Source organism: Pteronotus mesoamericanus, unplaced genomic scaffold, assembly GCF_021234165.1.
Source record: "Pteronotus mesoamericanus isolate MK-2021 breed Mesoamerican mustached bat unplaced genomic scaffold, CSHL_Meso_final contig_22, whole genome shotgun sequence".
Classification (NCBI taxonomy): Eukaryota; Metazoa; Chordata; class Mammalia; order Chiroptera; family Mormoopidae; genus Pteronotus; species Pteronotus mesoamericanus.
Window position 1 is genome coordinate 8,575,795 of NW_026555090.1, and position 222,499 is coordinate 8,798,293.

Genomic DNA, 222,499 nt, shown 5'->3' on the forward strand with positions numbered 1-222,499 from the left:
CCCGTGCAAATGCAAACTTGCACAACCACCCCGGGCAATCCTGTGACTCAGAAAGGAAGTTCTCCTTGTTGTAGCCAGCCTCCAAGGTGGCCTCCAATGACCTTGAACTCACACGCTTTTATAGTCCCCTTCAGCCCCGCTGAGTAGGGATGACTGTGTAACCAGTGAGATCTAGAAATAAGATGAGTAAGCTCTGAAGCTATGTCATAGAAGATACTGCAGCTCGGTCGTACCGGCTCTTGGATCACTCACTCAGGGGGAAGCCAGCTGCCACGTCATGAGGACACTCCACACGTGGAGGAGCTGGGGCCTCCTGCCAACAGCCACCACTAGCTCACCAGCCACGTGAGCACAGCATCTTGGAAGCGTTTCCCCAGCCCCAGCCCCATCCCCATCCCCAGCCTTCAGACAATGAGATGTGGTCCCCGCCGACACCTTGACTGCACCTCATGAGAGACTTGAAGCCAGAAGCCCCCAGCTCAGCAGCTCGAATGCCTGACTCACAGAAACAGCATAGATAAGTATGGTTTTAAGCCACTACATTTTTGCAGTAATTTGTTCCACAGCAATAGGTAACTAGCCCACTCTTCATCAGTTTCCCCTTCGCCATCCCTCTCTTCCTCCTGGCTAAGTTCCCTGTTTCCTGAACAGGCTCCCCGCCCCCTGCTCCAGGCAGCCCTTCAACCTCATCCTCTTTTCCCAGTTGCAATTTTCTCTCTAAGAATCGCTCTTCGGTGCTGCCCCCACACTTCCTCTGCGTCCTCTCTATTCCTGACTTCCTCCTCCACCTGAAGCAATAGTTCTTTCTTCTTCCTAAGTCCCCAGTCAGTTTCCTCTCAACAAACCTCATAACAACAATTATGGTTGATAATCCTTGCTCTAAGAACGTAGATTTATTTATGTATTCCAACAGACTGGGAAGTTTTGGGGTTTTGTTAGAGGCTGCTGTTCTCTCCTTTGCTCTGTCTTCCCCAAGCACAGAGGCAAAAAACACCTCCCACCTCCCCTTCCTGTGGAGAGGTCCAGGCAGTTGGAAAAGCCCTGTGAATTCTGATGTTTCACAGGGCTTTGGCAGTGGCAGAGGGGGCTGGGGCGCAGCATGCCACCATCGTCATGGCAACGCACTCCCTGGTGGGTCCTGGGCTGCACTCCCAGGCAGGGGAAGCTGCTCCCAAGCGTGTGTCCGCCTCGGAGTGGGCATCAGGAGGCAAGGCTGCCCAGGAAACAGAAGAGGCTAAAGCAGTGAGGCCTCGCCGGTGTCCCCTCTTGAGAGGCAGGTGCGCAGAGCCAGCGAGTCCGGCACTGGAGAACAGGTAAGCTTGACCCGGGGCCTGACGAGCGCCGCCCACGTGGGCAGATCTTTACTCGCCCCACACTGTTCTTACCCCCGGCTGACGCGACCGGCTCTGGGCTGCAGGGGACGCCTGCCCCTGGAAACGGAGGTCAGCGACCTCCGTCATCGTTCACTCGGTCAGTGGTTCCTGAACGCGGCTGCACATTGGCACTGCTTGGAAATCTTTAAAAAGCACTGATGCCTGGCCCCCGCTCCCAGACATTCTGACGTAATGCGTCCGGAGTGCATCCTGGCCACCAGTAGTTTTAAATCTCCAGGTGCTTCTCATGTGCAGCAACAGGTGGGAAGCACTGCGCTATGGCAAGGGTCTCAGCCAAGGTTGTACAAGGGAAACCCCTGAGGAACTCAAAACCGTACTCACCCCGACCTCCTCTGCCCAAATCTCCAGAGCTGGCCCCAGGTATCTGAACTTGTCACAGCTCCCAGTGAGTCTGGTGAGCTGCTGGCATTGTGTGTCACGCACCCAGCCTAGCATCAGCGAAGGTTCGTAGGCTGGATGGCCAATAAGAGATGTGGATAGAATGGGGTGGATTGGAGGCTTCCCCGGGCCTCCCCTTACCTCTTCGGAGTAGGTCTGGGTGGGGGATGTTGCATTGAAACTATGAAGTTTCAGTTATTGTATAAATGAAAAATGACCTGGCATTGTTATTGTTGTATGGTTCGGTCTAATACCAACTCATGTGGAGACAACTGCTTCAAGAGACTTCTGTAAGATTGTCACCGAGGTGGAGATTGCAGGGAGGGTCAGGGCTCAAGGTCCTAAGTAGCCCCTCGAGGACACCTGCACGTGACATACGTGCAGTTACAGCACTAGCTGGAGTTACCTTCCTGACGTTAATTCTTGATCTCATCCCATGACCTGCACAGACCCGGATTCCCCATCTAGCAGGCACAGCCTTGTGCTCAGAGCGTCAGCAGCCCCTCCCGGGTGAGGAGGCCAGCGGGTGCAGCCCCTACCAGGGGGGCTGTGGAAAGCACCTCGGTGGAAGGTGGAACTCCCTGTGGCCTCAAGTGTCCAGATCCCCTCCCTAACCTGGTGAAGGGCCACAGGGACAAAATCTACGTTCATCAGTCCCTTGCTTATTATGAGTATCTACTTTTATTCATTAATCTCTTTAAGATTTAAATTACAGAAGTAATACAAACTCATTGTAACTACTGAAACGATGCCGAGATTTATCAAGAAAGGGTGACCTCCTCCTTCCCACCCCCTGCATTCCTGGTACCTTTTCCTCAAGTGACTAAAGTTAACAGCCACCTCATTTAATTTTTGTTAGGAAGTGAGTTGTTCCACACAAGTGAATTTTTTCATTAATCAAAACTGTTCTTTTTACTTGCGAACACTTCAAATGACTCGAAGTAGTTTAACCACCGTGGATGAAGGTCGCCGTAGACTGAACGTGTCCCCCACAATCTGTATGTTGAAACCTAATGTCCTATGTGTTGGTATTAGAAGGGGTGGCCTTTGGGAGGTGATTAGGTCATGAGGATGGAGCCTTCATTTATGGGATTAGTGCCCTTATAAAAGAGACCCCAGAGAGCTCCCTTGTCCCTTCTGACATGTAAAGACAGAGAGAGAAGACAGCCACCTAGAAGAGTGGAAGTGGGTCCTCACGAGACACCAAATCTGCTAACACCTTGATCTTGAAACTAAGCCTCCAGAACTGTGAGAAATAAATTTCTATTTTTAAGCTACCAGCCTATAGTATCCTGTTAAACAGCCAGGATGGACTAAAACAAAGATCATTCTAAAAAGCATTGCATAGTGCCTTGACTTTTAAAATGGAAAGACTCAGGGTTATTGCCATACTGAAAATATTTTACATTTGAGAATGTTTTCAGTTCACAAGCCACCTTTCGATGCATGGCCCACTTTGGCTTTTCCAACAGGCCTTCGGGATGAGTAGAGCAGACAGCTGCGTTCCTGTTGCACAGAGGCGGCCCCGGACACCCTCCCTAGGAAAGGTGGGATCCAAGCGATCTGCCGCGTCTCCCCCGGCCTTTAAGCTTCCTGTAAATCTCCTTACTCAGCTCTGTCTCCGATGCCTATACTGCTGCTCTGTATGTTAGTGAAGGTTCACTACCTATATCTTAGAGGCTCTTGATGCCTGCCAATGACTCTGGTCGAAGATACTTTGTATTTTCTGGAGTCTTTTGTAGTGAATCTCCCTGATCCCTCCCGCCCTCCCCCAAACCCAGGGTCAAACTGTCATCTGGCACTTCCTCCTGCTGTCAAGACCCCTTGTTCTATGAACCATGAACTGAAAAACTTCGTCAGAAAAATTAGTTTTTTAGAATTCTGTGAGTGAATGGGCTCTAACAGATTCTGAAGGACTTTCATAAGACTTAGGCCTACAGAGTAGGCTCAGGTGCATATACTTCCTCTTTTATTATGGGGAATTTCAAACTGTTAAGAATGAAAGGCCTTTCAAAGTGAGAGGCAACAATTATTTGAGATCAAAGAACAGCTATTCATGCAGAAATCCAAATAACGTTCTGATTAGGAGAAAAAGGGAATGGGTATTTATGAGAAAGGAAAGAGGAACAAATACATCAATAGAAAGAAGGCATTTCTATAGGTACATTTGACATAGTGATGCTAATTCTAAGGAATGTTTTTAATTTTCAGTCCAGTGGGCATAGGATCTGATTTCTTGCTATGGTCACAAACTGTTCTTTGGGGCACAATATTGCTTTAGGTCCAGTCCAAAGGTTATTTTACCCTGTTTTAACATTCCAAAGGTTTAAGGCATAAGACATGCAAGGCAGCTTCTCTGAGATCACAGCTAGGGCCTCATTTAGCCCAGGCTGTGTGTCTCAGTGGGTTGGAGTGTTGTCCCATGCACCAAAAGTTCATGGATTCAATATCCCGTCAGGGCACATACCTAAGCTGTGGGATCGATCCCCAGTCAGGGCATGTGTGAGAGGGAACCGTTCAATGTTTCTCTCTCTCTCTCTCTCTCAAATTGTCACTGGACAGGGGCCTGGCCCTGGGCAGGTCTGCCCAAGGCCAGCTGTAGCGTGTGAGTTCTTGACTTCGTGTAGAAATGATTTACAACACCAGTCCAGGTGACTATGGGGATACCTTTATTAAAGCTGCGGACAGTAAAACAAGAAAGGACTTAGCATAAAAGAAGCAACAGGAGAGCCTAGGCTGGGCTGCCTTAGATTACTGGGAAATCAGAGAAGAGGGGTCTTTGGCGGCAGGGTCAGGGGGTCAGCCTAGGACAAGCTGCTGGCCCCTGCCTGAGAGTTTAGGAGACACTTGCCTCTGAGGGAAGAAGGCAGGGGGAAGGGGAGAGAAGCAAACGGTGTGGGCTGCTCCCCAGAGGGAGAGCTCACTCTGGGTTCTTTGCCTTGGGGGTTTTCTCTCTCTTGCAGGCAGGAATCTTAGGGGAGGTCTCAGGGGAAGGTTTCCGCAGAACATGCATCAGTTGTCCAGGGGGCCCTTCCTCGCGCCCTGGTCTCCCCTGATGGGTCAGGGGCAGGGCAGGGGGTCTTTAGTCATTGCAGGGAGTCCTGGCATCAGCCACCTGGTTTGCTGCTTTTCTGGGCCTGGAGCTGACACACCACTGAGCAATAGATGTTATATGCGGGAGGTTATCTGCAGGGAGAAAGGCCAGTGGAGCAGAGTTCACCCTGGGCACCGCCAGGCACTGGGGACTTCCTGCCCTGGTGACAGTCTGTAAACTGCTCGGCTATTGTGTTCAGCGCTCTCTCTCTCAGTTTCCCTATTCTGCTTGCCAAGGAATTTTCCTAGCTTCTTAGTACCCTTATCAAAATCAACAAAAACATATCCTCAGGTGGGGCTTCAAATAAATATATAAATAAAGTGGCTTTGTTTATTTCTTTATTTATTTTGACAAAATCTATTTAAAAAGTAGGCATAATGAGTCTTCATGGTAAGTTGGGCAATTTCAACAATTACCAGCATGGCACGCAGGTCTTGCTTTGCTTGTTCAAACTGTCTTTTCCTGCGTTCCAGACCCCTGCAGTGTCGGCAGCCCCCGTGCCGTTAGCGCCAGCCTGGACCCCTGTCGTGAGAGGCGTGCCAAGGCCCCATCCCCAGGCTGCCCCGCGGGGCCACGCAGGGTCCTTGCTGCTTCTGGGGCTCTGACCTCCGGCTGACGACAGGAAGGGAAGCCTCCTTTGTCCCGTTTGTCCCACAGGCCAATCCTGCTGGGCAGGTCAAGAGGAATGTAAACTGCGTACACTCAGCTTCCTCCCGTGGGTTCTGTTTCCTCACCGAAGTTGTTATGGGAGGCTCTGGAAGGAATTTTTATTAGTCTGGAGAGTAAATAATCATTACTGCCACCTCCTTGTGATAGATACCAGGCCTGGAAATTTCCACGGTCCGCTGTCTGGCTTCTCAAATAGCCAGAGTGAATTCCCTTCTGACCTGAGCCCAGCCCAGCACGCATTGGGCAGAGCTGGGCCTTTGACCAAGAAGGCCCCCCAGACAGGCCCCTGTGACCCTCTCCATGGCCTGTGGGAAGGGTGTCGCAGACCCTATTCTGCTGATGAGGAGGTGGAGGTATAGAGAGGCGAAGCCACTTGTCCTAGGCATGTAATTAGTAAGCAAAAAAGTTGGGAGTGGAATGAGCCCAATAATTTGAGTCTTCATTAATAAACGGAGAGCTAATTATGAACATTGAAGAGACTGTTCCTTTTCTGTTGTGATTAATTCTGAATTTATTTTTAGTCTTTAAAAGAATGGAGACTTGTGGTGAGGTTTTGTTCTGAGCAAGAAACCTGCCATCCTGGCCGTTTCCCTTGGCCTGCCCCCGGTCCTGGAGAAATCCAGCAACTGGCCGCCAGCTCCTCCCTGTGCATTTCCCCAAAGCCCAGGAGTCCCCAGGGATTCGTGTCAACCTCAGCTACTTCGAATGAGCCCTGGAGAACTATTTTCTTACCTCGATAACAGGACCCCTACCGACAAATTCAAAACCCCAGCTTCAGCCACAATGTTGGGGAAACAAATTAGGGCCTGGCTTGTCTTCGGGGCAAGAGAAACAGGCTACTAATCAAAAGGCGGTCCTAGGAGCGCATGTGAGAGTGAGTGCGTGTGAATGTGTATGAGTGTGAGCGTGTGTGAGCGTGGGCGAACCTTAATGCTGGCAGAGCCCAAGAGGGGCAGCAGTTCTCATGGACCCCTTAAACTTACTTTCTAAGCTTCCAGAGAGCCCAGCCCACTGTGGGCGGATTTTTCCGAGCTTTAGATGTGTTAATGTGGCCCTCCGCTTGGAGGTGGGTCCTGGCCCAGAGACTTTGTCTTTAACGTGACCGCATATTTCTGCTGGGCTCCGAGGTAGCTGTGTTGTTGTTGACTCCCCAAGGGTAATCTCATTTCCTTGCTTCTCTGTGGCAGCTCGGGACTCATGGGAAAGGGGCAAACCTCCTTTGCCATCCACCCAGCAAGACCAGTGCAAGGATGGAATTTGGTTTCTAAATGCTATTTTTGGTCCCACAACGCATTTCATTTCTCTGAGGCCCTCCTTTTCTTCTCTCCTCCCCTTTCCTTTTTTCCCCCTCCACGTTCCTTTTGCAAATGAAACCTCGCGTTTTCCCCAGGGAGCTGGGGCTGGGCTCGGTGTCCTCAGCCTGGGCAGCGTGTGTGAGGGGGTGTGTGAGGGGGTATATGAGGGGGACGGAATCTGCTGGGAGAAAGATGGGCTTGCCTTTCTCTCCCCTCCTCCCTCCCTGCTCTCTCACCCCAGCACCGCTCTCTTCTGTCCCATCCCCTTTCTCTCCTGTATTCTGGCTGTCCCATCCACACAGCTGTTTTCTCTCCTCATTTATCTCTTGGGGCTGGGCTCTGCCTCCCACTGTCTGCATGCCCTCTTGTTAAATGGCCGTGTACCTGGCCAAATAGGATGCAAATGCAAACTCTGCTTACTTATAAAATACAATGTCCTCTGATGGTACAATGAATTTCTGAAAACAGAGGACAGCCTCGGTGTTTGGGCATGATCTGCTCGGTGTTTGTGTTTCTCAAAGTGTGGTCTGAGGACTCCAGCAGAAGAACCTAAGGGTTTTGTTAAAAACACAGATTCCTGGGTCCCATCCCAGACCCCCTAAATCAGAGCCTCTGGAGGGGAGGCCCAGGAATAGGTGTCATTTGCCACATGTTCCTCGGGCGATTCTCACACACGCTTCCATTTCAGGACACTTGTTCCACTGGGCCTCGGGCTCGGACTGCGGAGAGAATTGGGGAGGGGAAGGATGGAGGGCCCGTCACACCTCCTCCTCCTGGGGAGCCCAGGTTTCTCCCAGACGGCAAGGGGAGATCTGGATCCATTTATCCTCTCCAAACTCATGATTCCAAAATGCTTCTTTTCAGTACAATAACTTTCTTTTCCTTCTCACTCTCTTCTTGAAGCTGACTCTCAGTGTCACAAGGAGGGCACAAAACACCCACTATGGCGAGGGAAGAAATCTTCAAATTTCTATTTGTATATATGTTTTAATATAATCTCTTTAAAATTCAAATTTTGCATATTATAAGATGCTAGTTAATGGTCCATGTCTTTAAGTGATAAACAATAGAAATACCTATATTTGGGGATTTTACTGATAGAGGTGTGCCGTCAAAAAAGCTTGCAGAGCATCTCTAGAATCTAAAGTATATGTTCTTTGAGGTCAGGGACTATATCATTTTGTGTAAAAAACTATTAAAATTAGTATCCATACAAAAGAGTGTACAAATAAGTCTGCAGCCTGGAATACAGTCCCATGTAACCAGCACCAAGATGAAGACTATTACCAGCATCCCAGAAACCCCGCTACGCCCTCACTACCCTTTTCCCAAATCACCTCTCTCCTGACGTCAAGGAATTTCGTGGAAATGGAACTGTGCTGTATGTGCCTTTTGCTCAACATTACAAATGTGGGACTCACTTATGTGTAGCAATAGTTCGTTCATTCTCGAAGTGCAGCGTTTTGCACTGTGTAAATGTCATCCCTTATCCACTCTCCCATCGATAGACCTTGGGCTGTTTTCAGTTTTGGGGTGTTACGAATAGTGCTGCTGGGAACATGGCGTACGCGTTTCGGTGAACATGTGAACGCGCTGCAGGTGGGCTACCGCTGGGAGGGGAGCTGGTGAGTCACTCAGATGCACGTTTCCCAGCGGGCTCCCAGCGCTTCGCATCTTCACCAACATGTGGAGCTTCCCGTTTCGTTGTTATACCTACCACCTGGTGAGTGTATATGGTTACTTCCTTATGATTTTGATTGCTTTTCTTGATGATCAATGAAGCCAGTCTTTTAATTTATTGGCCATTTGGATATCTTCTTTCGCGAAATGCCTGTTCAAGTCTTTTGCCCGTTTTCTGTTGTGCTATCCATCTTTTTCTTATGAACCTACAAAAATTCTTTATATCCGCTGCCATTTTCATCTCTTTCTCTCCAGGCCCTGCACATTGTCCATTTTATAGCATGTGCCTAATAACTCTCCAGGTTGTTATAGAATGAATTAGCACACATGGTAGGGAAAAATCCCCTTGTTGAATGAATGAGCCTTTATGTACTTCTGTTTATTTTTTGGTTTATGGTAACAGCTTAATTGAAGTATAATTTACATACCAAAATTGTACTTGTTTTAAGTGCACAATTTAATGATTTCCTGAGTTATGCAGCCATTACCACAATCCAATTTTAGAACATTGTCATCACCCCAAAAAGAAAGCTTATGCCAGTTTATGTACTAGCCCCAGGCAATCGCTAATTTATTTACTGTCTCTTATAGATTTGCCTTCTCTGGCTGTTTCATATAAATGCAATCATACAATACGTAGGCTTTCGTGTCTGGCTTGTTTCACTTAGTATAATGTCTTTGAAGTTCATCCGTGTTGTAGCATGCATGTGTGAGTACTCTGTTCCTATTCATGGCTGAGTGAATATTCCATTGCACTGGGTGTACAACATCTTGTCTACGTACTCATCAACTGATGGACATTTGGATTATTTCCACTTTTTGGCTATTATAAATAGTGCTGCTATGAACATTCACTACCAGTTTTTGTGTAGCCATTTGTTTTCATTTCCCCTTAGGTAGATACCTGGGAGGGAATTGCTGGGTCCCATAGCAAATTTATGGGCAACTTTTTAAGAAACTGAAACCTTCATATTTCTCTGCCATCCAGAGGCTGATGATGGAAAGGCATATAAGGCTGTATTGGGTAAAAAAGAAACATCTGCCGGCACATAGTTATTACTAGTTATTACATAGTTATTACAGAGTGTCCAGAGAGAGACTAAAGGCTGCTCTTAGGAGCTTAGTCTGGTCTGGACACTCTGACACGCGTGTTTATAGAGTGAGCTGGCAATATGGAAAGCTGGGGTACGAGCAGGGGTCCAGACAATCTACGCAACAGGAATTCAGGAAGCACTGAATGCCTCCTTTTTACAAGCCTCAATGTTAAGCTTTAAGAAGGATAGATGGAAGTTTAACAAATGCTATTCCTCCCCTGAGTTATGAGGAGTCGAATCAGTAAAATAAAACTTAGTTATCAAAGAAGTTAATTTTTTTAATCCTCACCTGAGGATATGTTTACTGATTTTAGAGGGAGAGAAAGGGAGAGAGACAGAGAAACATCGGTGTGAGAGGGAATCATCAGTTGGTTGCCTCCCCTACGCACCCTGACGCGGGACCAAACGTGCAACTGTTCGGAGTACAGGATGACGCTCCAGCCAACTGAGCAACCTGGCCAGGGGTCAAAGAAGTTAAAAACAGAATAAACGATAGCTTTTTATTTTCACTTACATCTTTTAAACATCCCAGAAATTTTCAACGGTACGTGCAAGGCTCACAAGGATGCCTTGGGAGACATCAACAGAGGGCAGGTAAGAACAGAGCAGACCAACAGCAGGAATAGCAGTGGGACACGGCATGAGGCCCGAAGAACATCCCTCCAACACAGTTGGTGTGAGCGGCCTCCTACACCAAGTCAGTGCCTTATGAAAAAGGCTACAAGAATTCCTGAGAGAGAAGAGTCTGAATAGCAAGATGAACAAGACCTTTTTAAACAAGACAAGCATTCCCACCGGCACCGTACTTGCTGTCTCAAGAGCAGAGGCTCCGTAGGAGTGTAAGATAACAAAAAGTACGTTTGTTTCACACATCTGAGTAGTGCTGGATAAACTTTCCAGGTGCTCAAAATCTTGGTGATATCTTACCAAATTATGCATGCATACATGCCTAAATTAAAGAATACCAAAATATTGAAATACTCTGAATGGCACACTTATTGGTTACTTTTATTTTCCTCATTTCTCGTCACGTTCTCTGATTTTCTAAAACGAACATAAATTATCTTAACATTTCTTAATAAATCACAACAGTCAGGCCTTACATAATATTGCGGTAATAGAAGGCCAGGGAGGAGGACGGCAAAGGGGAAAGTAGATAAGGGAGAAACTCATCTTTCCTTCAAGGTCTTAGAAGAAAACAGAAACCCAGAGTGTGTTCCTTGAGCATTTTTGGCATTCCGAAGATGTAAGAGTTTCCACTTCTATTGTTGCACTGGAAATCGTAGTTCAAAGAGAAGTGTTAGATAGTAAATAACCAGGACCATTAGACTAGACAGATAATAATAATTGCTAATACTTGAGTACTTAATGTGCCTGACATTGCTCTAAATAGTTTACATTTTTACTCATTTAATCCTCTTAAGAACTTTATGATATAAACATTACTATTATTTTCTTCTAATCATGAAGAACATGAGGCTCAGACAGGTTACGTAACTTGCCCAAGGGCACAGAGCTAGAAAGTGGCAGGACTGAGGTTTGGAACAGGGAATGCAGAAACTAAATATTTTACCATCTCAAGTCATATTCCAGCTATTGGATTCAGTCTCCAATCACAGATGGGGAAGGAGACCCAAAGGCGTTAGAGGATTTGTCTGAGGTTACTTCGTGGATGAGATCAGGCACAGCAGTTCCACTGGCTGCTGGTCCAGTTTTGCTTCTACCAGGATTGAACTGGGGATCACCAGAGAGCACTTTCTTAAGATACCATTTGTGGATGAGCTACAAGGATACAGTTTCCTGATGCTGGCAAGATGGACTAGAGGGAGCAGCACTCGCTATGTTGCACAGTAAGCTAGGTCGGAGTTCAAAGCCTGGTCCTACTGCCGACGGGTCGTTCGACAGAGGGCAAATCATACCCTCAGAGCCCGGTTTCTCTCCTGGTAAACTGCGAGCAACAACCGCACCGGCTCTTATGATTATAGGAACGAAGTGAAAGAATTGGAAAACAGAGAAAGGACTCAGGGACACAGTTAACTGGGCGGTGATTGCGAGGGTGGGGGTGGGTGAAAGTGGGACAGGGCATAAAGGGGACAAATGGTAATGAGAAACGATACAATGAAAGAAAGAATGGGAAGAAATTGACAGCCATGATCAGCCTTGTTGCTGCAGAAGTTATGAGGTGCTGTGCAGGCTGAGACTTTTCAAGTCCAGACTGGACCGCAGGTTCCTCAAGGGTACCAGGGAGGAATCTGGGTGGAAGGAAGGCCCTGGACCAACTCTCCTTACTTGAGCTGGGCCCTATTGGCAAATATGAAACCTGGGGTCAGCCTGTTAACAGTCACATATTCCCCAATACGGGAAATTTTAGTTCTTTTTAACATTTGATTAGGTCAGTTACTTTTAGTGACTGTTTTCTATAACAAATTTTGCAGGTCTTAATGGTGGAACTCTTAATGGTGGCCGTGGTCAAAAGTTTGTTCCTCATATTTCTAGCCGAGCAAGGGTCTGTCAGTGTGCAATCGATGGCATATTATAAACAGTCAGCATTTGTCAACTTGCCTGTGGCCAGAGGCCAGACTGAGGCTGCTCAGATGAGATGGTTTAAATGCAGAATATGGCGCCACAGTGATTCTCAAAGCTAGGCTGGGCCTGGGCATAAGCATATTTTAAAGTTACTCAGGTAATGTATAGCCAGTATTGAGAACCACTGATTCAAAGCATAGAAACATGTACAAGATCTTATGGCTCTTATAGCCCAGCATGACTGATTTTATAAAGGACATGTAGGCAAACATAGTGAGAGATAAGACCCGGAGAGGTTTTGTGGAGGGCCTGCAACGTACAGCCTGAGAAGTCTCTATTTAAATTAATAGGCAATACAGAGCCATGGAAGGTTATTGAGCAGGATGTGAGGGTAGACAGTTAGAAGTAGACAGAGAAGATCCAGCTATTTATAGTTTCGAAAATGGACTCTTTTCTATGAAGTGGGCTATGAAGCTTTCTTTTACTTCTATACCCTCAGTTTAAGGTCAGCTTCCTTCAGTACCATGGTCTACCAGTCCCTGGAGAGCTGGGACTTCTTCACAGGATCTTTGTAGGTATCTGGAACATTGCATAAAAGGTGGGAGCCTTCCATGAATGTTTGTTGACTGAGTAAATGAGTGTGGCCCACCTGGGTACCAGGAAAATTGGTACCCTCCGGTAGCCTCTTTGCATGCAAAACGGTGGGGGCTGGTTCTCTCACCTGTCCCCTTTCCTTCATGTAACCTCATGGGGCTGCTTCTAATTCTACCAACTCTAATTCCGTCGCCTCCCCGGTGGGTGGTGCCTCCTTGCAACTCTGCCACCCGGCTTCCCGGCTTCAGGCGCCAGGCTTCAAACCTGTCTTTCACCCATTGTTCAGTTTCCGGCGAGTCAAGTTCATCGCCAGGTTCAGCCACAACAGCGCCGGTCACAAACACATTCCCCTTGGATACCTTGGTACCTTGGAGGGTGCGCCCACCGCCACCAGCCACCACACCTACCAAACAGGCACACAGGGGCGTTTCTATTCCAGCGGCCCCTGGTGTTGGGGGTGTGAATGGGGAGACACCTCCCCAGTGACCTGCCCCCAAGGCAGTCGAGCGCCCAGCCCTCAGCGGGCGTGGCCGCACTGGTCCAGCCCCTGCCCCGCCCCCCTCGCCGTGGAGAGAGCCTCGGCTCGGCCACCCAGCCGCCACCCCCCTCTCCACGTACGCCGGGCCACTCCCTTGCCGCGGAGCCCCGCAGAGGGTGATGCTTAGGATCCCACCTCTCCCCGGAGCTGCGCATTTCCGCGTGCCAACGCGGCCCCGGATCCGGCCGGCCCTCGCGGCGGCAGCCCGCGTTCCGCGTCCCCGGGAAGTTGTCTCCGGAGCCCGCTGAGCCTCGGTCTCCTCCCCCTGAGCCCCGCCCCCCCCGCCCAGAGCTGGGATCTGCGAGCCCGGCCCGGGGGCGTCGCCGCTTGCTCTCCGAAACCAGCGAGTCTCTGCTTCCCTGCGCGGAGCGCGCGTTCCCCGCCTGGCTGGGGACCCCCGCGCACCCACGAGACGGCGCGCGCCCAGAGCGCGGGAGCCCGGAGCGCCGGGCGCCTGGGACCCCGCGGAGCCACTGCCCAGCCCGCAGGGCTCGGCAGGGATGCAGGCTGCTCTGTGAGCCCGGGCGCCAAGGCCATGTCCGGGTCCCGCTGCCGGACCCTGTACCCCTTCTCTGGGGAGCGGCACAGCCAGGGGCTGCGCTTTGCTGCGGGCGAGCTGATCACGCTGCTGCAGGTCCCGGACGGCGGCTGGTGGGAAGGCGAGAAGGAGGACGGGCTCCGCGGCTGGTTCCCAGCGAGCTACGTGCAGTTGCTGGAGGTAAGGGGCGATGGCCGGGAGGTCCCGGGCGCCGGTCCTCGGCGCGCTCTCAGACCTGTTGCCCGCACGGGGGATGCCAAAGCCGCCCCTGTCGGACCTGCTACCCCGGGGCAGCCGCTGCTCCCCAGACCCGTAGTTCCGCGCTCCTGGGGGCGGCGAAGGCGCGGGCGTCCCTTGGGGAGTGTGCAGCGCAGGGATCGCCCTCTGAGCGCCCCCCGTGCCGGGCCTCCAGGCACATCGTGGCGCCCCGAGGAAGCGAGAACTTGTTCCCTGTGTGAATTCTGGAGCGGGCGGGCGCGTTCCCGGCAGCGGCAGGGGCGGGAGCAGGGCTGCGGAGTCCGGCGGTCTACGCGAGACGCACCGAGGATCGGGGTCGGAAAAGTGGCACCGATGCAGCCCCGCGACCCGGTGTCTCCACCCCGGAGCCCGGAGCCCGGAGCCCGCCGACCCGTGGACGGTCTTGCTGTCCCGGGTCAGTCTGCCCGGCCGTGTCGGGGCCGCCCACTTGCTGGTCAGCTGAGCCTGGCTGGCTACCAGCCCGAGCCCCGTCAGCAGGCTTGACTCAGGGGTGCCGCAGCGCCCAGCCAGCGCCCCCTCCTCGTCAGAACCTGAAAGTGGCTTGTTGCTGGGGTTCTGGCCCGGCCCCAGGACTTCAGGGGACCTGTTGAGCCAAGTCCCCTGGCTGTTTATTGTCTGGGTGACAGTGGGGACGCTTCTCGTCCTCTAAGCGCTGAACTCATGGCCATAGCCTGAGTGGGACCGAAGTTTCTAAAGCCCCGGAGGCGGGGGCGAGGGGGGGGGGCACAGGTGACCTTACAGGACACCTCCTTCAGTAAGAGGCCGCCTGACCCTAGGAGTGGTGTAAAGAATAAATGAGCGGTTAATGCAGTTGATTCGCAGACAGAACCCTTCTGGTAAAACACTGCCCAAATCATGAAAACTGAACTTATTTATAATTTAAACCCTGACCTACTTCACAAAAAAACAGAGTAGCAAATTTTGACTGAAAATGCTTCATGCAACTCAAGAAGAGAAAGGAGCGAAGGAAAGGAAAGAAAAGAAAAGAAAAAAAAAAAAAGGAGGCGAAATGGTTAGAGGGTGAGTTTGCCTGAGAAGTATCCTGTGGAAACATTATCAGAGACAGAAGCAGGTACAGTATGTTTCTTTCAGGTCCAGAGGAAAATAACAAAATCCCTCCTAAATGAATTCCATACTAGTATTTGAGCAAAGTAGAGGCTGGAAGGAGCCTTCATGGAGCCAGCAGAATGTTCCCCAACCCTCTTGGTTCCGTATTTTGAGGACCTGTGGATGTGGGAGAGGCTCAGGTGTGATCCCGGCTTCCCCAGTTCCTTTTCGGAGATTCATGTGTGAAAGCAAGCAAGTGCGTTGCTTCCGACAAAGACCTGGAGCCTCCTTTTTTCTCGCTCAGAAGCCATGAGGGAGGCTCCTATGTCAGAGTTCCTCTGGTGGCCGCACTATTCAGGGAAGTACCTGCGGAAATTAGGCTGTCGGGTGCCTGTCTGGTGAGGAGGGCCCTGGCCACGTGCAGCCAGCTCTGTTTTGGGCCGGGGTGAGGCTGGTGGGTTTGTAGACTTGTAAGAGTGGAGTGTCTCTGCATTTCTTAGTAGGGGAAAGGGCAGGTGGACAAGACCCAGGGGACCAGCTGAATGATCAGCGGGGACCGTCTTGGGTGTGTCATGGCTTACACATACTTAGGGAATCTCTGGTGCCTGAGGGCCTTTCTCAGACAACTCCCACCTGGTCACTTGTGACAGAAGTACCGTCTGTGTGAGCAGCACTGATGGGAAGACTTTCATTTGTTGAGTACCTACTGGGTGCTAGGCATGGTACATACATTGTCACCAATCCCCCTGACAGCTCTGTGGCGGGGTAAGCACCATGCCCATTTTACAGGCAAGCACACTGCATAGGAGAGAGGTGAGGAAATTGCCTGAGGAGCACTGCTTGCATATTTGCCCACCAGCTCAGATGGCTCGGTGTTATGCGTGTGCCTGCGTCTCTTTCAAACATCATAGCCTGGGCTCAGTTGTGCTGAAAGGCCATGGCGTGTATCCACGTGGGAAAGGGCAAGTGCAGCCCTTGGAGATCAGCACAGGGCGGGGGCGGGGGCGGTGGGGGGGGGCTGGCGGCGCTGAAATACTGGGGCTAACATGAGGGCAGCTGCTCCTTCCCCCCCGCCCCCCGGACCATCTCTCTTGCTAATCCTGAAGTTTGACTTCACTTAGAGCCAGCTGATTTTCCCACAGGTGTGGGGCAGGCTGCTCTCTGAGCCCTGGCACTTTTCAGGGAAAAAGCAGTTGCCGTTTTGACAGAGAGGATTGTAGATCAGGCCCCGTGTCTGTGAACCTCTTCCTTGAGCAGGCTAGGCTTCCGGGCTGAGGCCTGGGCAGGGGTGGGTGAATGCTCCAAGACAGACTCACACAGTGGGGAATGCAGAGCTCTCGGAGGGGGCAGTGGCGGTGGACTGGCTGCCATGCCCGAACGGGAGTCTGGAGGAACGCTAGCCAGGTGTTTGTCGAGGCTGAGAGTTAGTGCAGAGACCAGGGAACCAGAAAAGGAGCTCATTGATCCCAAAAGTGGTAAATCTCTTGGGATGTTTGCCAAAGGGGTGGCTGGCACGGAGCTTGCTGGGGACATGGAGTTCAGAAGGCCAGGGGAGCTGTTTGGGACAGCGGAGCAGAGAGAATGGACACCACCAGCCTCCTGGGGGAGGAGGGGATGGTGGATGCACGGCTGAGAAGGGTGCCCCCGCCGCCCCCGCCGCCCCGGCGTACCTTTTGCTTTCTGGTGGGAGAGTGGTAGCGGGAAACCCCGTTCCCGTTGGATGGAAGGTGGTGCTAGGGCTCGAGAGCAGCATGTGCAAGACGGACACTCTGCAAGGATTCCTTCCTTGTTCATATGAGAAAAAAGGAGAACCGAGAACCCCAGCTGTGCAGGAAGCACAGCCCATGAATGGGAGTTGGGAGGTAACTCTGAGGGGGCGGACAGATCTGCCCTGGCAGCCAGGCCCTGGGGAGAGGCCAGCATGGATTCCGATCCTGGTTACTGGAGAACTCTCTTTGGTCAAGGCTCCAAGGAAATGGGGCAGCCTCCAGGGAAACGTCAGCTCGAGCAGAGCAGTGTGGACGGCCCTGGTGGGACTGAGGACAGGCCCCCAGGATCCTGGCTCTTCAAAGGATCTGCGGCCTTCCAGGGGCTGCCAGGGGGAAGGAATCAGCTCCTCCCAGGAAAGGAAGGCCCATAGATAAGGCTCACAGCTGCTGCCCAGGACGAAGAATGGCCCTTAGATAAAAGCAGCCAGAAAAATCTTTCCTGAGGGTCTCCTCAGCCACGAAGAAGGAGCAGAGCAGAGAACCCTCCTGGCATTGGAGAGCCGTGGTTGAGGAGGAGCTGGGCTGAAGGGGACCTGGGCTGAAGGGGACCTGAGATGGGGCTGGAGCCTGCGGCAGCACATTCCAGCAGACTCCGAGCCCGCTGCTCACCTGGAGGCCCTGCAGGGCAAGAGACTTCTGGGGCACACGGAGGCTGGACGCAGCACAGGTACATGGAGGATGGAGCCCAGATCCCCATCCCCTGGGAAGAGCTGGAGAGTCAGACCTGGTCCAACCGCTAGACAGGTTCAGTAGCCAGAGGGTCTTGCCCTGGCCCAGGGACTCCTTGTGGCCTGCTCTTCCCTCAAATGGAGAGAAGAAACCAGGGACCTGCAATGTACTGTAAGACATCTGGAAAAACTCCCAGAGCTTTGGGAAAGAATTCTGGGGGTTAATAAGATTGGAATGCAAATACAACAGACCTTTCCTTGACCTACGGACTGTTCTTAGAATCCACGATCTGGCTGGGAGGTCGGGACCTCAGAGGTACTGACAGAATATGGTGCTGTTTGCCGCTGGAACTAGGTGGTTGAGAGAGTCACCCTTGAACTTGGTCTCCTTCTCTCCACCTTCTCTTCTCCCATTTTGGGTTCATGTGGTTGTGCTGTCGGAGTTTTCAAGGTGTGGCTGTGGGGATAGAGCTGGGGAGCTGGGGGAGGGGCTGTGTTATACATAGATAATTAAGGGATGATGTTTTATCTATTGCTTTGTAACAAGCCACCCCAAAACTCAGTGTCTCAAAATGACCGTTTGTTATTACCTCACATTTCTGTGGGCTGACAGGACTCAGTTGGCCAGTTCTTCTGCTGGCCTCTCTGGGAGGCGCCCATGCATTTGTCGGCCGGCGGCTCCTGGAGCTGGAGTTCTGGAGGCTCACGGGGCTGGACCCTGCCGAGCCGTGCCTGGGTGTCGTTACCCTTCACGGGGCCTTTCCCCTCCACATGGCGTCTCACCCTCCCGGGCCTTTGCATGTGGCCTCCTCTTCAGCAGGGCACTTGAAGTTTTTCCATGGTGGTTGGCTCCCAAGAACACAAGAGTCCAACTAGTCTGGCCTTTTTTTTTTTTTTCTTTAAATATGTTTATTGATTTTAGAGAGAGAAACATTGAGGTGAAAGAGAAACTTTGGTTATCTCCCATATATGCCCCAACAGGGAATCGAACCCAAAACCCAGGTATGTGCCTGGACCAGGAATTGAACCCCCAGCCTTTTGATTTACGAGACGATGCTCCAACCAATGGAGCCACACTGGCCAGGGCTGTCAGGCCTTCTTAAGGCTTAGGCTCCAACCTGGCACGTCACTTCTGGCATATTCTGTTGGTAAAGAGAGGCACAGGACCCATCCAGGTTCAGCGTGGGGGAGAGGTGCATACAGATATGGATACAGGGAGACCAGTGAGGGACATTTTGTAGACTAGCTCCCTCAGAATTGTCGGAGGACACGCCTGGGACAGATGATCTTACGGGGAAGCAGTGCCAGGCCCGTCCGAAGGGAGAGCCTCCAGAGGGGGGTAAACTGCAGGAGACTTGGCAGCTGTCTGCTAGGAAATTCTCATTGCCAGCCTTGGAGGATTTTTTTTTTTTTTAATTTTCAAGATGCCAGGGTATTCTTTATAAAGGCCACCCAATAAATGGTGCAGCTGAATTTGCAACTAGATTTTTCTGTCCCAAAAGTCTGGCCTGTCCACTGGCCCATTGCATACCAGTCCTGCATTTTCAGGTCGGAGCTATTTGGTCCTGGTTATTAATAGACACAGAGTATCTGAGCTGCCTGGCATCTGGGAGATGCTTGCTATGTTGCACAAATTGATTTTAATACAGGGCCCTTCTTTCTGTACTGTGCAAATTTCCTCAAATAGGCGTGGCTTGGTCCGTCACGCCCATCATTTTTAAGGCGATCATCAGCTCGCTTCACAGAAGGTGTAATTAGGGCAGGTGGCTCCTGGAGTGTGTAATTGTGACCTAAAAGACCAAGGTGCTGCTTTCAGCAACTTCACTAAGTCATCCTGCCCTTTGATTTGGCGGGCTGTGCCCCTCATTTGTAGCTCCTGCTGTTGGCAGATCTCCTTTTGGCCCACCCCCCAGCCCAGCTCTGTTCAGGGGAGCCTCCTCCTCTTCACTGCCCTGCGCTGGCCTGGTCAGGTGGCCTCGCTCCTGGACTTCAAAGCAATGGGCAGGGCTTACAGATTCTATGGGCTGGGGCATCTCCACAAAAGTTCCCTTAGCAACAAGTCAGCAGGAATCCGCGACATCTGTTCCCCGCCACGTGAATCCCTGCCATCCGTGACTCCCTAGAAACATGAATGAGACGCTCACCCTCTTGTACTCTGCTTAGCCTGAAAACGCCCAGCTTTTATCTGATGGCCTGGTCGGCTTTGAGAGCGCAGCTGCTGGGGAGCGAGAATGTTTGGTAAACCTTGGTAAACCAGGAAGCCCTGTCCTCGGTACGCGGGAGCTGGTAGGGTCCTTATCAGGCCACTCCAGGGGACATTGTCCTCCCAGTTGTTCTCTTATTACTCGCAACAACAAGGTGGCACGTGACAAGCTTTCTAATAAAATGTATTTGTATCTGCCTCTCTGCCTGCGATGGCAAGGCTTCCGGGGCCGTGTGTGTCCCTGTGGAGAGAGGTAGTAATGGTGGCCAGCAGGCGGGCCTCGCCTGTCCTTTGGTGGAGCAGAGCATGGGGTGACACTGTGGAGGTTTGTTGGGACAGGTGTATGAACTGTGTGAGGTTTCTATGGACACATAAGAGGACTCACCCACCTCCTCCTTTCACTCTTAGTGTTTGTCCTGCCTACCATCTGATAAAGGGGGGTTTTTTAGGTGAACTTTCTGGTTCAGTATTTGCCTCACTTCTTGAGCTGCTGTCCAGATTTGGTCCCCGGGCACTCAAATTTCACCTGTTGGATCTGAACTCCGTCCCTCTCCTGTCTTCATTGCCTTCTACCCGCCCCCCCGCCCCCCGCAATACTGGAGTGGATGCCTGTCAGCCACGTCACTGGACACTGCCCCCTCCCCTCTTCCTTCTCTCACCTGTTCATTAGGTTAGCCAGCCTCATCTGTCCTTCCTCAGAAACATTTCTCAGAGCCTTCTCCTTTTTAAATATTTTATTACTTATTTTTAGAAAGAGGGAAAAGGAGGGAGGAAAAGGGAGAGAAACATTGATCGGTTGACTCTCATATGTTCCCCAACCAGGAACTGAACCAGCGACCTTTTGCTTTGAGGGATGATGCCCAACCCACTGAACCATGTGGGTCAAGGCAAAGCCTTCTCCTTCTTAACTTGTGCTGGCAAACTTTTTCTTTGAAGGGCCAGGAAACATTTCAGGCTTTGCGAGCCAAGAGGCAAGATTGAGGTATTGCCACGTCACTGTGACTTGGAGTGTGCCAGAGGCAGTGAGAAGCTGAGAGAGCGCACATATGGTCCCTGTCACAGCTCCTCAGCTCTGCCCTTGGAGTGCGAAAGCAGCCACAGAGGAGCCCCAAATTAACGGGAGTGGCTGTGTTCCGATAAAACTTTATTTATAGACACAAATTTGTATTAATTTTCACGTGCCATGAACAACTATTCTTTTGTTTGCTTTCAACCGTTTAAAGATGTCAAAGCCATTCTTAGCTTACAGGCTGTATGCAGTTTGCCATTCCTTGTTCAAAAGTTGATTATTCATTATCCAACAGTCCCTCGTTGAGTGGCTGTGACAGGCTGGAGGTGAAGTCATGAAAGATGCAGAAAAGAAGCTTACCTTTTCATTGGGGAGATGTTAAACCAGCAAGAAAAAAATAAGATAATTTCCAAGTAGTATGCTGCCGATAAAACAGGGCGCTGTGACGGAGTGGGAGGAGCGGGGCGAGCACAGAGGAGGCGTCTCTGAGGCGGCGGGTGGTGTCCAGGTAGAGGCCTGAGTGGGGCACAGGAGCCAGCCGTGCACCTGGGGAGGAGTGATTTGAGGCAGAAGGCACCACAAATGCAAATAACCCAGGAGAGGGGAGCATATTTGATATACTTGAGAGAACCAGAATATTCCAGAATGGTTAGAGAGGGAACAAGGGCAACAGGGGTTGGGAGGAGACAGACAGGGAGGAAGGTAAGTTGGATAGTCTCCCCCACACTCCAATAAATATAACTTTTTCTATAAAGTTAATTTATATTTTGAGTCCTTACCCTGCACGCTGGAAGAAATATCCTGTCAAATTGGTATTTTTTTGCCCTTTCCCCAGGTTTGCATTTATGTTCCAGGGGGCTTCACTAAAAACATCATTCCAAGGGTCCAGATGCTCCACGATGTCACGGGGGCACCTGCTGAGCTGTCCTCCCCGCCGTGTGGGCTTCTCTTGTCTGTCCGTGCAACTGCCAGAGACAGTCTTCTGTCGGAAGGGCCCCTCTATCTGGAGCTCTCCCCTCTCCTCTGAGCCATTTTTGGGAGGGCAGTATTCTCTGACACTAGGCTTCTCCGCCTCCACTGGAGAGCTGGTGAGTGTTGAACAACCAGCTCTGGTGGTGGAGGGTTGAAGGTGGAGAGAGGGAAATCCCAATTTGTAGCTTCTGCCAATTTCAGGGGTATAAATACTCCCAACATGGCTGTACGATCCAAGCTACTAATGATTCTTTTCATTGACTATATTTGTCATATACCATTGGGTAAAGTTAGGGTGTTAATCTGATGCATTTACACATTGTAAATGATTGCCACTGTAGCACCTCTATTATGTTACTTAATGACCCTTTTTTTTTTAGTGGTTTGTAAATAGTTTCCTAAGTGCAGCAAATGCCTTTGGTTTGATGGAAGTGTGGAGAACGGATTTCACATGGGCTGGAAGGGAAGCCAAGAGACCAGTCAGGAAGCCTGGAGCACGTTGGTGGGTGTCAGATGGTGAGAAGAGGATGAATTTGAAATGTATTAGCGGGTCCAGTCAAAAGACGTGCTGGTGGGTGGACTGGGGATGGGCAGCAAGAGGCCTCACCTCTTGCAGATCAGCTGTGATACACATTTTCCTACTGGGTTTTCCTTATTTGTGAATCATCCATTCTGCCACTAGAGATCTCTTCCTTGAAAAATGATGTAAAAAGCAAATAAAAACTGGGGAGAAAGCCATTATCTTTAATGCAGAAAGTGCTTTTGTAAATTATTTTAAAAACAAAAACAAAGGACCGCATCGGTATAAGAATGGGCAAAGAACTTGAATAGATACTTTATAATAAAAGACATACAGAGCCATGAGCGAATTCAGTTTCACTAGTAATCAGAGAATTGCAAATATTTTTCAAAGACAGTTTTCGTGAAACCTGTCCAAAAAAAAGGAATGAGTATTGGCAAGGATATAGGAAAATTGTCATATGCTCCCTCAAGGGTGATTTGGAAGTATACCTTAAAAGCCTCAACAACATACATTCCACTTCTGGAAGTCTGGGCGCGGGAAGCGTCGGGCTGGCTGTGAATGCCCACTGCAGCGCTCTCCTGGAACGCGAACTGGTTAGAGTAAGGTTCCCTGTGCTCAGCTCATAGCCAGACGTGCAGACGGGGCTCAGAAACTATAAAGAAGCTGAACTGAAAAAAACAAAAACTTTTGGTTAATGATGCTAAGGGTTTTTATGGAGTTAGCATAGTTTAGACTTTGCCCATGATGAGGCAAAAAGAGATGGTGTGTCCAGGAATGAATTGCTTTTTAAAAGCAGGGACTGTGTGTACCATGCATTCTGTAAGTATCCTTTTGCGGAAAGAACAGGTTGAAGAAATTCTTGCTGGCCCGGGGCCACATTCTTTTAAATATCTCCAGTAACAGCAAATCTTTGTCTTTCGAAGGGTGGATTTGATTTTTTTGGAAACAGCCACAATTCATTTGGAGCCAAGTCTGGTGTATCTGTAATGTGACTGTCACCGTGTCTATCACTGTGTTGCAAAAAGAATTTAAAGCAGCTTACCAAAAAGCATACGGTATAATAAGATAAAAGCAAATATGTGAGGAAATCTGGGGAAAAGAGAAAATAAGATGACTGTTGGAATGAAGTTTGAAGAGTGAAGAGACTAGTTAAGCAACGCTGTTTAGGGTTTAAAAGGTCCTGCCCTCAAATAATGATACGTTTGAGTAGTTCTCAATGGGAAGTAACAGATATGTTCTGAAAATGGCAGCATTGTGCACTTACGCTCTGTATCAGTCAGGGTAGGTTACTATTTGCTGCCATAACAAACCCCTAATCTCAGCGGTTAAAACACCATAGCTTTGCTTCTTCCTCTTGCTGCAAGTCTGCAGCTAAAAGTTTGCTTCTTCCTATTGCTGCAAGTCTGCTGCAAGTCGGTTTAGGGTTCTAAGACCTTCTGGGTCCCAGGATGATGAAGCAACCACCATCTGGGATCTTGCTGGTTATTGTATTAAAACAGCACGTGGTTCTTAAAGCTTTTTCCTGGAAGTGACACATGATGTTTGTGCTCATATTTCTTTGGCTGAAGCGCAGCCACACCTAACTTTAAATGGGTGGGGAAATGCAATCCTAGCATGCCCAGCAGGAGAAAAGCAGCAAGCTGAATCGCTGTGGACAGAGCTCTGTTGACCACGACGCGTGCACTTGCCCCATTTCTGCTCTCTCAGTCTCAGCGGTCTTCCAGAAGTGTTCTGTGCCCAGTTGCAGTAACTGCTCAGTGCTTCTCCTACTGACTTCAGTGCTTCTAGGGCAAGGCTTCTCAAAATTAATGTGATGGATCTTCTTGGTTGCAGATTCTGACTCAGTAGGTCTAAGATGAGGCCCGAGATCCCACATGTTTGACAACTTCCACTGCTACAAGAACTTAAAGCCAGAGTGCAAGCCTCAGCAGGTGCTCCCAGCTCCTGAGAGCCAGGATGAACTCTTAAGTGTTCTCTCAGATCAACTGTCTCCTTCCCAAGTCATCCTGGCACCTACCTTCTGCTGGGCACACTGGTAGGTAGTTGGCCTATACTTGGCCTGATCCCAGACTCTGGAGGATTTTTTCTTTGTGGTAAATACATCTGTCACAACCTTTGGTTCAACAAAAACAAATATTTATATTTGAGCACCGATTGTGTGCCCTGCTCCCTCCAAGGCTCAATGGATACAGCCAAGACATGGAGCTTGGGGGAGCCCTTGGGGATGGCTGTCCCCTCCAGGGTGACTCTGGCAGGTGGCCTCTCTAAAAGACTTAAGTTTCATGCTTGTTTTGTTGGAATGAAAGCCCTTCCAGACACTTAGCGTTCATTGTTTTTCTCAGATGCCTTAATTCCTCTTCCCTCCTAGTTTGCTTGTCAGATGCTCAGACAACTCCAGGATTAGTCAACAAAAAACTAATTAAGTTCTAAAAACTCTGTAGAGATGGTACTTTAAAAATTCTTCACAAATGAGCCCTTGTCCTAATTTAACCGTGACAAAGGATCCTTATTTTAGCAGTGGCTCATGGAAGAGTATCATTGAGGCATTTGTCTTTGATTCGTAAAATAATTTAGAAACAGAAATTGGAACTTTGAGTCTTCTGTTCTCACTGAGCAAGTGTTTTATTGATAAATAGCTACAAGCCTTTGTTGTGCGTCAGTGAAAAATGAAATGATGTTGCATTTTTGTTAACCAAAGACACACTCAACACAAAATCTAATCTGGTACTCAGTCCATTACTAAAGAAGGTTTCGAATACACGGGGCCTGTCTTTGGGCGCGGGCACATAGAACCTACCTGAACAACATTAGTGCAGGGCAGTGCCCCGGCGCTTCTCAGGCATTAATGTGCATGCAAATCACAGGGGCTCTCGTTAAAATGCAGATTCTGACCCAGGAGGTCTGGGGTGAGGCCCGAGACTCTGCATTGCCTGACCGACTCCCCTGTGATACTGATGCTGTTGGTCTGGAGGCACAATTTGAATAGCAAAGCACTTAAGTACCCGAAGGAGTTTTTAAGTTTGCAGTCCTGGAATTAGATTGGATTTAGTTTATTTTGTCTTTTCTTTTTTTAAGCAGGTTATATGAGGCTGTGCAGGGTCATGGAAAGAGCACAGGCTTTGGAATTAGACTCCTCTTTGAGTCTGTGTAATGTGAGGACAGAGAGATGGAGGTGGTAAAAGGGCAGGTCTGGGAGAGCGGCATCCGGTGTTCCCATTTGTCCAGAGGGGTCCCTTGACCCAGGGTGGAGGAGGGGCTCAGGAACGCTTTCCTGGGACCGGGACCAGGCCTGGGAGGAAGAAAGGCCAGGGGCAGAGCGGTGAGTGGCACGAGCGTGGCAGGCCCAGGGCCTAGACTGCATGATGGCAGAGAGCGCCCGGGATGGACTTGCTAGATACCAGCGGGGTTAGGGAACACGCAGTGGGAACCTGGCCTCCACATCGGTTCCAAGGGGGTGCCGGATGCCTTGGGTCACGTGGCTGGGGGGCTAGTACACGAGCCCTGCAGCTAACCCCAGTGCGGACTGATCAGACCACACTCAAGGGCAGGGCAGAGCCTCTCCCCACGGGGGCTGTAGAGTGCAGGGCACGAGTGGCAGCTCTGGGTTCAAATCCTGCCTCAGGCCCTGCAGCCTGTGAGGCCCTGGGCAAGTTGCAGAACCTTTGCGAGTTTCACAGGGCCCTGGTGAGGGTATCTGGTGCCTTGTGTACACTGTTAATGAAGTGTACATCCCCGTGCCCTGGGGATCATGCCACGCTGAGTGCCCAGAGCTGCCAGGTAACGGGGCCTCTCCTGTGGGGCTGCTGGGGTGGGAGAGACCTTTTTCCGTGGGCCCCTCTGAGGTCACGGTGCGAGACTGCCTCCTGATCCCGGAGACATGTGACCTGAGCATCTTGTTAAGTGCAGATGCAGATTCAGGTTCAGGAGGTCTGAGGTGGGCCGGAGAGTCTGCATTTCTAACAAGCTCCCAGGAGCTGCTGCGGGTGTTGGGCCCACACCTTGAGTAGGAAGACTGTAGAGCACTTTTGGGGGGTTTTCAGGACACAGATTCTACTAGTTAAAGCAGGTAAAGTGGGCCGGTTCGGAACTGCTGCCCAGGCAGGGCTAATTAGTCTTAATTGCTTCTTACCTGGGTCTGATGGTCCTCTGGCTGCCTGGATGTTCCCAGAAGAGGCTGTTGTAATGAGGAAAGAAGGCTGTTTGTTGGAAGAGGAGAAATGCAAGAGGCTGCTAAAGGGCTTAAGCATTTCTTTTCATCTTTGCCTGGTCCTAGAGAAAAGGAAAGGTTTCTTTCATAGAGTTGGGTGGAAAATCTCTTTTGATTTATTTTGTTTATTTATTTACTTTTATTAAAGTATAGTTGACATACAATATTATATTATTTTCAGGTACACAACGTAGTGATCCGACATTTATATTTCTTACGATGTGATTACCCCAGTAAGTCTAGTAGCCATCTGTCACCGTACAAAGTTATTACAATAATGTTGACTTTTTCCCCACGCTGTACATTATACCCATGACTTGTTTTCACTTACATGTGGAATCTAAAACAAAAAACAAACAAACAAAAAACCCCCAAAAACAAAAGCCCAAAAGAGCAAGTGAAACAAAACAGAAACAGACTCCTAGAGAACAAGCTGATGGTTGCGAGGGGAGGGGGTGAGCGGTGGGTGGAAAGGTGAAGGGGAGGAGGCGGTACACACCTCCAGGTATATGGAAATTCTCTTTTTAAAGGGTTGCCCAGGAGCTAAGCTGTTAGGGCTGGAAGCTGGAGATGCTGTTAGTCCCCAAAGCAGGCCCCACCCGCAGCCCCTAGGGAGCCCTCGGACCTGCCCTGCTCTGGAGCTGACCTTTCTTCTCGTGCCTGGATGACCGCGGCTGCCTCCACCACCGGGGCTGCCCCCTTTTGTCTCTCAGTGATGCCCATCCTCCCCAGGGACACTGCCGCAGTTTTCCTGGCCAGCTGGATCTCAAAACGCTCCTGCTGAAGACCTTTCAGGGGCTTTCGTCACCTTATCGTGTATCTCCCCTTAGCTTTGCTAGAGAGGCCCCTGACAACCAGGCCTCCGCCTACGTCCCCAGTGCGTTTTTAGCCATTTCTTCACGTGCACGTGCGGCTTCTTTTGCCAGAAGTACCTTCTTCCCCCACCCGCTCTTTTACTCTCCCTCCCTTTTCTTTTTATTTAACAGCTCTATTGAGATATAATGCATATACCGCCGAGAGTGTGCAAATCAATGATTTTTATCATGTTCATAAAGTTGTGCAACCAAGACCATGATCATTTTTAGAACATTTTGATGCTCCTCACTCCATTTGCCCCCAACCCTAGGCAACCACTGATTTACAGTCTGTCTCTACAGATCGCCTAGGCTGGACATTTCCTGTGAATGGACTCAGACACATCTACAGCCTTGTGTCTCTGGCTTCCTTCCGTTAGCATAAGATATTCAGGGTTCCTCCATGTGGTGGCATGTGCCAGTATTTATCCCTTTTTATGGCTGAATAATATTGCATCATATGGATGTACCACATTTTATTTATCCATTTATCATTGGTGGACATTTGGTTGTTTCTCATTTTGGGCTACTATGAGTCTTGCTCCTACAAATATTTGTGCACAAGTGTTGGTGTTGATCTATATTTTCGTTTCATTTAGGTATATACTTAGGAACGGAATTGCTAAGTCATATGGCAACTCTATGTTTAACAATTTGAGAAACTACTAGACTGTTTTCCAAAGTGGCTGCATCATTTTACAGTCCTCCCTGCACTGTGTGAGGGTTCCAATTTCTCTGTTTCCTTACCAACACTTGTTATGATCTGTCATTTTAATTATAGCCATGCTCGTGGATATGAAGGGCTATCTTGCTGTGGTTTGGGTACATGCTTTCAGATGACCTGTCGTATTGAGCCTCTTTCACGTCCCTCTCATGGGTTGCATACCTTCCTTAGAGAATTGTCTCTTTGGATCCTTTGCTCATTTTTAACTGGGTTACTGGTCATTTCATGCTCCTGTTGTGGCCTTGCTGTCAGTCTCCTGGGAAAACCGCTGACACAGCTACCTGCAGCTTTCTGGACCCTTGAGCACTCACCCCACTGTGTTGCCATTGTCTGTTGCCCTCACTACACTGTCGATTTTTCAGGATCAAGGACTGGGTCTCTCATCTTTATAGACTCAGCCTTAGTGCACAAGCAGGTGTAGGCACTCAGTTAAAAAAAAATAAATAAAGGGCCCTAGTTCAGTCATTTCAACTCTGGTGCTCGTGGATACAATATTCTGGTTTGCTACCCATGATAGTTATTTGGCTTTACAAGGGGAAAAAAAATAACAATAAAGAGTTGGCAGAGTGACGTTCTTACAGAATCCCCGTTCCCCACCCAGGCATCTTACACATACAACTTATGGGTAACAAGACAGCCGGGGGGAGGGAGCATGCAGGGCTCAGAGCACAGCGTCCTCGCTGTGGGCGCCGGTCACTTGCATTACATGGAGTAGGGTTGTCACTGGATGTACACCGGGCAGGAGGCCATTATTATTTTCTGCTGGAGGGCAAAACAGGCACTGAGGAAACAGACCTGCCTTGGGACTGTGTGACTACTGGGTCACAGCTGCAACCCTGGAGTGGGAGTGTTCTCAGTTGGCAGGTCAGTTCCGTGTGATGGTGCTCAGAGCTGGTCACACCTGGGCTTGGGTGCTGCTGTAGGAGGCATCGAGCACATTGCTTACCTGATCTTGGATCTCAGCTTCCGTATCTTTAAATTGGGGATAATAAGGCCCACTTCAGAGGGTCACTGTGAACGTTGGAATCGCCCCCTTTAAGTAAAGGCGAGCCCAGGGGCAGTGCCCAGCGTGGGCCGGCAGCTCTGCAGTTATGGATCCTTCTGCTTCCCTGAGAGACTCCAAACCTCTTGGTCTCCATTTCTGGCGGTGACCTTGTCTTTCTGGCTCTTGTCACCCCAACTAATTTTCCCATCTTGGCTCTTCCAAGTCCATTTCTATCAAGTTGAGCGTCATCCCTGAAGACATGCGTGCCCAAGGAAGTCACGGCCCTCCTGCGGGTGGGTCTTCAGCTGTCACAGTGATTTTAGACTAGAAACTTAAAGCAGAAATTCTTTTGTTGAACCATCAGAAACTCCTCCCATCCAGGGCCCTCCCTGGGTGTGACCAAGTTGAGTATCTTACCTGTAGTTACTAATTAAGGGGAAGCTTATCTCAGAGCACGTGGCAGATAAGCACAGATTTTTGTGCAGTTGGTTTCATCCGGAGAGACCTCCCAGCCTGCGGGCAGGTTGCTGCTCAGAGGGCTGTCCAGGGCCCATCTCCCATTTGGGATCACGGGACCTGTGGCTGTCTTCTAGTTGACGTGTTTTGTGACACAGGAAAGGGGGCGTTGATTCCTTCTCCCAGCCGGCCAGCTGCTGAGTTTCGGAGCACCATCGTAGTTTCTCTGGGGGCAGGAGGAACCAAAGCCCAGCAGTGGGCAACTCCACTGTGCCCTCGCTCCCATCTGCCCTGGCCCTCTAATCTGACCTACTGTGGTGTGAATCTTCCAAAGGGGTCTGCTGGCTGCTCTGGCCAGATGACTAAGGCAGGCTGGTTAGGAATTTGGGATCTGTGAGATAGTGCGCGGGGCATTGTGGGTATTCACAGGGAGAGGAAGCTCACGAGGCCTGATCTCTGTGCAGGAGGAGCCCCGTGGTGGGTGTGGCCACAGAGATCCTGATCAGCTTCAGGGTTTCAGATGGCTTCCTCTGGGTCACCCAGGAGAAAACAGCCAGAATGAAAGTGTAGCCAGGCTTCTTCCTCCTCTGTGCAGTCCTCAGCATATTTGGCAGGTGGGGAGCCCTGCCCCTGAGAGGGAAGTTCGAAGGGGCGTTGGCGAAGGCATTGCCAGGTACACCACGGGGACAGCAGAGCCAGCCCTGGCCTGAGCCCTCTGCACCTGGCTAGGCCCCCGGCTCAAGAAGCCAGCTATGCTGGAGCGGGAGCAGGAGGCCAGAGAGACTGAGCCCGCTCCCTGGCCCGCTGGTCACCTGTGCTGCTCTCGGTCTGTCTGGACACAAGAGCATCTCTCAGGCTGCACAGACCTCCTGTGGACGGTGGCCTGGGCCCTTGATCACACCCGGTTGCCCAGTTGTTTTCAGAGTGGCTCCAGGGATTTTCCCTGGAAGCCCTAGGGCTCCATGGGACAGAGTTTGAAAGCTGGTATCATGTGACTCTAGAAGCTCACTGTCATCTCTGCCCATTGCATTGCTTCAGGATGTGCCCAATGTGAGTGTCATTTTGGTGCACCTGGTAGTCACCTGCCAGGCAGCGGTTGGAGTGCTTTGTTCCTCTGGGTGGCTGGTCTGCTTTATTATTCATCTTGGGGAAATGATTTCTCCAATAAGCAGTGGAAGGTGTAAATTATGCTTCACTGCAAATCAGCAAGACTGTATATATTCTGTCGGAGCTGCAAATCTCTTGCAAATGAGGACCGATGTGAGATGCAGGCAAGTTGGAAAGAGGTACAATGCAGACATGCAGTTGGCATGATCGATACTCACAGTCCCCTGTACTTGATTTTCTCTTGCTTTATGGGGGAAAGAAGGGCAGCAGTTGTTCTGGTGGGGCTGTACTGCTAGTGAGAGGGCCGGAGGGGAGCATTTGAAAGTGCCAGACACGACCCTGGGAACGGACAAGTGTTCCATTAACCCAATCGTTATGGATGTTTCTTGTATTTCCACTGAGCAGGAACCCCAGGCTTAGGGCCAGTGTCCCCACTCTCATCCTAAGGTCTCATGGCCATCCGCAGTGGCCTCCTAAAACCTGGGTCCCGTGGAGTCATCCTTCCTGGCTCCCCATTGCCCTGAGCGCCAAGGCGCTCCTCACTGGGGCCCGCAGGCAGCTGCACAAACTGCGGCTGGCCTGCGCAGCCTCCTCACGGGGCCTCTCCTGGCACAAACTCTTACGCCCTTGTGCCTTTGCACAGCCTACCGCTCTGGAATCCCTTCCTCCTCATGCCTGTCTAGGGAATGATAACCCTCATCCAGACCCAGGCCAGGCGTGGCCTTTGATCTCTCCCTAGACTGCCGTGGGCTTCCATAGGGCCCCACACTGAGATGGCACAGGCCACACTGGACCACAATGACCGGTTTATATGACAGCGCTCTGAGCTCCTCCAGGGCAGGAAACCTGCTTCATAAATCTCTGTAACTGCCCCAGCTGGCATCTCTGAGGCGTGGCTCGATACGGATTTGATAGCTGGCTGGATGAAAGGTTGAATTAAAGAGGATAAAGAGAGAGTTTGCCTTAAGAGAATTAGGCACATCGTGCTCTAACTTTCACTCATGGCTTAACCAGCCCTTCTCCGAAGAGCGTGAAAGGCCTTGTCAGGAGGTGAAGCTTGGGGTCATGGGATTCGAAGAGGTGTCGCCAGGTCAGCTCAGAGAGCCGACCGTCAAGTCAGGCCACCGGGTCCTGGGGGACAAGGCCCTTTGGGCCACAGGACAGGACGCTCAAGGTCAAAGGTGAGGCAAAGGTTCTCACCCCATCCTGCTTCTCAGCGGGGCTGCTGCAGGGACCGTGGGGCGCAGCTGGAGGCTCCGTGGACAGCTCTCAGGAGCCCCGGGGTGGAGTTGTAGGACCTCCTGCCCGACCCTCCTCTTGGTTCTTTGACCTTGTTAAAATCCATTTTAAATCTTTAACCTTCGGTTTCTCCATCTGTCCGAAAGGAGCGCGATAATCATTCTTTTGCCTCTTAGGGTGACGGGATTTTCGAGGTGACAGGGCATGTGGTCATGCTTTAGAATTCAGGGACAAGCTGATGACAAGTGCAAGGCCTGTGTGAGAGGCTGTGCAAAAAGTGGGGGGAAGGCTGGTGCCTGTGGCCTAGCTGCCCCACTCTCCCTGTGCCCCCTTGTCCCAGCCACTCAGTCCTATGCTGGCGTGGTCCTGTCCGCACTGGACTCTTTGAACTTGCTCCTCAGGCCACCCCCTCCTCCCCTGCTTGGATAATTAAAGAAGCCGTTGAAGTTCTTGGCCCAGACAAGCTTCAGCCATTTGTAGAAACAGCTCGGTAGCATCCTCACCTCCTTGCCCTTCCCTGGGGCTGAGGTACCAGGTGCGTCTAGGCCCTGGGGATGCAGGTGAGAGCGAGTCTGACTGGATGGGACTCCCAAGTCCCCGTGGTCTGCAGTCCACGGGGAGCCGGCGCGGAGCGGCCCGGGGGATGTGCCCTGTGCTCACTGAGGGGCCTTCAAGGCGGGCGGGCGATGGGCGCGCTGAGGCCCTGTGGGAACCGTGGGAGGCCCTGACCCTCAGTACCTCAGAATGTGACTGTATTTGGAGGGATGGCCCTTGAAAAGGTAATTCAGTTAAAATGAGGTTATAGTGTTGCCCTCAGAGGAAGAGATTCGGACATACGCAGAGAGGAAGCCACATAAAAAGGGGGAGGCAGCTGTCCACAGCCCAGGGAGAGGCCTCAGAAGAAACCATCCCCGCCGACACCTTGATCTCGGACTTTGGCCTCCAGGACTGTGAGAAGAAAGACTTCTTTCATAGAAGGCCACCCCCACCCCTCCCGACCACCTCCTCTGCCACGATACTTCATTCTGTGCCGACTCATCCTGGGCCCCTAACCGGGATTTGGGCAGCAGACTTCATTACATCGTTCTGTGTGCAACTGAAACCTCGAAAAAAACAGGGACACTGTGCTTGTCTCTTTTTTCCTTCTTAACTGTGTCCCCAAGAAGCATGCAGCTTGCTCCACATCGTGTGTCTCCTGCATTAGAAGGTGAGCCCCATGAGGGCAGAGCCATGTGTCAGGCACGTCCCCTGCAGGGTCCCCAGGACTGAGTGCAGGTGAAGGCCCCTATAAGCATCACACATGTCTTTTGGACAAATTCCATCTGAAACAATGGCCGGAAGTGACATTCCTTACTCCGGGTTGAAATCCAGAATTTCTAATTAAAATGGCTGGTTTTCTGCATTCAGGTCTCTGCTTGGAGCCCACCCTGTGGGGTGACTTACTATGGCTTCTACAGTCTCTGTCCCATATAGTTCTCTAATCTCTGCCCAGCCACCAAATGTGATTAAAATCTGCTAAACATCAGAGGAGAAAGGTTCATTTATTAGTTTTTGTTTACACTTGGTGGATTGAGCCCCAGGTTATATTAAAGTGGGTCATACCAGCCAGTGAGTATGAACACTGTTACCCTCCCGGGGGTTAGATTAACTCAGTGAGGCCAGGGATTTGATCACTGCAGTGTCCCTCATACCAAGGACAGTGGCTGGCCCAGAGCTGGGTTCATATTTGGTGAATGAGTGATTCCGTCAGTGCACAGGACAGATGAGTAACTGCTGAGCATTTCCCAGCAGGACCGGCTGTTCTGTCCGTAGGGATGGCGGCCCCACCCCGGTGAGGCTCTTCCCCTCTGCCCTCTTTTCCTTTCCAGGCTGCTGGTGGTCTTTCCTTGCTGCAGCCCCACCAGGAAGGCCTCTTACTACCTCTTCCACAGGAGAGGGGCTGCAGAGCACCCTGGTCTGAATCTGGGGAAATATGACCAGCCTAAGGATCTCTGGCTGATTCCCATTCCTCCTCCTCTGCATCCAATTTTCTCCTCATTTTTCTCTCCATCTCTTCCACCCCCACTTTAAAAAAATTTGTGGTAAAACTCACATACCATAAAACTCACAATTTTAACCATTTTAAAACTGTAGAATTCAGGGACATTTAGTGCATTCGCAGTGTTGTACAACCCTTACCGCTCTCCAGTTTCAGAACTTTTCATCACCCCAAAGAGAAACCCCATATCCCTCAGGCAGTCACTCCCCATTCCCCTCTCTCCCACTAGCCCTTGCCAACCACTAGTCTGTTTTCTGTTTCTACGGATTTGCCTATTCTAAGCGTGTCATACTAATGGAGTCAAACAACATGCGGCCTTTCGAGCCTGGTTTCTCTCCCTTAGCATGATGTCTTCACGGTGCGTCCGTGCTGTGGCGTGTGTCAGAGCCTTGTTCCTTGTTCCGGTGGAATACTTTTCATTGTTTGGACACATCCATTGTGTGGATACTCCACGATTGCCATCTGTTCGTCACAAGCGAGCGGTTTCCTCACTTCGGCTCTCGGGAATAGCGCCTTCCGCTTCTGTAGGTGTCTTCTCGTTCTGCCTCCCAATACTCTTTAGTCTTAGTCGAGGTCTCATGGTTACTGGCCCCGGAAGAGGCCCCTGCTGTGAAATCAGGAGACACGTTCACAGTCCTAGCTCCTGCTCCACCTGTGAGATTGTGTCAAGCCTCAGTTTACTCATGTCTGAAATGGGCATAGAATTCTCTGCCTTCCTTAGCCCGGCAGAATGTTGGCACAGACCATAGAATAATGTGAGTTTAAGCCCTTTATAAGCTGGAAGTTGGATGTCAAGTGGTAGTTATTTCTGTTTCTCATTTCTCTTCGATTTTCTTGCTTTCTGGTTTCCCCACTGCTTCCTCTTTTCTCCTTTTGCTAATGGCTGCGTCTGAATTCTCTTTTCCTGTCTTCTCCTTTTCTCTTTCTTCTTCTGCTGGCCTGGGGACACCGTAGTTAGTGTTCTGTACAACGCCTTCCTGGGGGTAAACAAGGTAATGGGATGTTGCATGGGGCATCCTTGGGAAGGGTGGGGCGAGCTGATGAGGAAGGCCGTTGGCGGCCTTGGCTCAGTGATGGGGTGAAGTCAGCCACGGCTGGACCAGAGTGTGGAGAACGTGGACTGCGGTGGCCCTGCCATTCCATCCGGCTTGGCCTTGAAGACCTAGCTTACTGACAGCTTTGAGTCTCTTGAAGTCCAGGAAGTAGTGAGACCGATGGATACTTAAGCAGATACGAGAATCCAAATAAGCAGACCCTAGGGACACTGGGAGAAGGTGGAGGTGGAAAAGCAGCAGGTGGAGGTTGTGCTTTTCTTGGGTTGCTGCTCTGTAAATATGAAATCTTCTGCAGTGCTGTGCACATTTTCCCAGTGGAGGTTCAAGCTTCTTCTTTAAAAAAGAAAAAAACTTTATTTATTTATAAGAGAGGGGAAGGGAGGGAGAAAGTGAGGGAGAGAAAAACATCAATCAGTTGCCTCTGGTACGCGCCCTGAATGAGCAACCCAGCCATGTGCCCTGATTGGGACTCGAACCCACGACCCTTTGGTTTGTGGGATGACACCCAACCCAGTGAGCCACACTGTCACGGCTGAAGTGTAAGCTTCTTGAAGGCAAGGGAGATAGCTCTCTTTTATTTCTCTCCATTGTGCTTGCTCCTGGTGTCCCTCAGAGAGTTCTGAACATAAATGGTATTGAATATACATGATAACTTTGTTTGTTTAGCCTGTAATGATTATAGAGGGCTTTCACACAGGATTTCTCACTTATCTTCTCAACAACCTGGCAAGGTAGATTTCATTTCTCAAAGAAACTTAAGGCTCAGAGAGGTTAAGAAACTTGCTCAGGACACACAGCCAGCCAGAGGTGCATCTGCGTTCCCTGCTTGGAACCAGCGCTCTCTCCTGCTGCAAGAGTGTGAAGGGGTCCTTTACAGGGACTTTGCAGCAGAAAAGAACCATGTGGCAGCACTGATTTAGGCAGATGGGAAATGACTCCTTATGCAGTTGGACCTCGTTCATTTTGGACTTATATTTTCTTAACATCTTATAATTTTCGAGTCCCAGTGAAATTGCAGGTGGTCTTTCCTGTTACTTAATCACACTAGATTCCTCTTTCCTCAAGAAACTTCAGAGAAGCTTCAAGGAAGGCCGATTTCCTGCTAAATTGGTATGGTACTCATTTGCTACCAGAGGGTCTGATTTAAGGAGCTGTGGTCGTTGTCGGCGACAGGCGTGGAGCCAGCTCCGAACAACAGCGCAGCTTGGAATCAGGTCCAGGGTCACTGCCGGGGCTCTGCGCTGGCCCACGCCACTGAGAAGCCTGGCTCCGGCCGGGTCTGGCGGGACGGACGGGTGTGTCGGAGTGAGTAAGCCCAAGGGAAGCTCGCCCGGAGGAAATTCGGTCAAGATGTTCCGTTTTTACATCCCTGGGTCTCTTCCAAATCAGAAGAGGAAAAGATTCTGATTAAGGGATGAAGGAAGTTTTAGAGTTTTTCATGAATGGAACTCAGAGATTGATGGATCCTAGGTTCTTCAAGGCCCTGGTGAAGCTGTGGGGAGAAAAATGGGTACCTGGCAGTTAGGAGGGGCTCTTGCCCTTGGCTGGCCCTGTGACAAATTGCTGAGCTTAGAAAGCATCTGATACCAGTGGTGTTTGCTAACTCAGCCACAGAAAGTGCCCACTAGCCTTGGAGTCGCTCAGGGACCTGTGGCATCATTGTGTGTATGTGATGGGGCGGTGGGGGTGGGGGTGGGGAGGGTGTGCTGTGTGGTATTTAAAGCTTAGTGACCTTCTCTGAGGTGACAGAATGGCTGGGTACAGGATCTGAGGTTAAAGGGCACTTCCTTCACATTGGAAACTTTTGGCACATTATAAGGTAAGAGTTCATTCATTGAGCGAATGCCCTACAGTGTGCAAGCTACCACGCTCAGAGCTGGAGGTATAGTAGTAAACAAAGTAAACAGATATCCCTGCCCTCAAAGAGTTTAAATTCTAGTTGCGGGGACAGACAGTAAAAAGAACTAAGTAAACTGTGCAGTGGTTTGGAAGATTTGTAATATTAAATGGGATGGGCAGGGGATGTCTTATCAGGAGAGGGCACGGGAGCAAAGCCTCGGGAAATATGACAGAGCAAGAGTGTGGATTACTGCCAGAAGGCAGGGAGGAGAGCACGTGCACAGGCCCTGGGGCTTGAGCATACCTGGAGTTTAGGAGGAGCACAAAGGTCAGTGTGGCAGGAGCAGAGTGTGTGTGAGGTGGGGGTATTGGAGGTGGGGCAGAAAGATGACTGGAGTGAGGGGCGGGAGGAGCCCAGGGCAAAAGGACCTGATGCCGAGTGCCAGGCAGAGCCAGTGGAGGACCATTGAACAGATGATTGATGTGACCTGGCTTAACGTTGACGAGGATCCCTGTGTTACTCTGTTAAGAGTGGATGTGAGGAATGCAGGTGGGGCAGGGAGCAAGGATGGAAGGAGGGAGATGAGTAGAAAGACTATTGCAACAATATGAGTGAGAGGTGATGGCAGCTTTGTCCAAGGTAATAGATGTTGACATGGTTGAAACCGTTGAATTTTGGTTGTTTTTTGAAGGTAAAATCAATGGTACTTCGTGATGGATTAGATGTGTAAGGCTTGAGAGGGCACTTGAAGATGGTTCCAATGTTCTTGGCTTAAGCAACTAGACAGGAGGGTGGTATTCAGTGAGAAAGTGAGGATGAGAAGACGTGGGTTTGGGGAAAGTATGAAGAGTTTGTTTTGGACATGTTACCTTTGAGATTCTTGTGTGTGTTCAAGTGATGATATTGAGTAGGCGTGTAGAGAGATGATTCCTGAGTTCAGGGGAGAGGTCTGGGCTGCAGTTATAGTTTTGAAGCCTTTCTGGTGTAGATGGTCTTCAAACTGCCATATTGGATGAGACCACCTAGAAAATGGAGGGGAGGGAGTAGAGAAGAGAAGAGGTCCAGGGATGAGGTCTGCAGATATCCCATAGGGGATGAGGGGAAACCAACTGCAAAGGAGAAGGTTTGGCCAGGGGGTGGGAAGAACACCCTCTATTCAGGAGACCAGAACAGTCTTGCACTGGGCTCTGAGAAGGTATCCAGGGTCACTGGGTCATTGACCCTATTGGGAGTCTCAAGGATTAGACAACACCAAGGCACACGAGGCACACCCCGAACAGTGTGAGATAAGGCTTACGCGTACAGCTGTGATGCGCATTGTCTAGTCTTGTCAATATCCATCTAGTACAAACATGAACATGTTAGCGTGGCTAAAGTCTGTTTGCCCTTAATACCACCAGACCTCACTGGCAGTCCCATTTACAAATAGTCTGGGCAAGAAGATTGAGGAAATAATTGTTAAAATGATTAATTTTGTAAAAACATTTCATTTATTTTTAGAGAGAGGGGAAGGGTGGAGGAAAGAGGAGGAGAGAAGCATTGATCAGCTGCCTCTTGCACGTGCCCTGACCAGGGACCAAACCTGCAATCTACACATGTGCCCTGACCAGGAATCCAACCAGTGACCATTTGGTTTGCAGGACGATGCCCAACCTAATGAGCCACACTGGTCAGGGCTAAAATTATTAATTTTTAACCCCATAAATAACACATGAATTAGACTATATATGCATCTGCAGAGGGGAGGAGGAATTTGTTCTGGGATGGAAAAAACATCCTAAGTCTTTCAGTGGTTTGTGGCCCTCCAAAGGGCACAGTAGATCTGTGGTTTTAAAATTTCACAGTGGTGAGAGGTGATTAGGAAACACATGACTTCAGAGGCTCCTTAGAGTGGGTGATCATGAAAAAAAGGTGAGAAACCGGAATTAGATTAAAACCTCCTTTGACATCCTTTCTAGCACCCCATGGAAACATACCCTGATTCGTGGGTTGAGTTATTTTATTTATTTAAAAGATTTTATTTATTTATTGCTTAGACAGAGGGGAAGAGAGGGAGAAAGACAGGGAGAGAAACATCAATGTGTGGTTACCTCTCACGTGTCCCCTACTGGGGACCTGGCCTGCAACCTAGGCATGTGCCCTGACAGGGAATCGAACCTGCGACCCTTGGATTTGTAGGCCGGCACTCAATCCACTGAGCCACACTAGCCAGGGCTTAGTTCTCATTTTAAATATATAAACACAATGCATTATTTACTTGTTTCTTTTTTCAATCAATAATATATCTTGAAAATATTTTCTTGTTAGCACATATACATCATGGTTATTTGTAAAAGCTGTATGGTATTCTATAGTATGGACGTAGCATAGCTTATTTTGTATTGATGGATATTTGGAGCATTTAGGTTTTTCTTTGCTTTAGAGTTTTCCAAGGCTTTTTGCTTGCTTTTCCTATTAAAAATATTGTTGCAGTGTTTACTTTTACCTACATGCTCACATTGGATGACTCTTTCCTGAGGGTGGCGGAAGCAGAGCCAACTGTCCCTTAAACTAGCTGAAATCTCAGGAATGGGAGATTGAGAAGGGGAAGCAGCTGATGTTTGCTGAACACCCTCTCAACTCACTTCAGGCCCTGAGGGGCACATTGTCTTCTCAGGCTTCAGGACCTGCCCCAAAGACAGGTCTTTTTTCGTGCCCTCCTCTAGCTATGAGAACACTGAAGTTGGAGAGGGAGAGTAACTTGTGTAAGGTCGCATGGCAGGTCGTGGAGGAATGAACACCTGCAGCCCGGTCTCTGTCCATGGCAGGTGAGAGTGACTCTGGGGGTCCTTTGGGTCCTTGATCCGCTGTGCTCTGGGATGCTGCCCGCGACAGAGTTCATGGGAGACTGCGTCCTGGCTTGATCAATATGCTCGTCTTTTTAATTTTTTTAAAATTCAGTTAAGGATTCCTTATTTTTCAAATACTAGAATGCTTAAAGTTGTTTTTTTTTTTTTCTTATCCTGTCTTCACTGACTAAGCAGAATAGGCAAAACATCTTCTTTAAAATTAGTTTACCATTAGTTCACTAAAATGTGTTAGAAAGATCTTTTCATTTCTTTTAACTTAAGTTCTAATCTGTGTTTTCCTCTTAAAGCATGTTTATACTTAGATATTTTTGTTTCTTTAAACCTTGTTCTTGTATGTTTTCCTATCTAATTTTTCCTTGTCCATTATTTATTATTTATTTTTTTAAATTTAGGTAAAATAAACATAACATAAAAATGACCATTTTCATCTTTTTAAAATTAAATTTTTTTTTTAATCCTCCCCTGAGGACATTTTTTTATCATTGCTTTTCATAGAGAGGGAAACATTAAAGTGAGAGGGAAGCATCAATTGGTTGCCGACCATATACATCCAGACGGGGAATCAAACCCGCCACTGAGACATGTGTGGGGAATGGGAATCGAACCTATGACCTTTTGGTCACAGGACAAGGCTCCAACCAACAGAGCCCCACTGGCCAGGGCAACGTTTTCATCTTTTTTAAGCGTATCGTTCAGTGGCATTACGTACATTCACATTGCTGTGCAACCACCACCACCATCCATCTCCAGAATGTTTCCATTTTGCAGAGCTGAGATTTGGTGCCCATTAAACAATAGCTGCCGTCCCCCGGCCCCCGGCCCCTGGCGACCACCATGCTACTCCTGCCACTAGGAATTTGACCGCTCCAGGAACCGCATACAAGTGTGATTATACAGTGTTTGTCCTTTTGTGATGGCTTATCTCGCTTTATACCTATCTAGAAAAGCCATGTGACAAATGGTCAGTGACATGAAAAGATTAAACTTTTAAAAAAGCAACCCACAGAGCAAACTGGGGCCTTAGCAATTCTTTGAGTGTTTTTTCCCCCTTTTCTTTTTTAATAATCAGAAGATACGAGCTTCCCTAGAGTGCTTGTGGAGAGTGAGTGGTAGGGAGGCCTGGGAGAGTTGAAGGATAAATTCAGTTCTTCAAATACATTTAGGAAATGACAGCCAGGAGTAATTCACACTACCCGTAAAATATGTATCTCCCGCCTGGAGAGGATGTGATTTTTTTCCCTCCTGCAACAAGTCCGCCGAGCCCTCTGAACACAGCCTGTGTGTCTCTAACACTGGGCAGCTTCTGCTTCCTCAGGCCCAGCTGCCAGGGCAGGGATGGTTGTGAGCCAAGTCACTACTCTTGGGGGCACCTCCAGATGGGCCCAGCATGTGCCTGGGGATGTCCGCACCGCAGGGAGGACCCCTGGAAGGATTCTGCGGGCATGCCGGTAAGGTGCGTTATGAGACCAATCTGCAAACGGACATTTTGTCTTTGACTCCCTCATCTGTCATCAGATGTTTTTGGCTAGGACCAGACGGCATATTTCATGTACAAGCAATACTTAGTCACCAAGTGGAACGGCTGAGATCTGTTGAGATTAACTGCCGAGTGGTTAGCTGACATGTGTGGGAATGTGAGCCTGCAGGAAGCTCAGGTTCAAAGTCTGTGACCTTCCTTCCCAGTGACATGATGGCATTCTGTTGTAATGCTTGAGTTAAGGGACCAGGATGCTACTTACTGGGGTAGCCAGCTATTGTTTGTTGTCTCTAGTTCTTCTCATTCTGGTAGTAGCACCTTAATTTTTCTTTGGGGAACCAAAAGTGCAGTGGATTCATAGAAAATGAATGGTTTGGCTACCCTTGAACTCTAAGGGTAGATGCATGACTCAGGCTTGATCTGACTCTTTCTGGGTAGCCGTTCAGGAATGGGCACGTGACCAAAGCTGGTCCTGTGACATTCCTCCTCCCCCCTCCCCCCCAGGACAATTTGTTGTATAGTTTGGAAAGAAGAGGCTCTTTTCCCCCTTGGAGTTGTCAGGCTAGTAGAATTATAAACTTGGGCCTGCCATGACTGTCTGTCAATACTTGGGGCACGTCTGAGAATGAGACTGAAAGAAAACAGCTGATACAACATTGTACGATCACCTGGATCCATTGTTACCTGAAGGCAGTACATTTTTGACCTTTCAAATTATATAAGCGGATAAACACTGTTACCCCTCAATTGTGTGTGTGTGTGTGTGTGTGTGTGTGTGCACGCGCGCACGCGCATAGCTATGTGAGTATCTACAACAACGTTTTGATTCTGTGGCTGGCAACCAATTGGGTCCTGTCTAAAACAACTAACTATGTCATGAACTTTCCATGTCATAAGGGGAAGAACCATACTGTGAGCACTGGTAAGTTTTACCTGGTGGCAAGGATGGACCCATGAAGTCCTAGAGAAATTGCTGAGGCTTGGTATGCTGTGGATATGATATGAGGAGGAGCTGGGCAGGGTTCACAGGTTCTAGGGTGCCTTGCCCCTCACTGGCTGGGTAACTTGGACAAAGTCTCTTAACCTTTCTGAGCTCAAGCTTCCAATACCTGAAAAATGGGGCATTAAACTAGTTCTCTGAAGTCTCTTTCAGCTCTATATGATCCTGCAAGAGTTTTATACTTAATGTCTGTGGTTTAAGTGGACAGTTGGGATACGTATAAAACCCCAAAGCAAACAAATAAAAATACCCCCAAATTCTGGATTGCTATAAATTGCTTAAGGATCCATCTTTTTTTTTTTTTAACATGAACTTCTAAATTGAAGTACATATAGAAAATTGTTTAAATTATTAAAAGTATGACTCCATTAATTTTCACAACCTGAGAACACTCATGTAATGACCACCAGACCGGGACATGAAACCTTACCCCAGAAATCTTCTTTTCTCCAAGTGAGTACCCTCTGTCAAAGGTGATCACGATCTTGGCTTGATACCATGTATTAGTTTTGCCCATTTTTGACTTTTACTTAAATGGAAGCATAGAGGAAATATTCTTTATTGGGAGGAGGGTGTCTAGCTTCTTACACTCACCATCATCATGTTTGTGAGATTCACCCACATTTTGGGGAATAGAAATTCATTCTCACTGCTAGGTAACATGTCATTATGGATGTACCAACAATTATTTATCCTGCCCTTGGGTTGTTTTACACTATTGTGAATAGTGCTACCACGAATATTCTTGTACATGTTTTAGTGGACAAAGCCCTCTTTGGTGCTGGGTATCCACGTAGCAACCGGATTCTGAGCCATAGGGTATGCATACGGTCAGCGTTGGTATGTACTTGCATCCCCACCAGCAGCGTCTGCGTTTCCATAGTTCTGCATTTTTGTCTGTGCCTGCCGTGGTTGATCTTGTTAATTTTGAGTCACTTGGGTGAGTGTGTATCGGTCTCACGCTGAGTGGGTATTTTAGCTTTACCTTTTGAAATAAAATTTTTCAACATTTTATGTGTAATTGTGAACCTGCAAAACAGTCGCAAGGGTTTTACAGGGCACAGCCCTGTGCCGTCCGCTGGATCCTGCCTAGCGTTTTATCACGCTGGCCATGTCACATGTCTGTCCTTCTCTCCATCTGCCTGTCTCATTATTTCTTTTTCTTTTTGAGAAGTGGTTGCTACTTTTTAAAATGTTGCCTGGGAGGGCCTGACTTGGTAAAAAGACGCCAGAATGTGAGGAGGTGCAACAGGCACAAGCTCTTCAGTCTTGTAACTTGAGGATGTCAGTACGCTTCACCTTAAACACTTTGCCATGCCTGACGGCCCAGTGTTTACAGTTATTTTATTCTTTTGAGGCTTAATTTGCAGTCAAGGGCATATATATCTTGTGTCATTTGTTGAGTTTTGACAAATGCCTGCACTTGTGCAGCCCAAACCCCTATCAAGTTATAAAACATGACCGTCCCCCACAAGCCACTTCCCTTTAATCACCGCCCTCACCTCCCCAGGAAGCTGCCGTCATTGATTTTTTTTCACTCTGGAATCACCCTGTGGTTTTAATTTGCATTTTCGTGATGACTAATAATGCTGAGCACCTTTTAATATGCTTATTGGCCACTTGGGTTTCCTCTCTTGTAACACGTCTAAGGATGATTTAAAAAAATTTTTAGGGGGGGTGGAGGTGAGGATGAGGGAAAGAGTCCAATTGGTTGGTGGTTTGGGGGGACCAACGGTCTATTCCTGGGACAGTGTTCTTCAAAGGTGTCTGTCATGAATTGAAGGCTAATTCTCACACCCTCCAAGACTTCCGAGCAAGGAAATGCTGACTTGTTAAAAACTCATCTGAAAATTGGGCAAAGCAGTGAGTGTTTAAGCATGTCTCTTGAAGCCTTATCTCCTAATCATTTCCATTATAGAGCTTTCCTTCCAGTAAGTGTCCACCTCGCAAGAGAACTCAGAGTCATTAGCAGGTTGCCCGAGACTTAACCAGCGGCTGTCAGGGCAGGTGTGGCTGCGAGTGCCCCCGTTCGAGCCGCGTGGGTCCTCCTGTTGAGAGGCGAGGTGCTGGTCTAGGGCCGACGTCCTCAGCGTGGCTCACAGAAATGGATCTTTTCAAAAATTATTTCCCTGGTTGGCTACAAGGTTGGCAAATTTTGCACTGTGTGGCTTCAGGCCCTGTCCCCATCCCTGTCCCCTGTCCCCACCATAGGTCGAAGCCTGTGGGTTTGCCACGGGTTTGTAAGCAACGGCTGTTGAGTTCTTCTTTGCGGGGTCCTGTCTGCCTAATCCGGTGACTGGGCACGTGCGGCCTTGCCATGAAGAGCGCTTGGGAAGCAGCAGAAGAGAGGTCTCTCGTGGCCTCATTCAGCTCTCTGATTCTTCTTTGAAAAACCTTTTTATTTAATTGATTTGAGAGAGAGGGAACCATTGATTTATTGTTTCACTTATTTATGCATTCACTGGCTGATTGGTTGCAGGTGCCCTGACTGGGGATCGGAACTGCAGCCTTGGTGCGTGGGGACGATGCTCTCACCGGCCGAGCTACCCAGCCCGGGCCACTTTCTGATTCTTATCAGATGTGATTTGGTAAAGGAGCTGCGGGTGAGTGGAGGTGGTCACCAAAATGTCACGATGGCTAGGCCTCCCCAAGAGCCTGTCCTCCATGGCAGTGGTGTCTAAATTCCACCATGACTGTGGTGAAGCAAACATAATTGTGGAGACAGAGGGAAGTTTAAGAAGGGACTGTTTACGGAAGTGTGTGTCGGGGGGGGCGGAGGGGTGCGGGCAGGGAGATGGTGCGCAGGCCTGGGGGGCCGGCGGGGGAGAAGCAGGGAGGGAAGAGTGACTGGAAACTGCGGAGAGACCTGGAGCTGGAGGGGCAGACCGGTGGAAAGAAGTCTCAGCCAGCCCGCCGTGTGCAGGAGGGGCTCGGGGAAATCCACCACCTCACTCCTCCTGAGCTTTCGTCTCCTCCCTGTCTCTCCCATTGGCGGCACCCACCAGGAAGCCAGTGGACAAGGCAGCCTTTAGCGGCAGGCCATCCAGGTGAGCCTCTTGGTGCACAGAGCAGGACCCAGCATCCATCCAGATGGGCAAGCACAGAGCAACCAGGCTGGCGGTGTTTCCAGATCTTTGTGCCATGCTTAGTGCAAAAATACTTGCTCTGGAGGAGTGTATTAAGGACTGTCCTGGTGAATTTGGAAGGGAGCTTTGGCCTAGGAACTGATATGAAAGCGATGCAGAGATGCGGAATGTGGACCTTGAATATGGAGACCCTTCCTCTGCTTGGCTTTGGGTCAGGAAACAGCAGGAGAGGGTCCCCCATAGGCTGCGGCACTGAGGGGCACCTGAGAGGAAATGTGGGTCGAGCCAGAATGAGCCCCCCAAGGGGAAGGTGGTATGATTAAGGAAATATTACCAAGTACCAAAAAGAGATTGAAAGAGGGGGGAATTGTGGCAGAGCCAAGGATGTGCCAAGCAGGAAGGAACGGTCGCCTCGGAGTCGGAGAAGAAGCAGGTGATGGTCAGGGCACCCTGTCCCTAGACTGGTTGTGGGCATAAGAAAGGAAAAACAGTGAGCACAAGCGGGGGCTGTGGAACGGGGTGAGCTCAAGCCCGTTGCTGGTGGGAGGAGAGGTTCGTCCCTCGGAACTTGACTCCCAGTGACACGGGGCTCTCTTGTGGCTGGAGAGGACACTGGCTCAGGGAGTCCACTTTGGAGCTAGGGGGCTGCGTTCTTCTGCCGCTTATTATAGCTGCGAGGCTGTGGGCAGGTTAGTTAATTTCTCTGTGTTCTTAGATTTCCCATCTGGAAATGGGAGCTTTATACAATATCTATCTCACTGGGTTGTATTGAGGGTCAAGTGAGTAAACAGATATAAAATTTAAAATAATGCCCAGCACAGAGTAACCACGTAACCAGTGTTACCTACTCATATGATGGTCATTTTAAAAATACTTAGCTCTTCTCAAAAGCAGCCTGAGGTGACCTCTGAAAATAGTTTACTATTCCTTTGACCCAGAAAACCCCACACAAAATCAGGTAAACCAAGAAGTTCAGATCTTCGTGTTCACTTTAAGGACACGCGTGAAACTGCCCAAGCCATCAGTGGTACGTGTATCTGAAAAGCCATCAAGCCTCTGGAGGATGTCACTTCACAGAGACAATGTGTGCCATTCCATGGATACAATGGTGGAGTTGGTAGGTGCGCCCGGGCCAAACAGTGGGGCTGGACACAGGGTCGGTGGCCCCAAATGAGTGCTGAGTTTTTGCTGCATACGCTTAAAAATGCAGAGAGCAATGCCGAACTGCAGGGGTGAGATGTGGCCTCCCTGGTCATGGAGCACATCCAGGTGAACGAAGCTCCCCAGATGCGGCGCAGAACTTACAGAGCTCGTGGGTGGGTCAGCACGTCCAAGCGCTCTCCCTGCCTTCTGGGATGATCCTACCGGAAAAGAGCAGGTTGTCCTAAACCAGGGGAGGAGGCTGCGCAGAAGAAAAAGAGACCCCAGAAGAAACCAAGAAACAAACGCTTATGGCCTGGGAATAAATTCATCATACAATAAATGCTAATAAAAGTAAAAACAAAATAAAAAACAACTATTGCTCAGGCCACATGAATTAAACCAGCATCCATCCCTGGATGTTGGACTTAGACAGTGGCAGATTTTTAAAGCTCCTTGGGTGTCCTTGTGCATACTTGGGAACCACTGCTTTATGGTTTCATCGTAGGTTCTGGCATTGGAGAGGGCTAAGTAGAGCAGTTTTAGGGGGTGGGGGTGGGAGGAAGAGAAGAGCGGTACCGCCAGGGAGGAGAAAACAGGAGGGTAGAAGCCATGATTCAAATTGATGGTTGAGTTAGCAGTGGGAAACAAGCCAAGGAAGTTGGCTTGAGTTCGCTGCTATTTGGAGGCTGGCCACTTGTCACACAGGCAGCTATTTGAAGCTCACCAGTCATTTACACATTAGTGTGAATAAGTACTAGGGCCTTTATGTTCTGAATAGGGCAAAGCTGGGGGTGAATATGAGGACTTGGGTATCTGGCGGAAGAGTGTTGGAGGAAGGGAGGTGGAGGGAGAAGAAAACTTTTCTTAAGTGTTTTGCCTCTCATCTTGAAGAGCTCCTGGCCTGAAGGATTTAGGGGTGGAGGTTCCCGTGAAGCACTGTGGAGATGGTTTCTGGGTGGGGGTGTGTGTGTGTGTGTGTGTGTGGCCTGGGTTGGGGTTGATGGCGGCTTGACTTTTATGAAACATTTCCCCAGGGTAGGTCTCCCTAGAACACAGTTCAGTGAACATCTCTTTTCAGCTGGAATGGATGGAATTGGCTTGGGGCAGCACTGGTAGGCAGTGTAATACAGTCATCTGGGCACAGAGAGCCGGCAGGGCTGCAACAGGGTTTGAATCCCTGCTTGGTCCTGCTGGCCTGTGGCGAGCTACTCACACCTCTCAGCGCATCAATTTCCTCCGCTGTGAAATGGGCACCGTAAGGGGATTCATTTCCTAGACCTGTTGGGAGAATTAAATAAAGGCGTTAATGTATGTAAATGATTTAGAACAGTGGTTTAGAGACTTTCTTTTTTTTCCCTACTGACTTCTTTTGGGAGCCTCTGAAGAAGTCTAACCCATGACGGCTGTACACCCTGGCTGGGCTGCCTGGCCCTTCTGCCATATCCGTGCATCCGGCAGGGCCCTCCTGGAGGAAACCTAGTGATCAGCCGGCCTGCAGAGCCTCTCCTTCCTTCGCAGGTAGCACCTACGAGGCACCTGTCTTATACCGCCCCAGACTGGCAGTTTTAAAGCATATATGTTGAGATAGAGAGGTCCTTGAAGGCAGGGGCTGTATCTGTTTCTTTTACGCTTTTTAACATGATCTCTTGTCCCCTGTGCAGTGATGTGTGAAGCACCAAGATTTGAGGACTGTATACTTGGGTTCGCGTCTTGGCTCTGTGACCTTGAATGAGGCACTCAGCCTACATGGGCCTTATCTTGATATGTGTTCAAACAAGCTAATAATGCTGGGAGCTGAAGGGTTAAGAGAGAGATGTCTGTGAAATCAGCCCCTCACTGGAGCTGCTTTTATAGAATTGCGGGCACTATTACTAATCCCCCTGTGTTCCACTAGAAAGCCTTAGCCGGTGCTGAGCACACAATAGTTTCCCAATAAAATCCCCTTGGGGAGTTGATGGCTTTCCAGAGTGAACTGCTGTAGCTTTTATTTTGATCTGCCTGTCATGATGTCCCATTTCTCGTCCTTTAGGGGAACTTCCCTTATCCCCACCTCGCCATGTGGTCCTGGTGGGGCTTTGTAAACCAAAGTGGGTTGCTAAGCTGGGAGGAAGTTACGAATTGTCCCTAACCGGGGAGAGTCCGCCTGCGGAGGATGGCCGATCAGAGGCAGACATGGTACCCCTTCGACATAAATAAGCCTCTGGGATCAGTCACCCCCAAACTCCACCCAGTAATCGGAACTCATAAATTCTCCTCCCCACCTCTCTTGGCTTAAACTTGCGGGCTGGATCTCTGCTGCCTGCAGCTGAATGTCCTGACTCTCTTTTCCTTCCCTCCTGGAAGTTAGCGATGGTCTCTTTTGTCCCATTAACAAAGGGGGAGAGAAAGAGTGTTGTAAATAAAAAGACAAAACTGGAAGACTTTATTTAAAATGTATTTACAGTGTTATCCTATAATCAAGGGCGATGCTACCATTAAATGATGTAGAAGAACACATGATAAGACAAAATGTCACCAATGGACATGTGTTAGTTTTGCAAGTAGAAAACAATGTTTGAAATAAATTTTACATCTGGAGGAGTGCTTATAAGTCAGATGTGGGGAGCCTCAGAGCTGGCCCGGGGCCATGGGTCTCTTTCCTTTTCTTGTTTACCAAGCACTTGCAGCCTGCTTGCTGGGTGCCAGACCTGTGCCTTTCCACCCTAACTGTGACTTCATGAGGCAGGCTCTGCCGTTATCTGCATTTTGCAAATGCGGAAACTGAGGCCCACAGTCTCAGAGTGGTGGTCCCTGGATTTAAACCCAGCAGCCGCTCCTCCAGCTCGGAGCAACTCCCATGTGCTGCCTCTCAGGGGCATTTACTGAACAACGGTTATCTGAAAGAGAGAAGCTATTTTGTTTTAGTTTTAGTATTAGTTTTTAATCCTTACCTGAGGATATGTTTTTATTGATTTGAGAGAGAGACAGAGAGAGAGAGAGGGAGAGAGAGGGAAATCGGTTGCCTCCCGTGTCCGCCCTGACTGGGGTGGAGCCCGCAACCTTTTGCAGCCTTTGGTGTGTGGGACGATGCTCCAACCAACTGGGCCACCTGGCCAGGGTGATTATTTTATTTTTAAAGGGTCCACTACTTAAACTGCATTTAGCTACTGATTTTTTTTTTTTTTTTTTTTGAGGACATAAACCAGTTCAGGAGAGAAAGAAATTAAAGAGAAGAAAAAAACAGAGAAAGGAAAGAGAGGGAGTAGGAGAGGGAAGGAGAGAAAAGGAAAGGAAAAGTTGACAGGCAAAAGAGTCCGTGGGCTCTGAGGCCGAGGAGCAGGTAGAATCAACCGCGTGCGTCATGTCGGCTCCCTCGTGGGAGTTAGTGAGTCACCCGTGTGAGGGCTGCCCTCTCGGTCTGAGTTGCTTAACCACTATTCATAGTTCTTTGTTTTTATAATGTTTTCTAAAATTGAGGTATAATTTACATAACATAGAATTCATCCTTTTAAATTGTACAATTCACTGTATACTCACTGTTTAATTCTAGAACATTTCTATCACCCCAAAAGAACCCCGGTACCTGTTAATAGTCACTCCCCTCTCCCCTGCCTCACCCACGGCAACCATTAATCTACTGTCTGCCTCTGTGGATGTACTTGTTTAAGCATTTTGTGTAAATGGAATCATATACTAGTGGCCTTTTGTATTTGGCTTCTTTCACTTAGCATAATGTTTTCAGAGTTTATCCATGTTCCAGCATGTATCAGTACCCATTCCCTTTTATGGCTGAGTAATATTCCATTGTATGGACAGAACATATTTTACTTATCCATTCATCAGTTGCTGACCGTTTGGGCTGTTTTCACTTTTTGGCTGTCAGAAATAATGGTGCTATTTTTGTGTACAAGTTTGTGTGTGGACATAATTTCTTTTTTCTTAGGTTTATTCCTAAGAGTGGAATTGCTGAGTCACGTGGTGACTCTATATTGAACTTTTTGAGGGGTTGCCAAATTGTTCTTAGCTCTTAGCATCTAATACTTAAATGTTCTTTTTTTAAAAAAAACTTTTTTAATGTTCACCTGAGAATGTATTTATTGAATCTAGAGATAGAGGAAAGGGAGGGGAGAGAGAGAGAGAGAGGGAGGGGATGCGTGTGAGAGATAAACGTCGATCAGTTGCCTCCCATATATGCCCCAACTAGGGGGTTGAACCCCCAACCTAGGTACATGCCCTGACTAGGAATTGAACCTGTGAACTTTTGGTGTACAAGATGACACTCCAACCAGTTGTGCCACCCAGCCATGGCCTTAAATGTTCTTTACGGAAGGTTGCATAAATATAACTTGGTGTCCATGTTACTAGGCTGCCGTATCCTAAAATTCTGTGAGATGGGATATGGTGTGCTCTTAAAAAAAATGGACCCTTTTCTGTTGAAGCTGACATGCCATGCAGGAGGCTTTTGGAGCAGGAAGTTGGCTTGTGGGTTCATATAGGCCAGGCTTCCGTTCAGTCCACCTGGGGATGCAGCCTCGGGAGAGAGGACCGCCACCACTGCCGCCCCATGGTGAGTCTTGACCAGCAAAAAACGGGTCATCTGTGGGATGCGGTAGAGACTGGTCCGGGTCAACCCAAACCAACAGAGAAACTCCTTACCCCACAAAAGGGACCCCAACGCCAAAATGCCACCAAGGAATTAAAAAATACTGCTCCTTTTCCCAAGCTCCTCAGCCAGAAATTCCTGTGCTGAGCAATAATTAAGATACACGTGTACTTTATGGTTTATCAGATGTTCTCACGTGTCATGTATGCTGGGTTCTCAGAGCAGCCCCGTGAGCTCGGGGGACCAGTGACTCCTCCAAAGATCCCGATTTTACAGCCCAGAACACGAGATCCTCAGAATTTGTGATTGGCTCCAGGTCAGGAAGGGTCGTTAGTAAGGGACTGGTGTGGCCTTCCGCCCTTTGCACCTGGAGGCCTGGACTCTTCTGCTATGAGCTCTCGGCAGCCTTCACACTTATTCAAAAATCTGGACAAAAGCTCATGGGGGTTGGTGCAGGGCAGAGGAGGATAAAGGGGAGGAAAAATGGGATAACTGTAATAGCATAATCAATAAAATATACTTAAAAATAGATAAAGGTACTTTGATTTTTTTATTTGTTAAGGAATCATGCTAGTACGATTTTTGGGGAAGCTTTGATAAGATCGTGGTCGGCTCGCTGGCCAACCCCATGGCTCTCCCGTGGGAGAGCGGAAGGGCCGCGTGCGCCCCTGAGCCAATCCCATGGGCACAAACGCAGTCACCCAGTATCTTTTGACAAGTTTATTTTCTGTTTCTGCGCGTGAGGTTTCTTGCCCTGCTTGGCTGGTCTCAGAGTCTCACTTTGAGCTAAAAGAGGAAATAGAAGGATGTTCCTGTTGCTTTAAATAGCTACTAAATTCCAAACTGGTAGATAGGCTCAGCGGTAGGATCAAAAACCGTTTATAGAAATCTTTGGGATGTTTCCTTTTGTCTGAGTGTTATAAAAATCTGCTTAACTGAGGTTGTCTGAGGGTGCTTGCAAGTTTCAGAGAAGCCATTGTGTATTTGTATTGTACTTCAATGTGGTTCAACAGATGGACACATACATCCCCTCCTCACCACCAAAACCCCAAACCCCACTGCCATGGCTTTGCCTGGAAGTGTGATAACATGTATTTATTCATAAGCCCCCAACCAGGCACATAGCAGATCTTGTGCAAGTATGATAACAAAATACTTTAAAATGTTTTAAAGCTAACTGGGTAGGTACAGGTAAGTGTTTTGCTATTAACACACACACACACACACACACACACACACACATACGTGAAAGTAAAGCAGGTGATTAAGCATTAAGAGCACTTTTTTTTGGCTTCTTTCTGGCTGATCAGTATTTTTGATGTAGTAGGTAGGTTTCAATTTAGCACGCCCAAAGGAGCACAAGTTCTAAAAGAGTGGGTCCTCGGATAAGGCACTTTTGTTGCCTAACTGCAGGAAAACATGTGCTCTTGTAGCCATTACCCCTCAAATGTAGTGTAGCCTGTTCACACACCGAGTTCCCAGCTGTGGTGCAGCCCCGCTGAGCGGGCCTCAGAGTGACCTGCAGGTCCTGGGCACCGGGCCACAGATAGGGCTGCTGCGCCAGCAGGAACCTGCAATCTGCTCCCGGGAGCTATGGGTGCTACTTAACCGCAGTGCTGTATCGACAGACCACAGGGGGCTGGGCAGGGCTTCCCTGTCTGGTCCTATGGCCTCGAAGCCTTCTTCCAAGTCTCTGCTGCATCCTTTTTCTAATACTGAGACTGGGGAGCCCTTCTGGTCTGACACGCTGCCTGAGCTTCCCCGGGCACCATTCACTTAACCTGGGCATGATTTGTTCCAGAGCACCCTGAGAGTTCTGTTCTCCCTTCCGCCTGCCCTTTCCAGTGCTTCTCTGGTACATAGAGATCGCTTCCTTCCCTTTGGCTTTGCATTTCAGCGTTCCTCACCAGTACTGTCGCCATGCCCCAGGCAGACAGCCCCAGACACCAGGGCGTTGGCAGCCTTGAGCTGAGTGAGGCACTCAAGGGGCTGGAGGTTTTATGTTGGTCTTCCACCCTCTGCCCGGGGAACCAGCCTTTCTTGCACCATCTCGGTGGAGCGGCCCAGCCATTGTTTAGAATTACTTTATAGGAACCGGCTCTAGAAAACAATCATGAGCTTTGGTACCAAGTGGCTTCTGCCATGTGCTTTCCCGCTTTCCTTACTCAACTTCCGGCCTCTGATAAGGGGCTTGGTGCCCAGAGGACTCCGGTCAGAGGGCAGGGAGGAGCTGTTGCCTTGGCAGTGTGTCTGCCATGTAATTCTCTTCTGGCTGAAAGAAAGACAGCACTTTTTCTTAGACTCCAGTGTCTGTCGATATGATTTATATAGTCACTTCTCAGACCCTTTCTTGTCAGGTATTAGCAGTTCTGCAGAGATTGACTGCTTTGGGCTGGTCTCACAACTTTGCATGGCATTCACTCTGGTCTGAGAGACCCAGGCCCCAAAAGTGCATCTTGAGGCTTCATGCTCTGATCTGAGTCATTCTCTTTCACAATTGTAGCAGCTGTGGACAGGACACACTCCTGGCTCTGTTTTAGGGACAGTGAGGAGTACAGGTGGGCACAGCCACAGATTCCTCAGCTTCCAACAGGACCCCAACATGGAATCAATCATCAGCCTCCCCTGCCCCTCGGAGCCTCTAAAACAACAAGGGTCTCCTGTGATCACTAATGGTCTACCATTGTGAGCGTCCCTTCTACTTCCTGCAAACTGCTGAAGTGTGGAGCCCACCGCCTGGCCAGGGCCCTGTTCTCAGCCCTGGGCCAGGCTGGTGTAGGGATAAGGCTGCGCCTGCCTGAGTCCCCTCCTTGCAGCTTCTTTTTCCTCGATGCTCACCAGCTTGAACTGCAACACCCCCTTTGCCTATAGAATCCAGCCTACTCACTGTGTTAGTGTTGCTAGAACAAGCACCTAAACAAAAGACACTTATTTTCTCCAATTCTGTAGGCTGGAAGTTCAAGATCAAGGTGTCAGCAGGGTTGGTTTCTCCTGAGGCTTCTCTCCCTGGCTAGCAGATGGCACATTCTTGCTGGGTCTTCACGTGGTTCCTCTGAGTGTGTCTGTGTCCTGTCTCCTCATTTATGAGGACAGCAGTCATATTGGATTAGAGCCCACTCTACTATCCTCATTTTAACTTAATCACCTCTTTAAAGACCCTACCTCCAAATACAGTTACATTCTGAGGTATTAAGGGTTAGAATTTCAACATATGGCTTTTGGGGTAACACAGTTCAGCTTGTATCATGCACTCTGTTATTCTTGTCTGAACCCCGTGAATTCAGCCTATGTCTGCATCAAGAGCTGTGTGGTTTGAACAAGGTTGCATGGAATTTGGAAAAAAATAAATAAAATTTACGTAAGATTGGAATATACTGGGGACATCTAAGGATCTTTTTATGTAATATTATGATCGGTTTTAGTGCTCTTATTTTATTTTTAAAAATATGTAGTTATTTTATAGTCTATTTTATTGACTTTATTTTGTGCGTTTCTTAGAAAGGTTTACAATCTGCTTTTAGGTTTAGTAGATATCTTCATAACTACTACACAGTTTTATAATACACTCCATCCCCTGTTTCTTTAAATGTACTCTCTACTCTGGGCTGTGAGAAAACTACTACCAGTGTAACTGAAATGCAGGTCCGGCTGCCTGCCCCCATGAAAGCCAATACTCGAAAGGCGGGTGCTGATGTAAAAGAAAGTGGCCACCTGGAAGACGGGGATTCACGTCTCAAAGCCCATCTCCTGGAAGATGGGGGACTCATGTCTCCAAACCCGTCTCCACCTCTCAGGGGAGGCAGAGGTGTTTACAAGGAGGGAAAGGGGAGCAGAACAAAGAGACCAAGGGAGGGGGTTGAAAAGCTCTCTATGTGCAGAAGAGCACAGTCCGTTCTGATAAGGCCTGATGGTCCTGTGTGTGTCATCCTGGTTTTGTCAGCTTGGATTCACATCACCCCAACTTCACGCCATCCACGGTTGAAGGTCAGCAAATCTCCTGGAGCTGGGGGTGCCTGAAGGTCGGAGTCTGTATCTTTCAGTCAGTTCCTTGGATTCCTATTCAAACATGCTGTTTATCTACAAGCTGCATATTAGTCAGAGTCAGCACTTAAGAAAAATGTCAAAAGAATGGTGGGGTGGGTTAGAATTCCCCACTGTTACAATTGTCCACTGTTACATGAAGAGTGATAATCTTAACAAAAATAGCTAACATTTATTATACCTGATTTAAAAAATAATAAAAATTTAACCCTCTCCACAGCCCTGCATTGTAAGTTCTCTATTACACATACTTTAAAGGCGAGAAATTCAGAGAAAGCTCGTCCAAGGCCACTCGGATCAGTAGCTGGGAGAGCTGGGATTTGACCTGGCGCAGGCCCCCCAGGGGCCAGTTCTGAGGTGGCCTGTCCCATGGGCCTGCGGGCTTGGGGCAACCACCCTGCTCCCTCCCTCTTGTTTCTTTGGAGCTGGTTCTCTGGAGGGGAGAATTCAGAACTGCTCATCATAGATGCTTGGCCCGGTCCCAGGGTATCTGCAGGGTTTGTATCTGCAGCTTTCGTTCAAACAGTGGCTCTGGTGTCCCGCGGTGTAGGGTGAGCAGCCCCCTCAGGCAGGAAATTCCGGAGGTGAGTCAGGGCCAGCGCCCGCGGGGCCCGCTGGGTGCAGGCTGGGGTGGAGTCGGCCGGGCAGCCAGCAGCACGGAGGGGCCCTCTGTGCGAGTCTGCCCTGCCTGGGGCGGTGCCCAGCACCGGCCCTTCTTCTTCACACTGGGTCAGCGGTGCTGGGCACGTGGCAGGGCCTCAGAAACCCTTCTTGCTTCAGCGCGGCTGCAAAGGGGTGGACTCATCTCCACTGCTTTCCACCACCACAGCCTTCCACGTCCCATCTCCAGGTGCTCTGGTGACACCCCCACTGCGCGACCACCTGTCCCCTGGGGGACTTCCGGTGAGGGCCACCTTGGCAGCCATATCAGAAAGGCTTCAACCAGCCCTGGCTGGTGTGGCTCAGTGGATTGAGTGCCAGCCTGTGAACCAAAGGGTCTCTGGTTCGATTCCTGGTCAGGGCACATGCCTGGGTTGCAGGCCAGATCCCCAGTAGGGGGCGTGCAAGAGGCAACCGCACAGTGATGTTTCCCTCGCTCTCTTTTTCCTTCCCTTCCCCTCTCTATCTAAAAACAAACACGTTAAGTCTTAAAAGAGAAAGAAAGAAAGAAAGAAAGGCTTCAACCAGAGAAGCTGATCCAGCAGGAGATATATACATAGATGTAGACGTTTGTGCATACACATTAGCACACACACTCACAGGTGCACATGCAGACATAGGCACATGTGTAGACAGGCACATTCATAGACATGCACAGTGCACAGACACGTAAACAGACACACATGTAGACCTAGCCACATAAACAAGTATATACATTTTTAAGGCATTTTACAGGGAATTGGTCATGTGCCATTGTGGGGCTGGTTAAGGAGTCCCTGTTGGGCGGTCTGCTCCATGTTTGATGCCGGAGCTCAAAGTCCCCAGGGTTGGGGAGGGAAGATCAATCACAAGCTGGAACCCCTTCAGTTGGACTTAAGGTGTTTCTGACCCCTTGGAGGGTCCCGCAGAAGCCGGGCCTTTGGTCACAGAGCGAATCACACACAGCTGGCCTGGGAGTCGGCAAGCAGGCGGAGATCTGGGGCGGAAGGAGCAGCTGTGGCCCGGCCGCCGCTTCACGGGAGGGGTCGGCGCACCTGCAATAACGCGTGCGTGGGGCTGGTGCTTCCCTGCTGCCCTCCGGCCTCCCGAGGACCTTCCTGGGCTCCGCCCTAACCAGGACACACAGGGAAGTGAATTCTGGGAACTGAAGTGCAGCGTCGCCAAGTCGATACCTTAGCAGCCCATCCTACCGCCAGAAGGTTGGGTGAGCTGGTGGGAAGACAGCATGTTTGGGAGTCAGAACGATCTAAATTTAGGGAAATCACCTGATGTTTATAGACAGCAATTAATTGGATGGATTAAGTGGAGTTAATGATGTCAGGTATCTCTCTTTGCTTCTGGACCTAGTGTTAGAAATCTTAGACCTTGCACAGTTTTCAACATTAACCAGGAACATATTATCATATAATTAAGTTTCACTCTGTCCCCTGAATAAATGGCTTCTTCACATAGGGTCTGTGTGTTCACTGCATTAAATTCATTCCTAGGAAGTTGAAATTTCTTCTTGTTATTGTGAGTGAAATTTAATTATGTTTTTAAATTGGTTATTTATGATATATGATTCCAAAAGGAAGTTAATAAATAGTCATGTTCTGTCTTTAATGGGAATTCCTCTGGGCTTTCCTCATAGCTCTGATACTGGCTGTTGGTTTTAGATAGCATATATATTTTCTATTTAGCATTTTAATATCTCTTTTATGTGTGTTTTTCTGTGTCCTCATGGAGTGTATAAGATTAGGCCAGTCCTAATACCAAGAAGAGGCACTTTGGAAGCCACAAATAGATTGGAGTTTTATCAAATGCTGCCTGGTTAGCATCTCTCAAGATAATCATATTTTTTACTTTTGAAATATTAACATGATTAATGATATTAATAGATTTTTTAGGAGGGCAGAATGTTGAAATCAGAGGCAATTCAGTAGAAAGAGTGTAGGACAGAGCATCTGGAAACCTGGATTCCAGCCCTGGTTTGAGTCTTGATTACCAGTGTGACCTCGGACAAGCCAGGACGTTTCATTCTTCCCTTTAACGATATCCCACACCCCCCTTCCTTACTGTGAAATGCGTATAGTTGTCCTTCCCTTCCTTTCTTACAAGTCAGTTGGGATAACGATGAATCAATAGTCCTTTCTTCTACATTTACTGAGGTGTTTCCCCTTCTGTAAAAGGACCATGAAAAAATGTCAAATGATGGGGTGTCATGGTTTTATGTATTGTATCATATCAGCCAAGAATTCCTTTGTTCGTTCACTCATCTATACAACAAATGTTACCTGAGCAGCTGCTTTGTGCTGGGCGTTGTTCCTGGCCCTGGGAATAGAGCAGCAAAGAAGGTGGCCCCGTTCCCTGCAGTGGGGCTTGTGCTCCGGGAAACACACACATGTCTTCACACATAGCCAGCTACGTGACATGCGCTGCGAGGGCAGGTAAAGAAGGGGAGAGGGCGGAGAGCGTGGCAGGTTGGGAGGAGGCATCCTTTAAGTGGAGTGGTCAGAGCAGACTCTCTGAGGTGACATCTGAGCAGAGAACCAGGTGGAGGGAGGGAATGAGCCGTCCTATGGAGACCCGGGGGAAGGACGCTCCAGGGAGAGGGACAGTGAGTGCCAAGTCCCTGGGGAACGGCAGCGACACCACGGAGCTGGAGCTGCGTGGCCAGGCAGGAGGAGAGGGAAAGGATCTGAGGTCTGAGAGGCTGCGGAGGGTCCAATAAGGAAGAGCACTTGGGGCCATCGCAGGGACTCTATTATTATTAAGTGGGAAGGGAACCCGTTGGGCAGGGGGTGAGCTGTGAGTGACAGGATCAGGCTTCCTGTCCTCAATGGATCACTGTTTGCCCGTGGAGAACGGGTGGAAGCAGGCTGCGAGTTGAGGCAGACACACCTGAAGAGACAGTGGCTCAGTCTGGATGCTGGCAGCGGAGACGGTGCGAGGTGTCAGAGTTAGGGTCCAGTTGGCAGGGGGCGCTATCAGGATTTGCTGATGATTGCGAGTCTCATCTTAGAGACAGCTACTTGGCTTTTCCTGTGAGAAGAAAGTGTGTTGGTCCCCCCGCCCCAGCCTGGGGAAATCTGGCCTGCATTTTCCACAGCACCGTTGTGCTGAGTCGGAGAAACGCAGAGGACCCCCAGCGACTCTGCAAACCTCCGGCTGGGCGGAGAGATGAGAGTAACGAAGGGGTTTGGATGTCCTCGGGAGAAATTCCGTTCTGAGGCCAAGCCCAGAAACACACTCGAGGGTTGATCTGATCCTTGGAAGAAGGAGCTGCCCACACACCCCAGCCTCCCCGTGGGTCACTGGCAGTTCGCTCAGAAAGGAAGATGAGCAAGTTGGCCCCGCGCCACCTCGTTACCGTCGGCATGAGTCATGGGACACTTCGCCATGGGTGACATTGTGATTAATTAATAAAACACAGACAACATTTGGGAGGCATTTGCTTGAATTCGGGGTGTCTGGTCCTTAAGACAGCCCTTTGTTCTGTTGCAGCCTAAACCCAGCCTCCTGCTCCAGTGGGGCCAAGTTGCTAATTTATGTCCTTGCTCTTTAAACTCTCCTCCTGACTCTGAACGGGAAAAAGTCTCATCTCTCCCTAAATATTACAGCTTCAAGTCTTCCCCACTGTTTTCTGCACAGTATGCCTGCCTTTGATCTTCTGCTGAAAATTTAATTTCCTCCCCAGAGCTTAGGCATCCAGGTCTGAGCAATGCACGCCCACTCCCACCTTCGGCCAGCAGGCACCCCATCAACACACCCCCCCAATTCTGAGGCCTGGGGATGTCCGCACTACATCTTGTGTGCCCCCTGGGCACGGAGCTCAGGGGGAAGGTACCAGAGCTGTGGGTGGAGAGAAAAGAAAAAGAAGGCGTTATGCCTGCCCTGCCGGCTTATTTCCCGCCACGTGGAGACAGGAAAGCACGTTAAAAATAATATTAAAAGGTGAAATCGGAAACATAAACAAATGTAAACCCACAGAGCATGTTGAGGCATTCATAGCTGTCCCCCACCCTTGTTAGCTTAGGAGAACTCTCTGGCCAGCTGGCTCCCTGGCCTTGGTTGCGGAGACCCGGTCTGGTCCGGAAGGCTATGCGCAGGAGGGAGGGAAAGGGCTGCTCTTGAAGATGTGTGTGTGAGGGTCTGTCTTCTGTCTGTCTTTGGTGGAAGGACGCCTGCAGGGAAGAAATACCCAAGTGGGGCGTGGGAGGAATTTAAAGATCTTTGGAGAAAGGGAGGAAGATTTGGGCAGCGGCTGCTGCCTGGGAGTCAGACTGAAAGGGAGGACAAGAAGATTTTCAGTTCTGCTTTGTGTTATGAATGAAGGCCCCCATCTCCCCCGTTTTTAGAGAGAATTTAGTTAAAAATCAAATTGCTTTTGAAGTAAGTTTTGGTTACCTGAGTGATGTTTCTGTCAGTGAGATACCATACAGACCGAGCCACAGCGGAATAGACAAAGACGCAGATGATGAATGGCCCTCAGCCGTGTGTGTGGACACATGCGGTGTGCACGCGTGCACGTTACACGGGGGGCGGGGGGGCTGGAAGAGCAGGCATTCAGAATCACTGCATTATATGGTAACTCACCTTTTCAGGAACTGCCAGACTAGTTCCCAAAGTTGCTTTGCAGTTTCACGCTTGCACCTGTATGAGGGTCTAATTGCCCACACGTTATTTATTGCCTGTCTCTTCGATTCTAGCCATCCTAGAGGGTGTGAAGTGGTATCTCACTGTAGTTTTCATTTGCATAACCCTGAAGGCTACCGATGTTGAACATCTTTTTCTCTGTTTATTGACCATTCTTATATCTTTGGAGGAAGATCTTTTCAGAGCCTTTGCCCATTTAGAAAAATTGGGTTAAATAATGTGTCCTTTTTAAATCCTCACCTGAGGATATGATTCTTGCTTTTAGGGACAGAGGAAGGGTGGGTAGGGGAGAGAAACACGATATCAGAGAGAAACCGCAATCCGTTGCCTCCCCCGTTGCCAGCAGGATCGAGCCCACGACCTTCTGGTGTGTGGGACGGCACTGCAGCCGCCGGAGCCACTGGCCAGGGCAACAACTGTATTTTCTTTCCTGAGCTGTAAGTGTTCTCTGTATATTTCAGATATAAGTTCTTTATCAGATATGTGATTTGCAAAACTTTCCTTCCATTCTGTGGGTTCTCTTTTTCGCTTTCTTGATGGTGTCTTTTGAAGCACAAATTTGGATGTCTATTTTTTTGTCACTTGGGCTTTTGTTGTCATTCCCTAAGAAACTGTTACCTACCTAACCCATGAAGATTTACACCTCTCTTTCCTTCTAAGAGTTGTACAGCTTTACGCCTTCCATTTAGAACTCTGATCTGTTTTGAGTTAATATGTAAATGGTGTGAGAAAGGGGGCCAGCTTTATGCTTTGCATGTGACCATCTGTGTCCCTGCACCGTTTGTGAGAAAAACTGCTCCTTCCCCGCCCTCTGGCCTTGGCACTTCTGTCCTCAAGGCTCCTTTAACTGCGTTATTTATTTAAGTGAGTGGGTGGGACAATGTCTTCTTCGGTCTACAGACCCACAGGAGACATCGAATCAATAAGAGATCATTTCTGTTAAAAGATGCTTTTGTTTGCAATTTTAAACAAGATTTCAATGAAAACTTTCACTGAAAATGAAAATAGGCAACGAACAATGCTGTTGAATAAAGATAAGGAATGAAACACTGAGCTTTATATGCTGGCCCCGTTAAGGGTGAGAGGGGAGGCACTTGGCCTCAGCTTGCTCTGGAATTCGATGGTCTTGGATTGAAAATGAGAGCTGAGTGCACCAGTGGGGCAGCCTGGACTGTGGGTCTGTGAGCACAGGGTCCCCATGCCCCCTCCACCATCCCCCCAGTGCTTCCTCAGCAGGGGGAGGTCAGCGCAGGGACAGCGGGCAGAAGGAGCCGTCATTTGTGGGACAGACAAGTTGTTTCTTGGCCTTGGTGTAGGAAGGGGATTAGGGAATTGTTTCCTCTAGAAGCCTCCACCGCAGAATGGAATTCTGGAGCACACGTGGGCTGCCTCCCACGCGTGGGCTGGGTGGGGGAGCCGCCCCGGAACCTCGGGTGTGGGCCAGGAGGATGCGTGCTTGGCCTCATGTGCAACTCGGGGCCCCCGTCAGGCAGGGTCATGTGCTGGGCTCCCTGGCCTGGCTCCCTGGAAGCTGCACCCGGAGCCCCCACCAGCCCTGCTGCTCCCGGGAGTCCACCCAAGCCGAATGCCGAGAGCGGGGGATTAGCTAAGCCCCAGCTGTGCAGAACCCTGACTCAGTGTTTGCTGTGCTCTCTCTCGATCTCATGTGGCCCCAGAGGTGGTTCTGGAATTGGCTCAGATCTTTGTGTGGTTCTGGTGTTTGATCAGCATTTCCAGGGAGAGGCTTGGTGTCCCAGGATTTACTCACAGCTTTCTGCCCTGGTCCACTCAGCCTGGTTGTTGGAACTTGCCCAGTCTTAGGGGCTTAGGGCGATGGAGACAGGGGCTCACGCCTTGGAGGGCGATCCGCTCAGAGCTCTGGCTTAAGGGCGCTCTCTGCATAGGTCCAGCATTTCCCTGGTTCATATTAGTGCCTTTAAAATCAAAGTTTTCAAGTAAGGTTGTCCAGTAGTCCTGAGTCTGTCTCTCCAAGAGTGTACCCTTGAAATGCTTTCAGGGAAGCTGGGTGGGGCTGTTGATGCTGAGGACTCCAGAGCAAAGAAAGAGGAACTGTTCCCTGTGGTGCGCCAGGCCCAGGTCTCCTCTCGATCCCAGAGCTGGTTAGCAAAGCCCCAGCTGCTGCCCTGTCAGCCCCCAGCCAGCCCAGCTTTGCAGTGCAGGCTGTGCCGCAATGGAGCTCCTGGAAACCAGGAGTGCCTCTGACTTGAGCTGGAGCTGGGCCCTGCAGGGGCTTACGGAGGCGCTGCTGGCTTCTTCTCGGCCATCCCCGAGTCCCTGCTTATGAATTACCCCGAGCGTTCAGAGCGGAGCCAATACCCACAGGCACAGAATGCTGGATCACTTCGAGTGGGTGGTGACAGGGGCAGATGTCAGGGGCCAGGCAGGCCACTGTGATCGGAGGAATTATGTGCCACAGGAAACAGGCAGCATCAGCCAATCATGGGCATTGTATGCCCAGCTGGAAATATGAAATCTCCCTCTCTTGTAATGTTGGTAATTGATTCAGACTAAAAGCAACAGCAAACGGGGCAGCGTGCTGGCCGAAACCTAGCAGCGGCCTGGATCCAGCCTTCGGGTTGCACCCCTCCACCTGCACGAGTGGCCCATCCCGTTGGCAGCCTGCACTCGCACCGGCTTCCAGATTCCCAGCTCTGGTGCTGCGTCCACGCGACAGTACCAGGACTCTCCAACTGAGGAACGGAGACCCAGCGAGGTTCAGGAAGCTCACCTGGCTTAGCGAGGGGCAGAGCTGGGATTTGAACCAGGAGCCAGCCGGCTCCATCCACTCTGCCATCCCTGGGAAGAGAACTCTGGGCTGCTGGGTCCCGCAGCATATCCCCTCCCTTCAGCTCGGATTGGCTTCTCCCTCTCAAACGAGGGCTGTTGCTGGCCCAGCAAGCAGCTTCCCTGACTTCTGTGCACTTTCCAGGGACAAGAGGGAATTGTGAGGGTGTGTGCACGCGTGTGCACACCTGTCCTTGTGAATTGTCCCTCTTCTCCCTTACACTCATTCATTCTTCATGGTTTTCCTCCCCGACAACTCCAAGGAATTCCCCAGAAGGAAAAGCATTGGAGCAAATACTTTTCTCTGTGCTTCCCCTTTGCAGGAAAGGCCCACTTAACCCTCACCCTCCCTTGAGCTACTGAGTCCATCCCTGCTGGTGCCTTGGTGTCCAGGGAAGTCAAGCGGTGTTGCCAGGGCTCAGCCCCTGGGAGGGGCCCCTGGGGTTAGAGGATGGCTTGACAGGGCGCATCAGGTCACAGACTGGCAGCACCCGCGGGGTCAGGCCCTGGGAACTCAGAGTCCACCTTGTCCAGTTCCCTCCGGCTCTGTGACAGGAATTGGAAATGGGGGTAGAGGGGTGGCCTGTCTGTGAGAGTAGGGGGCAGGGGAGGGAAGTGTTACTACACAAACAGGGTGGAGGGCTTCTAGAAGATTTACTAGCTAAATAGTTTCCTGATGTTTTCATAGTCCTTTAAGCCTGATCCAGAGGAAGGCGAAAGGGACTTCGCTCACTGATCCAGCGGTTCCCACCCTCAGCAGACCCCTCACACCCCAGCCCCAATCCCGGTCCCAGCACCACCTTGGCCCCGCCCACCCCAGTTCACCCTGTCACTATTTACTCTGCTCTTTCATCCTATTGGGAGAGACAATCACCTCGCTTCCCTGTTTTTAATCTTCTTATACATGCAGTTGCGCAATCTGTTTTTTTTTTTTCCCCCAGACTTAATATTTATAGAATTGCTTTCTTCATCAGTAAGTGTATCTAAAGCATTATCTTTAGCGTTTGCTACTCATTCATTGTTTGGATGAGCTATTATTGAAATCCCTCAGTGACAGACTGTGAGGTTGCTTCCTTTTTGTTTTTGTTTTGTTTTGCTATTATTAAAATGGGTGAAGCTGACATCCCTTGTGATGGCATCTTTTTATTTTAAAGATCTTTAATTTTTGGAGAGAGGGGGGATGGTGGGAGAGGGAGAGGGAGAGAAATATCGTGATCGGATGCCTCTCACACTGGGGACCTGGCCAGCAACCCAGGCATGTGCTGTGACTGAGAATCGAACCGGCAACCTTCCAGATTGCAGGATGATTCCCATACCGCTGAGCCACACCAGCCAGGGCCCTGCGATGGCCTCTTTTTGCGCTGAGATTAACCTGGCAAGAAGAGTGATGTACCAATTTTACAGCCCTTGAGAGTTGCACAGCACCTGCTGCCTCATTTGCTGGCCAAGACTGGGACATGCAGGCCTGAAGGGAGTTCTTAATGCGACCTATAGCCCCTGCAAGTGGTGTTGGGCGAGCTAGGTGAGAGGGAGGCCCGTCTCTGCCAGCAGCGGCTCATGCCCCTGTGTGGGGCGCACAGGCTCCCTGGACTTCCCCCTTTGGGGTTTGGTAAGGCACTGGCATGGAGGCCGTGCTTCCTTTACAGCTTTGCTCTGTGGGTCTCATTTAGGACTCGTGTGTGCGCGTGCGCGCACGCCCCCAAATGCTGCAGTGTGAGTGAGGGCCCGTCTGCCCTGGACCATCCACTTCCTTGTCCACCTTTGGACTGGCCTTTCCTTGTCAAAGGCTTGTGCAAGGCCACGCCAGAGGGGCCGGCCAGAGCCGGGAGCCGTGTGCGGAGCCCTCTCGGGCACAGTGAGGGCTCTGTTTCCTCCTCCACCTCCCAGGGGCCTCCATTCACTGCAAGGAGAGTCACGCATTCCCCCTTGAGATAAGAATAGAGCCCGACTGTGCCCCAGGACAGAGTCCAGCTTCTTCAGCTGGCCCTCCGAGACCTGGCAAGGGCCCCCAGATGGTGCTGGCATGAGTGGGCCCTGGCCGCCTGCCCTGCTGGCCCCTTGTGCATTGTGTGACTGGGACACTGGGTACAGTGTGCATGCGTGGAAACTCCCCCACACCCTCGCCCCGCCCCACTGTCTCAGGATGGAGGGGCTTGGCCTGGAATCAGCTGCCTCAGGGCTCTGCTGTGCCTCTTCCCTTCCCTGGGGCCTCGGACCGACCCTCCCAGCCTGGAGAACTCCCATGAGTAGCCAGACCCATCTGTTCCTGGGACGGGGAATGGAGCCCTTGCTTGAAGTGGGGAGCAAGCTCTAGGAGAGGATGAGCGGCTAGGCATTAAAGGCAGCAGTCTGGGGACCCCAGTGGCCTCTTTAGGTGACCCAAAGGGACAGGAAACAGGAACCAGCAGTGGCCACAGATTGTGTGAGTGAAGAACCAGGGCTGGGGCTTCTACCTGTAGCCCCGCCTGTGTCTGAGCATGGAGGTGGAACAGCCCTGTGTGACTTCAGCAGCAGGACTGGACCAGGCGCTATTGACAGGCCAGGGAGTGAAGCGAGGGTGGGTTCTGGACCGGCCACTGGGAAGCTGCTGGAGATGCAGGTTTCAGGCCCCACCTCCAGACCTGCTCAGTCAGAAACCAGGAGTTTCCCCAACCCCCAATCTGCACTTAAGCGTTCCCCCCCCCCCCCCCAAAAGAATCCCGCAGCAGCGTTGCATTCCAAAGCTCCGGGGCTGCCGCCCAAGTAGTATGTCTGAAAAACAGCTCAGCATTTGTTCTGGTCCGACAGGCAACTCAGATGAATGTTGAGGGCCACAGACTACCTGGAGGGCCCATGCCCCATCTAAAGCCACTCAAATAAAAAGAGATAAAAATATTTATTTGTTTGAACATGGAGACACCCATTCAGCCTTAAAAACCAAAGATCTGCTCTGGCCGGGTGGCTCAGTTGGTTGGAGCATCATCCCGTACACCAAAAGGTTGCAGGTTCAGTCCCCTGTTGGGGAGTGAACAGGAGGCAATTGATCCATGTTTCTCTCTCACATCGCTGTTTTTCTCTCTCTCAAATCAAAAACCAAACATTCTGGGGAAAGGATTTAAATGAATGAATTAATTAATTAATTAATAAAAGGTTCAACCTGTACATGTTGACATGTTTCAGTTCACTTTACAACCGTGTAAGGTCATGTTTTGGGTGTATGGGTGGAAAAACACAAGGCTTGTGGTGGTAAATAGCGTGCAAGTACAGCAGAGATGTGACTGGGAGCCCGGGGCTCGCTGCCCTCCCTGCCCTTCCTGCCAGGGCTGTTCACCAAACCCGGAACCACCCGCCGGGAGGGAGGCGGTGAGGCTGCCCCGTCGGGTAGGAGCCCCTGGTGGGCCAGGCCCAGGTGGCTCTCTGCAGGGCCTGAGAAAAGGAGTGTGTTTTTGGAAGAGGGCCACTGAGGTGCTTTGAGCGAAGGATATGGGGGTCCTTGTCTCCACATGCGGGTGCCCGGAGGAAGGCGAAGGCCTAGGTGTCCAAGATGCTGGCCTGGGCCGTGGCCTCTTTCCTGAGGAGAAAGCACTGCCAGCCAGTCGGCGGCAGGCAGGCAGGGCGACTGAGGGCTCAGTGGCTGGCTCCCGGCTGTCCGAAGCACCATCCTGCACAGGGGCTGCGGGGGTAGCACCACCCCTGTAAACGGATGGGTAAGCCTGCTCTCAGAGTTAGGACACGCAGCGGACGAGTCTCCTGACGTCTTCTCTCACCCCCTCCTGGGGGGATGGTGCTGGCAGCGGTGGAGCGCGGGGCTGTGCCTGGTGCTGTCTGAGAGCGAGCCGGCGCTGCCCAGAGCTGAGGCTGTCGCCGCGTGCTTTCGGAGGCTACGTGACAGGGGCCGCAGAGCTCCTGGCGGCGGTGGGCCTGCCACCTCCCAAACTTCCCCAACCTCCCCGTGACGGTTAGGCTTTGTGGTTTCTGAGATGACTGTGCTTGGCGGAGGGTTGCTGAGTTCTTTGCTGGGCTGTCCATGGCACCCAGAAGTCTTCTTAGCTTCTGAGACTTCGTTGGGAGGAACAGGTTGGTGAAGCATATGAGAGAGGTTTACGAGGAACAAGTAACGATCTCAGTGCTGTAAGGTTAGATCTTCAGCACCTCCATACCTGAGCATCTCTGTGAAACTTTTGTGGGGAGCGGGCTCAGAGCAGCTTTGCTGAGAACCATGCTTGTGTCTTGAAGAACAGACCTTCCACCCGTGGTCTGAGGTTGGGTCCTGGACTAGCTGAACCACTGGGGGAGATGCGGTATTGGGAAGGGAAGGACAGCCATAGCGCCTCGTCTTCTCAGGTCCCTACAACTGTGGGAGAGGGGGGCGAGCCTGGAAGAGTTTATGGCAGGGATGAGGGAGGGGGACAGCAGCCGGACCACTTCCTGATGGCTGTTCCTCTTCACTGGTGGCCGTGTCATTCCCAGGGGCGTGGGACCAGCACTGGTCCAGCTGGTTCACAGCTGGACATGGAGTGGGAAGAGACAGAGGGTCCAGAGGCCAAGAGACTCTCAGGGGTGCACAGCAAAGCTCAGCCTTGACTTTCCTCCAGACAGAAAGAGCCTTCCGGGAGTCCCTCGGGGTCAGCACTGACGGAAGCGTTCCAAGTTGTGGCCAGAGGTGTGAGCTGCCACACCAGTTTGGCCTCCTAGGTGCCAAACCAGCTGAAGTGTGACAGACACCCTGCTCTGCTCACCCTCCCCCCAAGGCTGCCGTGGCCCTGGAATGAGCGCCACCAGGCAGGAGGTGCAAACCTGCCCGACAGAAGTGCCCAGTCAGAGGGGATGGCCGCTGCCCGGCCCATGCAGTACTGTGCTTGGCACTTCCCAGGAAGATGCTGGGTCTGCCGCATGGCGCGGGCAAGGTAGCTGAGAAGGCCCTAAAACCAGCAGATGCTTTGGCACAGCGACCATGCAAAGTGTGAGGACATCCTGTGGGCAGCTTCCAGCCAGAAAACACTGAGCTGTGGTTTTTGGTAGCTGAGACCAGAGCAGTGTTACTGACTCAGGATGCAGAGGTGATGGAGGGAGCGGGGAAGACAAACTAGGGGGAAGGAAGTAGGTGGTGTCCTTGACCCAAAATCAGACCCTCCGTGGTGGGGTCGGGTGCACACAGCACTTTGTTCCAGCATGTTTTGTGTTTTCATTTTGATTGACATGCTCTCAGGAATGCTCTAAGATAGTGAACTTCTGCTCGCTCACTGCGCTCCCAGAATTAGCTGTGGTAACTTTCATCTCCCTGAATAAAATGTAAGCTTTATGAAAATAGGGAGCGCCTGTGGTGAACATTCATTCAGTAACTATTTGATGAAGTTAATGAATGAATGAATGACAGAAGAAAGGAAGTGAACAGATGAGCTAGAAAGATCTTCAACTGTGACTTAGAAGCAATTGGAACATCTTGAACTATTTAAAATTGCCACCTTTCTCCTCAAGCTCTCCTGCCCTGCCTCCTGAACTCTGGATTCCCCTAACCTTGCTCTATTTTTTCCTTCCATCACTTTTTAATATTGTCTGTGGTTTACTTATGTATTACTGTTCTTTTCTGCTTCTTCCCCACCCCCATCCCCCACCCCCTGTTCTGGAATGAATGATCAGTGAAAGCAGGGTTTTTCCCCTTTGGTTTCATTTACTAACATGCCCAAATGTCTAGAAGCAGCGTCTGGCACTTGGTAGGTTCTTACTAAATATTTGTCGAATAAATGGATGAAAGTGAGTGCCCAGGAAGCACTCGCCTTATGCCATCTGTCCTGGGAACCTGCTTGAGGTAGACATCGCCATTTGGTCAAGATGCCTGTTGGGGTAGTGCCCCGGGGGTGGGGGAGACCTGCATCCCCTGGGAGGGTCTCACACTGTCTGGCCACCTGCGCTTGGCCCTGCTTTGTCCTCGTGATTTCCTGGGCACCGGCAGTAGGGCCACACCGATGCTGCCCTGAGCTCAGACGTACCAGGGTCTCCAGGCTGTAGCACAGGGCTGCGCGGCCCCCGGGGAGCCAGAGGTCCCACCAGGTAGAAGCAGCAAAGGCTTTTTGGAGCCCCTGGTAGGACTGCGCTCCTGATTGCCTCCCTGCTCCCCTTCCTTCCTCCACAGCTCAGTGATTTCCATCCTGTGGGCTGTGAGGCATGGAAGAATGTTTGGTTGAGCAATTGTGGAGCTAAGACAAAATCCCTGTTTACGCAGCCTCTTTCTCCTTGTCTTGCAACTAGTGCCCGATTCAAGACTTAACCTGGGGTAATCACGGCTGGTTGCACACCCTGGGTACTTCCCATTACTCTTAGGGTAACGTCTGGACCCAAATTCTCAGTCCCATGGTCGGGCCCCAGCCCAGACCTCTGGCCACCTCCCCTGTGAGAGCCTTCAGTGGTGGACAGTGAGTCCATTTCTAATCCTTGCTCACAGTTTTGCTTTTGACCTTCCGACACGTGTATCCAGTTGTTTACTTGATATCTCCATTCAGCCTGTCCCAAACGTCACACCCGGTCTTTCCTCCCAGGTCTGGGCCGCCTGCAGCCTTTCCTACTCAGGAACGGCAAGCCTGTCTTTCCAGCTGCCTGGGTCAAAACCCTTGACTCTCCCTTTCCTCTCCCATCCCGTGTTTGGTTTGTCAGGTAAGCATGTTGACACCTCTTTCCAAACATATTTTTAAAAATCTGTCTTGGCTGGTGTGGCTCAGTGGATTGAGTGCCGGCCTTTGAACCAAAGGGTCGGCGGTTCAGTTCTCTGGCAGGACACATGCCTGTGGGCCCAGAGACAGCTGATGGATGTACTTCTCGCGCACCAGTGTTCATCTCCCTTTCTCCCTCCCTTCCTCTCCTAAATAAATAAATAAATAAATAAAGTCTTCTTTAAAAAATAAAAATCCAACTTCTCACCCCTGATTCCCGCCACGGCTGTCACCTTGGTCTGAGCCACAGGTGCCATCATTGTGCCCTTGGGCTGTTGCAGTCGCCTCCTGACCATTTGGCCAGACTGTGGTCTGTTGGTTTTACACAGAAGTTTGACTATGTCCCACTTCTCCTCAGAACATTCCGATGGGTCCCTGGGATGGCCCGGAAGAAGCCTCACAGCGACAGATGGGGAGATATGTGAGCCGGTCCCATAGTGGCCTTGACCTCAGGGTCGTGCCTCCCACTCACCTTGCTCATGGCTGCCCTGCAGACTGGCCTCTGGGACGTTGCTTCCTCATTAGGGCCTTTAACGCCTCGCATTGGGCTGAGGAATGGTCTCCCGAAGATGTCCATGGCCTTACCCTCAGAGCCTGTGACTATGTTACTTTACAGGGCAAATGGCCTCTGCAGGTGTGGTTAAGTTACAGATCTTGAGATAAGCAGAGGACCCAGGATTATCCAGGTGGGCCCAAAAGAATGACAAGAGTCCTTCTAAAAGGGAGGCAGGAAGGCCAGGGTTGGTAAGAGATTCAACAAGAGAAGCAAGAGTTTGAGTGATGTGAGGAAGGGGCCACGAGCCAAGGAAAGCAGGCAGCCTCTAGAAGCTGAAAGAAGCAAGGAAACTGGTTTTCTCTGAGGGCCTCTAGCAGGAGCCAGCCTTGCCAACACCTCGACGTTAGCCCAGTGAGATCCATTTCAGCCTTCTGCACCCCAGAACTGGAAGAGAATAAATCAGTGTTATAATTTTAAGCCCCTTAGTTTGTGATAATTTGCAACAGCAGCCACTGTAAATTAATTCACTCCTTCATCTCCTTTCGGTTTCCTGCTCACCCTGCCGTGCCCATCTCTTTATCCTGTTCTAGTTTTTCTATTTTATCAGTGCTTATCACCTTCCAACAAAACCGGATCATTGATCTGTCTCTCAGGCATGTGGGCTGTGTGCCTGCCCTCCCAAGAGCGCCAGCTGCAGTCTTCTTGACTGCTGCACCCCGGCACCTGAAACCGTGTCTGGTGTGGGAGGTGCGCAGTCAGTATTTGTTGAACGAATGAGTGAGCAAATGAATGGTTCCTTGCCATGGAATTGCCCTCTCTTCCTACCCTGTCCTCTAAGTTCATTTCAGTCTCACCTTTTCACAAGGTCTCTCCTGGAAGTGGTTTCCCTCTCAGGACACCATGGTACTTCCTGTTGATCACTCTCATCGTGCACCCAGTGATGGCGAGCGAGCTTCACTCTGCCCAGGGCACCCCCACTCTCTGTGTTTTCTGGACTAAGTCCTACAGCAGCTGGGTACTCCAGGGGGATTAGTTCTGTTTCTGACATAGCTTTGGCAGATGCTAAGGGACCCGGTTAATCTGTAAACCCAACCTCTTAATTCATTAGAGCAAGATGATGACCTAGAGAGGGTGTGTCCTGCTTGAAGTTGATATGTTGCCATGGTAATTTCTAGACCCAGCAGGGCTCTGACCTCCTGGTGCTTCCACTCCCAGCTGAATGATCTGTCTGTGGGCTCCATCTCCTTCAGCCACACCCAGGGACAGCAGGACCTCGCTCAGAGCAGGTACAAGAACTGGAAGTTTGGGGGTCAGCTTTGGCAGAGCAGCTGGTGGGTAAGACAAGGTCTTAAAGGAAGGTAGGTGGTTCTCCTCAAAGAAAAGGGGGAGGCTGAGGGTTTCATCTTTTTGTTAACAACAGCTTCTGTGGAGGATGGGGTGTTTGGGAGAAAGAAGGTAAGGACGAAAAGGTAAGAAAGGGTAGTGAGGATGGGTGAGCAGGTGGGACAATAGTTGTGTGCCCACAATGGTCACCTTAGGCTTGGGGATCCCCAAAGGGTGTGGCACACAACCGAGGAGGAGCAAAGAAGGAAGAGGGAGGCCTCCTCCCTGGAGGGCATGAGGTTTGCTTCCCTGAGACCAGCTGCAGGCTCGAAGGGCGGCCAGTGGGCTGTTAGGAAGACTCCTTCCTGCTGTCTCCTCTTGGGGGGACACATTTTCAAACACTTCCTGAGTTGGGGAGGGGAAGTGACATCTTACTGATGAAGTGTGGTTAGTTAGGAGCCTACAGCTGTGTTTTCGCACCACTCCCCCTGCCTGTCCCCCACCCCCAAGTCCTGCTGGGGCCCCGCCCTCCCTGCTGTTCCCTCCCCATCCTCCTGCTGGCTGGTGGCTGGTGACTCACTCGGCTCTTGAGCAACAGCGCAGGCTCTCGTTCTCCGAGGAGAGCTGCTTTCCTCCGTGCCATGAGCTCCCCTCCTGATTTATGTCTTTTCAGTTGGGTTAGTTAATGCTTTCCACATTTAGGTCTGAAGATTTGTGTGTGGCTGGCTCATTGCTGCAACCACCAAAACCCCAGTGCCCAGCCGGGGTCTGGCTTGGCGAAGGCAGCCAGGCAGCCAGACCGGGACTGAGGGAGAGAGGGCAGCTTGGAGCTGCACCTCTGGGGGCTGTCCCACCTCCGGCGGGCCGACCCCGACTCTGGGCTTGCCTGAGACTCCTCTTCATGCCTGTTTCCTGGGAAGGGCACGCATGGTGGAGCGGTAGGGCAAGGCGGGGTGCAAGCCTGCGACTTCCCACAGAAGAAGCCGCAGCGTCTTCGGGAAGTGAGAGGCAAAAGTCGCAGGGTGTGGAAGTACGTTATCTCTGTGGCTAGAAAAGCTGTCCCACAACATGGTGCGCTTGTGGTTTTGGTCTTTTCAGAACAATAATATTACCTTTGTTGCTATGGCGTTGTTGTGGGGATGGCTGATGGGACCCAGACCTGATCCAGGCGGGTATCTGGTGTCCATGGTGATTATCAGGCAGCAGCCAGGGGACCTGCTTTCATTTCTTCCCTGGAGTGAGAAGCTGGCAGGGGATCCTTTGGTGGTGGCGCTGGGCAGCGACTGCGGGACACCCTCCCCAGAAGGGGCCACAGGGATGGGGTGGCACCCTGGTCGGAAATGGGACCCCAAAGCTGGGATTTAGGCAGGGGGAGGACGGCCCCTGGTTAGTTCCAAGGCTGGATGACAGCCCAGATTTGCTGAGGGCTGGGACCTGGGAACGCCTCCACTGAGTCCCCGGACCACAGGGGAAGGGACACCCACGCAGGAACAGAACCCAGAGGCGCCGGTGGCTCCCCCGGGAGCTCACAACCGCTGTGCAGCTGGTCCCCTGGGCCAACCCACCTGGCAGGTGCGGTCTTCCCTTTGAGACGGTAGTGTCAGTACAGAAGGGGGCGAATGGCACGTTTCGGACCTTTTGCTGAATATATGTATCCAGAAGTGTGTCTCTGGTCATTTTACCCTTAATAGATACCTTAATAGGTAAATAGATCAGCTGTGATATTTGAACGGTGCCTAGGAACGTGGAGTGAAAAGTTGACCTCCATTCCCTCCCATCTTCTACCTGTCAGCTCTCTTCCCCAGAGGCAAACACGTGACCCGGTAGCAGTTTCCTGCTGGACAGAAACCAGTGCAGGCGTTTACAAACAGCGCGTGCCTTTATTTTCCTTCACACAGGCAGTAGCTCCCTCTTTCTTCTGTGCCCTGCGGCTGCTACGATTTTTTTAAAATACAACAATATATCTTGGAGTATAGTCAACAGGAAGCATTTCCTTGCTCTTTTTAATCCTTCCCAAACTCATTTCACTGATAGGTGCACAGGTTGCTTCCAATCTCTTCCTTTTGCCTTTACCTGCATATGTCCATCACGCCACACAGGGGTGAGGGTCTTTGAGAGATCAAATCCTGAAGTTGAAAGGCTGGAGCAAAGAGAATAAGTGTTTGTAATTTGATAGAAAGTGCGAGATTGCCCTCGCCTGCCTGTCCACTCCCAGTGCTAGACGTGCCCGTTTCCCCACAGGCTCGCCCATACCTTGTACTTGCAAACTTCTCAATTTCCCGTATGGGAAAGCTTTGGGCCTTTGCTTTCAGTTGGTGTCCTCTCCCCATCTCTCCGCCCTGCCGTCCCTGCCTCCCACTGGGGCAGCGAGTGGGCGGGGGCCCTGCAGGCTCCTGAGGGCCACAGGGAGAGGACCCTCCATCCTCTAGGCCCCTCTCAGAGCATCGAGCGGGCTGGCAGATTGTTTTACCTGTTTTCAGCTCTCAAGGGAGGCCTTCTTTGCGACATTTGAATTTTCTGCTCATGATGACGTCCCTAGAGTCCATTTCTTACATGCCACTCCCTTACCTTTTCCTACTTCTTCCTCGCGCTCCTCTCCATCTTCCCCCACCACTCCCCTGCGTGAGTCCCGTCTCTCGATGGCAGTTTCCTCACCGGCTGCTTCTGCTTCCCTCTTTCCAAGGAGCCACCTTTTCATTGAAAAGCCAGACTTGGGCAGATGCCTCTGGATACCACTCCTGGCTGTGCGTCTTATGATCCCTGACCAAGAAGGAGTTCCGGGGGGGGGGGCGGGGAACGGGTGTGGTGGCTGCGTTTCTCCCCTCTAAGTTCTCTAGTCAGCGGGCTGGCGGTGGAGCTGGAGCCAAGGATGCTTTGGGAGATGCTCTGAGCCAGCACAGTCTAGAACCTTCTACGACGATGGAAATGTTCTATATGTTTGCCACCCAATACAGTAACCACCAACATGAGGCACTTGAGATAGGGCTCGTGGGACTGAGGAATTGGGTCTTCAGTTTTCTTTTAATTAACTTATATTTAAATAGCTATACGTGCTTAGTGGTTAACCATATTGGAAACAGCACACCTCTAAGCTGTGCACTTCTCAGGATGAGAACAAGAGCCTCAGAGGCAGACTATATTTGGTCTATTTTTCCTCAAATCAAAATATAGCAGCCATCTTTCCCCAAGGTGGCCAAGCTTGACGACTTGTCTATTTTGGGACTTTGTGTATCTCCCTATTGGAAACACCTTTGGGGTAGGCTGAGGGCCCATCAGGGAGGGCCCCAAATTCCAACTTGGAATATTGGCGTTCCTTGAGGAATTTCAGCACCCCCAGATGTAATCAGGTCCTGAGCAAGGCATTGTGGGCATGGGAGTGAACGAAGCATGCTTGCCCCAGCCAAGTGGAGTATCTTGTGCTATTTTTCAATACATGAGTTAAATACAGATGCATGAGTTTAGAAAATCTTAATCCTTATACCCTCAGAACTTTACATTGTTGAAAGGGATTCAGGAATACAAATTGCCAGTTATTAAAATGGTCATGGGAATGTAAAGTACAGTCAGTAATATTGTAATAACTATGTATCATATCAGGTGGGTACTAGACTTATTGGGGTGATCACTTCCTAAGTTATGTAGACGTCTCATCACCAAGTTCTACACCTGAAACTAATATAATATACGTCCACGGTAATTGGAAAATAAATTTTGAAAAGAACTTTACCTTGTGTTAAGAAGAGGACGTGTAGTCATTTTTTATTAATGAAATATAATTTAAAAATTACAATAAATTGACACACGCTTTGCGTAAAACTAAATTCTGTAATAAATTGACACAAAGTTTGCTTAAAACCAAACATTTATTCTGTCCTAGTTCGGAAGGTCTGCATTGTGAAATGAGTTTTCTGAGGGTAAAACCAAGGGCTGTCTCCTGCTGGGGACTCTCGGGTGGAGTCTGTGTTTTTCCTCATCCTCGCAGGGTGTCCAGCCTTCTGGTGTCTCTGGGCCCCACTGGACAAAGAAGAGTTGTCTTGGGCCACACATTAAATACATTGCAACACATAATCACAAGAAAATCTCATAATGCTTTAAGTAAGTTTGCGATTTTGTGTGGGGCCACATTCCCAGCCACCCTGGGACACGTGCGACCTGCGGGCCGCAGGTGGGCACCCCTGCTCCGGGGGCCCCGCCCTTGGCCTCGGCTGCACGGTGCGTCGCCTCTTCTCCCCCATGTCTGTTCTCCCATAGGCCCCTGCCCTCTGCGCTCCTCTCCCCGCCATTTATAAGGCCCCACCTGCTATAATCCAGCATAATCTCCGCATCTAAAAAGTCTTAACTTAATCACACCTGAGGAGTCCCTTTTGTCATGTAAGGTAACCTTTGCAGGTTCCAGGATTAGGATGTGGATGGATTTGGGGAGCCGGTCCAGCCTGCCACCGGGGTAACTTCCCGTACTTGGTGAAGAGGAAGTTTGTGTGAGAGGACGTTTTGTTGACCCAGTCACTCACTTCCCAGGCCTTCTGAACGGGTGGTAGCGGCAGGACGTAAGCGACTCCTGGTGCCGGCCTCAGGTCCTTCAGCAGTGGACCTCAGATTTGGGGGTTCTCCAGGTCACCTAGGGAATGTGGACAAAGGACAGAGACCCAGACCGTGGCAGCCTACTTCACTGAGCCTGGACCTGTGTGCTTTTTATTAACTTCCCAGGCGACTCTGATTCTCTGAGAACCACATGCTTTCAGTAATAATCTCAGGGATTATCTGTGTGCGTGCAAGTGGGAGGCGGTGATTATTGTCTCCTGTGAGAAGTGCCAAAGCAGGGCTGCAGACAGGAAGTGCTGGAGAAGACCAGAGGAGGGGCCGGTGTAGTGTCTGCGGAGAAACCGCCACCTGTGCCACACCTGGAAGGCAGGAGAAGGTGCGGCTTCACCGAGAAGCAGACAGAGTGCTAGAAGCAGAGGGGAAGGCCTTACAGCAGCACCGAGGTAGGAACATGCCCGTCACATCTGGGGACATGGAGGCCACTTGGGGACAGAAGGGACAGGGGCAGGGAGCTGATTAGGCAAGAGGAATATTAGCGAGACTAACCTTCTCCTGTTTGCAGGGTTGACGGGAGGGCAGAGGCAGGATCCTGTCTGTAGTACCGTCAGGGTGGAATGGGTTGAAGGCCCGGAGAGGGTGGCGGCAAGGAGAATGGAGAAACAGCGACGGTTGTTGTAAGATGTAAGAGGCAGGACGAACATGACACGGGTCTAACAATCCATGACTAACGATCGAGCAGCGTGTGTCGAGCACTCCACTCCACGAACACTGGGGAGAATGTGGTGGTGAGCAAGACGGACCGGGTCCCCGACCACGCAAGTGTACTTTGGGGTGCAGTGGTGTGCTGGCAGTAGGCAAGAAGCAACACAAATAGACAAGAGACGCATTAGCCAGTGGCGAATGCTGCGGGGGCGCAGGCTGGTCCCTGTGATGGGGAATAACTCCCTGGCAGCTTCTTTAGCCTGGGTGTTCAGGGAAGGCCTTTCCAAGGAGGTGGCATTTAAGCTGATGTCAGATCCAGCCATGGGGAGCGGTGGGTGGAAGGTACTTCAGGCAGAGGGGACAGTGAGTGCAAAAGCCACAAGGAAGGACGCAACTTGCCCCCTCAAAGGAAGAGCTAGAGCAGCCCTGCCCAGGAGAACCCTGTGTGGTGATGGAAACGTTCTGTATCTGCACAAGCCGTGTGGCCACCCGCCACGTGCGACAAGTGAGCACTAGAATTGTGGCTAGGGAGACGTAGGAACTTAATTTTGCATTTTTATTTTCATTTTAGCTAACTTTAATTTTGCTTTAAATAGCCACACACAGCTCGTGTCTGCTGCAGTGAGCAGCACAGAGCTAGCAGGGCAGTGTGGCTGGAGAGAGAGTGGTCTATAAGGATGCAAGATGAGGCGGAGAGAAGACGGCCGACTACAGTGCTTTGTAAGTTAGGCTGACTCTTTTGGACTTCTTTTTTCTAAGAGGAGTGAAAAGTCTTGGGTGACTTTACGTAAGGGTTGACATGATCTGATTAGTGTTTGTAAGTTGTCTCTGGCTGCCATGTTGAGAATGAATTGTAAAGGATAAAGAGTGGAACAAGGTGGCCAGTTAGATCATTGTAATGCCATGGGGAAGTGTGGATGGCACCTTGGGAGCAGGGTGGCAGCAGTGGAACAGGGAAACGTGGGTGGATGCCAGGTGAGTTCTGGTCACAGAACTGAGTGCAGTGGAGACAAATTGAAGGGGAAGGTGGGAGAGCTTGATGGTCCTAGAGCTTGGGCTTAAGCTAGAGGATGGATTGCGGTGCCATTTGCTAAGATGAGGCATGGAGAGCAGGTCTTGTTTGGTTCTGCTCTGTTTTTGGAAGTGCAGAAGATGGGTTCTTTTTTGGACTTGTTAGAGATTCCTACTGAGCATCCATGTAGAGATGGCAAGTAGCCAAGGGGACATGGGAAAGGTCGGGGTAGAGCTATGAATCTAGGGCCATCAGGAAATAGAGGGTGGAAAGCCATGGAACAGGCTCAGGCCACTGAAGTGAATGAGTAGGTCGAAAAAGAAGGGTAGGAGCAAGAGATTGCTGCAACATTTAAGACTGGGCATAGGAGGAAGATCAAGAGAAGTGACTGCGTGAGAAAACACGCGAGACGCCATGGAAGCCAAGAGGAGTCATGGTTCCCAGGAGGAGGGGATGTTGAATGTTGCTGGCTGGCCAAGGCCTCTAGTTCAAGGTGCCCTTGGATTTGGTAACTGCATGGAGGTCGCTGGTGACGTTGGAAGAGCAGACCCAGTGAAGCGGGCAGGAGGACACTAGATGTAAGAAAGCAGAGGTCATGACTCTAAGTAACTGTTGGTGAAAATATTTGCTGTGATGAGAAGTGAAGGAATGGGCAGGGACTGGAGTACTAGCGATTAAAAGGCATTTCTCTATCTCTCTCTCAAAAGTAGGTGTTAACTGCTGATAAGTAGAAGGCAGGTAGGTTGCTTTGCTAGGAGGACAGCCGTTTACTCACTCAGGGGAGGGAAGGCTGAGAATGTGGGCACTGATGTGGGTGGGATGGAATTCAGGCAGTAGGTTGATGAATCGTTACTTTCAGATGGTTTAGGATTAAGTGAGGTGTGAGCAAGTCCATTTTCTGAGAAAGAGTATGAAATCATTGTTTTGAAGACGGAAAACAAATCTGCTGGGTAACTATAGTAGGGTTGCTACATGGCTTAAGCTGTGCTTCTCAAACTTGAATGTGCAAGTGAATCCCCTGGGGATTTGTTAAAATGTAGATTCGGCATTTCTAACAAGCTGCCAGGGGATGTTGCTGCTGTCCTGGGGCCCTCCTTCGAGAAGCAAGACTCCACAACCCTTCTGCAATGGGAAGCAGAGGAGGGCACACCATTTCCTACTGTGTCCAAGAGATGCCCAAATTATTTGCCCATTGCATTTACATTTAGGACACGGCAGCCAGAGTTGAGTACTATTTGCAATTTGTGGCCGTCCATTTAAAGCAAGCTGCCCAATGTTAGGATTATATGAGGAACTTAAAAAAATGGTCTGGCAATTTTGATTTTGAGTGAGATTCGGAATTAATTGGATGGATCCCAGGCACCCCCCTTTATAAAAACTCCCCTGGTGATTCTAATGTTTATCCAGGCTGGGGAAGCACAGGTTTAAAATCCTAGGTCAAGGGGATGATGATGGAGTAGGTGGCCAAGGTGGGGTGGAGGCAGGACTGCCCCCCTAGGGTGTGTGCGCCCGTCTGTGTAAACAAGCTGCGTTCCCCCAAATCAGCCTGCCAAGGCTATTCTAGGGGCTAGTCTTACACGGTCCCAGCAAAGACTGTGTCAGCCAGCAGGAGCAGTCTGCTCGCCAGGCTGCCCTTCTAGAATCTTCCCATTGTCCTGGATGACCCTATTGACACACGGTGCAGAGCTCCTCGGGGCATCTTGTCTACCTTGCATTCGGGGTCGATGGGTGGGAGGACCCACTTGGGCCCAGGGATGGGGGTCACTCGGATGGTTCTGCCAGCCCTTCCTGGCTGGTACCAGGCACCTTAGAAAATGTCAAAGCAGGCACCCAAATGGAAGGACCCCTTGAGCTGTGCAGCGCAGTCATGAACGAGGGTCGAGGAACCAAAAGGTGGAAAGGCTGAGCGCCCAGCTTATGTAAAGATGGGGCTTACCATGCAGTTGTCAAAACTCACAACGGGCATCATGATGAAAGTCAGGGACTAAAACGTGGCACGAAGCCAACCCCAGCTGCGCCCCCTGCCCCGCCAGCAAAGACTTGAGGTCTGTGAACAACCCAGGAAGGCGCTTGGAAGGTGCTTGGAAACTGCAGAGTCCCCTGCAGTTGAGCCTTGAGATGACGGCAGCCCGCTCGGCACCTTGACGGCAGCCTTGTGAGAGACCCCGGGTAAGGCTCAAGGTCCGGGCAAACTGCACCCAGGTCTCTGACCCATAGAACCTGAGAGGATACATACCTGCTGTTTGAAGCCACTAAGCTTTGCGTTAATTTGTTACCCCGCAATAACGTATAAGTAATAGAAAAGGCAAAGGCAGCGTCATCGGAAGTCTCCTTTCCTCTCTGCTGGCTTCATTTTCCACCTTAGCAACATCCTCAGAAAGTTTCTGAAAGCTCTCGGTAATCCCCAAAAGAAAAGAGGAAAAACAGCATGCAGCTTTTAAATGGCACCTGGGGTGATAGGATTGGGTGGTAGGGTCAGCCCTATCCTAAGCACAGGACTAAGAAAAGAACCAGAGTGGTACCCAAAGGCAAATCCAGGCTGGTTGATTCCAGACAGTGGAGAATGGAAATCTACCCACAGTGGTAGCTGATGAGAATAAAAGTGACGGAATCCTGAATGTTAGCCTGGTTGGGATTTGAGAGAACTGGTCCAGCTCTCAGGCAGAGGAGGAAGCCAAGGGGTTGGTGTCGCAGAAGTCAGCGCGAGGTCTCCCGGTGAGGGCGAGGGCTTCAAGGAGACTGGAGGATGAGGGCGGAGGAAGGCCTGTGGGAGCGGAGCTCACTGCTTTGCCTGTGTGAGAGGACATGTGCCCATATCCTGGCTAAGACAGGAAGAGGGGAGCACCGTGGGGCCCAGGCAGGCAGGTGGAGGCCGTTCTTTGGACGGCAAGATTTCCATCCTCTGCGCTGATAGGAGATGAAGTTGCAGGTTGGGCTAGAAACATGATGAAGTTAATCACAAAAAAAGGCAAGGCTGCAAGGAACCCCATAAAGTACCCATTTCAACATCCATTAAACCTGAATCATTCCACCAAGCCTTCCTTTAAACAAAAATTTCTGTTCCCTTCTTCTGAGCCTTTAGAACTAAAAAGGAGGGGAATACACGGACGTCAACCCTCTCTTCTCTGTCTTTCCTTTCCTGGTCTCCCATGTAGGCGCTGAGGAGCTGGACTCACGAGCCCAGAACGTTCCTCAGGCCCAGTGGGAGAGGAAAGTCCTGCTCTTCACTGTCCCCGTCATAGGCCGTACGTCACGAAATGGAGGCTGAGAGTTTCCAGGGAGTCTGGGAGGAAGTCTGCTGGTCATGCTGCGGGTTGGGGTGTGTTAGATGTGGGAGAGCATGGCTCTGGGGAGACAAGCTGGGCCAAGGGCTCCGTGTGGACTGGCGCCTGAGATGGTGACCCAGGTGCTGACCTCGGGGAAAGTCAAAGTCACTGAGAGTCAGTTTTCCTTTCAAAACCGGGCGCTGTGGATGCGGCGTGTTTGCCCTGCGCTCCCTGCCCGGGACGGCCCTCTTTCCCGCAGCCGCACACGTGGGGCGTCCCCACCTCGCTGGGCCTGCAGCCGGTGAGAGGATTCCGCTCTTCCGCTCAGCCTTGACCATCCAGCTCAGCCCCCTACGGCAAGAATGCTGGGGGGAGAACGCTGGAGCAGGAATTCAGAAACACAGTTCTTTCCTCACTTTCAGCCCCTACGTGGGGGGGCTGCCTGGCCGGAAAGGTTTGCAGGGCCCCTGCCTGCTCGGCTTCGGCGTTTATGGTGGAAAGCCAGCAGGGCTCTCCGCGCTGCCGGGGCCTCCTCTGCGCTGCCCGGCCCTGTGGAACCTGTTCCCAGGAGCTCGCAGGAATGCAGCGCGGGCTGGCTGCCCCAGTGCTGTTTGGTAAACAGGGGCGTGGCAGAGGGAGGGTGGGACAGGCGTGTCCCCAACTTCCTCTGCTTTTTCCAATGAGTCACAGACTTCGATGCTGGAAGGGGCCTCAGAGATAGGCTGTCCAACCCAGCAGGCTTATTTTATAAGCACGAGGAAGCAGGGCCTACAGAAGCTCCGGGGAGCAGCTAGTGGGCACAGGATGCCCGTTTCTCGCCTCCATGCCTGTGGCCACAACTCCGCTCCTCAGTTAAGCCTTTCTTGATAATTTATACTCAGGAGGAGGGGAGTGCCTGGTGGTGGCCAGGGGCACGAGTGGCTGCCGCAGCCCTGCGCTGACCTTTTACTCTTCCTTCAGCATCTTCGTCGCTGGGATGAGAAGCCCTGGCCCACCTTCGGCAAATGCAGGCTTCCTTCCTGCCTGCTGCCTGGACCCCCTGACCACCCTGTCCACCCGTTAGGTTCATTCTGTGCAGTGAAGGTGGTGTACATACCAGAGTGAAAAAAGTCACTAAAGGGCGGCATGAAAGAGGGGGAAGGGCAGAGGGCTGGCCCCCCTGTCTGGAGGGAATGGGAGCTGTGATTAGAAGAGTCCTTTGCCCTCAGCAGAGGAAGCCGCCTCCGGTGTCCCTGGTCAGGCTGGCCCTGGGGGACGTCCCCAGGCGTTTCCCACCCCCAGGTTGCTGCTCCTCCAGGTGCTCTGGCTGCCCTGCCACTCAGACAGAAGGGTCCGCGGCGGGGAGGAGGGGGGCAGTGGGAGGTGAATGGGAGCGCTGGGCAAAAGGAAGCGGGACCCTCCTGACCTGCTCTGCCTACCTGCAGCATTGGCCGAAGGCTCCGAGCCCAGGTGAGTTTCTCAGTTCTGAAGTCACAGGTTTGTGAAAACGTGGATAAGCACGTAGCCTGGAAGGGAGCCCCCTCCCGCCCCCCCAAGCTGGCTAAGGCCAGGCCTCCCCACCCTGCACCTGACCTCAACGCCCAGCGGGTCCTGGGTGGTGTCTACGGAGGAGAGACAGGAGAGTCTCACTCCTTCTGGTCCTCTCCCTCCCGGTCCATTGAGACAGTGTTTGCTGAGCACCTCCTGGGGGAGGCGCAGAGATACTGCGGGGGCCCCTGCCGTTTTAGTTTGCAGTCTGGTTGGTGGGAGGGCAGTTGTAAACAGGTCTTTGTAGTAAACCTATGGAACATGTTACAGGGGCTCAGGGGGACTTCACAGAAGACCTCTACTCTAAACGGAGAGCATTCCCAAAGCTCAGAGAGGGAGAGGTCAGGGTTAGGGCCAGCGAGCAGCGCGAGCCGCAGCGCAGAGGCACCAGAGGAGTGCTGGGGCATTACATACGGGAACTGGCTTCAACGTTTGTTTTGGATGGATTTAGGAGGTGCGTGGCTGAAGGATCGGGTGGGGGTGAGATGATGAGGCAAGCTCTTGCCTTGGGGAACACTTTCTGTTCTAGCAAATGCCAGAAACCAGCTCAAAGCTTCTGAGCAGAGAAGGGAACATTTGGACTCCCGAGGACTCTCCTGAGGTCAGGGCAGGTCCCTTCTCTCTTCAGCTGCTTGCCTCCCACGCGTGCGGCCGGCCCGGGGTGCAGCCTCTGGCAGCTTCAGCCAGGCGTCCTCGCGGCTGGGGGCCCTCAGCCAGGGGGCTGTTTTTTCCAAGTCCCACGATGAAGCCCCGTAGAATCAGGTGGCCTTTCAGAACCGGACACTGTGGCCAGGAGGATGGAATGCACCATATGGCTGGAGAGTGGGCCCTGGCCCTGCGTCCAGGAGGTGGGCGGCCTTGCCCACACCTGAGAATGGAGACGTGTGGCTCCCCAAGGAAAAATGGGGTGCTAGTGCTGCGAGAAGGGAATGGGGGACAGGCAGCCGAATCCGCAGGTGGTCACCGCTGGTTGGCCGGAATGCGGAAGGTCCTCGAAGGATTTGCGGATGTTACTTTGCATGCAGTGCAGGGACTGTCAGAGGTCTTTTGGTGTTTTTTTTTTTTTTTTTAATTAATTAAATAACTTTTTAGTGAGTGGACACAGATGTGGCAAACAGAAGAGGGACTGGTGGGGGGTGGGAATTGGGAGAGATTTCGGCGTTTGAATAGATAGGCCTTGGGAGTTGCCCTCCTTCCCTTTCTCCCAAATGTGATCGTTTCCTTCTTATTTTGCCGCTTTTATTAGCGGGGCCTTCACCAACACCTGGGTGGTAGGAACTGCAGCGGGAAACGGGTGCCCAGGGACACCTCTTAAGGACTTCGCTCAGATGGAGGGTTGAAGTAAACAACCCTATGAAACCCCTGGTCTTTAAAGACCATTTTGGAAGGGATTGAGTGGGGGGGATTCGATAAATGGAAAAATGAAAGACGTCAGATTTGGGGTTTGGGCTTCTGGGAGCTAGGAATATAAATATAAACATAAATATAAGTTTATGACAGGGAGTGTTTGGGGAATGGAATTTGGCTTTGCAGGCGTTAGTGGTCTGCAACTCTGTGGGGGAATGTGTTTTATCAACATGAGCTGGGGCCCGAGCGGGGGGTTGGGAGGGATCCACAAGGATGCAGAGGGGGGACTGCGAGAGGCTGATCCTGGCCAGAGCTTAGTGTCAGGAGCCTGTAGCCGGGGGCTGCGGCCACGTTCTTCTTCGTTTCATGGCTGCGGTCTTGGACCGCCTTCTATACCTGAGGGGAGAGAGAGCCAACAAAGAGATGCCTTCACGTTTCCGAGCTGGTCTGATGAACCCACGTGCCCTTCACTTACTCCATGGGTTGAGAATGTGTTCCCACTTCCCTGCAGATCGATCATTGCCGTACTGCTGTTCTTGTATTCAGATAACCCTTATTTTACTTAATTAAAGCCCTGAAGTGCAAGAGTAGCGTAAACATTATCATAGGTATGTATGTATAGGAAAAAACACAGTATATATAGGGTTTGCTACTACCTGTGGTTTCAGGCATTCGCTGGGGGTTTTGGACTGCATCTCCCTTGAATAAGGGAAGCCACTATATTTGTTACAGCAGTGGTAAGAGACTAATACCATGAGGATTTGTCAAAGTCATTCTGTGGAACACTTGCCTGTCAGTTGGCCCCATGGAAAAAAAAGATCCCCAGTCAAATAACTTTGTTCCTTGGACAAATGAGCATTTATTCATTCATTCATTCAACACATTTTCGGTGAGCACCTGTGGCACATTAGTCCCTGTTCTAGGGGCTGGGCATTTATAACAAAGTCCCTGGCCTCACTGCTTAGATTCTAATGGACAGAGCAGACAGTAAAAAAGAACCACGTGACCACATCAGCTCAGGTTAGAGGGATACTGTTTCCCTCTCACAGAGCAGAGGGTAGCAGGTGGTGCTGTTTTGGATGGGATTGACAGGAAGGGTCTTTGGCTGCTAACAGGTGAACAGAGACCCTAATAAAATGAGGGAGGAAGCCTTTGGCTATCTACGGTAAGAGTGGTCTCGAGAGAGGGAAGAGGAAATGCACCTGGGGCCAAGACGTGGACGTGCACTTGGCCTCACCACTGTGTCTGGACTAGAGGAGGGAGGAGGAGAGACAGGGGGCCTTTCACACCACTGTGGACTGGACGTGGGAACTTACGCAAAGGAAGGTGGGGATCCACTGGAGAGACTTGATTTGAAGCATGGTGTGATTTTTTTTTAATTGCGATAAAATTCACCTAACATAAACTTAACCATTTTTTAAAAATTCTATTTATTTCTTTTTAGAGAGAGGGAAAGGGAGGGAGAAAGAGAGGGAGAGATACATCAATGTGTCGTCGCCTGTCGCACGCCCCCTACTGGAGACCGGCCCGCAACCCAGGCATGTGCCCTGACTGGGAATTGAGCCGGCGACCCTTTGGGTCGCAGGCCGGCGCTCAATCCGCTGAGCCTCACCAGCCGGGGCTAAACTTAACCATTTTAAAGTGTACAATTCACTGGCAATTTAGTACATTTGCAATATTATGTGACCGCCACCTTTGTCTAGTTTCAAAACATCTTCATTGCCCCCAAAGGGGACTTTGTACCTGTTCAACAGTCCCTGCCCATCCCCTCCCCTCCCCTCCCCTCCCCTCCTCTCTCCCCCGGCCCAGCCCCTGGCAATCACCAATCTGCGCTTGGTCTCTGTGGATCATCTACTGTGCCATGACTTTAGAAGGTTCACTCTGGCTGCTGGGTGGAGAAGGAATGGGAGGTGGCGTCCTCAGTGAGAAACAGAAGGGCAGTTAGTTTCCTGTGGCCCCAGGGGAGAGAGATGACTGGCCAGTGATGGGGCCAAGGTAGAGGCAGTGGAAGAAGACCGTGAGCAGAGCTTGGGTCCAGGCTGTCTTCCATTCCCTGGAAGACTTGGTTGACTCCGCATTTGACACTGGAGCCCCCTTTTTCAAGTAGCTGCTCAGCGTGCGGAAGTGTTCCAGAAGACACGGCACAGGGCAGGAACACTGGATTGGAACTGCCGAGACCCAGCCCCGAGGTTGCTGCCCCAGAGTTTTAAGATTCGGGCAAATCTCACTCCACACCCGGGCACCTCAGGTCCCCGTGAACCAGCTTTGAGATCCCACAACGCAGTGACTTTGTGCCAGAGGCTCAACCGCTGTCCTTTGTGCAAATGCTCCAGCACCTTTGGGAAACTGGGTGTCCTGGTGTCGCCGACCTGGATTTCTCCACACCCCGACGAGGTTCTGAGAGCCGAGGGCAGGCTGTGACGAGGTCTAGCATGGTTGAGTGGGGAAGTGGATCTAAGTTCCTAGGAAAATTGAATTTCCATGAAAGTTAGTTGACTTGGAAGGGTCAGTGCAGGAAACCTGCCTCACTGGCCTCAGCTGGATGTTAAGGGACCGCTTGGAATAGTGGTTCTCCAGTGTGCGGTGTATGCGCTTGTGTCTCTGTGAGTTGTGAGGGGCGTGGCAGAGACACGTTCTTAATAATTCTGAAGCTTGCGAAAGAGTGTATTTTTCCATCAATCAGAGCAAACTCAAGCTTACCCCTGTAGCAACACACTCGGTCCTCATTTTCCATGCTATAACTTAAAACCCTTTGTTTTTATTTTAAGCAAAAGTAATAACGTGTGTGTGGTTAAAAATAAAATCAAATCACACTGAAGGGCTTAGAATGCAAAGCAGCACTCTCTCTTCTTCCCCCTTGCCGGCCACCTTTTATTTTTCATTTTCCTGGCAGTTACTTCCAAAATATTAAATAAAATGCTAAGACATTTCAACATTTATTAACTTCAACCCTGTCTATTTATTCCCTGTTAGGAAAGTTGAGGAATTATTTACACTATGCCTTGCCCCTCTTCCTTACTTTTCTCCCCACACATGAGAGGTTGCCTCTTATTTGTCCTTCAGTGGACCCGGTCTTCCCTGAACTCTGGGTGGTAGGAACGGCAGCTGGAAACTCGTACCCAACGATTGCTTTTTAAGGGCTTCTCTCAAACAAGGGTTAAAATTAACAGTGTCATGAAACTTGTGGCTTTTAAAGACTTTTTTTTTTTGAACTGTGTGTTCTCTTTCTATGAACCCTCGGGACGAATCTCTCCCAGTGTTAGGGCAGGGATAGCTGTGCTTCTCTGAGCAGGTGGCTTATTTAATCTTCAGGACACTGAGGAGTATTTAGCCAACCATGTCTCCCTCTCTGCACTGCCTGCAAAGCTCTGGGCCAAGCGTGGGGCCCCTTCTTGTGCTGGAAGGTTGGATGGAAGAGGTCCCCGACCTCACCCAGCCCTCATCTTATTTTTCCTGCTTCTATTTCCTGTTCACTTCATGTTGCGCTTTGGGTGTCGGGATCGGGGAAGATGCAGTGCCGCACGGGGACGGGCGCTAATTCTCTTCTCCACTCCGGACTGTCACTGAGATGCTGCACTTCGCTTTGCAGCCTCTCCCTGCTCTGAAATAGGACCTGCTGAACTTGATGTTCCTTCTCTGGGTTTTGTGCCCACACTGCACTTTCCCCTCCGGAGCAGCCACTCCAGAAATAGGACAGCGTGGCAACTTGCCCTGCGTAATTAAGGGTGATTTATTTCTCTGTTAGAGACAGGAGGCCCTGTGAGCGTTTACCTTGAATCCCTTCAGAGCGCTGGGCTGAGCTTGTAAAACGATGTTCGGCAATTAGTGCCGCATGGAGCCACTCTCCAGCCCGGGCGTGCACAGGTTTAATGAGAGTCGGCCAGTAGCCAAGGAACTTGTTGTTGGGACACTTGGGTCCCCTTTATCTGAACGTCTCATCATCTCAGCTTAGGGGCTCAAAAGCATCAGAATGTTGGTACTAAGAAGGATGGTCGCCAGCAGCCACGCTGCCTGGGGCCTTGTACTCACCCCTTCTTCCTTCCTTCCGCACACGGCCCCTCTCCCTGGGACCCCTGACAGAGCCACAGCTTTGCTGGCTCACTAAGTCTTTTTTTTTTAAAGCAGCACAGCCTTCTTCCCTTTTATGAACCGCAATTGTCCCTGTGCAGTTGCACCTCCACAGGTGGGTGAAGCAGGTCTCCTCTGGTTGAAGCCCAGCAGCCCTGCTCCCCAGAGGACCCTCCTGGCCCCAGAGCCTCAGGGCATTCTTCCCTCCCGCCCTCCCTCCTTCAGAATACACCCCCTAGTACGCCAATGCCATTTGTCATTTCCAGTTACTTTATCAAGGATTCCCAGGGACCCCTGGATTTCAGAAGTGAGAAGGGCATCCAATTCACCGTTTCCATTTCTCTGCAACAGAGTCCTGCAGATCGTTTCAGAGCTCAGCGGTGGCCGGCGGGCTGCCTCCTGAGACCTTGAGGCTTGCTGAGTCGGGCCTCTTTATAAGGACGAAAGCCTCCAAACTGTTTGAGAAAATTGTTCAGAAAGCCCTCTTCATTCATGTATTGATTGCACATAATCCAGTGAACGTTTATTGAGGTTCTGGGGTGGGCAGAGCACGTCTGCGGGGCGCTGCGGGCCACGTGGCACCCATGTAGACGCTTGGCCGCCGCATCCCAGGAGCTGGCCTGCTCCTTGCTAAGCTGGGACAAGCACGGGCTGTGCTCCCGTAGACACCTCTGATGACAAGCGCTGTTGAGGTGGTCTTGACTATGAGCACCCCTCAAACGTCGTGGTCCAGCTCTTCTATACCCACATCTCTGGGGAGAGGGCTGCCTGCCTAGTAGACCGGGAGCAGCTGAGCCCAGGGGGTGCTGTGGAGTCTGTGTACGGGCTTCCTGGGAGCCCGGGCCGAGCTCACTCTGAAATCTGGGCAGGTGGGGTGTCTCCTTACTCTTTACCCCTGACTCTCCTTCTCCGGTCGTTCCCCCTTCGGGTTTTCCCTGTGCGCACCGAAACCTCTTGACTGACTCTCAGGAAACTAAGTGGGAACCATGGTCTTTCCTTCGTTTAGCGGGAGGGAAACCCCTCTCATGTAACCTCTGGGATTTAGGGAAGCATAGCAGCACCTGCTGGTGCCCTGTCAAGCTCCTTTGTTAAGCTGGTAAAATCATTTAGTGACTTGGGGAGCCACTCAGGGCTCTCCAGGTTGGTGGGGGTTGGAGGGCCTTGTGGCCCCTTGGCCTCCCCTTCTCTCAGGGGCCACTGACGCTGGGATCCCTAAGGCATCTCTTGACACAGCGCTGCCCCCACGTCTTGTCTGCATGGGTCTTTGAGTAGCTGTGATGCACTCCCATGAGCTGGTGGCAAAGGAGACACGACCCCAGCTCCCAGAGCCGCAGAGGGACACATCGATGCTATTTATCCTCCAAGCGACTGTCGCTGGCAGAGTGCACACATCCTAGGCTGATCAGCTAATGACTTTGGATTGGGCTAGTGCAGTGCCAAAAATGTGAGTCACTCACAGGTATGGACAGCAGTGAGCATGCTCCGTTGCCATGGGAACGGGAACATGTATTCGTCTCAAAGCACAAAAGAATTCACTTCCACTGCTCTGGTATGTGGCCGCTTCACACACAGTTCCCCAGGCACCTCTGTTCTCCCTAAGGCTCCTCATCCCCCTCTGCCCCTCCACCCAGCGTCACCCTCTCCCGGGTGGGCGTCCTGGGCTGGTGTACAGCGTGGAACCCCTCACTACTTGGTCGGTGTAGCCAGAGTCCAGCCATGCCTCAGATGCCTCGTTCGAAGTTTCAGTGACCTAATTCTGAAGCAGGGGAAGCAGAAGACCCACTACGTTCTGGAGATGAGGCAGTATGATAAGTGACAAGAACTAAGCTTTGAAGTGGGACAGTTTTGGCTCAAGCTCCTTTTCTGTCACCTGTGAGCACTGTAACCTTGAAAAAACACTCTTCTTCCTCTTCAGTGTCCTCAAAGATAAACTGGAATAATCCCTCCTTTACTTGACTATGGAAGGACTGAACTAAAGCATGTCCAAGTACTTGGCATATCCCTTAATAAGTGATCCCTCTCTTTCATTCTGTCTCCCCGCAGCCATTGAGGTATTGGCGCTGAGGATCCTGAGCAGTCAGCCAGGTGGCTGATGCGCCCGGGGACAGCTGTCTAGAATTCAGAGCTCTGGGCCGGGGGCCTGGTCTCCCTTACGCCAGTTGGGGGCTGTGTTGCAGAGGGCTCTGTGGTTGCAAAGATCCAAAACTGACTCCAGCTGATGTGAGCAACGGAGAACGTACTGCAAAGAGACTGGAAGGTCACAGCATAGGCAGAAGGCTGGAGAAACCTGAAGACAGATGGAACGGAGGCGCTGAGCTGAGGGAGACCAGGAGGCGGGGATAACGGGCACAGCCTCAGAGCACAAATGGTGTGGCCAGGTTTGCTTGGTTTTGATGGGTCAACTCCCTCCGTCTAAGCACCTGGAGGCAGGCATGGGTCACGCACCTTTGCCCTGTGAGAGACAAAGGCGCGACCTGGCACCCTTTGGGTTTGTAACGGGAGGGCTGGCGCCTAAATTACTAGCCTCATCGAGGGGGAGCCCAGTAGGGGAGAGAGTTCCCTGAAAAGGAAGAGGTGCTGTTGGGGTGGGTCGAGGACCCTGGGCAGCTTAAGCAACAAACGTCTGCCGCGGTGCCCGTGCACAGACCCCACTGTGGGCTTTTCAGAAAATGGGAGACGTGAACCAGGTGTTCTCAAAGAGCCCTTGGTTTCTAATGGGACTACTCGACTAATTAAATAGACAACTCTTCCCTTGGGGAGAAATATGAATTAGCACTATTAGCCTTCTGAGTTTTTCATTTTTTCCCCCTGAAGCCTCCCATTCCCCAACAGACATAATTAATAACCAATATTTTATAAAACCCACTTAATTTTTAATAAAATTTGCTTACAGAAAATTAAAGATTAGAACAAATGTATCTACCAGCCATATTTTTATAATCAATTTTTTGGAGCTATAATTCACCATAAATTAAAATTTGCCCATTTTATGTGTACAGGTCAATGATTTGACAAATGTACACACCCATGTCACTAACACTCTAATCAAAGTATAGGACATCTTTCCGGAAAGTTCTCTCTTGCCCATTAGCATGCAGTCTCTCCTCTTCTCCCACTCACCTCCACAGGTCTCTTCTGATGTCAGTCCTATAGACTAATTTCACCTATTGTGGGATTTCACAGAAATGGACTGTGTAGTTTGTACTCGTGGTTTCTTTTGCACAGGATAATATCTGAGATTTGTTCATATTGTTGTATTAATGGTTCATTCCTTTTTATTGCTAAGTAGAATCCCATTAGTTGAACCTACTGTGATTTGCTTTTCCATTTGTCAGTTGATGGACACTTGGGTTGTTTCCAGTTTTTAGCTATAATGAATGATTTTGCCGAAACATTGGTGTGCAAGTGTTTTAGACATGTTTTCATTTCTGTTGCGTGAATACCTAGGAATGAAATTGCTGGATCATAGGGTAAGTGTATGTTTAACTTTATCAGAAATGGCAAAACTGTTTTCTGCAGTGGCCATTCCACTTTACCCATCACTCACAGCAGCGTATGAGCTGCCAATTATTTACCTTTTAGCCACCGTTTTTTGTAGCCATTCTAGTAAGTGTGAAGTAATTTTTCACTGTGCTTTTAACTTGCATTTTCCTGAGGCTTAATGATGTTGAGCATTTTTCATGTGCTTATCACCATGTCTGGATTTGACACATATCAACACTTGTCAAGTGTCAATCACAAATAACACGTTCCTTGGCATTAAAAATCCTTGTGTGTTCCTTTAATTCTATTCCCTTTCTCCTCTCCCTGGAGGTAACCACTATTTTGTGGTTGGTATGTCATTTCCACAAGCATGTATTAGCATGTATGAATCCAAAATAGTATTCACTAATTTTGTGTGTGTGTTTTTAAACTCACGTGAAACATATACCGTACTTACCTTTTTGCAATTCGCTTTTTTTCATACCTTATGTTTTTGAGGTTTATCTACATTGATGCATACAGAAATGGTTTTACCTGCTGTTTGGTTTTCTAGCATGTGCCTATTTCACAGTTTATCACTATTAGTGGACGTTTTAGGTTATTGTAAGCAATCTACAAGGATTATTAGCCTTGCATGGTGTCTCGTAGTGGATTTGTGCGTGTCCCTCCGGGCTAGACGCCTGGACGGAGGATTTCTCGGTCTGAGTATGTACCTCTGGATTTTGCTAAATAGTGCCACAATGTTTCTCAAAGAGGTTTTGTAAATATATATACACACCGCCACCCACAATGTTGGAATTTCCATTCCCCTTGCCAACGTGTCAGACTTACTTTTGCCATCTGAGGGTGTGAGATATCACACCTTGGATTTAACTCTCTTTGCACTTCCTTCATTGCTAGTTGAGGTTGTGCCCATTTTCTTATGTGTATTTGTGGTTCGGATCTCCTCTCCCCTGTGTTTCCTATTCATATTCTGCTCACTTTTCTATTGGGCTCTGTTTTAATCATTGCTTTATACTCTCTTTCTTTTTGCTGTATATCCAGTCAAATTTATTGATCTATTACTTTATGGATTGTATTTTTTAATGTTTCATTTAAGAAAAGTGCTCTTATACTGAAGTAATAAGATGGTCTAAACTACTTTATAAAAGTTTTAAAGTTTTGTGTTTGACATTCAGTTCTTTGTTCTACCTATATTTTCTATCTATTGTTTGCTATAATTTAGGGACCCAATTCTACTTTTTTCTGAGTTGGCTATTATTCATTACTATTTATTATTTTTAAAAGCTAGCCCCTCTACTGATTTGATGGTCACTTTTGCCACATGTATCATTTTTTTTCTTGTCTCATTGGTCTGTTTATCTCTTCTGCTCACTCTTTCAATTATTTAACTTTGTAAGAAGTCTTATTCTCTAATGAAAACATGTCCACATTCTTCTTCAAACTTTTCTTGGATATTCTCTTTTTAAAAAAATATCTACTTATTTATTTATCTATTTATTATTATTCTCACCCTAGGACTTTTTTTTATTCCTTTTTAGAGAGAAAGGAAAGGAGAGAAAGAAACATCAATGTGAGAGAGAAACATTGATCAGTTGCTTCCCGTACGAGCTCAGACCAGGGACGAAACCTGCAACCTAGGCATGTGCCCTGACTGGGAATCAAACCTGTGCATGCGGGATGACACTCCAACCAAATGAGCCACAGCAGCTAGGGCATGTCTTGGATATTCTTGACTGTTGCGATCTTGTGTGAATTCTAGATTAGCTCTTTGAGGTCTATGCACAGCTCTGGCAGGATGTTGTTGAAATGGCACTGCATTTTGAGATTAGTGTGTAGTAAAAAGTCTACTTAGTGATATCAAGCCTTTCATCTAGAAATGAATTGTATCTGACTTTCTATATAGGTCTGTTAAATGTTTCTCAATACAGTTTCACCCTTTTCTTTATACAAGTCCTGAACTCTTCAGTTACTTTTACCCATAGCTAACTTATAGTTTTGTTGCTCTTGTGAATGACACCTTCAGTTTTTTCTTTTTAAATGTGATGTTTATTTTTATCAAAGCGACAGAATTTTAAAGAGCAGTACACTCCCCTACCCCACTTGACCCCCAAGTCCTTCTTCTCAGAGGCTACCATTTCTAAAAAAAAAATTTTTGATTGATTTGAGAGAAATATTTGTCATTCCACTGATTTATGCATTCACTGGTTGCTTCTTGTATGTGCCTTGACCAGGGATCAAACCTGAAACCTTGGCGGAGCGGGACGATGCTCACATCAACTGGGCTACCCAGCCCGGGCAAGTCACCACTTTTAACTCGAGGGCTTTATCTCTGTTTTTCTAAATAATGTATTTATAGTGTTATTTCTTACCCCACATCCCAGCAGCACACATTGTCTGTTGAACTGCTGATTGTAGAAAATTAGGAAATTAAGCCTGGCTCTCCTACCATCATTCTGTCCCCTCAGCGATGCGCACGCCCCTTTCTTTACGTCCCAAAATAGTGACACCATGAGGTTTGGCCATGTTAGAGTCTGGTGTTTACATTGCATGTCTGTGTAGATTAATTATAGCTGAGCTGTTTATTGGTTTCTGATTCTTTGATGGAACAACTTTTTTTATTTTCTCTAGTTAATTAAAGAAATGGAAGTAATAAAAACAAAAACAGTTATTTGCTGGTGTTCTGTGCCTCTCGCACCAGTTCTTCCGGGCTCTTGAGCAGCCCTGTGAAATTCCCTTGTATGCTGTTGACACGTGAAGCAATCCGTCAGGGCTGTTGGCTTCACTCGCCACAGAAGCGTCTCTTTGCTCAGGTTCCGTCTGTCTCTTTTTAGGTTGATGGGCAGCTGTCATTTTGGAATCTTCCTTTACCATCATCTCATTACATTCCTTTGCTTCTTGTCTGCTTTTGGCCACTTCTTGGATCTCACATTTTTGCTCTTTTTTGGTTTTCTCCCTTGTTTTGGTGGACCACGCATTTCTTTTCTTCATTTTTTTATCCTCACCTAAGGACATTTTTTCATTGCTTCTAGAGATAGAGGAAAGGAGAGAGAGAAACATCCATGTGAGAGAGAAGAGAAGCATTGATTGGTTGCCTCCCATACACGTCTGGACCAGGGATTGAACCTTCAACCTTTCGGTTACAGGACTATGCTCCAACCAACCAAGCCATACTAGCCAGGGCAGGAAATGGGCCTTATCTTAAGCCTATAGAATGTAATCATTTGCCTAATTGCCCTATTTTCATGAAGCCGGCTCACCCTGTCTTCTGGTGTCCGGTCCCCGAGTCCAGGAGCTCTGAACTGGTTTCCCTCTGAGTGTTGCTCTGCCACCTCCTGCCATAGGGGAGTGGGAGTCACTTGGTGGTCAAGGCTAGGGAGTGACCTAACAAGCAGTCACCACCTCCTTCTTAAAATTCCACCTCGTAGATACCTTGTGCCCGCGAGTCTTCCTGGGCATCTCTGAAGTTCTGCATTACGAATTGGCTTGTTTCTTGTTGGTGTGTCCCTCGGAAGTCATAAAGATTTCGGTTTTCTCCTCTATGCTAAGTCATTACCATTATCCATTTGTTTTCAGTTGTCTAAAATTTTGTGGATATGTCTCATTTATTGTCAATTCTTAGTACATTTTTTCCTCGTAGTGGCTCTGTACCTATTTTTTTCTCCAGTTATTTCTAATGGAATTGCAGGAAAGCATGTAGGTAACAACCTATTTTTAGCCACCCATTTTAAACCAAAGTATTATACTTTATGATTGTTGCTTATATTTAGGAACGAATACTGCTTGTTTTTATAAACAGGTCTTGAACTGTCTTACTAGTTCTGAGTGTCTGTGGAATTTCTCGGGTATTTTGGGGAGGCAGTTATACGAAGGTGTCTACAGTGTCTTCCTTTGAAATCCTTATATTTTTCACTTCTTTTTTTGCCTTACTGTGTTGTGGGGTCTTTGGTACAGTGTTGAAAAGCAGCAGCCGTGGTGAACAGACTTGTCTTATTCCTCACTATAAAGGAAAAGTTTCCAGTGTTTTCCACTCAGTATGGTGTTTATTCTGATTTTTGAGAGTTACCATTTACCAGACTAAGAAAATTTTGTTTTGTCCCTAGTTTGCGAATTTTACTCACAAAGGGGTGCTGAGCTTTGTCAGGTTCTTTGTTCTGCATCTAGATTATCCTGTTTGTAAAAAATAATCTTTTGGTGTGGTGAGTTTAACTAATAAGCTTTCAGATGATTCCATGTCTTTCCATTCCAAGGATTTGCTCACATGTATTTAGGATTTTTACACCTATGCCCTGCGAGGTTTGGAGGTAGGCTTTAGGCTTTAAAATTCCCCTTATATTGTTTTAGGTTTTTTTGAAGGCCAAAATCAAGGTATTTTAAAAGGAAATGAGTGTTTTTCTCTCTATTTCTGGGAGAGATTGTGTAAGTGTTGTCCTGTCCTTCAGAGTTTGAAAAAACTTTTCAGTAACACCACATAGACCCATTATAGTTTTTAAGGTAGATTTCAGATTGCTGGGTCAATTCCTTTGAAGGTTACAGATCGATTCAGGTTTTCCTCTCGAGTCAGTTTGGAACTTTTTATTTTTCTGGAAAATGATCAGCGACGGAAGATAGCACATAACCAGGTGGCTCCAAGACTCGTGGGAAGGTATCACCTTCAACTGATTCATGCGACCAACACCTCGAAGGTGGGGGCGGGTGGAAGTTAAGAGCTTTCCAGGGTTTTGTATTATTCAGAAGGCGAAAAGAGCTATTGAGAGACTTTATGCTTGAAGTCAAGGGTACACGTTAAAAATGTCAGTGTGACCACCAAAGTAGTAGAAATAGATCCTCGAAATTCCAAGTTTGGAGGCAGGGTGGGAGGGAGAATAAAGAAAACACAATCAATCCACGAGAAAGCAAGACAGGAGGGAGAGAAAAGCAAAGAGAAAGCATGTCCTAACGATGCCCGTTAGGCAGCCCCTCCTCCCCCGCAGAAGTGTCCCCGGACGTGCCCCCGCCCCGGTCCTCCCCCTGCGCACCCCACACACCGGCCACTCTGCACCGTGACTGCCCATCTGCCGTCTTTCTCTCTTACAGGAGGCAGATGCTTCCTGGGATCGGCCTGGGTCATTTATCTGCTTGTTTTCAGTGCCTGACATATAGTAGTTACTCAAGAAATGTTTCAATTAGCATGGCAAACGTGAACATATTGGCAAATGCTCCTCAGTCAAGTCCAATGGCTTTGGGGAGACATTGTAATCTGATCGCCTAGGTTGACCTGTGAGTGAGGGAACTGAGGAAATACCAGCAGCCTTGGGTCCAACTGGGGAAAAAGCTTTGGGAGCTGCCTAAACCGAAACCGCCTGTAAACTCCTCTGCTGCCGGTGTAGCTGTTGGGAGCTTGATGAGTACACGGTCGTGCCCTGAGACTGACTTTGTACAGGCAAAATAGCCTTGATGCTGCAAGGGAGTGTTTCTGAAACATTAGCACTGCACAGCTCACCTGGGCTGCCTGTTCCCATGGAGGTTCTGATGCAACAGGTCAGGGGAGGGGCCTGAACGCTGCATTCCTAACAAGCCCAGTGCTGCTGGTTCCTGGACCCTGCTCTATGTGGCGAGACTTCAGGCCGTCACCTATACTGAGGCTTTTCCCCGGGTGCTCGGGGACAACAGCAAAGTGGCCCTGTACTTGGAGGATAGGCTCAAATGGGACCTGTTCTAACTTCCAGGATTATTCCCATTGAACTTGAAAGATCCAAGCCCACGCTGGCCGGGGAGGGGTACTGGTTGGCTTCAAGCTGCATAACATGAACAGGCCTGTCCCAGCTTTGCACGGGGCCTCTGGGGTGGGATGAGTTCTCTGAAGTACCAGCGCAGTGATCGCACTCTTCCTCATTTTCCTGTTGCTCAGGCTGAGCCGCACAGCCTGTTTGGACACGTCGCATACTGGAAAACCCTTGTGTTTGTCATGCACATATCACTTGTCACTGTGCTCTGGCCCCACCACACCATCTGTGCAAAATCCCATTTCCTCACCTCATCCCTGCAGGCCTTGGCCCCGAGCTGTGGCTCTGGTCCCCGGCGGGGGGTCGTCTCCCCCCCCTGCGTCCTGCTGCCTGCCCTGGGTGGAGGCGGCAGCGGCGGCCTGCCTCTGCACACTCGGAGTTGTGACACAGGCCCGAGGGCGATGGCATCCGGACACCCATCTGCTTCTTAATATTGGCCCCCCTTCTTAGAGAAGTGGCGCAAATCCAGTGGGCGGGGGCCCAAAGTGCAGGAGAGCCACCAGCACAGGAGGGCTGGAGCGGGCAGCTCTCCCGGCTCTCGGTCCCACCTCAGCAGCGGTGCCTGGCAAGCGGGCCCTTCTGCTCTTGTCCTTACGATCACATCGAGGCCGCGGAGGGGAGCCTTGTGGACAGGAGGGTCATTCTTTCAGTAAGCGATGGAACCTGCTGCTTCTCTGGGTGCGGCCTGGCTCCAGGGTTTTACAGAAAGTGTATTTTAAGCCGGAAGGACCTCTTACACATCATGAAAAGCTGAAACTTCAGTGCCTCTCAGGGCTGTCCCCTGCACGCTCCTGGACCTCAGCAGGCTTTGTCCTTCGCTCTTCCTAGGGTGGGCAGCGATGACGCGGCCCTGCGAGGGGACTGGGAAGCCCCGGGGGGTGATGTGGGGCGTACTCTGCTGGCAGGGGTCTGCGTGCTGGTTGGAGTTCTGTGGCCCCAGCCTTCCCTTATTTCTCAACTTTGGCTGAACAAGCTGTTGGACCAGCTAGTGTACGGGCCCGGCAGGTAACAGCACCTGTGAGGCAGGTGGAGGTGCTGTCGTCAGCGCCCCAGAGACATTGGCGCAGCCCTGTTGGCCACACACTTGAGTCATCCAGCAAGTGTAAGAGGCCCCCAGGCTCCAGGTCCTCCCCAGAGAGCCTGTTGAATGGGTTGGGGGGTTCCTGAGCATTAGGGTGAGTTTCCAGTTCCCATGGGATTCTCACGGGCAGCCAGGGTTGAAAACCACGGCATTGGAGAATGGCGGGGAAGGCGGCAGCATTTCTCCTCATCCCCTCAGAACTTCAGTATGACCTTGATTTTTCAAGAAGCAATTGAGCCCTGGCTGGTGTGGCTCAGTGGATTGGCCTGCAAACCAAAGGATTGCCGGTTTGATTCCCAGTCAGGGCACATGCCTGGGTTGCAGGCGAGGTCGCCAGCTGGGGGCGCATGAAATGCAACCACACATTGATGTTTCTCTCCTTTTCTTTCCCCCTCTCACCCCCTCTCTAAAAATAAATAAATAAAATCTTAAAAAAGAAACAATTGAAATCTTTTCCATGGGAAATTTCCTGGATTTTATATGTTGGCATTTAAATCAAATATTTTTCAAATGTCTGTGGGCCGAGCAACATAACGGGGCTGGATTTGGCCCACAGTGCAGTGTGTCGTCCCTGGTCTACATAATGGGCAAGCCCCTGCCTCGGACGTGAATTCCAGCTGGGCCAGGTTCCACCTGTCTGGCCGTCCTCTGTGATCTCTGGTGCGCAAGTTCAGCTTCACCCACCCTGCCTTCCACCCTTTTTCTCTTCTTGTTTGTGGCCCCAGACTAAGAGCCCACCTCTATAAAAAGATGTTACTGCCCTGGCCTGTGGGGATCAGTCGGGTGGAGCGTCATCCTAATAACCAAAGGGTTTTGGCTTGATTCCCAGTCAGGGCACACACCTAGGTTGTGGGTTCGGTCCCTGCTGGGGGCACTTATGAAAGGCAACCAATCAATGTTTCTCTCACATCGTTGTTTCTAGCCCTCTCTCTCTCCCTCCCTTCCCCCTCTCTGAAATCAATGGGCGTGTCCTCGGGTGAGGATTGAAAAAAAAGAAAAGTTTCTGAGCACAGACCCTGGGTGATTCCTGTTATCCCATAACAACCCTATGGGAAAGGTACTATTTTTGGTCCCATTTCTCCAATTTGAAAAGTCACTTACTTGGCCAAGGGGCTGGTGGAGCCAGGACTTGAACGTGTGTCTCTTTGCCTCATAAACCCAAGCTGCCAGCCACCCCACTGCCTTCCTCTGCCTAGAATTCTTCAGTGCCCCTCTGGCCCGCTGCCCAGGAATACCCCCCTGAATGCCTTTGAGTGGGACCCTCTCCCTCTTGACTGGGTGACTTCTCGGAGCTCAGGTTGGGCTGGACCAGTGTTATGTGGTATGGGGTAGGGATGGGGAAGTGGGGATCCAGAACGTAGTCCCCTGGTTAAGAGAAGTGGCACATTTCTGCCTTCTGTATGATCTCTGCTCCCCATACCAACCCCCGCTTTCTAGACATGACATGCCTAGGAGAGAGCTTCTGCCCCTTTCTCCTAGCTTCCTTTTGATTTGGAAATGGGCTGGAGCTATGGCTTCTTTGCTGCTATTTTCTCTCTGAAGGCCAGGCTAGTCACCTGACCAGCTGAGTAGCGTCTATGGAAGCAGGGACTAGGAATGAAGGGAGAGCAAGGAACCCGGCTGGTGGCCGCAGAAGCTGGTGAACGAGCGGGCGGAGGGAGCCGGAGCACACCTCAGGACGTGGGCTGGGAGTGGGGTGCACAGGAAGCGGGGGCCCCTGCTTCCCTGCTGCCTGGCTAGAGCCAGATGGGGGAGGTTTGTGCAGCATGTCCGCAGCGAATAGGGTAGCGTTTCCCAGGAGACCGCACAAGGATGGGCTCAGGTGGCCTACGGGCAAGGCTTTCGGTGCCGCTGACTCACAGACGGAGAAGGGTTTTCCTCTTGCAAGTCTCTCTCTGTGCCTCGGTCCTACCGAGGAGAAAGTTTCCGGGGTGCTGGGTGAGAACGGGCCTCAGCAGTTTGCAGCATCCAGCTTGGCTTGATGCCGTTGCTTGATTTTCATTGTGTTTATTTTTGTGCTCCCTGTCTATATCTGGCAAATGTTACTAGTTTTCCATTCAGAGAATACGGTAACATTTTCTGAGAAATAAAATTTTTTAAAAAGTAAAAAAAAAGCGAATCAACAAAATGAATTAAGCAAACAAGACAAAAAGTAGTGCGATATGCTAAAAATGATAATGTGGTCAGTGAAAGGCTCCCAGGGGAAGCTGGGTGCAGGGGTTAAAGGTCAAACCTGTTAACAGTGGGATCTCAGGCAAGTCATTTCACGCCTCTCAGCCATAGTTGATGCCACTGTAAACTGTAATAGTAAATGAACATCAATGTTAACATTTATTTAATATTGAAGTAAATGTACATCACGTGCTTGGCCCAATGCCTGACACAGAGTGCTAGTAAGCGGTGGTTGTTATTGTGTGAAGCGTTCATCACCCCGAAATACTGCATCTGGAGGCAGGTATCCCTGGAAGAACGTGCTGATGACGAGCACAGGCCAGCCAGGGACTGGCACGTTTTGTGAGGGCGTGAGCTGTGTCAGCGCAGATGTTCTGGAGGCATGTCCCCTGTGTAGGTTTGATGGCTGGAACCTGCTGCTGAAGGGCCGGCGCGCAGGGGAGGTCCCTTCTGAGGAACGTTCCATAGCCAATGTGCAGAATCTGTGAGCACAGCAGGCCGGACGGGTGCGCCCTCCCGAAGCCTTGTTTGCGGCCTCGGCCTTTGGCTGGCCCCTGGGAACTTGAATTTAGGGAAGGTTCCCATCATTCCCCAAATGACAGGGTTAAACTATCATTATCTGTTATCTACAGATAATTGGGTTTAGAGTGTGCTTTCCTCCTGGGGACACAATAGGTCAAGGCTGCCTCTGGGACGAGCCCCAAAGAAGCTCCTTGGTGCGGCGACCCTGAGCTCCCCTGGCAGGCGCGCTTGCCGCCGCCGCCCCCGCCCCGGCCGCGGCGCGCTGCTGGAGGAGTGAGGAGGCCTGCGGGCAGCTGGCACCCGGTTTCCTCGGGACCTCGCCTGGGTGCCTCTCCCTTTTTTTGATTTTGCTTCCTTTCCTTTTGCCGTAATAAATGATGGCCTTGAGCAGGACTACCTGTTGAGCGGTGAATCATTAAACCCAGGGGTGGTCCTGGGAACCCCGACAAAGCCAGTCTCTGCCTTCAGCTGGGAGGCGACCCAGGGGACCCTGGACCCTTAGGTCAGAAGGTCTCCTGGCAGCAGACTGAGGGATGCGACGGGACCACTGCTGCTTCTGGGAAGAGCTAGCCCCTCAGGAGCAGACGGTGAGCAGCGCCCCCTTGGGGGAGCTGGCGTGATCTCACTGCACTTTCATGAGGCAGCGTGAGAGGCGAGTGGGGCTCAGGTGGGTGTGTTCATGTGCGGCTCCCGGCTCAGCGGTGGCTCCTGCTAAATCTCTGATGGACAGGTTACAGCGCCAGACTGGTTGTCACAGACTTGACCGAGGTGGAGACCGCTGGTTCGGCACCAGCGGTGTCTGAGACACCACCCTCCTGCTCTTTACAAAACGTGATGTGCTCAGGGTCAATGTCAAGGTTTAGGAATGTTGGTATCAACTTCCCTCCCAGGGACCCAATTCAGTTACGGAAGGAATCAGAATCCTGTCTACTAATTTGGTTCTTTTTTCAGACTGCAAGTGATGGTTTCTTAACTCTGACCACAGCCACCCGGAGCCAGGGTTAGGGCAGGGAATGCAGAGTCTGCCTGTGTCTTGAAGAATCGTCAGGGGGCCCCATAGGCAGACATCCCCGGCTTCAGGCTGGCGGGGCAGTGGCCTGGTTTTTCTACCGGGGTTTCCAGGGAGGTGGCCTTGTTTTTCTATCGGGGTTTCAAAGGAGGTATTTGGCCAGTGGTCCTGCTGGCCTTTTTGTCTGATGCCCCAGCCCGTGGAGGTGGCGGCAGGCGGGGCAGAGGGAAGCTCAGAGAGGTGGGGCGCTTACCTGCATGGAGGGCTGAAGGGAGTCAGGATGAAACTGGAGGCTGAGGAGACTTGGGTGATGGCGGCCGGAGGCATGGAAGCACCCAGCCTTCATCACGTTTTATGAAGGAGGCCAAGCTGCGGAGTGGGAGAGTGAGCTGCCCCTCACAGCAGTGTAAGCAAGAGCAGGCCAATGTTATTTTTTATGTTTTACTTTTTTGTGGGGGGGGGCAGACCAATTTAAAATGCTTTCTGTATATTAACTCATTTAACCCTTGCAAGAGGCATTACAATTATTTTCATTTTCATGGGATTCTCTGATGGGTCCAGAGAGTTCACGGGACTTGCCCACGTGAGCTCGATATGAACGCGGTCCCAACCCTTCGCCACTGCACTGTGTGAGGTTTGCTGCCCTAGAAATATGGTCGCTTCGGACTCCAATATTCAGTGACCCCCAAGGAGCCAGTCAAAGCAGATCTTAGCCAACTTCCAGAACGACAGTGACATCACAGGCTTTCTGTCCTAGTTATAGGGTCTTTCCTAAAATGACTGTAACTACTTAAAAGTGAACCTCTTACACCATTTGCGTCATCGTGTGCATTACCGAAGGGGCCCTCTCGGTGCCGCACGTGTTTCGGGAACCTCTGTGCTCTGGGAAACCCCCACGCTCGGCATTGCTCCACGAGCCGCGTCTGCAGACCACAGCGGAAGCTCCATCGTCCGGCTTCGATCACGTTTCCCTAGAGCTGCTTCTGCTCTGCGTTGTGTGCGGGTCCTGACACAGCACTTCCACTTGGCAGACGTGGGCTTGGGGTTGTGGTCAGAGCGGAGGGACTTTCTTCCAGCCGCTCGAGTCCTCCACGGGGGTGGCGGCAGCAGCCACTGGCTTAGACCCAGGTCCGCTCTGATGCCCTGGCAATGTGACCAGCCTCTGCTCTGCCCACAGGGGGGGTGGGCGTGCGGGTGGGGGAAGCCATTCTCTCCAGCTGGTGGCCCTTTCCCTTCCCTCTCTCAGGTGCCTCTGGCATGGACCACCACCCACCCCTGAAAGCCCCCTTTACAACAGCTACAGGTCACACAATCAGTTGAGTTATAAGAAGCGGCCTCAGCTGCACTTGGGATCCTGTCATCCTCTCCTGCTCTCCCACAGTTCCCTGCCCCTCCCCCTCCTCCAAGACGGAAGGCACCTCTCCACCCTACCCTACCCCATCCCACAGATCTCCGGTCACTGGGAAAATTAGGGTACACGTAGGGAGTATTCTAATTATTTTCACCTTAGTCTGAGGTCAGGCTGTGTTTCACACCCAAGTAGCCAGGCCCCGACCCCAGCTCCCCACGTGCCCCTGAACAGCCGTCCTGCCGCGGCTGCCCCACCCTCAGCTGTGCCTGGCACTCTGCTCTCTTGCATATCTTCTGCACCGAGCCCATTTTCCCAACACTCCTTATTTCCTTAGTGCCGCGCAGCCTGCCTAGTTGGTCCCATGATGCTGTGAAGCCCCAGCCAGGGCTTTGCAAGGCATTGGTATTGGGAAAAATTTCCTGAAGTGTACGGGACCTGACCTTCAGAAGAGGTCAGGGCTTAGAGACGGAGGAGAGAGGCTGGACACTCCCACGTTACACAGAGGGGACCTTCCGACACAGGCAGAGTTGTGGGTGGCAGCGAGATGGTGGGTCTTTGTGCAGAAGAGGGATGGGGGCTTGGTATCGACAGCCTGCAGAAACACAGGTGGCTTGTACCAAGCTGTACTTGCTTGTTAAGAGCTATATATTCCACAGCAATCAACAGCTTAATGGGCTCACTTATCTCCGGAAGAACATTCCTTTTGGATGATAAGGGACCGCCCCTCCCTGGGGTGAACAGGCTGCCACTGAGCCACATGCTTCCGAAGGTGGTATAGGTCCCGTGAAGCACCAGAAATTGTTTGCCTAACAATGTGGGCATAAATGGTGACATGTCTCATCCACATTCACATATAGTCTGATTTGGCCAGATCTGGACAGCTGGTAATGTTTCCCAAAGATATGTTCACATCCTAACCCCTGGAAGTTGGTAATGTTATATCTTTGGAAAAAGGGTCTTTGCAGATGTAACTAAATTAAGGATTCTGAGATGATATTTTCCTGGATTATCCATCTAGGTCCTGAATACAATCTCAAGTGCCCTTCTAAAAGGGAGGCAGAAGGAGAATTACTACTACACTCGGAAGAGGAGGAATGTATATGATGAGGGAGGCAGGGACCGGAGTGGTGAGGCCACAAGCTAAGGGAAGGCGGCAGCCACCGGGATCTGGAAGAGGCGAGGACAGGTTTCTCCCCAGAGCCTTCAGGGGCAGAGGGTCCTGCCAACACCTTCATTTCCATTCAGTGACACAGATCATGATTTCTGGCCTCCAGAACGCTGAGAGAAGATATTTCTGTAGTTTTAGACCACCGGGTTTGCAGTAACTTTACAGTGGCCCTAGGATACTAGTATGGTAGGGAGGGGGGCATTTGGAAGTGCAGTTCTCTTTGGGAGAGGAGCTTACCCACCAGTACAGGCTGAAGGGAGGGTCTGGACTTCCAGTCTACTCTATGTCCTTTGGGCTTTTGCCGATGTATTATACCCCGGCCTTTAGGAAGAGAACGTTAGAACTCTTCCTAATGCCTGTTACAGAAACCCCGCTCAGACTGGCTTCAAACAAAAAGGGAATCGATCGGCTGGTGTTACTGAAACACTCCCAGATGTCAGCTTCCAGCATGGCTCGATCAAGGGGCTTCACGGCGCCAGCACAGTGTGATGTCTTTCTCTGCCTTCCACCCTCTCTTCCCCACGAGCCCCCTTTCTTCTGTGTTGGCTCCATTCTCAGGGAGGCTTTTCCTGCAAGGTGTCAGCAGGTTCAGGCTTGCCTCCTATCGTAACACTACTCCCGTTCCCCAATAAGTCCAACCACAGTCCAAGGACTGAGCTTCCGATGACTGATTTGGGTCACCTGCTCATCCCTGGACTAGTCATCATGGCCAAGGGGATGGACTTGCTCATTGGAGAGGTGGGAGGAAAGGTGCTTCCCTGAAGGAAAACCAGGGCACACTCATCAGAAGCAGGGGTGCGCATGGCCATGAGGCGGGCACATACAGCAGAGAGCTGCCACAAGCCTCTTCCAACTTTTGGTGGCTGCCAGCATCCTTTAGCTTGTGGCCAGATCGCTCTGGTCTCTGCCTGCCTGAGCATACTCCTTCTCTTCTGTGTGTCGTAAAATCTCCCTCTGCCTCCGTCTCATCAGGGCACTCGGGACACTGATTAGGGCCCAGCTGGATCGTCCAGGACAGTCTCCTTATCGCAAAGTCCTTAATCTAATAACATTTACAAAGTTAAGATATATTTGCTGCCAGCCTGGTGGTTCCTGAGGCTGGTAAAACACCTTGTAAGCCGCCATATGACCCATCATGTGCTTGGAAATGCCAGTTCCTACCACTGAGGCTTTTGCTCTGCCGCAAGAATCCCAAGTGTGAAAACCAGACCCACAGACCCGCACACAATGGGAGACAAAGAAGCTGATTTGGAAGGTCCCTAAGGAGGGGCTGGGTGAGGGCACTGAGAAGCTGCAGCTGCAGTAGCTGCCGCTGCTGGGCCCTTGTGTTGGAAAATCCCACTGAAGTATCTTTGAACTTCAGCTGGCATATACGTGATTAATGCTGGATCTGGTGAAAGCTGTGTTTGGGAAATGGAAAAGGGAAGTGGGGTGAGCACTCCTGCTACAATGGGGCTCTCTCTGGTAACAGCCTTTGAAGGGCGGTGACTCACTGGGGGCACTGAGCAACAGAGGGACTGCTGTGGCTGGAGCACTTCCTCTGCCCCTTGGAAGCGGGAGCCCCAGGCCTGGGTGCCCTACAGGAGCCCCGGGCCAGGGAGGGCGACCAGGAGTTGAGCTGCGCTAGGTGTTGGTCCGGTAGCTGTGATGGTGAACAGGTTGAAGGAGAGGCCCTGCAGTAGGAGTCCCAGAGCCAGATGTGCAAGCTCTGCTCTCCTTCAGTGTTACTGATAAGAGCGTGACCTTGGGTTGTCCCCCTGACAAAGCCTCAGTTCCACCTGGGGTCCAGTGCCAGGGCTGACGCTTCCTAGCTGTAAATGCACACACACCCCTGGGGCCATCTGCTAACGATTTGAACCTCAGTTTCCTCCTCAGTCATGGGTATAATTAGAGAACCTACCCCACAGAGGGTTGGTGAAGAGCAAATGAATGACCGTCACGTATGCACGTGCTGCCATGGTTGTAATTTTTGGAAAATGGAGACAAATTAAGGTCACCTGCCTCTAACATCGGTGTGAATATTAAATGAGCTAATGCACATACATATCTAGAGCAGGGCCCTACCACTCTCTCCCTGTGGATTTAAGCTCCCTGCAGGCAAGGCTCTCTGTCTAGCAAGGGGTGTCTAGCGCATAAGAGATGCATGGAGAACATTTGTCGGATGGACCAGTGAACAAATGCACTGTGCTCTGCAGATGACACCTTGACACAGGTGGTCCCAAGCCCCAAAGTATCTCAGATGTCATGTCAGGGCTTTGCTAGAGCAATTGCTTCCATGCTTTGGAACAGGGATGTGGCTTTGGAAAAGATGCTGGACAATTGCAACAGAGAAGTTAAACAAGTGCCTCACTGTGCCCGGCAGAGACTGCAGGATAGCAGGGGTTCACCTGGGGCCTTGGGGACACATGGGTGCGTACGTGCACTCACGCCCACCGGATACCACTGTGCCTCTGTGCATCCTTTTGATGGCATTGGGGAGAAGCAGGGACTCCTTTTGTCAGAATGACAAAAAGTGGTGTAAGCAGACTGCCTGCCTGTCCCTGCAGGGGCATCCCCATGAGACCGCAGAGGCACCCTCTGCTGCCCCCTTCATCCACTCAGGGAAACTGTGCCAGCCAGTTGGGACTACAGGGTGGGGCTGGGGGAAGCTTTGCTGGGGGACCATCCTTTGCAGGAGGCCCTTGTTTAGGGACTCCTGGGTAGCTGTCCCCTCGCCCAGGCAGCCCCAGCTGCTGCAGACCTCACTCACAGAATGCGGCACTCCCCCGGGTGCCCGCGGGAGCTCTGGGGCCAGAGGGCATTTGGTGTGGGGACTGAGCTCTGCAGGGCCATTGGGAACATTCCTCTGCCAGCGGTGGCTCAGCAGCCCAGGGCGAGGGAACAGGGACTGGGGATGTGAGCAGCTCTGCTGGCTAATTCAGGGATTTCTGAGACCAAAAGCAACCCAACGGCCAAGCCGGATTAGCCTGTTATTTGAAATTATTCCCATAAAGAGAGTTATGTGTTCATGTGCCTTCTCTAACCAAGGTGCATTTTATATGTTTTTAATGTCTATGTATATTTCCTGTGTCAAAGAAGAGTCATTTGAGGATGGTTCCAGAACACTTATAGAATCTACTTTAAAATATTTACCAAAATAATAAAAATTTCTCCTTAATTGTGAGTCAGAGTTTCTCTGTGATCTCCAACAGTCCTACGGTTGACCTCTCTGTGGCAATGGACTGGAGTCATGCTCACTGGGAACCAGCTAAGACAGGGTCCACACCAGGGTCTCTTAGCTTTGGCACTATTGACATTTGGGGATGGATAATACTTTTTTATGGGCGCAATCCTGTGCACTGTAGGATGTTTAGCAGCATCCCTAGACCCTAATTACTGAATGCCAGTGGCCACCTATGGTAGGCATGGTAATGACCCTCTCTCCCCGCAAAAGATGTTCATCATGGCCTGCAACCCGTGAGTGTTAGGTTAACAACAAGAGGGAACTGAGCTTATGGATGGAATTAAGGTTGCAAATCAGCTGACTACGAGATGGGGATATTATCCTGGATTATCCACCAGGCCCAATAAAATCACAGGAGCCTCATAAGTGGAAGAAGACAGAAAAGAGTAAACCAGAGTGTTGGCAATGTGAAAAGGACTTGACCCACCATTGCAGGTTTTGGGGATGGAAGAGGGGGCCACAAGCCAGGGAATGCACGTGGCATCTAGAAGCTGAAAAAGACCAGGAGGTAGATCCCTCCCAAGAGCCTCCACAGGGAACGCAGCCCTGCCAGCACCTTGATTTTAGCCCAGTGAGACGCACTTCTGAACTACAGACCTCTCAGATACTAAATTCGTGGTGTTGTCCTAAGCCACCAAGTCTGGTAATTTGGTGCAGCAGCAATTGGAAACTGATTTACCTGCCCACATCTTCAGTCCCCATTGTGACAACCAGGACATGTCTCCAGACGTTGCTGTCACCTGTGGGTCAACACCGGCCCTGGGTCTGAAGCGCTGGCCATGTGCCATGCCGTGCTGTTTGCCTAGAAACCGGCAGGGGAAAGGGTTTCCCTGGTTTATGATGACAGTGAGGTTGGGAGTGCGCACACCCCATGTGGCTGGCTCCGCGAGGAAGGGCCCGATGGTGTAAGGGGGGGCACAGCTGCCCCCCCACACCCTCCCGGAGCCTCCTGGGCCTGTCGCACTGTCATTAGTGGCACAGTCTTCCTGTCGGTGCTTGTGCGTATTTGAATGAAACTAGAAAAAGAAGCTGAGCTATCTTCAACTGCACCATAAAAGAGAATATAAAAACTCAATAAAACTCTGAAATGTCAGCTGAAACAGCAGTGCAGGCAGAGACCTCGCAGGCACTGGCTGTGGGCGTGGCGTGGGGAGGCGAGGCCCGGAGCCCAGCCTGCGCTGAGGGCCACGGGCCTGGGCTCTGGGCCAAGCACACAGCCCCCTGGTTTCTGGACCCAACCCCGATGCTGTAATTCTGTTTATTTTGCTGAAGATGAAATCCATATGGTTCTGATTTCTGCTTTGTGATCCATCATCTCTGTGTGGCTTCGGAGCCAGAAACCATGTGAAGCAGCTTTGAAGTTGTTGTTCTGGGGCAAGTAGGAAGTTGGGGTTTACTGGGGCAACCACCAGGCTCCCGTTGGATTTAGGGGAAGTGGGCTGGCACAGTCAGTTCCGGTCCTGACCCAGGAGCTGGTCCGGGTCAGAAGCTCCGAGTGGACTTGCACAGCCAGGTGTCCTTGCTGGTCCTCAGCTTCAGTCACAGAGACGCTTTGGTCACAGAGACTCTTCATTCCAGGAGTTGTGGCTGCAAAAACAGGTGGTTCCGTGTTACCTGCTGCCACTGTGTGGTCAGATGGAGCCGTGGCCTTTGGCTCCTCCCTGCAGGGCAACAGCTGGGCTATGCCTGGGAGCAGACAAAGGGCAGATGTGGGAGAGAAGAAAAAGGAAGTCAGTGAACAACTAGGATATGGAGGAAGACGTCATGTGTATCCATGGGTTTATATTGAAGGGCCAGCCAGACCTTTCCATGAAGGGCTGACCTAACTGGATAACTGGTACATGGAGGCCAGTGGCCCCCAGATTTCAGCGTGTATTGGAATCGCTTACCTGAAGGGCTTGTTCAAACGGATGACAGAGTTTCTGTTTCAGGAGGGCTGGGGTGAGGCTCATGCTTCGGAACAAACTCAGGTGATGCTGATGAGGCTGGTCCACAGCTGAGAACCATTGCTCTTGAACAAGAAGAGCATCTTTGTAATTAGAAGCGGGATGAATAACGAATAGTTCTCAGGACTTTACAGTTTCTCTCTAAGGACCCCACTTTTGATTTGAATAATCCTGTGGGAAAGTAGTATCATCATCTGTGATTTTTTTTTTCTTTTTCAAGGCGAAAGTAGCATTTGCTTTATTTTTTATATCACCATATAGTAAAGTTGGCTTTCGGGAGGGTATACATTACTGTGAACTTCAATACATATTATAGATTTATGCAACCCCCTCCCCAAACATGATGTAGGACTGTTGCCTCACCCCAAGATCCTGTCTCATGCTCTCCCTCTGCACTCACACCCTCCCTGCCCAACTCCTCATGTAACATCCATCCCTACGGTTTGGTATTTTTGAGAAGGTTCTATAAATGGAATTGTACAGTACAACCTTTTGAGACTGGCTTCTCAACATATCTGTGAGGTGGTTGGAGGTTGTTGCATGTATCAATTTGGAGGTTGTTCCTTTGTACTGGTAAGTAGTATTCCATTGTATGGTGGTACCACCATTTTTTCATCAATTCCTATTGATGATCTTTTGAGTTGTTTCCAGCTTGTGATTATATTTTTAAATAGCTGTTCTGAACATTCATGTATAAGATTTCGTGTGGACACGTGTTTTCCTTTGCCTTGTGTCGATACCGAGGAGAGGGCTTACGGGGCCATATGTTAAGTGTACATGTGACTCGATAGGAAACTGCAAGCTGCTCTCCAGAGTGGCCACACCACTTTGCATCCACCAGCCGTAGGGGAGCGTTCCAGTCGCTCTGCAGGTCATGTCTGAGCCTAACTGTGTAAATGAGTCTCAGAAAGGCTCAGAGAGTTGCCCAAGGCCCCAGCCTCTTGGCTGGTCCCTGGATGCTGGAACCCACGCCTTTGACCTGACAGTGGCGAACATCCTGGGTGGAGGCTCTGCTGAGCAAGAGCTACGGCGCCGTGGCTGCTGTGCGGGCTTGAGGCCTCCAGCAACATCCAAGCGTGTGTGGCAGGGCTAAGTAAGGCGCACACCCAGGGCTTAGGGAAACAAGAGGAAAGTGGAAAAAGGAGGTGACCAAGGAGAAAAGATGCACATGCCAGAACCACAGAGGTGGAAGGCATTAGGTTACTTTTCCATCCCCCGGCCACCCATTCCCTCTTACTTTTAGGTTGAGGCTCAGAGAGATGAAGCAGCCTGCGCTCGCTGGTGCCTCTTGGCTCCTTGCCTGTCGAGGGCAGTGGCAGGAGCCACCTTCGTTCCCAGCGGCATCCTTAACGGCAGCAGGGCCGCCGGCTGCTTCCCCTGGGACTGGAAGAGTATCGCTTTTCCACACTGATGTACCTGGTCGAGCTCATCATGCTCCTCAGAGCCTTGGCCTCAGGTCCGCTGCAGGCCGGAGTTGGCTTTGGGGAGGAATTGTGCAGGGGGCCGCGGCCAGAGCTGAAACCAGAGCGGTGACTTCATGGGGCGGAGGAGGTTCATGGAAGGGAAGGTCCCTCCTCTGGAGGCCATCCCACCCGCCCTAGGGGGACCGGGCGCAGCTGCTCTGGAAGGCTTGGACATGCTTTCCCCATTGCAGCATACTTCTCTTTCATTTTGAATATCATTTGTTTGGTTGCCACAGCAACGTCGTCTCTATTTTAATGCTAACCTGCGTGGCTGCAACTTTCTATATATAAATGCTGCTTTGCACAGTGAATTAGCTGACGCCACGGGGAAGCAGCGGATGTGGAACTGGTGACAGAAAATGACCAGCGTGTCAGATTTGCAAGAGGAGGGACTGCGGGGCTGAGGTGAGTTGGAACACGCAGTGTGCAGTGATCCTCAGGGCAGGTGCTCGAAGCTCATTGGAGCAGGTGAGCGGGAGGCCGGCCACTCCTGTGGAAGGGAGGCCTTCGTTGGACAGCCTCCTGCTGGGCAGGGTCTTGGCTCTGCTTTGGGGGGGACTTCTCTTTCCCCCACATACCCCCTCCTTATTCCCTCAGTGAGCCTGGGCCACACGGGGACCGGGGCACCCAAGGCTCTGCAAAGAAGAGCAAGCCACATGGGCGGGGGATGGGGATGCGGGGTGGGGGGCGGGTGGTGACATCTTAGGTGAGCTCAGTGCAAAGTGAAGTTTTCTTGCTTCCTTCGACTTATTTCGGTTCCCTGTTCTGGATCTTCACCTCCTCCTCTTGCTTGCGTTTCCTTAGTTCCTGAGTGTGGTCAGTTCCTGCCAGGGCCAAATGGCCCCAAATGCTGTGGGTAGAGTTCTCAGGGGACACCTGGAAGGGGCCCCGGGAGTCGGCAGGCTCGGCTCCTTTGGGCTGTAGATGAGGGGGGGAGCAGAGAGGGGCCGTGCTCTACGAGACATCACCCAGCCAGTCAGAGAGAGAGAGGGTCAGGGCCAGGTCCCGAGGGACCGTCGGGGTCCCTCACGTGTGCACCTTCCGGTGGGAGTCAGGGCAGCTCATGGGTGCGCACAGCTGGGCGGCAGGGTGGCAGAGAGGGCCGCATGCTCAGGGTGTTCCTTTCTTGTGTCACAAGTTGGCATGTAGTGAACACAGGATTATATAACAGGATTAGAAGCCATTAGGTTTCTGGAAAGAGCATGGACGTTACAGTCTAGAAAACAGGGATTTGTGTGGATTCAGCCACTGCCTGGGTGACAAATTGTGTCAACGTTTCTGAGGCTCTATTTCCGCACCGAAGCGCCGGGTGTGAGATCTGCCCCCGGTGTGCTGGGGTGGGGTGGGGCGGGGGTCATGTCACGCCCAGGTAGACCCGCCGGGGACATCGTTCAGGTCCTGATGGGGGTGATGCGTGTGCGGGCAAGGCCATTTGGAAACCATCAGGCGCCCTCACGTGTGTCCCCGTGACAGGGAGAGGGTGCCACCAGCAGCAGAGGAGCTCTCTGAAGACTGGCTTCCGTGTCCTGTTGCCAGACACTGTGCAGTTTTGTCGTCGTTGGAAGTCTCATTCTGGCTTTCTCTGCTATAACATCACTCCACAAATACTTGAGGTGCCAAAGACCTCAAAGACCTGGACGCTGTTCTTGAAAAGAAAAAATGTGTATGATTATAGTCGAAGTGTCTGGGTGGTACGCAGGCTGCAGGGGCTGGGCAGTCAGGAAGAGGGGAGTGAAGGGTTTCGTTGGAGGAATTTCTGATTCCTGTAAAAGGAGGTGAAGGAAGGGATTCTAAAAACATAGCCCGGGACCAGGTAAAGCAGTGTGTTTTGAGCCTTGAGTCACAAACCACATCATGGGTGCAATCTGTATTAACCAGCGTAAAAATGAGAATGGGAAGGTATCGGAGTGCGTCGCATGTGGTAAGGGGAGTATTGTGGCATGAAAATGTTGCTTTGTGTGTGATTTGGGCTGTGAAGTAAAATGTGCTTTTTACTGTGGGTCAGACTTTCAGAACAAATGTATGGCAACTGCGGGCCTTGAGTGGTGGCGACCCGACGAACCCGAACCCTCTCCTGCAGGGGCCGGGGGCTTCCTTTCCAAAGAAGCCCGGGAGAAGGCAGGGGCTCAGCGGGGAGAGCCTCTTGCAAGCCTCCGTCTGAGGAGCGGACGTGGTGCAGCGGGCAGCGCAGAGGGGGACCAGCCAGCCAGCTGGGCCCAAGGTGGCAGCCCCTTCTCCCAGGGCCGGGGGCCACAGGGAGAGCTCCCCAGGGGAGGATTGAGGGGGATGCCTGGGATTCTTGCAGCGACTGCCCTGCTCCCCGCCCTCCTCCCGGTAGCCCCAGAACACCGGTCCGCTTGCCCCAGAGCCCTGCACGTTTGGATTCCGCACTCTCCCAGGAGAGGCGACCCAGCCTTCCTCCCCAATGGGCATGCTCCAAGGGGCTGGCTTCCAGCTGTTGAGTCTTGCTCCCGCATGGGAGTCTGCCCATTGTGGCAACTGTGTCATTTCACCTGTAGGCCCCAGGGATGTGCATGTGTCCTCCCCAAGGCTGCTGTGCCCCCTTTCGCCTTGGCCCCCGAATCCCTGCTCAGAGCACAGCTTTGCCGCTGACCGCCTTCCCTGCCTGTGTCCCCAGCTGGTGCAGCATGCCTCACCCCTTCAGCTGTTTTATTCCGCTTCCTCCCACACCTCCCCCACTTCTGACCCCTCTCATCAGCTGATGGGGGACCACTTTTCCATGGACAGGGTAGGACAAACTTTTCAGGGTCCCTTCTGCCCCAGAAACCTTGTCCTGTGCTTTCATGGCAAGGAAGGCTAGACCTAGGCAGGGGTGCCCAGCTCTGGGGCGAGAGGGGCTGGCCAGGCATTCGCAGCACGTGGGAGGCGTGTGCCGACTCCCAGGAGCGGGCATCCAGCGACACCCCCAGGAGGGGCTGGAAGTGAGAGGTCTCAGCACAAGGGCAGAGGTGCTCGTTCACACTCTCAGTCCAGGATGCTGGTATTCATGTCTTTAAAACCAGGGAGCTCTCTCTGCAAATGGCTGGTTAGGCAAGTACCCAACAATTAAAACCAGGAGTGCCACACCGGTGGCCAGTGGGCAAAATCAAGAGCAGAACTGCGGGGTTTTTTGGTTGGATGTTTTGTTTTTGCTTTTGCCCCTGGTTTCATGTAGAAATTTTGGAGTTGGCTGCCAACACTGAAAAATCAGCCGATTTCACATTACAGATTCAGATTATCAGCTTTTCTTGCAAAAAAGGGGTAGCTTTGGCAACACTGAGCCACCAGTAGTCCTCATGGCAACAATATGCTGAGGATGAGTGGCAGGTTTGCCAGTTTGCCACAGTTCCTACCCATCTCTGCTCTATCGAGTTCTGAGCCTGTAATGGGACAGTTGCTATTATTTGTTTGACTGATGTTTTTCTTATGTTTCGGGAAATGTGAAATATATCCTGTGCCCATGTCTATGAAAAGAGGGAAGATAAAAGGGCTGTGTTTCGCAAGATGTTTAAGAGCCTATTTCTTTCTGAACATGAATTTATTTATTGGTCTCCTAAAGACCAGTTTTCTAGAGATAAAGGCAGAACAGACTCATTTTCCCCCTCGTGGAGAAATCCGCGGTTCTCGAAGTGTGGTTCGTGAACCAGTAGCAGCATCATTTGGGAACTTGTTAGAAGGGCAGGTTGTTGGTGCCACGCAAGCCTACTGACTCGGAAGCGAAGAGGGTAGGGCCGGGCACTCTGTGCTGTAGCGGCCCTCCTGGTACGGTGCAAGGAGCAGGAGGTGAGAACCGCCGATCCGCAGCTTGGTGGGGTGCCTGCGCCTGCTGTGGCCGCCCCCCACCCCTGACGATCCAGAGCGGAGGAAAGGCGGGGACCCCTAGCCTGAGAGAAGGCGTTAAGGGCTACACCGCATACGCCGCAGGCAGAGTTCCGAGTGTGCTTGGAGGGCGGGAGGGGTCCTGCCAGCTACGGGACCTCAGCAAGTCCCAGCCCTTTGTGTCCAGCTCCCGCCTAGTCGGCGCTTGCATCTCTGGGTGCCTTCAGCTGTCCTGAGAGATAGATGGTCACCAGGCCTGCTTCCCAGGGGAGTTGTAGTATATGACTGTAGCAAAGAAGGCCAGGGAATTGGATTATGTCGGGAGAGATCCAGCTGGTGGCTCAAGCTTATCAAAGATGGGCAGGCATTCGTAGGCTGCTTGTCCTCAGGTGGAAATAGCATGCCATCTCTTTAAAGCCGTGTGGGTAAAAGCCAAGCTCACACGTGCACATTTCAAGTCGAGCACTGATAACTCAGACAGCTGTTGTCGTAGATGATCACTTGGCTTCTGTCCGCTGCTTCTCTGGCAAATGGCTTAATTATTTTAGTGGCTAGTCCAAGCCGGCCAAGACAGTCAAGATTTTCCAAATGTATTTACCATATTTTGCCATGTATACGGCACTCCCGTGTATAAAGCGCACCCACATTTTTGGCCCAAACTTTCAGAAAAACGTCTTTCATTTTAATTTTTTAATTCAATTTTTTACTTATATATAAAACCAATTATCACATTCCAGGTACTGTTTTGGAACAGATATTGTTGTTGCTTTTTAGAGTTACACTTTTAACACATAAGCATAAATAAAAATTAAAAACATTCATATAGTTAGGGAATTATTTCTACTTGTGTATAATGTGCATCCTTATTTTCCCCTCAAAAATTTGGGCAAAAAAGTGGGCATTATACACAGCAAAATATGGTACTTGGAGGACTCTCGGCCCCTGAGAGGCTTGTTTCAGAGACCCCAGCCAAGCCACTGATGACCCCCCACTGTGTTCATTTGTGGTTTGAGGACCTTTGGAGGCATTTCAGGATGTTAGACCCCCTCCTGCCTAAAACTGATATAGGCGTGGGCAGCGCTTCTCCCTCCACCTTCCGGTCCCCCTGCTTCCTCTGCCCTCACCTCGGCACCCAGGCGACCCCAGGAAAGTAAGAGACCCTCTTTCTCAGAGGGCTGACAAAGCCTACTCAGAGGCTAGGTGGGCTCCATCTATTCAACATGTCCTTGTTGGGTACGTTCTCTGTGTCTAGAAACTTGGGGAGCTCAGGCAACAGGGGTGATGACAGCTCCCCCCGGGGCCACCCCAACACGCGTAGGCGTGGAGGTGGGGCGTGGACCGGCCTGCGTGGGAGGGCGGCCGGCTGGGGCGGGGCCGCATCTCCCAGGAGACAGCCAGGAGGGAGGAGCCTGGCCCCTGAGCAGAGCAAGGAGGGCTCCCGTCCGGGCTGGAGCGTTGAACCCCAGCTCCCAGATTGCAGCCCAGCCGGGAGCTGAGCCTGATGCCACCTTGACTTCTTGCTTCATGTGGATGGGCGGGGGCTGCCTGCCGAGCTCCACACTCTGCCCCCTCAAACTGACATTCTTCTCGGGTATCGTTTCGCCACGGGTGCTGGCCAGGGCTCTTTGCTCGGCAGTGCTGACCTTGGCGCGTTCCTGCTCCCCCCTCACACCTCTGCCTGCAGTTAATGAGGCGCCTGCTGACAGTCGGCCATTACCTTCTCCTCTGTGAAATTGATAATTAGGGGCTTGGCTGACCATGGCTTCAGCTGGAACGTCTACCTGGAGCATTTGCCTTTGGGCAGAGGCTCCAGGACACGCTGCAGAGGAGCCTCAGGGCCAGTGGGAGAAGTTGGTGAGGAGGAATTTCTCCAGTTCGACATAGGACGCGAGATTCAAACGGTTCTGTGTGTGTTAGTTCTAAGACCTCAGGCAAGACCTGGGTTTAGTCAGTTATAAAACGAAAATAAGAACACGTCTCTCCTGATGATCTCATAAAGATCAGGTAAGCTACGGTATGTACAAGGTACCAGCCCGCAGTAGGTAGTGCTTCAGGAACGAAGGACAACTGAAAGTGTCCAGTGTGAAGTACAGGCTGCGGAGTCGGCTTTGCAGATGTGCAGTGGAGGGAAAAAGAAACCTAACCCTCTGTCCTTCCTATTATCCAACCAGGATCATTTTTAGGAGCTTGAAGTGTAAGACGTGCTCTCTGGGGTACCCTTGGGGAAAGCAGCAGAGTTCAAACGAGGGTGTTGGCAGGCAGCCCAGGAAGGTGGCCGGGGCCTTGTTTTGGTTGGTTTGCTGCTATCGTCCAGGGCGTGTTGGTCTTGGTGTGGTTTGTGCGGGCGGGGGGGAGGTTGCCCACTTCCCAGTGGCCCCTGTGGCCGTGGGTGTTCTCGGCTCCACGGTCTCATAAACTCTAGTCTTGTCCACTGAGTGTTGTAATTCTGCATCGTATGCCCTGTCTCCTGCCCCCATGATGAGCTCCGTCTGTGCCAGAAGAGTTAGAGTGTGTCGTTCTGGGGAGGGTAGCCTGGGCAGTTGGGAAAATCCAGGCCGTGCAACGTGAACGACTCAGTGTTGGTGACATCAGCTGATGCGGCCCTTCCTCAAAGGTTGCTGAGTGATTGAATAGGAACAGGAAGTATGGGGCAAGGCTGATATTACAGGGTACCTACCATGGTGTTAGCCCTCAACTCTTTACAAGAACTCAGTGAAGTAGGTGGTGGCATTTCCATTTTTACATGTGCACAAGGAAAAAATATGAAGTTCCAAGAGGGGACGTGACTTCTGAGGTTTTATGGATGGTCACCCGTAGCACCTGTACTGAACTTCCTCTTTGCCAGGCTCAAGACTGGAAGCTGGGTTTGGGGACAAGCAAATGGATGTCTGTGGGCAACTGAGTGATTTGTGGGGGTTGTAGCTTCTGTTTCTTATGCACACCCGCATCCCAATGCACCCATACACCCCTTGTTTTAGAATCCCTGTCACTGGGTGGAGGTTGTATTTGCTAGAAGTTTCTGGAATCTTCCAGGCTCCCTTGTTGGAATGGAGTTTCAATGAGTGGGGGGAAAATAGGCAGAAGAGGATTTGCCAAAGGGAAAATCAAGTGCGTTTATGACCTCACTCCTCTTGTGTGCACAGGTGTTTCCTCTCTGCTCCCCCTCCCTTCAGGGGCTCACTGGCCACAAACACGGGACTGGCTTGGGGTGAGTGGAGAGCCATACTTGATGGATGGGGTCACTCTGCACAGAACAGTGTTGGGGTCAGCCCAGGAGCCATCCTAGCTGGGGCTCTGGCTTCGGCCATGCCACCTGACCAGAACTAGCCATTTAGTCACGATGGCAACATCAACACCAGGGTTTAGGGTTGCCAAGGAGTCAGAAGGAGGGGCCTCTGCTTCGGGACAGGGGAGCCATGGTATCCAGTCCCCATCTGTCTCTGGGCCTCGGGTTCCCCATCTGTTAAATGGCAACATGGGGCCAAATGGTCTCTAAGCTCCTTTTCATCTCTGATTTTGAGAATATTCTTGACTTTTGCTCATGTTATCTTAATTAAGTTCATTTTCTTAAAAATGTCCCCTCAGGTCTTCCTGCCATTTGAAACACAGTATAATAAATCCTAATCTGATAAACAGTGTTCATTTTAGGAGATGGCAAGTGAGATATGAGGGGGATTTTGCCAAGGGGGATTTTGTTAGCAAATATTGTCTAAGTATTTTAAATAACACTATGCTTATGGGGGAATAAATTTTTTTTTTACTGTTGTTTAATTACAGTTGTCCCCATTTAATATGCTCATCAAAGAAAACTCAGAAAATACAGAAAAGCAGAAGTAATAAAAAATATTTAGCATTCTTTCCCCTTTTTTTACTGTATATGTTTGTCTACATGATTGGGATCATATGGTATATTTGGAATTGTATATGTTGATTTGGGGGGAGGGTGGCAGTTTTCTAATTATAAAAGTAATAAAGACATTTTAAAAATTAAATTTTTATTTTTAAAGGAAAAAATAAATAAAAATTTTAAATGTAATACAATTAATAGTACAATGGAAACAGCCAGAAGAATCCCACAATACAAAGATAGCCCTTGTTAACATTTCTGTGCGTTGCCTTAGTTCTTCATTTGGGGTGGGGAGAGCATTATTTTCCATAGTTGAGATCACACTGCGGACTCTGATTTCTAAAGCACGAACAGCTCTTAGAAGAGGGTATAAAAGAGGATTTTGATGACAGAAAACATCGGTCACTGGGTGGTTTATTAGTCTTTACTGATTTAAGGGAGGGAAGAAAGACTTGGTTCATTTAAAATGAGTTTTAAATATGCAGAAAATCATTACTCATGTTCCCAGGCAACCAAGTGGCCACTCTGGGGTTTTACACAGCGCAGCATGGCTTGGGTGGAAGGAGGACACAAAGACTTCTTGTTTGGTGCTCCTCCTAGCACAGTGTCCCAAAGCCACCACAGTCCCGCACTCTCGGCATGTGCTCAGAGGAAAAGGCAGCATCAGCTCGGAGAGCTTCTCCCCCGTGGCCTGAGGCTTCGTCTGCACTGACCTTGAAGGACGTTGCAGGAGAAGCGTGTATCCTGGTTCCAGGATGGGGGGAGGGAGCAGAAGAGGTGGACAAGTGCTAGGGCACCAAGCTTCACCCCGAGCTGGAAGGCCCACTGGGTGGCACACAGTTCGTGGGTTCCTGGACTGGGGTCTGCACTGAGTAAGAAATGATTCACAGGTACATGTGTCCCCATCGTTGTCTTCCTCGTTCTGCTCTCTCTCAGTGCCTCAAGTGGGTGGCATCTTCACTGGTGTGTCTAAGAGAACCTTCCTCTTTCTTGCACAGGAGATATTGACACAACTTGTCTAGGTATGTATGTCTTAGATCTCAAACTTTTGAGACAGAAGCTCATATTTGAAGTTCAGTTTGTTCCACCATTCAACAAATGTTTACTGATGACCCTTAGTAATGAACAAAATAATGAACACGCCTCCAAAAACTTTGACTTCAGTAGGATTTCTCTTCTAGCACTTCCTAGCACTTCCAGAGGGGCAATGCCAGGCCCTGGTGAGCAGTGAGCTAAAAACACTGACTTCCTAGGTAACTTTTCTCTTTGTCTGTTTTTTGCATGATTTTTAAATTATCTTTTATTATTTCTGTAACTGATGATTGGTTTTAATCTATTGGTTCTGGTCTTTTCTAATGGAACACTTATTAATCATACGTTGCTTCTTTATTTCTTATCCTTTTTGACTTAGCAATTTAGGGAGGTCCTTTTAAGTTTACCTCGCTCTTCATTGAATTAATTTTTTATATTTTTATTTATTCACAGCTGCTAATGAGGATTTGAATGAGCGATTTTCATATAATCATGACCTCATCTGTTTTCTTCTTTGTGTCAGTGTTTCCATTTTGGCTGTTATTTCCATTACAAATTCCTGTTCCTCTTTTAAAGAGGTCACAACTTCTCTTGCATTCTAGCAGTTTCCTGACGTTTTCTTCCGAATTACTACTTTCTGAGATGCGTTCTTCCTTGGAGCCTTCAGGATGTCACGTACTTGCTCTTATTCCACGTGCTTTTCCCACTTTATTCACTCATTCCTGGACAAGCCAGGACCTACGTAGACTTCGCGCGTACCAGCAGAGAGTGTACATGTGTAGATGGTCTGTCACCGGCCTTGGCACTCCGTGCACTTGGTGGAAGGTGACTCCCTTCCACAGTTTCTCGCCAGTAGACTCAGTGATGCACAGGTGTCCCAGTCCAGTTCTTGTTTGCAAACCAGCTCTCACTTGGTGCACTGCTGTTTTACTGCCTGGTTCTCTGATATTCTGAACTGATGAGGCACCTCGGACCCAACCATGCTGAGTGCCAGGAACTGGCTCTCAGTCACCTCATGGGAGCCACCAACCCGGCGGGCCTGGGGCCGGCCGCTCCCTGCAGCCCCGTTTGTCCTCTTTCTTGCTTTCTTCTCCAATGGCATCTGTCTTAATGTCTTACTTCCCTTCCCCATGTGTCTCACGCCCACAGCCCCCTGTGTGCGAAGATCCAATTCGCATGCCCAGCTCTCTGAGATTAGCAGGGAGAGACACCTCTTTGTAATTAGTGTGCGTTTTCTCCGGTATTTCACTCGGGCACTGTAAACTTTCATTTCTTCTTAGGCCTCCCTCCTCATTTGGTGTCGGCAGCTGATTCTCAGAATTCATGTTCATTCCTTCCCCATCATGAGCGTAAGGCCTGTGCTGAGTGGAGGGGAAAAGAACAGAGAGTTGGTTCTTGCCATCAAGCATCCTGGAGAGGGGTCCCGGGGTCTGCATGCACGGTGGAGGGCACAGGAGAGGAACGGATTGGGTCTGAGGAGTGTCAGGGAGAATCCATTCTCCCGCCATGTGAGAACACGCCTCGAAGTTCAGCTCTTCACCCTTTACGAAGGCCAAGCCGACTCACAGGGTTTCACCGCCTTGCCCGGGCAGATGCTCCGGCTCTGGGTGCCGAGGACCAGGCTTGCCGCATATGCTCTGATCACTTTGAACTTAGGGATGCAGCCAACGAACTCTCCCACATCCTCCCAGACTGGCTCCCACCGCAGCCGATCCTGTCTGGGTTACTAGTTCTCGTTCTCTTGCTCCCTTCGGACTCAACTTCTACTTTCTCTCGTTCCCCCCACGTCTTGTCTGTCACCCAGGCACGTTCTGCTTCTTACTTGATGTCCCTCTGCCCTGGTCGAGCCCCTCCTTTCATTCCTGCTGTCAGGCATACTCTGTCTTCTGCAAAGCCTCTCTGGACCACCCCAGTCAAAAGCAATGTCGCCCTCCTCTGGATTCTGATAGCTCTTATTATTTGTCAGTTTCTCACCTGGCATTTGTTATAGACTCCCTTGTATAGTTCTTTCTTTTTTTCCCTTGTGTTTGTGCCTTATCTTCCACATTTTAGAAGTCCAGTCCTTTGTATTATATACTTGCTGTATTGTCCACAGCCTTCAGGAGAAGGTAGTTCGTAACTGTTAGGTACTTGATTGATCACATAGCCAAGGGGCCGCATAGCAGGAATTGGGGGTCTTTGAGATCCTGCACCCTGGAGTCTGCACGGGCTGGTGAATGATTTCTCCCTTCATGCCTGTGAAGCATTTAGAAAAAGTGAGTCATCGCCATACCCAGATGTTCTGTCTTATTAATTATCAGTATGAGACAACACAATTTGTTCTATGGAAGACAAGGGCCTATAGGAAATCTGGCCTATTTTGGTTGACAGCTTTCAACTCGGCTGAAGCAAAGACTAAGAATAGGAGGGTTGGCCACATCTGACTCCATTAAACTCCGGAAGAATACAGCTCGGCGGAAATGATTGTCCGTCTTTTTGCTTTTGGATCATGGGTTTCCTACTGTTTCTCATTTGCTCACACGGCCCCATATGTAGAAACTTACCTATTTGCAGACACCAAAAGGGGAGAACAATTCATGCTTTTCCCAGTAACTCTAATGATAGAGGACTATCAATCAAGCAAAAACAAAGTGACTTCTTCGTTCAGAAGGCAGGATAACCCCAAACGGGAAACACATTAGAATGCATCTGCAAGTTGTACACACCCTGACCTATTAGTTCTGGTAACCCTAAGGAGTAAAACGTCCGCACGACTGGTGTGTGCTGCTTAGCTCAGGTCGGGGCAGATTATTAGCCGCCTGGTTTATCACGGCCCAGAACGGTCCCTTGCCATCGGCAGGAGGCCACAATGGGAACCGGATGGCAGTGATTCCTGTGGTGCCTATGCTGCGCCCTACTGTGTGTGGTCGAATCTGTTCATCCATGTAACGACACAGTGTCAGAGTGGTGCCAAGGCCGAGCGGCCTTAAAAACGCCCTCTTTGCTGTTATAAAACCAAGAAGTTACGGGCTGTGAAAGCTTCCATGGCCGTTTTCATCCCAGAAAACCTGAAGGACTGAGGTGAGGGTCTTGGCTGTCTAGGTGCAAATGAAGTTTTGCCTTTATTTTCTCATGGGTGGAAGCCCGTGTCCAGGAGCTGAGGTGCGCCTGCTCCTATCTGTGTCTTCCTGTGGCATGGCTGGCTGACCTCAAAGGTCGGGGGTGGGTCTGCCACCTGGCTTCCACTCCAGAGAGAGAGAATGTGCGGAAAACGCGACAGCTGGGGGCAGCTGGCTCCTCATCTCTGGACCCTGCTCACGGGCTTCTCTTGTGGCTCAGCTGGGACCATTTTACAACTGTTGAGTTAAGCATTTCTCTTGTTTTTTATTTTTATTTGTATTTTTTATCCTCATTTGAGGACATGTTTTTACTGCTTCTAGAGAGAGAGGAAGTGGGGGGGGGGGAGAGAAACATCAATGTCAGGGAGAAACATCGACCAGCTGCCTCCTGTACACACCCCAACTGGGGATCAAACCCGCAGCCTAGACATGTGCCCTGACTGGGAATGAAACCCACAGCCTTCCGGTGTGCAGGACAGTGCTCCAACCAACTGAGCCACCTGGCTAGGGCTCTTGTTTTCACAATGGGAGAAAAAAAAGGCGGGAGATCCCATAACCAATTCCTTGTCTTTAGTCTCTTAACATTTTTTATTCCCTGGTGTTGGGATAAGACACCCAGAGTGCAAAGCTGGTGATGTTTTCTGCCTGGCTCAAAACCCACCCATGGTTTCTTCTTGCTTGTAGGAGGAAGTCTGAATTTCTTAGCCTTGATCTTCTCATGGCCTTCCATGGTCTGACTCCACCCTTAGCTACTGCTTTTTCACCTTCCATGCCTCTTAAATCCTGACGGAAGTGGTCCGCCCACCATTCCCCCTGCCCTCCCACACTGCTTTCTCTGGGGCTTTGCTCAGGCTGGACACCAATCCCTAAAGTTGTTCGTCCTACCCATCCTTCCTGACCCATCCCAGAGCCACTGTTTTCTCCTCTATTCAATGGGACGATAATGGAAACTTCCTTATTGATTTGTTAGATGGGTTAAGTGACATAAGACCTGCGAAGCACTTGGAGCGGCGCCTGGCCCAGGGCAGGCTCTCAGCAAGGGGTCGTCGTTGTCATTCCTGCAGCTGATTGGAACCCTACAGTCACAGAGGGGAAGAAGTGTCCCCCAGGCAGCCCTGCCAGTGGCTTTGAGAAGGAAGAGTGAGCGCTGCCATGGAGATTGGAAGGGAAGGACCAGAAAGGTGGACTATAGATGCAGGACACAGGGAGTTGACGTGTCTGACCACCGTCCACCCCCAGGGGCTCCTGGGCGTGCCAGGCTCCGAAGCCGAGGGGCCTGCAGTTGACATTAAGATGCTGACTGTGCTGCCTCAGTTTCCCTGAGATTGGACCATAGCAAGCCCTGCTATAGATGCCCCGACCTCGTTTTCTAGTCCTCCGGATCACTGCACTCCCCAAGGGACCGGGGCAGGGGCACGTGTCCCCTTCCCTGGAGATCCCGCCACCATGTCTCTTGTGATGTGACTCACGCATCGCCCTGGCCAGGGTCCCTCCGTCTAAACTATCTTTTGCATATGTGGTAAAATACACATAACATGAAATGCACCCCTGTCACCGTTTTCAGTAGCGTTAAGAACATTTACGTTCCTGGGCAGCCATCACCGCGGTCCATTTCTAGAACTTCTTCGTCTTGCAAAAGTGAAACTCTGTGTCCGTTAAGCAATAACTTCCCTTTTCCCTTTGTCCCAGCACCTGGCAACCACCATTCTACTTGATATTTCTATGAATCTGACTATTCTAGGAACCTTACAGAAGTGGAATCATACAATATTTGGCCTTTTGTGACTGTCTTATTTTTACTTAGCATAATGCCCTCAAGGCTCATCGCGTGTAGCATGTGTCAGAACTTCCTTCCTTTCTGAGGCTGAATAATATCCCATTGTACGTATAGACAGCAATTTGCTTTCCATTCATCCGTCAGTAGACACTTGGGTTGTTTTTACCCTTTGGCTATTGTGAATAATGCAGCTATAAACAGGGCCTACAAATATCTGTTTGAGTCCCTGCTCTCCTATCTCTTGGGTCTATACCCAGATGTAGAATCGCTAGATCATGTGGTAATTCTATGTTTAAATTTTTAGGAACTGCCATAGTTTCCATAGCAGCTGCACCATTTGACATACCCACCACAGTGCACAAAGGTTCCAGTTGCTCCACATGCTTGCTCACACTTGGTTTTTTTTCTCTCCTGGGTTTGGTTTTGTTGTTGTCGTTTCTTTTTTAAAGCAGCCATCCCAGTGGGTGTTGGGTAATATCTCATTGTGATTTGCATTTCCCTAAAGATTAGTGACGTGGAACATCTTTTCATGTGTTTAATGGCCACTTGTATACCTCCTTTGGAGAGCTGTCCTTTGCCCATTTTTAATTAGGTTCTGTGTTTTTTGTTATTGTTGAGTATAAACTTTTTTTGTGCCCAGGATACAGCGGCCCCTACCCTTCACCCCTGCTGGTAGTAACGCCACCACCACCGACTCATTTGTACAAGTCCTTTCATCCCCCCTCACACTATGAAGTGTGTATACGGATTTTCCCCCTTTGAATCTCACAGCAGCCTTTTGAGAAATACATTGTGATCATCTCCATTTTGCGCGGGAAGCAACCACAGTGCAGAGGCCTTGCTGCTCGTATCTCCGCTGGCCAGCTGACATGGGCGTGGCCCTGATCGGCCTGGGTCCGCAGAGGACAGCTCGAAATTCCTCGCCCCACCCGAGGAGCTGACGTTGAACTGGCACAGACATTTGAGAGAAGTGATTTTACAGGAAACCACCCAGGTCGCGGGACCTTGGTTCCTCCAGAAAATCTTCTCACCTTCAATGCAGAGGATCACCTTCTGAAGTCCCACAGGTTTGCATCTGAAAGCAAACACAGAAATGTGTGGCATTTTAAGTGCTAAGCCCTCAGCTGCTCCAAAGCTTTCTAAATGGAGTGATGTGACATGTTCACCAAGGACCCGAGTCCCTACCTAAATCTGGTTCATTGGAGGATGCAGTATTGTTTTCAGGGTCCAGTCTTTCCCCACTTGCAAGTAAGTTAACAGCTTTGTGATCCTCGGGCCTCTTTTATCTGAGACACACCACATCGTCCGCTTGCTGTCCGTCCGGATTTGGAGGTGATGAGGGCAGAGTGAAAGCAGGGGACCATTCTCTGTTCCTTTTATGTTGGGTTTGATCTGGCCTTCGGTTCACACAGCTGGGGCCGGGGCTGGGGCCAGAACCCTGACTTAGGGCTGGGAAGAAGTTGGCGGAACATTCCCCAGCAGGGCTTGGGCAGGCCCAGGGAGTCCCGCCTAAAATACAGCGGACAAAGGCGCTCTTGTCCACGGGCCTGGGGGTGGGAGGCATCTGGTCAGTGACACAGGCTTGGCCATTGTATGTCGTGACCTCAGCCAACTTTTTTTAGCTGAGAAAGGGGAAAAAGAGAGAAAGTGTTTTAAAAAAGAGAGAGAGAAAGAAAGCCTCGAGAAACGTTGCATCTGGAAAGTCCAGAGTGCGTTGCTGATTTCCCCATGAGAGCGGGAGCAGCTTGGAAGGAACTGTGCAATGTAGTGGCTTCTTTGTGAAAGAGCAGCAGAGAGAAAAGCCACAGGAACATCCTCCAGGGTGCCCAGAGCACTGACTCTGGGGTAGCTGCTTGCCTCAGCCTCATTTCCCGCAGAGGGTGCCACGTGGAGGAAGCTGGCGGGGGCCCAGCCCTGAGTCTGGGGACTTCAGACAGGACCTGAGTCTCTCTTCCGAGTTAGCAACCCCAAAGAAGATTAGCTGACCCCCGATGGTAAGAATCCATGCCGCCCACCTGCAGCTGTGTGTGGCCAGCTTGCTTTCCTTCTGTGTGTTTCTAAAATGACTTTGGCGTTTGAACCTTCGGAGATTGGGGCTCTCGCTGTGAAGCTGCGAAGCTGAGAGGGCAGAGGCCCCGTGTCGGGAGGCGCCTTTCGCGGGCCCAGGGGCATGAACAGGGAGAACGGAATACCGGGCCGTTGTGTGAGAAATCAGGAGAAGAGGGAGGGAGGAGGGAACAGGTTTAAAAAGGGGTGTTTGTGGTGGGGAAGAGAGTCTTGGCTCCCCAGTGACCCAAGAAGCAGGATGGTGACTTAGATTTCTGTTGTGGGGACTGGAGTCCATAGATTGCCGCCCCCGTTTAACTTTTCCAAAATCTGAAGCTGGGCTTATGGCTACACACCCACCTACCTTCTTCCACCCCATGGCCCAGTTCTAGGTGGGACAGTACAGGCTGAAAGCCCATTAGGGCACATAGCTCCCCAGAAGGTATGAGAATCTGCCTAGTAAACCCAGTATCTGCACAAAGGTTCAGGATGGGCTGCACGCTTCTGTCCAGTTTGGTGGTGGCGGCAGTGGCCGGAATGAAAATAATGGACGTTCTCCTGAGACTCAGGGGTAGAATAGCCTTATTTCGCCAACCTTTCTGCCCCTCCGAGGTAGCGCCCTCCCCTTCTTGGGAAAGAGGGCCCTCCCATCAGCCTAGACTTCAGCGACTGCTCTCTGGGGGCTCTGGACAGCTGAGGCAGGTCCAGCTTTGATGGAAAGGCGAGTTTGTGTTTGTACACACCTTCCTCCAGGACGCAGCCTCCCACTGACCGGGGTAGGTGGGACCTCTGACTTGGGCCTGGCTACGCCTGCCCCTGGGCCAGGGGATGAGCAATGGTGCTCGTTACCCAGGAGCAGCCTCCGGTGGGTCAGCTGACTTCCTAGGAAAGGTCTCTGCGGGCCTTCTTAAAGGTCAGGGTGCACCTGAATTGCCTGTAGGGCAGGCCTGGGACCCTGCATTTCTAACAGCTCCTAGACGACACCCATGCTGCCAATTCAGGCACTGCACTTGGAGAGGCTGCAGTGAAGATCCCAGAGCGCTCCATCACACGCGGACAGGACCTGGTTGCAGAGGGCTGGGGATTGGGGCGCGTCCGTCCGGAGGTTGATGGGGAAGAAGGGATTAACCCAGAAGTGGAGCACTGGGGGCTTTCAGGGAGCAGGAAAGGGTCCTTGGCCAAGCCCTTGGCAGGGTGGTTGGTGAGGTGGACCCTGAGGCGCGTGCGTCATGGGCCGTCGGCGGGGTGCGCCCATGCTTAAGGGGACTGTGTGTTCAGGGTGCGGGGTGAGTGATGAACAGAAGGGCCAACCTCTAGCAGGCCCAGGGCCATTCCCCTGGTGCCTGCCTTTGGCGTGGGGTGAGTTCTAACTTCAGATGTAGGGAAGCCCCGGATGCTAGGGTAGAAACCTGATTGCTAGGCAACTAGAGCTCCACCGCGTGGGGCTCTGGGGGAGAGGCAGGCAGACGCAGGCCCCCTGGGACAGGAGAAGCCAGCACAGCTCACCACGGTGAAAAGGGGAAGCACAGGACCCCTTGGTGGCTGGGGGCGGGCAGGATCCAGGAATTTGGGGCCTGGGCAGTGCTCCAGGGAGAGTCTGATGCCTCTGAATCTCGTGTCTGCACCTGAATGTGACTTTGCCTGGAGACCATCTGGTCCAACTTCCGTATTTTCAAGATGAGGAAATTGAAGCCAACCGGCAGAAATGAAGTGGGTTGCTCAAGATCTCCCGGCAAGACAGCGGCAGCTCAGGCCTGGCACTGGGGCCTCCCAGTTCACATCCTGTGCCCACAGAGCAGTGGTAGGTCCCGGACCTCGATAGCTCCCACCTGTGTCTAGTTTTCTATGCACCAGAGCAGATGCTTCAGGATTGTCGGCCACGTTGGTTTGCTAGGAATTGTGCTGACTCGCCAAAAGGGTTCCAGCCCCCGTTAGCCTCCACCTCCCGCCGGTTAGGACACGCAGGAGACCGGGTCTCGCGTCGGAAGTCTGTGATTGGAATCACCTGGAGCACAGGCATTAGCACTGCACAGGGGCTGCATTGAGTCTCTATGACGAGAGGACTTGCTGCCGTGGTTTTCATTTGGTGCCTGCGTCTTACAACCAGCAAACAACAAAGCTGGACCAGCTGTATCGCAGGCAGGCAGCAGAGGCACCCACCTGCGCGGGCCGCTGCCGCTGATCTCTGGTCTCTGGTCTCTGAAAGGGCCCCAGCTCCCCGAGGAAGCCTGCTCTTGCCCCCAGGGCGTCTGTGAGCAGCAGCTGCTCGCTTGCCCTTGAAGTTCCTGGCAGGCTGCCTTGCGAGAGGTACGCACCTATGACCTTTGACGGCCTGAGCTAGCAACTTTCAACTCCCTCTTCACTTCACCACTTGGCCTGTTTTGAATGAAACAGAATGCTTGATAGATTTGCTTACTTGGCTTCCTTCAGAGGCATAACAGCTTTAGAAAGTGGGTGGAGGGATTAAGCGAAAAGGAAAAAAGACTCATGGACATGGACAACAGTGTGGTGATTGCTGGAGAGGGGCAGGGTCTAAGGGGTCTAAATAGTAATGAAAAAAAATACAATAAAGATGTTTTTAAAAAGTGCCAGGAACAATGGCATGGGGCATTGTGGGGTTTTGCACTTTGATACTAAAAGAAGGCTGGGGAGGGGGCTTCACTAGTATTTCTTTTTCTCCTTTAGCCCCCTCCCAAAACCAAGTGTTGGCAAAACTCTTGTTCTCAGGCTTTTTGTTCTGCAAAGGAAATTTTCCAGGATTCATCTGGGGAGTCCCTCACCCTATGCAGAGCTTCCTAGGGAGGTGACCTGTTGTCGGTGACTGAACCTCAAAAGGTCCTTCAGAAGCATCTTCTAAGGCATCTTCTAGCGATAAAAACTAGTAGAGAAAATCTACAATGTATTTTGAGATCCTTTAGGATGATAGAAAGTACTAAACTCAAGCTCCGTTTCTTTCTATGAAAGATAGGGGCATTTCAGCCCTGTAGAGGCCAGAACACTGGCTTGTGGCAAAGAGGGGGTCTGGGGGTCACTGCCCACACTTTAGTGCCCTTGTTTGGGCATATATATGATGTTTTCCAGTTGTTGTGAAATCACTTCACTGGCATCTCAGACAGCACGTCTTTCCCTCCAGCTGAGTCGGACTTGGCTGACTATATGAAACTATATATCTAGACCTGAAGAGTTTGAGACCTCTTCCTCTTTAGAACCCAAAAATGTTTGGGGGTAACATGCCACAAAAAACAAAGTGATGTTTCACAAACATTTACATCCCTGTCATGAGGCCTTTGTCATCTCTTTGGCTTACGTGGCTGCTGCTTCTATCAGCCTGCGCTGGTCACTTAAGTGCCGCGGAATTTCCCTTGTGGTTGAAATACGCTCCTCAGGTAGCGGAACCCCGTGTTTGAGGTCTGGCATCCCCTGGGTTCGCAGATGAGGAAGCAGAGGCCCCAAGAGGCAGTGGGACTCTCTCAATTGCAGCTTGTTGTCTGGGGACACAGTGTCTTTATGCCTAGGCCTGTATGCTGCCTGGTGGTGCTCCCGTGGTCCCGAGGTGAAGGTAGAATAACTGAGGGGCCCGTGCAATTTTTATCTGCTGGGGAAGGGGGAGGAGGAAAGGGACTACTTTCTTCAACAGTCTGCCAGGAAGTTAAGCATTTGAATAAAATGTCTCTTAATCCCAAGCTGGCGAACAGAACCTACGGGCTTTTCTGCTCAGACGTGGGAACAGGCGCACCAGCCTGCCCTTTGTAGCTGTGGAGCATCAGGATCAGATGGACCTCAGAGTTGGGGCACAGCTCAGGGGCTTTCTCTGGGGTTCCCCAAGCCCTCCAGACACCCAGGGGAAGACGCAGCCGCCGCTTCCCATATTCCAGGAGCACCTGCGGGAACCCCCTTCCCCTGAGTAGCCCCAAACACAGCCATGAAACCTCCGGGCATCTGCTCCAAACCTCGGGAAGTGGCAGGAGTGACCGTGATATTTGGTGGCACAGTTCTGCTGAGATTCTCCGAAGAGGTGCTAGAGAGCGGGTGTCTCTCAGATCCCGGTCATGCTGTTTGGTCCTGCTGGGTAGACGTCGCCAGCAAAAGCACCCGCCAGCTCAGATAACAGGACGTTTGCTGATATCCAGAGTCCTTCGTTTCTAACTCTTATCTCCTTTGGAACCTTATTAATTGGCCTTTCTAGCTTGTATCTCTAAGGCGGGTGCAACTATAATAAAAGTCTCTTCCCTCCAGTGTCAGTGAATTAAGGGGTCACACAGGAAGGCACGGGCAGCTGTCTTGGAAGCCCCTTCCTACTGATCGAGCCCTTCTGACCCCCTGCTTTATGACCCCTGACTCTTCAGGGGGTTATACGAAACAGCTTCCGAACCAAGAGAAGCTGCTCACCTCATCCTCGCAGAACTCTTCACCGGTCCTTGCCCCACTGCAGACCCCACGTTCTCCAGCTTAGCAAGTGTTCCCTGTGAGGGTTGACTTCCTGTACCCTTGCATGGGCTACCCTGTAATTGCGTTCATCAAAATTCCTGGGCAGCCAGATCATTCCTTTTTAGGGTCAGAAAATAGAGTCGATTGTTCTGTGTCCTCTCCCTGCCCAGCCTGATAAACAGGCCTCGTGAGCTGGTTGGCTTGCAGACGGCTGTTTAGGGTGGCGGGACCCTCCCTGAGTCTTCAGGAGCTCGACACGTCTGCAGCGCTCGAAGGGGTTCGGCCTTCAGGCCACGGCTGGCAGCCTTGTGGGTGCTGGGAGGAAAGTCCCCCGGCACTGACGTCCGCGTCTTGTCATGGCGCCAGGGACATCACAGTGTAAAGCTCCCTCTAGCAGCTCCACGGACAGAGGACAGTGATGGGGTGGGTGAGGCTGCGGGGGAAGCCGGCTGATGCCGGCAAGGAGGAGCGTGGCCGATGCTCCCTGGGGACTGGAGCTGAGGCGCCCAGCGAGTCCTCCCCCCGGAGCCTGTAGGCCTCGTCTGGGGCAGCCTCTCAGGCTGGAGGTCTGCCAAGGGCAATGGGGGATTCAAGCCCGTGCACTTATTGTTCCAAGTGTGTCCCTACCCACCCACACGCCCGGAGCAGGGAGGCCTGAGGACACTCGTGTTGTACCAGGTTTGGAAGAGTCCTGGGAACATTTGCATTAAAGTATTTAAAGCCTGGTTTGGAAAGTTCCTTTAATGGATTCAAAGAAACAGCTCTGCTAACCAGCTCTTTTTTGTTTTAATCCTCACCTGAGGATATGTTTTTTCTAGAGAGAAAGGAAGGGAGTGAAAGAGAGAAAGGAAAGAAGGAAGGGGGAAGGAAGGAAGGGAGGGAGGAAAGAAGGGAGGAAGGAAGGAAGGAAGGAAGGAAGGAAGGAAGGAAGGAAGGAAGGAAGGAAGGAAGAAAGGAAGGAAGGAAGGAAGGAAGATATAAGAGAAACATTGATCGGTTCCTTCCCATACACACCCTTGCCTGGAAATGGAACCTGCAACCTTTTGGTGTACAGAACGACACTCGTAAGTGGACTGAGCCACCTGGTCAGGGCTAACCAGTTTGTTTTAAATGAGGGGTGGTTTCTAACACCTGAAAGATTTTGTCTAAACCTCTGATGAGTTTGTCACATTTAATGAGAAACTTGGCAAGTAGAGAAGTGGAAGGAAGAAGGGCATCTTCTTGGTAAAAAGCTGGCAGCGACCCTCGTGCCCTTGACCCCCTTTTCAGACAGGGGTCCAACCAGAGTATCTGCAGGGAAGCAGGAAAGCTTGGATTCAGGCCAGGAAGTAGCCCTCTCGGATGCTGAGCAGCCTTTGGCTTTTGGAATGCTCTGGGGACTGCCCAAGGCGGTAAGGACGGAGTCTCCGGGAAGTCCTGAGCTCCTGCTGAGTTCTCTCTCAGCCACCAAGTGCTGTGGTCCCACCCTGTCCACCTCATGGATTCGGGGCTCAGAACTCCCCGTGGCAGGTGGTTGCCCCACGGGCCAATAGAAGGTGGCTGGTGGTCAGCACGTGGGTCCAATAAAGAGTCTGCAGCCTCCAAGGACCCTCCCCTTCCGTCATGTTCTCTCTGGCTGGAAACCTGTCTTTCTCCCAGGAAGAGACAAGAGCAGATACTAGAGGCCTGAGGTGGGAGCAGATTTGGCAGGTACCCCATAGCCATGGCAGGAGGAAGAGGAGGGTGTGGGTTTACTGGGATGGAAAACAAGAGCAGAGTTCTGGGTTCGTCTCGGGGTCCTCCTTTTGTCCACCTACCTCTTGATCTTTTCCATTGTGATGTGGAATTTGTGACCCAGGTTATTTCACTTTTCTAAACTATATTTGAGAACAGCGGCTCACACACATTCTCTACCTCGATTTTGATCAATATTTACACATTTTGAGCTGCTTCCTTGTTCAGTCCTCATCCTTTTTACCTGGGCTCCTTCCTTCTTCATCTTTGCCTTGTTTTTTAAGGTAGTCAGAGTACATCTTTTAAGCACTTTTGCTAAGGAGGTCACAGGGAGGTACATTTCTTGACCCCTTATCTGCAGAGGAAGGTACTTCGATCCTTCCTTCCAGGCCCACTCAGCCGTGCCCTGGCTGGTTCCGGGCGTCCAGGTGGCTCTGTGGTTGTGGAAGGGAGAACTTGCTGGAGAGTTCTTTATGGAGGAGCCTTCAGGCAGTGCCAATCACAGCATTGGGCTCATTAGCAGTCATTGCCATGGCAACGGGGCTGCCAGAAAGTGGCTTGTTAGGCAGACAACTTCAGACCTGTTATATATAGATCTGAGAGTGGGGGTGTGGGGCCCGCTGAATATGCTTTTCTTTAGAGCTTCTGTTGCTTCTGGGTTTGGGGTGTGAGAAGACGCAGTACGGGGGGCTTTAAAACTGTCTGATCTGGCTGCTAAATCAAGTGTCTGACGACCACCCGTTAACATCAGCAAGTAACATCTGCTCACACCTGCAGAAGGTAAGAATCAGGTGCTCCCAGAAACCTCCTGAGCAGCAAGGAGCCCCGGGTTGAGCTGGAAGCACGGCAGCGGCTGTGGGGAGCAGAGTGTGGGGGTTGGCGTGGACCGGAGCCTACGCGGAGAAGGCTGAATCTCTCTGAAGATAATCTGTTTGAAGCATTTGGGTTTGAGACAGGATTCTTTTCATTACCAAGTAGCTGTGTAGCTAAACATTGTCTCCTTATAAATTGTGCTTATTAAAATTTTATGTTCCCAGTTTTAATTTCAGAAGCAGTGTTTTCTCTTAGTTGCTCCCTCTTAAGCTTCCAACTGGTCTCTTCTGATTCAGTGAGCATAAGACTCACCTAGAGTACGAGTTAAAAGGCGGCTTTCTAGGCGCCAGGTTGATTGGGTGGTTGGATCAGAGCTCTGGAATCTGCACTTTAACCCACATCCCCAGTGACTGACGGGGTAGCCCAGGGATCCCACTTTGAAAAACACTGCTGTAGGGGGATTTCTGTTAATATCAGAGCGACTTCCCTTTGCTGGCCTGCTCATTTTCCCCCCTAAGACAATCGGTAACCATTATTAAAAGGACAGCTTCTCCGATTGTGTTGTTTTAAATAAGGAGACAAGGAAGTCAGCCCACAGCCAGGGAATGTGACTGCTTGGAGGTGGGTGGTGATATTTCTGCCCGTCTCCTGGGAAGGCGTGTGCTCTCTTGGAGATGGCGACTGGCAAGAGAATCAGGCTTGAGCTGTCGCCTCTCGGGTGGGAGCTAGGACGTCGGCCGGTCCAGGTGAAGAAATGGAGCTGAGTGTGGAGAGCTCGGGGGAGAGGGACGAGGGGTAGCCTGGATTTAGGTAACTGGATGGAGGTCTCTAGAACAAAGCTAATATTTTAAAGTTCAGTTGTATTATTTAATTCGCTGTGCAACACGGGGCAAATTACTAAATTCTCTGAGTCCCAGGTTCCTCGTTTGAAAATGGAAAAAAATGGCATTTCTGTGACAGGCTTACTGTAAAGATGCAAAACAAGTGTGTAAAGCCCCTGACCCAGGTCTTGCCCACTTAGACATTTGGTGAGTGGTCAGAGTCATTACCGATGGGCAGAAATGGGATCTGAGTGCAGTCGCTTCTTGAGTACCTATTAGACTACGGTTCTAAAGTGGTCTAGAAACCTCTTGATAAAATAGGGTGAGTGTGTAGGCACACATGCATCCATTTGGGGGGCAGAAGATCCAGTTTAACCCAGGTTCTCTGAGGATGGAGAATCTTACTCAGCAAGGGGACCCCGATGAGGGGGCCCAGGGAGACTGACCCCGAGCCTGGCACCCTGGGGGACAGCCCGTCTTTCCCTGGGGGAAAGAGGCAGCATTGCAGAACGCCCAGCAAGCCATCCTGTGGGGTAGGCTAAGGGTCTCTGAGCCCAGGAAAGCACCTTCCTCTCGGCCCGCTCCCGCTGCCCCATCCCCTGTTCCTGGTACATAGGGCCTGTGTCACCCCTGCTTTTCATTGCTGTTCCCATGGGAAAGAGCTGACAAAATGGACGGGAGAAGCCACGGGACTAAGGAAGGGAGGGGAAGGCTTTAACTTGGAAGGAAACTCATTAGAAGAATGAGCATGGCAGAGACCTTAATGATCAGGTCCTTATTCATGCTGTATTCCCTCGATGGCTGTGAACAGCTCTCCCCGGAGCCTGTGCCCCGATGCCGTGGGGCAGGGGGCTGGGGGTAATGCCAGCAGTTCTTAAATGAGAGCCTGCTGTTCAGAGGCCCACCTCTGCCTTGTCTGCGTCTTTCTAAAATTTTTTTTTATTGTGGTAAAATACACCTAACATAAAATTTATCATCAGTGACTTGGACACATTCACAGTTTTGCGCAGCCGCCACCACTACCTAGGTCCAAAACATTTTCATCACCCCAAAAAGGAAACCCTGTGCCCATCCCCTTCCCCCAAGCCCCTGGTAACCACTAATCTGCTTTCTGTGTCTTACAAGTTTTCCTATTCTGGATATTTTTATATAAATGGAATCATCCAGTACTCGGTCTTATGTGTCTAGCTTATTTCACATGGCATGATTTCAGGGCCCATCCATGTTATAGCATGTAGCAGTACTTCATTCCTTTTGTTGGCCGAATATTTTTTGTGTGCTTATCCATTCATCAGTTAATGCACACTTGGGTTGTTTCTACCTCTTGGCTATTGTGGATAATGCTAGAACAAGGGTGTACAACTGTGGGAGCACTGTTTTCACTTCTCTTGGCTGTGTACGCAGCTCTCTCCACACCCTGTGGCTCCTGACTTGGCTCAGTGTAGCCAGCAGGACTAACTTCTTTCTGGGAGAGGGGAAGGGAGGGCAAGGAGGCCGGCTGCCTTGGGGGATGGCGGCAAAGCGCTGTCAGATGGCAGGCAGAGTGGGGACCCACGGCCGCAGTGGAGGGGGATGCGAAGACCGCCTTTGTCACATTGGCTAAATTAGGAAATTGGCCTGGGTGGCCCCGCCCCTCTTTCAGCACCCTGGCCCTTCCTGGCTCCATGTCGGGGGGCGGGGGGCCTCCCCTGCAGGCATCCTCTGTAGTGTTCCCGCAGGGGGGCCCTGCAGTTCCCACACAGGGAGACCTTGGAGCGGTAACGGCACCTCTTTGGCCATCAGTGTCCTCAAATGTGAACCAGAGCCTTTCCTGGCCCCACAGGGCTGCTTTGATAAATTAACTAGAGCCGTTCTAAAGAGAAAAGCACCCTGCAGTGGTGGAGAGGGGATAGGTGCCATTGTTCTTCACGGGCGGGGCGAGAGGGTAGGAAGGTTCGGTCCACGCTCTCAGCCAGCGCAACTCAGGAGAGTTCTCCTCGCCGCCAGCCTTTTCGCCAGAACGCAGTAGTCAGCATCTTAACATGCTAACCGCGCCGGCCAGCCTGCGTTCACCTTTTCAGTCAGGTCGTCTTGGAAACAGAAACCTGGGAGAAGTGACCCTGAATGACCACATTTTAGATGCAGTGATGGCGGGTTGGCGTGACCTTCACCCCGCAACAGGCAGAGGCTGCCGGAAGCCTGGTCTCATTCTGCATCCGGGCAGCCCCGCTTCCACTGGAGACCCCATGGACTGAGCGTTCTTGGTGGCAGGCACTTTCCTGGGGCCAAGTCTCTTAGTGTTAGTCACAGAGTCTTCCACCGCTGGGCTAATGCCACCCTCGTTTTACAGATGTGGAAGTAGACGTAGCCGGGCGCGTCATTTCCCTGGGTCACGGGCTTCTAGGTGCCTAAGGCAGGATCGAGCCCCAGGCCGGAGGGCTGTGCTCACTGTGCTTCTGGGTCCCTGTGTCCTCCGCAGCCCCCCCGGGCCCTGTCAATCTCTGACCCTTGCTTAGTACCCTTTAACAGTTGCCTACTTCCTCCCAGCTTATTGGGACAAGCCCCAGTCTGGTCTTCCCACCTCACATGCTATATAACTCAAGCAGAAGAAACCTGGTTCTAGAGTATTTCTTTCATTGGTCAAGCCCTCTGATCTCTTTATTTCTACATCGCTCCCAAACCTCCTCAGCCAAAATGCATACCTCCTGTTTGTGGGCTGGTTTACACACACTCACACACACACACACACACTCACACACTGCACTCATCGTCAGGCTATTTGTCTTGCGTGTAGTTTGACCACCTTGCAGTCTGGGAGAGGCCCAGGTGAGCACGCTGAGGTGTGTGCTGTGCTCTGTGGACGCTGGCGAGAAGACCGCCCTGCCTGGCTGCTGTTCCCCTCCCTGGCACTGGGCAATGTAGGAGCCAGTCTTTCCTGCCGAACCCAACAGACGCTGCAGGTTAACAGGTGTGGGAGTCAGAAGCGTTCAGGCCATCGGGGAAGGTTTTCATTAAATTATGAAACTCCATAATAATAATGGAACATACACAGAGGCCCTGGGGAGGCCGTATCTCCTCGAAGTGCCTGGAGCGGCTAGGACTGATCCGATCCCGCCGAGGGCCCGCAGGGCTCCACCGGACCCAGGAGCACATGGCTTTGCCGTCTGCAGAAAGCTGAGCCGTCTGGGAGCCGTGTCTCTGCAGCTCCCTTTCAATCCATTATCTTAGGCTGTGGACATCAGCACCGCCCCCGGCAGGAAGGGCAGCGGCCCTGGGAGAGGTTTCCTAGGGGCTCACAGAGGACAAAGTCCCTCTCTGTTAACTGACGGGCACTCTAGGGGAACCTGTCCTCTAGGGGATCCTGTCCCATCTGCGGTGGCTCCGAGGAAGCAAGCGTTCTTCACACCTCACATCCTCAAAACCGCCAAAATCACCCAAGTGTGGCCTGTGACCTCCCTTAGGGTCACAGGCCACACCCCCCCCAAACGTCAAGCTATTCCAGGGGGACTTCATCTGCCTCTGACTTCCTGCTTGAAAACAGTTGCAAAAATGCCAAACGTGTGTGACCTTTTCTTTCCTCCTCCACAGAAGCCTGGAATGGTCCCCCCTCCGCCCGGAGAGGAAAGCCAGACCGTCGTCCTCCCGCCGGGCTGGCAAAGCTACTTGTCGCCTCAGGGCCGGCGTTACTATGTCAACACGACCACCAATGGTGAGTCCCCGCTCTGGGAAGCATCCTGCACCAGCCCCCAGGCTTCTGTCTCTCTGGAGGGGCAGGTGTTCTCCATCCTCAATCTCTTAGTTTTTAAAGACTCTTTCTCCAGCAACCTACCCCAGAGGCCGCTCCCCCGTGGCGCTGGGAGGTAGGGGTCTGAGCCTCGATTGGGAAGCCTGCCCCTCGCGGTTGGGATCACCCTCGGACCTGTACAGCCACTCAGGCACGGCTGTTGAACCCAGCTTCGTGGTGTGGAACTGTGTTTTCCACACTGGGATCATGAAAGGTGCTATGGTCAACAGCTCGTCTAAATCAAGTTGAACAGGTTTAGCTACTGCATGCTCTCTTGGGATTTTACATGTTCCTAATGATAGAGAAGCCCTGACTGGCATGGCTCCGCTGCTAGGGCGTTGTCCCACAAGGCATCGCTGGTTTGATTCCCTGTTGGGACACATGCCTGGGTTGCAGCTTTGGTCCCCAGTCAGGGCACGTACAACAGGCAACTGGTTGATGTTTCTCTCACACATCGATGCTCCTCTCCCTCTCCTTCTCCCTCCCTTCCCCTCTCTTTAAAAAATAAATAAAATATTTCAATGGTACAAAAGTTCCCAAACAGGCATTGCAAGTGTGAAGTCTTCCCAGCTTCACAGCATCTTTCTCCTGCCTGGATTATTTCACTGGCTGGTGGTGCTTGGAATGGTCTTTGGGAAATGCCAGGGCTCCTTATGGATTAGGTGTTTTAACAGAAGACACAGGTTCCATGTGCACTTCTGAGCTGAGTTGGGACTGCACCTCCGCACCTGCAGTTACTATGGACTTCCTGGGCTTCACCGTGGTGACCCCAGGACCCTGGTGTTGACAGGGGCGCAGAGCAGGGGTGGCAGGTCACCACCGCAGGGTGAGCAGGAGTGCGCCAGGCCTGTGGTCTTGGCAGGGCAGAGCAGAACCGGCGAACAGCTTGACTCTTGACCTCCATGACCCCCGAGGAAACTGCCATGAAAGAACAAAGGTTAGAAACACAGAACGTTAGATGTGGTAGGAATCAGAGATGTGTGTGCCAAGGCAAAACCTGAAATCCACCTGTTGGCTCGGTCTTGACCTCTCGCCTCCCTCTCTTATGGCCACCTAGCCTCGCCCCAAGGGACCAGTAACAGGACTGATGATTGTGAACCTGCCCTGGGCTGGGGGGGTCCTGGGGACAGAGCCAGCTGCTGTGTAGAGGGGCCACAGAGACAGCAGCTGGCAGCTGCCACTCAGGTGGTGAGTTTGTTCGTATCCCCTGGCAACCTGGCCTTCTGCGAGCTTCAGAGGGGTGTTCATAGTAACCAAGGTTTCTAGGAAAAGGGAAGTAGAACTATTTCTGACCATCCTAATCTTGAGCTTCCTCAAAACAAATATATGACCAGCTTTGCACTCTTATCAGACTTTGAAGTTTCAGAACAAAGTGTGTTTATGTGCACTTCCCCAAAATGCAGAAACTGGCTCACATGATCCTGAGATCATCAAGAATCTAGATCCGTGCTTGGGGTAACAGTGGCTTTCTAAAATTAGCGTGTGTGTGTGTGTGTGTGTGTGTTTTAAATTAAAGAATAGCATATTCTCAGTAAAAAATTCAGTGAGTACAAAAGTATTTAACATTAAAAATCCCTTGTCCAATATCCTAGAACTATTTATCAGACACATTCTTGCAGATATTCATATTTTCTCATCTTCTAAACATATGTACAGTTATTCTTTCTAATAAACTAGAAAATACTCTCCATGTTGTTTTATAAATTGCTTTGACAATGTACTGTGGACATCTCTGTATACTTGTACAAAAAATGAACGTAACTCATTTTTAAAGATAGCTGTGTAGTAGTCCATTGCCAGTGTACGATGCCATTAGTTAAACTAGCCCCTCTTTATGAAGGGGATATTTAAGTCCCATTTGCGTTAACAGACAGCATGTGGCAGCTTTTTCCTGAGGCCCAGGTTTTAGCGTGTACCTCTGGGTCAGGGCTTTTGCGGGCCCTGGGATGCAGCAATCTCAAGGGACTCGAGGCAGGGGTTTAGCGAACTGTTTTGGTGAAGGGGCAGGTGGTAAACCTGGGAGGCCTTGAGGCTCATGCCTCTGTGTCGCAGCTACTCAGCTCTGCTACTGTCACGTGAAAGCAGCCACAGACAAGACATAAACCAGTGGGTGCAGCAGTGTTCCAATAAAGCTTTATTTATGGACACTGACATGTGAATTTCAAATGACTTTTGCATGTCATGAAATAGTCTTCTTCAGCCATTTAAAAATGTGAAAGATGATGTTAGTTTAGGAGGTCCCGGGCTGCGTAAGTAGCTGGGCGGGGGAGGGGGGGCGGAGTTGGCCCACAGCCCATGTGGGCGGGCGGCCTTCGCTCTGGTCTCTGTCATCTGCATTAGGACTGGCCCTACATCCCCATCCCTTCCTTCTCTCATGTGCTCTTGGTGACCCTGACTCCTTGGCCTTGCATTCCAGACCCATGCCACTTTTATTCATTCGTTTAATTCATTCTTTATCTGTTCGGTTGATTGAGTCTTTCATTCAGCAGACACTTAGTGGGCCTCAAACATGTTCCAGGCAGAGTGTTGGATGCTGGGGAAATAATAATAAAGAAGAATCAGTCCCTGTCCTCAAAGGGCTTCTTCTTATACTGGAAATAGAATTTAAATGAATATGTATTTGATTACAATTCTGAGCAGGGCTGTGAAGGAGAAGCCCAGGGTGTTTTGAGAACAAGTTCAGTTGAGACCTTGGGAGGTCAGGGGAGGCTTCCTGGAGGAGGAGGTACCCTTCAGCTCAGATGGGCAGGATGAGGAAGGCATTGCCCATGGGAATTGCCTTCCTGTTAGCAAAGAGTTAGTCATGTTTGGAGGGGCTGTGTAGACCTCTAACATCTTGTTAAGGACTGTGCTCCTTAATTTAAGAGACTGGGAAGCCCCAGCTGGTTCTTCTCTGGAAGCCTTACTTAGACTGCTTTTGTTAGGCTTCTGGGCTGATTATTAAGGTCTTCAACCTGACTGCCTTTCTGCAGGAAAGTGCCTACTAGAATAGCCACTTGCTCTTCTCACACCTGCCTTTATCTGACCTCCTGACATTTGACTTGTGTCTCCTCACACCTGAGTCCGCTGCATCCACCTTTCTGCCCCAGCTCTTTGGTCTCTCCTGCCAGTGAGTCAGGCTAGAGCTACGTACCCCTGCCCAGGAAGCAGAGGCCACCAGTGCCCTGCTATAAGCCACCATGGGCCATTCCTCTCTTCTTTTTGTCTGTCCACCTTTCCCCCAAAATCTTTCATCTCCCTTAATCCCTAAGCAGTTCTTCCGCAGAGGGTGCTTGGGCACAATAGTCATTCTGTCCTCGTTTTTGTGGCACCTACAGATATAAATGACTTAAAGTGCAATTTACATTCGTATTACTCTGCTCTGGCTAATCTGCTTATGTTCAAATCCCCTTAGGATTTTATGGACAAGGGTTGTCACAGTGCTTGGCTGGGCTGTGGGGACACAGAATCCCCAGAAAGGCCATCTCTGCCTTCAAAGACTGAGGTTCTAATGGAGTCAGAGAAACCAATGAGCATTGTGGGTGTTTGCATGGAAACCTGGGCCCCAAGGGAGGGCATCATCAACTTTATCTGGGTACCAAACAAGTCAGGGGGTCCCTGCTGAGGTCGCTGCGTAAGCAAAGGCAAGGCAGCAAGGCAAGGCTGATGTATTGGGTAAGGAACCAGGAAGTGAGAGAGGGGGTTAGGGGTCTGACCCATGAAAGACCCCCTGATCAGCGCCCTGAGGAGTTAGGACTTTGCCCTGTGGGCAGTGGAAAGCCATGGTGGCATCCAGGGCATGGACGACATGCTCAGAATAGTGTGGCGACGTTGCTTGTGCCACAGAGTGGAGGGTTTAAAGACAGCGAGCCCAGAGCCTGGCAGACTAAATGAGAAGAGAAGTAACGAGGTCAACTCCCCGTCCGCAGCTGTGGCTGGAGAGCAGGAGGTCGGCTCTGTCAGGCAGGATGTTTGAAGTTGGCGAAAGAAGAACGTTCCAATGCCTCTGCCTTTTCTGCCTTGTGTGCCGCAGCCACACAGTGAGAACAGGGGACACAGGGAGGAACGGGCTTGGAAGAATGAAGATGAGTCCATGTGGAGTGTATGGTTCCTGGGGGACATCCCGGGAGAGTTGGCTAGTGTACGTTTGGAGGGGTGGGGCTGTGACTCACGGGACATCTGGGCTAGAGGTGGGAACCTGGGGCGTTCTGTGGGTGCACAGCTTGGCAAGCAGAGCGCAGAGTGGATTTCCCCACTATCTGCCCACTCGGCCTGACACTGTTGTGAGGTGGCCAACCTGCACAGCCATATTTGCATGTCATCGTCAGAGAAGCAAAGTCATGCAAATGCAGGTGGTCTTGCAGGGCAAGCCTCCAGGGGAGCCCTGCCCCACAACCTTTAAGGGACGGTCAGGGGGGACCCGAAAGCATCGTCAGAGAACGTGGGATCCAGGAGAAGGCAACGTCAGGAAGGGCAAGGGAGAGAAGACTGTCAGCAAGGGGCGGTCAGAGACAGGCCAAAGTGTAGATCAGATTTATGGTAGGGTGATAGTTTAAATCACTGGGGAAAGCACAGGTTATTTAATAGTGTTGGGTCAGTTGGCTAACAGGAAGTTTCAGTGGGTAAGTTAGTATACTAATGTTCTTGTTTTCAGTATCGCCATCAAAGCACGCTTTTCATGACACTTTGGGAAGTCCCCATCGGCCCTTATTATCTCTCCATGTCTGTGGCTCTCCAGGATGCCTCGCCGTGCCGGGTGGCCCTGAGCTCAGCCCCCAGGGACCCCAGGCAGGGGTTCTGCTATCAGGAAATTGCTTGTCCTCTACTGTTTCAGAAAATGCTTTACTCTCACCAAAGTTGACTCTATTGCCAAAAATTGAGATTGTGTTTAGTTTTTAGATAGTGAGGTAGTATCAATAACTTGGCCTGTCCAGAGACCGGAAGTGGTGTTAAGTGGAGACCCTTTATTTGCACAACAGATAATTACATTTCAAGAGATACAGCACACTGTTATTTGTTCCATTTATAATTAGAAGGCCAGATATGCACACTGTGATATGGTTATAGGTATTCAGGTCTTCTTTTTGGATAGATGCTTAGGTGTGGTTTAGGACGTATTTTACCATTTGGACATTGAAGGGGTATTACAAGCCAGGAATGAAGGCCAAGATTAGTTTTTAATATATGAATCACTATTTTACCTCTTATGTATTAGTCTTTGTACACTTTAAATCCAATAGTTACGTTGATTTCATCTATGAAATCATCTATGCCTTTCATTTCTGAAGAAAGGAGATCGCTTGTGTGGGATGCCATAGCTCCGGTTTTTCTAGAAAGCTGAGCGCGAGGCAAGGATTAAGTGTTAACATTTTATTTAGGAGGTATGAGCCCCGAGCAGTGAGAGTGGGTAAGGGAGGGAAGGGAGACAAAGGAAGAGATGCCTGCAGACTGGCTAGTGTTGAGAGTGAACTGCAGAAAACCCGGGGGTCACCAGCAGGTGTGTTCGCGTCTCTGAAAGGCTTGCGAAGAGGAGCCCTGGTTCAGGTCATCCATGAGAGAGCAGAGGTGTGCCATCTGCTCACCTCTCTCTCATCTCCTATTTGCCATTGGCCGAGCTTCCCCCCACTTTTAGATTCTGTCGTCTGACCCCAGCAACCTCTCGGAAAGTCTGATTCCACCCCCACATAGGGATGCTTCATCCGAGGCCATGGTGAAGGTCAACAGAGCACGGGTGCGGTATCAACCCAAACGGGGCGGGGCGGGGGGGCGGCGGTTGATGGAAATGGGAGAAGGGCCCAGTGTCCGCGTCTTAATGCAGAGACTCCCGTAGACCTGCCCGCTGTGGTCCACCTCTCTCTTCAGTGTCACACTTCGATGGCTTGATTGTTCATAGGGTATCAGCAGCCAATGGCTTTTACTTTTCCTAAGGGGAACCTTCCAAATCATCTAATAGCCCATGGACCAAGTTCAGCTTGTGGCCTAGTTTTGTAAATAAATTTTTATTGGAATCCACCGTGCTCTTTTGCTTACATATAATTTGTTTGCTCTCGCACGATGACGGCAGAGTTGAACAGAGAGCATGTGGTTCCCAAAGCCAGACATAATTTACTATCTGGCTCTTGAAAGACAAAGTTTGATGATCCCTGGCCTAACAAATAGAACCATCCTTTTCACGCATGAGGAAATGGAGGCCCCCACATGGTAAAGAGACTTACTCATAAGAGTCACCTGGCTGTTCCTATACCAGCATATGCTGGGGTCCTCAGTCTTCTAAATCTTGGATTTTTTGCCTCAGTTTTCAGGAAGATGGGCGTGGGGCATGGTGACCGAATTAGCAGTAACGATAGCTGAGTTCATAGATTAGTAGGAAAAAAACTACCTGAAATAACACTTATTTTTAAGGGAAGCTTAACTATCATATTAGAGTGTCAGCTGAAACCTAGGAGAGCTGGGAATTGTTTTTAAGCTCTTTCAACCAAGAATCCATATGTGTAAATGTTTTATTATGATTGTGAGCGAAACTTGGAGGATTAAACCAGGATTTGAGCTTTTCAATTTATTTGCCAAATAGTTGGTTGTTTTCTTGAGTTCTTGTTTTAATTTTTCTTTAAATGAGTAGATTCCCATTTAACTTTATTGCACCAGGAGCTAATGTGAGTTTCTGGGTAAGTTTTCCAGTAGAACACTTTTAAAGGCATTTTTTGAGCATTGCTTTGTTACAAATAATTGGATACTTTTCTAACTCCCAGGATGGAACAGGCCTGATAATTCCGTTAATAAAAGTTGCCCTGAGAAACTTCTCCACCCAAAAAACATTGATTTATTTTCTTCTGTCCATCTGTGTTGAACAAACGTGAGACAAAAGAGATGCTCTCATTCAGCACATTTGGTTGATTGAATTTGTATGTGTGTATGTGTTCATGAACTTTTCTTATTTTGGCTTTATTTTTTTCTCTAATGAACTCTTACTGGAAGGCTGCTAGACCTGAAAGCTTGCCATTAATCTGCTTCTGTTTGGGTTTTGTGTTTTCTTCCAGAGAATCCACTTTAATTTGTAGTGTTAAGTTAATACTTAAGTGAACAACACACCCCCCATTTCTCATCAGTTTTGGAGGCCGGTAATCTCTTGGAATTTTGGCAGATGCCAAGTGGGTTAGAGACTCCTTCACTCTGCCAGTAAGTTGAGGACCCATAACAGTAAAAAGACAGAGACAAAGAGTATTTTGTTGTTTGCTGTATTCTAGGAAGTTGAGTTATTTTGAAAAAATACACTGCTTTTGGTAAACAATGTAAGAACTTTCCTCACTGGCTTTTGGGTAGAGTCACTGATAAGCAGCAAATGGTTCAGATACAGAAGCAAAACAAGAACAATGTGGAATGTGACCTGGCAGTTCCACTCCTAGATATGTACCCAAGAGACCTGAAAACATACTTGCATGCAAAAACCTACATACAAATGTTCACAGAAGCGTTATTCACAATGGCTGGGAACAACCTAAATGTCCATCAGCTGGTGACTGGAAAACAAAATGCGGTGTGTCCCTACAATGGGATAACACCCTCACAATGGGACGCTATTTTGCCGTAGAAAGGAACGAAGCCCTGACGCAGGCCAGCACACGGATGAACCTTGAAAATGTCATACAGAGCAAAAGAAGCCAAACACAAAAGCTGCGTATTGCATGGTTCCATTTATATGAAATGCCTAGACCAGGCAAATCCATCGACACAGAAAGGAGACAGAGGAGTGGTTTCCAGGGACTGGGGAAGGAAAGTGGAAGGAAAGTGTGAGTGAGGGGGACTGCTCTCAGAAAGCGGTTTTCTTTTCGAGGTAATAAAAATGTTCTAAAATGAGCTAGGGGTGATAGTTGCATGAGTCTGCGAAATACACTATAAATCTCTTTGTTGTGTGTTTCTAGGGAGTGAATTTGTGGTATGTGAATTACATCACAATGAAATTGTTAACAAAAACAGCCATATTGGGACTTGGGTGTCCCCAAGTTTGGTAACTTCATTGGTGTCATTCAGAAACGGTTCCTCTGGCACCTCGGCTAGAGAGTCCTCCTGCCTGGTTCCCACACTTCAGTGGGCGTTGGTAGCATCTAGGGACTTGGTTAAAAATACCAACACACGGGCCCCACTACAGACCCGCTGAATTGGAATCTGCTGCTTAAAAAGAGTGAAAATGTCTGCTTTACATTTTTAAGTGTTTTCTACTTGTCACCACCTATTTATAACTCGGCAAGAAGACTTAGTAACGAGGGTGATGAAGACATAGTCAATGGGTCATTTATTATGAAGTTGAAGAGTAAATTTAAATCCAGTTTTCTCTTGGAAATGCAGTGAGAAAATACAGTTTTCTTCAAACAAGTAAACATGCATTATGGTCTCAAGGTTAAAGGTTATGTGACCATAAACTGTTATGGTTAAAGTAGACTCACAGAAGAGCTGCATGAAGAGAAATCGCTCAATTTTATGGCAACAAGATATAGAATGAGTATAAAACTGCCAAGAGAGGCATTTTGCCGGCAAATGATTATATTTTTAAATGTTGTCAGGGTAGCTGACTTGTGCACGTCGTCATTTCTTGGTGCCCACAGGGAATTGGTTTCAGGACCTGTGTGGATGCAAAAATCCGAAGATGCTGAAGTCCCTTATATAAAGTCATATCTGCATTAGGCTACACACATCCTCCTGTCACTTTGAGTCATCTTGTTACTGAGCCCACGGGGTTCATCACTTGGGGCACTCTCGTCACAGACCAGACGCGGTTGTTGTTAGGCAGTTTATTTACTTGCAGCGAGTAAAGGAGACGGATTCACATCCAAAGCTCTGGCTCCTGAAGGGAGGCTTTGCCGTTGCTTATCTATACTGTTTGGTTAATTAAATGTGATTTCTTCTTCGCAGTTGGATTAATATAACAGGTGTCTGTCAAGCTCATCAGGTTACAGCTATGTCAGCAAAATATTGTGCTACCTTTTATTATTTAGTAAGAATAGCATTCAGTAAAAACTGTCCAGATCTTGAGATCCTTGTCCTATCTAACAACCTCTATACTACTTACAGTACTTAATATGCTGTAAATGCTGTGTAAATAGACAAGAAAAAAGTCTGTTCACGTTTAGTGCAGATGCAATCATCATATGCCTAGCTACACAGTACACATCAGCAACAACATAATTAAAAAAAAGTATTTTCGACCCGTGGTTGATTGCATGCACAGATGAGGAACCCACAGATACAGAGAGCCAGCTGTAGTTTCTAGTCTTCATTCTTATCTGTATAATAAGATGTAGTGGCAAATCTTATGATTTCAAAGCTTTTGAGTCAATAGCTCTTTTTTTTGTTTAGTTGTTTTTTTTTTATCTCAGCATGTTTGCTATTTGAAAAGCTCCTATGGACTCTGGTTTCAGCTTTATTTCCAGCTAAGGCTAAGTGCGAGAATTTGGGGCTTATACTATTTTTATGTTCTTACTCTGCACAGCACTCTGCCATCTGGAGAAAACAAACACCACCCCTGCCTGCAAGCGACTCAGAGGCTCGTGAAACGATTCGGGCCTTGCAGGTGTGTGGGGTTGTCCACTTCCTTTCATTTTTCTGTTCTCCGGAGACGTTTACCTCCACTCAGTTAGGAAGCGTGCGCCAGCGAATAGTCCTTGTCCTCTCACCATTCATCACGCTGCAAACCAGTGCCCCGCGGATCCCAGAAGGAGCTAATTGCATTGAAGAGCTAATTTGTATCAAGTGGCAGGATCTCTATGAGTCTTTTGCTCAACCTATGTTCATTAATTAATACGCCACAAAAAGTATAGGATGACCGTGAGTTGTACACCCATAAGGAATGACATTTGCTTTGTTTGAACTCTTTTTAAAAAGTGTTGTCCTGTGATGGCTGAACTTCTAGGGAAGTGGCACTATGGTGCCTCCGTGCCTGGCGGTCTGGGGTGCGAAGGTCAAGGCAGAATCAAGATCTCCAGGTCTAGGTGAGCTGTCCTGCAAAGATAAAGGTATAGTAGATGTCACATGCTAGGTGGCCTTAAGGCCAGAGGTTATCCACAGAAACATTTTATTCTGTGTACACAGGGCTTGAAAATGTTCAGTTATTTGCCAACATTGAAGAATTGGGGTTTTTTCATGAATGCCCTACTTCTCTTCTTTTGAAAAATCATGAGGCGTGGCCACACAGGACCCATCTTCCTGCCTGAACACACCTGGGTGGAGCTGAGAAGGTTGCCACTACTCTTGATTGTTCTTATGTTCAGTTGGCTTCATGCATGCTTTTTACGTGTCCACCACTTGAGGGTATTGACTTTGATCTGTGTTCAAACAGAGGCTCATGGATTTGCACCAAGTATTGCAGAGAATTGGCATTAGATGCAAAGTCAGAAAGATATTTTATAAATGCACTTGAAAATTGGAGGTTATGGAAAGGGACCAGGTAAGAGTGAAGGATCTAGGGAGAAATGATTGATGTTGGTCAACAGTTAATAAAGCATCAACTTCAAGAGAGGGACCTTCAAACCTATCCCATACTCTGCCTTATCCTTGGTGCTTTGAAATGCAGGAAGCTTAACCTCTCTGGACCTTCCCTAAGGCATATGTGTGTACTGGGGGGCAGGGAGTAATGGGAATATGTGGCTACAGCAGGTAGTTGGGGTCCACGGGGAAAGGCAGTCTGGAACTCCTAGCAAAATGGAAATTATCTGTAGGTTATATTCTGATCAGTGAGTGGGCAAGGACCACGTGACTTGATTATCAAGCAACAAGTATTTGCTAAATGTCCCCAGCTCTCATTATCCACTTGGATGGCTTCATGCAGGGGTGGTGTGGGCAAACACAATGCAAATGGCTACTTGTCTGCAAAGGCTGCTTCCTGAAGTGGGGAGGAGATCGTTAAATGGGACTTTCCTTGTGGGTTGGAGTCAGTTTTCTTTCCTGCCTGAATAGACCTCAGAAGGTCCCTCTGGCTCTAAAATTCTATGAAACAAGGAGTCATAACATCAACATGCTCATCACCCCCCGCTGTTTGAGAGTTTGCCTCCATATGCAAAGCTGGCATGAGTCCCTGATTATGAGATCTTTATTATTGAAGGAAGATCAAGGAGTGGGGTAACAGCTATTTTGTTATTTCAGTCCAAGTTGGATTCCAGGAGGCGTGGGAGGAGGAGAACGGGGTGAGGTGTTAGTCATGCAAGACGCCTGTGTTCCCTGCAGGCCACTCCCTGGTTGCCTTGTGCCGGGCTGTGCGCAGGGACACGGAGACCCTGCTCTGAAGGGTCCTGTTGTCCTTGGCCAGATCCTAAGCTGGGCCTTGTACACAGCAGGCCCCCCTGGGCATTCCTGTTGAATGAAGCTCCTGCCCTCCTGCCAGCTGCAGAATCTGACTTAGCTGGGTGCCCAAAGATACCCTCAACCTGAGAAGAAATAGCTCCCATACGGGTGAGAGTGGAGGAAGTTATCGAGTGGTCTGGCACAGGGAGGGACTGTGGGTGGGTATGCTGGAGGGGCTCCTGGGATGGGAGTTCGGAGCTAAGCAGTGTCCCGAGTGGCACAGAAAATTTTCATTATTTTCACAAGCAGTCTGATGCGACCCGTGTGCTCTGCCTGCGTGCCATCTGGTCCCTGGCTGCCTTTGGTCCCTGATGGTTGGTCGCCCTGCTGCCCCTCTGGACCCTGCCACAGACCTCGACTTTGTGCTGATGAACCCCGCAATTCCTCTAGATAAACAAGACTTTCTTGACCCTGAATCAACTCCACGTGTCAGCTTGACCTCCGTCCTGATCTCCTAGACCCAGCCAGCTGCTTGCTGTCTTTCGCTTCCTGGTGTGGATTGAACTGTGCCCCCACCCCTGCCAAAGAGATCGAAGCCCTAACCCCCTCCCTGTGAATGCAGCCTTGGACAAAGGGTCTTTGCAGATGATGACATTAAGATGAGGTCATATTGGAGCATGGCGGGCCCTGATAATGTGTGGGGCCCTTATAAAAGGGGGAATTATGGCCCCAGAGGGAAGACACAGGGAGGACACCATCTAGGAGCCAAGGAGTGACTAAGGCTACCAAGAACTGGGGAAGAGAGGCCTGGAACAGAGTCTCCCTCACATCCTTCCAAAGGAGCCACCCTGCCAACACCTTCATCTCAGACTTCCAGCTTCCAGAGCTGTGACACAATATAGCTTTGTGATTTAAGCTACCTAGTTGGTGGTATTTGGGGGCAGCCTCAGATCACCGACCACTCCCCATGCCCCAGCAGAACATGCTGCTAGGGGTCTCTGTGGACTCTGCTAAGCCAAGCCAGTGGCATTGTATCCTCGCGATGCCCTGCGGACGTGCAGTCTGCCCCTTATAAGTCCTGCCCGTGGCGTAAGGGTCAGGTAGCACGCACAGCAGGCGAGGTGACCTGCTTTCCTGCTGTATTGTCAGCCTATCAGTGAATGTGAGGAGTGGGCTCAGGCCTCAAATAGTTGCCTGGGTCCCAAAATTCCAGTGGTTCCAAGAACAGAAAGTGCAGAGAAGTTTTTACATGGCTTCAGAAGAGAGACACGTGAGGCGGTTGATTTTTCAGATACTTCTGGTCCTTCTCTTGATTGCTCTTGACTGTCCCAGAGGGGACTTGGCTGGAGGTCCGGCTCACAGCTCCACTTCTTCAGCTAGTTCCTTGGTGCACGTCCAGCATCCGCCAGTCTTTTTTCCCCATCTCTAAACCAGGGCATCAGGCGGGTTTTGAAAGCCCTTTCAAGCTCTGTATTTCCCCCGGGGACAGACCCTAGTGGCCATGTAGACTCAGCCCAGCTTCTGCCACCACTGCTCTCTGTCCCTGATTCCTGCTGGCGAGGGTGGCTTCCATTCCCATGATACACCCACATTCAGGTGTTATGGGTGACAGAGGAGGGGGCTACTTGTTCACAGTGGTTCTTTCTGAGTCATGGGATTAGGGAGGACTTTTGTTTCTCTTTTGCTCGTATGTGTTCTCCAATGATTTTTCTCTAGCTCTGCAATACTTTTATAAGGAGGATACTAATAATTCCTCTGAAAGAGAGGAAGTTCTCTCTTACTTTCCCTCCTCCAGCATAACATCCTGTCCTCCTCTGCCCCTCTAAAGAAGTAGCCTTGTGTTCTGGGGTTTCTTCCAGGGCTGAGATGCATAAACCAGAGCCTGAAAGGGCCCTGGTCATTTTTTATGCAGTGTGAGGGGCGTGCAAGGCTTCCGGACCACGCAGTCTCTGTCATGGAAGGAGGAGTGTGCCGGGCGGGGAGTCAAGGACACCCTCTCTCTTGCCCCTTCCCGCCGCAGATCAGGACTTGACTTGCTTTCTGCTGCTCGTGCATAAACAGGACATGCATTGGTGGGGGTGGGGACACTACAGAGAGGGGTGTAGAGAGGACAGCGGGGCAAAGCCTTGGGAAACAGTGGAAAGGGTCAGGGAGCATGTGGTGCTTTTGGATGTCACACCCTCACCCAGCTGGCTCAACTCTGGCACCCCAAGAGTGTGCAGATGCAAACTGATCTTAGCTTACGGGCTTTAGGGCTGGGAACAGAACCCTCAAGAAACCGCAAGAGGGTTCTTTGACCCCCTGCATAGTCGTGGCCCTGGTGGGCCTCTTCTCTTCTCTCAGAGCGTCTGCCCCGTTAGGCTCCCTGTTCTTTCTCTCAGTCTCCTGGGGCAACGTACATGTTTGCCGTGGTTCTCAGCAGCACTGCCTGTTTGGAGGAAATGGCATAAACAGTGGGTGCTTTCAGGTTAGGAGGAATTTGTGGGTTGCTAAATGGCGCTACCTTCAATACCTGGAGGCAGAGTGCACTGAACCGGTACAGAGAAGGCTGCCCTGCCTTGTCTTGTTCTAGGCCTGTGGTTCTCAAAGTGGGGTTCCCAGACACCAGCATCCACACATGGGGGAACTTATTAGAAATTCAATTTCTCACGTCTCCCCAGACCTGAGAATTGGAAACTCTGGGACTGGGGCCCTGCAATCTGTTTTCACCTCTGGGTGATGCTGGTGTGCCCTAAAGTTAGGGAAGCGCTCCTTTCAGCCCGCCTTGAATGAGGCTTTCAGGCCTCTTTGCAGAGGTTTTCTTTTTTTTTTTTTTTTTTAACGTGTTCATGCAATTTCCCAAAGAATCGTATTTCATTCAACTCCAAAATGCAGCCTGTTCTTCCCCTCTTTGTGTGGTCTCCTGCATGCCCTTCCCTGATGTTTGAGAACAGCTTATTTTGCCCGGAGTCTCCATACGTGTTCTGCAACGTGTGCCTGCAGGAGCCGCCGGGGCACTCTGCGGCCGGGGCTGGGCGGCCTTCCTCGGGAACCCTGCAGCTTGGAAGCGCCTCTGTGGCCACACCTTGGGGAGATGATGACTTATTTCTCTTTCCCAGAATAACCACTGCTCTCGCTGACAGTTTCCCTCCATCTTGTGAAAAGCAACACTTTTGGTGATTTTGAGCATTATTTCTAAATGCAAGTCACACCTTTTACTGGAAAGTCTTCTAAATATAGATTAGCAATGCAGACCGATTGAAGTTTGTAAGTGCTGAGTTTCTCAGGAAACAAATAAAAAAGGTGATGTATGAGTGGAAAATACCACTTCCTGGGAAGAGAAGCTTAACAGTTGAGTGCAGTGATTTTTCCATGTGGAAATTGTGGGAGACCTGCTTGGGGCATGTTAAGAAGGCACAGTTCAGTGTGTTCACAGAATATTCCAGATGCGATTCAATGGCCTTGGGGCTAGCATCGGCTATTTGTAGGACATTGCAGTTCAGTGGATGTCCGTGGGCAGGGGCAGCTTTGTTATAGGAATGGAAGCACACTCAAACTAGCTTATTAAAAAGGACATGTTAGAAGGATATGGAGCAGCTCAGACAGCCCCTGCTTCAGAACTAGAAAATCAGGTGTCGAGCTGCTCATCCTGTCTCCTGGCCCTTGTCATGTCTCGTGCCCCTTCTTTTTGTGGATTTGCTTCATTTTTTTTTTTTTAATTCTGCAGACTTGTCTCTTTCCTTTAGCAGCCATTTAGCAGAACATGATCTCTTAGGTCATCGACAGTAAGAGATGGTCACCCCAAGTTCTGTTCTGTACAGTGCTCATTGGTCCACATAGCTGCGGCTAAGGCGGGTTTGGACAGTTCTTAGAGAAGGGTCTCAGTCATGTGGAGCAAGGAGTTCTCATTCTTTATGCTGGTTTATAGTTCTGATTGTGATTTTTCTGAACTTCATCTCTACCTTATACGATTTATTTCTACCTTTGGAGGTCACACTTTAAAAAGGCCTTCGCTGACAAGAGAAGGCAATATTTTCTTCTAGCACACTCATGGACGTTTTCTCCCCGTTCCTTAAAATGGTTAATCCAGATGGAATTTAATTTCAGAAAATGTGTGAGAAATGGATCTACCTTAAGATTTCTCAAATCGCCGGCCTGTTGTTCTGACAGCACGTATTGACTGAGTCAGCCTTCCCCCACTGCCCCCAAAACATGTCCTAAACCAGTCTGTATGGGTCTGCTTCTTGTTTATCCTTTCCTGTCACTCTTTTTCTTTATTCCTGCACCAACACTACATAGTTTTGTGTGTTTCGTGGGATGTTCTAATGTACTTGGTAAAACATTCAAATAGGGTGTCCTGTAAAAACAGAGGTTTTTGTTTTTTACTTTGGTTTCAGTTTTAAGAATTCACCAGCATCAGCCCTGGCTGGTGTGGCTCAGTGGGTTGAGTGCCGGCCTGCGAACCCAGCGGTCGCTCGTCAATTCCCCGTCAGGGACATGCCTGGGTTGCAGACCAAGTCTCCAGTTAGGGGCGTGCGAGAAGCAACTGATGAGCCTCTCACACATCGATGTTTCTCTCCCTCTCTTTCTCCCTCCCTGCCCCTCTCTCTCAAAATAAATAATTTTTTTTTAAAAAAAGAATGAATGGGCATCAGATGGTGTGTAGTCTTTCAGGAGTTTCCGTGCATATCCGTTTTACTCAGGCCCTCTTATAAATGAGAACCAGAGTGCATGGGTCGCGCTGCAAAGGGCTTGGCAGGTGCTGTGCACATCGGCGCCCCCAGATGGACCCCGCCCACAGCAGCAGCCACACCCAAGGCTGTCCTGTCAGCACAGCACAATCGGTCCCCTCTTGGTGGACGTTCATGGCATTTCTCTGGAGTTTTTTCCCTTTGACAGAAAAACCGCTCCGAAACCTATCTTTCTGCTTACGGCATCGTGCGCCTGGGACTGTCGTCGGGTGAAGGGGCACGCGCACTTGGGGTTCTGATGGCTGTCTCCCCACTGCCTTTCAGAGACACTCCCAGCCTGTTTTCCAGATCTTTGCTCACTAGAGATGATCAGTCTTGAATGATGTGTGTTTGTGTGTGTGTGTGTGTGTGTGTATAAAATTACATATAAATATCTGTCTCTCTCTCCAGTGGGTGAATAACAGTGTCTTGTTGTCATCTTAGTTCACATTTCTCCAATCTTGAGTGAGTGAGGATCCTTTCTTCTTTACTGGTCATTTGTGATCATTTTTCTGTGAACCACCCATATGTGTTCTTTGCTTGGTTTTATCCAGGCTGCTTGCTTAATTTGTAATTGGTGGGAAGGGAATTGGTGGCCTGTCTGCTCTCCCCAGCCCTTTTCTGTCTTTCCGTCTGTTTATGTCTCCTCACCTACACTCACACACAACACAACACACTCACATGCTTTTTAACTCAGCCATTGGCCATGGATTAATAACTGATCTGAGTTCTAACAGCTGCTTGGAGCCGAGTTTCCATTCTTCAGACACTTACTGAGTGCCCTCCGCGCTCGGCGCCGAGGAGGCAGGCGTACGTGGGTGGCCCTCGGAGTACCTCTGGTGGGAGGCGTGGGCTGGACAGCAGGTCCTGGCGGAGGCAGGGAGAGGTCGCCCCTGCCTCCCCCGGCGACGCGGCCGCTCCCGGAGGGCAGGCTGCTGCTGTCAGCTCCAGCTCCTCCCCAGGCCTGGTGCCTGCTCACAGTTAGGGCTCAGAAAGCCTGAAGGACACTGACCAGGGATACACAGGGCCAAGAGGTCACCTGGACTCTCCCCAGCTCCCAGCCAGAATGAGAACATCCTGTTGGCCCTGATCTGTCAGCTCTGTCTCCCAAACGCCTGGGAACAGCATTGCATAAAACCCATCTTTCTTGTCCTAACTTGGGACTTTGCCCTCAGGGGCTCAAGATAAGGTTTTGTGAAGGAGGCGATCCTGCAGGAGCAAGGTCCTCCCCTCCCCATCCGCTGCCACGTGTGCCCACTCACTGGAACCTTCTCCTGGAGCCTTTTCCCTGCCAGCTTCCTTCATTGTTGTGCTTCCTTCTCCCTCTTTTCCATCCCCTATTCAAGGAAAGACTCTAAGGACTCAGTCACACTAAAGGATTTATGACAATCTAATTTGTAAGTCTCCGCACCACCTCCCTCAAATCAAAACAGATAGCCAAGCCTCATGTCAAAGTTGGCGCTCTCTGGGGGCAGATGTTGTGAACCTGATATTTATAGAAGCTAGGGGTGCAGATGGTGGGCATTTGGGGGAGTCACCCTCCATTGCTACCCCACATCTTGCTTCTTGCCTTGCCTGAGCCTGTGTCTGACCCTGGGGTTTTGTCTTGTCTGGGTACCTCCCAGCCTGTGGCTGGTTCCTGCAACCATGTTACTATGGACTCTACCGGTTTACCCTGATCTGGTTAGTCGTCGAGACTGTTTGTTAAAATGCTGGCTTCTGGGTTCCACCCAAGACCTACTAAACCAGAATCTCAAAAGGAGGGGTCTGGGAATCAGTATTTTTACCAGCAGCCCCTGTGATCCTGATGAAGAACGATGTTTGGGAAGCAAGACTGGAGCTTTGTCTGGACCCTGGGCTTGGCTGTTGGACCCTGAGTGCCCAGGCTTTGGATTTGATAGAGTTTCCTTCTTAGCACCTACTTGCAATTTTCTTAACCCTCACATGGCAGTCAGCTGCCGACATCTGCTGGCTCAGCGACAAGATACCTTTTTCCTACATTGTAGTCAACCCTCATTGCCCCCTCAACCCAGGCTGAGGGGTTCCCAGCATGTCTGCCCAGGTGTGCACGAGGGGCAAGGAGGCTGGTACTCAGGGCTCCTGGAGCCACCCCTGCCCTCACTAGAGCCCCTCCGCTGGCCCCAGCCCTGGCGCTGCTCTTCCCAGGCCCTGTGTGAGGGCTACAGCCAGTCCAAAGGCGGCCCTGGCAGAGGGCCAGGATCTCACGCGCCTCTGTATCACCTGTGAAATGTGCACACAGACCCCAGCCCACCTGGGCCCCAGGGCTGCATAAGGATCCTCCGAGCTGGTGTGATGTGGAAAGTTGTGGGCCCCCGATAGTGTGTTTCTCAGGTTAACCAAGGGACACCCTGCAGCTCAGGAGTGCTAAGAAGGCGTTCCAACACCCTCCTCCCTGCGAGCACCAAAGCGGGAGCCCTTCCCTCCGGCTCCTGTAGGGAGATGTGCTCTGTGAGGCAAGGCAGGGAGGAATGGGGCGGGGAGGCAGCTTGGAGGGTGGAAGCTGGGAGCATGGAGAAGGAAAGAAGGGCAAGGGTTTTGTTTTATCAGTATTAGTGTTGTTGTTTAATGTGTTTTGAGGGCTTACTGTATGTCAGAGCCTGCCGGAAGCTGTGTGTGCTCCACTCGCTATTTGTCGCCCCACCCCCACCCCCACCCCCCGGCTACTGCAGCACTATCCCTGCTTTGCTGTGGGGAAACTGAGGCTGAGTACCACCCTCTAGACGGACCCGGGATTCAAACATCTGTCTGGGTGACGCCAGCACCTGAGCTCGTAGTGAGAACTCCAGGCTGCCCCAGAATCCTTGAGCCTGTTTTAAACACCAGGGCCAGGTGTCCATTCTATTTCTTCCCTCTCTCGCGGCAGCAGTGACCTGGTGTCTCCCACTCTCATCGCTCAGGGGAGCGCCTGGGGCTGGCAGGGCTGTATCTCCCCACCCCTTCTCCCCCTGCCTGGGCCTGACTTCCGCCGTGCATTTGTCACTGGAGGCCTCAGGTATCCAAGGCCTGGGGTCTGTGTTTGCTGATGCTCGGGGCCCAGTGGCCACGGTCGTCTTTCCCAGCTGCCTGGGACGAGCAGCACCCGCGCAGGCTCAGCAGCCCTCCCGCCGGCGGTCAGACCTGGTGACCCTGAGGAGCGCCGTGCTTCACCGCCAGGGGCTTGGCAGGGGTTTGTGACAAGCCCATTTCTGAAAGCTCCCCTGCCCTGCCCCTTCCGGAGGGATCTGAGCTGTGTGTGCCCAGGGCCGGGCCAGTGTGGAAGGTCCCATGGGAGGCGGGTCTGGATGAGGCGTCCCAAACAAGGACCTCTGCAGTGAAGCTACTAGATCGTTCAGGAATCCTCCCTGTGCCCCCAGGGTCTGCGAGTGGCACGGGCCAGTATGGCCCCAGAGCTGGGGGGTTGCTGCCTGGGCGCCCCTTTCGCCGGCCCTGCCTGAGTGACACGCCCCCAGACCCACAGCATCTCGGCTCTCGCTGGAGGCGGTCCTGCCCGGGCCGTCCGCAGGGTGGCGAAGGCACCTGGGTGGCCGCTGCCCCATTCATGGCACCTGTCTGGCTCCTGCCTCTGCTTCTGGAGGGCGTTCAGGAGGAGCCCAAGCTTGTCTGACCTCTGGAGGAGTGACAGGCTGGACAGGGAGAGGCAGCTGTCACAAAGGCACCGCTGCAGAGCAGGAAGCGTCCTCAGACGCAGGTCCTGGCACAACAGCAGCCATTGGGTCATGTCACTTCTCTGCTTGAAACTCTGGAGTGGCCCAGACGAGTATGTCTCGGTTGGGCATCATCCCGCAAAGCGGAAGGTCACCAGTTCGATGCCCAGTCAGGGCACATGCCTGGGTTGCAGGTTCAGTCCTTGGTTGAGGCGCGTGCAAGAAGCAACTGGTCAATGTTTCTTTCTCACACTGATGTTTCGCTCCCACTTACTCCCTCCTGTCCTCTCTCTCTAAAGATAAATAAATAAAATTTTTTAAAAATGCTCTGTAATGGCTGTCCCTACATTCAAAATAAAAGCCAGAGTCCTCACCGTGGTCTTTAAAACCCTAGAGCCATGGTTCTTAAACCTGGGCATACAGCAAAATCGCCTGGAGGGCTGGCTACAGCACAGATCATGGGTCCGCCATTACAGTTCCTGATTCAGGAACTTGGGTAGGGCCAAGAACTTGCATTTCTAATGAATTCCCAGGGGATGCTGCTGCTGCTGGTCTGAGGACTCCCTTTGAAAACCACTGCCCTAGATGGTCCGTCGCAGCCCCTGATCCCTCTGACCTCTTCTTCCACTTCTGCCTCTTTGGACATGCCATGCGCCTTGCCGCTGTTTGAAGATGACAGATCTGTGCCTGCCTCCGAGCCTTTTTCTCTTCTGTTCCTTCAGCCTGGAATTCTCTTCCCTCAGTTCTCTGTGTGGGCTGCTCCTTCACCAGCATGGTAGCCAGCTTCCAGTACGGCCCCGATGCCTGTCACTCACGCCCTTGTAAGTCCCTCCCTGCTGTTGCCAGGGTTGGTCTGTGTGACCAGTAGAATTTGGTGGTCACGATGGAACATCACTTCTGGGGCACGGTTATAAAAGACGGCATGGAACCCCGGCTCCTGCCACATCCAGTGACCCGCCTTGGAAGTAGCACCTCCGGCCCAGTCAAGCCCTCAGTGATGCAAGAGATGATGCTGCGCTGGCTGCAGCCTCATGGCAGAGCCTGTGCCACAGCCACCCAGCTCCGCCGTCCCCGGTTCCTGCCTCACCCAGTCTGGGGGACAATGCGTGTTGACTTAAGCTGCCACGGTTGGCGTAATGTGTGATGCAGCAATAGATAATAGTAAATGTGTCTGTCTCATTGAGGCATTCCTTAGCCACCTGACCAAAATTGCGCCCCCTTCTAATAACACTTCCTATCCCCCTTCTCTGCTTTGTTCTCTTTAGTACATACCGCCACCTGACCTGATATGTTTTACTTATTTATTACCTGTCCCCTGGCCTGACTTCCTCCCTCCACCCCCATTAGAAATACTTTAAATTTTCATTCATTGGAAATTTTATATATTGATAGTCAGAAACTAGCATAGCGTCATGACTCTGAGAATATAAGCTGAAGGAGGAAGGAGTCCAACCCGCCAAAGTTCCTGCAGTATCGCCGGTGCTGAGAGCAGTGCCAGATACAGAGTAGGCCCTCAAAGAGAATAATAATTAATAATATATCAATATATAAAGTCATATATTAATATTATAATCAACAATACAATTCATTACATTAAATATCTATCACATACTTAGGTTATAAACATTTATCATATGACAGTAAATTTACAACGCTAATTTTGAGTGGTGCACAGATTAAAGCAGCACGGGCCGCCTCAGCGCCCAGAGCCCCCGCGCGAGCTCGGGGGCGTTGGTGTGGCTGGCACGTGGTGGTCTCTGCTGTCAGACTGAGCCCCAGCTCTGCCGTTTCTCACTGAGGCCTCAGTGTCTTCCACTAAAAATAGCAATGATAGCACCCATTTCATAGTGTTTTGCGACCACTGAAGGGGACACCCCATGTGGGGGACCTGAAGTGGGCCAGGCACAAATGGCTGTGCAAAGAACAGTAGTCTCCCATTTAGCTTTCAGAAGGGGTTAGGAATATTCAGTGGCCAGAGGCCCCTAACTGGGCGGGGGCGTGTGCAAAGCCAGTGGCCCAGGAAGGAAGCGCCATGTGTGGGAGGGGATCAGAGGCTCTGCTGTGAGTGGCCTGGGGGACAGCAGAGCAAGACCTCCAGGTGCTGAGGGCTCCCACGGCTCGCTGCACCTTGCGTTCTCCCGAGGGCTGGCCCCACCCCTGGACTGGGGCACGGGGCCCTCCCGGGAGTCTCCTGGGACACGCCTTCCTCGTTAAGGCAGAGAACATGGCAGAGTGACCGGACAGTGACCGAGCTTCCAGATGAGGAGGGACAATGGCTGGAGGTGGGGCAGCAGGGCTGCTGTCTGTCTAGGAAAACCTGAGTCCCGCAGACCCTCCTGGTGGGGAAAACGTGGGCCAGGAGAGAAGCCACAGCTGGGGCCACCACCAAACAAGGGAAGGAAAGAAACAAGAGGTGGGGGAGCAGAGTCAGTGAGAAAGCCAGAAAGAGGAGTATTAGGAAAAAAAGACGCAAAGGTACAGGGGAGTATAGGAATCTCAGATTCCAGCCAGTGCTCGTACCTGTGGTTATTTCACCTGATAGCCACTGGGGGCAGCAGAGAGCCACCGCACAGCCAAGGGAAGGGACCAGTCAGGAGTCCACCAGTGAGCGGGGTTGGGGAGTATGGGGGAAGCCAAGACTTAAGGTGAGCCCAAGACAAATCACTATGACCAGTCACCTAGTTCCAGAGACTTCTTGTGGCTTTCCCACTAGAAGCCAATACCTCGAGTGCAAGCAGGATGCAGTCTTAGCAAGGCAAACCGACACCCAAAAGTGACTGTTGAAAATTAGTAACTCCTACCCCATGTGCTGTTTTATTATAAGTATTACTATTGTTATTGTCGTTATCTTAAGGAGGGCGCATCTGTGGTCTGAAAGCCAGATTTACGTCACCTTCCACCTTTCAAGTGTACTCCCTCTTTAAAAGTTTTATTCTACATGGGGAGCCACTGTAATCTGCCGATGGGGAAATTACAATTTCTGGCTTGTAGCCTCGGTGGCTAGAATAGCAGCCCCCTCAGGCTGGTCTGACCCACAGGCAGGTCAGCTGTGCATGCTGGGCTCCCCTGGTGTCAGTGGGAGAGGCCCAGCGTGAGTTGGGGTTGCCTTTAGGAAACAACGTGTTTCTCCGGACACAGGTTGGGTGGGGCTCTCCGGGAGAACATCTCACTTCTTCCACCCACCTTCCCAGGTCCCCAGAGCCTCTGGGACCTGCACAGCAGTGGCTCTGTTAGGAGTCTGGATGGTCACCTGGGACGCCCCAGAACCCCAGGGATGTAACCCCAGAGAATGCAGAAGGGCCTCAACCCAGAGGAACGTGGGCCCCAAGCTGGCCCTGCAGTTTTGCTTCTGCTTGGTCGGGGGCCTGGTGTGCTGTAAATAGATGAGCGAGCCTTTCGTTGGAAAGATCTGGAAATGGCTTCCTTCCTGTGGGAGGTATGGCCATCCGGGCTGAAGGTTCCCACCGCAGGTGAGGTCGCTCTGCCCCAGGCTCAAGGTGGCTTTGTGTTCTCGGTTGGTCAGCGCACGCCAAGCCTGGGAGATGGACAGGAACAGACCCTTGGGCAGCTGTGTTGTCCCTGCTGGAGCCCTGGAGGATTCTCCAGGCCTTGGTGTCTGAGCACCAGGCAGCATGCCCCTCCCGCCTGGGGAAGGCACTGCACCTGCTCTTCCGCCCACTCCTCATGAAAGACCCTGTTGCTTGCTTGTTCCCGGTCACACACTTCCTGCTGCTTCCCTCACTTGCCCTCCATTCTGCTTTCCTTCCATTGAGAAAGCAAAGGGGAAAGGGAAAGACTCCATATTACCACCCAACTCCCAGCGCTGTAAGCTCCTTAAACCCAAACAGGGTTGGAAGATCAGCCATCGAAGTTGCAGGGCAAGAATGTTGAGGCCTAAAAGACCAGCTAGCCCAACCCCTTTGACTGGGATGAAGAATTGGAGGACCAGAGAAGGAGAGGGCCTTGCCCCGGGGCTGCCAGCCGGTTAGAGGCAGAGCTGCGGCCAAACCCCAGCTGTTTTGAATCCTAATTGAGTGAAGCCATTGAAAAAGTTTTGCCTGTTTTCACTTTAAATATTTGAGACAAATATTAGAATTTTTTGATTAACATTATATTCAGACATTGGGTTAACTTTAAAAATAACTTCATGCTAAGCACTTGCATATGGGCATTTGGCTGGAAGACAGTGACTGCCTGGGGCAGATATCGCTATCCATCTCAGTTACAGAGGAGGAAGCTGAGGCGCTGAGAGCACTTGGCCGGTGGTAAGAGGCAGAGCTGGGATTCAAACTCAGGCAGTCTAGCTCGAGACCCTCTGCTGTTAATGGATTCTGTTCTCTATCCAAGGGGTTCCAACCTTTTGGTGTCTCTGGGCCCCACTGGAAGAAGAAGAGTTGTCCTGGGCCACACGTTAAATACATTGTGACATGTAATCACAAAAAAAAAATCTCATCATGTTTTAAGTAAATTTATGATTTTGTCTTCGCCCACATCCACAGCCATCCTGGGCTGCACGTGGCCCGCAGGCTGCAGGCTGGACACCCCTGCCTCTATCTGGCACATTCAGTGATTTTGGAAAGACACTCATAAAAGTCCACCTGTGAAAAGAACGTACAGTATGATTTTGTTCTCTTTTAAAGATATACATATGCCTAGAAAACAAATTGACATATAGTTACCAAAGTGTTGGTAGTGAGGACTTCCAAGTTGTGGGATTATGGTGATACTCTTTGTTCTTTGTGCTTCTCTGTAGCATTGAATATTATCTGGTAAGAAGGTATCATTTTCATCACTAGATAATTTTATGAGAAAGTCTGTTCATAGTGGTGAAATGCGTAAGGCCGTGTTCGGGGGACAACGCCATAGCTGCAGGGTTAGCTGTCTCTCGGGCTGGGCCGGGTACCTGGGCACCGGGAGAGGGGCCAGTCAGACACAGCGGCTGTGATTCAAGCAAGACCCAGAATGGACTTTGGAAATCACCCCTTTGGCAGAGGACCAGGTCTGTGTATAGACCTCCGGGCCAGGGCTCTTAACTCTGTGCTTTGGGGTTTCAGGTGACAATAGCATTTGGGGAGAGAAGCCCAGTTGGCAGCTAGGGTTCCAGGGCTACAGACGGAAGGGTTCAGGGGGTCCATGAGTTGGCAGCCTCTGGGGATAAGGGAGGGGGGCGTTGGGGGAAGGGTTCAGAGGATCCCCGCTGGAAGGCCACCTCCTTCTGGTCCCCGCTGCTTGGAGAAGGGTCCCCAGCAAAGAGTTCTGTCATGATGGGAGGTGGGGAGGGTGTGGGAACAGAAAGAGGCCCAGAGTTCCCGGGTTTAGGGAGGAAGGAGACTGGCCAGATGGTTTTTCTCAGCTCTGATCATCTAGCTCTGCTCTGTGGCCCTCGGAGCTTCTACCTTATGAAACTCTGAAGTGCCCTTGTTTCTCTCTTTGACAGAGACCACCTGGGAGCGTCCCAGCAGCTCTCCTGGGATTCCAGCCAGCCCTGGCACTCACAGGAGCTCTCTGCCTCCAACAGGTACTGTTCGCTTACCCCTTTGGGGCAGCTGGGAGGGGCCACACACCCACCTTCACAGGAAGGGTCAAGCCTGTGGGTCCTGGAGTCTGAAACCTGGCTGGTGATCTTATGCCTGGAGGGGTAGGAGGCCCCGCAAGCCTGTTGCCCCGCCTGGTGGCATTGCCCTGGTAGTGCTGACAGCAGCCTGGTAGCCCACCCTCACTCCTGCTCAGATGCTTAGGGAGAGGAGTCCGCTGGGTGAGGTGAGGCATCAGATCTCTTACCTGTCTCAGTGCAGGGACCTGAAGCAGGGACAGAGTTGCTCCACATGGTTCCCAAAGCCTTCAAGGAGTAGAAGTTAAAGGGAGCCAAATTTTTTTAGGGAAGCTTTCAGGCAGAACATTCTAGAAAGGAAATAGGATTCCTTGTGAGGGTATGAGTTTTCTGTCAGAAGACATATCAAAGGGAGGGAGTCGAGATAGATATTCCTGTAATAGGGGGGATGTTGCTACTATTAGGAAACATAGGGTTCTGAGATCCCAGGAGATCAGTTGTAAGTCACACCAGTAGGGAGAATGGCTTCTGATTTCTCGTGATTTAGGCCTTATTTTAAATGTCGCCTCCTCCAAGAAGCCTTCCCTGACCACTCAATTTAGCTCCTTCACCTAACACCTGGATCCCAGCTGTGTGCTGTCTCAGTGTCCTCAGAGAGTCATTCTCCAGTGTTTGCTTCCTGGTGGGGCGGGGGTGGGAGGGACTTGGCCTCTACTTTTCCTTTATGGAACCCTCAGTCCCGAGACAGAGCCTGGCCTCAGTGGGGAGTAAATGCACAGATGTCACCGCAGTCGCATGGTTTTCAACCGCATCTGTTGGTTTTCCACTTCAGGTGTCGACCTGGGTGATTGTGGGTATACCTGGGAATTTACATATTGGTAGCTCTGTACACGTGCAGTGGTTGTAGCTGGACAGAGGAGGGAGGCGCGCAGAAGGTGGGGAGTAGGGGGAGAAGCTCCTTCACCTTCATGGAATGCAAAGTCATCAGAGAGCTAATAGTTTACCTAGCACATCTCAGGTAATCAAAGGAAGAGCTAAAATAATACAAATAAATAAAAGAATAAAAACTAACTAGACTCTGAAACCCTGGATCAGGGGAAGGGAGGGCAGACGCAGAGAGAGTGGGCCTGACTCCCACCTACAGAGTGCGAGCCTTTTAGATCAGGGGTCCCCAACCCTGGACCACAGACCGGTGCTGGTCTGTGGTCTGTTAGGAACCGGGCCACACAGCAGGCGGGGAGCACCGGCAAGCAAGCGGACCTTCATCTGTATTTACATGTTTACAGCCACTCCCCATTGTTTGCGTTACTGCCCGGGCTCTGCCTTTTGTCAGATCAGCCAAGGCATTAGATTCTCATAGGAGCACAGACCGTGCTGTGAACGGCTCCTTCATGAGAATCTAACGCCTGATGATCTGAGGTAGAGCTGAGGCCGTGATGTGGGCGCTGGGCAGCGGCTGCAGATACAGGTTATCATGAGCAGAGAGGTTTGACTGCACAGAGACCATAATGAATCAATTGCTTGCAGACTCATATCAAAACCCTATCAGTGAGTGGCAAGTGACTATTAAGCTGCATCTGGTGGCAGGCAATAAAGGCACCCTGCCCATCCCCCCCACCAGCCCATGGAAAAGTTGTCCACAAAACCAATCCCTGGTGCCTAAAAGGCTGGGGACAGCTGTTTTAGATGTTCTCTACCACTGATGCATGAAGAAATCAAAGTGTTATCAAAGGACGTATTTAGGGATGTGAAGATCACCAGAGCTGAACTCAAAACCGAACTAGGGGATAGACCCACCTCTGGTGGAGCAGCTGAGGTGTGGGAGAGGGGGCGGGGGGGGTTCCCATGGCAAGTTCAGCTAGGCTTGTCTCACTTTTTATTTTATATATATATATATATATATATATATATATATATATATATATGTATATATATATATACTTTTGGTTTTTTAACTTAAAAAAAGATTAAAAGGCTTAACTTAAAAAAAGATTTTTTTTTTTTTTAAAAAAGGGATCGCCTAGTGGGGGAAGGAAATGGGGCATTGACTCCAGATTTCCTAGGGACAAGGCGAGTGCCGCATTATCAGCGACCAGATCGAGCCCCCAGAAACAGGCCCGTTCCCTCCTCCTAGCTGCTGTTTGACGACAGGCAGTCCCTGGCGTACTGACTTCTGTTTTGCTGTTTGTGTGTGTGTGTGTTTTAATAAGAGAAATGCTAGTGTGAGTGATGTGAGGTGTGGCCCTCTGTCCTGGCTGGCTCCGGGCCAGCCAGACACTGGAAGGAAACCAGCTGTCTCTTCCGGCCGTAGAGGTCCCCGGAGCAGGACAGGACAGGGACACGGGCAGCGGAAGCTTGGGCGTGGAGCGATGGTGGGTGTGAACTGCCACAGCCAGCCTTGCTGGCTGGTTAGGGAACCTGTCCTCTGAGTGGCAGGGATCACCTCCCTAAAGCCTGCCCTCCCCGAGGCTGTCCCCAGGCAGTGTCCTGTCCTTTTCCACTGTTTGTGGCATTTGGTCCCCAGAAGGGCGGCTGGGAGGCACTGGCTTAGACCCCCGGACCCTGCGAGGCCCAGGCATGACGCATGCCGGCCTTCACCCAATAAGCACCTAGGAGTCCTGTCTGTCCAGCACTGAGCTGGGTGTTGGGGCTCCAAGTGTGGCCAATAAAGGTGGGGAGATGGGCAGAGAGGGCCAGGTTCAGGGACGGGAACCGGTGAGGTGGCCAAGGTGTTAGATGTGTGGACACTGACATGCCCTCCACGGCTCCTGCCTCCTGAGGAGAAGTCTGGGGGGCCCAGGTCTATCAAGTTCTCTGCCAAAAAGGGCTTTGCAGCCCAGAGCAGCTGGAAACCTGCTTTACTCCCCTTTGGAGATGCACCATGCACGTCAGCGTTCTGAAGGCTCGGAGAAGGCTTGAAAGGAGACACCGGTCTCATTGGTGCTTCTGTCCCTTTGTTGGCAATATCCCCACCGTATCCACGAAAGATACATCTCCCAAGACTCCTAGTAAATGCCTGAAATCGGATATAGTACCAAATCCTATATATATACTATGATAAAGTGTAATTTGTAAATTAGGCCCAGTAAGAGATTAACAACAAAAACTAAAAATAACATAGAACAATTATAACAATGTACTGTTCTAAGAGTTACATGAATGTGGCATTATTACGTGAAGTAAGGGCTCCTTGAACACCAGCACGGCGGTACCATGACAGTGGTCTGACAGCCGCGCGGGCTCCTAAGTGACCACCGGAGCGGGGTGCGCACGCAGCCTGGAGACGCCGGACGGAGGGAGGATTCACACAGCAGGACAGGGCAAGATCTCCTCATGGTACCCAGAAAGTCAAGCAATTTAAAACTATGAGTTGTTTATTTCTGGAATTTTCCATTTAATGTTTTTGGATTGCAGTTGACCATGGGTAACTGAAACCGTGGACAACGGAACCGCAGTAAGGGGGGCTCCTGGAGGTGCTTGTTAAGCTTCTCGAGTGCAGCGGTCCTAACTCGGGGGACTCGGCCCAGCAGGGGACATTTGGCAATGCCGTCGTTTCTGCAGCCACCATTCAGGGGGAGTGGTGCAGGCATCCCGTGCGTGGGGGCGGGGGCACCGCCAGCCTCCTGCAGTGCCTAGGGCAGCACAGCCTCCCCCGCCCCCAGACGGTACCCAGCCCCAAACGCCGCCGGGGCCAGCGTGGAGAAGCGGGTTCTAGGGCCACTCACAACCCCGGGCCGGCAATGCTCAAGGGTCACCGGACGACAGGCCGTGACCGTGGAGATGAGGCGCGGCACAAGCCCTACAGAACCCCGTTCTTCGGTCCTGAGACCCACCTTTTGTTTTTTGTTTTTCCCCCACATTTGAATACAAGGCGGGGACAACAGTAGGTTTACTGTTGTGACCATGTGAAACACAGTGTTTATTCTTGTATTATTATTCATTCATTATTGTATTATTTTCCATACGAATGACTGTAAACCGCCTTTTGCCCTGCCCCTGTATCTTGGAAGTCAGGTGCGCCCTGCAATCCATGGTGTGTCCCAGTTGAACTGGAAGCATCTTTCTTTTCTTTCTTAATGTACTTAAAATAAGGGTGCGTCTCAGTCAGGGCCGTCTTGCATTTGCAAAGTTACAGCTTGTTAGGCGGGGCCTCACTCTGCCCATCCACAAACACAGGCCCGGAGGCCGGCCAGGGAGACGTTGCTCCCCACGGCCTCTGACGGTGATGCCCTCCCCCCCCCCCCGGCCTGGGCATGGATAGGCGCTGTCTCTCCATCCATCCACTCCCTGGGATGGAAGGGAAGGCGACCCACCAGGATCCAGGATAGTTTGACATCTTCCTTCATTTAGTTTTAATCTAAACCTCACAACTGAAGAAAAAAATTATAGCCACATGGGTTTTCTCTCTACAAGGGAGCACTGGGTTTTTTGCAGCCATTCTCTCTCTCATCCTGTTTTACAAGCAGCTTTCAGAAGATTGAATTTTATTGTGGGGAGAGAAATAGATTCAATGAAAACAGCAAGTAGCTTCCAAAGGGAGCCATCCCGTTCTCGTGGTCCTGTGGTTGCTGACCCCTCTCCTGGGGACCACTCAGGGCCCTGGATCTCAGCCCCTTTTGTTCGGCTTGTGCTTCCACAAGCACCAGTGTTGGCATTTCAAACCTTTTCATTCAAAAAATATGCCAGATGCTGTTCCCTGTGCTGGGGAGATGGCCACAGATAAGCCAGACCTGCGTGGTCCCTTCTCCCACGAACCACCATCCAGCAGGGGAGTGGGACAAACAAGCGCATGTGAGATATGTCAGATTTTCTTTGTATTTCCAGTGCAAGGGACGAAAGTAGGGCAGAGGGCCTGCCGGGCCAGGGAAGGTGCCAGTGCGGAGGTGCCAGTGCCAGGGACACTTTGAAGAGAACGAGAGGTGTAGGCGTGTGGGGTGGCGGAATGTTCTGGGCCAGGGTACAACTAGTGCAAAGGCCCTGGGGCAGGAGTGATCTGGGCGTGTTTGAGAACAGAGCAGGCGACGGAAGCAGGTGCTGGGATGTCACTCGGAACGTGGGTCAGTGTGGGGGTGAAAGCAGCCCTCAGCGGACATGCCTTGCCTTCATGAGGAGCTGCCTCCCTGAAGCAGCCAGCAGCCCGGGGCTCTGTCAAGACTGCTCTAGGTTTCCCTGACGGGGGCTGGGACGCTTACCTGCAAGGTAGGCTGGGGAGGGAGTGAGGGCGATGTGGGAAACTCAGCCACGGTGATTGACCACGGACACCCGATAGGGTTGCTCCTGAAGAACCTGGAAAATTAGGGCAGGAGGAATGTGAGTGAGAACCACAAGTTTGCCCAGCCAAGCTGAGGCCCCGCCCCTTCATGGACGGGGGCGGGGCGGGGGGATGGAGGGGGGTTCAGGGGATAGGCGCGGAAGGCCATCGGCTCCGTTTTACTTGAGCTGAGGCATCGTGAGCTTCCAGAGTGGGCCACCTACAGACAGGGTGCGGGAAGCACGTCTATCCAAGTTAATGGGGCAGCAGGCGGGGAAGTGGGGCTGAGCCCTCGCCCAGGGCACCCCCAAACCTGATTCTACTCTCCAAACGGGGGCGGGGGGGACAGCAGGGTCCACGCTGGGCTGCTGGGCCGGGGACACCCCCTCTGACATCCATTTTCGCTGGAGCTGTGGGAGCTGTGTTCATCGGCAGCCTTGGCTGGAGACAGTTCCCGCTGGCCCTTCCGGGAGAAGTCCGCAGGAGTAAAGTTTAAACCCAAACAGAATCCCTAAGGCGCTATTAGGTAACCACTGTGAATGGTAAAAGCCGTCTTTGGGCTGGTTTAATATGCAGTGTGGAAGTCGTGATTTATAGGGGGCGAAATGGTAGCAGGCAGGGGGAAAGGAAATGCGAGTGAACCGGCGGTTCCGGACGCTTCGCGTGGGAGTCCCTGGGCAGGAGGAGGGCCGCGTAGAGCCGAGCGCCCAGGGAGCTGCCTGCGGTGACGGCAATGTCCTGCGTCTGCGCTGCGCAATGCGGAGCCGCTGCGCACAGGCGGTTAATGGGTACTGGAAATGAGACCAGTGTCCCCGAGGAACTGAATTTTTAACTTAATTTAAATACCTTTTTTATTTGGGGATAATTTTAGATTTCCAGAAACATTGTAAAGACAGTACAGAGAACTCTCGTATACCCTTTACTAAGCTTCCCCTAATGTTAACGTCTTACATAATAACATGGTACATTTGTCAAAACAAAGAAGGGAACATTGTACATTAGTATTAAGGAAATTAGGTTTTATTTGATTTCACCAGTTTTTCCAGTATTGTTCTTTTTCTGTTCTAGGATCCAGTCCTGGATACCATACTGCATTTAGTTTTTATTTAATTTTTTTAATCCTCACCCAAGGATATGTTTATTGATTTTAGAGAAATGGGGCGGGGGGAGAGAGATCGGTTGCCTTCTGTATGTGCCCCAACTAGGGATCGAAACTGCAACCTAGGTATGTGCCCTGACCAGAAATTGAACCCACAACCTTTTGCTGTACACAATGATGCTCTGATCAGCTAAGCCACCAAGCCAGGGTTTATTCAATTTTTTAGAATTTAAATGGCCACCTGTGGCCAGCAGCTACTTGACCAGACTGGGCAGGTGTGGAGAGTGAATTCCTTTCTGAGCTTCTGGGCCTGGGATGTGCCTTAAACTTGCATTTGTGTGTGTATGTGGTTTAAGATGGAGGAAATCTATCTTTTATTGAGTTTCCCTTGGGAGGGAGGGGGTTGTCAGGAAACCTGGGTTCAGGTTCTGACTTCGCCCAGTCTAGACACTTAAGCGCACTGAGGGATGGATCACCCTCGGGTAGACAGCCTGCCTCCTGCTGTCCCGGGGAAGCCACATCAAGGGGGCCTGGAAAGAGCCTGCCTTTGAACCTGTGGAGCCAGCCAGGAGTGCGCCAACAAGCAGTGCGCTTCTCCTGAGCAGAGGGCCCCTGGGAAAGGGGCTCCAGAACCAGGGCCCCTCCTGTACCGCCCTTTCTCCGCTAGACCAGGAAGCCCTGAACACCGGTGCTCTCCCACAGGGGAGCAAAGCCGGCCTCGCTCTGCGGAACCGGTGCTGCCAGGCCTGCAGGCCCGCCCACGCTGGCCTGGGGAGGGCCCCGGCTCCCCCCTGGGGAGGGGCTTGCATGGTTCTTAAGAGAAACAGTGTTCTCCCCACCAAGGCCCCAGGGGACCTCAGAAAGGCCGGTTTAATCTTTGATGGCCCAGGAAAAGCCCCAGGTTATAACAATTCACAACCACAGGGACAGATGAATGCATTGTGAGTTTTGTTGTGTGGAGTACAGTTTAATCTTAGACAACCTGGGGAGACAGTGAGGACCGAGTGGCCAGATAGATATTTCCAGCCCAGAGGCTGTAAATGGGAAACTGCTCCTCTAAACAGGCCAGGCCAGGCCAGGCGCTGCGTACACCTGAGAAGGTGAATGTGATGCTGGAAGAGCAACTTCCAGGGCCTTCCTGGGTGTGGTCCTGGGTGTGGTGGGGGCTGTGGGGGACGCGGGGACTGTGCCTTCAGGGATGGGAGCACACAGCTGGCCGCTGTGCTTGCCTGACTGCAAAACCTGCCTTCTGACCGCTGCCGTTGCGATTCCCCAAGTGGGGCCGTGGTGTTCTGCCCAAAACAGAGCCTGCGCCCCTCTGAGCGTAGGAATAGTGCCAGTAGTGGCCTCGTTTGAGGTTCAGAGCACAGCAGCATATTCTAAAAGGCCTGCTGTACACAAATGAATTTAAATCTGAATCATGGGGGCATTTGTCCCCACCTCTTTGGATCCTTTACCTTCACTGCTTATCGTCGTAACAAACATCCTGCAGAATGGGGTTGCGTGTCACCGCAGGGAAGTGTTCTGTTCCACCGTGTTGAACATGGGATGGGAGGGAGGGTGGCAGGGAAGAGATTCCAGGAACAAGGCTCCTGGGCGCCCAGGGGTCATAACCTTGGGAGAGAAGTTCCCGTATTTATTCCCGAGAGAAGGGAGATTGCGCCAGACCTGAAGGAGGCAAGAGGGGGTGTCCAGGGATGATTTTCTTGCTTGGAAAAGTACATCTTCTCTTTAGGGAGCAGGGACCTAAGCAGGGGGCTCAGAGGGTGGGGCTGGGAGGTGCAGGTCAGCCGCCGGGACCCCACGGTGATGGTGCACCCTGGGCAGCAGAAGTCCCTGGCCCATGTCTCTTGCTTTGTGCGTCTCTTAACAACCCATCCTATGTTTCTCTTTTGTTTTTAACCACTTCCCCCTTCTTCCACCCCTGAAGACCTCCTTCTCCCTTCTGCCCAAACATATATCCCCTGCACTCATTATACTTCTCCCAGGCTCTCTCTCGGTCTGTGTGTGTAATTACCCACAAAGAGGAATCAAATGTGAGCTGGTGTGTGTTTACATTTGTATCTGAAGTTACTAAAGTTACTAGATAGAGCTTCTTGTTCCCTCTTCTTCAAAACAGCTAATTTGGCATTTTACATTTCTTCTTGTATCCCTAACCCAATTATGTTCCTTATGGTTACAAGCGATCTTCGACCAATTTTATTTTATCCACCAAGCGCCCACTCTGGCCTCACTAGTTTTGTCTCTAACCCTTGGTAACGCCACAGGACTGGGCGTGCCAATTCGGAGGGCTCGTGGGTGAGCCCTGACTGCCCAGTCCCCGCTCACCGCCGTCCTGAATGTGCCTGCGACTGAGTGAAATGCAGCGAGACAGGGCGTCAGAGGGGAGCTGCTGTGTGGGGAGAAATGGTTGAATGGAAAATTATTTTTTCTTTCCCAGTAATTGTTTTGACATGAGCAGTAATTAGCCAACAGCTGACAGCCCAGAACTGAAGCGAGAACAAGACCATGGATTGGGGAGGAATGCCCTGTGCGAGACAGTCCAAGGCCGCCGTCAACGCGCGGGCCGGGAGCCTGGGGACGCTGGACGTGGGGGAAAGGAAGCAGCGGGCTGGCCAAGGGTGCGCCTGAGGTGCTGTGAAGGGCGTAAGGAGAGGTCAGAGGGCAGAGCTGGGGACAGCCTGGGTTTACAGGGATCCCGCTCCATCAGAGGTAGTGACCGATTCCAAACTAAGGCCTGCTCAGGTAAGAGCATCGTGTTTTATTGTCCTGGTCCCACGGAGTGCAGGCTCTGCTTTTGTCGTCATGGGTGGCTTTTAGGATGAGGGTAGTGCGGGAGCTGTGTGACAAGCTGGGAAACGCATGGCATCTTTCCATGCTGCGGCGCCGCTTGTGCCTCAGGTACGTCCGCGTTGAGTGTTTGAATGGGTTTGCCCACCCAGCTGTCTGGGTCCAGGGCCTGTTGGAGGCAGGCCATTTCCGAAGGCTTTACTCATTCTAGTGGCCTTTGAAACTGTTGTGATGACTTGAATCTAGGGAAGGTTTTGTATTTATTAGAGAGATTATAAATCCTATGCTCCTGCACTGAAAAAATATCTACTGTGTTGGTTATGCTTATGTTTTCTTTCTAGTTCCCAGGTTGAGCGTTTGTGTTCTCTTTCACTTTCAAATGACACCGCTGATCTGCCTGTTTTATTGCTGTGACCACCCCTTCCCCGCAAAACACGCGGAGAACCAGCCAGGGCTGTTAATGTTACCCTGTCTCCTAACTCATGAACTTCTGTTGCCGTATTTATATGTCTTCCTCATGTTTTCCTTTGGTTTATTTCATTGGTTTTTGAATTTTTTTCTAAATCTTAAAATGGAATGTTTACTTCATTTATTTTTATTTGTCCTTGGCTTTGGTAATGGAATAATTAAGGGTATATAGATTTTCCTCCAAATATCATTCAGGCTTTGTCCCATTTGTTTTTGTTATGTTCTTTCTCATTATCTCCTAAATATTGTTTAATTATTGTTTTAAATTTCTCTTTGACCTGAGATTATTTATCAGGGCATTTTCTTACATTTCTAAACACTTGGGAGTTGCGGGGATGGGGACTTGTGTCTCTGTTCTGTTATTATTGATATCTACTTTTATTACTTTCTGCTCAAAGAATGTGGCTTGTGTTCTTTATGCCCTTTGCAATTTATCAATGCTTTATTTGTGGCTTAAGTTTGCCCAAATTTTTCTTCTCAGTATTCTGTGGCTTCTTGGCTAAAGATATTATCTTTGTTTGGGGGGTATTATGTTTCATACACCTAATTCAATCAGCTCTTTAAATTAAATTACTGAGATTTTCCACAGCCGCACGTTTGTCCTCTAGTCAGCCATCGGCTGGAAGCGGGGCATGAGTCTCTTCTCAAGTCTGCTGGTCTCTTCAGGTTCTCCAGCCTGGGCGTTCTTTCCAAGCCAGTGCCATGCTGCATGATGAGGAACGTTCCTCGAATGTTCTGCCTTCCGTTGGGGTTGTATTTAACATCAGTCTAATGTCCTTGGTGCCATAGCTTCTGCCAATATGAGTAGACTTTCCTTGCCTACCACCCACCCCACCCCGGGCATGGCATTCTCTGAAGCTCTTGGAATCCTGGTCCCCTCTTTACCTGGGGACTCCTAGGTAGTGTCAGCGTTTGACCGGCTGCCTGAGGGGCAAGTTAAAACAGGACTGCGGCTGCCCACGTGGGGTTGGTTTATTTCTTGTTGCTTCCCAAGCCACCGCAGCGGGGGCCACGCCTGTGCTCACCCATCTTCAGGAGTGTAGGGCCGACCTTGCAGGTCAGGGAGCAGCCCAGCTGCCCACAGGAGTCTGCTGGGTGTGGCCCTGTTCACGGGTGGCCCTGGAGTGTTCACTGCAAGCAGTGCAGGTGGGGGCACCCCCAGCATGAGGAAGGATCCCCGTGAGTAGCCTTCGTCACCCCATTGCCTGCCTCCCGCGCAGGCCGCTCCAGATGAGTAGGGGCTGCTGACTCCTAAGCGTTCTTCCCTGTTCCTGCCACACCGCAGAGCTCGCTCCACACAGCTGTGGTCCGGACGTCGGCTCATTCCTCTGTCTCTGGTCCGACCTGCGCAATGTGTGCATTGTAACCCTTTTTCCAGCAGGCTTTCTTGGTCTCCCGTGATCATGCAGCCTTGGGGATCAAGGAGATTAGATTCAGGAGCAAGGCAGTAAATCTCCCTCTCTTTTTTCAGGAAGTCCTTTAAAATTTACAGATCCATTTTGCAAGTATTGTCTCGTTCGATTTTCATACCCACAAAGTAGGCTTGGCGACTGCGTAGGCTTATCCCCCTCTATGGACCCGGAAGCCGAGGCTCACTAAGGAGGAGCCGCGCCCCGAGCTCACCACGGCACCCTGAGAGCAGCGCTGCCTTTGGGAGCTGAGAACACACGGCCGTGCTGCGCACTCCTGACGTCAGGGCAGATGGCGGCAGGGCTGCAGGTCGGCTCTGCCCCCGCCCGTCTGTTAGGTCACATGGGAAGCGCAAGTGAATGTCCCAGGGGTAGAATTTTAGAGCCTTGAATTTCTTTCCTTCCTTAACCTTGAGACAACCGACTCAAGAAGGATGTCCTATGATCACCCTGATATTAATTGGCTAAGACAGTTGTCATGGAAACCGGTAAACAGTCCTCTTTCCATTATAGTTATATCACACAGGGACAGTGAGGGTGCAGAGGGTCTCAGAGAGGAGTTGGCAGGGGGGCATTACAGGAAGGTGCTGGTGGGACCTTCTGACTCCAGAGAGAGAGACTGGACCCTTGATCTGCACCAGGGACCACAATCGATGTGACATTTTCAGTGCTGGCCATCAGCTTATCATGGCCTCCCCTCTTATAAGCACATTCCTTTTCCTCTCTGGTTCACAAGGAAACTTGGTTGTCCAAAGTCCAGTAATGGGGGCTGGGGACTAGGGGGATGCTCTCAATCTCTGTCCATACGGGCGAGATGCTGGGAAGTGGTCCCAGCCGCGCGGTAGGAGAAGGGGCTGCAGTTGCGGAAGGCCAGAGGTGCCCGTCTGTGGCCAGCGCAGCCTCTCAGCGGTGTTTCTGTCCCCGCAGTGAATGGATACCACGCATCGGGGACCCCAGCACACCCTCCCGAGACTGCCCACATGAGTGTCCGCAAATCCACCGGCGAGTCCCAGGTAAGGGGGCCTGTTACCAGAGGTTGGGGTGGACATGGATACAGGATCGGGGAGTTTTCGCTAAAATGGGCACATCATGGCGGAGAGGCTGGCTACAGACAGCCCACTGGTGCCCTGAGTAGCTGGCCGCTCTGGGTCAGCCCGGTGCACCATTACAGTTTGCTTGGTTTCCTCTGGAAGTTGGGGGTGGTTTGGCGGGGGGATGGTGATGGGCGTGTAGACGCTGTCAGGACCGGGGTTTCCCGCCTGCTGTCTGGGTTCCTGATGCAGAGGCTCGGTTTCCCATGACTTTAAGAACACAGACGAGGCCAGGCCATTTTCCTTTTCTGCATGTTCCCTTCCTGCCCAGACCTCACCCAGAATGGAATTTTGTAAAGTGTTTGATCGCATTCAGTAATCTAGCGTGGAGACAGCTGCAGGCTGAGAGAAACAGGAGTAAATCTTAAGATTCCCCAAACTGCTTTTGCACCAATCGTCTCAGCGGACACTTGTGCAAACACATGGGGCAGGCGGCAGGACCGTTCCTCTGTCACAGAGGAGGTCACCGAGGCCCAGACTGGTTAAGTGAGTCGCGCAGTTTGACATGATCACTAGGCGGTCAGACTGGACTCAGGGTTCTCAGTGGCGTTAAGCTGCGTCCAGGGGACTGCAGACCAGTCTTACTTGGCCTGTCCGTAAATTATCTATAGGCATTCTCAGTGAAGCCTCCAAACGCCATCAACCCTGTCTGGGAATTAAAATGCCAGGCCCCAGGGTGATGGTGGTCCTGGTGAGGATGCTGATGATGACGACCACGACAACAGATGCTTCTTAGCAACAACGAGTGCGTGCCGGTCACTGAAAGGAAGACCGTGGGGTCTGTCACTATGGCCAGCTCCAATGGGACGCTTAGCTTGAACACAGGCAAGAGCATTTGTTTTCAGAAACGTAATTACATTGTTGTCTTAGGACACTGAGCGCTGGGCTCAGGGTCAGTTCCGTTAAAACCCTGGGAAAGAATTTGGACATTCTTGTGGGCCAAGGCTCCTTGGACTCAAGACTCACCAAGCCTCCTATTAGAATGCAGATTCTGGCTCAGGAGGCCTAGGCAGGCGCCTGCGGTTCTGTGTGTCCAGCCGGCACCCAGGCGATGCTGCTGATGGGGGGACGCACCTCGGGCAGCGAGGGTCTGGGCGCAGTCGATGGTGCACACACGTGCAGGTGTGTCCCCTTCGGTCCCCTGCTCAGGGCTCACGTCAGGGCCCTGGCCTTGTCGGGTCCTGCCCAGCCCCCGGCTAGCCTCCTCCATGCAGCCTCTGGCAGTCTGTTTGACATGAAGCTCATCTACCACCTGACTGCGGAATGTCTTCTGAAGACATCAGCCTAAGTTCTGCTGTGGTTTATCAACAACTGGAAAAGCTGGGGCTGCCCTGGGCATCATCAGGAAGAATGTTGGACATAATCTCCCTGCCCCCCCATCATTCTTCCCTCCTTCCCTAATAGAACCTGGCTCCCCCGCCCCCAATACTACAGAGTTGTTACTCAACCATTTAAAACAAAACGTGTACTGGCAACAACCTTCTCAGAAGCCACTGGACGTTCTGTGCCTTAAGACTTTAGCCCAGGAATCTCCCTTCCAGCATCTGTCCTTAGGGTGTACCCAGGGATTCTGATCTGCGTGCGAAGCAGTTCACTCAAGCAATATAGGCAGCACTGGACCCAACCTAACCATCCGGCAACAGGGGATGCACAAGGTGGATTATGGCACCGAACACCCCGCCCACTGGTGACAGCAGGCAGTCATTAAGAAAGCTTCCTTCTGAAGAAAATTTATAATTTAGGGAAATGCTGGGAACATGATAGTGAGTGGAAAAAGCAGAACCCAGACTGCATACAGAGTCGGTGTTATGTGGGGGCAGGAGGTCTGTAGATGTGGGAGGACAAATAACTGGAAGAAAAGTAAACCAGGCATGGAGGGTGGTTCAGTCCGCATCGGAGACTGTGGTTCTCCATTGGGACATTTGTCAGTGTTTGGGGACCTTTTGACTGTCACAGCTGGGGTGAGGGTCCTGCTGGCTTGTAGCTAGTAGGGGTCAGTGACGTTCCTAACCACCCCACAGCGCTCGGAGCAGCCCCGCCCCCACAGGCTTACCCAGTTTGAAAAGATGGATGGTGCTGAGGTTGAGAAACCTTGGTCTTGGTCACGTTCATTTCCTTTATACTTTTCATTATTTTTCAAATTTCCTGCAATGAGCACATTTTACTTTTACAGAAGGCAGGTAGAATAAGCGTTAAGAAAAAAGAAGGAGTTAGAAGTGCGGCGCTGGTAGTTAGGGATGCAGTGAGGGCCCGCTCCGGAGACCCAGGCCTGTGCAGGACACAACCGTGCAGAAACAGTGGAGGTTTTGGATGATAATGTTGACGATTGTATCCTCAAAGTGCCAAGAACAAATAATGCAGTACATGGAGAGAGCAAATATGCGAAGGTGCGCAGATTCCCAGAACTGTTGCGTAAGGTAGAATGGCGTTCTCTCAGGCAGAGCAGGCTGTCCGCAAAGGTGCGAGAGCCCAGGCATGGAAATAGAAGAAGGTTTGGTATTTACAGAGAGCGCTAGCAACAGACCACCCCAAAGGATATACGGCGCTCTTCCGCCTGCGTGTTATTTACCCACACAATCCCAGGCTGTCTGTTATAATTAATAACCGTTATGACTTAATATTTGAAGAGTGAATGAAGGAGCAAATGAACACATGGCTATTTGCCATGCAGGGTGGGAGTGGACAAAGTAGCTTGTTCAAACCCACTTTGTGTTTCCTGCTCCTTGGTAGCTGCCTCTCTTTCAACAAGCTCATCAGGAACATTACATTGTTGAGGGGTGGTGGGGGTGAGGAGTATACCTAATCTTTATGGAAACCCGAAGCGTGTCCCCACTCTGCTCTGTCATGGGCAGGACTGATGGCTGGGTGTCCAGCAGCCCCAGGACGCCTGCCCCTCCTTCTCCCAGCCTTGGTGGAGGCTCGGCCTGCACAGGGGGTGGCGATCTGGCGCCACCCAGTGGAAGTCTTCAGGTCTGCAGCCCGGGCAGGCTGCCTGGGTACTGGACCAGTGGGGCCCACCTGATTGGAGAGGCAGAGGAATCAAAAGCTGAAAGTCTGGCTGGCCTTTGGAGAAGCACATCCTCGCCTGTCCTCTGCCTGCCTGGATTCCCGGGGAGAAGGGGAGCGCTGTGGTGGTGGGGACCCTGTCAGATCCCTTAGCAAGGTGTGAGGAAGGCAAGGGACCTGCCCACCAGTGCCCAGGCCCTTTTGTGACCCACCTTTCAATTGCCCTGGCTTCCCTTGAACTTCCCCCCAAGGAAGACACAGGAGAAGGCAAAGGGAGTGGGACGAAGGGCTTGGAAACTTAAGGGACCCATGGAGAGTAGGGTTTGAGGTAGAGGAAGAGGTGAAATACTGAGCGCTCATCTACTTAACCCTCTCTGCCCCGCCCCCCTTCAATAACACATGTTCTGTTGAGCGTGACCTTTTTTGCCAGGCACTGAGTCATGGATAGACATAGTCCCTGCCCTGATGGAGGCTTATAGCCAGTGCTGAGAAAGGCAGGAGGTAAATGACTATTTCATGTCAGCGGTGGTAACAGCTGGAGGGAGGGTGTGCCACACGGCCCTGGCAGGGTGGCGGGTGGCGGGGAGTAGGAGTGGGGATGTCGGGGAAGACCCCTTTAGGAAAGATACTTAAGCTAAGACTGGAAAGGAGCAAGGGCTCAGGTTGGCAAACAGGAGAAACGGCATTGCAGGTGCAGGGAACAGCAGATGTGGGTGCTCAGAGGCAGGAAGGAGAGCCATGATTTCAGAGGGTCCCCAGAGCCCGAGCCGGGCTGTGGGTCACTAACTCAGCAGGTGTGGGGAGGGTGCAAGGCGAGGCTGGAAGCACCACACAGGCCTGTGGTGGGGAGCTCCGGTTTTGTCCGAGCAGTGCCGGGGAGTCTCTGAGAGGTCTCATCCTGTACCCTGCCCGCCCCGGGCCAGGAGACGGGCTGGGGAAGACAGGCAGAGTGGGGCTTGCAGAAGCAGCCGTGAGGGCCCACCCCCACCCCGACCCCGCGGCCACCCACCAGGCACGGCCTTCGCCACTCTCCTCGCTGCGCAGTGACCTCAGAGCAGCCCAGGCGAGGTGGGGAAGCCAGGCTGGGGGCATTTTTAAAAAGGGAAGGAGAAAAACTTTCTGGAATCATTGGCAGAGGATATTCAAAAGAAAAAAAGAAAAAAACACTTTTATTATGGACATGTGTGAACATTTTGAGAAGTAGAAGGAATACTATAATAAAGGACCATGGACCAATCCTTTCACTTCAACAATTATTCAGCCAGTCTCATTTCATTTATATTCCCAGTCCTTGCCCCTGACCGCCTCCCCACCCCCCACCCCCGGGTCATTTTAAAAGCAAATTCCTGACACATTGCAGTTTTAGCTGTAAACGTTTTATAATGTATCCAAAGGGGAAGACATAACCACAATACCGTTAGCACACTTAAGAAAACATTAATTCAGTAATACCGTCTAATACACACAATCCATATTTCCAACTCCCCAGATGCCCTCAAAATGACTGTTGTAGCTGCTTTTCTCCCCCATCCAGGGTCCATTCACATTGCACACATTGGTGCATTGGTTGCTTTATCTCTCTAGTTTCTCTCTCTTTTTACAACATCTTTATTGAGATATCATTTACATAGCATGCAGTTCACCCATTTCAAGTGAACGACTCAGTGGTTTTTAGGATCGTCACGACGTTGCGCCGTCTTCGTCACAATCAATTTTGGAATATTTCCATCACCCAGAAGGGAATTTCCCTAAGCCTTAGGCAGCCACGGGTTGACTCGCTCTCCCTGTCCGGCTGCCTGTTCTGGATGCACAATGCGAACGGCATCGTACCACGTGTGCTCCTTTGTGCCTGGTCCCCTCTGCTTAGCGTACCGGGTCAGCCCTTCATTTTATTTTTATTGCCAAATAATATTCCATGGCATGGATTTACAGTTTTATTCTAAATTATCACATCAGTGCCTTTTCATCTTGACGGTAATTGCTACCCATCTGTTCTTTTGTCTTTCCTCATACTGACTTTTTGGGGTAAGAGTCCCAGTCTGTTGTCCTGTAGAAGGATCTACAGTCTTGGTCTGATCGTTTTCTTTTGCTTAGACCCGGGTCCAGCCACTTGGCCGAGAGTCCGCCTGGGGCCGGTTGAGCGCATCTCGCCGTGTGTCTGGAGCCACACACTCCCAGGTTACCCGCCCGCTGGGTGATGCAGAGTTTGAGCTCTTGCTTGATGGGGTGATGACCAGATGTCTCCTTCACAGGGGCGGCTTTTGGCTTTTTAATTTGTCAACAATAGGTGGGGTGATAGGGTGAGGTATGTCCCTATCCTCGTCCCTAACAGTTGGTCTCTTCACTGAGTGGTCTGAGCACCCTTGACAATCGTGGCCTGAATCCGTATTGACATTGGGGTTTGCACATGGCGATTTTCTAATTCTTTATCCACCGTCAATGGGCATTTTCCTGTAAAGGATGCTGCCCCCCTCCACCCCCACTTCTGGAGTTCATCACTTGTAGTCATTTTTACATTCATGCTCAAATTGTTCCAAATTTGGCTTGTGGGAGCCCCTTTAAAGTGGCTTCTGTCTCCTTTCATTATATCACATCATTTTAACACTTTTTTACCTCCCAGAACAGTAAGATGTTCCAGGCCCACCCAACATTGGGAAGCAGCTGTTTCTCAGGGAGCCTGAGCTCCTCCCAGCAGGGGATAGTATTCAGAAACCAACTTCCAGCTCCTAGGTGGTCCCACTGGGGCTGAGGCGTCCTTCCTTCTGGGCCTTTCAGTGGAGTGCTGCAGGGTGTGTGTGCGCGTGCATGCGTGTGCACTATACATGTGCATGCATGTGCCATGTTTATATGTCTATGTGTATGACATTGGAACCATAGGCACAGGTCATCAGCAGCAAAGACAGAGACCGCCCCTCCAAACCTGTGATCCCCCGCTCAGCGCTGGCTGGAGCAGCACCACTAGCAGGGCAGAGACGGGAAGGTGCCCCCACACTTAGAATGTGCCCCCCTCACCATTACTTGCACTTCTGCCTCGGCCCAAGTAATAGGGAGGAGGGTGGCCTCTGTGCCCAGTGTCATTCCACAGAGCCTCAGACACAGTGATTCCAAAGTCAGTGTTTGTGGGTGACAGCGACCTTTCTTGACCCCAGGTGCAGAGAGACCTGGAAAATGAGAGATCGTCTCACACTGGAGAGATGGCAGGGGACAGAGGAAGGAGTTACCCAGGCTGGGCTTCCCATACCCTCTCTTTTTCTTGCCTTGTGGCCCTGGACAGGTCCGCTTGCTTCCGCCAGCCTCAGGCCCACCACCTGCGAAATGGAGATGGCGCCACTGGACCTGCCGGTGCTGTGAGGGGGGTTAAACGGGGCTCAGCATGTCCAGTGCTGAGCCTGATGCCTGGGAGGCAGTCACCGGGTGGCAGCGCTTGCTCCCTGTCCTAGTCCCCCTCCTGGTCCCCCTCCTCGCTGCGAGCAGCCATAGCATCAACACGCAGACCCGAAGGCTGTTGCCGAGGCTGCCAGAGCACAGGCTGCCCTTCCTGGGGGGCCGGAGTGGGAACGTGCTGGGGGCGCGGCGGGGGTGACATGTCAGCGACAGGAAGACTCCTGCAAACTGCAGAACCCTCCCCCCAAGACCCGCCTTCTGCCTTCGCCCTCCTTGCACAGTTGGCCCCTGAGGAACACGGGCGGGAGGGGCGGGCTTTGGGACTCGAGCCCTGCAGAGTCACAAATCTATGTATAGCTTTTGAGTCCCCAATAACTTGACTACAGCCCCTCGGTATCTGTGGGGGGTTGGTTCCAGGAACCCCAATGGACACCAAAGGCTGCACATATGCAAGTGCCATAAATAAAATGGACATACAGCCCACGCTCTGTATTCATGCATTTCCCAGGTGTGGACGGAAAATACGCACAGGTTGAGTTTGAGGATGTGAAACTGGATCTGGAGGGCTGACTGTACATTTGTTGAAAAAACACTTCACATACAGGTGGGCCGTGCAGCTCCAATCCATGTCGTTCGGGGGTCAAGTGGATCTGCTCGGCCAGTGCGTCTGTGTGGATGAACCTTCGAGAGCTCGGCACCTGGCTCTTTGTCTTGGAGAGTGGCACCTGAGCTCATGCCAGGCAGCCTCTGTCTGCCTTCCCCCAGGGCAGTTCAGTTCCCACAACTGCGCTAGGACAGAACCAATGACCCGGGAGTGTCGGGGAGTTTGGGGGGGTGGACGTGCACTGGATGAGCAGATGCATCAACAACATTGGCCGAAGCTATCATTGGTCCCCAGCCTGCCCGTGCCTGGATCCTGTTAGGGCTGCGAGGGGGGCTGCCGGAAGTTAGGGGAGCGCCAATGAAGTGACAGAACGTAGACCAGCAGGTCTCCAGGAGAGGTCCCCAGACTCTGTATCAGAGGCGCTGGCCTGCCCCAGGCCCCCTAGATCAGAAGCTCTGGGGGACGTGGCTGGGACGCGATGTGGGGCACATTCCTCAGTTAGTTCTGATGCACCCCAAAGCTTGAGGACTGTTGATAACAAATGGTGAAACTGAAGCTCAGAGAAGTCACGTGACTTGGCAGGATGGGAAGGCTAGTGAGTTCACGTTCTCTGTGACGTGAGTGATCCGTGAGGTCCTTTTTGTCTAGACCGTCTTAAGGTATTGATTTTTGTTCATTGAGTTTACTTACCAGCCAAATAGGTCTGGAAGTGAGTGGGGGAGGGGAAGCCGAAGCAGGCGCTCAGTCAGGCCGCCTGCGTTGGGCGATCCGCAAGTGGGCTCCTGAGGCGGGCTGGCCCAGTGGTGCAGGGCTGTGCCTGTCTGGAGACCAGGGGCTTTTGGGTCCCTGGGGCTTCTGGAGAAACCCCTCCACACTTTTTCTGGGACTTTATCTGTAAAATCCTGACAGCCACTTCCTTCCATTCCACTAGGGAGAGAATTGGGACTCACATACTGTGGCCGCATGCCGTGCCTTAGGGGTGAGCCTGCTTCCCAGCCTCTGCGTGGCTCAGGACAGGCACAGACGGCCGTCCTGCCTGGAGACCCTCTTGAATCCCTAATGCAACTGCTAATAGTGTGACAGTGAAGACCCAGCAATGACCCTTCCCTTTAGGTCACAAGCTCTTAGGAGCAACGTGGCATTTTCCGCTGGCCATCCTCAGTTTTCCACCCCGGAGCCGTCCTCGGACTGGGGCAAGCTGCTGAGGACACGTGGGCTCAGACGTGCTTGGGACAGTGGTTTCCTTGCCGGCAACAGAAAGACATAAAAAGGCAGTTTCAAGTCTGATGAAAGCTGGAACACGGCTTTCGGCTGAGAAACCCCTCCCTGCTGTCAGGGTAGCGGGGTGCCAGGGGGGCTGAGGCACAGGGCGCACGCATAGGGTTTGATCTGCCTGACCCGAGGGTTCAGATTAAGATGTCATGTTCTGAATCCTCAGTGCCACAAGGTGGTGGCCAGCAACCTCCCTTAACTGTCTGCTCCCCAGTGGGTTCTGCAGGTTCAGGCAGCAAACAGCACGCAGAGCCGCTTACCAGCAGAGGGCAGCTGAGGGGTTAACTCCCAATTCGCTGGCTGCCGAAGAAGAGGAGGCCAGCCTGGTTTGGAGCAGTTTCCCCAGAGCCTTGAGCCCAGCACAGGAGCGGTGCGAGGTCAGGGGTCCTCCCACCTGCCCTCCTCCGGAACATGGTGACTTAGGAGTTAACGGCAGGCTGAACATCCCCAAACTTCCCCAGCACGAAGCTTTGAGCCAGTCCCACCTTCAGGGAGAGCGAATGAAAAAAGAGGGTCCAATATGGAGAGCAGCTTTGATGATGCTTCTTGTCTCTCTCTCCAGAACCTGGGATCCTCGTCACCAGGCAAAAAGCAGAGCAAGGAGAACACCATCACGGTAAGTGGCTCCCCCGGAGCGCTCGCTGGTTGGGCGGCCGATGGGGGCTCTCGGCCACAGCTGGGCTGTTGTCATGGCAACGCGGATGGCCAGCAAGTAGAAGTGATGCCCAGCCTGGAATCTGGGAAGTTCCAAAGCTTGGATGGAGCCAAAGTTCCCCCTGGGTCCCCCTTTCTGTCGGTTTCACACCTCACTTTTCTCTCTGGGGAACGGGTGGAAGGATGGAGGTTGGAGCGATGCAGAAGCCATTTCTACAGGGCAGGCAGGAGTGGGATGAAGGGGGCGGGCTGTGCTCTGTGCAAGTGATGTGACGCGTAAATTACAGCCATAGCAGGCTTGCTTTGGTGCGGGGGTAACTTCTGGAAGATGTCAAAGTTAAAAAGCAAGAGAAAGGTCCCTAAGAATAGATCCCTGGGAGTTCCTGATAGCAAGCAAATAGCGTCAGCCTTGAGTAGCCACACCCCTTCCAAAAGCCCACCAAGCCCCCACGTGCAGGCCGAGAAGGACCCCCCCATACCCATCAGCCCTGTGCCTGGGGTTTGTGGGCGCTGGACATCGGTGCCCCTTCCAAGTGGGCGGACAGTGTCCGGGTGCTGCAACAGCCAAGGACTTGGAAGCGTGAGCAGCATGGTCCTCACTGTGCCATTTGAACACAAGCCCAGCAGAGCTGGGGACGGGGAATCGCTCCATCAGGCTCCATCACATGCAGCTCGGAGCATTTCCTATCACCCCCACAGAGATGAACCCAAGAGGGAGTGCGGCCCCTTGGCACGGGCAGGCTGAAAACCCGGCTTGGGAGGAAAACCAGCGTAACAATAATCGCTGCCACTTTCGTGTGCATTTATTATGCACAAGGAGCATTCCAAGCGGCTCACTTAGCTCCCCACTCTGTCGTGTGGTGATTGTGAACCGGGGCTCTGAAGCCAGAGTGGCAGTGACAGGACCTGCCTGCCGCGCAGCCTCCGGGGACAAGTCTCTCTGTGCCTTTGTGTCTCGTCCACATCTGTGCAGCGGGCACATGGTGGGTGCCTGTGCCGTGAGGGAGGGTGTGGGACTGAGTCCGTGTGCAGAGCCGCTTAAAACAAGGCCTGGCCCGTAGGAAGTGCCCAGTGCACGTTCATATTCTCATCACCCTGTTGACAGATGAGGAAACTGAGGCACGGAGCCGTGCCCCGCCCAAGGCCACGCAGCCGGGGACACTGGGACTCCAGGCCTGTGCCTTTACTGCCCCACCCGCCCCAGCAGTGGAAGGCGCCGCCTGAGGTGGTCCACTTTCTAACTGCGTGACGGCGGGCAAGGGACTTAACCTCTCAGTGCCCCGGTTTCCTCGCCTGTGCCTGAGCTCACACTAGGTCACTGCAAATGAGCGTTCTAGCTCTAGACGCTCAGGACACCAGCCTCCCCGGCAGCCATCGCCGTCCCCCTCCACTGCCACAGCCTCCCTCTCCCTGGACTCAACCCTCCCACACGCCGAATTTTCTGTCTGTCCACCGGGCCGGTCAACTGAGGGGTTCTGAGCGTCAACACTATTGACATTTCAGGTTGGATAACTTTGTTGTGGGCGCAGAGGGGGACAAAGTCACCCTGAGCACTGTAGGATGTTTACCAGGATCCCTGGCCTCCACTCACCAGATGCCAGTGGTAGCAACACCCTCCCCCCTGCCCCAGGTGTGACAACCAAAAATGTCTCCAGGTTACCAAGTGTCCCCACATCAGGGGAGGAGAGGCAAAGTCACCCCAGTAGACAATCATGAATTAACTTCATGGTACAGTGAGGCCTGCCTGCAAAGTCTATTCCACACTCCCCCGCTCCTGCAATTCACCGCGCTGCCCCAAGCCACCGTCACGCGTGCTGGCCACTGCGCAGCCTCCGCCAGCGGCTGAGGTCGCCTGCGTCCTCCCACCAGGGCGTGCTCCGCGCTGCAGCTCACCGGAGAGCCGCCCAGTCACGTCACTCCCTGCCAGGCACTTCTACAGCTCCCACGCCGGCGCCGGCCCCTCTGGCCTCCGGGTCGGCTGCTCCCTGACTGTGATCGCGGGCCACGCGGTGCACCTGTGGACGTCCAGCCCTTTTCCTCCCTGCAACACTCTTCCCCTCCCCCCCTCGTGTCTGACTCTTGTTTCCTAAACATCGTCCCCTCTGTGATCCCTCCCCTTCACGCAGCCCCTGCCGCCACACGTAGATTTATCCCAAAGCATTGCAGTTCCTTACTTGTACTCCTTCCGCACGAGGCTGTAACTCCGTTGAGGGCGGAGGCTACACCTCCATCTCTAGCCTGCAGTCATTGCACCAGGAAACACTTGCTGAGTGCCATGGCCTGTGCCTGTCACCCGGTGCCTGTGCCTGTCACCCGGTGCCTGTGCCAGCCTGGTGGAGGGAAGCAGCAGGAAACGGTGGTCTTCCCCATCCCTCCCCCTCTGCCGCCGCCCCGCTCCCCCACAGCCAGTCTGGCAAGGAAGAGAGATGCTAAGTAAACAGTCACAAGAAATTTAATACCAATGTACGTTCACACGGGGCTGGGAAGATGTAGTGCAGTGCGTGGCACCAAGCGGCCCTTCAGCGTGGCAAGCACACTAGCAGGTGTTCCAGGCACAGCAAGCATCGTGGCTGAGGTTTGAGCTCTGCTGCCTGTCCTCTGCATTCAAATACTGTCTCCTGTGGTCCTGGGTTTGCTCATATGAAAGGAGCAGGGTTGCTGAGGATGAAGTGAGAATGACGGTAAAGCTCTTGGCAGGGTGCCGGAGGGAGGCTCCCCAGGAATTCCAGAGTCATTACAACGGACTCCCGGGGGCAGTGAGTGCAGTTCTGAAGATGCCCAGCAGGGCGTGCAGAGCTCTGTGAGGTTTCGGAGGAGGAATCCACACACCAGCCAACAGAGACAGGAACACCAGTAGCTGCAAAACCCTACCCCCCCCCCCCCCCCGCCCCAGGCCAGTGTCCCCAGAGTGGCAGAAGCCACAAGAGCAATGAGGCCTTATCCTCCCCAATCTCCTCTCCCCCCGCCCAGCTGGCTCTCCTTCAGTGGCTGCTACAGGGCCATTTGGGGGGCCCTTTGCCTTCCAGATCCCTGACAGGGCACTAGAGAAGACACTATACCTCCCCAAGTGCCTTCAACCACCTACTTCCATGGTTCTTGATTCCCAATAGAATGTCAGTTAATGCATCACTAAGCTAGGTTGAAATTTTCATGGACCAGTTATTCAGTAAAATAAAGATGGACTGTGATCATCATTATTTGATAAAACAAGACTGGCTGAGACAGGAAATGAGGACCCTGTGAAACTTTGGACTCCGTCCCTTGCTTCCGGGATTGCTACAAGAGAGACCCACGCGACAGCCCCTGGTCAGAGCCCTGGAGGAGACTCACCTCGCGGCCTTGGGGAATGAGCCCCGGGGGATGGGTCAGGGGATGGTTGCCTGCTCCTGGGCATGGAGAGGCGGCCCTGCCCTGCGCAGGCTCCTGCAGGCCAGCGGCCCCTTGGGTCGCGGTTGGTGCAGCATTGGAAGAAAACTCCCCACCCCAGGGGGTGCCTTGGGCCTCCGCCTCGACCTTGATGGAGTTTAGTGCTGCTCATCTCCGGGGATCCCTGGGTCATTCACGCCCCGGTCCTTCCTAGCTAGTCGCACTTCCCTTCAGAGTGGGAGTCTCTGGGCTCCAGCCCCGTGTGAGCCTGGGGCGGGGCGGGGGGCTGCTTTTGTTGGCTGGACTGTCCCGTGCCCTCCTGGGGGAGGGCTGGGGGGAGGGGACAGGGTTTGATTTGTTTCCAGCTGCCCGTGGGCCTGACTCAGCTGGCATAAGAGTTGGTTTGGCTTACATTGTTGACGTTGCTATTATTAGCCTTGAATTAATTTGCCAACATTTCAAAATTGAGACACTTTGCATGAAATTCCTGATGTGAAGCTTCTCTCAAGTCATCACCTGACCTGACAACATTGGCCTCCTCATTCTGGCTCAGTAACAGTTGGCGAGAGGCAGGAGCCACCTGCCCCTTGGACAGATCTCCGTAGGCTGCACCCCCGCCCCTTCCCAAAGCAGAGGCCGGTCGTTTTGCCCCACCGAGCTGCTGTTTCTGGGACCCCTGGACCCCTCACTTGTGAGAGCTGCCTGGCATTGGAGTGGCCTCTGTGTCTGGAGTGTCTGTGGCCTCTGTTCAAAACCCTGGGGGCTTTCTGCCCTGTTCTCGCCTCGACTCTGTGACGGCTCCCACTTTCACAGACGGTGGGCTGCAATGAGAGGTTCAGGACGGACAGGGCTCGGGCCTGGTGAGGCTCTGCGGCTCCCACAGAGAACAGAGCCGCTGGCACCTTGGGAGGGGGCCAGGGCTCGAAGTGACATCAGCGGGATCAGTGAATGGCAAAGCCACTCCCGCAGAGCAGGGAGAGCCGGCTGCTCCAGGGACAGGCTCAGGCCGGAGAGTCCGAGGCAGAGCCCAGCAGTTTCCGCACTGCACCCTCAAGCCTGTCCCTGGAGTATAATTTTTGACCTCTCTTTGTCCATAGAATATATTTTATGAGATAAAATTCACAGGGTCACTTTTCACCCCTGACCTTCAGCCATGGAATCCCTTTCCCTGGAAGCAAGAGGTGTCATCAGCCTCCAGAAGTGTTCTGCATGTAAAAGTACAAGCAGTGGCATGCTGTAGACATTCTTCTAGCCGCACTCCCTCCCTCCCCCTCCTCGCCTGTCCTGACACACCTTCCTCGTCCAGCCATGGGACCTTTCTCGCTGCGTCCGTCATCGTGGGTACAGGTCCCGTGGGTGCCCGTCTGTCTCGGGCTTTGTTCAGCCCGTTGCCCTACTGATGGACTGTGGAGCCCAGTCCGGGCTTTTGCTGCCCCAGGCCGTGCGGGGGTGGGAAACTGTCCGCATGTCACGGCACACCTGTGCAGGTAGAGCTGCAGGGCAGGCTCTTCAGAACGCAGTCGCTGGGTCGAAGGCTCTGGATGTTTGCAACTTTGCTGGAAACTGTTCCTCTGCCCTCCAGAGGGCTGGTACCGAGGCGGCCAGCCACTCCTGGGTGGGTGTGAGTGCTGGTTGCCCCGCGTGTGAGATGTCGGCCGCTGGAACATCTCAAGGTCCCCGGGTGTGTCCCATCAAACTGACCCTGTACGGAGGCCTGCAGTGCTGGGTCCCAAGAGCACAGCCCCCCAGCTTCTCCCAGCCTTCCCACCAAATCATTTCTTCCCTGTTCTGTGCCCTGCAGATAAACTGCGTGACCTTCCCTCACCCAGACACGATGCCAGAGCAGCAGCTGCTGAAACCAACGGAGTGGAGCTATTGCGACTATTTCTGGGTAAGTGGTACCTCAGTTCCTGCCCCGCCCCTGCCACCACTGTGGCCCTAAGGACCATGAGGGGACACCCAGGAGGGGTGTGAAGGGCCTGGCGCTTGCAGCAGAGGAGTCTATCCTGTTGAAACCTAAAGGGCTGGTGGTAGATCTTGCATCCGAGGCAGGAACTTAGGGCCTCGTGGAGTCCAGATCATTCCGTAAGTCTCAGAGAATCGATGGGGTTTTCATCCGTGGAAATGCGGACACCTGGGCGGAAAGCAGGTGAGTCCCAGGGCCACTTTCTTCCCTGCTCAGTACAGGCAGGAGACTAGAATCAACCTCAGTAAATGAATGTGGGCTCCAGGCCTGCCCAGTCGCACTTATAGGTGACCTTAAGCAAGGGCTTTACCCTCCGGGCCTCCCTGTTTCCTGTGAAGTCATGAGGAGGCTGGGCTCAAGGATCTGTAGAGAGCTCCAGCTTTCATGATTCTGTGGTTCCAGAACTTTTGCATATTGTTTGATGGGTACAGGGTTTCCGTTTTGCAAGACAAAACAAGTTCTGGAGTGGACGGTGGTGAGGGTTGTACAATGATATGAATGGACTTAATGCCACTGAACTACACACTTAAAATGGTTTCAGTGGTCAATTTCAGTATGTGTATTGTTCCACAATTAAATATCTCTTGACAAATGCACAGTCCCACTCCTCAGAAACCAGTCACAGTCCTGAGCATTCGCATTTTAAAGTCAGCAATGACTGACTCTCAAAATGAGATCGCCCCATTCTAGAATAAGGTGATGATGGTTACACCACCTCGTGAATACATTAAAGAGCACCAACTTGTACACTTTTTTTATCCTCACCCAAGGACATGCTTATTGATTTTAAAGAGAGGGAAAGGGATGGAGAGAAAGAAAGGGAAACATCAATGTGAGAGAAAACCATTGATTGGTTGCCTCTTGCATGGCTCCCCAACTGGGGACTGACAGGCAACTTCAGCATGTGCCTTGACTGGGAACCGAACCTGTGACATTTTGGTTTACAGGACGATGCTGCAACCCACTGAGCCACACCAGCCAGAGCCCACATTGTACACACACACAAAACAAAAGAAAACACTTTTGGCAACCCCCAGCCACGCACACATACACACACAAAATAACACCTTTGGCAAAAACTTATTAAGGAACAATAAGTAAAATTTAAAAAAAAACAACTCTTTTGTCACTGAATCCTCACCCCTTTTCAGATTTGCTAACCAAGTACTAGACAAAAGTGCTTCTTTATTCGTACAAAATCACTTGTGCGTTAGCTGTTCAGTGGTCCCTCTTGCCCCCCGGAAGGGGCGACCCCTGTTGGCCCAGCCATCTTTCTGCCGGGTCTTCTGCGGTCTGCACAGAGGCAGCAAACTTCATAAAAGGGTCTCTGGCTTTGGCATCAGAAAGATTGGGCGGGGGAGCTCGGGGGCGGGGGGCGAGCAGGCGTCCAAGTGCAAGACTTCACAGGCCCTGGAAGCACATGGGGGTTTGTTCTTGTTGTAGCGGGAAGATACCGGAGGGTTGCAAGCAGAAAAGTGATGTGATCTGATTTCCATGTGCCAGGCAGGGAGACTGTGAACCGGCAGGGGTGCAAGTTAGCAGGTGGGCGCAGGACACCAGGGAGGAGCCATGGAGATGGAGAAGGAATCTCGGTTTGGAGACACCGTCCCTGAAGAGGGAAAGAAACAGCGTTCAGGGGACAGTACTGGAGCCCCAGGAGTGGGCGCCAGGGATCTGGGGGTCGGCGTGCGGGTGCCGTATGGGGATATTCAGCAGCGTCTAAGAGTGCAACATGTGTGAGTTAGTTCTCATCTTAATTCAGGGTCCCCTGGGACTCTGGTACATACTCAAGGGGTTTGTCTCCCTGGCGGTCAAGGCCTTTTCCTCTCCCAGCAAGCTTTCTGCTGACACAGGCAGTAAAGCCCACTTCTCCAGGCTGGTTTTTCCCGAGGTGAAGGAGTCACTCAGCATCTTCATCCTGTGTCAGGGCAAATTGGGGCTCAGTATTTTGGATAATTTTTCTTTTGCTTTTTTATCAAGATGTAGCATTTATACTATGAAATGCACAAATCCTAAATATACTCGAGGGACTTTTAATTGGCCAGAGTGGCCCCATGGTGACAAGGAGGGCACCACCACCAGACAGGGAGGTCACCACGACCAGAGTGCGCCCTGTCACAAGAGGCACCGTGGTGCAGTGAGAAGGCCTTGGGTCGAGGCCACAGGGGCGCGGCTCCGGCGTGGGGAGGGAACGGCGAGGTGTCCGTGAAACCTTTCATCTACTTGACAGGGGTTCTCTCCAAGCGTCACCATTCTCCTGCCCTAAAACATCTGTTCTGGGATGTTAGCAATGCAACCCACTCCTACTTGAAGGGGTGGGGCGCAAGGACGCAGCCTAGGATCGGGAAGGCCTGACCGTGTCACGCGGCGGCGGAGCTGGCCCGGGGCCCCGATTCCCACTGCTGCACCTGCGCCTCGCTGTGGTGGCGAAGGCCGTATCCTTAACTCCGTCCATGAGAGAGCAGAGCATTTTCCCCGGAGCCCTGGCGGGTAAAGGCCGTGATGCAGGGGCGCCGGCGGCGGCCCGGGAGGCTCTGAGAGGAGTATGGCTGTGAGGGCTGTGCTGAGTGTCCTGCAGGGCAGACTTGGGGGGCGGGGCTGGGAGGAGGGCAGAAAGACGTATTTAGGAAGTGCAAGCAAAACAAAGCAAAAGCATTTAATTTTGCAATTTTAGGAGTATTTGTTTACAACGTGAATTAGGTACTAATTTTCCATTTCATTGAGTTGGCCATCTTTTCTGAGTCCTGACTTTTCATTAAAACTAATAGTAGATACTATTTACTGAGTACTGAGTATGCGCTGAGCACTGTGCTAAGCCGTTTCCACACGTCATTTATCCTGACTTGACCCTATGCGGTGGGTGCCATTCTGTCTCCAGTGTCGCGGATGAAGCAGCCCAGGCTTGGAGCGAGTGAAGCACTTGCTGCTGAGGTCCTCCAGCTGGGATGTCAGCCCTGGCCGCCTGCCCTTTTCCACTCTGGCTTCCCTGCAAGCCAGCTTTTCTCCGGAAGCCACCATGGTCTTCTATGAATGTGCATTGGAAGATGCCCTCTGCCCGGCCAGGGCGGGAAGCTGACAGGAGACGGGCTGGTTTAGGCTTGGGGACACATGCACCCAAGGGCACAGGCTGCTGCCGCTGAGAGTCGGGGTTCCAGGACTCCCCGGAGGGTCCGGCCAACCTCAGCAGCCACCTGGTTGACAGTATCAGAGCACTGGGGATCAGAGCCTGTGCTCTTGGCCACTTGCCCTTCTCCTCTTTGCGGGGTGGGAGGTTGAGGGGCACGAACATGGGGTGGCACCAGCAGTAAGGGCTTAAGCATCAGAGTGCATGGGAGCAGGGCACAGGGGGACACAGGTCAGGGCATCCAAGGCTGGCGCTCCCGTCCTCCCGCTCGGGCTGCCAGGCCTGTCTGGGTCCCTTCTGGGGCCTGTCTTCCCTACGCTCCGTTCCCTCCACCCTCCCTGCCACTCTGCTCTCCCATCACCTCAACTCTCTGCGTCTGTTTCCTTTCTAGGCTGATAAGAAGGACCCCCAGGGCAACGGCACTGTGGCTGGGTTTGAACTGCTGCTCCAGAAACAACTGAAGGGCAAACAGATGCAGAAGGAGATGTCAGAATTCATTCGGGAAAGGTGAGGCCTGGGCCCTCCCAACTCAGGGTGCTGGACAGCGCCTGTGTGGGCCCCTCAGCCTGAGGGCGTGAGCAGCAGACAACGGGCATCCAGCGCTGGGCGTGGTTAGCGCCCAGGGGAGCGTGAGCCCGGAGTCACAAACTCAAGGCCCTCAGGAGAGATCTGGCCAGCAAATGCCTGGTTTTGGCCTGTGTGATGGTTTTAAAATGTGAACAAACATTTTTAAACCTGGTAGATGTGTACCTTAAGAACTGGGTATCTAGCGTGTCTGGAGAAAGCAGCAAGTCTGGCAAGAGTGGCTCTGCGTCCCTCCTGTAACCGTTGGCTGGAGCTGAGGAGCAGCTCCTCTGTAGAGGGAGCACATGTCCCCAGTTGGGCGCAGTCTCCACCGCTCCCTGCTGTCCCCACACAGACTGCTCGCCTCCTTTACTTGCCTGCGTGGCCCTCATTGAGGCCCTGTCCCTTAGCATAACAATGAAGGAGACTGTTACGTTTCTGCTCTTCTTTGAACCAAATCTGTGTCCTGGGCCTGGGCAAACAGGGCCCCCCTCCGCAGGCCCCCGCCACCCCCCCATCCCAGCCCTGCCTCCAGGAACGCAGTCTAATGGGAGACTCAGCTAAGGTGACTGTGAAAAGTGCAGGGATTATAACAGCGGTTTAGATGAACACAGGTGAGGAGACAATGAATTCAGCCTGACAGAAATATGAAAAGCTACGGAAAGAAGACGTTCCTTTTCTGCCTCCCTCTCTCCAAGTTTTCAAACCTGTTAAGCACACCTCGCACACCTGTCCCCTCGCACGTGTGCATTGCCCACCCCACCTGCGCACACACACGACTTTCCGTCCGCAGTTTCCAGAGCGCACTGGAAATGTTGGTAGTAAATGGCAATATATTTTAAAATATTTTTAAAATTATAACAACAATGATCAAGTAATAATTCTTTGGCATCTTAAAGCACCTCTTTTTTTTTTTTAGGAGCCCCATTTTCTGTTTGTATAATGAAATCTTTATGACCCATTTAACTGGTAGGGAATTGAGAGGTTGCATAGCTCAGGCGCAAGAAAACAATAGTGTAAAACAAGCAAATAGGAAAATGGTTATAAAAGCTGAAGTCTGAACCTGCTTACGGTTTATACTTTTGCAAAATTCTCATGTTTGCGATAAATAGAATGTACCAGTTGAGAACTCTGGTCTTTCCAGAGACATGCAATGTCTCTCGGTCGCTCTTGGGGCCTCATAGGGAGGGGCTGCCAGAGCTGGAGAGGCACAGAGCGGGGAGCGCGCCAGCAGGAGGGCAGGGGACAGTGGTTGGCTGTGGCCTCAGCATAAGGATGCAGGCGAAGGTGGGGGGACAGGCGAGGCAGGTGCTGGCACTAGAGTGACATTCTGGAAGCAGACAGGCCTCTTGCCTGGGGCATGCGGTTGTCCTTGGGGACTTGCAGTAAAGAGGGCAAGTTGGTTAGATGTGCCTTCCCGAGAAACCTCTTGGCCTCGGGCTGGAAGCTGCAGACTGGCCACCCCCGTCACCCCGGGGAGGGCAGGGCCCGGGGCTGTGTGAATGGAGAGGAAGTGATGACTGGGGAGGCCCTGGGGACTGGGCACTGAGCGAGGAGCAGTGCGAGAGGGGGCGGGACTGTGGGCTCTCAGTGCCAAATCATGAAGTAAGCATGACTCAAGGTGCTACCACGGACCGGTCAGGCCGCCCTTCTGAGAGGCGGGAAGCAAGCACTGCAGCCCCGGAGCGTCTCTGGGGTTTTCCCCATTTGCCGAGTGATGGATCAGGAGCAGGATACGTCTGGCAACGCATCGGCCACGGCTGCGCCAGGTAGTGCAGAGCACTCCCCGGAGAGTCGCCTTGGAAGAGCCTCAGGGCCCTGGGAGCAAAATGCGAGGCAGCTTCCCTCTCTGGGGAAGTGCAGTCAGCCAGCTCTGGGTGCTGCCCGGTTTCCATGGAAATGCTTGTGCCCTTCAGACTTGACAGTTACAGCCACTGGGGGCTGGGAGACAGTAAGGAGCGGTTCTGTGTCTGCTTCCGAGGGACTGAAGGCATCTTGGAGGATCGAAACCCAGAGCCCTGGGGCTGGAAGGGAGAGGGCAGCCCTGGACGTCCCTGTGGCCCGCCACCAGTTCCACTCACTCACTGAAGCGCCTCTGCGAGTCCAGCCCTGTGCTAGGAGCTGTGCAGTGACAGCGTTTCCCCTTCACAACCTGCAGGGGCAGCTGGGGACAGCCACTTTGCAGATGAAGAGAGGGAGGTTCAGACTGTTTCATTTATTCATTCATTCAACAGATACTTACTAAGCACCTACTCTGTGTCAGACAGACCAGAGCCACCACTCTCCGAGCTTGTGGTCTGATGGGTTCCTCACCCAGTTAAGAAGCAGCAGGGCTGCAGGTTGGACTCACAGGCCAGGAGAGCTGACGTGTGGGGTCTCCTCATTTTGCAGGATAAAGATCGAAGAAGAATATGCGAAGAACTTAGCTAAGCTCTCCCAGAGCTCCTTGGCCGCACAGGAGGAAGGGTGAGTGGGGAGGACGGCGATGGGAATGGGGACGGGGAGGAGACAAAGGAGCAGGGATCCCTTTCCCCCCATCACTGACCACTGCTGGGGGCCCGTGGGCTGGGGAAGCCTCCGCAGGCCTGGCTCCAGCGGTGGGCACTCACGCTCAAGGCTAGCACTGCCACGCTGTTTCTCTCGTGGCCGAGGGCCACATGCTGGAGTATGTCAGGACCCGTCTGCCCTGTCCCCTGGCAGCTGGGCACCAGCCCCAAGATGCCCACGCCTGTGTCCCTTTCCCTGATGGCAGACTGGCGGGAAACTGGGTGTGAGAGGGTTCCACACCCTGCCCCGTGTTGAGAGTTCTCTCCTGTGGGCCCAAGGCCCAGAGCCCCGCCCCCTTCAGCTGCAACAGCCCGGACCTCCTCGAGTGGGACCTGGGCTCGGGCGGGACCTGGGCTGGCGGAGAAGGGTGCCTTGTGGAAGGAAGACGGCAGCCTTCTCTGCTGCGTCTTGTTGGTAACGAGCTTTGGCCTGCTGGTGGGAACGTAAAATGGTGCAGCCACCGTAGAAGACAGCCTAGCAGTGCCACAAATAAACCAAACCTAGAATTCCTCTATGACCCAGCAGTTCCACTCGTAGGTTTACACCCACAAGAACTGAAAACAGGTACTCAAATACATGCACATGAATGGTCATAGCAGCCTGATTCTCCATAGCCAACAGGTAGAAACAACCCCAATGTCTATCAAAGAACAAATGGATAAAGAGACTACGCTGGGTCCACATTGGATATAGGATGGAATATTATTCAGTCCTAAAAAGGAATGACGTACTGCTCCGTACTACTGCGTGGATGAAGTGAAAGGAGCAAGACACTAAGGCTGCGTGTTATCTAATTCCATTTATGTGAAATGTCCAGAATAGAGGCATTCGTAGAGACAGAACGAAGACTGGTGGTTGCCTGGGCTTGGGGGTCAGGGGGAGAGGGAGCAACTGCTTAATGGGCACGAGGTTCCTTCTTGGGGGGGGTGTGACTCACCTGCTCCGGCTGCTGCAGGGAATGCGATAGACCAGGTGGCTTAAGAAACAGAACTTTAATTTTTCACAGTCCTGGAGGCTGGGAGTCCAACACGAAGGTGCCAGCCAGGCTGGTGTCTGGGGAAGCGCTCCTCTGCTTTGCAGGTGGCCGCCCTCCTGCCACGGCCTTTCCCAATAAGGGGAGAGAGCGAGTCCTTCAGTGTCTCCTCTTACAAGGACTCAAATGCTACAGATCAGGGCTCCACCCTAACGACCCCACGGAACCTCAGTTTCTGTTGCCAGGAGCCCATCTTCAACTAACAGCCGCACAGGGGGTTAGGGCTTCAACACAGGAATTGAGGGGGACACAAACATTCGGTCCTTAACAGGGTGAGATAGACGGTTTGGAACCAGACAGAGCTGGCCGTTGCACAACATGCTGAGCATACTAAACACTGGGTTGTTCTCATAAAAGTGCTGGATTTCACATCATGGGCATTTTACCTCAATAATAAAAACAAAGACTCAGGAAGTTGGAGCTGAAAGGTCCCAGAGGTCCCCGTCCAGTCTGGCCTCCCTCGAGCGCAGTGTCTGCATCTCTCCCGGGAGGAAGGGGGGCCTTCTGTCGTGGGACGGCTGTGGTTATCCGAGAGCTGTAATGCTGAACAAGTCCAGATCTGCCCCCACGGCTTGAAATCCCTCGGGGGACAGGACTTCGCCAACCAAATGTGGCTCTGATTAAGGCCTCTGCCTGGGCTCGCTGTGCAGCCAGCAGGCTGCCTCCGAGTGGTTTTCACCAACCTGCTGGCCACAGGCTGCAGGGCAGCCCTGCAGGGCCGGTGTCTCCTCCACAGACACAAACGAGGTTACCTCCAGCCCCTTTGCTCCGTGCACCGGGCCTGAGATGAGGGCAGGAAGGAGGAGCATATGGGAATGGCCCAGCCGGCCTGGACAGGGGGCTCTTCCAGGCATGTCCGTGCCTTGTGACCACAGTGCTGCCCCGGAGTCTTCCCGCTTCCACCTCCTCGGCCTGGGCTGCTGCCAAGGACACTGCGTCCTGCCAACAGGCACAGCATATGCTCCCAGTTGACAGGTCGGGCCTGCACCGCCATGCTGTACACACATGCACCTACAAACATGGGGAACAACACACGCTCCATACGTGCATCAGCACCGCTCGCCTCCAACATGGGCAGGAACACGTGCCCATCACCATCACGCGCACACGCTAACCCCATGAACTCCTGCGCCCCTACTCACAGGGTGCAGCGACCCTGTTTTGCATTTACACACAGCTTTGGACATTAGCCCAGTCCGCTTTGAAACTTTCGAAGTGCAGTGCTGGAGCCTAGAAGCTTGGGGCAGCCTAGGAAGGTGCCGATGGGGAGACCTGAGCTGCTTTTGCACTCGAGCGCTGCGTCCAAATTAGATTCCACAGGATGTGTGCGCGTTAGTAAATAAACCGACTCGGGTTATTCATTCTGCATTCAGTTTTCCTCTCCTGTGTGGGAAGGAAATGGGATTTGGGTCTTCTCTGGTTGACAATTGTGACAGTTTCATGCATTTTGATTTGGCATGCCTCGGACTCTATATTGAAACAAGTATATCTCAGATTTTATTTTATTAACCTCTTATCAGCTGAAAGGTTTCCCTTCAAATGAGAAAATTTCTAAATTGCTCTATTCTAAATTGTGAAGTGGCCCCAAGGGGCCTGGAATATTGGGGTTGGCTCAAACAGCCCCATTTTTTAAAAGATTTTATTGATTTTATTTTTAGAGACAAGGAAAGGGAGGGAGAAAGAGGAAGAAACATTCATGTGAGAGAGAAACATCGATGGGTTGCCTCTCGCATGCGCCCCCACTGGGAACCAGGCCGCCACGAGGCGTGTGCCCTGACATGGGAATCGAACCAGTGACCTTTTTCTTTGAGGGGCAAAGCTCATCCAGCTGAGCCATGCTGCCCAGGGCTTAGACAGACCAATTGAATGTATAGAGTGACATCCCCCCACCTGTGAATATCTGGCCTGGAGGTGGGGACCAAGGCCACTTTTCTGATCCTGAAACTGTGCTTCCTCCTGTCCCCCCAATCCCCCAGGGGACATTCCCAGGCCACCACCGAGGTCATTACACCAGTTACTGACCACGTGCCCTGGGGATGGTGGACATGCAAATTCTCAGCACGGCCCCGGGCCTTCCTGGCTTGTGGGCCCTTCCTTCGCCTTCCGCAGGCTCGCCTGTGGCTCAGCTGCGCCTGTGGCTCAGCTGCAGGGCCGACCCCTCTCCATCCCCCTTGAACCAAGTCCCCTCTTCTCCCGGGACTGCTTCTGTCAGCTGTGTACTGTGTTGACTTTCACTTTTGGTCTGTGAAATGATCCATATGGATGGCATGAGGTCAGGGCCAAGATACTTTTACCCCCCATGGATATACAGTCGTGCCTGTACCATTTGTTAGAAGACTGTCCACCATGGCGATAATTTGGCATTCTTGTTGCACATCCATCACCCGCATCTGTGAGTGTTTCTGGATCTGGCACTGTATTCCCACTCCATATGACGACCTCATCTGCTTCCACCACCACCCCCGCCCCCGCCTTGCCTGTGACCTGCTGCCCGCCACCCAGAGCTGCCCCAGCCCGGGGCGCCAGGCCACCCAGAGCTGTCCGAGAGAAGTATCAACAGCTTGGGCGGCCCCATTTCTCATTCTGTCTCTTCTCTGGTGGGCTCCTTGGCTGGGATCACCCAAGGGGACCCTTCTTTGCTGCCAGGCTCCTAGATAAAATGAGTCAGTCACTTCCCATAAACACCCACTTCAGCCTGAGCCAGCACCACAACCAGACAGGCCTGGGCTGTGATCAAAGGGATCCGTCCTGTTCTGTTGGGTAATTCTCAGAACCACTGGCTTCTCTGCTCAAAACCCAGCAGCCTCGCAGCAGGCTCTCTTTTAATCAGCTTTTCCACTCAAGCTTAATGAATTCTCTGGGGATAGTGGCTTTTCCACAAAATGAAGTCAACTGCACATTCAGCCTGGCTCACTGGCTGGGTGTAGAGGCCTCCAGCGAGGTCCCAGGGGATCATTTGGAAGGCTGGCAAGGTTGAAGAGTTGCAAATAACGAGAATGTAGCCTGGGGGCCTGCAGCCCAGTCTCTGGAAGTCAGGAGATAGCTCCTACTTGAAGCACCTTGGAGTGGAGTGGTTTAGCACAGAGGATCTGCTGTTCGGTAAAGCTGTCTGTGCACCAGGGCTCACAGTCCCGAACTGGTGCCTGTGAGGGCCACCCTCCTGCTGACAATGGTGGAGAGCCTGCCCTGCCACATGGGCGTCCCCAGGAGGTCCCTAACCCAGATGGTCCTCCTTTGCCCTGACTGGAAGCCAGGCTGTTGGAGGCTTGCCCGCAAGCAGGGCTGCGCGGCACCTTCCATGTGAGTAGGGCTGTTCCTGAGAAGGCATCTGTTCTTCCTCCAGGATTTACCAGCAGGTGTTTTGCCCCATCAGCAAACCCGGGAGGGGCTGACGGGAAGGCAGGGGCGGGGGGGCAGCCAGTCCACTCTGGAAGCCCTCCCTGCCGCTGCCCACCACCGCCCCTGCATCTCCCCCAGTTCTCTGGGTTTCCGGGTGATTCCCCCGAGTCTGTCGCAGTCCGTTCCGTCAGCTCCCCAGCCCGGTTTGGGATGGCCTGGGTGGAAACGCAATGCTCAGGTTTGCCTTGTGCCGGGCCCCTGGCCCCTCCCAGCCCGCGGCCCTGGGGCTGCCCCAGGACTGGGGCCTCGGACATTAGTCAGTGTCTGTGAGTCTGACAGTCTCCGTCGTGTTGCAGCTCCCTGGGAGAAGCGTGGGCGCAGGTGAAGAAGAGCCTCGCGGACGAGGCGGAAGTTCATCTCAAGTTCTCCGCCAAGGTAACTGCTTCCCGCGGCCTCTCTGGGTTGGCCTTATGTGGAGGTGCGCTCTGAAGCTTTCCCGGCTGCCTCTCCCCTGTGTAGAATTGACCAGATTCTGTGATGTGAATTTCGAGAGGTGGGAAGAGACACACAGTGACACCCCATTGAACAGTGTGTCCACCACACGGTGCCACCATGTCAGGAGTGCGAGGCCTCCATCAAGGGCACGGATGCTAGTAAAATGTCGTGAGGAAGTGGTACACGCTGAGTACTTAGGACCTTTGTGTTTAATATAATTTATTAATTTTAAATTTAGGTCATTTAAAATCTTTTGAATCCTCACTCGAGGATACGTTTATTGATTTTAGAGAGAGAAAAAGGGAAACAGAGAGAGAGAAATGTTGATGTGAGAGAAACATCAATCGATTGCCTCCCAAACACACTCTGACTGGGGATCCAACCCACAACCCAAGTATGTGCCCTGACCAGGAATCGAACCCACAACCTTTCTGGTGTATGGGGACAACGCTCCAACTGAGCCACCCGGCCAGGGCGGGATCATTTAATTGTCGATACTGGCTGTCTTTTGCAACCAGCTCATAAAATCCCCACAGATTTAGCTCTTGGAACCAGTGCGCACTCCCCCACCCCCCAGCTCCCCTCTGTGAGGAGAGGGCAGACGCCCCTCTGCTCCTCGGGGAACCTGTGCGTGGCGAAACCCTGTTGGCTTTCAAAAGAATGGCATTTTCTGCTGCTTTTTGGTGTCAGGAGAGACTGCACTATGCCAAAGAGAGATTTTTTTGCGGGGGGGGTGGGTTTGTTTTGTTGGCTTTTGTCACAAAGTTGCAGACTGGGTCACTGAGCCTTCGCTCATTGGTTCTGAAGATGCCAGCGCTGTGACCTTGAGGACAGTGACGGTTCTGTTCTGTTCGTTCTGCGCTCAGGACTGAGTCGTACCTGGTGCGCGGCAGATGCACAGTCAATGTCTTCTGAAGTAATGAGTGAATGGGGCCCCCGACGGTCTCCTCTCGACCCCCTCCTCTTCTCAGGCCTCCTTTCTCATTCCCCACTGGAAATTCCCATTGGAAACCTGCAGGTTTCCGAATGATCCTCTCTTCCCCACTCCCTGGCTCGTTCCTCCAAATTCCCTCTCAGGCTCTTACCACTGTTCCGGGGGGAAATCAAACCAAGTGGCTGAGTGAAACATCCGCACTCCAGTGTGCAGGCTGGTGGGGCACCCGCGGGCACGCGTGCCTCTTAAAGCGAAAGAGTCTGGGAGAGCACGGTTCCCAGCGGCCTTGGCCTCCTGGGGTCCGCACTCTTCCTTCCGCCCTCCCGCCATCACCAGGCAGGCACGGCGGCCTGAGAGGCCGCTCAGACCAAGCGCTTGGCCTCTCTGAGCCCCCATTTTTAAATTAGGGGACACACCACCAATTTTGCTCCTGGAAGGCACCATCCCCCCGTGGTGGCTGCTTCTTCCCGGGGCTTCCACACTCAGTGCTCACGGCTCCTGTCTCTTTTCTGGTGCTTTCCCCGGAGCGGTTGCAGTTCTGGGCTTTGGGGTCCCCATGGGATGCGCGCTGTTGGAGTTGAGGAGCCTGGCTTTGGGCCAGGCCTCCCCCCCGCGACCCTTCTCATGATGGTTCCCTGCGCACAGAGGATGGAAGGAATGACTCAAGGAGCTGAGACACATGGAGGAGCTTTGTAAAGAGCCAGGGTGGAAAGAGAAACCGCGCTGTACTAGCTCCTCCCTGCTCAAGGGTATCGGTGCCCCAGGAGTGAGCTGACACCCAGCAGTGAGGGAGGATTCCTGGCTGACCCTGGCACACAGGCCCCCGGCACCAAGCACTTCAAGAGGAAATTGCCGCTCAGCTCGGCTCCGGGAGAGGAGGGAGCTCCGTGGGGTAGGCCCTGGCCTGCCTTGCATACAGAGCAGCGAGCTATTTTTAAACTGCAGATCAGGGTAGTAGGTCTCCCTTCTGTCATAGCCCCCAGCAGCTCTGCGCTCTCGGGACAGAGCCCTCCTTTGACAGCGCATGAATGGGAGATGAATGGGAAGGCGGCCGCGGGGTGAGCGGGTGAGCGGGGGCTGGGAGCTGCCTCCGCTTCTGAAAGGGCGCCTGCTGGGTCCCCCGGAATCCTGGTGGCACTTCCTTCCCGTCCGCCGCGGGACCCCTGGGTCTGGATTGTTTATAGAGTGCCCAGGTGACTAAGCATTCTCCGATGCTCTGTTTTCCCCTACTGTTTCCTTTCACTACGGCTACTCTCACCAACACTTCTGGGCACCAAGCGGTTTTCCCACGGCAGCCAGTTCAGACAGCAGCGGGGTGTCCTACGGTGTAACTCAGCTCTGACCCTGGCTGCCCGAGGTAGCGTCAGACCCCGCAGGGTAAGGGCTCAGCCCCACAAGGCTGCCAGTTGCAAGTAGTGGGTCCCCAGGCCACCCACACTTCTGTTGACTTGGCTGCAAATCAGGGGTTCTCACAACCCCTCCTCCAGGTTGACACTGCTAGAACGGCTCACAGAACTCAGGGAAACACTTAGGTTTACCAGTTTATTACATATTAAAAGATATGAGAGGTGATAGAGGTGAGCAGCCAGGTAAAGAGGTATGGAGGGCAAGGTCTGGAAGGGTCCTGAGGCCAAGAGCTCCTGTCCCTGAGGAGCTGGGGTTTGTCATCCTCTTGGCACGTGGATGTGTTCACCAACCCGGAAGCTCTCTGGACGCTGTAGTTTAGGGAATTTTAGGGCGGCATCATGACGCAGGCATGATCGATTATTAAATTGCTCTCCATCTTCTGTCCCCTGCCCAGAGGCTGGGGAGTGGGGCTTAAAGTACTGAGCTTCTAATTAAGCTTTGTCTTCCTGGTGACCAGCCCCACCCTGGAGGGATTCAGGAGCCCAAGAGTCACCTCCTTGAAACAAAAGAGGCTCCTGCCACCCAGGAGATTCCAAGGGATTCAGGAACCAGGCTCAAGGACCAAATAGTAAAACAAAAAATGCTCCTGGCACTTTTGTCACTTAGAAAGTCACAGAGGTCTTGGGAGCTCCAGCCAGAAGGTGAGGACAAGGACCAAAATAGAAATATTTGTTACTGTATCACAGGATGACAGTCATGTAAGTGTTCCCAATGGTTGCGTGCAGGATGTAGCTCATGTCTCTCAATTTTATCAACCACCCTGCAAGAGAGCGTCTCCGTTTCACAAAGGAGAAGGGGTAGAGAAGTCTGCATCCCAGCTGAGAGGGCTCAGCTACCGGAAAAGCAGTGGAGAGGCGTGAGGGAGGCGGACCCTTGACCCGCAGACCTTTTGTCCAGTGGCATTTAAAGCTCAAAGCCCTGTTCTGAGGAGCACTCCGCCCTCTCGGAGGGGCTGTCCAGGGTGGTGCCGGAAGTCGCTGATAGAAAGCTTAGGAAGACTGTTGACAGAAAGCAGGTTTTTCTCAGAGAACAGCTGCTGCTTCCAGCCTGTGCCATTGCCAGTGGCCTTAGGCAGTAGCCGTGGCAGCCCAGTGGTTGTAGGCTCTTCTTTGAAAAGAAAGGAGCTCCCATGACTTCTTGTTCGCCATGGATAAAATGGCTCCCTATGCCCCAAACCCGTTTTAACCTCTGCCCCAAAAGGCTCCTTGAAATTCCACTGTTCTGTGTCAGGAGTAAAAGCTCTTTAAGAAGTGCAGTTTTGCTAAGGCGATCACTGAGGCTTCCCTAGTCTACTAGCTCAAGCCATTGTTAATAGCAACAGGCTGCTGAAAAGAAATGATTGCTATATACAAAAGAAGTTATACCTGGCTCTGCTGAAGAAGGGAGCACAGAAAAACTCCTTGTGCTGGGAGAAATCTAATCATGCGATTAGGGGCCACGCGTTCAGTCAGAAGATCGTGGGGGCGGCATGGCAGTCGGGAGGCATGAGTTTAAGTCAGTGCCATCGCCAACAAGCTTTCTGACCTTGGGCAGGTCACTCCGCCTCCCTGGGCTGCCATTTTTTTTCATTTAAAACCTATTCGATGGTAACCCACAGTGATGCATTTTGCACGGCTCCCTGCACCGCACAGGTGTCCACAGCCCACCTCCAGGCAGGTGGGCACACATGTGCACAGCCAACATGCACATTTTATGAAGCAGCACTTGTCTTTCTGCCTAAAGTGCATTTTATGTTAATATTTCCCTTGTGTCTGGTCTATTCCCACCCAAAAGCTGGCCCTGACCCACTACACTGATTTCACCGCTCTTAGCTGCCCACCGTTTGAAAAGCCACTGGACCAGGTAGTCTCCGACATTGTTTGCATCTTGAGATGTCTCTTGCTGTCTTCAGTGTGGGATGAAGGGGGAGGAGGCCGAGGGATGAGGAGTCCAAACAGGCGGCCGAGTAGGTCCACCAGCCTGTCCCACCCGAGCAGGCTGGCTCGAGAGTTCACAAGGGCCAGCTCCTGAGGACTTGGGACTCCCAGCTAAACAAAGATGCTTGGCTCAGATTAAAATGAGTGTAAAAAGATACCCAGCCTACTTCTCTTTTTTTAAGAAAAATTCTGTCTTTTAAAAGTACTTAAAATACAGGGGCAGAATCCGTGGGACTGAGTCACCTCTGACAGCTGGCAGCGTTAGGTTTGCAGGAGGTCATTCGGAATTTGAGGGAAGCACTTCGCTGTGTGGACGGAGCCTGGGGCTGGGGCCCAGGAATTCGAGTGCCAAAAAGCGCCTCCAGGCCACTCCTGGGCACAGCGAAGTCTCAAAATCAACTCTCTTTCCAGGTCCTCAGAAAGAAACCCCAGAGCACTGAGTCAGTAGGCCGAGTTCACCCTCACAGACCCCTGGTCGGGACCAGGTTCCCGGGGCCAAACACCTAGTCCACGTGGCAGAGGGGTTCCCGTGTCCTCCCTCGCTTTCAGGCTTGTAGCATCTTGCAAACAGCCACCAGGTGGGGCTGTTTTCCTGTACAGGGAAACGCATGCGGGTTCAAAAAATAATAGCGGACGATTACAAATGGCATCAGGAGGAGAGGGGCGCCGATGGCCCGCTCCCTGTTAGCCTTGGAAGATCATCCAACAACAGCCGTCGCCTTGTCACCCAGGGCAGCGGGCACGGAAGGTCTTGTCATCGCCCCGCGTAGGGCGAGGCCCTCACTCCGCGCCGGCTCCAGCCAAGTGCGGACAGTAGTGGCCAGGCACCCAGGCTCCTGCCCACTCGGCGCTCAGTCATGTGCAGTCGGTTGTGTAGAACTGGGAACACAGACGTCCTCAAGGTCACCAGAGAAAAAGATCGTATAACCAGAGCCTGGTGAGGAGGAAGGGAGAAGTCACAGAATCCCAGCGAGATGGGGGGGGAGGGTCGTCCAGCCGCGGAAGGTCAGCTGTGCTCTCCATGGCACTTCTGGGGCAGGCGGAGGCGAGGGGCCCTGGGAGGCCAAGTCAGGAGGGCCCAGGAGCTGCCTTGGGTCGGGGCTCTAGGAGCCGAATCAGGAGTCCGGGGGTGCTCTGAGGCTCTTTCAAGAAGGAGTGGGGAAGAGAGAAGGAATAAGCCAGGCAGTGAAAGACAAATACCATAAGTGGAAGCCAGTAAACAAACAAGTGAGCAAAACAGACCAGAGACATGGAAACAAGGAAGAAACTGACAGCGACCAGAGGGGAGGGGGGAGGGGGGGAACGGGGGAAAGAAAGGGAAGGGTCCAGTCAAGGAGCACATATGAAGGACCCATGGATACAGACAACAGGGTGGGGACTGACAGTGGGAGTGGCGGGGGCGGGGCGGGGGGCGGACAACTGTAATTGAACAATGAAAAAAGAAAAAGAGGAAAAGGAAAGGAAAATGCTTGAGAAACACCACCCACTCCTCTCTGAGCATAAACCTCTTTCTCCGGCCTTCGGAGTGCGAGTGGGCTGGGGCATGAGCGGGTCTCCCTCCAGGCAGACCGGTGGGGCCAGAAACCCTCCCTGGGCACAGTGCGGGGAATGGGCCTGCGAGTTCCGCTGGCCCCGGGTGGCTCCCACCGTCGCCTCCTCCAGCTTTGACTGAGTGCAGATCACCTGTGTATTTTCCACACCCAGCACATAGCAGATGTTCAATCAGCAGCACTGACCTGCGGTCACCTAAATTAGATGACATCCATGCAGGTGACAGGTGCCTGGGACACAGAGATGGTGGCTGGCTTTCTGCCCCCAGCAAGCTTCCGGTTTGGAAAGTAAGAGCCCTGTGGGAACTTAGAGGAGGAAGAAGATAGCCAGTAAGGGACTAGAAAGTTCCAGACTCTAACCTGTCCATCCACCAGTGTGAACACGGGGGCCTGGCCAGCTGACACAACTTCCCAAACCCCGACATGATAAGTGGCCACCGGATTGTAACCTTCCTGTTGGAGGGGCCAGGCCACTGCCCCAGGCCCCACCCCCACCCGCGAGGGTGGGAGAGGGCCCTCCCTTTTCACATGCTTTCAGCTGACACCCTGGGTCCTGAGCATGTCCCCTTTGCTCTCCTCAACAGCTTCACAGCGAGGTAGAGAAGCCCCTAATGAACTTCCGTGAGAACTTCAAGAAAGACATGAAAAAGTGTGACCACCACATCGCTGACCTCCGCAAGCAGCTTGCCAGCCGCTACGTTGCCGTGGAGAAGGTGAGGGGCCCCGGACACTGGGCACAGGAGGTGGGGCCTCCTGGAAGACCGTGGGCTGAGTGGGATCGGTTGGGTGGGGGGCTGGACTCCAGCCCACGCCTGGGGTGCCTACCTCCCCGCCCCTCACGCAGCCAGAGATCAGGGGCTGCCTCCCTGGGGCTCTCAGACCCCTGGCCAGAGGGCCAGCAGCAGCAGGAGAGGCTCACCTGAGGTGGGAGATGTAAGGGCCTCCAGCAGGCACCTGAGACTCGAGACACGGAACCTGTATGTGTCTCTGGTCCACATGTACCCCTTTGTCTGGGCCTCACCTGGCAAGTTCTCTCCTGACTGAATCTCCTGACCGCCCCCCGCCCGAAGTCTGTGAGGTCTGAGCTAGGTGGACGCTGCCGATGGCCAGCACTGGGGGGAAGAGGGCTCTCCCCGGGGGGCTGACCGCGGTGACCTGTGGTGCGGAGGAGGAGGAGCACATGGCTGCAGGCACCCGAGGCTCTGCCAGCTGCCGCCGCCAAAGGAGCTGTCCTGCCCGAGTCAGACACTTGGGCTCCCTCCCCCGATCCAGGCTGTGATTTTAGGACTGCCATATGTGCACGTGCTCCAACGGAACCCTGGTCTGCGAGGCTTGCTGCGGGCCACTCAGGATTTGGTTGAGAGAGACGGGGTGAGAAGAGGTGTGGCAGCCTCTGAGCAGTAACTGACTAGCGAGCGATGCTGGTCCAGCAGCTCACCTCCCAGAGCCACGGTGGCATCACTCACGGAAGCAGGGGAAAGAAAGGACTCTTCCCGGGGAAAGGCGCAGGCATGGGGCCCTTCTGGCTCCAAACCCTGCAAACAGCCCTCCCATGTCCATGGCCCCCAGGCCCGGAAAGCCCTCACGGAGCGACAGAGAGACCTGGAGATGAAAACCCAGCAGCTGGAGATCAAGCTGAGCAACAAGACGGAGGAGGACATCAAGAAGGCCCGGAGGAAGTCCACGCAGGCTGGTGAGTGCGGGGCCATGGCCCCCCTGTCCTCACCTGTCAGGGAAGCCCGGCATGGCCAAGCCTGGGGGATGGGATGCCTGGGAGGTGGCGGGAGGCTGCGGGGGGCCATGTGCGGGGGTCGGGGGCAGTCTGCGAGGCTGTCCCCAGGCGCTGGCTCTCTGACCAGGAAGTGGTTACTCCCCCATGCCCCCGGAATTCAGGGGTGCTGACAGTGTGGCGCCCCTGGGAGCGCACACCTCACCCCTCCAGGGACTGGAGCCCACCCACGGTGATGTGCTCCTGCCCAGTCAGTGGCCGACACATGAAATAACCAGAAAAGATGCCTGCAGTGAGTTGGTATCTGCTCCCACCTAGTGGTAAAAATTAGCTAATGCCCAAGGCAGGGTGCGAAAAGCCAGTAAAAACTTACCAAATATTTCTTTAAAAAAAAAAAAGAAAGAAAGTTTCCCTGCATGGAAGGACAATGCTTATTGCTTTCTGGGATTGAAATGTGGCTGTAGGATCAGTCAATAACAAAATAATGTAGACATAACATTTGACATAAAGGTCTTACAATGCGCAATGATCAATTACTGGATCCAGAAATAGGAGGCATAATATACTTACTGGGAGTGGGAAGGGAAACCTAGGATGAGGAGAGGCATCTTTAAAATCGTTTAATTAAGTTATTAGAGAAAATTATATTACAAAATCAATATCTTTGCTTGGGGAAAAAAACTTTAATCAGCGCATAAGAATATGAAATCTTAATTTGCCAATTACAATCACCATCAATATCCCTAGTGTTTTAATTTCTTTAATGTTTTTAATATTATATTTAAATTTATACACATTAGGTCATATTATACTCTGTGTTCTAAAGCTATATTTTAATTGCTTTATCTTAGAGATAGCTCCATTCCACTGCCTAACCATTTAATTACCCACTCAGTCACGCACATCAGACTTTTTCAATAGTTGAATGGTATCCAGGGGTATGATTGTGTCAACTGTGTTTCCTCACTTCCCTAGTTGATTTTTTTACTTTTCTATTGTTTTGGAGTATTTGGCAATGTGAGCAAGGTTGTGTTGTTATCAATGTGTCTGCGTCTAAATCTGTGTATGGAGAGACTGGAGATGTGAATTTTCTGGGTCAAAGGGGTGTATTCATCTTGACGGACATTTCCAAATTGCTCTCCAGGGAGGGGCGCCCACCCATCTCAAGGATGGACGCCTTTTCCCTAAACTCTAGTCAGCGCTGTGTGTTACCAGCCTGCGACATCATGCTCTCTGGTGAAAAATAATAACTTGTTAATTTAAATGGCGTTTCTGTTTGAGTAAAGTGGAGCATTTCGCATTTAAAAAATAGACTTGCAAGTCATCTGTGACTTTTTTCTGTGAGTTGGTTTGACAGCCAAGATATTCTGGTTCCAGAATCCATGTCCTTACTAACTTGTACTGTTCAGAAGGGTTTCGTTTCAAACCCCTGGGCTACATAGAGATGAGACACACCCTCCTCTGCCTACCTTCTCTCCTGATGTTGCAGAACTTACCAAAGCATGTTCTCAAAATCAGGATGGACAAACGGGGCTTTACGAGTTTCATATTGTACCCTCATAGGGCGGCATACTAACTGTGTCCAGGATTAGGCCCTGGGTCTTGATAGATATGCATTTGCAGTGAAGTATCAATGTTTTTCCCTCCGGTTCCAGTCCTTCTTGGGATCAAAGGCCCAGCCTTTGACCCCGGCCCAAAAGCAAGATGAGAAAAACCCTTGATTTGGGTTCAGTCACTCGAGGGTCACCTCCCCGCTAGTGTTGTGGTTCAGGCAGAAGGGAGCTACTGACTAGGCCCTGGGTCCATAAGGGTTTTTTTTTGTTTCACTTTCCTTCTAGAATGGGCAAGATGATGTTATAGGAATAACTTTGAATCTACTCCAATTACAAGGTTTAAAGAATAAACGAGTCAGCCTTGGTTGGCCCATGAGCGGTTCCCGCCAGGAGCGCAGACCATGACGCCCTCCTGTCTGGGGCCCTGCGGTGATCTGAACTCCATTAGACCAAGCTGTGCCCTTGAGGGCGCTTCTCGAACGGGGGTGTGCGCGCCGACCCCGGCGGAGCTCGTGGGAATGCGGTTTCTGGCTCGCCCTAGGTATCGGGTACGCCCGGGGACTTGCATTTCCAGCAAGCTCCCAGGGTGCACTGATGCTGCCGGTGCAGGAACGGCATCTCGAGTAGCAAGGTTCTGGGGCGCTGGGACCTTAGAAATGTTCGCAGTTACTTCTAGTTTGCTTTCTTTCTAATTACAAAACGTTTCAAACGTACATACGATTGCAGGAAACAATACACTAGCCACTGAGATTGAATAGTTGTGTTTCAGATCTCTTATGAAAGAAAATGCTGTAGAAAGAGCTCCTTTCCTCCCACCCAGCCTTCCTGTTTCCCAGTGTAAGCACCGTCCTGGAGTTAATTGGCATATGGCGCTCCGGTGTGTGTTTTCCTACCGTTACTGCGCGTGGGCGAGCCGTAAACCATTGGACATGTTATTGTGTGTTTCAGAATGACATCCTGTTGCATGTACACACACACACACACACAAATGGACATAATTTGCAAAGCTTTCTTCTTTAACTAGTACCATGTTGCTTGTGACATGTTTTAACCAAAAAGGACTCTCCAGTGTGAGATGAAACTACCATCGTTAAAGAGGAAGCATTCGTGGGCCCATGGTAGGGATCGGGCCCTAGGAGTAACTCCCTTCCTACCCCGCCACCACCCCTCACAGTAAGAACGCTCCATCCTGAGTTCTTGGTGTCTGGGATCAAGTTCAGCTGGACACTCTGAAGCTGGTCTCCTGTGGTGCCAGGCTGCCCCTTCTTTGTACTGCCCTCATTCCCACCCCCCACTTTCCGTTGGCCTCCGTGACCCCAAGGAGAGGAAGAGGCATGGCTGTGAGCTGCAGGGGGAGAGGGCAGCCATGGCAGGACAAGCCCCAGTGTGACAGTGGCATTGGCCTTTTCCAGGAGACGACCTCATGCGCTGTGTGGACCTCTACAACCAGGCCCAGTCCAAGTGGTTTGAAGAAATGGTGACCACCACGCTGGTAAGTGCGAGACAGAGCGGTGCCTGGAGCCCAGGACAGCCCGGGGGGAGGCTGGCGGGCATGTCAGTGGTGGAGTGGAGGTGACCGTGGAGACGGTCATCATATCAGCTCATGTTGGGGTTGAGACCTCGACTCTGGGCCAGTCTACGCTGGCTCCGACCCTTGCTCCGCTACTTCTTAGCTATGTAAACATGGGTGAGGATGGGGCCTTGCTATATCCTCCTTGGCTGCCCTCCGAAGGGTCACATTCAGCTGAGGATGCTCCTAACCGAGGTGACAGTGGCCCCTTTAGGACAAATTGCCCAGCTGTAGGAAGCGTGGCCCTCTCACCCTCCAGAAGAGGGGCAGGTCCTGCAGAGGAGATCCTTGTAAGGCACATAAGCAGTGAGGTTAGGACGCTGTGTGGGAGTAACGGGGAGAGGCCCATAATCGAGGGGCCTGAGGGAGAGGCATTGGACCCCCTTTTTTACCTCCCTGAATTTTTCTTGTGAAGGGGCAGCCTCTCCTCCTCGGTGGGCACTTGTGGTGGTGAAGTGTGGTTGGGCCAGATGAGAAAGGAGCATCGTGCCAGCTGTTTATAACATCACCCCGTTGCTCGAAGCCACCCCCGTCCACCCAGCCCAGGACAGCAGCCTGGTTTTCCTCCTGGTTAATCTCCTAATTAAGCCCCTGCTTTACCCCTTACCCTGGTTAATCACTGGGCGGTGACCTAGTTGTGCACAAAATAACAGCCTGATCCCCTAAATTCCAAGGATGTGGAACCACCTAGAAACCAGAGGGCAAACCTTTCCCAGCCCTCCCTTAGACAGCGGCCACCCCACTCCCGGCCCCTGCCTCCCCTGGCCTGGGCTCTGGTCGGTCCCTCAGCAGCAGGGGTGGACCGAGGACAGAGGCTGCTCGGCAGAGGCCCAGGGAGGCACAGACACTCCCGCCACATGTGTCCCATGTGCCCACCCTGCTGGGAACCGCAGCTGGGGCTGCGCTGGTGCAGAGTTATGATCACGACAGCAGACCCTGGTTCCAGCCTCACTCCCGCCATCACCCCATGCCACTTTGGGCAGGTGATGTTACCTGTCTGGGTGTTCATTCTCTTGTATGGGCAACGGGGAAAAGAACAGAACCCCTCTCTTAAAATCATTACGAGCCCCACGAAGTGACACGGGTGAAGCTCTTCGCGCCCAGCGTGCCGGGCAGGGCAGGTGTCAGGAAACGGTAGCTGCCGGGTTATCATCATCTTCACCTGTGCTGCTAGCGGTGGGACGAGCTCTGCATCCGGGCCCCGAGGGTCACACGGGATCAGTCTAAGGGGGCGGCAGCTTGTACCGTGTGAGACGGTGGTCTGGGCCTGTGTGGCGGGTAGGTCCCCATGCGGAGGGGACCTGCTCAGAGGCCTCTGGTCTCTCTTCCCCCTCAGGAGCTGGAGCGGCTGGAGGTGGAGAGGGTGGAGATGATCCGCCAGCACCTGTGCCAGTACACACAGCTGCGGCACGAGACAGACATGTTCAACCAAAGTGTGAGTTCCCCGCCCCAGGCCGAGGCCAGCAGGGCCCCCGGGTGGCCCGGGGTCAGGGAGAGCCGCTGCCGCCACTGCTCTGCGCCAGGTCAAGTGGTCACTGCAGATGAATCTGTCTTAGAGACGGCAGGGGCAGGCTGGGGATGGACGGGGGGATTGTCCTGTGCTCCTCTGCGACCCCATCTCGAGCACAGGAAATAGAGCCGTTGCCTGGGGAGAAAGACGCGCATGATAGTTACAATAGCGGAAGACAATATGGCCTGCCCCCATGAATCTCTCACCAAAAGAAAAAAAAGGTGGGAATGTTCAGAATGTCCAAAGCTAAAGTGTCATTTGTCCTGTTCCGTGGCGGAGGACATGGGAACGAATGGTGGGTGGTCATGGGCCTGGAGCCGTTGAGGCCACTCTGCCCTTTCACCCAGCCCGGGGCCTAGCAGCGTGACCCAGAGGCAGCGTCCCCGGCTGTTCTGCCACCTCTGACCGTGTCCTTTCTTCTCCATCCCTTGCAGACAGTCGAGCCTGTGGACCAACTGCTTCGAAAAGTGGACCCAGCCAAAGACAGGGAGCTGTGGGTCAGAGAGCACAAGACGGGCAACATCCGCCCTGTGGACATGGAGATCTAGACGGGCACGTGCGGCCCCGGGGGTCCTGCCAAGGACAGGGGCTGGGGGTCCCATGGAGAGGAGGTGGTGGTTCCCGCCACGGGGCCTGCTGCCAGCTGGAGCTGCCCTCCCACCCGCTCCCCTGGCCCACTGAGGAGAGAGAGGGCGGGGTGTGGGCTGCAGCTCGTGGTCCAGAAGGGCGGCCCGGATGGCCCCGTGGGAGGTCCCCAGTGTTCCCAGGCCAAGAAGATGGATCCACAGCCCCGCCCTTGTCTCTGAGGCTGAAGATCCCCAACTTCCATGCTGTGCTTTCTGCTTTGAGAACGAACTGAGGCTGGAACTTTGTGGTCCCTGATGAGTACCATAGGGGTCATCTCCCCACCCAGAGCCAGCTGTGTCCCATGCTCAGGCCCCGGAAGCCCCAAGGTCCTTCCTCCAGCTGGCTCTCTCTTCCCCGGGCCTTTAGAGGGTCAGGAGAGGGAGGTCTCTGTCTCCAAGCCGCGTGTCAGGGTCACAGTCGTGGATCGAAGGCCCCATGGAGCTGAACTGCAGCCCTCAGCGCCCGTTGCCGCCCTCCCTCGTCGTCTTTCCCCGTGTGTTCTGAGAGCCCGCGTCCTGGCTCCTGTCCGTCACCGTTCATGATCGAGAGCCTTGGGAAGAAGACCTGGCTCCTGACTCCCCAGACTGACACTGCCTGGGGAGGTCAGGAGGGAACTACCTCATTCAGCAAATCAGCCCTCAGTCAGTGCGTCCGATCGTGTTTCCTAGTAGATCAGCATCCTCAGTAAAGTCTCCTCTCTAAAAGTCCCCATCCCCCCCAGCCTTCACATGCTCCCGCCTCCTTTCCACTCTTAAAGGGGCTGGGTCAGTGCTATGTGGGGCAAGTCTTTGTCATCACCCAGATGGCTCGACCTGCTTGTGCATGGTAGCATTGGGATCGCTGTCCTTTGTATGGCTTTCTCTCATTGGTGGTCACTGTACAGGCATTGAAGACTCACATGGCCACAGTAGATCGTCACCCACTCGGCGGTGTCCTGCCACCTTGGCCTCTTAGCACCTTCTGCACATTCCAGAGCCCTGTACCATGCCCCTGCTAGGTGGGTTCTCGTACCACCCTCTCCTTTCTTTATCTCCCAGTGTCTGAAAAACCTGGTCTGAGTGCGACTTAGGAAGCTGTGAGGGCTGCCTCCGGGACCTTGCTCCTCCCTTTTTCCTTTTCCTGACCGCAGCAAACATGGTCTCTGTCATGTTAAGTCTTGAGCACCAGTTCAAAAGAACCAGAAGAAGAAAAGGGACCTGCAGGAGGTCGTGCAGCTGGCAAGGGGCAGATCCCGGCCTGGAGCCCAGGCCCAGAGACCCGACCCCTCTGTCTTACTTAAGCTTCCCTGCTGATGACAGGGTGAGTGGATTCGCAGGACCCGTTTTTCCCGAGAGCACAGAATTCTAAGAGCACAACTCACTGGTCTCTCAGTCTTACATGCCAGTGACTGATGACTTACTAATCTTGGATCTTTTGGTACCTCTTTCATTAAGTCAGAAGCGTTCTCTCATAGTTCATGGTAGAACGATGCCAAATATACTAAAGCAAACCAAACTCTGTCGCTTTTCCTATTGAAGCATCTCAATCAAAAAGGTCAGTGAGAAGGCCTTCACCAACATGAGTCTGTCCATGGCACGGAGAACCACTCCTGGACCTGGGATTGGGCCATGACACCAGCCACCAACGTCAGGGTGTTATTTCTTGGTGTCTTTATTAAAAACAGGTGCTAGTAGTAATTGCTTTGTGGCTTAGTAAACTAATTTGTGGATGATTTCCAAATATTCAAAGCCAAGAGCCTTGTTAGGAACACAGATATTTTGAGTGGTTATGCTCATGCATTTTGTCTTCTCATTTCCATCTGAGGTTTCCAGGGTCCTCTGTCCCTCCCTGGGACAGAGGACATGTTCTTGCCTCTTCCAGGGTAGGCTGAGCTGGTCCAGGTGGGCCAGTCTGTTTTCTGATGTCACTTGTTCCCCCTCGTCACCTCACTTCAGTCTCATTAACTTTTTCACATGCCCCCTTTCTGTTTTGCTGCCCTCCTTTATTCATGCATCGGCGTTTAGCTAAAGCCAAGCAATGTGCTAAGATCTGAGGACAAGATATGGGCTTGTCATCAGGAAAGCCTGTGATCTGTTATTTTGTGTAGGTTATCTTTTTCCCAGTATGCCTGCAGGTTAGTAACATTAGCATTTGCATACAGGTACTCTCTGCAGAATGTGGGCTTGCAGAGATACTGCCTGGAGTGCCAATAGATTTGCATTCATTCGTTAGTCCTGTTTTTTAGCAGATACTTGGGATAAGCCAGGCACTGTGCAGGGTTCTAGAAATGTAGCTGCATACAAAACTGGCACTCCCCCGTCTCCTCTGTTCCCCATGTTAACAGGGGCATAGTTTGACCTTTCTGGAGAACAAGAGCATTTAACCTTCCACATCTCACCCACTGGCAGCCTGCAATTCTAGTACAAACTACTGCCATGAGGCCTTTACCAGCGGGTGGTAGGTAGGCAGCAAACAAGGGTTCAGTCGCCTGGTCGCCAGACCCTCACAGCCCATATCCAACTTGAGTTTCTGGGATTTCTTTTGTTTCAATAACACTCCTCACATTACTAAGAGGATGAAGTCTAAGCCTGACCAGTGAGCGAGGAGAAATTAGCAGAGTGAATTAAGAGCAGAGCTAGAGCCGATAGTCCAGGCCCCTTGTATTGTTAACGGGGCTCCCCTTGCCCCCACCCCACCGGGTGAAGTCAAGATCAGGACAAAGTCTAGAGCATCTAAAAGATAGTACTTCAGGGTAGCAAACATTCTATCCAGGTTGTTGTTTTGTTCTGGGGTTTTTTTGTTGTTTTTTTTAATATGTTTTGACATTTAGGTTATAAGAGGATTTGGCTGGGTTTATTCAGAATAGGCAAGCGAGTCTGGGTTATTCCTGAGCGCATCTATTCCATTTCTGAGCACAGGTGAGCCCCTTCTACTTGCTTCCACTTAGTTTTGTCTGTGAGAACCTGATTTTAAAAAATATATATCTCTGCCAGATAAATGGTGTTCAGAGTGAGCTGGTTGCCATGACAACCTCCAGGAAAAGCCACTCATTCCCTTCCATTTTCCTTCCCAGCGTTTTTGATCAGTATTGCAAAGGGACGGCCGTCCTGGGGTCCTGCGGCAGGAGGGCTTCTCTGGCCGCTGGGGCGGACGGGTGCCGGAAGCAGACAGAAACCGCGCGCACACTCACGGGCCAGGGGTTTGTGTCTACTCCCTTTGTGGAAGCCAATCAATTACTAGGTCAGTGGATGGGTACATAAAAACCTTGGCTGAGCCAAAGTCCCTTCTTGGAAATACAAGCCATAAAATTCAAAGGACGTCAAAGACCTCGGCTTGTTTAAGTGATTTTACATCCAGCTGTGAGTGGCCTTGTCACGGAGAGTTTGCACAGGGTTCTGCAGACCTGCTGGCGACCACAGAGGGAGGGAAGGCGCTGCACAGATGCGCGGTGGGGCACAGACCGGCAGCGTGCACGCTTAGTCAGCACGCCGTCTTCTTCCTTGGTCCTTCCCACCCCTCTAAGACACGCTGCCTTTTCTTTTTCCAGGTTTATTGAGGCATTTGACATACAGTACTGGGGTTTATTGACATACAGTAAAATTCATCCTTTTGAAGTAAATGGTTCTGTGAATTTTGACAAACATAAAACCTTGTAACCACCACCGGCATTAACATAATATTTCCATCGCTCCAAAAATTCCCCCGGGCCCTTGTGGGCAACCCCTGTCTCCCACCCCCAGCCCTTGGCAACCACTGATTGATTTTCTGACCTTATAGTTTTGCCTTTTCTAGGATGTGTAAATGGAGCCCGACTCTGTAGCCTTTGAGGCTGGCTCCTTTCTCTCAGCTTGGTATTGTTGAGTCACCCCCTGCTGTGCCAATCTTTTTCTCCTCTTGCGTCACTGTGTGGTGTTCCATTGCGTGGGTGTACCCCACGGCTTCCTTGCTTTTACAATGCCTTGTTTGCCCCAGAAGTTCCTCTCCTGGGGTCTACAGCTTGTTTGCATGGCTGCTTCCAGCCTGCTGCTTCCTACCACTCCCAAGCCACCTCCTCCAAGTGCCAGCTCTGCCCACAGGTAGTTCTTGCAGCTCACACTTGCCTTTTTGGTTCACGTCAGGACTTGACAATGCAGAAAGTTGCCAGGACTCGGGGGAGGGCTGGGCTGGGTCTCCATTGCCTTTTGTGCTGTGCCCTGGAGCTTGCCTCTCAGCCAGCAGATCCGCCCTCTCCCGGGGACCCTCATGTCAGCTTGGCCACACAGTCCTTGGCGTTGATTGATCATTAGGGGGTGTGGAAGGCAAATGGATGAGAAGGTAGGGGGCTGGCTGCAGGCTCATCACAACCCTTTCCTGGATCTCTTTGCTTCATCTGCAGACTGAGGATATTCTTCTAGAAGTTCTCTCAGGCCTTGTGCAATTACTGCATTCTACTTGTCCCCTCTTCTCATTTCCAATCTTGTACCCTGTATACATGGTCATCCCTAACCTGGGTCCCCCCTAAGCACAGCGGTGCATGGTGTTACCTAAAATCTTCATGAGAGGGAAATGCTGGTACTTCTCCATTTAGACACAAATAAAGCTAAAATTAAGAGTCTTGAGAGCTGTTGAGAATGAGGTAGTTCCTCCTTAGGGCCCCCAAGGTGACGACTCCTCCAAGCCATGTCTTGATCGTGCCCTGCTCAGTGACAGGTGAGCCCTGGAAGGCAACCAGGAACCTCTCCGAGCAACCTGAAAACCCCGGGGTCCAGGCCGAGGCCCGGGAGCCCAGGCCCGCAGGCTCCCACGGGGGAGCCAGGGATCTGTGCTGCTGGGACGTTCCGGGTGGATTTTGCCACAGAGTCTCCTCACTCCCCACCCCCAGAAGTATTATTACTTCTGTCAGGCCTTCCCTGAGGGGAGGGCCCCAACTCCTGTTGCAGCAGGTTTGAGTGAGACTAGACAAGTGACAAAAAAAGCAACACTCCACTTTCCCTCACCCTCTCGATGCTGGGGCCGGGCTCTTTGGGGAGCCTTTGTTGGGAGGTGCCTCTGAATGATGGGGGTTGTGACTACCTTCGATCTCTCTGTGTGCTGTTCAGGGGACATTGACCCTTTGTGTTTTCAGGGAAGTTCCTAACGGGATTGCAGTGGTGGAATGCACAGGGTCCAGCACATGGGTGCTCTAAGGGGGACAGCGTGACACTGGGGCAGAGAGGTTCCAGTGCAAGAGCGCCGGACTGGGCCCACTTGGCTGTCTCATTAGCCCTGTAACCTGAAGTTGTCACAATTCCTCGCGGGACCTCTGCGGACTCATCTGTCAGCTGAGACACTCCCTTTCCAGCGTCATAAGCAGCAGACTGACTCTTGGGAGCTATGGCCTCCGGGTAGCCCCGTGGACCGAGGGACAGATGTTCAAAGGGACGCCGGCCACCCGTGGCGATGGGCCCCCAGCCTGCATCTCTGCCCTTCCCTCAGGATGGAGATGGGAGGGTGGGGGCACAGCAGCCCTTCACAGACACGAGAACATCAGCAAACCCTGCGGAAGTGGAATTTTCTAACAAAATAAACTTGCTTGTTTGGTCTGTTTTCTGTAACTTTTGCTAAATACTTTATACATTTTTAATGTTACAAAGCTGTGTCTCCTGCCAGCGTTCCTCCTCCCGGTATGAATGTGTTTACTCCACATTGTATATCCTTCCACCCTCTGACTGCCTAGATCGGTAAATAAAATGGATGTAATATAATTTATAAGTAATACTGTTGAAACTCTGATCCCTATGGGGGCTGTAATCAGCCCTCCCCACCCCCTGTAATAGCATTTGTGTGTATTAATGCTGAAGAATTAAATGTTTAAAGTGTTTAACTTTTGAAGGCGTTTGCTATATATAATTCTGCATTACTATAAAGCATTTTCAGGAAGTTAAATGCTCTCCCATTTTTCCCCTTCAGCTCTGTGTGTACACTTGAGATGCTTAGATTCACCCCATGTGAAATAAACTGTCCAGGGACACTGGGTCCCACTGGGTGACCCTCCTTCCTGGAAGGCTGCCACTCTCTCCTTTGGACACAGGGCCTCCGCATCCCCCCCCCTCCTCCGGCTCCGAGGGCGGGTGATCGTTTTACTCCTGATGACTCAGCGGGGATACGAAAGGCATCTGGGCATCAACCCCACCCCCCCACCAGGCAAATGCTGTGCTGCCAGACCCACACACCTGACCCCAGTCCCTGTCCCCTCCCCTGGTGACTCGTCCCTATGGACAGATGGGGCTCTCAGCTATTGTTTCCTGTCTCATCCATCCACCCATTGATGCATCCCTTCCTCCCTTCATGCCATAATTATTGAGCACCTACTGTATGCCAGACACTGTCACAGGTAATGGGGACAGTGAATGAAAGAGGTCGGGCCCTGCCCTCATGAACGTCCTCTCTAGCAAGTAGAGCGACATCCGTGCAGTAGAGCTAACACGATTTCCGGCAGAGGGCAGTGGGGTGGGACAGTGAGAGGGGCTGAGGGTGACTCCGCGGACGTCAGTCCAAGCCACCGAAAGGGCGGGTGGCCGCTCAGCGCAATGGAGTGGCCACGGGAGGGCGCTCTTTCCGGGGTCTGCCTCCCACCCTCCCTGCCTTTTTTCTTCCAGTACGAACTGTGCAGGCGCTGATGCCGGGCCTGGCAGGGAGGCCGGAAAGGCCATCTGGTCTGCGAGCTCATAGCCGGGGATGGCAGAGGACTGGGGGCAGGAGCGGGGGTGGGGGTGGAGGAGGCCGGACCCTGGCTAACAGCGAAGACAGCCCCAGTTTGGGGAGTGACAGGCCAGCCCCCGGGAAGAGCCTGCTTCTTTCAGTCCAGGCAAGGCCAGGAGGGGAGACACCAACTGAGACCGGCTGGAGACGAGGCCTTCTCCCCAGTGGACTTCGGGGTTCGGGGAGAGTTTACGGCCCCAGCTCAGACTTAACAAATCCGTTCACAATACATCATCTCCAACAACTTGTTTGACTGAGGAGCATAAACTCTCCCTCTGATAGAAGATGTTTACACAGGTTTTCAAACAAACCTCCAGGTCATGACCCCTCCCTCAGCAGCATCAACACAGCTGCCTGTGGCCCTGTCCTGCGCTTGGGCCCCTCCCGGGCACAGCAGCCTGAAGGATGGGGACAGTACCGGGCTGCTCCCCACCTGGCTCCAGCTCTTTCCTCCTTGCCTCTGGGAAGGGTAGAGAGGTTGAGGGGCTGTAGCTGCCGTCTGTGTCAACCCAGGGCCCTGTTTCCTCGCCCTCCTCTTGTTGTCATGGCAACCCCAGCTCCACACCTGCAGAGATGGAGCTCCTTGCCCCCTTCCCTCAGGTGGCTGTAATGTGTGAAGAGCCCTGAACAGGGAGCCTGGCAGGCCTGGGCTTTCCTCCCAGCTTTGCACTTTGCAGCCGTATGACCCAGGCAGGCGACGTGTTCTGGAGCTTCGTTTCTCCACCATAGCATCGGCCTGGCCGTATCTGCAGGCTTGGCGTGGGCAGGCCGGGAGCCCGGAAGGCACTTCTGATAACGGCCCCTCACGCCTGGTTTGGAGGTAAGAGGCGAACCTCCAGCCCTGTTTTTCACGGCCGGGGTTCTGTGTGTTTGTTTCTGAGTTCAGTGACTGTCCTATTTCTAACTGCTCTTGAGAACAAACGCCTTGCTACAGGAAAATGAAATCTAGTAAAAGAGAAAGGGCTCTTAATAAATAACATGCTTTCGCAAACAGATGGAAACTAATAGTGAGCACACACGCACACACACACACACACACACACACACCCCTCCAACATTAAGGCTTCCTGAGAAATACTCAGGAACCATGAGGACCAGAGGGAGGCTGGAGGGGTGGGTGAGTAGAGTTGGTGGCTGAACTTCTGTCCTCCCTAAGCAACACCAGGGTGGGCCTGGCAGGTGGCTTTCTCCCAGCAGCAGGGACTTGATATCCCCTGCCATTGGCCTGTTATGATAGGGTACTAACCCTAACTCACCTGCCTAGAGACTGGGGCATTTATTCTTTGCAGTTTTGACCCCTGGGCAAAGAAGAGGCCCCTCTCCCATCCGATTTGGCAATTTGGGGGTTCCAGGCATGTTCCCCTCCAGCGTTATGCTCAGCCAAGCCACAGCACAGCCGACCTTTCCTCTGGGTGATGAGAATTCAGGTACAAAACATATGCAGTAGGGTTCCTACTTATGTCCTACACTCATAACTGAGCTGACTACCCGGATGCGAAGGCTCCCGTTGCAGAGCCCCCATCCCCATTTATCCCTTCACGCGCTCAAGAAGCATGTTATTGTCTGCTCGCTTCAGGCAGCAGGCTGCAGAGCAAACGGGCAACCCGCAAGCTGAAACCAAACCACAGATATGTTCTGTTTGGCCCACACCAAGTTTTAAAAATTTTTGAATTAACTCTCAAAATTTAAAAGCTTGGAAATTGCATCTAAAAATCTGATGTATGGATTTCTGTTGGATAAACAAAAAATATTGTAACACTGAGCCTTAATCATGTGACCGCTTTCACACGGAGTTGAACCTGGCAGCCCCTCCCACGTGTGACATAGGTCTCACCTCTCCCTATTGTCTCCCTGATCCAGCTGTTTCACTCCCTCGCTCCATCTGCTGGCTCCTGTAGGCAATTTAGTTTTTGATCCCTGTTGTAGATGAGTAATAACAAAAACTAACATGTACTTAGCACTTACTATGTGCCAGGCTCTGCTCTAAGTATGTTCACACATTAGCTCATTTCAGCCTCACAAAAAC

The 222,499-nt window shown here is 51.6% G+C and overlaps 1 protein-coding gene across 4 annotated transcripts; it reads left to right on the forward strand.

Moving 5' to 3' along the window:
- The first annotated feature begins 13,752 nt into the window (after positions 1 to 13,752).
- On the forward strand, positions 13,753 to 216,196 carry GAS7 (growth arrest specific 7). Of its 4 annotated transcripts, none has more exons than XM_054571246.1 (14): positions 13,753 to 13,980; positions 138,146 to 138,266; positions 163,403 to 163,483; positions 175,461 to 175,546; positions 184,453 to 184,506; positions 189,712 to 189,801; positions 193,392 to 193,507; positions 195,956 to 196,030; positions 200,840 to 200,918; positions 207,370 to 207,498; positions 208,355 to 208,478; positions 211,480 to 211,559; positions 212,974 to 213,072; positions 213,582 to 216,196. In XM_054571246.1, the coding sequence occupies exons 1-14, from the start codon at positions 13,798 to 13,800 to the stop codon at positions 213,693 to 213,695; spliced, it is 1,431 nt and encodes a 476-aa protein (XP_054427221.1). In that variant the 5' UTR covers positions 13,753 to 13,797; the 3' UTR covers positions 213,696 to 216,196. The 4 variants fall into 4 exon arrangements, with proteins under 4 accessions (XP_054427221.1, XP_054427223.1, XP_054427224.1 ...); XM_054571248.1 differs by lacking the exon at positions 13,753 to 13,980 and adding an exon at positions 111,524 to 111,589; XM_054571249.1 differs by lacking the exon at positions 13,753 to 13,980 and adding an exon at positions 111,629 to 111,652.
- Positions 216,197 to 222,499: the final 6,303 nt, after the last annotated feature.

Coding starts and splice junctions, on each gene's coding strand:
- GAS7 (XM_054571246.1), top strand. CDS start 13,798: ATGTCCGGGTCCCGCTGCCGGACCCTGTACCCCTTCTCTGGGGAGCGG. Junction 196,031..200,839: donor TTGGCCGCACAGGAGGAAGG/GTGAGTGGGGAG, acceptor GTCGTGTTGCAG/CTCCCTGGGAGAAGCGTGGG. Junction 213,073..213,581: donor CAGACATGTTCAACCAAAGT/GTGAGTTCCCCG, acceptor CATCCCTTGCAG/ACAGTCGAGCCTGTGGACCA.